Source organism: Excalfactoria chinensis, chromosome 1, assembly GCF_039878825.1.
Source record: "Excalfactoria chinensis isolate bCotChi1 chromosome 1, bCotChi1.hap2, whole genome shotgun sequence".
NCBI classification, from domain to species: Eukaryota; Metazoa; Chordata; class Aves; order Galliformes; family Phasianidae; genus Excalfactoria; species Excalfactoria chinensis.
In genome coordinates, this window is record NC_092825.1 from 9848737 (window position 1) to 10137094 (window position 288358).

The 288358-nt window shown below is 37.6% G+C and overlaps 3 protein-coding genes across 5 annotated transcripts; 2 read left to right on the plus strand and 1 right to left on the minus strand.

Annotated features, from left to right (window-relative positions):
* Window positions 1–12719: 12719 nt before the first annotated feature.
* On the plus strand, window positions 12720–130905 carry SEMA3C (semaphorin 3C). Its single transcript, XM_072351084.1, has 18 exons — window positions 12720–13117; window positions 16134–16274; window positions 81116–81276; window positions 82711–82773; window positions 87127–87246; window positions 90874–90964; window positions 95323–95442; window positions 96629–96771; window positions 98852–98966; window positions 100666–100735; window positions 103412–103556; window positions 107655–107877; window positions 117292–117380; window positions 119497–119538; window positions 120879–121036; window positions 123866–123933; window positions 126988–127118; window positions 128999–130905. The coding sequence occupies exons 2-18, from the start codon at window positions 16172–16174 to the stop codon at window positions 129410–129412; spliced, it is 2256 nt and encodes a 751-aa protein (XP_072207185.1). The 5' UTR covers window positions 12720–13117; window positions 16134–16171; the 3' UTR covers window positions 129413–130905.
* A 22382-nt stretch (window positions 130906–153287) lies between these two features.
* CD36 (CD36 molecule (CD36 blood group)) lies at window positions 153288–191763 on the minus strand. Of its 3 annotated transcripts, none has more exons than XM_072347958.1 (14): window positions 191679–191763; window positions 178133–178367; window positions 169379–169539; window positions 167086–167230; window positions 164476–164655; window positions 164261–164352; window positions 163829–163875; window positions 160781–160850; window positions 159010–159197; window positions 158064–158182; window positions 157012–157085; window positions 156222–156276; window positions 155232–155396; window positions 153288–154547 (listed from the first exon to the last, which is right to left on the minus strand). In XM_072347958.1, the coding sequence occupies exons 2-13, from the start codon at window positions 178250–178252 to the stop codon at window positions 155232–155234; spliced, it is 1416 nt and encodes a 471-aa protein (XP_072204059.1). In that variant the 5' UTR covers window positions 178253–178367; window positions 191679–191763; the 3' UTR covers window positions 153288–154547. The 3 variants fall into 3 exon arrangements, with proteins under 3 accessions (XP_072204059.1, XP_072204067.1, XP_072204053.1); XM_072347966.1 differs by lacking the exon at window positions 191679–191763 and adding an exon at window positions 190679–190809; XM_072347952.1 differs by lacking the exon at window positions 191679–191763 and adding an exon at window positions 181474–181607.
* Window positions 191764–240940: 49177 nt separating this feature from the next.
* GNAT3 (G protein subunit alpha transducin 3) lies at window positions 240941–263104 on the plus strand. The gene is made up of 8 exons (XM_072340157.1): window positions 240941–241058; window positions 246295–246337; window positions 250837–250978; window positions 255240–255397; window positions 257687–257815; window positions 261313–261442; window positions 261620–261773; window positions 262914–263104. The coding sequence occupies exons 1-8, from the start codon at window positions 240941–240943 to the stop codon at window positions 263102–263104; spliced, it is 1065 nt and encodes a 354-aa protein (XP_072196258.1).
* The last annotated feature ends 25254 nt before the right edge of the window (window positions 263105–288358 follow it).

The following is a 288358-nucleotide window of genomic DNA, read 5'->3' on the forward strand; positions in this document are numbered from 1 at the left end:
AACTAGATGGGAATTGTAGAGACAGGCAAATTCACCTTACAGGAGCACAGTATAAGTACAAGGTGAATCAAGGAAGGGACAGGCCAACACCAACATCAGGAAATTAACCTTAGATATGAGGACAAGCTCTGCTATGAGAGAGCCAAAATGCAGGAATGGGCTGCTTAGGGATGTCATTGCCATCCAGAGAGTTACAAAATTGTCAGGATATGGAAAAATGTCATCACACTCAGTGGCTGGATTTGACATCAGAGTTGGTCTTGCTTTGAGAGGGAGTCAAATGAGATGAAATCCCTGAAAATCTAAATCACGCTGTGATTCTGGAATTTAGTTCAATTCACTTATAGGGTGCCAAAAGTGTTGACAGTTCCAGTGACTGCAGATGAGTAACACTGCATTAACATGAATGTAGTTTACAACAGAACTGACTCACTCCTTTATGATGGGGATTACCTTATATGTTTTAGTACGATACGTGATGCTATGATAGATGGTATAATATATAGTATAATTTATTTCTCTGATACTCTCCCTTCCCCAACAGATGACATTCTAATTTATGTGATGCTCTGATAAAACTTATATCCTAGGCAGATATTAGGAATAAGAAAATACTTTGGGGTATTTTCTATGCAATACACACTTGCTGATCCAGTGTGCTAGTTATGATAGGTTGGAAGATTTTGTTTCATCCTCCGAGACAGATAACAAAGACCTGAAACACTCTTATAAGAATGGAGTATTTTTGTTTCTGTAAACATTAACTGCCAAAGGATTTGAATTGCTTTTGATGTTAAAAATTTAAAAACAAAACAAAACAAAACCAAAGGTGTTTTGGTTATTAATACATATTTTAAAATCCATAGATGCTAGCAAAGCATTCTTTGTTTCTAAAATCTATAGTGCATATAATGATAACTAGATGTTCGTATTTTTTAAACACATATTCAAGAAAGTGAAGTTTTTACTCAGAATTCATAAGCATAAGCAGTAAAAAGAAATCTTTTTTTTTTTTTTTTTTTTTGGTTCCCTCACGTTAGTACATCCTATATAAAAATTAACTCTATTTGGATGGTGTAAAGAGGGACATCTGCTTACTGTGTATAGCTGCTAATCTGGATACAAATCCCATGCTCTGTATAAATAAAATTAAAAAATAAATCATTCTCTTCTGAGTGCAATTTACATCACCTTGCACCTGTGCAAACCACCAAACAAGGTGTGAAGAAGTCAGCAGCTAGGACCTGAACACTTCTTCACTAACAAAGACACTTTAAAAAGATCACTGTCTAAAATTAGTTTCTACCACAGGAGAAGAAAATTAACATACTTAAATATTTACAAAGTGAATAAGAATCAACTAGGAAGTCAACATCCTCTCTAAGATGTAAATAGAGCCTGACAAACTATTCAGAATGGAAGATGTATTCAACAACTTGAACCCCATTTTCTTTTCATGCATCTTCCTGAATAGACTTGATTTTTGATAACATTCTCATTATTCAAAAATATTTTAACCAGTCATTACCCCAAGATGAAAATAAGCAGGAATGAGTCCTGAGGCTGTTTGAGGTGGCTCAGAAATATTCATTTGCACTTTAAAAGAATTTTCTGGCATATTAGAATTGTTCTTTGAATGCTCATAGAGTTTGAAATATGATGGAAAACACTTTTGGTAAATGTTCTTTCTTGACAGTAATCCCTAGGTTGCTAAATTCATGTCTTTCCTTGATTTGAAAGAATGTCTCATAGATACATGGCAAATATGTGACACTATTTCAGACAAGGTCAATTCATACAACTTCAGAACTCCAGGTTATGTTCTGATGCTACTGAACCTTGTTGAAAACTTCTTAAAGTTCCTCAGTGTTTGCTTTGAGCTACTTAGAATCATAATGGATTAGTTTTAAGGATTCACCTAAAGGCAATACAGGTTTAGGTCAAATACTGAGAAGCAGATCCTCTCTAAAAAGTTTCTTACTCCTATAGAAAAGTTAGAGAAAAAATGGGCTGAGGGAGTTTTCCTGTCTCCTTTTCTGTAGGAGGTAAAGGGACAGCACACAGGACTGGAGGTAAAACTGTGACGCAAGGGAATTAACGATCAATGACATAGGAAAAAAAAAAAAAAAATCTGAAGTATAACTTGAAAACTATAGCCAAAACCAACAACAACAACAACAACAAACAAAAACAAAAAAAAAAAAAAAAACTTTTCCTTTTAAAAGTCCTCATTTGTATAAAGCTATTGTCCTAAAACAGGCAGAAACAGGAGAATGAGACACCTGAGTACAAGTCTGAAGTTTGTAGAAGGCTGCAAATCTCCTTCCGAACAATGCCACAAAAGACAGTAAAGGGAAATGTATCCATTGGCTTATTGAAGCCAACGACTTCTGAAGTGATAACAGATAATGTCCTTCTAAGAGAGGAAAAGTAATGGCTCTTTCATACCTGACTACCGGCTTGTTTTCAAAGACAGTTGTAATGGACTGCCTAAGATAACATTTCATGAAGTAGTTCTGTGTTTAAAGTTACTGGCAAAGTGCTGAAAAACCTTGAAACCTGTACCTAATGTTGCCAAGATACATAATGTTTATGCTAAACAGAGAATGAAAACAACAGAAGGGAACACCGCCTTTTTACTATTATTAAGATATAGTGTAAGCCTGTTGCTAATATAAAGGAGAAAATAGCTTGTCAGAAGACTTTTTGCTCACAAGCAGGTACAGAATCCATTACAGATCCACACTCAACTTAATCTTAAAATGAGTTAGGTGCTCTGGATAGAAGTGCTTTCTTTTCAGGCCAACCATAAGACTTTACAGCACTTCAAAGACCTCACAATTCCAGTATGATTTCCTGTTAGTGGATAGTATTTACATGTATCTGAAAACTCCAGTTTGTCACCTATTACTTGAAATCTCCAATTAGGTAATTAATAATTATACTATCATAATAAAGGCAAATAAACATTATATGAGTTTATTCAGGCACATAACAATCCATTCAAGTGGGTGTACAAGTCATTCCATAGGTGGAGCAAATGCAGCATTCACAAAAGCAGTCATGGAGCTTTCTGACTGCTACCTATTCCCAATCAGTATGACAAACACTGCACTCATGCCTTGCTCGGATTGTATACTGGAATTTATCCCAGCTGTACCATTTCAAATTTTTCTTGATTAATTTAACAAAAATCTTGGCATTCTTCCTCAAGCAGAAAAAAAGGTGGAAAATGTGGGGCTGCAGATACAAAAATTAATTTATATGAATTCCATTATTTCAGTTTCTAATGGCAGATTTACAGAACAGATAGTGAGGCATCATTGTCTTGGGGAGCTTATATATAGTTCTTACAAATACATGCAGGCATTAGTGAAAATTGTTAGCTCATAACTCAGTGGACTTATTGGCTTCACCAGAACAACTTTTTTAGTGAAACTGCCATAATGGATTTTCAACTCCTATTTTAATAGTCCTGCAATGAAAAAGTGGGTTGAAAATTAAAGAATTTAAATATTTCACCTTGTTACTATGTAAATATTAATAATTATTCATTAAACTACACAGATGACAAAAGTACTTATGTTTAGCCACCACTTCTTTCAAATAACAGGCTCCTGCTGGAACTCTGTGCTATTCCATTAGATGTCAATAGGAGAAAAGATCTGACAAGCTGGAGAATATCCCAAACTTATCCAAACTTATCCAAAATCCATCTATATTCCACTTTCCAAGTTTTGGGTTTTTTTTGTTTGTTTGTTTGTTTTGTTTTGTTTTGCTTTGTTTTGTTCCTGCAGTTTTCAGTGATGATGATTTAGAGGCAGACATCATGAGATAAATTACATAATTCTCAGAAACAAGACAGCAAAATACATCCCTAGTATATGCTAGAGACTAAGAATTGAAAGAATGCATAAAAGAAGAGTAATACAACCAAATAATGTGTTTAGAGATGTTAGTAACACCTGACATAACAGGGTAAGGCATAGACAAAATGCATTCAAAATCCAAAATGTACGGCCATGAAATTGTCTGTTCATGAAATGCAGAACTGAAGCTAACATGGTAACAGCTTTTTAGGACTTTGAATGCCTTAGGTAGCACACAATTATTTACTCAGAAGTTTCATTGTTCCAGACTGAAGAGTTTATATGTTCCTGGAAGACAATGCAGCATTCACCAACAAGTCACAGCAAGAAGTCACAACAGCATGTTTTGGGATCTAAGTTCTACCCTAAAATTTCTGGTGCAAAGGGAAGAGATAACTTTTTTCCACCACAAAGATTCCTCATGTCTGCATTTTGATACAGTGCATCTCTGTATTCGTCCTGCATCTCTGTATTTTTCCTGTTCTCTCAGCCTATGTCATTCCTGAAAAAGTTTAAGAATTCATCTCCTCCGTCTCACACATGCTCTCCTTTACATTAGATCTTTTTTTTACTGTTTTGCTGTTTGTTTCAAGGGGAAAGTCTGAATGTATCTGTAACTTCCATTTGCAAGGAGTGCATAAACAAGTGCTTCACATCAGCTCTGCTGAGGCATACTTTCTCAATTGCATCCACAGGTCAAGCCACCAGTTTCTGGCTTTGCCTTTTTCTGTGGTAATTTCTAAACTGCAGAAGTAGTACTTTGCCTCTTATTTGGCCTTGCATTTTCAGGATATTGATAAAGAAAATACAAAGGGAACTAAACCAGTCTCAGTAACTCATTGAATTATTAGTAATGTATTACTAATTACAGAGGTATACATATTTATTACTTGTTTAGTACGTGAGTGTGAAAAATTGCCATTTCTTAGAATATGTATGTTTATTTTGAGTGCATACATATTGCCTTCTTATGGCAAAAATTAGAGATTTCTTCCAAGATCTAGGATCATTTGCATTATGAATTTATATTCAGAAAAAGAAATAGAAAGAAAAAGTAAAGAGAAAGCAAAAAATATGCTGTGCATTGTATTAGGTCAAAATCAGTCATGCTTTCTGTTTTCATTTGTACTTCTTTCACTTCTGTGTCATTTGAGTCACAGAAGCATTTTATGGATAATTAGGATAAAAAACTCATTTAGTATATTCTGATTAGTGATCTTTGCCAATTCCAAAGTTAAAATATATATAAATACTATGCATATATTATGCATATATACTAATTGATGTTGACAAAGTCTTCAATGATTTCTGGAAGTGCTTGTAATATAAGTAAACTCTAAGGAATAAACAGACAGCATTGTGGCAAAACATTACTGAAAATGTTTATCTTCAATTTCCCAAATCTTTGGAAGTACATTAAGATAAATTTCTATCAAGTGTTTTAAATGTTAACAACAGCAAATAGAAAAGCTCTTAAGAAATATTTTCTATCTATCCTATGCTTTTCTTTCTTTCTTTCTTTCTTTCTTTCTTTCTTTTTTTTCCCTTTTTTCTTCCTCCTAATTGAATCTAAATTATTGACAGTGATTAAACATATAAAGTTATAATTGTGAAGAAGGGACTGTGTTCTGGCTGCCATCCAAACTACAGATTTTTTTATTTTTTATTTTTATTTTTTTTGTCTTCTTGACTTAAAACAAGCTACTGCTAATAGATTCAAATAAAGATTCAATTAACAGATGTTCTGGAGGGAGGCAGACAAAAAAAAAAAAAGATAAATATTTAATGGAATATTTAATGGAATGTTTATATTCTGAGAGAAAAAAATTAAATGTAGACTCAATTTAAATTGTGATTCTTTCAATAAGAAGCCAAGAGCAAAATTAAAGTAATAGAAATGTCAGTATGCTAGAAAATTCTTAGACTTAATTCACAATGCTATATGATATATGATATGATGCTGTATTTCTTCTGCATTAGGAGTCCCATAAAGCCTATGCTAACTTTGAGTGGACAATTAATAAAATAGCCAGAAATCACATCTTAATCTGTTATGTCCAATAAGTTTGTGGATAATGTGCTATGACCTGTGATTTTTCTCAGCCCTTCTTTTTTAAATAATAAAATTTGATTTTAAGCTGATGACAATCTTGTTTTAAATTAGCCCATATCTTGATTGTCCTAGGGCTTAAAATGTACAGATAATCAGCACTCCTTCAGACTCCACTGAACATCCTCTGACATCATAGGCTTTCACTGTCCAAGCCAAGAGTTTTCTCGTGTGTTTTAGGCCACATATTCTAAAGAATATCATGAGGTAGATTTCGAGAAAGGATTTGGTGACTGAAATATGATAACTTACTTACCATACTAAAACAGCATTGTTGAAGAACATTTCAAAGCATCTACTGCACTGAAAATGGGGGGGGGGGGGGGGAAAGAAAAGGGAAAAAAAAAAAAAAAAAAAAAAAAAAAAAAAAAGGAAAGCAGAAGCTCCTGTGTCCCTGTGAATTACAAGCATCTGGAAGTATTATATGAATACCTGTCTGTGACAAAGGGAGGAAAGTGTTCACATGATCAAGTAAAGTATATAGCACAGAACATGAAAAAGACAAGAGCTTCCATTTTATCTTCTTCAGGACCTGAGAAGAACACAGAGGTATCTATATAATGAAGCAAAATAGTCAGTAGAGCTAAAACGTCAATACAACATCAACTGCATCGTGCTGATTCCAGGACAGACTTTGATTCACAGCTAACAATATGACATCCTTTTAAGAAACAGATAAGAACAGTTTGCAGGAAGCAGGAATGCTTCCAGCTGTGGTCAAGAATCAGAACTTGAACTCCATGATATCTTGATCTTTTCCACCTTTTCCCTTATGGAGAACTTTGGAATTGCATGAAAATTACCACTGCTTGCTTAAGAAAAAATAAGAATGGAGATCTACTTTAAGATCCTGACTGTAGTAACAGCTAGGGTGTTATGCAAAAGGAGCTTGATGAGTAAAGAAAGAAACATCTCTGGGGACTCTGTGTCCTCTGATCCGTACACACAGATCCTTGATATCTCCTGGGAAGAATGTGCATTATTCAGGTTGTTCCAGACTACAATCTGTTTAGTATGCACGGGTTAAGTTATGACCTTTTTCAGTAGCTGTGCTTTTCTTTCATCTCGAGATAAGTTCTGTAACTTCTCTTCTGCATGAAAAAAAACAAAAAAAAAAAAAACAAAAAAAAAACCAACCTTCTGAAGGAAAATAGCAGGGACAGTTTTCAAAAGGACACACTCAGAGGACAAGGCATTTCTGCCCTGCATGCTCCTAAAGTAACAGCTTCCAGTATCCAGACAACATGCAGTGAGCAATTAGCTAAGAAATATCATCAATACCTCTTAGTCTATACTTACCAAGAACTTAATAAATTGAAGACTGCAACACGTGGCATCATTACTTTTCATTTGACAGTGGGAAATAGGACTGGTTTGGTAAATTACCAAATAATAAGGCTTCTGGGACAGGTTTTATATAAACAGGATTTGTTTCAAACCCAAGACAAATGAAACCATAAGGTTTTTTTTTTTTTTTTTTTTTTTTTCTGTTTGCCAACCAGTGAATCACATAATACTCTATAAACAGTGAAAAAGCTGAATCATAGAAAAAAAAAGGTACCTTTCTGAAACCTCCTTCCAACAGTGAGAGGAAGTGATGTGAGCCCTTAAGCATGTAGCAACAAATCCAGCACCAGGCTGGGGAGTGGCAGCTCATACTGGAAGCTTCCAAAACATCCATGGTGCTGTCATTGGCCTCCTCTATTCAACATTAATCTCTTCTCCCTAATCCTCCTACCTCTATTTTCCTGTCTGGATAAAAAGCTTCTCCTTTGCAGATCCTGTTTTCTACCCCTGTGGCCTAGTTGATCTCCTCATACCACAGGACCTTCATTCCAAGTTCTTTCAACACACAGACAACAAGCACATTATTGCATCCTCTATGCACTTGTGTTTGTATTTATGGCTTACTTGGCCTGAAGCCATCCTTAGCGCATCAAGGACCACCCATTTTCATTCAAGCATTCTTAATGCATATTCTTATTAATTCACTTATTAAGCCCAAATAATGATGACTTGTTTTATTTGTTAAAAGCTAGAATCCAGCTTTGTCTAAGCAGAGTGGCTCCAGTTATATCACTGACCTCATTTAGTCATACTTGCTAAAAGGTGGAAAATCTGACCAAAAGGCTATGCCTTTCCTAGGAACAGCAATAATGTGGTTGCCTCACTGAAGAGGGAGGGCCGTGAAAGCCTGGTAACATACCAGAATCAGCTTACATCTTTTGTACAGACACAGAAGTACTTATTTGATGATGACCTTAAAGAAATCACAATAGGTCCCTTCCAACTCGAGATATTCTACGATTCTCTGACATGGCTCACTGTGAAGTGCTGGCACAATGACTTCCAGGGAAGCTATTCAGAGCTGTGTCAATCTGACCGGAGACAACTGGAGTTTTATCAAAATAAGAGCATGTTTGCCCCTTTCCCAGACACATAATAGTGCCTCATTAATATGGCTTCACTGATCCTGTTCGTAAGTACCATATTTTTCTTTAACTATGAAGAGACAAATTGTCTCCTGCAAATGAACTTTCATTCAGTATAAAGTAGTAAAAAGCAAACTGTTTGGTGAATTCAGTCTGACAATGTATTATTAGTTACATTCCAGAGGATTCATAATGCTTTGACCTTTTTGATGAAGCCTTGTTCTTCATGAGCAGTCCTTGTTTGACCCATGTGAATAAGCCCATTGATCAGTCAGGATGCATTATGCCCAAAGACCTCACCCCATCTCTGATCATTCAGAAATATCACCAACAACTTTATCTTTAATATTTCTGGCAATCTTTGAACAATTTGTTATGTATAAAAAATACAGAGCACAATTCATATTAGCAGACCTTCAAAACAAAAATCCAATAGCTTTCCTAAAATAAACTGCTGATACATTTCACAATTTCTCCAGCTCTTGTAACTGTGGAAGAAACAAAGATGAACTAATTGAATTACCTAACTACAGTGTATTTCTGTGTAAGGGGATTTGACACTCATACATGAAGACAGAAGAAAAAGAACTTAATACCATTTTCTCTGATCATTTAGAAAATGCACATCAGCTATGTATGCAATTCCTCTGATTTTTAAATAAGGACTGGATCACATTTGATGGTCACTTTAATGTCTTTACTATTTCTTTTTATTTATTTATTTATTTATTTATTTTGGTATAATAGCATCTGACCTTACTTGAATAATAAGTCTGTGCGTGTGTTCAAAGCAGAAACTGAGTACTGAACCCCCTGTTAATGAATAGTTATTGTAGATCAGAAAAATTACCTGATTCTTCTCTACCAGGCACTCTTTACCACTCAACTTGTGTCTTTGGAGATTTCTGTCTTCTTCCTCTACCATCTTCATTGCTCTCGTCTTTCAAAGCTGTGTTCCTTATGCTTCTACTGCCTCCAACAATTTTTCACTTTTTCAGGAGCGCAAAACCTAACTGGGGAAGAAAAATGCAAACAAAAACAAAACATAAAAGTCAAACCCCAACCAAAATCTTAAGTAAAAGCTTAGATCTGCCCTTGACTTTCTTCTTCCTGGCTTCAGTTAGTGTTTAGTTCTAAAGCTAGTCCTGGGTCTATTAGGATAATTTGTTTGGGTAAGAAGCAAATACCATGCACAAATACAACAAAATCAGCATCTGGTTGTTTTGGCCATGAGTGTCTGTTCAGATCACAATGTGGGGTCAGAGCTGTTCCAATTCCAAAGCTGAGAGCAAGGGACTGACTCTATCCTGTCACATGTGATGCCACCTGGAGTAACTGCATGTAGTTGTAAAACCCACATGCAATCCAAATCAGGATAAGAAGCAAAACCTACAGCATTCTGCCTGCTTTGTGAATATATCAATTATTAAAAATCAGCTGCAAAGCTGAGTTGAATTTAATTGTCCTCATCCCCACTTTAGCCAGAAAAATACACAGCCTGGAAAGCAAGTGTCTTGCATACTTTTCTTTTCACTCATAGGGCTTATTCGTGCCAGTAGATATTGAAACCCCACCTCATGGTTTGGAAAAGTAATTTCCATTCCATGAGTCTTGCTTGAAGCTAATGCATGCTATTAGAAAACATCTGAAGTAAAACTTTAACCATTTCACTCAGCCCAGCTGTGAAGTTCAAACTGCTTTTTAAAGTTAATTATCTTGCTCTGACCTGCACATATGCACGTTAAATACAAATAAATCAATATGGCAGGCTTATTCATGTCTCAATTTGCTTTTTGTTTTTTAAATTAGCATACTCTTGATTTGCCTAACAGATATACAAGTATGATGGTATCTCACAGATTAAAGTTTTGTGTTTGTCTCTTTGTAGTTCATTTACCGTTCTATAAAATCCAAAGTCCTTGAGGGAGTGTCGGAAATCCCCATAATTTTCTTCAGTGTTCTATTTTACTTTTTTATCTCTGATACAGCTAACACATATGTAAAAGAAGTGCAGATAGCCAGATGGCTCTCCGGTATTCATATATACCAAATTACAGACCAACACAAGTGACTTGAACTAATGCTGACATTGATTCATGCCTGAGTATTTTGTTGTCCTCTCCTAAGGATGCCTTATTAGGAACATGTGTCTGTGATCTTAACTACAAAATTTTTCTTCTGAACTTTGAGAAGAAAAAGTAGAAGTGTCAAAGGATGGTTACAGTCACCATAGTTTTCACTGTTGGTTATTCTGTAGTACCACTGTCCTTTGACTGGCATTGCCACCTACTACAATTCTTCTAAAAAATTCTACTAAAAGAGAGGTTATTTCATACATTTTGCTTTGTGGTTTTCTGTGCATTCTCCTCTGAATCAGCCTGCACAGACCACAGCAAGAGAGAATATAAAGTTAGCTGATTCACTTCTGCTGCTTGGTGTGGTGATCTCTAATTGCACTTAGTTGTGGGGATTTTCCAAAGCAGACAAGTGACTTCTCTTCTTGCCAGGTTGCTGCTGTCAGATTCTGAGGCATTTGGACATTACCACATCTCAAGAATGAGCAACATCATGTTCACAGCCATGCCGCCTGGCCATTGAGCAAACAAGCTCACTGGTGCTTTAGTTTAACAGCTCTCAATGGCAGCAAATGTCTATGCATTTTGTCATAGTTTCTTTGTGTTAAACAGAACTTGAACAAAAACAGCAGTGATCTGGAGTTTAGCTCACCTGGTAGAATCAACTACTCTATCCTCAAAATGTGATCTGAAGTGAGTAAAGCTTTTCAAAATTCTGAACTCCTTTCTTTTTGGGAATCAGCTGTAAACCTGACACTTCACTCCAGAGGAAGAAGCATCCCATACATTCAGGTTCTCAGAGATTATGGATGTCTCATAAGGCAGTAGATTCTTAATGAAGAAAACACTATGCTAGCCTGGCACCGAATCCCGGGGAAGAAACTTTCTGAACAGTGTGACCCCAACACATGTAGGCAAACTTTTACAAAGAGGCTTGCACTGGCCACAAAGACAGCCAAGTGCATGGACTAAACTTGCTCAGTAAGGGCAGTGCCCTGTGGCTACAATATGCACAAGTAGCATTAGCTGTTTTAGTATGGCTAGATTATAATAGCTGGAAACAAAGCTGTAACTTGAGTGTGGGCACTGATCCACTTTGAGTCCTTGTTTACGTACTTCTGCCTGTAGGACAAGGCTCCATAAATATTCAGAGATGTTCTCCTCTGAGGTAGTGCTGCAATAGCACTCAGCTGTGCAACCCTCATCTGGATTATTGAACACTTTCCCCTGCAAAAGTGGAAATCTTGATTCAGAAGAAGTGTTCATTCCAAAGGTCAGACCAAACCAGACTAAAAACAAAAAACACCCAATTAAGGAAGACCTTTCCACAGGCCTTGGCTACCAAATGGCCCAGAACCCAAATACCGCTCTTTGAAACATCCTAGTGGCTTTAATGGAGAGATGCTGCAATCCCCATTTTCAAAACATCTTGGTTACACGTTCAAAGCTGTCTGCTCCCTGACAGCACAAACCCCAAGGAAATAAAAAAGAACCAAACAACAAAACCAGAAAGTCTGCAAGAGGTAACATCCAGGACCTCAGGCAAAACTGAGCTGCTCCCAGTCTCCTGAACTGGGGAATGGATTCTGAAAGCCTGTGGAAAACTCCCGGTACAATCAGCAGGCTGAGATACGAATCCAGCTACTGCTCCAATGCTTCTTTCTCGTATATATGTATATTTTTATTTTTAAGCTTCAAATAGAAGAAACAATACAGAAAAAAGATAGAAAAAAGAGATATCCCCCTGTCCGGCGCTGGGTATGACCTGGGTTCCTCCTCCCCACAACCCTGCCTCGTTCCCTCTCTTCACAGTGACATCTACCGGCCTGCCCCGAAGGCTGCCCCGCACCGTCCAGCTCGCAGCCCGGGTTCGCTCTCCTCCGGCACGGAGCCAGCACGGAGCTCGCAGGGCAGCCGCAGCGCTGCCGTCGGGACACAGCGGCAGCCCCAGGGCGGCTCTTAGTACCGAGAGAAGGAAACTTTCCGGGCGTCTCCCACCCGCGAACTCCGCGGCCACGCGACATACGCGGGTACGAGCAAACAGAGGAACTGAAGAGCAACCTGCAGCCGCCTTTCTGTTGGGACAAGCCGGGTGCTGCTCCCTCAAAAGCCTTTTATTGCGCCGGGAACCCACCCCCCAAGCGATCAGGCTGCGCGCCCGCTCTGCGCTGCCGAACGGAGCCTGGGGCGGGCCGAGCCGGCGGCTCCACGTTCCGCGGGGTGTGGCCTCGGCATTATTTATGAGCTCCAGCCCCTACTTGCTCAGCTAATGATGCACTGCCGTGCTTCGCCTCTCAGAGCGGCGGTAAGGGCTGGGCAGTGCTGTAACTGGAAACCGGAGCTTTCACCGTCACCGCGCGGTCACTTTCCATTCACTTCTAGGTGCTTCATTGAGGGCTTGCGAGAAGCGCTCCTGGTGCCTTAGGATTATTTTTCAGAGAAGCTGGGAGTACCTTTGCAACCACGAAGAAGAGAGACTTTTCTTCATTAATATTATTATTATTTTTATTTTATTTTTTCTTCCCACCGTGAGTCAAGTTTGGAGTTAAAGCGTTCTGGTAACAGGAGTGGAGCCCATAAACTGATAGAAACCAGATAGAAGTCTGTACTGTTGGCTCCTCCAATAGCTGGGTAAGCATGATTGGAAGTTCTTTTTCTCTGCTGTAATAAATGTGAAATTTGTTTGATATTTGAATTTTTCTACTGTTCACAGATAGTCAAAGTATGTCTGGATTTGAGCTTTTCCTTTTTATTCCTTTCTTTCTTTTCTTCTGATGACTGGTTTTCCTTATGGGGTGTCAGAGTAAGAGTGAAGCTGCAGCAGATGACACCTGCGCAGCACTTAACAGCAAAGCTGCGTAATACTTTCCAAAGCAAAGCTGTGTGCTGAAAGCAGCCTCTATGACAGGAAAGCTTCACCACTTCAGTGTTGGTTTGCTGGTTTGTTTAGAACTGAGTAAGATCTAACAGCAGACATGGACAGAAATGGAGTTAGATATTGCTTTTTGTTTGTTCCAAAAGATTATTTAAGAAGACTTGAGAAGATTTGAGGTCTGTGTGTTGTCAGTGCAGATCATGTGCACGGGACATGCTGAATATAGTATCATGACTTAGTGAGATAAATTCAGAGTTGGGATATAAGCCCAAAGAGAGATTCAAACCTGCAGTGAGTTTGTGCTTGGTTACTAGATGTGTAAATCTCTGAAATGTAACTTACAGCTATTAAGTACTGATATGTCAGGCACCCTGAGATACCTCTGTGGCACTGTATGCATTTATTATTTATGTGTCTAACAGCTGGGTAGGAACCATGCTGCTTACAGCCTCGGTCTTACATTTGCCTGTCACTTCTGTATGAATGGTGAAGATGTGTGATTTGAGCAATGAAATGTAGTAATGTTTCACTCCTGTAGCTGATTGTGCTGGAGTTGGCAGGAGGCATGAGAGTGGGAGGGAAAGAGTGCTGAAAGGTTTATTTTTTGTTAGTATTATTTCTTACAGTATCATTTAAGGGAAGACAGAAAGCCACATGCTTGCTCCTCTGACTTTTCATCTCTATTGCAAAGAAAGCAAAGTGCTACTACTGTAAAATACTAATCCCATTGCATCTGTTAAATCACATGTTCAGTGTGATTGCCTATTTGTTTTGGCCTGAAAAAGCAATCTTATCAGGATTTAATGGCCTCTCTCTCTACTAAAAGAGGGCTAAGTTAAAGGATATCCCATGGGCTGGTTGCAGGGTTTTGAATTTAAAGCCCACAAAGCAGCATTAATGTTGGAGTTCATGCAGCTTGTTTAAGAATTATTTTTGGCAAAACTCTTCAGCTATCATTTTATTAGTTAACAGACCTTTAGAAATAATTTGGAAGAGGGCCATGATGAATATATTTCTTCTGTAGACCAATTCTGTATCTGGAAAATTTCTGACACCAGTGTTTGTGTCAATTAGTGGAGTGGTAGCATTACTTGGTCTGAATCCCCATCTTATTACTTCAGAGCTAACTGGACAGGGCAGGGTATAGTGTGGGCTACAGAGTTGTGTCCTCCTGCATGCTCTCTTCATCCTACACCAACTTCGCGTGAAAGTCTAATGCAGAGAGTAGCCTTTAAAAATGAATTACAGTGCGTGGATAGGGAATGACAGAGCTGGTAATGAGAGATGGAGCTTTTACCTCTTAGTGATGTGGATCCAGCCTGAACTGGTGCTGACCTAAAGTAATTCCTGCCTGACAGATGGTTCCTGCCATGATGGGGTGGTTGCAGCCAGTTCTTTTAGAAAAGGTTTGAATCTCAGAAGAGACTCGGTGAACAAAGATGTAGAAGTGTTGTCTTCCACTGGAGGGACTGCAGTGCTCGAGTTGAGGTGAAGAAGTGTGAAGTGGTTGCACAAACAACACTCTTCATTAGATAAATATATAGACTTTAAAGGTATCTTCTGGACTTTGGAGCTGTGCTCTTCAAGGTGCTGCCATTTGCTATAGAACTAAATATATCACCTGATCAAGTAATAGATGGTGTCCAGTAGAAAGGTAGTTAATGCCAAAAAGAAAACATATATATATATATATATATATACATATATGAAGAAGACTAGGCTGAGCTGAAGAAAATCACGGACACCATGATCAAAGTTCTCATAATTAAAATAGAATTTGAACTTCACAGTTTTTGGAGAGGTGCAGTTTATGAGCATCACAGATACACAGTGTTCAGTTACTAATATTTGGGTTTTATGGGTTTAGACCAAAGTTGACTAGAATTGGTAGGAAAGTGACACTGATTCCAAAGAGCTCAAGCCCATTGTGAGTCTTCCTGACCTATGAAATGGTGCAGATTTGTTCTGGAGTGTTTTCTGTTCTCTGAAAAGCTCAGTATTCTTAACCGCTTCCCCCTATAAAATGAATGTAGAGTAAGCAGATGTATAGTAGCCCAAGTATCAAGTGTTTACACACTGTACAACACAGGGCAGTTTTAGCGCTCTGTAAAAGTCTTGAGAGAGAAAGTAAGGGTTGCAAAAAGAAGCTAGTCCAAAAAGCAAATGTTGATTAATAGTTTCAAGCACGCTGAAATACTTTTGGTCTCAGTGCTTTTGAGATTAGTGACGTACACATTCAGGATTTGATCTTAAAAGAGGGTATAGAGGGCTATTAGAGCACTCAACCCAAATTCAAAGCTCATTTCCAAACACATTTGATTTCTATTTATTTATTTATTTATTTTTAAGATCAAATATGAAGTTAACGAAGTCAAGAGGTCTAAAAATATCAGTCAGCTTTTTATTCCTGAAACTTTATCTCCTGGCCTTGCTTTGCTCTGCCTTGACATTTAGTATAATTATTTTTCCAGCAGGTGGAATTGTCTTTATTTAAATAATCTGAATCTAACGCTGTAGTCTTCTGTAGCCAAAACTAAGGCTCTGCAGGCTCATTGTAACAGCAGAGAGCTCTTATTGTGCCAGCACAGAGCACAGCTGGAGAAGACCGTTTTCAGATCTATAAAGAAAAAACAAGAAGTGCTCTACCTCCTTCATATTATCATATATTATGGCATCAGATGGGAGAGCATTGTAGCACAGATTGTTCTGTAGCGCTGTTTGTGCTCTACAAAATCGTGTAACAGCATGTAATGCCAATTCTCTTTCTTTCAGGTTTCTTTTCTTGGATATTAAGTTGCAAATCTGAAGAAATGACACTTCTTGCACTGCACGCAGTGATTGGGATATTTATTTACTTCAGTGGCGTAAAAGGATCTTCCCAGCCTCAAGCAAGGGTGTTTTTAACATTCAATGGTAAGAAAGAAGATAAACATTCTTATGTTATGATTGAACATATTTCTCTCCACCTTCCATTCAATAACTGAGTAGAAACTATTTAGTCTGTGCCCACAATTAACTATTTTTGGTTTGTGTTGTTGAGGTGCCTATCAGTCTAAATTTGATTCTCTTCTGAAGTTTATCGCTACTATGCATGCATCCCTTTTCTTTATTTAAAAGTTATTATGATTATTATTAAGATTTTATTTCTTAGCTTTTTTTTTTTTTTGAAAGAAAATGTATGTAAGGTACATGGCGTGTAATAGAAATAGTTAATAAGTTTAGTTGCTTTCACTTGATGCCCAGCTGAGTTATTTTCACTATGAAAATGGAACTGCTTGAAGGCTGACCAAGATAGCAAGACAGAGTCCTTTGGCAACACAGATTTTTGCACACTTGATAAAATGTGTTGGATGTACTTACCATTTCAAACCGTGGATACCTGCCTTACACAAGTAATTAGAATAATTGTTTTCAAAAGAAATGCATGTTTACTTCTGAAGTGATGAGCAATATGTTATTAATCCAATTACTTCAGTATTACTTTAATAGCAAGGTAGCTTTTTCTTCTAGCATTAAGCCTTCTGTTAATTGCTGATTTTAGCCATCATGTGAGAATGTCTGGGTTCTTTGGGCTTCTGTTAAATCTGAACAGAACTTATCACTAAATACAAGGGCATTCATTTTCCTCAACCCTTTCTGTTTTCTGGGATTGTCTCTGAGGCTTGATGGCTCACTGCTACCTTCATTGACAGAGTCAACTATGATGAGCTGTATGGTTTGTGAGCATGAGGCTGTCCTGCAGATACCATTCCCTGCTTTGGGCATAGTCTGTGTGCTCTGATCAATCTCTGAAGTACTATTTTGACAATTGCTATTGTTAGGAAGTACTTCCAATTGCTACTCACAGCAACGGTTATAGCTGTGTACTCTTGGGTCAGGGAGGTATTGGAATGAAACCTGCCAAGTGCGAATGTGAAGTAGACTGAACAATGTAAGGTGTTCTATGTTGTAAGTGTAGGGCTCGAAGTGTTTGATTTCAGTAGGGGTTTCTTGGTGTGGCTTCAGTAAAGGCAGTGGTAAAACTGATATTTGAAGAGGGTGCTGCCAACTGAAGAAGCAGATGGGAATTTCCTTTCCTTGTGGAAGTAGTGGTGATTTAATTTAGATGGTACTGATTCTACAAAACTCAGTCTAGAAGCAAATTTGGACATGATTATGTGCTGCACTTGCAGGCCTGTCGCAGTTATATGAATTAGACTGCTTCAGGGTTGCACATTCTGTCCACAGTGGCCTGGGTTTCCCTTGATCTGTTATTGGAGTGTGAGGTAGGAAACACTCAAGTTTTCTCATTCAGGCTTGTGAAAGAATTGTAATAAGGAGCAAGTGGTTTTAGCTGGGGCTAGGGCGATCTGTGTTTCATTCTGAAATGCAGTTTCACCCATGGGGGTGTGTGGGGGGGACAAAATTGAGGAAAAAGTAATGACAAGGTAAATTGAAACCTTAGTTTGTCCTGGTTGAAAGGAGGCTGTCCCTCCTTCCTCTGAAAGGAGCTGTGAAAGCTCTGTGTCACCGAGAAGGTGCACTGATTACAGATTAATCCTACTGTATCTTTCACAGGAGTTGCACAGTTTGTTCCATGGCCTTGTTTTTTAAATCAATGCTTTGCATGAGTAGAGCTGAGAATCCTTTTCAGTGAAAGTAGAAAGTATTACCTAAACATAGTGATATTTCCTGATTATTTTAAAACAGACATTTAAACTTCCCTAATACTTATTTCAGCATTCAGACTTTTCCTAAAATGTGTGCATATATATATATTAAAATCTTTTTTTTTTTTTCTTTTTAAATGGGTCTGTCAAAAACAAAGAAGAAATTACACAAGCATTTTATAATACATCAAGTAATGTCTGAAATATGACTGATCTTTTCATACAAGATGAAAACAGTGTTTATTTTTAAGCCTGATTTCCAGATGGTAAAGAAGAATTTTCTTTATAGAAATGAGAGTTTGCAGGTTCTGCTGTACAAGATAATGGTCTAGCCACTGTTCTATAAATCTTTGTTTATTTACAGAGATAGTAAAATAAGAGGAAAAAGGTAAAACATTGTATTGTTTCACTAAATGTGGTAACATGATCTTTCTGTGTAAGCCGCTTCATAGCGTTTTGGGTTTTTATTTTAAATCACATAGAAATATCAAGCTATTGGCTGTCTCCATGTCCTGAGATGTTGTCAGGTTTTTATGGAGAATTGTCACTCTTTTAAAGTGCATCATTTGAAAATAGAACTATAATTAGAGCTCCTTATGTTTTAAATGACATTAGACAATAAAGACAAGTCATTCAAGCTTAAGATACTTACATGATATTTTTCAAGTTCTGAATTGGGTTTGGCTCAGTGTCAGTAATTACAGTGCTTATGTTTTGGGGATAGAATGTGTACAGGAGGAGAAAATTGGTGATGCTTTTCAAAGCTAACCTGCTCCTTCAGGATCAAGTCAATTGAGCTTATTCACATCATGGCATTTCTCATGGGAAAATCTACCAAGTATCTTGACCTATTCTGTTGTTCATCAAGAAAGATAAAAATGTGAACCGTTTGAATCATGGGCTGCTTTTCTGTTTGCCATCTACTTCATTAAGAATCAACTGTAATTAAAAAGTAAGCCTGGGTAATGCCTCAAGAGCCTGATAATAGGGATTTTGCAATTAACTTCAATGAGCGAAGGACTGCAACCCTAATTTCTATTTTTGAAATCAAAAGCTTGGCCTCTTGTCCAATTAAAATGTAGTTCATGACTCAGCTGAGACTGTTAAATGTGAGTCTGAAATGACTCTGGAACTTATTGCCTGCACCCTGAGTGTCTTGAAAATTCCTGTGTCATGCAGAGCTCCTAGGCCTGATTTTTGTTTTCACTGTGCATAGCCATTCACTCAGATAAAAAGAAAATGTCAGCCTGGAGCTGAGCTGTGTGTTTTGCACAGGTATATGCAGTTATATCCAGCACCAGACCTATAGAGAATCAGGTGACGGGGTTCTCATTTTGCTTCGAGTGATTTATTATAACTTAATTGTCCTGTTTAACAGTAATGGCTCAGGCTATCAATTTTGTGCTACATCTGAAGAGCTGCTTTAGCTGAAGATAGGTGACTCCAGCTTTTTCTAGTTCTTAAATTGCAAAGATGTGAAGCCTGTGGTGCAGCAGCTGCAATACTGTTGGAGTTGTTTGTCATGTTACCACTGAGCATGTGGGAGCTGCGGAAGCAGGGAGGGACACAACACATGTCCCTACACTATTCCTCCTCCTCTCATCTCTTCTAGCTTCTTGCCCCTTAATAGATCTTCCCAATCTAATTAAATCACCCATCATAATTTAAAGAACCACAGTTTTTCTCCTTATAGCAAATTACTTATCTGTTTATGAACTATCAAGCATCATTCCTCTATTTCTCCAATTACATACATTTCTCCTTGTTACTACATGTTTCTGAACAGATAACAGGGAGCTGCATCTCTCAGGCTCCTTAGTGGCAAGCCTTTCTCAAGGCTAGTGGGAGTATTATCATAACAACAGTAGAGTTATGAGATGCCAGGATAGTTTCAAACTTTTTGTTCCAGCTCCCATTTATGTTTTCAAACTTACTAAAAGCCCAGTGTGAGCCGGGCTGAGCTGCTTTAATATCAGACTCTGAATCTGTCAAAGCATTTCCACTACTTATTTTTTGAAAATGTATTCAGGCCCATATTTGAACTTTGAATTTATACAGAGGCAAAATCAAGTGATAATTTCACAGTTTACTGGGAACGTTTCATGCATTCCTACCTAAAATGTCTGGCCAAGAAGATATTTCCCATGCAGATTCTCCCATTGTCTACCGTGAAAATTCCATAAGAGAAGTGGATCAAGGCTAATTTGCAGACTGTTTTGTTTCTCTTTTTGTCTTAAAATTGCTAGAACACGTAAAGCGCTTTTAAGAGAGTATCAGTCAGCTTCATTAATGACAATTAAAAAGCATAAAATGTCACCAGAGCAACAGCAGCACACATTCAACTGTCAACATATTTAAAAAGATTTAATGCAACCCCTGTGGTTACCCTCAAGGAGAAATAAAGGAACTGAGAACCGTTTTCTTTGAGCTCTTGAGCAACAGCAGTACAACTTGTTTCTAAACAATCCCTCATTGTAATGTTAATGTTACCACAGTTAATAAAAAGTTCATTTATTATTTGGTGGACTTTGTGCTGATGACATTCTAGTAGGCAATGCTTTTTGCTTAAACAGTTGATTGAATATTTGGTGGTGTCTGTGGAATAAAAGTTACATGCAAAATGAAGTTGTTGGTTTTTCGTTTTTTAAATTGAGGGGGGGGAAAAGAAGTGATACATTGTTTTATTTCGTTTATTTATTTATTAAGAACTTACCTAGAAATCCCTTGAGTGTATTTTTAGTGGTATAATATTTAGCAAATCATGAATCATATTTTCTCAGAAGTGACTGAGTTGTGGCTTTCACAGCTTAATAGATCTCAAATGATGCTGATTTACAAAAAGCTGAGCACCAACCATATGAAAATTCAATTCTGTTTCACACTGGAGATCTAAAAATTTAACATTCTTGAATATTGTCAACTGAAAATCTTCTCTTTAGCAGTGAAGTTAGTATTGTTACACTTGATATAACTGGAAACTAAATCTTGGGTTATTATGAAAGGCCAGTAATTTACAAATTACAACTGGAGGTAGCTTTTAGATCTTTGTTTTCTCTGTATATGGAGTCTTTTACTGTTACAAATCAACAGATAGAGATATAATAAAATGAATCTTGTATATAAATTAAATTATTTGAGTAGGCTATGAGTTAAATGTAACATACAATATTTTCTAAGAGATATTAAAGGTAGTATGGGATAAAAGCCTGACTCATTAAACTCCTTCTAGAGTTTAATGGGTAGAGAATCCATTGCCAAATAAACATTAAACCTGATTGTTTTCACACTAACTCTCAGTCAGCAACAGTGCAACTAACTTGGCTTCTCTGTCATTGTTGAAAGAGTGAGGGAAGAAAATGTATTCTACTGATACTGTATCCAGAGTTAGATTGTATGTGTTTGACTTCAGCTGTGAAAACTCAAGTAATAAAGCTGAAATCATAGGCAATGTTTCCCTTGTTGATTATAGGTTCTCTGAAGTCTCTAAAAGTACCCTTATAGGACAACATAAATAAGAACATGGTCTACTAGGTAATTAATTATCAGGCCCCAAGTTTAAGGGAAAAGTAATCCTATGCTTGGATGAATTACTCATGTAAACTTTGCGAAGTCTGAGAAGACATGACTGTTTCTTGCATGCTAGAAAGTCTAAGAACTTATTTATTCCCTTTAATCTTATCTTTTTCCCAGGTCATTCAATTTCACCTGTATCTGAACCATCATTACTTGATTTTTATTTAATTTTTTTTTTTTTTTTTTTTTTTTAGTGTAGAAAAATCAAAACTTTTTTAGAGCATTTCTGCAGATTCAGTACATTATTAGCTGTCTCTGCTTTTCACGGAGCAAATAGCTATCTTGGGCAATTCTACTGTCCTCTTGTTGTATTTCTTCCTTGTATTTTGTGTCTCAAGCAAATGCTAAAGTCTCTACATAGACTTATTTCCATTATTATACAACGCATCTTTTATGTTTAAAAGAAATGCAATGAGAGGAAAAATGTCATAGACATTTCTAATACCCTATCTTTTTCAGAATTATTATCAGTAATAAGGGCTTCTCTGTGAGCTGTTTCCGTACTGGATGAGTTCACAGTGCTCTTTGATATGTGTTGTTGCACAAGCCTTTTTGTGTATAAGATGTAATTAGTGATGTGACTCACAACAATTACTCATTTTATTGAAGTGCATTGACTGAGATCCTAGCATGAATAAATACATAGACCAAGACCTTATCCTGCAACTTGAACTGGCTGTTCCCTCAACATGTGTATTTCATTCCTTTTGGTACTGTCTTATGAGTGTTCTCAATTACACTCCTCAAAAAAGACTAGGCACTCTTTCTTGGGGGAAGGGCCTTTGATAAGGACTATTTTCCATTCCAGTGTGCCATCTCATCTTACGTTCAGATTGTTATGGCTGCAACAAGCATCAGGTTAAAAGAAGTTTGTGTTTTCCCCTCTTCAACCAATTACAGAGTTGGGACCTCAGGGATGTGCCCGAGGTGCGAAAAATACTTCACCTGCATGAATCAGAAGTTCTGACACCTCTCTGTGTGCAAATAAAGATAAGTGTGTCTTTCTGGTAGTGAAATGGAAGATAGTGATTAATGAAGGGCTAACACTGTTAATTATTCCTCCTTTCCCTTTGTACATCCATCCTTGTTCTGTTCAGAATTGGTACAGTTAGAGTCTGTATGAGAAGATGCTTTGCATTTGCATCATGTGATTTCATCCATCACTGATATGAATTCTTTGGAAAGCAGGACTCATGCCTGCTGATACACTGGAGCAAAAACTCTGGTACCACAGCAGAATGGAGATGAGGAGTGATAGCTCTGCCTCTCACAAGAAACCACCCTTTTTCTGGTGGTAGGACCATCATGCCCTCCCAATAAATCTATTTGTCTCTTTATTATGGTAAATATAAGGATAACATTCTCTCCTTGATAAAAGAATCTCTTGCTCCTTTTGTGGGTACGGTTGGTGGAGGTCATGTTTCCTTGCCATTTGAGGAATAGCTAGTATATGGTATATTCCCAACTTCTCTTAAACATCAAATTATATGTGCAAAACTATAGTTTATGAATGTTCCTTCACAATTAAAAACCCAGATTACATCTAGATTATTTTCAGAAATGCAGTATAAATATTTTAAGACCTTAAAAAAAAACCTACGCGTTCCAAGACATCAATAAAAAACAAAGCTAACATTTTGAAAAGCTATCCAGTCACCGTCATTTATTTCATGTACAAGAAACTGCAATCCAGGGTATTACATTATTATCTGAAACAAATATTCTTCTAATCCCCACCCCTTCTCCATCCAGACAGCTTGATAGAAAAATCTCTGGAATAGCATTTCATCAGTACACAGCTCCTGTATACCACCAAATCACCATGAGATGAGAGGTAACTCTGTGAGAATCCTTCAGGGCTAAGGTCTTAATTCTCTCAAAAATAGAATTTGGCCACCATCTCAGGATGTAACACTTCCTTGCTCTTCTGAAGTATGATATGAGTGATGTAGCAGTCGAGAGCTTGTGGGTGAGAATCAAGGGCCAGGCTGGTAAGGGGGACACTGTAGTGGGTGTGTACTACAGGCCTCCTGATCAGGAAGAGGAGGTTGATGAGGCCTTCCGTAGCCAACTGGAAGTAGCATCACGCTCCCGGGCGTTGGTACTTTTGGGGGATTTCAATTATCCAGATATTTGCTGGACGACCAATATGGCCAAGCATGCGCGGTCCAGACAATTCTTGCAGTGTATTGAAGATAACTTTCTAATGCAGATGGTCGAGGTACCGACGCGGGGCGGGGTGCTGCTGGACCTTATTCTCACCAACAAGGAAGGACTCGTTAATAAAAGTAAAAGTTAAGGAAGTAAAAGTCGGGGGTAACTTGGGTTGTAGCGACCATGAGATGGTGGAGTTCGAGATCCTGAGCGGAGGAAGCAAAACAAAAAGTAGGATTGCTACCCTGGACTTCAGGAGAGCCAACTTTGATCTCCTCCGGGACTTACTTGGGGCCATCCCGTGGGCCAGGGTGCTAGAAGGCAAGGGGGCCTGTGAGAGCTGGCTAGCATTCAAACGGCTCCTCTTCCAGGTTCAGGATCGGTGTGTCCCTGTAACTAAGAAGTCAGGAAAAGGTGCCAGGAGACCTGCGTGGATGAGTAAGGAACTCATGTGCAAGCTCCGCAGAAAGAAGAAAGTACACGATATGTGGAAAAAGGGTCTGGCCACTTGGGAACAATATAAGAATGTAGTCAGGGACTGCCGAGATGCGACCAGGAAGGCTAAAGCCCACCTGGAGCTGAATCTAGCTAAGGAGATAAAGGATAATAAAAAAGGGTTTTTTAAGTACATTAACAGCAAAAGGAAGGCTAGGGAGAATGTGGGCCCCATACTAAGTGAGGGGGGTGTTCTGGTAACGGGGGATGCTGAGAAGGCGGAAATACTGAACGCCTTCTTTGCCTCTGTCTTTAGTGAAAGGGCTCTCCCCCAGGAATCCCAGTCCCCGGTGGTTGATGAGAGAATCTGGGGAATGGGAGATTTCCCTTTAGTCAGGGAAGAGGTGGTCCGTGAGTGCTTAGGAAACATTAATGTCCATAAATCCATGGGACCTGATGGGGTGCACCCGCGGGTGCTGAGAGAGCTGGCAGAGGTTATTGCTAAGCCGCTCTCTGTAATTTTTCAAAGGTCTTGGAGAACTGGGGAGGTGCCTGAAGACTGGAGGATGGCCAATGTCACCCCAGTCTTCAAAAAGGGCAAGAAGGATGACCCGGGTAATTATAGGCCAGTCAGCCTCACCTCTGTCCCAGGGAAGGTGATGGAACAGCTTGTGCTGGATGCCATCTCCAGACAACTGGGAGAAAAGGAGGTTATCAGGAGTACTCAGCATGGGTTCACCAAGGGGAGGTCGTGCTCGACCAACCTGGTGGCCTTTTATGAAGATGTCACTAGCTGGGTGGACGGGGGGAGAGCGGTAGATGTAGTCTACCTTGATTTCAGTAAGGCTTTTGATACGGTCCCCCATGACATCCTTATAACAAAGCTGAGGAAGTATGGGATAGATGAGTGGACGGTGAAGTGGATCGAGAATTGGCTGACTGGCAGAGTGCAGAGGGTTGTCGTTGGCGGTGCGGTGTCTGGCTGGAGGCCTGTGACTAGTGGTGTCCCCCAGGGGTCTGTGCTGGGTCCAGTCTTGTTCAACATCTTCATCAACGACCTTGATGAGGGGATAGTGGCCACCCTCAGCAAGTTTGCTGATGACACGAAGCTGGGAGGATTGGCTGACACGCCTGAAGGCTGTGCAGCCATTCAGAGAGACCTGGACAGACTGGAGAGCTGGGCAGTAAGAAACCGGATGAGGTTTAACATAAGCAAGTGTAGAGTCTTGCATCTCGGTAGAAATAATTGCATACACCAGTACAGGTTGGGGGAAGACCTGCTGGAGAGGAGCTCTGCTGAGAGGGACCTGGGCGTCCTGGTGGACGACAGGTTGGCCATGAGCCAGCAGTGTGCCCTTGTAGCCAAAAAGGCCAATGGCATTCTGGGGTGCATTAAAAAGAGCGTAGCCAGCAGGTCAAGGGAGGTGATCCTCCCCCTCTACTCTGCCCTGGTGAGGCCTCATCTGGAATACTGTGTCCAGTTCTGGGCTCCCCAGTACAAAAAAGACAGGGATCTCTTGGAAAGAGTCCAGCGGAGGGCCACAAAGATGGTGAAGGGCCTGGACCATCTCCCCTACGAGGAGAGACTTAGGGAACTGGGTCTGTTTAGCCTTGAGAAAAGAAGGCTGAGAGGGGACTTGATCCAGGTTTATAAATACCTGAGGTGTGGGAGCTATAGTGGCGAGGCTGGTCTCTTTTCAGTAGTGCGTGGGGACAGGACTAGGGGCAATGGGCTGAAACTCCAGCATAGGAAGTTCCGCACGAATGTGCGCAAGAACTTCTTTACAGTGAGGGTGACGGAGCACTGGAACAGGCTGCCCAGGGAGGTGGTGGAGTCTCCTTCTCTGGAGATATTCAAGACTCGCCTGGACGCCTACCTGTGCGACGTGGTGTAGGGAGCCTGCTTTGGCAGGGGGGTTGGACTCGATGATCTCTGGAGGTCCCTTCCAACCCCTATAATTCTGTGATTCTGTGATATAACATTTTTAATGAGCTCAGTTAGCTTCAGGAAGGAAGTAGGTTTTATTATTATTATCGTCATTTGGAGGCTGTAAGTAGATACTTCATATAAAAACATAACCTATTTTTATGAGAAGATTTTACTTTTAGTTCAAATCTCAATAGCAAATATGCTTTTTGGGAATGCAGCACGTAGAAACAGATTGAAGTGAATATCCACACTTTTGAACTGCCTGTTTAATCTTGATTACTGCTCTGGGATACATGATTGCTTCACCTACGTTATCTTTTACAGTATGTATGACGAGACATCACAGTCACCCTGGGTTGCCAAGTTGCTTAATGGAAAAACAAAATGTCTCTTGGCAAATACTTAAAGAAAAAAGAAAAAAATGTCAAAAGGAATCTGAAGCCAAATTCTTTAATTAAAGGCATCATATCAAGCTATTAAAAGGGTCAGATTGGCATAATGAGATGAAGAAAAAAGGAATTATCTTCAGTCACACAGTAAATGTATGACATTAAAACTTTAAGCTATCTTCCATATCATATGAAAAAAAATACTGATTATTTGTGGTTGTTTCTTGTTTTGTTTTTGTTTTTTTCTTTTGCTTTATAATATTATTTCCCCTTACCTTTCTTAATGAAAAATGTGTTTGCTTTTAAAAAACTTCAAGTAATGCAGAAGAAATCAATTTCTGTCAGCAGAGAATCAATTCAATTTTGCACATATTTTCCTCTTTTAACATCTGTGTAAATCAGGTTATACATCTCAGCCACCTAGCTTAAAGGAGCTGCAGTGTTAGATTTACAGAGACAAAGGAAACCTATGGGGCAAGTGTCTGACTGCAATTCAGTGAGTGGGTTCATTTTCTTTCCATCTCACATAACAGAGACCGAGAAAGCAAAGTTTTGAATGGCAGTAGAAGATAGATAGATTTCATGGCACATATGAACACAATTATTAATAGCACAAAAGAAAATAAATAGGGAAAAGCAGTAGGATAGATGTATTCATAATCCTGAAGTAGCTTGTCTTTAATTCAAAAAAGGTATGTGTATTCAAAGCACCATACATACACACCTCAGTACATATGATGTTTTCCTTTTTATCCCAGACATTTTTGTAAACCTAAAAATGACAAAGAAACTCCTTGAAAACAATTATTGATCTCAGAAGAGAACAAGACTGTAATTTCCTTGTCCTGTACTGAGCCCCAGCTATTCAGGAATGAAAAGTGTTTTCTTTGGAATCGCTGTTCACATTTTGACTTTTCTGGTGTGTTTTAGAGGCACAGGATAGTTCATAACACATTCAGTTTTCTACTGTTTAGAATTTCCACCTCTTTCCACCTCTTCTGAAATAACCAGCCTGCATACCTGCCATTGCAGTTCGGTGAGACAGTCTCCATGTTAAAATGTTAAGTGTTCTTATAAGCCACAAGATCAAACTAGTACACAAAAATGTAAACACTTACGTCTTCAGAATAGCACTTTCCTTTTTTTTTTTTTTTTTTTTTTTTTTTTTTTTTTTTTAATATCAACCAATTAAGATGTTATTTTCAAGGAGAGGCCTGGCAAAAAATCAAAAATTTTCTTTTTGCGGCCTGAAAAGGATTTATTTGGCATGGAGAACTGATCCTGGGCTTAAACTTTTTGATGGCTTCAGTGTGATCACAGCTGGAATTTTTTAAGCTGATTCTGTTAAAAACCCACTTCCTGCCACTGTTGAAAATAATGCACCATCTTTTTTTTTTTTTTTTCTTTTTTTTTTTCCTTCTTTCTTTCTTTAAGGCAGATAAACCTGTAGCAAAGACAGAAGAGCTTAAAGGCCTTTTGAGGTATTCTCTGGCATTTTCTGTTAAAGAAAGAAAGGTATGCATGCTTGACGATGAAGTATGAAAAGGAGCATGTTTGTAAAGTCATTACTTCAGATTTAATATCATTATAGTTTTAGTAAGTCCCTTTACAATGAGACGTTTGCCAGTCATTCAGTTCCTGTAGCAATCTTATTTTCCTTATGGATGCTTGTCTATGGCTGCTTCAAAAATAATTTTTAAAAGTACATTAGGAGAAGAATCAAATGTCAGTGATCTTTATTTCATTGGATGTTTTTCAAACTCCTTTTCTACCATTTCCAGAACTTTTAGGTCCCTAAATGTGTTCTTAAGATTGCGCAGGCAGCTGAAAGTCTATTCATGAAGTGGTAACACTACATGAAACTACAACAATCATTTGCAACTTTCAGATGTGGTCAAGTACGTCACTGTCTTCACTGACACTGTTTAGAAAATGAAAGAGAAAAGCTACAAATCTGGCCGCCATGGTTTGGCCCACCAGCCACAGCCAAGAAACAATGGACTTTTATCTGATCCAATCTTTTTCTCTGAAACACAGGAGCATCTTTGCTTGGCACTGTATTTTTCTTCAGCAGATGAAATCTTCCTTCTGATGCAACACACTCACAATGGGCAGTGACTTAATGAAGCACAAGTATGGTGCCAATGGGAAGGAAAGGACATAAGTCTGGCTGCACTTGTATGTATGTATGTATGTGTACCTTCAGCTAGACCAGTTAAAGCTGCTTCTATGTCGATTTGAGTAAAAGCAGGCTCTGAGGGAGAGGGGTAAGCACAGGAATTTGGCATCTCCAATAGCAGCTGGGGAGAGCAGACCACCCTGATGTTGGGACTCTGAAAAGAGTTTTATGGAGGAGGGTTATGCCAGCTGAATCAATACTGAAACAGGTTTCATAGTTCCAGTGGCAGTTTACTTAAGTGTGTTTGTGAGTCTTCTAATTAAATTAAACAATTAATTTTAAAAACAAAACAAAACAAAGCTTGAGCTGGTTTTATTTATAGGTAATCTGCTGTGAATGATGATTTAAATGCCTTTTACTTCTTTAAAAAATGCCAACAAAAAAGTACATTTCATTCTAGATCCTTAGGGTGTCATTGCCAAAGCACTCTCCCTTGTAAGAGCACTCCAGCAAAATTCAGCACTGCTAAATTCAGTGATGAGATTGCTCTCCATTATAATCTGTTACAGTCATGCTTCTATTGAGTGGTTTTTAATTGGTGTTGGTGTTGGAGCCAGACGCCGAATGCTGATTATGAGGGAGCCTGACCTTCTCACAGTGTCAATTTCTCCCAGGCCACCAAAGCTACACATAAGATGTTCACCTGATTTTTCTGAAGGGCTGACAGTTACAGGAAAGAAAATTTTGAACTCTGGCCTGTTTGATATGAGTTGCCAGCAAAATATTTTCTGTATTAACAGATGCACTTGTATACTTGGTTGCTTAATTGCCTTGTCCCTATATAGGTGAATTGATTGTACCTAGTCTTGTACAAAAGGCAAGAACTGTTTTCACTCAGACTCTGAATGATAAAACTTTGCTTTAAGGTTTGTATCTTCGTTCATGGCTTTCTTGTGGCTGCTGAAAGCTTCTCTAGGCAGTAAGAGAAAGCTCCCTTTCAAATAACCGGAGATATGAGTGAAAGCACCTAACATCTAAGATCAGCTAAACTTGAGATGGCATGTAACATCAACAAACTGCAGCACTCTGAATAAACAAGGTGGCCACACACTGTTTACTGTTCCCTTTGGTTATTTTTCCTGCCTTGGGCCTGTGATAGCCCCAACCTGTTTTCTGAGCAGATGAAATTGAGCTTTGTCCAAAGTGGGTCTGATTCTTGGCTGATATAGTTCCTATGTGGAAATGTGTGAGAGAGCAATTGCAGATGTGGGACACTTTTGCTTTCAAGGGTCCTGTTGAGAAAAACTATTTCTCTAGAGAATGAGAGCAGTCAACAAGAGGTTAGTGGCCTTAGGGAGAATACATACAGGCACAAGGAGCTGGGATGAACTTACACTGCTCAAGCTCTCATTGTACTAAACCATTCAGTCATAACAACTGCTGCAGAGGCAATCTGCAGCTCCTGTGAAGCTGACTTCAACTATCTAAAGATATTAGCTTTCTCATCTTCACTGATCTGTGGAGAAATCAGGGGCAGACAGTTGTTGTCTTTGCCAGCCCCACTCATAAGAGAGAGACATGAAAATGGAAAATACCCAATGAGATACCACAGATCTGTTATAAGGCTGGAACATGTGATGTGCAGAGGGAGGCTGAGGCAGCTTGGTGAAGAGAAAGTTGAGGGGCATTTTCACTGCTGCCTCCAGCTGACTAATGGGAGATTATGAAGAGGGCAAAGACAGGCACTTCTCAGAGATGCACAGTGACAAGACACAAATGTCAGAGGTTTTAGCAAACTATTTAGAAATAGTAACACTTTTCCTTTATTTTTTGTTACTATTGTAGGTTTTTGTTTTCACCCTTTAAAGAGGATATTCAGGCAAGTTACGAACTTTCCAGATATTCTGAATTTAGCGAGATGAGGTCCTGTGTAACCCCATCTCACCTCAGTAGTAAGGCCTGTTTTGAGAGGAGTTTGGGCAGCATAACCTTCAGACATACATTCCAACCTGCGGGCTTTGCACTTCTGGGAGTTTATCAGTATTCAGCAGGTGTGAGCATTAAGATGTTGGTATCAAGTTTGGCAGTGAGTCTAGGACACTTAACCAGCTAATCTGGCTGTTCAGAAGAAGAAATCTAACTTTCCTCAGGAAGGTCAGAAGTGTGACCCAAATGACCTGGCAGCCTGGGTGTCCACAGTGGAAGCTATAAACACTCTACATCAGGAATTCAGTTTTCTTCAGGAGGCCGACTGCAAATTACTGTGCCTGTTTGAAATCTTGTATGCTGTGTGATTTCATTTCTTACAGTTAAATGCATTACAGCTCCTTGGCCTAGAAGGGAAGAACACGTACCTATCTCTGGCTGAACAGCAGAATATACAAGTACCTCTTCTAATGAATGTTAATGAAGCCTTAGATATGCTGCATTACATGAAATAATACAAAAGCAATCTGTCAGACGATTCTGTCTGTATTTTCTGTATGTAGTCTCATTCTTGTCTTGTTTAAACAAACAAACAAACAAAAAGATTGCTTTGTTACTACTTGTAGCACGATGAATAAATTACTACATGTAATGACGGAGTACACCAAATGCAACTAAATGTGCAGATGCAGGATTTTGTTTTATATTTCAAAATTCTACCAAAATTCTTGTAAAAAATAAAATAAGTGACATTTCTGACTAAATCTGACAGTGTACCTTCGGTCTCAGAACAGATACTAGATCTTTTCTTTCTTTGACATCTGGTTCCTGTTTATTTTCAAAGTTTGTATCTGTACACATATATAATGTTACGTATAGCAGATAAATCAACTTTATATAGTACATACTGTGGTTGTGGGGGTATATGTGTCTACTTCTGGGAGAGTTCTGATGTATTACAGAGGTATGTAGGGAAAAAGTATGGAAAAATAATATTAAAACTGCATACAGAGAAACTACCTGGCCACATCATGTTTCATATGCATATCATCTTAAATTTTATCAAGTTGTGGTATTTTGTATTCAGTGACTGACCTTGTGAGATTAAGCTCTGTTCTTTAACAATGCAGACATGGAACACACATACAAAAGTCTGGTAATGTGATATGCGTTTATGAGGTTGATCTTTTCAATCATGTAACTGATACTGCATTATTTTGAATCTTTGAAAAAAGCATAAAAAGTATATTACTTGTTAGGCTGCCCAGCTTTTCTCAGAGGAACTTGCCTTAACTTATCAGATGAGCAGTAATGGTCTCTGACTAACAGTTCAGCTGGGGAAGAAAAAAGGACTCTTTTATTGTCCTAAGTGGGTTTGATTATACTACTGAGGTGGGTTTTTTGAGACTATGGATAAATATGGATGTTGTGCCCTCTGTTAGTTACTGAGTATTTCTTGAGGCTTGAGTGTCACAAGGAAAGAGCCTGCCAGCCACTTTCACAGAAGTTTCCTTAGAACTTCCTGAGCACACCTTTCAATCTCTCTACATAAATGAATTTGCACAAACAGTTAATATGAAAAGCCAGCTCCCTATTAATTTAAAATATCTAATTTATGTCATTTGAGGAACTCACAGCATTATGTCATGCTGACAATATCAAAATAGGACCAAAACAGATTTTATATGAATTATAAACTAGAAAACATGTTGGTTCATTGGTTTAAACTCCCCTCTGTGAAATAGATTTGTTCCCTGTGTGGTAAAGGACAGGTGGATTTTGTCTGAAAAGAAGTTTTCATTTTCATTTCATCTTCCTTAATCCTGAGGATAGCTGTTCAGATCCCAGAGCCATTTGAAAACATTAGCTTGATGCTTCCATGAGCCTTCAAAAGCTCTGTGATTGAAAGCTTTCAGCAGCTGTTATCTACTATAATAAATACCAATGATAAGAAAAACCAGAAGAAATAAAGATAAATTTTGAAGAACAAATAAAACAATTTTCTTTCAAATTTGTTAGAAGAAAAATAAATGCTTTGATATTTTCCTCAATGACAGAAAACACCAACAAGATTGTTCTGTGATAAAGCAATGGTTCTTTTCCCTTGATAATGCTTGGGATCTGGGGGGTCACAGTTCATAGCAAAATATGCTGCCTCTGTTTGCCCAGCTGCCACACCTTTTCTGCCTTGTCTCCAACAAAAGAGAAAGGAGACTGAAGCAAGGTAAAGGGAATAACAGATCTGGTGTTGGTCTGCTTGTAGACCATAATACATGTAAATGGTTTTATAGGATTAAGCCTTTTTTGCTTGAGTACATATCCCACCCAGACAGAAATTCTAGCCTACTGTTTATGGTACAGCAATACTCAGCGCAGGAAAGAGCATATTGTGCCTTGATGTGGTCCTAGACAGACAGTGACATGCACAGTGATCCAGAATGCTAAAGTCTTGCAAGATTATTATTATTATTATTATTATAACTGAAAACTGCTGCTCCAGTGTAACCTGAGCAGTCTAGATACAGTAAGAAACCAGAAAGAAGCAAGACAGAATGTCAAAACCTAAGGAAACACTTTAGAAGGAAAAAAAGCACAGAAAGTCCATTTCTTCTAGATTTCATTCTGAGTTTAATTTTATGGATACCGCACACACACTCAAAATGAAGATCGTCTTACAGAACTTTGTGGTATAAAACCTTGTGGTACAAAACTTAAAATAAATCAGTATTCATGTCTGATGCATTTTAATTTTAAAAAAGTCCACAGATGTTTGTCCATAGCATATATGGTGTGAACCACTGCAGTCTGTCTCCTATGCTTCTTTAGGATTTTGGCAAAACACAAGAAAAACTAAAGACAATTAATTTAGCAAAAGCAAACCTTCTGAAATCCAGTGATGTTAATGACCTTTGGATCATTATTGTGTTTTCCATTAGAATCAAAAAATCTACATTTTATCATTTCCTACTGTAACAGAAGGCATGCTGTGAACACAGTGTTACGCGACACTTCAGTGTTTTGGTCTTTTTTTTTTTCTCTGTGAGAGAGTATTCAATTTGCTAATGAAAGCTAGATTGAAATTAAATAATAAGGTAGAACGAAGGTGGGCAAGGGTCTGGATGGCAAGACAGAGGAGTAGTGGCTGAAGTCCCCAGGTTTGCACAGCCCAGAGCAGAGGAGCTGAGCAGAGACCTGATGGCGGCTGAAGCTCCTCACAGGGAGCGGAAGGGCAGCGCTGAGCTCTGCTCTGTGTGACAGCAACAGGACCTGAGGGAATGGCATGGAGCTATGCCAGGGGAGGGGAAGGTTGGATATCAGGAAAGGGTTCTTCACCAGAGGGTGGCTAGGCCCTGGAACAGTGTCCCCAGGGCAGTGATCATGGCATCAAGTTGCTAGAGTTCAAGAAACGTCTGGGTAAAGCTCTTAGATCTAGGTCTGATTTCTGGATCGTTCTCTGGGGAGCCATGAGTTGAATTTGATGATACTTGTCATTGAATCATAGAATCATAGAACAGCTTGGGTTGGAAGAGACCTCAAAGATCAACATGTCCCAACCCCCATGCCACAGGCAGGGCTGCCATTTGCTAGATCAGGTAGTAGATCAGATTGCCCAGTTCCCCACTCTTATGGGTCCCTTCCAGCTTGGGATATTCTATGATTCTATTATTTTTTCTTACATCCCTGCTTCAGCATGAAGAGTTCACCTCCTTCAGATGTTTCAGTCTGTGTAACTGGAGTTGGCACTTAGAGCCTTGAGGACAGCCCCGGCTGGTCCCTTGGGAATGATGGGAGTGTTACACATTTGCTGATGTCCTTTTTTCCTGCCTATGCCAGTAATTGCCACGTTGTATTATTTATATAGCAAAGTTGGTTTGCAGGTTTGTTGTCTCCTCTTTTCTCTTTAGCCACTACCCCACACAACTTTACACAAGACTTTTGTTGAGGTTTGTCTGGTGGAGTCAGAATTAAAGGTTTCTGTGCACTTTGTTATCTTATGACAACTGGCAGCAACTAAAATGAGGCATGTCAAGCAACTGCTACAAAAAGAAGTCCGTAATTTACAAGTTCATACAAAGGTTAAGGAAATAGCACTTCCCTGTAATTGTATTGCCTCATATTGTTAGTTAATATGTTCATGTTTGACAATATTTAATTTTCATAATTGAGAGAATGTTACACTGCAGTTGAGAAGGGGTGAAGTCAAAAGCAGAGTGCTATCTCTTTCTCAGCAGAGCTTTTCTGACTCTTGTTTTAGCTAGTGGGAATAATCTGGGGATGGATGGGCAGTGATAATTTATTTCTGTCTCTCCTGTACCCCATTAAATATGTTTCATATCTGTCTCATTAAAGCTGTCTTTTTTCCATTATGCTGAGAATAATGATTCTTCTGAGTTGGATTAAGAGTAAGAATATTTCTCCCTATATTTCAGGTCTTTAGTGGAAGAGAAAAAATAAAAGCCAAATACCAGCCTTGCTAATTTGACTTTAATTATGTGAAGTCAAAATGAAGAAAAGATTTTTCAAATTAAGAGATGTAGGAAAACTCAGCTCCAAAGCATCCTTAAAGAAAAGAAGCTTAATGTTTCAATATTTCAGAAGAAACATCAGATACCTATAAATGTTTATAAACTTTATAATACTGCTAGTACATATTTTGTGTTCATGCTACCTCTTTATTCACTGAGATGTTGATAAAATAAAATTTCATAGTAACTGAGACTTGCAAATACTCAAGAAATGTAAGCACTGGGGGAGCAACCTCTACAAATGTCATGTGGAATTTCTGTGGCTGCAAAGTTTTTCTTCCTGTTCTGATCTTGACTTCTGTTTGTAGCTAGACCCATTCAGTCTGAAACAGTGCAACACATTGAAGAAACATTCACACATTACAGAACTATGGATCGGAAAGCTGATTATCTGCTCTGTAGACACAAGTCTAACAGAAGAGCTTATGTGAAACCATACATTGTCTAACGTAGCGGAGTTCCTACTTTCTGCACCATTCCCAACCCCCATTTTGGCTGTCTTTCAAATAGTATAATTATAGAAGGATTTTATAGAGCTGATCTCTTTAATGTCCTTCCTTTTCTTTAAAATCCATTGTTATTTATTTCTAAGCTCCTTAAGAGACCGTGTGCTATTTTGCCAAGCTAAAATGTGCACAGCCTTGACAATTCTTCACACTTACTGTCTCTTCCAATTTGATTCATAGTCGCTGCCTTCTGTATCTAGTCTTCTGCCCAAGTAAAAAAGTAAAATAAAGTAGAAGAGATGTTTGGGCCTCCGAACACATTTCTGAAAGGTTCCTTTTTCTACACACAAGTGTTCAGGGCATTTCTCACAGAAGAATAGCATAAATTATGGAGATTGCATTCACAGAACAGTGAATGGTATTGTCAGTTTGCTTAGGAAAAACTAATGGGGTTGTAAAGAAATACTATCTACTTTATTAGAGTAAAAATTGACAGCTGGAAAAACAAGGGCAATAGGCTGGCTTCCATTTTCCACTGATTTTAGCCCCTACCTTTCAGAATACTTCCTTTTCTGCAAAATCACATTCATACTGCATACACATGAACACACAAAGCTCTTTTGCTCTAAGCCAGAGGCAGATTAAACTTCATTAGGAGAATAAAGCTTAAGGAAAGTTCAAACTGTAACAGATAGTAATTTGACAAATAAAGAATTAAGGTTTGTTTTACTAAAGCCAGAAATAAAGGCTGGAGCAAGGTTCCCATGGTTCTTTTGTGCCTTTAACCATTGAGTAGGAATACAGTCACTGTTCACTGTGTGGTTTACATACCTTGTAAGTCTTGTAGCCCTGTACCACAGCTTTTTTAATAGACTTTAGCACTCAGTGGAAGCTCCCATGTCACTCATTAAATAAACAAAAACGTGTCTATAAAGTATTTACCTTAGAGCAAGAAATAATAACTAGACCAAGAATGTGTACTCAGACTGCTCTGCGGTAAATTCACTAATAGCTCAGAAGAAAACAAAAGGAATTAATACTTTTGAGGTTTGGATAGTCTGAATTAGCTTTCTGTAGCAACATTACAATTCTCAATAAAGCATCCTCACAGCTGCTTACTTTCCCAAGCTCCTGGATAAAGGATGGATCATTGCAGTTGAGTGACAGATACCTGCAGTAACTGATGACCTATGAATTGAGAACTTGAGATACATTTTCACTCCACAAACATCCTGTATCATGGTTCAAATATAGTGCCACTACGAGGGTCTATAACATTAATACCTGAAAATTTTATATTCAGTTATAGGGAATGAACTTCAAAAGACAGTTTACCAGTGAATTATGCTGCTTGCTGTATGTTATATGCACAGCAGACATGAAAGTAAAACATAGTAGATAGTGACTGCAGGAAATCAGTATTATGAAGTGAGGGAATGCTGTGTCAAAGTGTCTTGCAACAATAGTTTTTGTATGTCTGGCTCCTGGAGTGGGATTCAAAACCAATGCTAAGTGCCTGTTGCTTGCACTTGAGCCTCTTGAGAGAGTTAGGAACCTCAAATTGGGAGCTAAAGCAGCCTTATGAATAAACAAATGCTGCCAAAAAACATCATGCTTCTTTAAACATTACCTGGAATAGCTAGTGGGGAATTGTTGAGGACAGAAATATGACAAAAGTCTTTGTGTTTAGTTCTCTCATTCAGGTCTGGAGGGAGGTACCTCCATCAGTCTGGAATCCAGATGAAGGGTTATAGCCTAAAGAAAAATGTTTGCATAGTTTACATTCAAAGAACTGAGCAGACAGTACTTTTTTTTCTCCATTGTATATAGTAAAAAAAAAAAAAAAAAAAAAAAAAAAAGAGAGAGAGAGAGAGAATGGTTTAATTTCCATCTTAATTTAGTAGCAAAGAGGCAGAAGTTCCAATTCCAGACCATGTTTCCTAAATAACTGTCATAAGTAGGCAATATGAGGTTATCAAATATGTGAACTTTTCACTCCTTTTTTTATGCTCTGCCCTTAGACAAATAAAATAGAATAAAATGAAGTACAGAATGAACTGAGTTATGTCAAGAATTAGAAAGAGCAGTAGATTAAATCTGAGTCCTAACTGTAGATTCTTGTTTTGCAACTTTTTAATATCCTAAGTAGCAGCTAAACTGTCTATGAGAATCACAGAATCATAGAATTGTAGGGGTTGGAAGAGACCTCTAGAGATCATCGAGTCCAACCCCCTGCTAATGCAGGCCCCCTACAGCAGGCTGCACAGGTAGATATCAAGAGAAGCAGTCGTTTGGATGGTGGAAGACCAGAGTTCCTTTCTGCGCATCTACCAGATGATTCCCATAGCCCACCAGAGAAAGGGGACATTGATTAGATGTCCCCAGAGTCGTCTCTGTCTCAGATTTGCTGAAGGATTGGATGGTTGGATGTGGAGAAGCATTTAGTTTGGGAAGGCTGCTAGACCTTTGGCCTCATCAGGCCTGCTAACTCATGGCCTAACTTAGTGAATTTTGTGGATATCACTAGGAGATTCTCCTGCACTTGGAAGTTTTACATTTTTGCAGTTATGAGTGAACAGATCTTATCATTTCTATATATTAGTAACCCCCAAATGCTTCATACAGACATACATATGATAAAATTACAGAATAATAGGATCACCAAGGTTGGAAAAGACCTCCAAGATCATCCAGTCCAACCATCCACCTACCACTAATATTTCCCCACTAAACCATGTCCCAGTATCTAAACATTTTTTGAACACAGTCATCCCTGTGTTCTGCAATGGGTGTTACCCCCCAGTGGATATCTCCTTTAGAACTCTGGTAATGTTAATTAAGTTGCTGTTAGGTGCTTTGTAAGAATAATTTACTTCATTACGTGGAAGAAACTGCTGTTCCCAAAATAACTATAAAATGCTGAAGACTGTATATTTTGTTGTTCTGTATATTATTTTTACAGAAATGAAAAAAGTGTGAAAGTAGTGCATTTCTTCAGTGTAAGGCATACTTTATAGTGATTATATATATCAGAACAATCTTAGATGCTCATTCTGAAATTGTGAAATGCAAGACTATATACATATATGTAAGCTATGAAAATTCTGAAATGAGTAATAAATAAAAATTGGCCTTTGTTGCAATTAGGATTTGTGCTGACAATGAAAAATACAATTTGAAACCACACATTTAGGTGCACTCCCACTTCTCTCTTCATCAATCAAGTAGCTTTCTTAGCTATGTATGTGGGGGCAGCTGCACTTCCCTCTAATGAAATTATGCCAGCAGAAAATTTGGCTCTCTTTCATTAACTTCTCTTGTTTCTTTGAGCTTTAATGTCTCATTCCCCCAGGCAACAGGATAAATATCTATTCAAGATACATCTGAATTCAGAACACTTCTATAATTTGTGCCCCAGGTAAAAATGATATCTAACTATCTCCTGACACTTCTCTGTCCCTTACTACGTGTGTACACATGTAAGCACATGCACAAAATATCATTGTGAGATCTTTGTCTTAAGAAGCAGACACGGACAGTGTGAGATGACATGCATTATAAGTGTAGGAAACCTCAAATCAGAAATATTAGAAATCTTGAATTCTTCTAATCCACCTCATTTCAGTGCAGAAGTGTTTGCTCCAGCACATTTTTGTAGTGCTTTCTTTTGTTCAGTAATGTGTGTCCTAAGCACAGAAACTTTTCTTCTGAGCTGTTATTTCAGGAAGAGGAATTATTTTATAACTGTGAGCCTTTGTTTTCTATTTTATAACTCTTTGTAACAGTGAATTATACTTTTGTACACCATCCTAATCCTCTCTCATCTGTACACAGGGCACTCATACACAGAACCGTTGTTATGTTGCTTTGCAATCATTTTTCAGCCTTGCTGACCGTGCTTTGGCTTGTTTGTTTGTTTGTTCATGTCTTCTTGATCTTCCTTCATCACTCAGTCTCTTGAATATTTTAGCATTCCCAACTTGTGCCAATTTTTCTTCACATTAGTAATACTGAAAAGCTCAGCAAGGAGTTCATTATTCCATGGATTATCTTGGAGCAGTACAGGGCTGTTCCATGATATACTTCCTCCGGATAGGGTTCAAAGTAATGCTAAATACAATTTAGTGCACCTTTAATTTATTTCTTGCAGGTGCATGTCCTTGTATTGTTCTAACAGTAATTTAATGTGTGCAAATCCAAACTAACTCCCTTGAAGTCAATGAATATGCACTACCCTCTTAATTGTATATATGGTATTAGATTTACAGTAGTAAAAGTATGATTGGACAAGTCCCCAGGCATCCTAACATATCATCAGCAACACAGTACAATCCAAGTACAAATCCAATCCATCTTCATACTTTACTCAAGCATATGAGTCTATCAGCTCTGCTGAGGGCTTCCTTTGAAAGCAGGTTTGACTGGGCGCTATAGGCTTGTGCTCTGCACAACCTCATACTTAACCAACCATATTTAGTTTTAAAGTTTTGTGTGAGCCTCAGGCTTAATGTAATATTGTTTACTCAATTGTCCCTGATGCCAACACTCTTCATTATACAGCTTAGCGATCTGCTGCTTCCTTGTCCCCACCAATGACATCAAGGCAAATTTTAGACAGAGGAGGCCAGAATACAGAATAACTAGTCAACATTTACTCCTCTTCAAATTCTCCTAAAGAATATCATGATGGAAAAGAGATGAAAACGCAGTTCCAAAGCGGAGTCTTTACTGTTCTGCAAACATGCATGTAAAATTATCTTCTTATGCCTGTTATTTAGTACGTAACAAAAATAAATAAATAAATAAATAAATTGTTGCACTGAAGAGGAATTTGCAGACTTGGAGGAAAAGGTTCAGCTGATCCATCAGTTCTTTGAGCTGAAGTTAAAAGGGGCAGAGAGAAGCAAGTGCTTGGTGGGAGTGAATAGACTTTTGTTAAAGAACAATAGGAAACAAGAAAGCCTCTCTCCATGATGCTGAAGAAAAACTTGTGTTTTCCCTAATGCTTCAGATGTATTTCTAGCAGGTATATCCTTGCAAACTGTGATCTAGGTAGTAGTGCAAAGTAACAGAATAAATCTTATATTTTTCATTTTAGATGCATAAAGTGCCTGAAGGCAGCTTGCAGACATTTCAAAGGATTGTAAAATCAATTATATAGTGTATGCAAAATAAGAAGAATTTCTGTTTTTTTTGTTTTTGTTTTTGTATTTGTTTTTGTGGTTTTTTTTTTGCTTTCTTTGTGGTTCAGTGTTTGTATGCAATGCAGCTGGCAATTTTAAAATGCAGTACTGTTTAGGTATGCAATACTGAATGGTGTTTAGTTAATGGTGTTTAATTAATGTGATGCCACTGTTATTTAAGTAGAGTTAATGAATATATGCTGTACCTTTTGAGCCCATTGTTTTTCTCACTTCCTTGAAGGTATGAAAAAATTGGAAGAAGCACAATAATATCCAAACTGCTTATGTTTTCATTTGCACGTTAGAATTTGTGCTTGGGTCTTAAAGCAGTTTTTCACTCCCTACTGTGAAGAATTTTTGCATAAAAGCCAAACAAAAAACAAAAAACAGATGAGTGCATTGTGCAATTAAACATATCAGGAAGCTGTACAGGAGAAAGCCTGGAGTCAGCTGCAGAAATGGCATTGGGAACTGTAGGACTTGCAGGAAAACAGGAGCAGAAATTTTTCCCTGCTATCATTGCAATGTGGATTAGACATCAGAACTGAAAATAAGACAAGAGAAATCAAGCCCTCTAATTTTCAGCTGTAAAGTATGCCCCTCCCCCACCCCCACCCCTTTTTTTTTTTTTTTCTCCTGTCTCTCTACATTATTGCTTTCTGAAAATAAATAAATTGTTTTGTGTATTAATAATACTACAGCCACTGTAACGATCCTTCTCCTCCAAGCTGTTTTGGTGCTGTGCTTCTTACACTTTACATACAACAATATCCTGAGTGGAGATATGATTTCAGGGAGGCAATGAATATGTGGATAAATCTGGCAGCCCTCTCTCACTCTGTGTGTCAGGCCAGGGCTCTTGGCATTGCTCCATGCTGTCACCACTGATGCTGGTGTCATTCTCATGACTTCTCACCCAGATGGTATTGTGGGTGCAGGGTTGTGGCCGTCCCCATGCCCACGGCATGTTGTGGGGCAGAGGTGCTGCTGCCAGCTGGCCCTACAACTCCCACTGTGTATTTTTAGAAGACTCTGAACTTCAGAGTTCAAGATGTGCCAGAAGAAGTTAGGAGAGGTTTAGACGGTACTGAGAATTTGAGGGCTTGACGTCTAACCCCCTGATTTAACGGTGTTAATAAAGCTAGCATGGCTGTCTTTAACTGAATTTAACTGCATCGAGCTTACAAGTGAACATCAGAAAACTAAAGCAAATTTCTCTTGTCTCTATCCAGGAATTGTTATTGCTCAGTGGAAACTTTCAGTATTTGTTTAAAGTGATTGAAATACATTTTTAACTTCCTCATGCATGAGAGCTTTTTAAGAACAATATAATTTTTCAGGGATTAGAGACCAGTAATATGTCTCAGAATAGACTGTGCTGGGTATTTTACAGCACTGATGAGCATGCTGCAGGCTTTGATGAGAGGATGAGAGGAAGGTGGGAGAGGAAGAATGGGGAATGACAGAAGGAGGAAGAAAGAAGTGGAATGTGTTTCACATGAGCAGATCATCCAGGAACATGTGAGACTGGATTAAATGGACACATAGCTGTTTGTTATAGGAATAAATAAGAACTTTAGTTTGTCTGACACAGAGTCTAATAATATAGCTAACTTCAGTGGACCACGTTAGATTCTGAGGACTGAAGAACCATATAAGCAGTTATTTTTCTAGAACAGACAAACAAAAGGATGTGGGAGAGTCTTTGGGAAACAATTCTGGAAGTATTAGAGGGATCTTGTTGGATTGCATGTGGTCCAAGCATATTCCTGAAGAAAGATGAACATGGAAGCAAAGTAGTAAAGTGTGAGAATCTTCTGTGCTGTAGATCTGAATGAAGGGATGGAAAAAGGGACCACTCCCTACAGTGCTCATTTGTAAATTGTTGTTTCTTTCATGGAACACTTTACCCATTTAGCTGTTGTGAATCATTACTGAAACAGAACTTCTTAGTGTGTTCTACAGGTTGTCTGATCACATGCTCTTCTGAGCTACAACTATGCGGCACTTCAGCCACAACACACTATAACCTCATCCATGGATATGTACCATGTAAGAACAGGTCCTTTACAATTTCTGCTTGAAAAAAAATATTTCTGCTTTCCCTTTGTATTGATTTTATAGTTGCCTAAACTTTTCTGAAAACTATTGTGTGCATGTGTGTTTCTGCTGTGAATAGGACACTGCTTACTATTCAGCGTAGAGAAAAGTTCATGAGTGTATTAAGAGAGGTAGCTGTGTCTCATCAATGTGTTAAAATGTTGGGAGGTGAAATCTCTTTGAAGTGTTTAAATTTTCCACTTAATATTATTTGTTATACCTATTTAACCAAAATAAGTTTCAACATTTGACTTGTTACACTGCTAAACAGAAATTTAGATACAAAAAATAATGATGTATAAATGTGTGGAAACTTTTTTATTGGAAAAATTGGAATCTCATTTGAAAGATGGCTTTCATTATATTTTTCCCTTACAGCTATTTTGGAAGTGGACACTATGTAGACCTCTGTATGATAAAACGCCTTTCTTTACATTCTAACATAAAGCCAATAAAACATTTCACAGAAGGGCTCCTACAGATTGCATTGGTGTCTGGCTGTCTGGCTAGGCTCTGTACAACAGGTGTTTAATTATGATCTCAGTCACATGTACCAAAAGTCCCTGGTGCTGCCTTTCTTTACTTTCTTGTAGCTCAAAATCTAATAGTTTTAATATGATCTCACTGCTGCTTTTAGCTTATGAATTACTTCTGAGTAATAAACCCAGTCTGAAGCACTTTAGGTCCAAAAGAACAGTTTCCAAGAGTGAATTATTGTTTTTCAAAACTGTAATAATAATAATAATAATAATAATAAATTAACAAAGATTCACACCTAACATCTTCCGTCTTTTCCGTTTTTAGCCATCAATGTGCTTTACCCAGCAGGTCCAACAAACAGCCGTATGCTCGCTAGTCTCAAGGGAAGTAGTTTCAACTTGAAAATCAGTATGTCACTACCAGGTTGTGGTAATGGATGCTTACAGCAGCAGGTTTATGTAAGCTAATGGGGCACTGTGCAACAATATCTCATTTAGATGAAAGGGTTGCCTAGTCTCATTCAAACGTTTGGGACAGTGAAAGATGAATGTAAAAACTAATCAAAATGGCAGTTTGTTCACTGATGAGTATGCTGGCTATAGCTGCTACACTGAAGACCCTTTCAAGGAATACTTTCAGTGTATGCAATCTTAGCTTCATTTTTCTGCAAGATATTTTCATATTTGTGGGGGAAAAAAAAAAAAAAAAAAAAAAAAAGGCACTACCCTATCAGTGTAAAACCATGTAACTAACTTAAAGTGGGGCTTTTACATGTGTGAGCATTGTCCCCTCTGCACTTGGATGAACTGGAAAAAAAGCTGCAGAAAACCCAAGCTTTAAGTATGCATGTCAAATTCAGATAGATTTTACAAACATATCTAGCCATCACCAAGACCTGGATTTATGCATTCTATGAAATAAGAAAGTCAAAGTGATGAATGTGAAGCAAACTAGATTTTTAAAAGAATCCTACTTTGATTTTTGTTGTGGTTTGTTTTAGAGACCAATGATGACATTCATGTAGAAACAATTTTTTATTCTGTGTGACACTGAAAATCCATTCTCACTGCTAATAACATCCTGTCCACTTCCAAAAAAGGGTTGTTTTAACCACAGCTATTAATACATCATAATCTAGTGTCTCTCAGGGGAGTCAAAAAACTCTGAAGTATAGTGTATCACTACCTCTTTCTGAGTAGTGGAAAGTGGTCTTCAAGTGCCAAATACAAAAGTTGTTGGCATTTACAGGATCTAAAGACACGTATATTTTTCCTTTCTTTTCATATGCTATATGGTAATGCTCAGAATCTCATTGTTTCTGTTGCTTGGGACAACCATAAAATATTTTTCATCTGAAGTATCTGTTCCAGTTAACAAGGTTGAGAATGGGCTTTTGGCTAGACAATAAATGTCAAGCAAGTTGAAAATTTCAGCTCACTTCAAACAAGCTTTCTGTCCTCTAGTCATGTGACTAACATGTGGTGACCAACAAGCTATCCATATTTCTCAGTTAAGCTGGCATCTGTTTCAGTTCTCACTTAACATGTAGCACACATTTAACAGAATCTACTTCTAATTTCCATAAATGCTATGCCAGTCTTGCTCTCTAGATTTGCTGCCAAATAGAACATATAATATGACAAGAGGTCCTGAGGCTTCTCGTTGTTTAGGATAAAATTACTTGAACATTTCAGATCCACACATTAAAGTTCATTCAGGTTCTACTCTAGAAAGGAGAGACATTTTTTTTGTAATTGTGTGTTTAATTCCAATGAGGATAGTTTGTGGGGATTTGTTTAAAAAGTACTGAAATGCATAGCCAGTATATATCTTAATCTCTTGTTCAGACATGGTGCTTGGTTTAAGTATCTAGTTACAAAGAGCTTTTTAACAACCCTTTGGAACATGTGAGAGCAAAAACTTGCCTAGTTGATCTTTTAAAGTTTAACTGATCCGTGTTTTGGTGATGTATGTCTAACCTTCTGTTTGTTTTCTTCAAACTTCTCCAAACTCATTCAGCAACTTGTTTTATATATATTTAAAACCAAACTTTCATCAAGAGGACCTGCGGCCTCTTGTTTGCAAATTTACATGGAGCATCAAAGGGTATTATAAATAAGCTGAAAATTTCCTCTAGCAAGACACAAAACCACCGTGTTATTTGTGCACTACTTACATTTATGATCTACTTCAAAGATCTCAGTTACCTTAGCTCTGAGCCTTAGAATCTCTCTTGTAATGTATGAACAGACCAAAACCTTCTGTATACAGACTCCAGCCTTGCAGACTAAGCCCAATATTGTCATGAGTAAACATTCATACTAGTGTATGTTGCAAGTTTTCTGAATAGCAATCTGAAGAATTCATAGGTCTGTGAAATCCAGAGAAGCCCTCACTTTTGGCATCTTTTTAAAGTCTGATCTGCTGGCTGTTGAAGTCACTGAAAAGATTCCCATGACCTAAATGTTGCTGCAGAAGCTCTCATCTCAGAGAGAGCCTGCTGGCGTTTTCTGATACAACTCCAGGTTCGATAAGAAGTGAAAAACTGACAAAGTATATTATTAAAGATCAGAAAGCATAAGACCTTGTGAAATGTGAAGACTTTTAGTGTATCGGGTCAGCTATTCACAGAGTTCCCCCTTTACATCAGCCTGGAAATAGAACTGATGAGTGAGCACAGTTGAGAATTACAGTCGTTACAAAACTCTTCCAAAACCCAGCCATGTGAAGAGAGAATTACTGAAGGATAAAGTCAGTCACTAAAAGGCAAGGAAATTGGCTAGATTTAGCTCTGTTTCTTTCATGATCATTGTGAAATTATCATGACATTTCTTTGCATGCTACCTCTATCTTTGGAATGAACCAGAAATTAAGATATGATTCTTGGCTGAGGGCTACTACTGTCTTTTATTTTTTTTATTATTTATTTATTTATTTTTAATAGAGCATGGAAAGTATAAGTGGAAGGCAGGAAAATTTCAGCTCAACACCGAACATTTTTGAGGGAAATAAGTCCTCTCCTTTTCTGTCCCTAGACAGTGCTAGACCCATCAATTAAGTAACATTTTCAGCTGGTGCTTCCAACAGAGGATGAGATGCCTCTGATTGCAGAATTGCAAAATATTTAAACTCAGGACTTGATAGTAAGTAACAAGAAACTGGCCATGCAAAGTACTATGCTGTGTTATTTTAAAAATATGTATTTTTGTTTCTTCAGTTGTATACTGTATTTTTAAAACTGAATTCTGTATCCAAAAATTAATACACATTATAATAGCCCCTTAGATAACATTTCTATAGGCATGCAAAACTATACCACATAGCACTCAGAGCAGTTTAAAATATGACCTTCAGAAGATGTTGAATAATTCCTATCCCTGAGGAAAGAAAATGAAAAAAATATTAAATTACTTAAAGGTTATTCAATATTCCATGCACTGGATGAGTCAATTAGAGTTCTATAGAAAATATGCTAATGTAATTAAGAAAAAATGTTATAATTCATAATATTATAATTCACAATAACATAGCGGTCAAATTCCATTTTATTCAGGCAGACTCCATCTTCTGAATGCTTGAATTTGCAGCGCTAGTTTTCTTCCCCAGTTGAATGAATGAATGCACAATTCCACAAAAGTGAAATGTTTTTAAGCACTTTTAAGCAAACTGAAATAGAAATATTTCAGAGTGTGTGTTTTTAATAATAAATCCAGAAAGTCTTCACTTTGTCCTAGAAACTCTTCTTGTTACTTGAATTCAGAGAAGAAGGAAAGAAGTATTCTGCAATAGGCTTGTACTGTAAGCCTGATCCTGCATCTACTGTAAAGACTTTTTTAAGTCTTCATGAATATAAAAATATTTTCTGCTTCAGACAGAGTGGCTGGCAAGCTTCATGGAGGAAAAGGATCTGGGGGTGTTAGTTGACAGCCAGCTGAACATGAACCAGCAGAGTGCCCAGGTGGCCAAGAACGTCAACAGCATCCTGGCTTGTATCAGAAATAGTATGGAAGGTGGGATCAGGAAGGTGATCATCCCCTATACTTGACACTAGTGGGGTAATACCTCAAGTAGTGTGTTCAGTTTGGGCCTTATCACTACAAAAGGAAATGGAGGCCCTGGAGCTTTTCCAAAGGAGGGCAACAAAGCTGTGAAGGGTCTGGAGCACATATCTTACAGGGAGTGGCTGAGGGAGCTGGAATTGTTCAGCCTAGAGAAGGGGAGGCTCAGTCTCCACAACTGCCTGAAAGGAGGCTGTGTTGAGGTGGGGCTTGTACTCAAGCTTGTACTTGTACTGAAGTAGCAGTGGTAGGATGAGAGGTGGCCTTAAGTTGCACCAGGGGGCTATCAGGTGAGATACCAGGAAAACATTTTTCTCCAGATATGAGGTGAGGCACAGGAACAGGCTTCAAAGGGAGGTGGTGGAGTCACCGACCCCAGAGGTGTTCAAGAAGAGGGTTGATGTGGCACTGAGGGACACAGTTTAGAGGGCATGCTTGGGGATGGGTAGATAGTTGGACTAGGTGATCTTAAAAGTCTTTTCCAGTCTTAATTATTCTATGGATAAGAGATGGGAAAGAAGAAAACAGATCTGCAGCCAACAAAAAAAGGCAGGAAATAAACATGTTTTGGTTACAGGTCTCATGGTTTATTTCAGTGGGGAGAAATGTTGTAACATGGTACAATAAATTTAAAAGCATATTCAGACAAATCAAATATTATAAAGTATGAAAGGCTGATTAACTTTGCACTAGACTACATAAAGGAAAGTTAAAACAATCCTTCAGTTCCACATCATTGTCAGAACTAATAAATACATTAATTTCAAGGAAATTCCATGGGTGCTGACTATGTGTAGAATGGCACACTCCAGGTTTCTAACAAATTAATCTTTTCCTCCAAAGCAGGGCTTTCAAATCTAAAATATTTGATGGAAATCCTTGGCAATTTCTCTACCCAAGGTCAAAATGTGGTTGGTGAAGTGCATCCTGCCACCAACCAAAATAATGTTGGGCTTCTGTTCTCACAGTTAAACACCAGACTTGTATTTTCATTTTTTAATAACATAATTGGTGACTGTTTTTCTTACTTCATAAGTGCAGTGTCAGTGAATCTTTTCAAGAGTCCTTGGAGGATGATGGTGTCTAAGTGAATAAGAGCACAGTGGATCAGTAAAGTTGGTGCTTATTTTTGTGAAAAGGTAAACAGGGGGCATAGAAACATACTGACCTGTCAATAATAAAGGAGCCAGAAAAGTCATTCATCTGGGGATAATGAGATGAACAGAATCAAATAAAGTAGTTTTATAAGAACTAAAGTAGATTTGAGTCTGATCAGATTCCGTCTTTGATAGACTATCTGTTTTTATGGATGTGAGGAAGTGTGTCTGTTACTGTACACTCCACTTTTTCAAATGTATTAAAGTTAAATATAGAACTGAAATTCTAGGTTAATTTAATACATGCTTGGTGGGTAGAAATCAGTTTAAGAATAGTAGTTGTTTTGCTGTCAAACTAGAAATATTTATCTAGTTATTTTAAGTTGTACGTCTGGAATCTCATTCATTAAATACCTTCAACATAAATTGGATGATGGAATAGAATTTCTACATTTGAACATGACACCAAGCTGTGAGGAGATACAGGATTTTTGGAGGATAACATCAGAGCTCACAATAATCTCACTGTATTGAAAAGTGATCTCAGATAAATTGAAATTCAATAAGGAGAACTGCAAAAACTATATGTGCAATTGGGTAGAAGAAATGAAATGTTCAGAAAAAAAAATGGAGAATAATTGGACAGCAACTTTGCAGAACTGGAGTTAAGCATAATGCTTTGAAAACTGAATCAGTAACAATATAAATGTATCATATAAATTCATGGAAATGCCCATTTCAGGGCAGGAGGCCATCATTCTGCCCCACACTGATGAGCTAAGCTTTGGTCACTACACTTACAAAAATGTAAGCAAAGAGTCTGAAGGACAGCAACGAGGGTGATAAGAAGTATGAAGATATGACCTGCAAGGAGAACTTGAAATAATAGGATTTGTTTAGTCTGGAAAGGAAAAGACCTCAGTGTGGGAGAAAAGTACTCGATAACGGTCTTCTAACTGTTACTGCCATAGTGTTTATCAGTTGCTCCCTACATCCACTAAGGACAAGGCCAGGAGTTATTGCTGTAATTTGCAGTACAGTTTCATAGGAGAAACTTTTACCAGACTTGCAGTTGATGACTCAAACAGGTAGTGCTAGAATAATTAAAACGATAGTCCCTAGAGAATTACACATTTATTAGAAAAACATTGTGAGAATAGCTACATATACTGATGATTCTTTAACTCTGCAGGATGGTATAATATAATATATAATGACACTCAAATTCTTCCTAATTCTTCTTCACTTTGATTTGGTGCATTACATCAGCTTCTGTGTGAATGGTATAGTAAATAAAACATACATGTTGTCTTTTTGACATGTATCTATAACATGCAACATTTTTTAAAATGAAAATTGTTCTTTCTCCACTCATTTTGTAGGAGGACAGAATGTTATTGTTTGAAGATAAAAAGCTATATATTTACATAGATAAGAAACAGAAATACAAGTATATTTCATACATTTTTGCATATTCTGTGTACTCCATATTTTTATATAATATATGTGTTACAAAAGATTTCCTGTTTTCACGGTCTCTCCATCACAGTCTGTCCTATGGAATGTTTAGGTATATTACTCCACAGTCTGACTAATAAAATATTTCCTATGGAAATGTATTTGCAGTTATATTTTTGGCTTCAGTGTGAATCCCTTTTCAAATTGAAAATGAGGAAATACTATAAAAACTACCATTTGAGATCCATAACATCAGAAAAAATAAGGCAGTATTCTGCTACGAACTTAAGTGGCAATACAGAGGAGATATTTAATGAGCAAAATGTGGCTCTGAAATTTCCTTTTTAGTGACTTGTGTAAAACTGCATATTTCCTGATACTGGTCTGGGATGCTGGCCATCTATGAGTGATGCCATCACTTGTGCATAGTATTACAAGCCTGGCATTTCCCCACCCTATTTTTCATTCAGTCTTCATGCTTTTTTTTTTTTTTTTTTTTTTTTCTTTTTTCTTTTTTTTTTCTCCATATTTCCTACTGTGCTGAGCTCAGTTTTCTGTTCTGAAGATGTCTACTAGTATTTCTGGAATCCCTCTGGGGATGTTCAATGTTCTTACTCTGACTTTAGCTAAGCCAGAATTTTAAACACAGCAGTATGGTATGTCCAAAGAAAATAGAACTTGAGCTATTGGAATGAGCCATATAAACTAGAAAGAAAAATGTAAATTGAAGTGCTACTTTCAATAAGTTTTGCGAGGATAATTTTATTGGTCTCATGGTTATTTAATTTGATGTTTTGCATTGAGCATTCTTTGTGGTCTCCTGTGTCTGTTCATCTTTAATCTCTACTTGCTGCAACTTGAGTGTTTGTGGTCATTAATATTAAACAAATGTGAATATTGAACTTCCGCACATGCATTTGTAAAAGTGTACCTGTTCATTTTTGCCATTGGAAAGGCAAAGGCTTTAAGTGCAGCTACAGCTAGCAGCAGCATCTCAAGGGAAATGGAAGAAGACAGAGGTTGGTGAGGGTGCTGCAGCAGGGCTTTGAGGACAAAGAAAGATGCAGTGACACAAGACAGGAGAGGGAAGCATATTTAAACACTAGCTTCTAAAAGGTTAAAAGCCAATGATGTGATAAAGAAAGAAATAGAAATTTTGCACCTTATCTTAAGATGAAGTTCATGAAATCCTTTGAATTCTACAATCCCTCCTAAAATAAGAAAAATTGAGTTTTTCAATCCCAATGATTTTATCCCAATGATATTTTCACTATTTAGTAAACAAGTAGACTACTTCACTTTGTAGTGAATAAGTTCTTTTTTACTGTGTACAATAAATTAAGAAAATCTGTGTCAAAATATGTCCCAGTTTGGCCAAGTTCTGTCACAGGAGATGATGGGACCCACAGACCCATGCCTTGGGAAGGGGGAAGAGGGGAAGGGAAAAGGTATAAAGATAGGCCTAGACAAGGAAAATAGCAACAGTGAGCTAAGGGAAAAACTTCATTCACTAAATATAATGTAAAATAATACAATATAATATGATTGGAATTGAAGCTAATACATCAAATAAGATGAGTGTCTGACATCCTTTCTATAATGCTGTAGACAAGATAGTCAGGGAGCACAGAGAGCAAAGAGACAGTCTTGTGACTCCCAGTCAGTTTTATCTTTCCCTCTTAACAGAAAATGTAAACAGAACAGTGAAGTCTTCTGGGAGCTGTAGTTCATTTTTCTCTTTTGAGACCAAGAGACTGGAACTGTCTACAATCCACAGAGCTACAGCATTAGCTCTTTAACTCCCAGAACATTACATGATGTTACGATGTGGAATTCCAATCAAAAGTCATAAAGCCATGACAATCTGTCATGTTTTCAGTATGAGAAATGCAAACAGAAATAACCTGGTTTTGTCTTGCTTATCCTTATCAACCCTAAATGTGGTTATGGAAAGTGATTTGGCTAGAGCTACATCAAAAAAACTCTTGTTCTGACAGGGTGGTCTTGTGTATATCAAAGAAAGGTTTTACCTCTTTCAAGCAAAAAAAGTCATGAACAACAAAATCCAATAAAATAATTATTTAGCATTATAAAATCTTTAGTGGTGTTTAAGTATAATCTCAAAGGCCTTCACTTGTACAAAAAGTCACTAACTGTAGGTAATGTTATTATGAAACAAGTTTCTGGAATAAGCTACACCTCTAGTATTTAATACTTGTGAAACTGGATTGCACATTTGTATGAAATATATGTCCATACAACAAAAATCAATCACTTGTTTCCATGAATTTGGCTTGAAAAGGCTCAAATTTATCAAAAGTTTGAATATGGCTTATTCACCTAGGGTGAGCCAGTGTGGATATGCCTTGTTTTACAGATATGCACTTTAAAGATAAAACAAAAAAAAATGTCACATTTAGCCAACTTAATTTTCATACATTTGTGTGGAAGGAAGTGTTACTGTAGCTGTAGATAACCTTTTGGGCCAGCATTTATCTGAGTAAGTGATATCACCACAGAGATGGAGAGGAGTGAGTCAACAACTGATGATGCTAAAGGATTTTGAAAGAACAAGGAAACATGAGCCACTGTCACCCACTGAACACTTTTTTTCAGGGAAGGACAGGATAGGTTTGAGAGCTTCTGGCTGAGGCCAGAAATTGCATTTTTGGCAGTTTGTAGATGAGTTTTACTTTTCATTTGAGATTCAACATTAAAGTTTTACTTGGCCTGACCCCTCCATGCTATCACACCCTTGGTAAGCATGGGAGAACAGGAAGCTGGATGCATGTGCCAGGCCAGACTGATGTGATATGTTATGCTGATAAGGAATAATGAAGAATAGAAAAAACTAATAATAATGAAGTGGGCTTGGCTAGTTGAAATGAAAGGTAAATGTTGATCCTGGTTAAAACATTAATAATGTAGACAGGCCGCAGGTTCTGTATCCCCAACGTAGACTGTAAATGCACCAGATTTTTTTCCATCAGTAACATTTTTTGAAGGTCAGCCTTTCCCTCACACATGCGCCAAATCCACTTGCCTGTTTTGTGTTTCTTATCAGTTACTCCCACAAGGAATGACGAGTACTTAATATGCTAAATGTACATAGTGTCTGCATTCTAGTGGGATTCCAGCTGTAAAATTACTTAATATTTCTATGATTAAAATATTAGAGACCTAGGGGAAACATATTTATTTGTCTGTCTGAAAATATCATAGCTATTTAACAGCCTTAGGTCAGATAATGTTGTGTCTTTTATATACATTCCAATTCTTTAGAAAAGGACAGGTCCTTGGAACCCAGAATTGAGTGCACCTCTAAAAGCATTAAAACGTAGGCAAATTCTAAACTAGGCATGAAATTCCAAATGTATTTTTTTTGATTTGAAGTTACCCATATGGAAGAAAAGGGAGAGACTGGAGCCTATGGCTACATTATGGAGAGTGTTCAGGTGCTTAATCAACATTGTTTTTAATTTCTCAATCTTTTCCTGTGCTCCTGGAAAGCACCAAGGCCTCCCTCCAATAAGTAATCACTTCTAAGTAATATCAAGAAGGGTGGTTGCGCCAAAACAGATACAGATCTTGTACTTGCATTTAAAAGAAGTATAATCATCAAAATGTTATGACATACTGCACACTACTCTGATAGGGATATAAGATCTCCTATCTTGTTGACTTTTAAGCGCAGAGATATGTAGAAAAGTCTATCTACATAGTATTTAGACTATCAACATAATCTTTTTGGAAGTGTAAACTACTCAGCAATAATGCAGAGTTTATAAGAAGATCGCAAACAGGTACCCAGTGTCACAGAGCTGATCTTCTGGTTGTGCAGGGATTTGAAGTTGGTGTAGTGGGTGGCAACAGTGATCTTAAGGATTCATAAATGCTTTAATTATTGTGAGTTCAAATCAAATATCATTACTTGCATGCCTAATTGTACTGTTCAAAACTATAGGAGGAAATTTTTATTAGATATATCTGTGACTGTGAAATGTGTTTCTGGTTTGTCTTATTGATCCCTCTGCTCTCTAAATATCTTGATACAGTTTTGTAACCATACAGAATGCTTTTCAGATGATTTAACAGAAAAAGTCACTTTAAAAATCGATGTGTCATGTTTGAATTGTAATTGAAAATGCTAGTATCTGTAAGGTACATAACCCCAACCTGCTGGGACAATAAAATCTTTGATGGCACAGTGTCTCTGCAGACTACTGGCAAGGGAGAAATGCTTGCTGCACTTGAGAGACTATGGTTTTCTTCACAGCCTGCTGGTTTGGATTAGAGTCAGATCTGACTTTCCAAGTCAGCATGTACAGCACCCTGCCAGAGAGTTGTTCTTGGAGCTGCTTCTTTATAAAATGCAGAGGGAAAAGAAAAAAGAAAAAGAAAAAGAAAAAGAAAAAAAAAAAAAAAAAAAAAAAAAAAAAGAATGGCTACTGGCAGCTTTTCACTTTTTAGGATGTTACAGAGACAACAACCAACACTGTCTGGACTCTGCAGCATTCTCTGGGTGGGCAGTGTGGTTTCTCACTCTCAGCAGATTTTGCTGTTAGTACAGCAGCACAGAAAATGAAAGGAGGACTTTCACTGAAAGGAACACTGACAACGTGCATGTGCATTTAATATTTGAATGAAACAGTACTTCCAGATTTTGTGAAAAGCATAGTGAAAAGTTTATTATTTGTTTTATTATTTCATAGTTGCCCTTAAAAGGAAAACAGTGTTTTGGAAAGCATAAAATGTTTTTTCCCCTAAGAATCTGAAATTTTTCCAGATTGAGCAAAGCGATTATATTTAATGGAATTTCTCCAGGCTACATTACTAAAGTATGTAAAGAATTTTGGTTATTTGAAAGATATTCAGACCTGTTCTGCTGACTTTTAGATGGTAGCAACAATAATATTTAACATTTTAATAATGTTTGTAGCACCAAAAGAATGACAAAGGACATTATAATCTAGGTAAACTATAGGACCGAGAAGTAACCCTAATTGTCTGAGTTCAGGAGACCCTACATTATTCCTTTGGACACACACATGAGCGTAATATGCTGCCTTCTCTGCTTCTCTCCATGCGTTGCATACTCTGATATAGGTTTTGATGACTAACAAAGTACAATTGTATTTCTTCCATTTCTGCCTAGGCAGAAGGCTTACCAAACGTTTATAGTGTCTCCTGCATTCACCTCCCTACTGCATAACAGTGTGCTGTGTTGCTTTGAGCAAGTACCTTAGTCATCTGCCTGTAATTTTCCATTGGGGAGCAGCACTGGTGCATCATCACAAATACATTATGAGAATAAAGACACAAATCTGCCAGGTATTAAGGTGACCGTAGATGTTAAAGACTGAACAATAATATCACTTCTTACTTTGTGTGCCTGGACTGAGTTTGAGTCACCTCAGCAGGGTAGGATTCGATGATTTTAAGTCTGGACCAGTGAAATACACAGGGAGTTCATAAACAGGACTTAACTTTCTGTTATTTAGTTTCATCTTAAGTTGTATCTTGTTATGCTTTGCATAGACGTCTAAAGGGAATTACAGCTCCTAAACCTTCAATTTGCTGATCACTAATCAGGCAAGACACCGGGAACTCATATACAACTTTAAAGCTATGCACAGTGTATTAGAGGAGAGAATTTGCCTTTTGCTTAATTAGTATTCCATATAGTTCTACCAAAAATAGCATGTAGAGAAAGTATTCTAAAAATGAAGTTGCAGAGCAATTCTTTTGATGTTTTCTTTGTATCCATTGTTATTTAAAAACTCTGCTTTAAAGAGAGAAAAAGGATAGAAAGGAGACATTACTCATCTGGCTTCTTTACTAGCTGCACTGTTCTTTATGAGTTCTGCATCCTCATTTTATAACCTTAAATGGAATTACTGCGTTTGCTAATTGTAAACTAACTACATGATTAAAACTAAGTTCCTTTTTAGCATTCAGCATTGCTTCCTATCAGTAGTTTTTTATTCTTCCTGTTTTGTTTTGTTGTTTTTTTTTCCCTTATGAACTTTGACAATGAAAGCAAAACATACATATTTGTGAAATACATTGTACAGTATTATGAAATGGCATCTCTTTTTTCTTAAATGTTAATAGAGGGTGGGGTTCTGAGACGCTCTTATGGCGACAGAACAAATCTTACCAAAAGTGAGTTGCACTGCTAAGCATCTTAAATAGAAAATTCCACTCATACTTTTCATGTTACGGCAATGAAATCTGTATAATTTATCCTAATCAACAAACATGCAATTTTAATCACAAAGAAAACAAGATCATAGCAATGTAAGGTCATAAACACATTTAAAGGGATACTTCACAATCTTTTTTTCTTGCAGTTAACATGTTTTTTTCTTCTTGCAATGGGCTTGTTAGCATCAGCTAACTCTTTGAAGTCTTTGGATGTCGTACCAATTCCCTTAATAGATAGTGATGAAAAAACTCAAATCTGGTTCAGTGATAAGAGGGAGAAAGCTGACGTTCCAGAAAACAAAAATCATTTTCTTGCTCACCTAAGTGATGATGCTCTGGGAGTATTCTCTCTTGCATTTTGTGGGCAATCTGTTCTTCAGTCTTAACTTTTCCCCATAGGCCAAAGGCAGAGGTGCCAGCCAAGGGCTGGCTGGTCTAGTTTTTCAGAGGTCTGGGATACACTCTGGCATAAAAGGGGCATGAGAGGAGGATAAAGCTTAAAGGCCAGACCTGATTTGTTTGTAAAAACACATTATCCTGGCAGAGAGTACTAGCAGCCACACAGCAAAGTCTGTTAGATTTTTTAGCGTTTTGTTAGCTTTCATCTTCTGTATGATGGATCTTTCAGCCTCCTGCTGTGTCATGAGGTATATACCATTTTCCTCAAGCCTCAGTGTTGTATCTGTAGAAATGATGTTGCTAATTGTAACACTGGATTTTTTTTAATTTTTATTTTAATTTTTTTTTTTTTTAATTTTTTACTTGGTTAACTAACCTGGTAATGAAGCTTTTTGTACCATCTGCATCATGTCAGCAAAGTAATCTTTGGATTAGACAGCAGCTGGGCATGGTTTTTCTGACAGATGGTATCCTGTCATCTCCTTAGCAGCTGTTTGGACATGGCTGCATGTCAACTCCACCATGATATAATCATTGTAGTTCTGTGAAGCAAGCCCAGTGTGACCCCTAAGGCACTTGGCATCATGCTGTCAGTGGCATATTTTGCAAGAATATTTTGAAGAAAGGGTACAGAAACAAGACATCTGAGCACATGTCACATATGTCCTTCCTCTGCACACTTTTAGGGGGAGTGACAAATGTGTTCAAGCATTTTAACAGTAAGTCTTTTGCTGGTTGCAAACCTACATTTTGAACTGAAGAAATTATATAGAGTTACTATGAAACTGTGCCAGTTTTTACAGTAAAATTACTTGGTCCTGGCCTTATGCCACTGATACTGATACACAGTCTTTTATATTTAGAATATAATTAAAGTTATAGGCCTTGTCAAACAGAAAAAAATATATAAAATCAGTATTAGAGAGAAAGAATATTAGTGGAAATGGTGGAAAACTGCTTTGAGGCTATATTTTTTTTTTTCTCTTGTTATCAAATGTGCAGTGTATGAACCAGAGTGGTGAAAATGGAGCTAAAAGAACTCTAACCTCTGAAGAATAATAACAGAATATCTTTCCATGTTGGAATTTCAGTGTTTAACCTGGCTGATACAATGAGATTCTTTACATTTTTAGACTCTTATATTGTGCTTTACAGGCCTTAGCTATGTGTTTCACATCCATGAGCTCAGTACTCTTCACCAGTTAATGTGCCTCAAAGATGAGAGTCCATTTCCTTTCTTTTCTACATATGCATCTTCCACTTAATCGTGTCTTTTGTTTTTTTCTCTGCCTATGGTTGAAGTACTAAGTGTAACATTAACAGATGTGACACAGATTATAATATGTCTTGTTGACCAGCCCTAAAAAAGCTTAGTTGGAAGTCTTTTTGAGTCGTGTGTGTGTGTTTTTATATACACATATATGTATTTGCTTCCAAGCCACTTTGGCCACTATCTGTGAGTTCAAAGAATCTGGAGTATGAGTGCTAATTTTGTCCAGATGTAAGTTGTTTTGGTCAAACTGAGTTGTACGTAGGACTTCACCACAGGAATCTCATTTCCGGTGTCTCCTTCCTTGACCTTTTCTGTATACCTAATTAGCAAGTATTGTGACTATCAGTGAGAATTGGCAGGTGATGATTAGATTCTGTCTTTCTGTGGGGAATATTATATTTGATTATACCACCAGGCAGCACAGCCTGGGTCAGTCACATGTGCATGACAGAGTAAACTCACAGGGCCATTAAATCAGTCAGTATTCCTCAGAGTTGGTTAAAATTTAAAGAAATTATAGATACAGGACATATTTTCAATGCAGTGAAGTGTACAATAATAGATTTCCTACCATCTTCTGTAAAGATCTAATTTTATTTGTTCGCTTTTTTTTCATTCCCCCATACATGGAAAAATAGAAAATGCACTTCCAAGGTCATTATGGATTCTCACTGCTTAGATGCTATGGACATTTGCTGTGCTATTTTTGGTCTAATTTTCATTTACAAAGGAGCAGTGAATAGCAACAAATACACTATGTCTGTGTGGCCACTGTTTCCATAAGAAGGTTAAAAAGGGTTTTCAAAGGCGTGACATTTTTCAAGAGTGATGAGCGGGCTTTGTTTTACTAAAATACAATATCAAAGTTCCAGAAAAACCTTTTCCAAATAGCTAGGGCTCTGACTTTCTGAGGACTCCCCATTTCTGTGGAGCCTGAGAAGCACAAGACTTTTTCAGTAGTTACAGATTATGACAGTAAAAAAGAATGCTGTGTTCAGATGCAGAGGTTACAGCATTTAAAACTCTCCTACCTACAGTTGTTCTTGTTGATTATGTTTGGTGATTATGTTTCACTGTCAGCATACAGATAAATACTTAAGCCTGACTGCTACATAGCCAGTGGACCTCTTACAAGGCCAGTCAAACAAGAGAAGAAAGAAGAAAATTTATAAGTATCCAAAGCACTAGCATACTAAATTTTATCACTGACATGGGAAGAATTTTCATTTTCATATGTTTTTTAGAAGCTCATTTTGCTTTTTTTGTAGCATACATGTCTTCTTGAGCATTTTACCAACTAATTAGTGTTTGTCATGAAGACCAACCTCTGTAATGCTTATTTTCAACCTTGTTATTATTTTCCAGCTTGTTATTCTTGGGTATCTTTACATACCTGAGTCTGAACAGGTAGAGGATAACCAGAGCTACAAACCAGTATTACTGACAAGTTTCCAAGTAGATATTCAAAAGTCATGTAAATCTGCCTTCATTGTCAAAACATAGCTTTGTTATATTTAAAACTGTGAATATTTCTCAGTATATTTTTCTACATGTAGCAAATTAATGTTCATTACAGACAGCTTGAGACACCACTCCACCTAGGCTTTGCAGCTGCTGTGGTTTGCACAAGGATCCTGCCAGCTCTCAGTGCTGCAGAGTTAATTGGAGCTGGATCTGCACCCAGGCACACCCAGCTGATGTTACAGTTTGTCTGGGGATTCAGGGAACAACCTCTCCACTGGCAGAACAGCCAGAATAGTGTTTGATTGTTTTATGTTGTTAGAGGTATTGTTTTTTAGGTGGAAAATCAAATAAGGGTCGGGTTAGTAGATTTTGAATATTCAGACATAACTTTTGAGCCCACATATAGGAGTGTCAAACCTAAACCTGTGACTTCAGTGCTTGATCCACCACTTGCATTTTTGTTTGGGTTCTGTGTTCACTTTTATTTTCAACCCTGACTCTGAATGTTGTTTGCTCTGTGGTGTGAAACAGCTATTACCTTTTAACCTGGAATTGCTTGAGTGATGTGCTGTCTGTGCTATGTTCATTCTTCTCCAGGCCATGTACTAAGTTGCAATTAAAGTTTTTTAAGGAGTCTGGGATCTTTGGTTGGTGTTACTGCTTCTTATAGTCTTGTTACCCACTGCATACATAACTGGTAGTTTCTATTTAAAAAACAATAACAACAACATCAAAATATTTTGTATACATGACCTACATTTTTTTAAATCTAATGCTCAAATTTATATGTAAGGTGGAGAGCACTAACATGTTTATTTGGAGACAATAGTCCAATTTTTCCCTTCCACCAACTTTCTTAACCTACTAAAAATAAATGAATACTATCCATATGAATAATGTACATTCTATACTCCTCCTAAGATGATATCCAAAAGAAAGATGCAAAGTTTCATGCCAAAGCATCTGATCTGGTGACAGAAATGGAGTTCAGTCTTGTTCCTTCCTACACAAGATGAAAACTTCGAAAAATAAAGTAAGTCACTTCCATTGATGGTTCACTGGACACTTGTAATGAACAGGATTAGAACTCTTCCTTGATGCCAGATGTGAGACTATGTGCTTTTCTGGAGGGTGAAAGAAATTTCAGGAGACAAAATGTTTATTTACCAAGTGTAAATATAAGTACAGTTTATAATTTTAATATAGTTTTCTATCACATTTTTGTGCTATGAACACTTGCTTTATTAGTTTTACCATATTTACTAATTACTACACCTTTACGCTATTTGAATGCTTGCATTGTCTCACAGCTAAATTTGCTGTTAGGCAATTATTGCTATTCAGTCAGCATGGATGAATAGAATTGTTGTACTTAGACAGCTGAAGACTTCATATGGCTTTAACACATTAATTAAACCTGTTATTACTTAGCCTGCAGGACTGACTCTATACAGCTTAATCCTAGCTGTAACAGAAACAAATACATTACGAGACCATAAAGACCTATATGTTTCCAACTAGTATTTATAAATTCCCTATGCAGTGTTAGGCAACAAATGAAGCTACTGTGAAACATTTGTGCTGGGAAACATTATCAAAAACCTCATTATTATGTAGCCCACTTTTACTGCTCAGTTGTTACAGGGATGGGGAGAGACTCAATATAAGTCAAGATTTGCTTAGCTACTGATAAACTCACAAAGATGAACTGCCAGCTTTCACATCGTGGCCAAACACAGCCAGAAGGATGAGGGAGGTGATCACACTCCTCTGCTCTGCACTAGTGAGACCTCACCTGTTGTACTATGTCCAGATGTGGGGTCTTTTGTACAGGAGAAATGTGGACCTGTGGAAGAGTATCCAGAGGAGGGCCACAAAAAGGGTGGAACACCTTCCCTACAAGAACAGACTGAAAGCTGGGGCTGTTCAGTCTGGAGAAGTCTCTGAGGAGTCCTGAGAGCAGCCTTTCTTCATTTGAATGAGGAAGGGGGTTTAGGGGGGAGTGGCTGTAAAAAAGAAGGAGACAACAGACTCTTTAGCTGGGTCTGCTGTGGCACATCAAGGGGAACTGGTTTCAAACTAAATAAGGGGAGATTTAAATTGGATATAAGGAGAGCATTTTTTTACAGTCAGAGTGGTGAGGTACGAGAATAGGTTGCTCAGAGATGTGGTGGGTTCTCTGTTCTTGGAGACATTCAATGTCAGGCTAGACAGGGCTCTGAGAACCTGATCTAGCTGTAGGTGTCCCTGTTCTCTGAAGGGAAACTGGACTGGATGACCTTTAAGGATCCCTTCCAACTAAAATGATTCTATGACTCTATGATTCTGTGATTTCATTTGCACTTGGTCCTTTCTCAGACTTATTCCTTTTACGTGGCTTTAGGGTCACTTTGTTTGAAGAAGTATGCATCAATACTTTCTCTTCCTGCCCTATTAAAAACAGTGTTTTCTATTGTAGTAAGTTACATACTCACTCCTTCAATAACCTTCACATCCAGCCCTTCAATGTCATGGCTCTGCTGCCTCTGGAGCAGTGCATACCAAACCCAGCTGACTGTCCTGCTGCACTGGGAACTGAGATTGCAGAGCAGGGACCAGGGACTTACACAGCATGAAGAGCTCGGGAGCACTTTCTGGAAGGCGTGCTCCCTTGCAGAAATCATTGGCTTCATATACTCACCATCACACCCCACACACTCTTTGAAAATGCCTTGGTGTCAGGATGTAACCATTCACATGACCTTGCATGGGGAGCCTGGTGCGTTAACAAAAACTTGGGAGGTCTAATGAGCTTGGACCAAGCCCTGTGGGAAAATTAGCATTGCTAATTTCCATTTCCTTTGAAATCATGTTTCAGTTTGTGTCAGAGGAAAAACTGAAAGTTACAGAACTTCAGGAAACATCCAACTACTGCTGTTCTGAAGAAACAGGAGCTACTGCCACAAGTCCCTTGATACTTCAGCCCTTCTTCCAGGGCTGAAATATCCAGCCATTCTTCCCGATGAACCATAAAAGAATAGTGGGAACCAATATCCATGCTAAGATTTCAAGGAATAAATGGCCAAATTTCTTTGATTCTCAGTAGACTGGCCTCATTTTGGAGGGATAGAAAAGGTTTTATTGTTTTATTTCACAGAGACTGAGTCATCTTCTATTCTTACTAGGAATCAGAGATATTTTCCAAGACTGCTTTATGATTTTTGCTGTACCAGAAATGTTGTTTTCTTAAGTCTTCAATTCCCAATCCTGTTTAGAAGCAACGCTTGAATTAGATTTAGTTATGATTCTGCTTATTCCTATTGGTGTAGACCAATGACTAGCATAAAATCTTTTATGTCTCTCTATTCAGATTTCTTTGAACCTTTCTCTTCTGCTATGTGTTTGTTTGTTAAGGAAAACAAAACAAAACAAACAAACAAACAAACAAAAACAGTAATAAAAAAAGCATTCTCTGAACTTTTGACTTGTGTAATACTCCTGAAGGCAGTGATATTTATAAAGGGTAATGAAACTTCTGTACCCTACTTTGATGTCTTGAAAGAGGATGGTAGGGTTAACTGGAGACCAATGTGTCCTGCTGTTTGCTCCTGAGCACACAGGGGCAAACATTCATTCTTCTTCATTTTCTGAATTTTCTTTGAAGCGCATCTCCTGCATTGAAAATGTCAATTATTCTACTTTTTGAGGCCAAAGCCCTCACTTTTTTGTTTTGTTTTGTTTTTTGTTGTTTTTTTGTTTTGTTTTGTTTTTTGTTTTGTTTTTTGTTTTGTTTTTTGTTTTGTTTGGGACATTTGACTAGCCAAGACATGGACAAAAATACTTTTTTTTAGGAACTTGATAACTTTTTCTCTCTGGATATGCATCTGAGTTTTCTTTTCCTTTTCTTCCTATTCTTCATGTTGTTTTTGTTTTCAGGGTGGTGATGAGTTTATTCATTGCAATAGCATTCTAATGCAATGACATAAATAACCCCACTAACAGGAAACAGATAATAAAGAGCTTTGTATACATACAGTGTGCAACATATTAAACATAGCATGAGTAAGAAATATCAGATAAGACAATTCAGAAAATCAAACAGTGCTCAGTGGCCTCGTACATGGCAGAAAGCAGGTATATATTTCAGCAACAAGGTGCTGAAGTAGCAAAACTTGGTCGTGTCACATTCTGTGCTTAGAGGCTGAAAATTGTGTTGCTAGATTGCATGCTTGGTTGATTCTAGAATGCCTGTGTTTGTGTTTTTTAAAGTTTATGCCAGAAAGATTCCTCTCCTCTCCTCTCCTCTCCTCTCCTTTCTCTCCTTCAGAGGCCATTTTGTCAGACTGCCCCTCTGCTGCCATCTGTCACAAAAAAATTGAATGGAATATTGGTGAGAAGGTTTGACCTCTACTGTTATCCCACAAGCATCTGTCTCTGATGCTGTGGGCCAACATAATGAAATAGGAAGCATTTCTTTTGAGGCAACCTTCATATAGCAAACCTATTCTTCCCAGACAGTAAAATTTAAAGTTCTTGGGACTATATTGCATTTCTCAGTCACTCAGTATCATAATTTTAACCATGAACAAAATATAAATTTTCATTGTGTTTCCAGAAATTTTTAGTTACGCCATAAACTATTCACGGATGTTTAAAGGTGGGATTTACACATTTTCCTCTTAGTTAGTTTGCAGCACATCCAAATAGGTATCCAGAGTGTTTTGTCCCTTCAAGAACTTTGGAGATTTTTACCAGGACTCTGAGAAGGGATTCTGGTTCTGCAACATGCAGCCTCCTTGGTGATGACTACTTCCCAAATGATTTATCTTCGCTAAGAGAAAGGTGCTCCCTTGATCTCCTGGGTCATCATAATAAGCTTGGCAGTTAGTACTACTTGGAGGTGATTTTCTCTCTTTAAGTTTCTGATTTCTTTTCTTTTAATTAAAAATGTGCTGCTATTTCTGATAGAGATTGCCTTATATTTCAATACAACTTGTACGGGGCTGTAGTTTTGCTTTGAACTTCACATAAATTATCACTGTCAGACAAAATAAAGTATTAGATAGATATATTAGCATTTGGAATGTTTGGAGAGTATCCTTCCATCATTCTTAAGTTTATCCTTAACCTATATGGAATCTTAAAAATGAATGTCCTTAAATGCCTATGGGCAAGATAACATAGAAACAGGAGGAAAACACGATGCAAACCAATTTTCATCTGCAATGACAATCTTATTTCAAAAGTGCTATTTTCCTCTCTTCTCTTTTTTTCTTCCATGGCCCTCCTAATTCTTGTTGATTGTTTCCTCTGCTGGAATAGTAACATAATTGTGACAGTCCAGCATATACGTACAATATCCAGCTAAACTTTATCTTCCTAACTTACAGTAAGACACTGATATGCATTTTAAACCACTGACCTCACTATTCCCATTTAGTAATAACTAACAGTGTTTTCATTTCCTTGGTTTTGGTTTTAGTTCTCTGTTTTGTTTGTTTTTGTTTTTGTTTTTTTTCCTTCTATGTGATTGTCTTTCTTCTCTTTCCTTTTATACCTGAAATTAATGGCTGGTCCAACAAAGAAGTTAAACATGCTTAACTTGCATTTTTGACAATGATTTTAATGCTTTAAGTTAAACTGTAAGTACTTAAATACCTTAGTGGAGACCATATTACAACTGTAGCTGATGAAAATCTGTCTCATATTCTTCTTGTATCCTATTTGAAATCTCGAAAGTTCCTATTTTCTTTTAACCTTTTAACCTTGTCCTGATGAAAATACAGCCACCGGTCTTGATGCACTTTTGTGAGTCTTACTGATTACAATAGAAGCAAGCACACTTGTAAATTTCTACACTGGACAATTAAGCTCTGAAAATATATAATGCAAGTTCATAAAATAAAGGTGTAAGATTATTAATTAAGGCTACACTTTGTTACTACCTTGTTACTAATGACTCCTACAAGTTTGTAACAGGTCCAGCTGTATGAATTCAAATGAATTGCAGCATTTTAACATGAAAGGAGAAAGAAAAAAGGAAGCAGTGACATATGGGAAGCAGTGTTTTAAAAATTGCCCATGACCTTTTATGCTTTCCACCAGCTTTGATATCTAAGGGGAAATTGACACTGTTATGCATGCCCTTATGCAGATTAAGTGAACTGAGAATTATTTGTAAATTTGAGTTAGATCCTCATCTCTTTAGACCCCTTTTCAACTCATTAATTCAAGGCAGGTTCTTCCAGAGCTCCCTTCTGAGAATCTAAGCTACCCCCTGCTCTGTTTAAGTCATTTTTCTTTCTTAGTGAGAGTATAAGGAGCTTTTAGTACTTACAAGGCAAATGCCTGCAATAGACTGCATGACTTCCTGAAGCCTACTTTATGTATTTATGGGAAAATTCACATCTTCTTGGGATAAGAATGTATTAGCCAAAAAACAAAAAGTAGTGCAAACCGTGTTCTTACCTTCAGATAACCTAGAAATCTTAAAATAGATTTGCTGACCCCTCTCTTAATTGCATAAGTATTGACCAAGTCAGAAAGGATGATGAAGCTATCAGGTTTGAAAGAACTCACTGTTTGCCAGCTTGCTTTAACCTAATGGCAATCCTGACTTTGGGTTAGTGGTTTGTGCTTCACACAAAAGATATTCGACCTTCTACTGACCTGCCTTGCTTAATATTCAAAGGCAGTCATTACATATCACTTTTCTGCATGTTCCTTGCCTGTTTATTTGCTCCAAAGGATGATGCTTAGATTGTTTGTAATCCTAATTGCCACAAAGGATTTGGCCTTGGCTTGAGTCATTAATGTGGCTGAGTGATTCAATGGCAACGTTAGTGTATTTATCTGGGATCCTAGCAGAGTGAAGCAGACTGAAGACAACCTGAAGGAATGTGTCCTAAATGAATATTGCTCTGAGACTGTTTGAAACATGTATTGGGAGCCTAAATTCTGTCAACTAAGCCACCATTTAAAACATAGTTTCAAAAGAGCATTTGTGCAAACTCCTTTAAGCCAAGTAAAACTTTTTTAAATTAATATTGCAGAAAACTGCAGTTACGTAATGTGCTGTCCCTGCCCTGTTCATGAGCTGTTTGTGCCCTGTCTTGGCACAGTTATGATACATTTATTTATGATCTAAATAAACATGAAAGACCAAAGGCAGAAGGAAAAATGGAGAACTAAAATGATGCATGCACCGTTAGGCAGCTGGTCAGCAGCCAAACTCACCTTAATCTAGAGGGTTCTTGCTGTCAGAAATGTGTATTTTTTTCACTATGAGAAACCTGGAAAGGACAGCTAGAAGGCAAGTATTTGAGAAACTGCTCACTATCACTTTAGGGGGAAGGCACAGGAAAAAATGTGACAGCTTAATGAATTCTCCAGCAGACAAAAGATGGAAGAATATTGTCTTCCATGGAATTACATGGAAACAGAAATATCCTGACCCTTATCACGGTGTTGTATTCTGACATACACACTCATTATAATTAAGTGCTTTTTAGCTTGACATATAATGAATAGATGAGATTCTGGGAATGTTTTAATACTTTGTCTATTCCAGAGTGGTAATGTATCTTTTTGTGTATGTTCTCATATCTTAACTGGCATCCGCAGTTATTTTATGCCTTTTCAACTTCTATTCTTTTTTGAGTACTCAGGCAAGCTTGTTGAAGTGCTTGCTTTTTCCTGATTGTAAGCTTTTTCCCAAGGCTATTGACATAGTTTTCTTTGTTCAATTAAATCTAGCCAAATACTGTCTCCTGAGTAACACTATCATTCCATCAGAAGATACAATTCCAACAAATTCCACTTTATATTCACTATAGACACATGTCAACAACTATTAATTAAAATAATTGATAGGCTTTATTTTAATTAGAATAATAAAGTAGCCATTAATAATCTTACTGGTTATTTAAAATATTGTATTTTGTGACTGAATAGATCAAGTCAGATACTTTAGGCAGGTTTTTTGGTAATACAAATAATTTGTGAACCAGTGCACAGGACAGAATGATCTTATAGCAACTCATTTTTGTAATTTTTCAGAAGAAATGCTACCCAAATTTTGGAAGCATAGTATTGTTCATGCTTGTACCTGAACTGTCTTTCACCTCAGTTGATGCCTGCAATTTCATACCAGCTAAAAGTACCACTGTGCTTTATTAGAGAGCTGGAGGAAAGAAAGCAGAAATAAGGACAGAAGCTGTATTGATTATATGATCTGTGCAGAGTTCTTTGTGAACAGCTTGTAAATAACAGTGACACAGCCTGACTGAACTTGCCTTTATTCATGATTATTTTTTGCTTCTATGAAAAGTCTCTTTCTGATTGCTTCTATAAATAGTTTCCAGGACCTTTGCTTTGCATTTCCCTAGTGTGTGATGGGCAGAGAGATGTTAAACAGAATTTAATGTTATCAAGAAATAAATGTAAATGTATTCAAATTGTAGATATTTTATTGTCTTCACTTCCTTCCTTTCCTCGAGTGTCACTTGCCTTCCAAGGTTATAAATCCAGCAAATTAAAGTGTCATGGCAATCACACTTCAGTCTGGGGGGTTGTTTTTCTTTTGTCTTGGTTGGAAGTTGTGATGCAATTTTATATTCAACATACAAGGAATTAAATCTTCTTCATTTCTCCACCATTGAAATGAAGAAACAAACAAAACCCCTAGTTAACAGTTTTCAGATTTTTATTGTTTGTTTGTTGTTTCGTTGTTGATTTTTTAACTGTCACTGTCACAGTTGGCCTTAGAGGAAAGAGGTAACAGTATTGTCTGTGTCTTTGAATTGGATTGTCTAACACAAAAGTGTTTCTCGGCCTAAATCCTTTCACAAGTCTGATATGCATGCACAGGCCCTACCAACATGAACCCAATGGTCTGTGATAGTCATAAGCATATGACAGAAAGGACTTTGATGCCTGTGATATTCCTCCAAGAAGCTGGAGACTTGTGCTCTCCTCAGTTCTGCTGCGGGGCTACACTACTGGAGTAAGAATCTGACACATATTGAAAAGCTAAGAATCACATAACTAAGAACTATTGTCTCCTCCCCAGTTTAGCTGCAATAGCAGGAGTAGAGACCAGTGGTCTGTACTTCTAGGTCATTTCTCACCATGTGCTAATATTTCAAACTTTTTTGGAATTTCATTTGCAACCAACTGGTAAATTTGGTAAATATGGATAATTTTTTTCTCATAGCTGGTTTTGCTTGGAGAGTTGAGAATTGATTTCTGATGCTTTAGCCGTATTTTATACCAGTAGATCTCTGATTTGAGTGGCATTGGGAATGGAAATTGGGAGCAAAGTATTGGAAAATGAGCTCAACGGACAGTAAAAAGTTGATCAGTGACAGTAAAACTCTGGATTGCATGAAGTGTCATAATTCTCAGTCCAATTATATTCCCAGAAGAGAGAATAGATTTGAAAATTTTTTGTAGCATAAATCAGAAAGACAGATTTCTCTACACTACACTGTTCTTAGTGGTTAATATTTAGTCTGTAGAGTACAGTACTGCCAAAAATATGTAAGAATTACATATAAAAATTTGAAAATATTTATTCTGCACTTCTGATGCAAGAAGTTCCACTTCTAAAGTGATTCAGTGCAACTAAGCCAAAAATTAATCCAGCACTGAACAGTAAATAGAGGCAATGGAGGGAAGCAGCTCTGAAGGACTAGTTTAATAAAAGTTATTAGATTTGCTTTTAGGTTTTAATAACTGATGAACAGTAGAAGTATATAGTGAAATGCAATGAAAGTGAAATTACTTAAAAGTAATTGTAAAAATAAGTAAAAATAGTGAAATTTCTAAATACTAGCTTAAAAGTTTTAACTTATTAAAAAATATTTTTAATTCAGGCTAAGAGTTCGGAAGGCCTTTTTTCATCATGGACAAGTCAAATTGAGTAAAAAAAAGTCCAGTAAACAAATTCAGACTGAAAGCTATTCACTACTATCTCTCTTTACTGTTTCATAATCACATGATTCTCTCTTGTGGAAATTTCCTTTCTGTTACAGTAGAATTTGTGACACTATTTAATGGCACTGAAATGAATTGTGTATTAAGCAGCATTACTTTATATGAGACAGAAACACTGAAGCATATGTACTTTTAAAATGGAGTGATTTAGATATATTATAGAATAAGCTTAAATCAATAGCAGAAACATCAATTAGAATAGCACCTTGAACATAAAAATGTTTTTCCTTTCCTTTCTTTTCCATTCCTTTTTTTTTTTTTTTTTTTTTTTTTTTAACATGCATTAACTGAACTTGATAGTAATTCTGAAAGGCAGGTAAGTGTGATTATAAACATATAGCAGATGGTTAGATGGGTATAAAGGGACAGAGAGAGATTTTTTCAAGGTCAGAGAGCAAGTGCTCAGGAGTTCTGACTTATAGTTCCCTTTTCTGACCATAAAACAATTCTCCTTTGTTCTTGGTGTTCTTATATTATGCTTTAAATGAATAGTCGTATTATGTTGCTTATGCACAAAGTTGCCTTTAAAGTTAGCAGAATTTTGTTTTGTTTCAGGATGAAGTACACAGAGTTATGTATTGAGGGCAGATGCATCATCCTCTAGTATAATTAATAGTTTACTACAAATCTAAGTTGTTGACCATGGTTGACTTCTATCCTGTACTATCCACCTATCCAGTGCCAATTCCAGTGTCGAAATACCCCTCTTTTTTGGAGAACTCTCAGTTCTTTATTCCTTTCTATGCTGAAACTGTAAGAGATCCATAAAGTACTTAAGCAGAGTATGTTACTCTTCTTGGATCTTTTTTTCTTTTATCTGAAACAACCATTTATCTTCATTTTTCTCGTTGTTGATGTTCAGCATATCTCACTCCTGTTAGAGCCTAAAAAATTATCTAGAAGTGGTGCGGTTCTGGTCATGAGATTTTTTGTAACTCAGAGTTGAATATAAACATGTAGCTTTTCTCTAAAACGTTTTGATATCTGTGGACAAGGAAAAGGGGAGATCCTTATACTTTTCCCTTCTTTAGGCCAAATAGTAGATGGCCTTCCTGCTGAATAAATATGGCAAGTCTAGTTTAAACATGGAGTGAGTGACTGCAGAAGATTTGTTTATTTAAGTGGATTCCCATTCAGATGAAATCTAAACAAAAAAGCATAAAAGTTATCTCTTAAATCCAAACCAGAGTTTTGGCTGAGTTTATTACGCCTGAAGAGTCTGGACTTAAAACATTAACAAATAAAAAAATCTCTATTTTTGCATGTGAAAAACACTTGAAATAATTTCCTCCAGCTATTTCATTTAATCTCAAGGTCTCTTTTACATTAGTAAATACTACGCAAAAACAATTCAGTCAAGTAAACAGTAAACTGTTAACTCCACTTTACATATGTAACTCATATGTTTATGTGACAAGTCTTAAGTCAAAAAGCAAAATACCATCAGGGTGGGATTTAGAGTTGAGTGGACTCTAATCCACCAGGCTGAGCACAGTAAACATGACTTTTATTGTGCACCCAAATACCAGCTGGTGATCACTTGAAGATTGATGGTAGCATGCAGCTCTGGAATGTGCTCCTAAATTCACTCTTTGTGTCAGTCTTCACGGTGTGAAAAAGAATGAAATATGGTTATGTTCAGTGTGTTTAAACAGCAAGCATGCTACCTACTGAACACATCTCCCCATGGAGTATGGGTGTAGCACTCTTTCACTCCAACTGAGCCAGCAATAGGAACAGCCGCATCTCGTAGAAAGCACCAAATATAGTGACATACCACCCTTCAGCTTCCAAATCCATAGGGAAATAAAGCATAAATAAAATGGTATTTCATGCTCACTTTTGGAAACATTTTGTTCCTGAAGTTGATATTAAGAAAAAAATACTAAGTCATAAACAATTTACCAGTGAAAATACTCATAACAATCAGAGTGTAGAGCAACACAGTCCACACTGATGATGAAATTAATAACTTCCAGTTGTGTCCAGCCTCTGAAATCCTCTGGGAAACATGACCAAACCCTGTGCTTAGTGAAGCCATTTGTGATATCAAGTTATTTGGAAAAAATATCAATATGCAATCTAGTGTAACTACATGGCTATTCTGATATGAGTGCTTAGGTATTAATATATGTACATACATACATACACATGTGTACCATTCATACATACATACATAAATAAGGGAAATATTTAAGGGTAGACTTTACCTAGACTGTCATGATACAGGTTAGTTTTACCCTACTGATGATGTGTTGTTGTGTTACACTCTTCTCACAACCCAAGAGTTCCTTGACTTCAGGAGAGCTCTCAAACACCCACATCCTGAACACAGCTTGCTCTCTATCAGCACAAAACGGTGGGTGGCCTCTCCTCTCGAATACAAAATCAAAGAGGCAAAATTAGATTACAAGGGATGATTTAACCATGATGATCAACATATAAATGTAGGAAATGGAATGAAGAATATTGTGGAGAAGTTTTCTACTATTCTCATATATTTCTGTTCTAGAGGTAAAAATATCAAGAGGAGGTTGGGGTGATTAGAACTATGAAAGAACTCTGAAACTGTGTGTGGCTTTCTGTCTTGATAAAGTTGGTTATCTCCAGTATAATTATCCATTTGGCATCATGTTAGAGTAGAGGTTTGTTGAAGGTTCACTGAAGGAGGGATACCATTTGTTAACCTCCAGCTGTTTTGTTTTCTCACATAGTGAAGAAAGGATATGTGCCTCTTTCATCTTTCTGAGATGTAAAGTGTAGCTTGGTAGCTTTCTAAGTTGGTAACAGTATATAGAGACAATTTTCAAATATATAGACAACAGATATATACACATTGTCTACTGACATATTGATACTTAAAGGAGACAAGAAAATAAGATAGGAAGCAGCAGTTGACCTAGTTGTGTCATACCACCATCTCTTGTATCTGTTTCTTTATTTTAATATATATGACTTCTCTTACCAACAGCCCTCCATATTCAATATTAACAAAGTCTAACGGTGTCACCCATTAATTTACCAGTCCACTGAAATGAATTTATTAGTGAAATTATTTTGAACGTGAAATATTGCCCTCCAAACCTTACTCAGCTCATGGCTGAGTAAATTTAACATTATTTTACTGAAGAATGAATGAAAGCTAAGCATTTAAGATTTAGCTTGATCTTTTTATGTCTGATGTTTGCCTGTTAGCTAATCCTAATTTGATTAAAATGATAATAGTAATAATGAAATTGTAACCAGGCCTGCATATACTAATCTTCCCTTTTTACTCAGAATAAGGGCAAGAAGTGACCTCAAGTAAATCCGTAGATAAGGTGGCATGGCTTAGAACACAGCTAAAGTTGGTTGGATCAATAAAAATAGGGATTACTGCATCATGGGCAGTAATGCCAAACCTAGATATAGAGAGATTGGCTGAATCTCTGAGGAGGTTGCTCTTTGAAGGAGAAAAAGAAATATAATGAAACGAGTTCTTCTATCTCACCACAGTGATTTCATATTTTATTACAGAACTCATCATATGACATTTCAGTGATTTAGCTATTTTTTTTTTCTCAATGAGCTTTTATTTTATCTGGCTGTAATTCTGCAGCATAGTGACAACATGCATGGAGAGAAAAGGAAAGACTCTTCATTTGACTTGAAGTGGGAAAGTTTTTCAGTCAGAAAATAATTTAAAAGACCAATATTATACTTTAATTATTTAAGGTTGTGGAGACTTTGCAATATTCAATAATTCTCTATTCCAGTTCTCCATGAATGTTCAATGAAATTCATTATCCCCTGAAAACTGCATTTTCTGGGAGTGTCTGCCTTTGTCAAGCTTTGTGAAGGACAAAACATCATATCTTCATTATATTCATGAGTAAAACTCCAAAGTACAATATTGTACTGAAACAGAAAGGTAAACTTGTAGAGACAGTTCTAGCTGTAAAATATTCTACCTTTCATTCAACCCTACTTACATTCTCCCTGCTCCTCTCCTTCCCTCCCTGACATGCAAAAATATCCCAGCTGCTCTAAGGTGTCTCCTGTTCATGGGGAACAAATAGGTACTCAAACCTAAACTTAAAAAGGTTTATTTTAATCATAAATAATTGCAGCTTGAATGAGATACAAAACTAAAACAAAGTCCACCCAGACCTCTCTCTCCTCCCAGAGATAAAAGGGATGATGATGAACAAATGGGGAGAACAGTTCTCATGAGTCTCACGTTTCTGCCAGTTTTTAGTAAGGAATAGCACTGTTTTAAGTTTTAAATCATTTTTTAGATAGACATTCCTAATAATTCCCTTTCTTCCATTTCTCTCATTTCTCTTATCTTTTTTTTAAACAGGGATCAAAGAGTTTTCATGTCTGCATGCATGCAGTAAAGGCTTTGGATGGCCAGTTAGTTTGATAGATACTTGGAACATTTCTGTATGTGAATGAGCATCATAAAAGGAATTACAGCCTTCATACTATCATAGTATCGTGCGAGTTGGAAGGGACCTTAGAGATCATCGAGTCCAACTCCTGGGTTTTGAGCCCTCTGTGTAGTGAAGAGGCACTTCTACCCCCTGTGCCACAGGGGGGATTCGAACCCGGGCCCTCTAGTACCGCAAGCAGTACTTTATACTGCTTGTATAATGTGCGCCACCGGGGGCACACATTGGAGCCTTCCCTCCAATGATGTAATTGCTGGTTCAGATGGGAAAAAAAAAAAAAAAAAAAAAAAAAAAAAAAAAAAAAAAAAGAAGATTCAGAGAGAGAGCAAGAAAACAGCACAGATTACAATGAAATGATTTACTTCTCCCAGCAGAATTTGTACAACTTCTCCATGATTGTGTTGATTTTTTAAACTAATTTCATGACAAAACTACTGCTGTATTTGGCAGACTAAATCTGGAAAATAAAATCATATCAGTGGTGTGAGTGGTTCTGCTTGTTGTGCTTATGCAAGGTGGCAAGGACCCTCATCTCCATTTCTTTCACAAAGAAGCAAAAGAGTCAAGTCTTCATTACTGTGAGCAGACTCTAAATTATACAACTTTTGGAGAGTGGTTAACTTTCTACACAAGGCACAGAGATGGCTGAACACAGACATGCACACACACACCCTTCTTCCACCCAAGTCATCCTAAGGAATAAAGTTGTTAACCAGTACAATTATAATTGCACTCTGCCTATTAAAAAATAAGAAGTCTACATTTCAGCTTTATTGTTTGTTTGTTGTTTTTGTAATACCTATAGAGATTTCAGAGGGGTTATTCCATGTTTACTGTGAGATAAGTGAAATAGTAATCTCAGCATTATGCCTTGAAGTGTCTATACCCAGATAATGTTGTGTGGCTGAAGGGTGTGGGTGGTCGTGCATAATTTTCAGTGAAGGAGTCTCAATATTGGAATATTTGGCAAGACTTGGAGTTGCTATGCAACTGCAGTTTGGAAAATGTTGATTTTTTTCCAGGTTCTGTTGTGGAATGTGGTATGATTTCATCATGACAGTATCTCTGTAAATTAAAAAGAAAGAAAGGAAAAAACAAAACAAACAAACAAACAAAAAAACAAGCCAGCAATTTAATAGTGTCTGTTCTTCATAATATAAATCTGCAATAAAAATGCACTTAACCTGACAGAGTATGGTACATTGATGAATGTGCCACAGAGCTATGCTGCTGCAGTTTGCTACATGGAAGCAAGTGACTTTCTCTCCTTGTGTGTTTGCCTTTGCTTAGAGAGCACATTCCTCCGATGCAAAACTGGCAGCTGCCCACACCTCAGAGGGTCTGCCTGTCCTTTTTTCACAAGTCAAAGAGGAAAGCATTCTGATAGTTGTGGATGCAGTATTAAGAAAAGCGTAATAAAGCAGCTCTGTCACAAGTGATCAGCCTTTCAGAATGAATTTTGAAAATCCCCAACAAAAGCTGGTTAATAATCCATGTTTCCAGGATTAGTTTTTTCCAGGATTCAGTGTGTTCTGTGAATTGTAAAAAGGGAATCGTGTATAGACATATGTGAATGCTCTGCTTAAAGTTAACTATTAACTGGTATGTGTTTTCCTATCAACACATGGTCCCCCTTCACAAAGAGCTATTGAGCGTTTTACTGCTCCTAATGTGTATGTTGAGCTGCCCAAGGTGACAGATTGTGCTTCAGACACGCTAGACCTCTGAGCCTCATTCTCCAAAGACTTCACCTTGGCACTATTATTTCTATTTATGAAAGACTTGACTATCATAGACCAGTAATATGTAAATTCCATTTTCAACTTATTTAGCAAATATACTGAGAAGTATTCAAGTTGTATAGTGGAATCTGATCACATTCACATACAGTTGACAGTTCCATTTTATTTATCCTCATTCCAAATGCAGCAGTTTAAGTTTCCTCCTAGCAAATTATGTTTTTGCTCTGGGCAAAGAGGGCTCTTGTTTCAACGTGTACTGCTAAGCTCCCTTCCTTCCTATCCTCCAAGTGATCTTGTTAATTAGTTAGCCTCTGATTTTATGAGCACTTGTAAATCTATTTTTTCCCCTTACACTCACTCTTTTTTCTTTTTCTTTCTTTTTCTTTTTCTTTTTTTTTACTGAGATAAAAACAAAAGTCGAAGCCTTTCAGACAGTCAGAAGCTTGCAAGTGTGCTCATGATTTCTAGTTCTAATAAGACTATTGCCTCTACATAGAAAAAAGCAAGTTTCATTCTAACAGGGCTTTAAAGTGACAAGACTTCTGATGCGTGAAGAAGAGATAAAGAAAGAAAGAAAGAAAAGGTCAAAGGTCCACCTGAGCTTTTTGGGCCCCAAGTGGTTAAGGCACACAAGGGACTGACAGGGAGCACATCTGGCTGCTGATGGCTCTTTGGCCAGGCAACTCTGGACCCATTTATAATCAGCTTCACTTGGGAGTTGGCTGGGGTTTGGTTTGTAGTTTGAACACTGCAAGAGCTACAACAGAATACTTTAAAGGTCTCTCACTCCCTTAAGTGAAAGGAATCAATACAGATTTTTTAAAGAATAGGTGTATTGATGGAGCAAAAGTAACAAGTTTTGAAGGTTTGGGAAGGAAATATGTGAACTGTGTTCTCTTTGCAAACATAAATAGTCACAGTGTATCATCCCATAGCTGGAAGGCAATGAAATAAACAGCGTACTTTTATGCAGTTGTGTTATGAACTGTAAAAATTTCTTCTCCTTCCTTTCATTATAGAAATATATCAAAAATAAGATCAAGAAAACAATAGTTAAAGTCATTAGGATCTTATGGAATTCAATATCTTTTAAATACTTCTTTTCCAGTCATTTATGCTAAAAGGGTAGAAAACAGTCAAGTAAGTCAATGCAAAATAGGATGGAAGATGTTAAAACTATAATTAAAAAGAGCCTTTCTTTTGGCTTTCCTCTGTTTAAAATATTTTTTAAACTTTACAAATATCTCTGATTCCACTCACACTTTTAAACATATAACCATTCCTTTCCATGCTAGCAATATTATCTACAGTCTCTTTAAATTTATATGCACAAATAATTTTTTCATTTATTCAGTCAAGGTCAAAGTGTAAAATGGTGCCATCTCCATTCGATACTATAAGCAAAAACATCATTCTACGTAAGTATTTGTTTCTTGAGAAAGAAAAAAAAAAAAAAAAAAAGAGAGAGAGAAGGAAAATTTGTTCTATTCCTGCTCATAGAAAGTGAGATTTTATATTGCAGCCTCATGTTTGGCACGGCCTGGCGCATTTGTTGGCACATACTAATGGTATAATGAGACTTAAGAGGCTCTTACAGTCTAACTAAGTCAGGGCTACTAATGCGTTCAAGCCTACTGCTGGATGCACACATGACCTGCTGCTGGCACCCACAGCTCATGAGGTAATAAAAGGAAACAGTATAGTTTTGCTCACTTTCAAATCACTGTGGCTATGTAAAATCTGTAACAATTTGAGCAGGAGAGCTTTCCTGTGGAGGACCTTTTTCCAGAAATCTAGATTCCTCCTCTTCAATGTATTCTGTGTGTAAATCCACTGCTCTGCTTTATTATACTTTATTCTTTTTTTTTTTTTTTAAACTTTTTTTTTTTTTTTCTTTCTTTCTTTAATGTCTAAATCTGTGCTTCTGCTCTGAAGCTTCCCCACAAAGAAACCTTCTGAGGATTAATTCCTGTGCCAACACGAAAGAGGAGGAAAACATATTATTTCTTGTACTTTACCACAGGGGATCCTAAATTAAAAGCTTGATAGATCATCCTAGATTGGCTGAAAGAAACCCTGCCAGCCTGGAAACCCACAGTTGAGCACTGAGAAATTGGCATGCACTGCCTGACTGCTTATCCAAATTTTACCCCTGGACAAACTCGGTGCCTTGGACATGGGTATGGTTGCATAGAAGGAACACTAAATACTGCATTAGTTTCAATAGTGTATATATCAAACATCCATATTAGTAAAGGATTTATAATGATACAGTCACATTAAGGTTTGTTTTATCTTACACATTGGGGATTATTATATTCCTTGCATTAGGAAGGTCAGGCTATGTTTTCAAATGCCAGTGAATGTGAAATAAGAAGTGGTAAAAGGGTCGTGTCAGGTAATGAAATATGACATTCAGAGAACTGCCTGATGACTGAATCGCATGTACGTGTGCAGTTTGGATGGTTCGGGTATGACAGAATGTGTTTGTCAGTGGAAGGAGATATTTCCACATTCCTGGATTTCCAGTTTCTGCAAGTTATTTTCTCCATAATATTTTATTAACTTTTATGTGGTAGATCAAGATAATTAAAAAGTGCTAATCTAATTTTCAGTAAGTCATATGCTGTGCACACAGAAAATTCCTGGTCAATGGGAGCTCCAGAATGTGCAGTTCAGTAATAGTAGTTGTGGGGAGAAAGATCATTGATGCTGTTGTTTTTCCTCAAAAGAGAAGAGACCTACTCAACCATATCATATTTCTAATAGTACAAATCAACTTGTTATTGGTGTTATCATCCTAGGAAAACCAAAACCAAGTTCACTGACCTATAAGGAAGGATGGAGGAAGGTTACACTTGCATTATAAGTGATGGTAGTTATTTGCATGTAGAATATATTACAATCTTCACTTTGATTGCCATAGAAAATTATTAATATTCACAAGGATCTGTCTATGACATTATTCTCCTTAGAGACTTCACAGCCTTGAATGTCTAGGAAAATTCACAAAGCAGGGAATAAAATATGTTTCAAAAAAACTTAAATATTGAACTTATTTTTTCCAAAATCTTATAAGAGAATGTGGAAGGCCCTGCAGCATTTATTTAGCCACCGTATTTTCTAATTAACAGTAACTAGTTAGTGAGTTTAAAAATCATCATCATCGTCATCTCTACATGATTGTATGGTAAATTTTATTAAGTGAAAAGAAAATAATTATAAATTATTCCCTCCCCACTTGACTGGGGCCTCTAGTAGGTTAATGAATTTCAGGTCTGAAATAAATAAAGGTAATAAATCATGAGAGTTTTGGTTTTAGAGCAGTACTCTGTTGATTTCAAGGGCTTCTGTCATAGACATAGCATTGAGTCTTCATAAGCCAGTGGCATGTCATAAGGTGTTCCCCTTGTTAGCAGCTTGATAGAAACAAAGTACCCTTCTGATGCCTTAGAAAGAAAATTGCCTTTACAAAGAGGCTAAAAACATCCAGGAAAGTAATGGATTTCTGTAAGTAACAGTTATGGAAAATAAATATATGTTGCTATTTGCATGTCAGTCATAGTTTACTTACTATTACGTTTATTCTAACTGAAGCCATAAGGGAGGACATTACGTAATGCAATCAATATGCTCACATTTACATGATGTTGTGCTGGAAACTGCTGCCTTTCCCAGTTTGTCTGTGCTTTTCTAGCATATCAAGTGTACAGTTATGAGATGGTTCAATTTCACTTTACAGCTGCCAGCCATTACAGTAAGGTTAATAACCTGCCCAGGAAAGAGGGTGAGCAGTAGCTTCTCAGGCATGCTATGAAAGGTCAGTTGGAGAATTTCAGAGAGAGTAAAGGGTTTGAATTTTAATAGTAGTATGAATGAGTCTCTCAGGTGCTTTTGAAAGTCCCAACTAAATGTTTACATAAAGACATTTTTAAATAGAGTAAAATAATTGATTTTTCAATGACTGAAGACAGATTTCTGAAAATTATATGGGCAATTGTCATATACATTTAATGACTACAGTTTCATTTTAAACTCTTAAGCACAGCCTGTAGGTCTTGACTGAATGTTCAACTTTTGCTGAGCTGAAATAGAAATATTAATGATCTTTTTAATATTACCGCAAATAAAGACATGCAGGAAGCCATTTGATCTTGAAAGCTATCATGTCTAAGTTAATCAAAACATCATAATATCTTTCAGTCATCAAAGGTATTTTTCAACTTTCTGTGAAGCTATGTAATAATCAATATAAAAAATAAGTAGGGTTATGTATCATATTTATCAATACAAATCATATTCTATTAGGAGTACTTTCAATCATTAGTTCTATAATAAAGAGATAGCTCAGTCCACTTATGGACTGCAGTTTGCCTCTGTGTTGTATCCAGATTGTCAAAAATTCCTCTCCAAGAAAAAACATATACTCATAGCTAAATATGTTTTACAGAAAGTACATATTTACTGACCTTTTTATTTTTAATATATAGTAAATACCCCGAAATATTTTTTGTCTTGAGAGTTTTGCTTTCCAGGATATTATTTGCCCACATTAATCTAGTCACCTGAAAATCTAATGTGACTAATTTTTGATAAATTATCTACTCTTATCTGTAGAATATGATAGAGTAAAACCCTTGATTTTGGGTTGAAAATAAAAGAAAACAAACAACAATGACAAAAAACACCTTACAGACTTTAGAAGCAGTGACAAGTCTTTTTCAGTTTACATACAGTTGTACAAGAGATGTGGGCTCAGCGCCTCATCTATGAATTTAAGAAGGTTTCATCTGTATTGTGTATTTGCCACTCTGTTAAAATCAGAGGAAACATATCTCTGATCACATTGTAATAATATGTCAAAAATTTGAATGTAGGGAAATTGATAAAAGTTTTGGTGTTTTTTGTTTGTTTGTTTGCTTTTTCTATTATCAATTCATGAGAATCTCTTCTGTTATTAGTAAGAAGAGAACAAATCTGAATGGAAGCCAAAATATATTGGCCAAGCAAATACAGGAAGGCTGATCTTTCTCAGGGGCAGCGAGTAATACTTACATTACAAATGTTTGTGCTATTCCTGAAACAGGCCTGATCCTGCAATGCTGAGATCAAAGGATGTTTTTCACTTCAATTATTTGAAGAAAGTTTAAGTGAAGGCAAAAAACAACAGCAACAGAAGAGATAGTTCTACATTTTGGATGGTTTGGTTCAAATCCTATAAACAACATAATAAATGAACATATCTAGGCTTGAGAAAATACATTTTTTACATTTATTTTTTTTTTTTTAGTAATAATAAAAATCTATTGTTGATGAATCCCAGTCAGGAATATCAAATAAACTATTCTTACCCAGTTTGTATTGACTTTTGGATTCTGTGCTGTCATGGATTTCAAAATGAATTGAACATATTGATTAATTTAATATACGATCTTCCTTAAACCCAAAGCTGTAAATAATTGTGCACATGACAATAAGGACTCATTACATTACTGAATAACAACAATGCTTGCTGGATTTTTATGAGCTATGTGCAGTTACTTATATATGAAAAATTTGCATTCAAACCAGGAATTGCATTCAAACCATTGTATTATTACTAAGTGTCTGATAAAGGTTTTTCTTTTCTTATTGGCCTTAGCTGAGTTCAAAGATTTCTTTATTTTAAATGATTTGCAGTTTTGAAGTGAAAATGGCAACTGAACATACTTGAAAACTTCCTGTCTTTACTATTTCAGAGCTGCAAGAGACTAAGACCTCCGAATATCACAGGATATCACACAGTCCTCTGGATTACAGGATATTATTAATGGATGAAGATCAGGATCGGATCTATGTGGGCAGCAAAGATCACATTCTGTCTTTGAATATCAATAATATAAGCCAAGACCCTCTTAGTGTAAGTATTTATTTTGAGAATCCAATATTTCTTTATTTCCAGAGGTAAATTAAATCCAGCTTTTCTGCTTTTGAAGTAAGCAGCCTGAAGAAATATTTGTGTGCCCATAAGTGGACTGTTGTGAAATTACCTCTCTACAGACTTTGCCTCACCTGTCTTTATGTGATTACACCTACAGCAGCACCTTAAAATGTTTCCTATATACCTTGTTATACCTAAATAATCTATGGGCTTTGTTACTGAGCTTCAGGACTGTTGAGGCAGAGTGTTCCAACTTGGGGTAGAGAAGTTCTATATTTAAAAGTCAAGGCTTTACTGTGTCAGTGAAGAGATAGGATGCCTCGCTGAAGCTTTAATTAGGCTTTGCTCTGAACCACCCCCTGTACACTCCTATCTACCCGAATTGACTGTGTGGGAAGTCTGATCTGACTGACTCTCTAACTTACACATTTAAATTAAATCCCATTTGTGTGTTAATGTGAGTATATTTATCTTCCTTCTGGTATGGAAATAAGCATCCGTAATGGTGATACCTACAGTGGTTGGAAGTGGCTGCTGTGGCCTTCTTGCTAATTTAGATCTCACAGAGATTCTGCCAACCTGGTCTGGGACTGGTCATATTATTCACTGCATACTCTTAACAGGTTGCTCTGACTTTGTTCAGAGCTTCGTAAGGTACAAAGGCTTTTATGGCATAAATTCTTCATTATAACACTATGAAATATTTCAACAGTCAATCTAGACATTGAAAGCCCAAACTAAAATTTCAGAAAAACAGAAAGAAGCAAAATACCCAATGTTTTCTGGCAGTGATTGTGATCACCCAATATTAGGCTGATAGTCTCTGCAGTTCCACCCATTCTTTCTCTAGTTTATTTATCTTTATAACAAATGCACGATATTAATTTTATGCCATTTTGAAACACTGTATACATACAAACCTGTAACTCTCTGCATAACGTATGTATATTAACATATATGTTTACATATAAAGAGAAATTTTACTGCTATTCTTTATGTTCTCTTGAGGCTAAATGTTATTAGATCATGTCACTTATTAAATTTACAGACCATTTTTCACCATTAGCAATTTATAGAAGTTCAGAAAAGTTAAAAAAATAATAATAAAAAGATGATGACGATGATGAGAAATTGTACTAGTTTGGAAGAAAAATAAATAAAATGATTAACTTATATGAATAACTTAGTTATTTAATATATAATTGTAACTTATATCAGATAAAGACCTGAGTCTTTATTTCATTTATTGCCTTCTAAGACAGAAATTATTCTTATTTATAGGTGAAAAAATGTAAAATGTATCAAAATATTAACTTATTAGAGTAAATTTTGCAACTCCATAGTTTTTTGTTTGTTATTTAAAAAATAAATTATGTAATAATTATGTAACTTTTTTTTTTTTTTTTTCCTCAGATTTTCTGGCCAGCATCAGCAAACAAGGTTGAAGAGTGCAAAATGGCTGGCAAAGATCCTACAGTAAGTTATACTCTACATGCATATCCATACACATACACGAGTTACATTCTTTGCAGTAAAGTCAGAGCAGCTCTACTTCAGACAAAAGAAGTGTTTATTTTGCATTTTAAATGCTCTGCAAGCCAAACTACAAAGTGGAATTATGAAATTCCAGGCTATATAAGCATGGTGAATGCACCTTCAGACTTTGACAAACTGGAAGAAAAAACAAAACAAAACAAAACAAGCAACAACAACAACAACAAACTAGTATGCTTTATTGTTACAGGTAAAGATCATCTCTGGAATCATTTGAAACACAGACTATGGATAAGTTATGTTGATTCACTTTGTGCTGCAGCTGATTATACTCCCATCTACATGCAGGCACTTTCAAAAGCAACTACACTGGATGATATTTTTCCATTGCTCTTTTTATAGAAAATTGGTAGCAAAGAACTATTTTGAAAGATACAGCAGTACAGTACAGCAGATCCTTTCATTGGAAGAATTCTATTTGAACACAGTTATCCTCCTGAAGAGATTTGATCTTACCATCTGTAAGACTAATAGGACAAGGGAGAATGGTTTTAACCTAAGAGGGGAGGTTTAGGTTAGATATTAGGAGGAAGCTTTTCACACAGAGGATAGCGACACACTGGAACAGGTTGCCCAAAGAGGTTATGGATGCCCTATCACTGCAGGCATTCAAAGCCAGGCTGGATGTGGCTCTGGGCAGCCTGGTCTGGTGGTTGGTGACACTGCATACAGCAGGGGTTTGAAACTAGATGGTCATTACGGTCCTTTTCAACCCAGGCCATTCTATGATTCTATGACTTAATAGACAGAGCTTTAGATTTTGTTGACAAAAGAAAGCTAGGTTGTAAAATAATACAGAAAGTCACATTCCTGTGTAATCTAACATCTTTATTTATTATAGTTACACCTTATTATTTTTAACTAAACCTACATGTGTGACTTGCAATGTTACAATAATTCAGATGAGTCTATTTTGTAAGAAAAATATGGTGGTGTTTTTTTATTTTATATTTAAATTTATTGCAACTGCTGGTGCAGGTGCAAGAAGGTTGGCCTGCTGGACTGTAGTTGTAATACAACTTTTTCAAAACTGTACTTTTAGTAATTCGTTATAATACTCTACAGCTAGAGAAGTTCCAAAAATAGAAGCTTACATAATTTTTTTAAATGTCCTCAGAATATCAGTACCATATATATGCATACGGTTCTGAAAAATAGTTCCCAAATCAGTGATGTACCTTACTGAAAGCTCACTGAAATAATGAGAAAAAGAGAATACAGATCTGAATGAGTGTTTGCAAGTTGAAATTTATAGTCTACTTTGAACAGAGTTCTTGTGTATTTCATTCCTGATAAGAGTTGGAGAAGCAGACAATGAATTCAGAAGTAGAAGCATAATAGCATTTGGCTTATCAGTGAATAGAAATTATCAAAAGACAAAAGAGAAACTGACAGTAAAAGACTTTAGTCAGCCAGCAAATTATTTTCAAAGGTGGTTGGGGGAGGGTCTGTTTGAACTACCATTGGACAAACATTGATGTATGCATTTTTTATAATTATTACTGAAAAGTTATTGTCACCACCAAATAGTAAGTTCACCAAGCTAAATTGAGTGCTTACTTTAGGCTGACATCTATTTCTCTCAATTTACTGTAATGAGATCATTGGATATAGATACTGACAGTAACACAATTCACCAGACTGCTATTGAGTGAGTGTTGGTATAAGCTCCAAGAGAAGAATGAGTGATATGTGAATATAGAGCTTAACTACCAGCTTTGACAAACAGCCATCCTAAGAACAACTATTTAATGTTATCTCAGACCTAGATGATTTAGAAGCAAGAAGTAACACTGTAACAAGGAAAAAAAAAAAAAAAAAAAGTTTTTGAAGGACAGTTCTGCACAATATTTTCTAAAATGATAATCTCTTAATGGATTCTGGAGCCACAGTGAAGTACAGTATTGAATCACACAGCAGAATGCAAGTGGACTTCAGTAGGTCAGCAATGGAGAAATGGGCAAAAGCTCACAGAAGGTCATAAAATAGATTTCCTGCCACTGAGTTCTAAAACATGATAACGTTAATGTTGAGCCAACTTCTGTTACTTCTCTGTAAATCACAGGAGAAGTGAAAATGTACTGTGTATCAGATGCAACTTCAGACAGCTGTCCTTAATGAAATCCTTCATTCATCTAACCACCCTCACATTTTTGACAGTTCTGAAAATGCACGGTGTGCTATTAGAGCAAAGTACCCCATCCCAGTACTGCTCATCTAGCCATTGGCTCCTTCCCCTGCTCCCTGAGGAGTTTTCTTCTGAGGTTTCTCAGAATGTACTGACTTTTCTCGGGCTCTTCTGGAAAAGCTTTTTGCAAACAGCATGGAAAGAAAGCATCGGTTTGCACTCTGGCATACATAAGCTAGTGCTATACCTTCACTTCTCCTTTTCCCTTTCCACAGCCATAATTTGGATTGGTAGTACTGCTGAGATAAACCTATTTTCAATAGCAAGACAGTGCTAAAGCCTCTTTTGAGCCAAACTAAGATATTAAGATATGGGAGAATGGAAACTTTTAGGAACAACCCCCAGTATAGAGAAATAATAAATTTTGACTGTGTTAAAGGATCTTTCTGATATAACTAGAGCTAGCACGTCACTGAGGGCATGCAGTGTTCCCTGTAAAGAAACTGTGAACACTGAGCTGCTTACAGTTATGTGCCAATTTTCAGAGGTTCTTGTAGAGTGCCAGCTTCTACTCAAACAGAAATAAGAATGGCTTTAAGTGTACATGAATTGTTTGAACAAGGATTAATTCTACAGATTTTCATGAAGATGACTGATGACAGTTTCTAATCCTATGCTCAAAAAACACGTGTGATTCTCACTGTCTTTGATGAAGGTTTGGATGATTGAATATGAAGGCAAGTCTGAGATCTCAGTAAGAAAGTATTCAAGAAAAAAAATCTATTTTTAGCTTAGGGTGCATTAACAGTGTAAAAGGGAAGAGCAAAAGAAGAAAAGGGTATGTTGGAAGAAGAAAACTGTAAAACTGATAGTGTGAAACTGTGTGGCACTTAACAGTCTGTTTCATTTTTCCTGCTTATTTGACGATGTTATTATTGATCCTCAAAATGAAGCAACAATTCACTGCAAACTCACTTATGCAATGTATTGTTCAGAATTCTGATCATTTGGAAAGAAACTGTTCACAATAATACTGAGATCTGGCTTTTCTACATTACTTATCATAGAATCGTATGATGTCTTAGGTTGGAAGAACCTTGAAAATTATCTAGTTCCAACTCCCCAGTAGATCCTCAGTTCTTACATTCTCTCTTTCCTAAAAATGAGACTAAAGTTTCCATTTTCTAATCACCAAAGGCTTCACCTGACAGCCACAACTTTTCAAATAGGATGGAATGCCACTTGTCAAATGCAGCCAGTTCTTCAGGACTCTTTGATGCATTGACTTGTACACATTCAGCCTCATTAGGCAGTCTCAGACTTGCTCTGCTCTTACAGTGGGAGGAATTTTATTCCCCTGGCCCTTGCCTAGAGGTTTCTGGACATGAGAGGTAATGGAAGCCTGACTACCAGTGAAGACTGAGGCAGAAAACTCATTGAGTACCACAGCCTTCTCTATGTCTGTTGTAGTCAATTCACCCTTCTCATTTATCAGACAAGAATTCATTCTACTAGATCATTCTCCTCCTCCTGCCTGGGTCCCAGTCTCCAACCAGGAGATCAAAAAGAACACTGTGCTCCTGATCTCTTCAACATCTTCCCAAGAGACAGAAAGTCTATTTTAATGTTTTGTAATTTCCTAGTTGCAGCCTCCTGCTGCAGAGAAATTATGATGCAGCTATGACAGGAAAAATAAACCAAAACAAACAAACAAACAAACAAACAAAACTCACTAACAATGAAAAACAACTGGGAAGTGGAGGGAAAGAGAAGATACTGTTATAGAATTTTCCTCAAGGAACTTCCTAAGATTACTTCTTGCTTTCCCATGGAGGCCCCTGCTTCTTCCCGTTAGACATACAGAGAAGTCTTTGGATGAAAATCAAATTACTTTGTGGAGATGGAGAAGTTGCAGATACTATTCTGATTGCTCCTCTATAGCACCCTATCAGTGTCTGATTTTGGGCTTTGAGAAAATGGCAAGAAAAGAAAGCAGATGTTTGTAGATGTTCAAAACAAGCGACTAGTAATATCGGTAGCTGTTCTCATGATGCAACTAAAAATATGAATTGCATCTATTCCCTAGGCTCCCCTGCACTCAATAACATTTGTCAATTTCATTTTTGTTTGTTCTGTAATCCCTGCAGCATGGCTGTGGAAATTTTGTGCGGGTGATACAGTCATACAATCGCACACACCTGTACGTCTGTGGCAGTGGAGCCTTCAGCCCAGTGTGTGTGTATGTCAACAGGGGACGCAGGTCTGAGGTAAGTCTCTGTTTCATCTTATTTTGTTCTGGATCTCACTATTGTTATGCAAACACAAAAATTTGAAAATACAAAAATTAACAAGGAGGTTCACTTACCTTCATAAAGCAGAAAAATAACAAAGATCCATGCTTTTCTGACAGCCCTGTTATGATCAAATAGCCAAACTGTAGTCAGAAACCATACTCAAATACAATGTTTGTCTATGTAGTTGGACTACATATGATGCTACTTTCTATTTGATATATTCTGGTGGATTAATTCCTGGTGTTTGTTGGAACTGTCAAGAAATATTTGAAATGTTTGGTTAGATAAAAAGCTTTTCATGGTTCCTGGGTGAAGCACTTATGGATACATGGATATAAGGGTAAGCTGGTCATCAGTTTAATATCCCTTAGATGCATTCCAAGTGTAGATAACTTTGATCTACAGCACAATTTTTATCCCAGGACATCCTGCCAGATGAAATCAGTGAGTTTTCTCCTTTACTGTGAAAACTTCCAGGGTGCAAGTCTAATTTTCACTCCACAGCTATTTTTTTTCTGTTTTCAATTTCATTGTGTGTTTTAAATATTCAAAGTTGCAGAAGTTTCGTAAATACTGTAAAATTGTTGGGTTTCATAATTTGCATGTAAAATGTAATAGGTAATAAAGCAACCAGAAAGAGGAAAAAAACAGCACTTAACCAAGACCCACCAGCGCAGTAGCTTTTGGGTCAGATTCATGTCTGCAGGCACAAGGATGTACAGTTTATTTTACTGTACTACATGGAAGCAGATGTGTTGGAAAGGAAGATCAGAGAGCGCTACCTGGAGTTTTGCCATGTGAGGGCAGCTTTGAAGCTGGGCTTACTGCTAGGGAAGACACTATGAAATTCATCACTGATTTCACTGGGAGTAGGATGAGGATTCTGGCCAAGACCCAGGACTACTACTACAGAGTTTGTTGGGGGGTGGATAAATCATTGTTTCTCAATGTAGGTTTACATGGAATTATCACAGTGACTTTTGGTAGATCACTACCTGGCTCCAGCTTCCTTGGCAGAGGATATAATCTAAATCACTGCACTTTCAGTGCTAGTGGATTATCTGAGAGCAGAGGCTTATAGATCTGGATTTAAAAGCCCAAGCTAGCAGAACTGGGTGAATAAATCCATTCTTCTAGATAAAGGTCTGCAATGGCTTCTTTTGCTCTGTTTTGGATCAGGTTTGCTTTTCTCAGCCCTACTATCCTAATCTATTTCTCAAAAATTTCATAAAACACTAAAAGTGATCTCTTATTAATTAATATAAAGTCCTCTTATCAGTTTAAATTATACTGCCACAGAGGGCTTTGAATCTCTTTGTACTAGGAATTTTGTAAATGAGAGTTCTGCCAGGTAAAAATGAGTTATTCATATATATGAGTTCTCCATGATGCAAGATGTTAAATTTCTTAAGTTAAAAATAAGGATGCATGTCTTGGAAGAGCGGAATTGGCTTCACTTAGACTGTCTGTATAGCTGCATGCCTACTATATATTGATTAAATAAACTGCTGTTTCAGATGTCTGGAGTCTGTCAGACACTTGACTGAAGGCATTGCATGCTCAAAGCCCTTACTGTATAGGCCAACAGTAGCATAACAGTCTAAAATCAAGCATTTCCTTTTGAACCAATTGCATGCATAAGCGCATGCATAGAGCAGAATGAAGAACTGTGCAGTGCTGATAGGGCGAGAGAGAACTAATTCTTTGCTTTTGTCAGTTCACCTTGAAATAAGTACAGTTTTTCATGCACAGAAGGCTGTTTTTGCAGATGCATAACTGCTATTTTAGAAAACACATCTGTTTTTCTATAGGTGTTACAAAACATGACACTAAGAGTCACAGACAACAATCAGAAGAGCTAGTCCTGTTTTCCTCTTTTCAGAACTCCAAATAATTCCTTGTAAAAAGCAAACTGATGAAACAGAATGTTGCTCTTTTCCTTGAAGCAGAGTTTGAAAAATAATTTATTATTATTATATATTTATATTTTTTTCAATCTGCTCTCTGCTTTGGTCTTTGATAATGACTCTTAGTCACCTGAAGATATTATAATGTCAAAGTAAATGCAAAGAGAAGCAAACATCATCATTATGTGAATTAATTATAGACTAAAAAGTAGTTTAATATATATGAAAATCAAGTACAAACCTGGAGCTAGCCTACTAGTGCAGTAATGAACATTTTGAATTGGTAAATAGTGGTATATAAATATAGATTGTCATCAAGCTGCTTATTCATTTAGAAGTTAAATAACAAGAGAAAAAAATATCCAAGATTATATTAGAAATTTTGGACTTACATTTTAACTTTTGTTTTAGGGAGCTTATTACAGAAGTAACAGATAAGATCTCAGTGATTAAATTTGGCAAAACACAAGAGGGGAAAGAGAGATAGGGGATTAAGGATATGAAAACTTCCTCCTGTAGCTGAGCATTTTGGGTTAGTAGTCTCCAATTTGCTGTTGGCAGATGGCTGCACAGTGATCTGTGTGGTATTCTCATTTCACTGAGATTTGCATTAAATATTAAACAGAATTTAAGGATTTTCAGTCCTCAGTCAAGTAACGAATACATTGGCCTCTACATCACAGAAACCTTTCTTTGCAGTTTTTAATCTAAATTTTTCTATTGAAGCAGATATATCTTTAGTTTCATAGTTTTTTGTTTTCTTTTTTGTTTCCTCCTAGCAGTTTTGTCTGCCAGAGTTTTATTAAAGATCTTACGATTGTTACAGAATGCTGTTTCTTGCAGCAGACAGTGGCTTGCAAGTAAATGTGCTACAGGTCTGTCTCTAACCTTATTGACAGTAGTTTTCAAGGAGTATCAGAACCAAGAGCATACTACGTATTTCAGTGTAGCTGGGACCTGTGAAAAGGAGGAAATAGGACCAGATGAGGTTTCAAGCTGGTTTGCATTTCAAGCTGTAGTCCTGATTGCTTTGACTTTGCCAAATGTATTTCCTATTTATGAATCACACAAAACGTGGACAAGGCTCCTCACAGAGGTTCCTAAACAGCAACAAATTCCTGATGCGGCAAAAGATATCAATAAATCACTTATTATAGAACAAGAACTGTGTGCATAATCCAAGAAACGACACTGAAGATAATATGTATAATTTAGGATATTTTTAGAGATATGATAGCTCAGTAGAGAACAAATGATTTATACTATCAACAAATGACAGTTGTCATAAGAGATTTTTATATGATTTGTATTATTTTTCTAGAACCTTTATTAAAATAGTGGCCTAGCATAATTAACATCAAATATTCAAAACATAGACAGAAAATAATTTCAGAAACACGAGTGTAGTCTCTACAGCTGTTATTGTAGACATGCATCAATCTCTACAATGCATAATTGAGCTAGAGTGGAAAATCCTGTGTTTCAATGTCTTATATTTGTAACAAATCTTGAAAATAACTGGGTGCCAAGGAAAAACATATTTATAATGATGATGCAATTCTGCCTAGGACATATAAATTGCTGATAGTGCAAAAAAAGCACACAGCAACACTGAGCATTATTAATGTCTGTAAAATGACTTTCCATCTGTAAGTTTCTAAAATGAGAATTGATATACAAATCTAAATTTCAGGAACAAATCTTCAAGATTGATTCGAAGTGTGAATCAGGAAAGGGACGCTGCTCCTTCAACCCAAATGTGAACACAGTGTCTGTTATGATCAGTAAGTAAAAGCATTCCAAGATGCTAAGGTTTAATTCTGTATGACTGTGGATGCTGAAGAATGGCATGGTGCCAGAGGTGAGCTGGTCACAGGATTCAGCCTTCAAAAGGGAGTCCTTTGTGTCTGTGCTGATAGACAGAAAATTTGTGCCCATCCTCATTTTGCATAAAGCTGAGGAGGGATGTACAAATGAAATGCAGACATAAGCTCTTAAGAGAAAGGGAAAGAGTTACAAAAAACAAGACTGTCCCTTTTCCAGCTTCTACATTTTTTTCCCAGGCTTAGTTTCAACTTTCTATTATCCTGTCTAGCATTTTCTGTTTGAATACTTTCTGACCCGGTTCATCACATACTGCACTTGTGTCTCATTTAATCATTTGTAAAAACTTGAGTAGTAAGGGAAGAAAAGGCCTGAAGACCACAATTACTTTGATTTTCATTTTTGTTGTCATCCCTGCTATTGCAAGGCTGTTCATTCTTCAGTTGGCTTTAAACCCAACCAGTGCTGCTATTTTTCTTCCACAGGAAAGATCAGAAAGTGATACAACTGTCATATCTCGTCTATTCTTGTGAATTGGTAGTGACCACACTCAGCAACTGTGAGATAACCCCATAAAAATAATACCTCATTGCCAACTGACCACCAAAGTGAAAACTCAAAGGGAATGTAGGTTTTGTACAGCTCAAATCAAGGCTCAGTGCAGACAGAAAGAAAATTGTGTGTAAAACAGTATAGCACAGCTTCCAGTTTCTACTGGATGTTTTGCACTATTCTGACAATGTGAAGCACACAAGGATCAGATCCTCTTCTCATTTTTGTCATACCTGATGCAGCACTACCTGATGGGTAATGCTGGTCCTACCACTGGTTCTCTCTACCTGTCATGCCACATTTGCATCACATTTGTAGACTTCTAACTCCAAAATCATATTTCTAATCCCACATTTTCAACATTTACCTGATCCTTGTTGTATGTTTAAGGATGTTTTTTAGCAAAGACAACTTTGCACACACAGATTTTGGATGGTTTAGGAAGGAGCAGTGTGGTATTTCTGCCATTTGGCTTTCACTTGAATGGCTGTTACATACTGATTTATGTAGATATTTCTTTGAAATTTTGAGGCTCATAAAGCTTAAGGAAAATATCATATAGTCTGTCTTACATAACGTGTTTGAAATATATGTTTTTTAATTCCTCATTACAAATATATTTAGTGAAGGGGACACAGATATGAACTGAAAACCTTTGAAAGACAGGAAAATTCTACCTCAATATCCTTTTGAACCTTGGCTGCACTTACATCTTTATCTTCTCACTGATCTTGCTGTGTAAAGAAAATGTTTGTTCAAAGCCAGTGATGGATTAAACCACAGCTACTTACTGCTGCTCTGGTAGAATTACATGAATCTTTAAATGTCATAAAAGAATAATTATAATATAACTTATAAATTCCTCCAGTATTTTATGAAAATCTACTAAGATACAATATTTCTGAACTACTGTATATACAGTAAGCTGATTTTTATTTTTTTTCCCCAATATATCAATGGTAGCTTTGTTCATTTTAGTAGATTTTTACATTATCTTTCTTGATCTCTAAGTTATGTGCCTGAAGAGACCTTCCCAGGCATTTGAAGTGTCTTTCATGACATAATTCATCTGCAAAGTTTAAATTATTCTGCAAAGGTCACATTCTTTTCCAAAACAGTCCCACAGACCGAGTTTTGTACTTTCTCTTGGAGGTACCTATTACTGCAAAGATCAATTACTTCTAAAAATTCAAGCTTGAATGATTTTTTTCTCAGTGTCCATACTGGAAAATGGAAGATTTTGAAAGTTGTGGAGAGTTAGAATACAGGACAAAGCCCATACATTGGACTCTGAGTGTTCTTCTGGAGGAGGAATTTCTTCCTCTCATTGAAGAACATAGAAAATACTGCCAGACTGGGTAACTCTTCCACAACAGAAGAACCATTTTTAAATATAGTTGCAAGTTCTTAACAATTTGAGGCATTGCCAGCCTCCTGACTTAGCATAAAGTCTAGATTAGGGCAGGAAACTGATTCACTCTTAAGAGGAAAGTGATATCATAACAACAAAATTTGAACTTGCTACACTTTGCCATTATACAAAGACACTACTAAGTCATAGCCACGAAAAATGTACTTTGAAGAAACTTGGCAAAACTAATATGCATGTCTCTGAGATATTTATAATAACAGACATACATCTCCAATTGAGTTATTCCCCCAGTAACAAAAAGAAGCAGTGTGAACAAGTTGTCTGATGCAGACTAAGTGTTGTGTGGAATTTAAGAGTTTAACCAAAAGGAAATGGAGCTGACAGACATCTGATATGCAATTAACAAGCAGACTTTAGGAATGCTTAAGACATAACTAATAGTTTTGATATATAATAAGATTAACGTTTCATAGTGTAGCACTGTTATTAATGTGGATATGAATGTGCATAGGACTGGACTTAATGATTCATGAATACAATAAGCTTAATCTTTTTTCAGCCAGTTTATTTCATAGTGAAAATAAAGCCCTGACGGCTTGAGGCCATGAGGTATCAAATACAAAATCAGCTATGAGCTAGTATATATCAACAGAATGATCTCTCAATCATTCTGTTGATATATGTACAGGAGATAAAGGCTTCACAAATATACACGGTTTAAATGTCCTATGCATAAATCTTGCCTTCACTGGGAAAGAGAACAGAAGAATGGGAGCAATATCTACTGGCTGCTCTACAGAGGTATAGTTTGGGTTCTGGACAGCAACTGAACAATGGAATTTCCAGAGTTTTTATTCTCTCATAAACCAATAGTCCTTCATATTGGTGCACACATGCACATACTTATACACATACACAAGCATAAAAATAGCCTCAAGTGCTTCTGAACCTGTGACTCTTGCCAGTTTGACCACACTTTCTGAGTTGTCCAAGAATTCAGACAAAAACATCAATCAAACGACCCAGCTGTACTGGAATGTGTTCAGCCACCACTCCCACTCTGAGACTTCGAGTTTATTTTAGCTACTGTTTTGTATTCTGGGGTTTCACTGCCATTAGTCAGTGGAAATTGTTTGGTTATTCACCTAGTGGAAAATGATAGTATATGTAATTATAATTACAATTTTACATAGAATCATAGAATGGATTGGGTTGGAAGGGATCTTTAAGATCATGCAGTTCTAACCCTCCTGCTATAGGCAGGGATACCTCCCACTAGATGAGGCTGCTTAGAGCCCCATGCAGCCTGGCCTTAAATGCTCCCAGGAAGAGGGCATCCACAATCTCTCTGGGCAACCTGTTCCAATGTCTCACCACCCTTAAAGAACTTCTGATATCTAGTCTGAATCTACCCTCTTCCAGTTTAAAAACATTTTCCCTCATCCTGTTGCTATATGCCCTTATAAAAAATCCTTCCCCAGCTTTCCTGTAAGCCCCCTTCAGGTACTGGAAGGGTGCTATAATGCCTCCTTGGAGCCTTCTCTTCTTCAGTTTGAAAAGCCCCAGCTCTTGCAACCTGTCCTCAAAGGGAAACTGCTCCAACACTCTGATCATCTTCGTGGCCACATATGTATATTCATGCACATACACAAAAACACATGTATACAGTCTGACTGATGGACAGTTTCCTGCCATTCTCAGAGAGTGAAAGTTCATATGTCTGTTAATGTAGGAATTTGCATGTTTAATTCTGTTCATGCATAATGACCATATACTCAGAACTGAGCACATCAAAGGAGACCATTGTTGCTCTATGTAGTAGTTCAGCATATAGTTCTATAATAAGATTGTCCAGTCTCTATAATACTGAAGACAGCTGAAAGCTGCCTGGGGCAACCTCAACAATACTGTTGGTGGATACTGGCACCAGTCCATCAACTGGAATAGCTGCTGTGCCAGTTCATTCCAGCAATATCTAGCCCAATAGCTTTGTCTACTTTCATAGCAGAAAAAACTTCTTTAAGTACTTAAAAAAATTGAATGTGACACTTTTTTGATAATACTAGCCTGATTTTCCAGTGATTCTTAGCTTTGAATGTTCCATGACTAAATTCATCTCAAAGAAGGGTTCTCCACATGCATAGTTCTGCTGTGGCATTTAATTATGCAGTTCCCCAAAGTCCTGGATCAGACTCTGATGATTGTGTCTTATTCTAGTTCATGTCATCGTAAACTGAGGGAAAACCTGTTCCCACTACACTGTATTTATCTGTACAGACTCCTGTGAAAATAAAGAGTTTACAGGTTTAAAAGTAAAGTAGATTAGTCAATACATATTTCCCAAAAGCCACAACAGTATATTCACTTCTACTCCTCCCTTTCAATTATTTGTAGATGAAGAGCTTTTTTCAGGAATGTATATTGATTTCATGGGGACGGATGCAGCCATTTTTCGAAGCCTGACCAAGAGGAATGCCGTGAGAACTGACCAGCACAACTCCAAGTGGCTGAGTGGTAAGAGGACTTTGTTTTACCAGTGCTTTACATGGGTTTCATCAAGATCCTTCTTTGTTCCATTTGAAATAAAAAGCTTGTCATTTAAAGAACTTGTCTGAATTTAGCGTATGGAGTGTAAGCATGAATAAATATGTGGAAATACATTCTATAGACAATACAGAGCTTTAAAGGACTCAGTGAGGGAGGCAGCCACCTGATTCCTTGTTTTGCTTCATGACTAAACCAAGCTGTTCAAGGGGAAATATATGAAAACCTTTCAAATAGCAAGTTGTCAGAAACCTGACTTCTAAGGAAATGCCTTCACTGCTAATGCATAAAATGTTACCGTAAATTAGAAATTCTCCTGAGGTCATCCCTCACTTTCCATTATGTTTTAGCACAGAAAATTGGCAGAAAATAAGTGTTCTGCAGGTATCAACACCAATAGAAGTGATTTCCTAATGAAGCATTGCAATAAACTAGTGCAGTCACTTGCATTTCACAATGTGCACATAGGGAGAATGTTGGTAATAGCACTAGTATGTTTTGTCTTTTAAGTGTAGACATGTATTTCAGACATCATATGCTCACTATTACAAAATTACATTATTTTTCTCTCTCAGTAGAGCCCCTTTGCAGTATTTTGCATGTACACTTGACTATGTTTATCGACCTTTGATACATACTCAAGTGCTATTCAAGCTTTTGCATATCCTGATCTCCTCTGTATTCATTATAAGTTCATTGTATGAGTTATGTTAATGTTATTTATGTATTTTTAAATCACCTTATACATTAATTTCTTAACAAGTTTTTTTCTTTTTAAATTTATTTTTACTTTTTACCTCAGTTAATCTTTCCTGAAGTGCCTGTGATAGTATACTGATTCTTCCCTCTTCATCCTCTAAGTCTTTGAATTGCTGTAGTAAACTAATACTCCTGCTTCTACATATTAATCACTTTTTTTAGAAATCTGCTGCGGGCTAAAATATGAGGCAGCAGAAATGTAATGCTGCCAGCTTTAAACTATGTGTCTACTGATACATGATATATACAGACAGGAGGCCAGAGTATATAGCTTAACCTACCACAGCAGTATCTCTATATATCGTGTTTCCTTGAAGCAGTCAGTAAATGTCAAATCATTAATTGCTTATACTAATGCAGCTTTTAGTTTCATCTCTTCGGTACTCTTTCATTTCAGAGCCTATTTTTGTGGATGCTCATGTTATACCAGATGGCACTGACCCCAATGATGCCAAAATCTACTTCTTCTTCAAAGAAAGACTGACAGACAACAGTGGCAGCACCAAGCAAATTCACTCAATGATTGCAAGAATATGCCCAGTAAGAACTATTTCATTTGCCAGGTTTTGGGGAAAGCTGCTCATAAGACATGATAAGCTACATTACTCTAGTTCATTAAAATGATTGAAAGCCCCCTGATTTATTTTCAAAACTAATTTCTGGTTTCTGCTTCCACATTCAAAAGAGATGTTATTGAGCACATCATTAGAGTCTGAAGTTGTTATGTATATCTGGCTATATGTATAATGACGTGGAAATTGAGACATTCAAGAATTTGTATATTTCTCTGACTGGCTCAGAATGGTTACCAGTGTTGAATTTTGAAACATTCTATACTTAGTGAAAGTCAGATGCATTCATTACTTAGAAAATCTAAATTATGAAACAGCAGTCTTTCATACACGTACACTCAAAATCTTTGAATTCTGTTGGAAATATCAGAATCAAGCTTATAAATATATTGATTTTACTTTCAAATGTTGTTTCCCCTTTTTCAATGCCTATCCTTTCCAAGTTCATGCATTGATATACAAGTGAGCCTAATATATAGGAAGTGAGCCTGTATATAGGAAAATAAAATTCAGGAATTACAGCCACTCCTGTGCAATAATTAATTTTCAATCACACTACTTTTCATTGTCTCTACTTCCTTTTTCATATCTGTAATCAACAGTGTATGAAAATGGATTGAAACAGCTGAGAGTATCTCTGGCGAACTGGATTTTCTTAAAGAGAACAAAATTACAAATGCACAATTACTGCTAGACTTTTCATTCCTTCCTTTGGAACAGTTTAGGAAGAAAATTGTGACTGTTTATTCCTCATCTTTCATCTGGATCTTCTTTAGAACTACTTTTTGATGTTGTGCAAGGGTGTGAGGTTGTTTGGACTCTGTTAATATGGCTTTGGCAGTTTGATGACCCACGTGATCTGTTTTATAATCTCCATTTTCTATATTTTTGTGAAGGAGTCCAAAGGCCTTTCTGGGTATTTTGCAAGATATTTCACACTATTGCAGCTGTATTTGTTATTGTTACTTTTATAATGAAGCCCAGATGATTTTTGAGAGGCTTCAACCTCTTGTACTGAAGTCAGTGGCAGAATCCCAGACAGTGAAAACAAGTCTGAGCCAGTTGTGCTTGCATATTTGTGTACTTGTATATAATTGTATTCATATATCAACACATTTGGGACAGGCCACATATGCTAGTAAAATGGTGCCAAAAGAAACTCAGTGAAAGACCTCTTATGGGTAGCCCCAAAAGTCTTATTACCATCTATACAAACACCAGTGGAACATGCACAGCATTTCAAAATCACATATGCCGAACTTCTCTATTATCTTTTTTTCATTCTCTTTGGTGTCATTGTTATATGCCATTTGGAAGACACTGCTGTTGCTCAGTGTGTTCACCAGCAGAATGAGGCTGCACAGTTTGTTTTAGAACTTCCCTGCTCCACTGTGTTTTGAAGAGAGATGGAGAGATATCTGAACAAGCTATGAACAGGCTAGCCCTGGGCCAAGCTATCAGGGCTCACAACAGTGCAATGCCAGCTTCATCCATAATAGCCATCATTTCTGAATTTAGTTCACAGCATTCACCTCATGGACCAGGATAGATTAATAGATTATATGGAGATATTCTATTGTCAGGATTAGAAGAAACATCTCTATATACTGTACTATTAATGACACCATCAATAATACTATGATCAAATATAATTCCAGAGCTATGACTGCAGTTTAGCATGTAGAATACTGTGAATATCCAGTGAATGGTCTACTGATAGCATAGACTTCTCCACTCTAAGTATCGGTGAGTGATACAGACAGTCAGAGTCCTCTCCAACTATAGATGCACACATCTTCAACACAACACCTACTGCCCAGCCTTCCCAAGCCTTCAGTCCAGGAAGCCTGCTCAGAAAATTAATGTCTTGTTTTTTTGAGTATTTAGATAAAGGAATTTGATTTAGTTCTAGCTATTTTTTATATTGGATGTAACTGTATAAATCTATATTATAGGATGAAATTAACCTGAGGAAAATGTGAGCAAACCCAGTAAAATGTTATCTGTATGTTGTGTTTTATTTTTCCTAAAACGTTATTCCTTCCCAGAATGATACAGGTGGTCAGCGTAGTCTTGTGAACAAGTGGACAACGTTCTTGAAAGCAAGACTGGTGTGCTCAGTAATGGATGAAGATGGAACAGAAACATACTTTGATGAATTAGGTATGACAAGAAGGTTTTGTCTAAATCCTGCACCCTACACATACACACTGCAGAAGCTTCTGCAGCTCCTTAGTTAATAGAAAGCTGCATTGTTCTGCCTATAGAAGAGGCTTGGGGAGGATCTCATTAATTTTTCCACAGGGGTGGCAAAGAGGATGAAGCCAGGCTCTTTCAGCAGTGCCAAGTGCCAGAACAAGAAGCAGTGGGCACAAACTGAAACACTTCCATTTGAATACTAGGAACATTTCTTCACTGTGCATGTGGCAGAGCACTGGCACAAGTTGTCCAAAGGTTGCAGAGCTTTCTCCACAAAGATCTTCAAAAGCTGCCTGGATGGGATTCTGGACACCATGCTCTGGGTGTCCCTGGTGGACCCCAGAGGACCCTGCCTATCTCAGCCATAGTAGGATTCTGTGAAAATGTTGACACTGAAATGTTGGCCTTGTAGAAATCCATGGCAAAAATACCCACACCTGGAAAGGAAAATTTTCCTTTTTGTCAGTCTCTCTGGGTAATTATCAGCTTTCAGAACTTCTCAGCACTTAGCATCTAGCTACTATTTTTTAAGAGCTGTGATTTGACGACCTATTCCTTTTCAACAAGGCAGCAGGAAAGCTACTTCTAGTTTTTTGCCTGACAAAATCCAGGAGCATACAGAGTATGAGACAATGTTCTCAGTATGAGGTCCCAGCACAATCCTGTGGCAGTGAGTAAGAATACAGCTGCAGCTGGAAACACAGGAAGATCTGAGGGAGATTTCATATACAAGAATGTAACACTGACAGTCCAGCATAGTGAAGACTTTTGCTTTTGGCCTATTCAAAAGAATGTTTAAAAATTTCTAATTTCTAATGAAGAGGCCACATAAAGTAGTGGAAAGCTGAAGAATGTATTCTCTTATTAACAGCTCAAGCAGTTCAGTTTCTTTTCAGGAAAATAAGCTTAAGAGCTGACTTGATTATAGTTTTTAACAACGTTTGTAAGGAGAAACTAAAGACTAACGTATTTTTAAAGACTAAAGTATTATTAAAGACTAAAGTATTTTTAACTTAAATGTAAAAAATATTATCAAAAAATCAGAGGTGAAAGTGAGCAAGTTCAGATCAGTGAGTAGACACAGTTTTGCTAATTAGAGTTGATAAATCCGTACACAACAGGCTGGCAGGTTTACACTTCTCAGTGTCTTTAATGCAGAACTATATGTTGTTATTCTTGCCATGTTGAAAATGAGTTAAAGGTAGGTCATCTAGGGTGTGTACAGGATGATAAAACACCTAATTATCCTGCTTTAGATTAAAGGATCTCTTTGTCTTTGACCTGCTGCCACTTAAATATTTGACTACTGCTAAACAACCTGCTGAAATGAGGTCCAGCTGAATGAAATGTGAGACATAGATGCTGTGCATATTTGAAAATCTTTGCCTTCTTTCTTCATAATGCTAGATGGTATGGAGTTAATTTCTAACTCTGCTTCTGCACAGTTTATGCATGTGGTCTGTTTATATGATAAATACACCTTTTTCCATTCAAATCCAAAGTCTTAATTTAAATTGAAAAATGATGGTTTTAGTAGTGTTCAAAAAAAAAAGGGGGGGGGGGGTTGTTTGTGTTTTTTGTTGTTTTTTTTGTTTGTTTGTTTGTTCATTTTTTTTCTTTTTTTTTTTTTTTTTTTTTTTTTTTTTTTTTTTTTCCTTTTCAGAGGATGTGTTTCTTTTGGAGACAGATAACCCCAGAACAACGCTTGTGTATGGAATTTTTACAACATCAAGGTAAGTAGTTCTGAACTGCCCAACTTTCTGCAGTATTATTACTGCAGTATATATCCTGTGCTACATGGCCCAAGCTGCTCCCTAACATAGTGACAGCTGGCACTGGGAAAGTATTTCTGTGCAGGGCCACTTGTTGCAGATCAGCAGCAGAAGGCTGAAGGACTTAAAAGCAGTGAACTTGTGTAGCATCTGAAAGTGCTTAACACCTCCTGAAGAACAGGCAGCACCCTGAAGGATCAAACCTGGAATTCTTACAGGAATTCATTCAAATCATTTCCAGTCTCTCAGCTGGCAGACAATTGTACAGATGGCAAATAATCTGTGTTGGCTTCAATGAGCTGTAAAAAGACAAACTTATATGGTGTTTGGTGACATCCTTGCTGCTTTAAGCTACCCATTATCAGTAGCATTCACTTATTTGTCAAGTTTAGAAAGCAATTGCTGAACTCCCAAGGGCAGTGGAAGTATTAGGCATGGCTCACTGTGCTGAAACCCTCCACAAAGACGGATCTAATAAATCTACCATCTCTACATTTATTTATTTATTTGTTTCTTTCTTTCTTTTCTCACCCTCAGCACCTATCAGTAGCATTTGGAGTAGAAATAGTTGTTTCTTTTTAATTTCTAATATGCTATCCTGTAATTTTTATCTGCTATCACTTACATTCAAAAGAGTAGAGGTGGGAGGGTGGCAAGAAGGAAAATTACCTTTTTGATTTAATTTCATTTATTTAATCAAATCAGCAGATTTTTTAACTTATTCCTAACAATTCCTTTTAAGTCAGTTTCCAGTTAAATAGCCCTTAGATGAGAAAAACATTTTATCTTGATAAACTTTTCTGCCTTTTTCATGTGAATCCAGAGATCTGCATTCTCAAATGTGTGAACCGGCCAGGAAAATTTGACTCTGTAATACTGAGTGGGGAATAAAAAAGAAAAAATCCATAACTTGTAAACATCTGGTGCTGTCTGTGTTTTATGATTCCTTCTACACGAAAAGAAAAAATGCTGAGGTTATGTTTAGCAGTAGAACCACACTTAAGATTAGGTTGTGGATGTAATGTCCCTGAATTGGAAACTCTTATACCTAACTCTCCCGGAATTTTTGCAGTGGAAGTGAGGTTTGGTGTTGCAGGACCATATAAGGTGACAACAAAGAAAACTTTACTTATCCGTGGCTCTCAAACTGCTTTTGCTTTTGGCTGAAGCTTTTACATTAACGTTCATTTCTGTAATCATGAACCATGTTGCTTACGGTTTCTTTCTTTTTGTTTAGCTGGAGATTGTATGTGTTACACAGTCAAATACAATATCCATAATGTCTTTTTTTTTTTCCTTTTTCTTCATCTCTGTAGACCTCTAACTCCTAACAGTAGCAACAGAGATATGTCCCACCAAATAATAATTCTTAGTACTTTTATCAAAACCATACTGAAGAATAAAAGTAATACAAATTGTCTTGGTGACATAATCTGTTGTAAATCTGATGTAAAACATCTGAAATGATTGAAAGCACTTTTAAAAAACCTACTAGTGCCTACAAAAATTTCCACAAATATTATAATTCATCTAGAAGTTTTTTCCTGCTAACACATATATAGCTGAGAGCAATGTGGTTTGCTGGGTAATCTGTAGCACTTGGTTTGTTTAGACACTACATAAATGCAGATTTGAAATTTTCATGTTTCCAGTTTTCTTCCAGAGTGTTTTTTTTTGTTTGTTGGTTGGTTGCTTTTTCACTGACTGAAAACAGAGAGTTACTTAGATTATCATAGAATCACAGAATCTTTGTCCTTCAGATGACGTCAGGCATATTTTAGACTGTCTACACTTTACCAGAATAAATATCCCAAGTCTTATATGCAATAAAAGTAAAAAAATAAAAATAAAATAGATAATTACTTCACAACAGTCAGTCTTAGCATTCCCCTAGGAGTTATTCCTCTGGTGCCTTGCATGGTCACTGTGTGATGGAGGCCATTCAGAGCTTGTACTGTTTGAGGAGATATCATACCATTTCTGGTAGCAATGGAAAAAAGGAATATTGTTTTCTTATAGGACCCCTCCTTTCTCTTCAGGAAACTTATATTTCAACTCCCTTTGAGGACTGCATAGGAGTATAATTCTCTTACAGCCATACCTCTCTCCATTTTGCTTAGAACAGCAGGCAACAGAATGTAGTGATTTAACAATTTTTAATTGTGCTGGATGTTTTGATTAACATTTTAGCCATGGATTGTAGGAGTCTTATGGTGGTCTTGTGGTTCACATATTGATAGGGAGCTCTGGGAATCTCTGCTGAGCTTAGCAGCACAAAGTTTATAAAACTCTTGTCTCACTTAAGTCAGCAATATTTTTGCTGCTGATTTAACTGGGGTCATATTATATTTCTTTTTTATTCAATCGTTTAAAAATTTCTTATTCCTACCACTAAGGTAGTTAAGTCCTTCCTTCTGTTTTTAGTTCATGGTTCAAAAAAGTTGCTCAGTTGTAAAGATTAATGGTGTATACTGGGAACCCAGATTGGTTAATTTGTAGTAAATCCATGCTGTGGAAGTATTAAATTGTATTATGTTATTTCAGAAGTATCTTTCAGCACTGGAACATATGAAATGATGGAAAATCTATAGAAATGTTGGTAGGTTAAAATGCTAACCTTTTCCTACTGTTTTCCAGCTCCATTTTTAAAGGCTCAGCTGTGTGTGTGTATCATTTATCTGACATCCAGACTGTGTTTAATGGGCCATTTGCACACAAGGAGGGCCCAAACCATCAGCTGATTCCATATCAGGGCAGAATTCCGTACCCACGACCTGGCACTGTAAGTACATAATATGTTTATAGAGGCTTGCCAATTACTTTTCTTTGTTTAATACATAAATAGATATCATTTATTCCAGGATAACGGTCTGTATGTGACTATGGCATTTAGTTACAGTTCAGAACAATTTTATTTGCTTCTCACCTTACCATTCAAATCATGCAGTATCTGGAAATCTTCCATAAAAATTAAAGTCATTGTCACGTAAGATATTAATCTCTCTTCTTTCTGCTCAAAGATGGTAAGAGTTATTTCACTTAATAACAGTCAGATCTTTTGCATGCACATATAATTTTTGTATGCAGGATTTAGCAAAACATAATTACATAAAAAAGCATACAAATCATGAATGTGTCCAAACATCTGTCTGTGGACACCATTCTTAGTATTTTAGTACAGTTCTTAGTGGTTGGAAGACTTAGAACTTTGTGTCCATAGATCTCTAAAATTAGTTACTCAGTACATGATATTCCACTATGTTCAAATGCTAGCATTGTTCCTTTTCTACCATTAATTCATACATCTCTAATCTGATGAGTTCACTGACGCTTTAAGTTTAAACTTGACATAAATAAAAAATAAATGGCCCATTTAAATAGGAAATGTCATGCTCTTGTGATTTCAAAATTTCTTACTGCTTCAGAATATTGTATTTGTATATATTTCCTAAACCACTGCCACGTTATTCTTTGTTTGCCAAGAAGGAGGTTCTTCTCATGGAGGCTTACGTGGTATTCCAGATGAGCCTGAAGAAATCATAGAATCACAAAATAACCAAGTTTGGAAAAGACCCACAGAATCATCCAGTCCAGCCATCCACCCATCACCAGTTCTCACTAGACCATGTCCCTCAGCACAGTGTCTAAATGTTCCTTGAACACCTCCAGGATTGGTGACTCAACCACCTCCCTGGGCAGCCCCCTCCAGTGCCTGACCACTCTTTCAGAGAAGTAGCATTTCCTAACATTCAGCCTGAACCTCCCCCAGTGCATCATGAAGCCATTCCCTCTAGTCTTATCACTAGTCCAGAAGCACAATGGAAAACTAAAAAGAAAATTCAGATTTAAATTTGACATAGTAACAAAAAAAAAAAAAAACCTACCCTTTTTCAGACATGCTGGTCGACTTTTCATTTGAAGATAAATTCTTAACTCACACCAAAAACTAAACTGAAACAGGGTCTTTTAAGATGATCATTAGTGATTTTCTGATCACTGATTTTTTTCTGCTTCCTCACAATTTGGCAATAGAACACTATCCCAGAGGTGTGTTTTCTACAGTGGTGCTTCTCTGCTTTTGTTTTCTACACTCTCAAAATATTCTACTTTTTTACATGCATACTGCAAACTCTGTTTTTCAGTTATGTCAAAATCTGTAAAAATCAGGTCATCAAGAGAGAAATTATATTCTTAGAGTTAGCTGTGAATTTCTGAGTGTACATACTAAGATACATTAATTTTTTCCTCTGGAACAAAGGTTATTGCTACTTCTAGGATGCTGAACTAGATTAGGATGATTTTTTTCATAACATGGAAAATCCTACTTTATAGTTGCCTAGAGAGATATTCATATGAAAACTTTGGACAGAATAGAACATTTATTATGTTTCAGTACATTGGATAAACAGTAAAAGGGGTTCAACATAGTTTCAGTAGAATTAAATAAAGCAATACATACATTTGGTCATAATCAATTCTGCAGAATTTGGCTGCTGTTCACTAAATACCAGTGGTTTCTTATTTCTCCATCAGCAAAACTTATGGAAAAAAGAAACTATATAATTGGCAGCTTCCTACTAAATTCAGTCATGTTTGAGGATAGTTTCCATTTTTCAGTTTATAGGAATAGTTTTTCTACCCACAGCACATTGAAGAATATATTGTAAATGAAATCTGCTTCTGTTTGTAATCTTACTACACAGTGATCAACTGTGAGCATAATTATTGTGTAATTGATCCTTTGAATGAGGTGTGGAGGATACAGATTCAATCCCTTCAGGAAGGGGAAAATTTATAGTGTTTCTCATTAGCATCTTTCACTTGGTATTGGTTTGTATGAGAAATAGAAAAAAAAAAAAAAAAAAAAAAAAAAAGACGTGAGTCTTTATGATCTCCAAGTCAAAAATGGAAGGAGGACAAACAGTATCAGAGAAAACCTTCTTTCAAATGAACTGCATGAGACAAGAAAGTTCAGTTTGAACTTCAGATGAAACAGTGTCCATCTAGAGAGGACACATTACCTGGAAGGTCACTACCAAGAATAACAATCTTGCTATTAACCCCAAGAAGACAGTTCTTTTATCATCACTTGTTACTAATCATAGCAGATACCTGCATACATCTCCTGCAAGACTGGATGAAAGTTCCATGGAAGGTAAAAGGGCAAACAAGGTAATACAAATTAGATTTTGTCAGCAGTCTTAGTAAGCCAGCATGTAATATCATCATCTGTGATGAGCACCTAACCAAAACTGTTAGGATAAATAATTAAGTTCAGAAGAACCAGTTGTCAAGCACTTCAGATGGGAAAAGAGACCCATATTTGAGCTGATATCCAGTTCTTTCTGCTGAAGGTATCTGATGGTGGAGCAGTTTCTTTTGAACTATTCCTACCAGAGCTAGAAGCTGATTTCAAAACCTGGCATTAGGCTACAGTCCACTTGTAATTGATTCCTGGCATTGCTTAATGAATAGTTAATAAGGTGAACGAAAACAGCTTTTAGTGGCAAGAATAGAACTGACACTCCTGCCTGGTGGTTAGAGGGATCCCTTGGGATGCCAAGACCCAGATTTTACTGTTTGCTTGCATCAGGTAGGCTGGACATATGAGTCATATGCCCATGGTGAGTTTCCTAGTCTCTCAAAATATGATTCATTTGACATAATCTTATCCATATAAAAGCAGGGTGTCTAGTATGAATTACTGACTGTAGAGGAAAGCTACATGGCTAAGAATAAATGTCTAACTTAGAGACAGCAAAAGTCAGGTGAAGTGATACTATCCCTAAGCTACTAGCTATTTTTGTGTCTGTGGTTCTGACTACAGATTCCATCCTAGTCCTAAGAATTGACCTCATCAAAAGGAACAAGTTTTCATGAAATGTTTTGTACTGAATAAATAAAAGTTTTCCAACTGGAAAATAATTTGTTGAAATGTTTCTGAATAGATCCAGGATTCCAAGGAGAGGTCCATACACCAACAATCTGACAGAGAGAAAATATCAGGAGCAGCAATGAAAACTGAGATAACAGTGGCTGAAGTAGTTGTGTAAATGAGCATGGGTACATCCAGCACATTGTACTAGACACTGACATAGCTCCTAAAGCCTTAGAATCATAGAATATTGTTTTAGGTTCACCCTCAGCAAGCACTTGTACTTTTCAAGACTGCTGTTACTTTCATCTTGAAGTCCAGAATGCCTTAGGGCTGATTATTTTGGTGGTTGTTCACTGCATTTAAAGAAGCATCTAGAAACTAATGAATTTCTATGTTTTCTTGTAAAAGATGGGATAGGTAAAATCCTGTGAATGATCAACTGTCTCAAGATATCAGATATCCTACTTCAAAAATATACTGCTGCTTTTTCAAATGAAGATAAATCACAGAAATTTTCACTGTCTTATAATCAAAATAATGACTGGAGAGATATTAAAGAAATTACATTTGGGTATCAGACTTTACCTTTTATCTTTGTACTAGTTCTGTAACTCAACAGCTGTCAATTACTTGGATTTGTTTTTGGTGGTTTTTTTTTGGTTTTTTTTTGGTTTTGTTTTGCTTTTTTTTTTTCCAAAGCATGTCTGGAAATATAATGAATGTGGAAATAGGTCCATAACTATGGAACTTAGCCATCAATGGATTTTAATATTGCAAAATTATGTTTCTGTTTGCTTTATCTGAATCAATGGGAGATAAAAGCATAACTATTCAAGTATTTCATGCCAGTTGCTAGAATACAATTACTTTCAATCAGTGTCTGAAGTGTTCTTTTGGGAACTCATTTTGTCAGCTCTCAGTCAATATCTGTAAATGAATTACAGAGGAAATCTCTGAATGATGGTAAGCATTGCTAAACATTACTGTGCATGTTTTGTGCAGTGTCCAGGAGGAGCCTTCACACCAAATATGCGGACAACCAAAGAGTTTCCAGATGATGTTGTGACCTTCATTAGAAATCATCCTTTGATGTATAATCCCATTTACCCAATACATAAGAGGCCATTAATCATCCGGATAGGAACGGACTACAAGTATACAAAGATTGCTGTGGACCGAGTGAATGCTGCTGATGGAAGATACCACGTCTTGTTTCTTGGAACAGGTAAGGCAAAATTAGCAGTAACTATTTTCATCCATTGCTTTGAAATTTGCTTTTATAATATAAGTTTACTTAAACATATTCAGTATTTACAGAAGTGTCTACAGAATTACATAAATTGTTTGTTTATTTGTTTCACTTTTTCTTTTTTTTTTTTTTTTTTAAATTTCCTTTGAATCTTAACTATGTGCAAGAGATATAATGTATCAACATAAATTTCACCAGAGACATAAATCAACACTAGGATACTTTATATTTGAGATAAATTATAATTCTTGTCTTGAATACGGTTTTTTGTCAGTGTGATTCCAAATTAAAATTTGACCCTCTGTAACACACAGAAATTCCAAAATCTGACTATGAATTGTTTTGTGTACTCCCATCACCCTTATTTAATATATAGAAAACTACATCTGAAGAAAAAGACAGTCTAATGTTAGAGGATATTAAATGCAGAAATCACATAAAAAAGTGAAAATTTGGAAATATTTAGCAGACAAAGATAAACAAATGGTTGGATTCTTTGTAGCCCTGGATACAGAGAACTTTATCCAAGTATTCTAAAATAATTTCTACTGCGACCTACATTTTGGGTTTAGCTACATAAAATTTGAATCTGAGGTTATGATTCTGAAGTCTGCTGGGAACACATGAATGATTCTCATACTGATCAAATTTGATTTTTCAAAAATACTCAGATATGAATCATGCTCTCCTGATTAAAGCCGACAAGCAGAGTGGAGCTCTGGCTAGACTATAGGATTCATTCGCATGTGAAACTCCCACTGGCTTAACAGGGCATTATGTGCTGATATACACAAAGGCTAATCCCTCTCCTCTCCTCTCCTCTCCCCTTTTTGTATTTTGTATTTGTATTGCTGATAAAAAGCAAAACAAACAAATGAAAAAAAAAAGCTTGCCAGCAAACTCACATAGGACTGGGAATAACTAGCCTGATATAATAGATTTAGGAAGCTGGTGGTAAAAGCACTTTCACGAATGCCAAGCTTCTATGCAGATGGAATTATAAGGAAATTTCTTCAGTCTTCTTAGAAAAACCTCCCTAGCTATCAAAGTTGGCAGGGTACCCTTGTGCAAAAGGGGCTAAATATGTACTGCACTGAGTTAGCAGAAGCAGATCCAGCCTATCAGGATACTCAAAGAGTATCATATCCAGTCGTGGGCTCTGCAGTACAGGGAAAACGTTGACACATAATGAATTGAGATCACTTGATAGACTGTAGCATGTGATGTGTGAGACAGGCTGACAGAACTGGGTTTATTTAGAGAAAGCAAAGTGGAGATCTCATAGATGTCTACATCTATTTTATTTATTTAATGGGATTCTACTCAAGATCTTCATTGTCAGGTTGGGAGGCAATGGACACGAGCTGGAATACAAGACATTGAAGTTAGATGGAAAGGAAAATTATTCACCACTAGAGGGGTCAGATATTGGGAAGGAGGTCCAAAGAGGTTCTTCATCTTCAGAGATTCACAGGATTCAAAGCCCAGCTGCACATGGCCAGGAATTCCTTTCTGTAACTAGATCTGCTTCAAGGAGGGTATTGCACTGGATAACTTCTAATGGTCACTTCCAGCCCACAGAGTTCTGTGGTTCAAGGACAGGAAATAGGAAAATAGAAATACTTGGCTGACCTTCTTGTATCACACCTCTACCAAGTTACCATTTTCTGTACTGTGAGGACTTAGTGTATTATAAGACATTGTAAAATCTCTAATTAATAAATTACAGTAAAAACTTAATACATTTTTAATCTGGGCATTCTACTTCTCTTGGTAGGCAGTTGCTAAATGATTTTTAAAGCATACTTTGATCCCACTTGCAAGGTCAACTTACACTAATTAGGTCAGGTCTTTCTTCTTGTTTTCTCTCTCTCTAACACATAGCCACATTTTTTTCAGCATCATTAATTAACACAATTGCAGTTCTCAACTTTCAGACACTTTAGAGTCATAATTCTTTACTTCATTGGTAAAGAAAAACAGTTTTCATACACTACTTTGGAAATTTCAGAAGCATTAATAGATATTATCCCAACAATTCTTACACAACTTCTCAAGAACTCTGTCATCTGTTAGCTTTATTCTTTGCCAAAGCAGAATGTTTTGCCACATAAATAGCTTGGCAGACTAGAACCAATCTTTCAAATGCATGTTTTAGGTTTGTTTTTTGTTGTTGTTGTTTTTTTTTTTTTTTAAATATATATAGTGGTATAATTGGTTTAAAATGTTCTGTAAACATCCAATGTCAATTGGGGAAAAGTCCTACTAAAGATAAGTAGAGAACATGAGACACAGACTTTTCCAACCAATGCAGGATTCTTCATGTTGCAGTGTTAGTTAATACTGAAAATACATAGAAAATAATGAATATGCATGAAAATACATAATCAAGACATGAAACATTGCAGTGATTCTACATGATATGACTGCAAGCCATTTCATTTTATACTTTAGTGAGCTACAAACCATTCTTAGTGGTGCCTGTGATTCATTTAAAGCGTTAACATACTTTAGCTGGTACTTAAGTATTGTTTGTTCTTTTCCAAGTACCAGCACAGGGCCTGCTTTGGACAAAATGCACACTGCAGCTCTCAGTACTTTACGTGCATTGTTTTTTATTTCTGCAGTACACCAGAGACAAAGATCACTATCTGCCTTCCAGTTAGTGGTGAGGGTGGGCATTATTATTTCTCAGTAGAGCACAGTGACTCCCTGAGACACTAACACTTTCCATCATCTTCCTCAGAAGAAACTGATGCAATGAAAGTTACTGCGCTTCTCAGTCCTTTTAACTAAAAGCGATCAAGTTTCAGCCTCTGAGAGGATAAACTTGTTTTCTTTATGCGCTGCTTTCTGTGGGACTCAAGAGAATACGATAGAGATATTAACTGTCAAAAGGAATGCAGAGGGGATTTTCTTTGGTGTCAGTTCATCCCAGCAAATGGAAAAACCACACCGTGTAGGAGAATTTCATGTGATAATTTCTTTGGGAGCCTGGTGCCCCACAGACAGAGTCAGTGGGACTTGGCACCTGGTGACAATTACACTCAGCTCAGATGATGAGTTACTGCTGCTGAACTGAGATGTTGCCAGCCATGTCTGTCACTGTCAGTGACCTGTCTCATGCCTGAAACTGGAGTGTTTTATGTCTTGCCAGATGCAGAGCACACAAAATGTTTAGCTTTTCCTCAATTCCTCCTCTATAGCCTCAGTAATAAATCAGTTCCTGGATGCAAGTGAGGAATAACAGAAATAGAAAGCTCAAAGAACCCCAGTGGTTTTCACGATGTAGCTGTGGTCTGGGAGGGTGTAGGCAGTTGTGTCACTTTTTCACATTAATGTGAACTAAATGTAGTGGGGTTTTTTTTGCACCCTCAGTCAAAAATGTTAAGTTTACAGGGGCTAGTCCATGCCAAGAGTCAGTATGTTGCTTTTCTCTCCCTTTCTGTCACTTACCTACCTAAGAAAATATATCCCATTGACAGTTATTACTCTTACAGCATTCCACCCTCTTTTCAGATGATAAGGATTGCCTGTTTTTGTGTACTATTAAACCTGAAGACTCTCGAACCACTTAATGAAACTTTCCAGTCTACCCAGAATGATCTCTTCATCCCCCTTTGAGACAACTTAGAGTAAGAAGAATCACGTCTTTAAGCCAAATAGCAGTGCTACAAGAGAAGAGTACTGTGTACCTTGCCTTCCCAGAAATGAGTGGGATAAATTTACTTTGAAATAATATAATCATTTATTTGCATATTTGACAAGAGCAGTGATGATAATGCTTTTTTTCTATGGGATGAATAGTAACATATTCAGTTATTCTGCTTCATGTATCCCATTTGTATGGTTGCCCACAGTTCAGTCTTTCAGTTTTTGATTCACACTAGAATTTCCCTTTAGCCAGTCCAAGTTTATGTAAAGACTTCAAGAGAACAGTGTTTCCCTAGTTTATCTCTTGGTAGATTGTTTTGCATTTGAGTTTTAAGAACAACGGTAAAACAGCATGAGAACATTTTCCTGAGATTAATATTTATTTTTTAAGCATGCCACCTACTGCTTGCAGTATGAAAGCCTTCAGTCAATGTCCATGCAGACTGCAAAACCAAGAGATTGTGCATGTGGCTTTTTTTATTGCTCATGGTGTTATAAAAGAATTTAAATGTCGGGGTGAAACATGGATATATTAAGCAGACATGGGCACCAATGGGATATTTTTTTTCAACTCCTTGCCATCAATATGGAATATGTTTTTGTGTGAAGAGGTCTATGTGATTGTCATGAAAAGGCACTTCAGGTTTCAGTGTGGCTTATTCAGATGATTAATGTGGGCCAAATGCATCTGATGTGGCATGATGTTGATCAGTGTTTTTAATAACTTTTCTGATGCAATACTTGTTTTCAGTCTGGAACAGTAAGTGCTTTCCAAGCATAAGGTTGTAATATAGTCTTAAAGATATGAATTAATTGTGAGAATGCTTGTTTCCAGGGTGTTGCATGTTGACCTTCTTTTAGGAAAACCTAAATTTGCTGACAATAGAAGCCTCCAGTAACACAATAGCCAAAATCATGTAATAAACTACAGATTCTAACAGAAAGAATTAATGTGGTCAGAAGAGCATGGGTACCTCCTGTAGCTGCAATGCTATAGTTTCCTGTCTGTGAGCCTGGGAAGGTGGTGTTGCTCAACAGTGACACAACCACTGCAGACAGGGCTTCTTTCTTCCATTTGCTTATGCAGGGGTGAGTCATTCAACAGCTCTTAGTGACCAACTCATCCAAAGCTTTTTCACAGGCTATTAAGAAGATACGTAAAGCAGATGTTCCTACACATTTGGTTTCCTCTTATTTTTTGTTCAGTCAAGATCATGGTATTTCCAGAAGTTGGACCAAGCTCAATCTATCTGAAAATTTTGCCCCCGAGTTTGGCTTGTACCTGACTTTTTGTTGTTTGATACAGCTTGAAATGTTTTCAACAAGTTTCACAGGAACAGTGTGAGATGGGGGGAAAAAAATGCACCCATTCAACAGATGGCAAAGCTATGTGGCTGTGGTTAGAGCCCTGATTTACAGTTGAGTGTGATGTCTCTCAGGCCTCACTGTTAACCTGCCACTATCTCAGGTGCTTTGCTGAGACTGAACACTGACTCAAGCAAAGAGATTTCAAACATTCTGTCAACAGTTTTCTTTCTTTTTTTTTCTTTTTTTTTTTTTTTTCCAATAATTTTATCTATATGCAGCTGGTTCAACTCAGTCTAGAGTCTAAAAGTAATGAATCTGCCAGTGGACTGACAAGTTCAACATAGAGAAAAGCTCACAAAGGGTTTGCTGCGATGTCTGATGTACCAGGGCTAACACAGGAGGCCTCTCTGTGAAGCTCTTGGCAGAACAGCAGTTGATGTCCATTGCAGTCATTATTTTATGATGTGTAAAAGTCAGGGTTTTGATTTGTTGTTGGTTTTGTGCATGCAGTATGGGTCAGAGGTGGCTGGGTCCTGCCTCTCTGATGCTCACCATACTGACAACTGCAGTGTTCACTTAGGAGTGGGGAAAGAAAAGCCTGGAGGAATTTAGAGAATGAGATTTAAACTCAGACCTATAGACTCGGCTTCTGGAATGCAGATTCCATCCAAATACCTGCATATTTTTCATCACTGATCACTGAGTTTTGTCTTTTCTATTGCCCATGTTCAGTCAGACCAGAAACTGGCGTTGTTATGAGTCACTAGTATTAATGAAGCTCAGTTGATTAATACAAGCCCCAGATTATGCTTTGCATTTCAAGGGAGTTTTTGTTCTTTTAACTTTACTATCATTCTCAATGTTATAATTATTTGTTTGTCTTTCCTTCTTCCTTCCTTGGGTTCTGTCTTCCTCCTCAATGTATTTCCCACTCTGCATACTCTCTACTCCATCTTTTAGCCTACGGGACATCAATGCTTTCCTCCCTTGCCATTCCCTGCTTATCAGTCCTCTCAGAACAGAATGTGTTCTCAGTGACATTGTCTTCCACATGGAGCTTGAAGACTGCAGTTGCTCAAGCAGGTTTGAGACAGAAAAAGCAGTCACTATGAGTCGTCCTGTCATCTTGCTGTCAGCTCAAAGGATGTTCCTCCAGATTGCCCCTGTCTGCCCTACACTCCTAGCCCAGGGATGAAGCAAGGTTACAAGCAGTTCCTAGTGAAAAGTCAGGGTAACAATGAGCGTAAATCTGTCACTTCACCTGGTACATTCTAGCAATGGGTTTACATTCTGGAGACACAGTAGCTTTTTTTTTTTTTTTTTACAACTATGTGAAATCATAACAATATAGAACTGCTTTCAAGGGGACTTCTGAAAGTAGCAAGTAAGCAGAGGAGGAAATAATCTTATTCACTTATATGATACTCACAGAATTAGCTTAAATTTCATGCTGTGACATGAAAAAATGGGACTAATTCAATGATCTTGTAGCTGGCTTACAACACAAAAGACTACCTGTTATGAACTACACTGCAAAATAGCTCAGATACTGCTATTTTGCATACATTTCCTGCAGTGCACAGTACTGTATCCTTTCCAACTTTCCTTCTGACCCAAGAATTCATTTTGCTGCCTTGCTGTTAAGGAAAATAACCAAAAGTGATTTTCAAAAAAGCTCAGATGTACCATAAGCGTTCTGACATGAACACACAGAAATGACTGATGGTGGCTACTGTGCTTACAATGGGGACTTCAGTACTACTGAGGAAGGAATAAGAAGTGTTTTCTAAGCACAAATATTTGCTTTTCATCTATTAAGGAACAGGCTAAGCAACAGTAGAAAGACTATTTTCAGAAGGAGTGGAGAGTTACAGCCCATAAGCATTATTGGAAGGATCTCTATTTATATATACAGGCTGCTGGAATTCCCTGCTCTAAGTGGTTTTATTTAATGAGTAGCTTTCTATTGCCTACTTTCCCTAATGGGAAAATTTATTCTAAATGTTACATCAACTTTACTAATTGCTTTAAAACAATGGAGCGTATCTTTCTGCAAGGATCTGTCCCTAATGGTATAGTAATGAGTCAAAGGGAAAGGTAAAATACTGAGTTAAAGGGAAAGACGTATAAGGTAAACAGTCCTTAACTCTGTGTATTTTGCTAAGTTGTGACAAAAAGGTAGATAGGAACCCAGTTTTTAAATAGGAAATGTTTTTAGGACACAAGGGCTTGGCGTCAGGCATTATCAGTATTTTCTCCAAATGCCCTGGATAAAATCTCCCCTCAGGTTCTGATTTCAGTTTTAAACAATGTTTGAGGACCAAAGACAATTTCGGAATTTTAAATGTGTGACATGCACTAATGGATCACTGAAACAAACCAGTTCTTCAGTTCTTTGGAAGCTCAGCTTCACATTCCTTTGCAGGTAGGATCACTGTCAACATGCTTCATATCCTGTAAGTCAGGGTCACAGGTAGCTGACACTTTGCAGGCAGCTGAAAAAAATCACAAAAGGCTGCAACTCCTTCCTGCACTTCTGATGCAATGTTCTAGATTGTATAGTTCAACATTTGACATTTACAAAGGGATGCAAAAAGACAGAGGTAGACTAGACTTAAGCTGTGTAAATTTGTGAGTGGATTATTCCTTTTAGCAGAAATATATGCATTCATGCACACACACACGTGCTTCTCCTTAGCTATAGTGAAGGATGCATCTGCAGCAGTTTAAAGCTTTGGTGTGTCTTGGCAGTTTGTAAATCTCTCCCAGGTTCCCATTGCTTTGCAAATACTGGCACCCAGTCTAGACCACAGATGTGCTATCAAGAGATTTAGTTTCAGTAATATTTCTTTGGAAGGAACTGGTTTATCGTGCCATTGCATAATGAGAATAAATGTTCTCCACAGAAGATTTTCATGAAAAATTCATGTATAATGTGCTCTGAGCATGCACAATTGATAGCTACAGATTTTTAAGTCTTGTCGGTTTTCAGTTTCTCTTTTCTTTTTCCTATTTTAGATGTCAACATATTGCAGTGTTCTACATGTGAGGTCAAGCCATTACATGCCACTACTCTGGCCATAAACCTTAATTTTTAAAATAAAATGCTTGGTTATTTGCTAGATTCCTTGAGGGGAAAAAAAAAAAAGATGTAAATTATTTATTGCAACCAACTTGCCCCACAGTCTGAGCTATGGAATTTAGTCACTGCCCTTAAAAGCAAAGGGAAAATTGCAGCTTTTCAGTTTACGTAGTCTACATCATGAATTGCCAAACAGGAAACCGAGATTTCCTTTTCTCAGTCACAAATTCATAAAAGTACACGTAAATACTTACCTATATTGTGGTGTACTCATGTTTTACTAACTGCAAAAGTCTATACTGCTCATAAAACTTTTGAAGGCCAAACAGAAACTTTATCATGTGTTCCCATTCCTCAGAATCAATACTGAACAAATAAATTTACTGAACTCAGACAAATTTCCAGGCCTTTCAAATGGGAGGTATTTTTTGCGTTCCCCTTCTCTCCAGTAAAAGTCCCTATACCCATCCTTCCGATTCTCCACAGTCTTTGTTTTCTGCCACATCTGAAATACTTCAGTGGGTGTCTCAGCCTTTATGAACCTCCATAGAATGACCCCTCCCATTTTGAGTGTTCTTTCCACTTAAGTACACTAAAACACTAATTTTCTTACTTATGGTATCTACCCACAAAAACTCCACCACTGGCAAATATTTTTTCCTTGTTACTTACTTCTTCAACCTGACAGGCTTGAAACTGTATTTTGACATAGAAGCTATAACTGAGTCATTACAGTGTCTTCTCCTTGCCTTTTTTTTTTTTTTTTTTTTTTTTTTAATTATTATTTATTTTTGCACATGGATCAAAGCAATAACTCCTACTAATACGTAAAGGGCTTAAGTATTGTTCAACTTTACTGGAAAAAAAAATATTTCAGCTCATTATTATTAGAAGTAGGTGAAGTTATTCTTTGTAATATATACCCTTCTTATCATCAGTTGTCATTTCATATTATTACTGAGTATGAATACACTTCAATTATACAGTAGCTCTCCTTCGCTTACTGCTCTGTTTTTACTGTAAGATCATCACTGATTTTGATTGATCTTTTCAGGTAGAATGATAACAGTGACTGTACTTACTCCAATCTTACCATGACTTCTTGAAGTTCATGTATAAGAATAATATTGTTTCTAGTCATGTAGAAGTTATCCATAGTTTGTTACTTGTGAGGGGGTTATCTCAGGGTGCTTTCTCACCCCAAATTAATATTTTTTCATACCTCTATCTGTGTCATAGTGCTGGCTTTGGTGGTTTATTTTCATAGTTGATAATTTTTCATCTTTTTTTTTTTTTTTTTTTTTTTTTCTCTGTCACATGGTGTGATTTTTTCACATCTTTTTCAGATCAAGGAACTGTACAGAAAGTTGTTGTCTTACCCACCAACTTCTCTGCAAGTGGAGAACTCATTTTAGAAGAGCTGGAGGTTTTTCAGGTTTGGCTTGCTCCTACATTTACTCTTCCAATGTGTATGTTCACACAAACACTTTGTTCTAAAAGACTTTGGCAAGGGAAACTGTGACTTGATAAAAGATCGAGTGAATGTGCCTACTGTCAACTTGATGCCCACCCAAAGAGCAAAATAAAATGTCTGAATGAGGAATGTAGGTAAACTTAAATCCCTTTTTAACCTGTTTATAAGTTCCTCATTTTTTATGTCGTCATACTATATAGGAGGATTTTGATAATGTTCTTAGGAGGTTATGTTATAGTGGCTTCTGGAATGCAACTTTTGTCATTGGCATGACGTATTGAAACTATCCCTATTTACAGATGAAATCTAAGATACTTCTTTAATTATCTGATATACTTCCTAATTCTGGGCAGCAAAACTGAAGCAAGCTAGTGTTTTTGCTCAACTGCAGATCTTCAAAGAGTCTGGAGTCAAAAACCTGACAAGATTAACACAACATGAACCAAAATGAAACACAAGTATATATGGGGAAAAATAAAGGAATAGCCTCTGTCAGTCACTCTGGCATGTAGTGTTTTGTAATATCCTAAAGAAAACATTTGTCCTCATGGTGAAGATTCCCCTTCAAATTTTTGAATGGGATGTTCTTTAAAATAAGTAGCCTCAGGGCAAATGGTGTTATTCATTTATATACTTAGCTAAGGGTTTTGTCATGGGTGTTTCTTCTATTTCACTGAGAGTATACAATAACAAAAATGTAAGCTTTTTATCTAGACATGCAATAATAGATCTTTCACTAAGAAAAGGAGTACTTTCTGTGTCAGCCTTCAAAAAAGCATAATTAGCTCCCCAGGCTTTTGTTGAAAACCTCCCTTTGAAAAAGATATATGTAAGTAACACTACTTAGAGTGCCATTTGCCCGGTTATTACTTACTCCATTTACAGAAAGTAGACAGGTGGGATGGGAGGAATCTTGATTCTAAGCCTCATTTCTGGGCATCTGTGCACAGACCTTTTTATCTTGAACCTTCAAAATCACAATACCATAACTACAGCAGTTGCAGTCTTTGTGGGCAGTGTGGCAGTGTTTTAATGAGTCTTTCCAAGTGAAGGGAATGAGGTCACTGGCTCTATGCTAGTAAATATGGAGAGTAAGCAAAGCAAAGATTCCAGAATGTAAGCAAGATGTGGCATCAGATCCTGTGTTGTATTGGAATTTGAATTTCCAGACAGTTCAGTCATAAAATACTGCAGAGCAGCTCTACCCTCCTTCATACATTTGCCAATTCTTATTATTTGCAGCCAAATTTTCTAGTTCTGGCCTTCCCACTTTGCCCGTAGTCCACTGCATAATCCTGACCCACCAGTGGGGCTTTCCTTTGTGACTGAGCAAGTGCTAAATCTTCAAAAAATGCTAAGCATTTTTATTACCATCATTCTGATCATTTGTTTGGATGAGAATAATGAACTGCTTCACTTGCTTAAGGCAATGAATGTGATAATTCCTTTTCCAGCTCTCTAAGATTTGGTTTGGACACAGATAATAACAGACTTCGGTGATGACACACAGTAGTATACTGTACTGTCTCTGGGAACAAAACATTCAGTAACACACATGCCATTTTTAATATCCTTATCATCTATAATCTGAAAGCATGTGTTGGATGTTAGCCAAACTGTATGCACTGTAGATAATGCGTAGGAGAAATACGACATATTCTTAGGAGAGTCATGTAGTAAATATGCATGAGCTATTGCATGATTTTTCCGTATCATCAGTTTTGAAGAACAGAAGTTTCTTATTGCAAAGTGAGAATACTGGCTCCAAAACACATTGCTGCTGTATTGCTGAACTAACACAAATGCAGATTAATTAGTACCATACAAAAATCAGTGCACGTAATGAATAATAATGCCGTTGAGCTCATCCAGTGCATTTACTGAGACATTCATTGTATACATAAAATTGGTTTAGTTGTGCAAATAGAAAGGGTAGTAGGGGATGATGCTTTTCCAAGATGTGGAAAGCTAAAAGTTCTGTTACATATGACTCAGGTTTTATTGAACATTAAATACTGATTTTATGAGTGGGTTAATGAGAGTCTTAGTAAAAGTGGTTTGAAATGTTGTCTTTCAGAGCAATTCTCCTATAACAACAATGAAGATTTCATCTAAAAAGGTAAGTAGAAGAGGAATGCTTGCTTAATATAAAAGTAACTTTTAACTTTAATAGAGAAACAAATCAACAAATCAACCTGAAATTTTAACAGATCAATTGTAATGCATCACAGTAAGTATAGACAAAACATTTTCTGTAATTAACATTGAAAAACATGACAGGATCTGACATGAGCTGTTCATCTGATAAAGAGCCAGTAGGATAAAATGATTTATATTAATTATTTATGATTTCTAAATCACATAAAGTATTTTTTTAAAAATAATTCAAAAATGACAAAAAAAAAAAAAGAAAGAAAGAAAGAAAGAAAGAAAGAAAGAAAGAAAGAAAGAAAGAAAGAAAGAAAGAAAGAAAGAAAGAAAGAAAGAAAGAAAGAAAGAAAGAAAGAGAAAAAGAAAAGAAGTTTTAAAAGATGAAATTTGTACTCCATATTTTAGTTGTCCTAAATAGAAATTTTCCTTCAGATGTATGATGTATTGAAAAAATATATAATGTTGGATCTGTGGAGAAATTGTACAGGTCTGTTCATTACTAGCAATGATGGAAATAGGAATGGTGAAAATAAATGTGAGGATATTGAATGAAATGTCAAACACCCAAACTGAAAATAGTAATCCCATGATTTTCAAAGCAATGTGTTGCTCAGTATTTCACAAAACAATGAAGAAGTAAATACTCCTCATTCTTCGCTGAATTAAATTCAGTGTAATTTATTAGATTTAAGACTAAAAGAACAGGGAAGTGTCTAGATTTTCTATTAAATAATATTTTATATTTAAGGAATAACTGATTAATAGTTTCTGTGTTAAAGTGATACTTTGGCCAAGATTCTAATGATTCACCTTTAACCTCCCTTGTAAAAGTTATCATTTATTATAAAAGTTCTACTGGCTTATTTTTCCAGGTATCAAAACCTGGCTCTAAGACCCAGCATAATCTCTAGGATTTATGTCTTGGAAATCTATGCACTGGAGAATCCAAGTAGGAACTCTGCATAATATTTATTGATGTGACTATATGCAGAGAAAATATGTAGTTCAAAGGCATGAGCCAACAGTCCTCTGTGAATAGGAACCAAGTTCTCGAATCTGAGCAATATTAAGTCATCCTGCCTGTCTCAACATGGAATAATAACACTCAATGTCAAAAAAAATTCACATTCTAACTAGTTCTGAGTGTTTTCTAGCAGGAAGGTGGAAACATTATAGTTCTGTTCACTTGAGAGATGTTTTTTTTTTTCTTGGTTTTATGTGTATTAGTGGCTCCTCTCTTGGTCTTGAGTTAAGTCTTGCTTGAAGCTTCTCCATATATAAAATATTTTTTTCCATTTCCTTCTACAGCAACAGCTGTATGTGAGCTCAGAGGAAGGGGTCACACAGGTCCCTCTCCACCGCTGCCATATCTATGGGACTGCCTGTGCTGACTGCTGCCTCGCTCGGGATCCATACTGTGCCTGGGATGGCAACTCCTGCTCCAGGTTCTATCCCACAGGGAAAAGGTGAGTGGCCTTATGAAGTCTGCCAGAAATGTAGGAATAATGCATTTACGCTGCTATGTAGCTAGGAGCCTTGTAATGTGGTATAGAAGTGGAATGTCATTCCTTTCAGGAGCACATACAAATAGGTACTCAGTATTGTTCATCACCTCGGACTGTATGCTAGAAGGCTTGCCTTTTCATATTTAAAGCAATGAATGATGGGAAACCAAAACCAAAACATAAAACCCCACCTTATTTAAAATCAGAAATATTAATCTGATGTCTCACACACACACACACACACAAATAAATAAAAATAATCAAATAAAAAATAAAAATTAAAAAAAAAAATCAGTGAAACATTTGTTCCCTTTGTTAAAATTCAGTTGCTTACTATAGATAAAATTAAGATAGCTCTAAATACAGTCAGATATCACTGAGGTTGTTTGATGAATAAAGTCTTTTTGTTGTTGTTGTTGTTGTTGTTGTTGTTCTTCATTTGCTCCTAAATGAGAAGAATTATATTTATGGAAATTTCAGGCAAATGTGACTTCCATGTAGTGCTTTCAGATTTGCAGTTTTTGACACAAGATTTATTAATGCAGTTAAGAAGAGCAATTTCTCTTTAATTTACAACAGAGCTAGTTGTCTATCTCATAATTCTTATGCAAAACAGAGCCTCTTTCCACCTCCCTAGGGAAATGTTTAATAGCATGGGGCTGTAGTAAGCTCTTGTATTGCTAAGATTCCACTTCATATACAAACAAAGCTGCAAAGTGAACAGTGAAATGTTACTGCAGACAAGACAAACCTTTCAGTTACGTGCCAGAGCTTTACCCTGTGGATGCCACTGTGCTCATTCCCTGAACCTGGCCTGCTCCAGTGACCAACTAGTTGATAACAGTGTTACTCCTAGGAACTAAAGATGACTTGAGTAAACATTCTTGAATTCATGTATTCTTGAAAAATTTCTAATTTCAGATAAAAAATAAAGCCCAACATGGCTATAGCTGTTAAAGATGCAGTACAATACCTGAGCCTTTTACTGCTTTCACTTATTATATTCAAACAGTCTGCAAATTGATTGTTTTCTTCCATGGAGCAAAGGTCAGTAGACAGAGGAGAGGAACGAAAAAGAAAATCCCCAAGTCTCAGGCCATCTAACTCCTACACTAACTGAAAGATAATGAGCAGTGAGGTATACAGTGCACAGTTTCCAGTGGATTCCTTTTCATCTCCATGTATACACCCAGGGTTATTTCCACTGGGGCTTTCTTTCTTGTTGACATTTTATGTGCAATTTGCTTTTTATATAAAGTGAAAATAAATACCTAGAATTGTAAGGAAGAAATAATCTGTTTTTCACATGTGAAGGAAGTGAGTGGTCCTGTTAAATAACAGGAGAGATTATAAAGAAAAAGACATTGGTAGTTAAAGCCAAACCCCATAGTTTAGGCAGTAATATCTTTCTGTTGGACACATTTGTTCATTTGAGTCTTTTGACACCCTGTCTGTGTTCCTCACCTAAACTGATTTACCTGGGAATATCTTCATTTTCTAAAACCACCTTCTCAGACTTCTTTTGATAAGTATCAGAGTTAAAGTTTAGATCCTCAGAAATGCTTAATGTAACAAGCATGCCATTGCTGATGGAGTGGAACAACTCATGGTAGCAACAGGCATCCTGAAATTCACTGAGAAATTCTTCACTGTCTCTTCTGACTTACACATACAGTTCACACAGGTTAAGATCCTAAGGCATAATCACATGTTTTTAATGTTTACCATCAAAAATATACTTGGAATGTCAGAAATTACTTCTTTGATAGTTCAACTTTCAAATGTTGCCTTTCAAAACTATCCAGTGAAGGATCTAGTACCTGGTATAGAATGACCAAAGAAGCATCACCATTCACTTAGCAATGCTGCAGCTCTGGGGACATTTGGGTTTCATATTCATAAGTCATTAGTGCATAGTTTAAAGTAATGTAGTTACATATCCCATTCCTTTGCAACAAGCGTCTATCAGCAATATATTTTTTTCACTGAACTTGATAAATACTGAACTAATGTATGGAACATTCAGCTTTAAAAAAGTAATATATACTAAGAATAAAAATTCAGGTTCCAGATCTTCATGCACTGAATTCTGTGAGCAGTGACCTCCTATCCACAGAGAGATAAAATGTCAGTAGTCCCAGTCCCAGTAAACTCCTAAACAACTTACAGAATCGTGGTTTTGAATCTGTCATCCAAATAGTATAATAAAGTCTCATTTTGAAGTATTTTAAGACATGGTGAGTTTGAGTATCTTCTGGAAGGAAAGGAATTTATATGTACTCAACTAAAGGCAGAACTGAATCTGAGCTGCTCGTAACCATTCTGAATCCTTCTACCTCTCTTCTATCACAGTGGCTACAGGCACTAAAAATCTGCTGCCTCCCAAAATCACACAGAGAACATGTTCTGCACCATGATTTTCTGTTGGTGCATTAGATATGAGCTCTGTGACTCTTCTAGACCACATTCTAAGATGCTTGCTGATTTGAAGACCATCCGAACCTATGTCTACTTTATGCATCACATCTAGCTCTTCCACCGCTATGACTTCATTGTAAAACTACTTTGCCTACCAAAGAACAATTGTCTTAAAAAACTCAGCAAGCTGATTCACTTAAACAGTATCTACTCTCTAACATCCCTGACAGCAGAAAAGTAACCTCAGAATAAGTCATGAACTATACCTGATAACTGATCAGGTTAAAAAAAAAAAAAAAAAAAAAAAAAAAAAAAAGTTTACTTGAAGTATAGTTGTTTTGGAATAACAATTTGTGTTTTAAAATATCTTAGGAGGAGTCGTAGGCAAGACGTGAGACATGGAAACCCTCTGACTCAGTGCCGAGGTTTCAACCTGAAAGGTACTGTAATTTAAAGATCCTTATGCTATATAAAGAATGCATGGCTTTCCTCATATGATTCATTGCAGCTCACATCTGTGTGGTTTACTGGTAAAGCATAATTATTTTCCAAGTCTGAGTCTTTCCTTGCAATTACGTGAATCCTGCATAAATGTCATAAAATGATAACTCATGAAATGTAGAGTTCAACATACATGAAATAAGAAGCTGATAGTATTGACAAGAAACAGGTATAGTGAATTTGAGAGCTCTTATAAGTCCTTTAAGTCTTTATTAATTTCTCTTTATGTGATTAAGGCTCAACCCTGAACATTTAGAGTAGCATAGAACTCGAGGTTATATTGTTTTTTGGAGCACATCTTTCAGCAGGTTCCTTTTCGTTGTCATTATTCCTTTCTCCTACCACAAAGAAAAATTAATTTATTCAAACCTATTTATAAATTCCCTTATTTCTAGTTGTGCAACTGTTTAGCCAGGCTGGCACAGTGCAGATAGACAGTGGAGAAAAGACTCTGCCTTCCCAGCTGCCCCTTTCTCCACATTGCTAGTCAACAGTCAGGTGTGGCCAAAGTCACAAAGTAGATATACGCATAAAGGCAGCTTAATCCTTTTTAAGCCCATGCATGCCTAAGTGAGGCTGTGGCAACATCAAAACACAGGCACACATTAGAGAATCACATTCCAGGTTTTCAGCCTGTGTCTTCTAAGTGTGCTCTCAACTGTGCTATCTGGAGATGAAATAATAAATCTCACTGTAAATTGCTGATTGAATTTTTGACTGAATGAGTGAAGAATGCTTGAAGAGTTATATGTCAAAGGTTCAGTCATATAAAATTTTTGTTTTTTTTTCTTTCTGTATCCCACAAGAGTCTCCTGCTCACTCTTGTGGTCTTTTTTCTTCCAGGAGTAAGTCAGGCATAGCATCCTCAGCCCAAATGTGGCTAATTGTTCTCTGGCTGGCAGGCTACAATGCCAATGTATTGTTTCCCATGACTCAGTGTTAGGTCACTTATATGAATCCAGATAGTTTGAACAAGTTAATCACAAACTTGTGATCAACTTCACCCCACTGTTACAGATTATGCACCTGAGCTCTGAGACATTCATATTAAAGTTCAGGCTCTGAACCATGAAGAAACTTGAGCTGTGTGTCCTACCTTGCAGTCATGTGCAGTGATCACCCACCCACTGTCTTTCCCAAGGACTGGTGTCTCCTCTTTCAATGTGGAAAATGTGAGACTCTCACCTGTCTGCTTTGTGGCTTGAGAAAAAACAAACATTTAAACTTTGACATTCTTGTGACACAGGAATCCTGTTTTCAAGACATTTTTCTGAGTTTTGAAATATTTATAGAATTGGATGTTTGAGTAATCTTAAAGGATGTTTTGGTGACAGCAGTGTAGGTAGATGACACTGTCTTTCCTGGGGAATAAAAAAGAAAAAGAAACAGCAACTTGACTCTTTCAAAATATAATTCAAGCTATTTGTCACAAAGCTCCTATGTTGGGAGGAAAACTGAAATCTGTTTAAAGGACAAAAGAGCAGAGTTGGATGACAACAAGAAATCTTCCAAGTTTATGAGAAGTGATAGTCTTGAAACTCAGATTTCAAACATGACAGGTTGCATGCCTTAGACCAAAACCAATATTTTTAGCATATTGCTATTTTTTTAATAGATTATTAAGAACTAAATGGTTTGTAATATTGCTTTTAAAATGTTCTGTTAAGTACTTCAATATTTTTTATCCTTGTGTTAGTGTTTATGGCCATTACAGAAATGCATTTTTATTTTGTCATTGTTCTTCTCAGAATTTGTAAGTGGTAGTAGGATGGACTAGTGGTGAAGTTAGATATTGCTACAGCTTTGATTCCTCCCAAATTTTACAGCCACAGATAGAACAGACAAGCTCAGTTAGTTTATGATCTTTGAATGAAAAATGTCTGCATTATTCTGGTAAAAAAAAAAAAAAATGCAGTTGATTTTGTCACAGCCTCACAAATGTGCTGAGAACTTTCAAGGAATAAAACCAGGGAAAGTCTCCTTCTTTTATTAGCATAGATCCCCATTTCATATGTGAAGAAACTGAGAAGAATTGGAGATAAAATGCGTTCATAGGAAGACCAGTTTTAGGACTGTGCAAAAATATAGTATGATTACTACTTGCTTGTGAAAATAAATACTTTTATTTTATATATTTAGTAAGCTTTTAAATTTGAAGTTTGATTTTTTTATTTATTTTTTTTTTTTCAGGACAAATATTTTAATTTGTGGCAAATAATGAGCATCTAAAAGTTCCTTTCAGTAAATGCCATCTAGCGAGAGTATAAAGGGCCACAGCAAGTCTAAATGATGACATACATTCAGCACATGCCCATGTGCTGCTGGAGTGCTTTGTATCTTTCCTGATCTCTGTTGATTGCCTAAGTATTCACTGAATTTCAGATTTAGAGCTAGACCCTTTTTCTTGCTTTTTGAGAGGAGAATGCTTGAGAGTCAAGTCTGCCCTCTCTTGCCTCCCTGTGATAATGCATGACCACTGAAATGGATAGAGTTGTCCTTATGTCATGATGCATTTTTGAATCATACCAACAATATTGCCCTAATTTCCAAACTGTGAAGTGTGAAGAAATATACCAAATACTTTGTTCTATGTTGGACAGTTCCAACAAGGTGGTTTTGTCATAGTAGAGAATGAGATCCTTTCAGGAAACAATATCCCCAGGCTGTTATTCCATCTGGAAGCAGCAATTTCCAGACAGAACTCCAGTCAGTAGAAATGTCTGGGCATGCATTTGCCTACCTGCCCACAGGTATCCCACTTTCTCAGAAGAGATCATATCTAAGTGATAACACCAGTATTTGGAACTGTCTTTTATTTGTTGCATTTTTATTTTCTTTCTTGGAAAATTCTTTACCATGATATCTATTATCTGCTAATATCAGGATTAGATATACTTCAATTGTCTGTATTGCAGGTGATGCTACACGGCTATTTATTTTCTATACAACAACAACATTTACAGTAACCTGATCTGTCTTCTTTTACTTTGTAGCATACAGAAATGCAGCAGAAACAGTCCAATATGGAGTAAAAAACAACACCACCTTTCTTGAATGTACACCCAAATCTCCTCAGGCTTCTATTAAATGGCTGCTACAGAAAGATAATGACAGGAGGAAAGAGGTGAGTAATGTCAACAACAGCTCTGGAAGGGACCCCAGTCAGCCCATCTCAGAACAAGGAAAGATGGCATTTGTGTTTTCATTAGACCGTGAAGCTGAAGAATTTGTGTGGGTGCAGGACATCAGACAGCCCTTTATTTGTATAAATTAAGGTAGTCTTCAGTGTAGCAGAAAGGCATTTCACTCCTCAGCTCCACCAGCTCTGAACAGAAGAAAACAGCTATTAAATAATAATAATAAAGTCAAGGAACTAGATAATTAATTTTTCTTTCTCACTTTACTAATTGTAGATGCAAGTTTGCAGCACTTGGGATTTATTATTGATCTGAGCAAAGAGGCTTAAAGGCAGTAAGCTGTGTAAAGTTCAGGAAGAAGTCTTCTTGCAGTGGCTTTTCTGTGCTTTTGAAAAGATAAAAGGCATAAGTGGGAGAAATGTGAAAGGTTTCTTTAGCAAGAACACATATTGACAAAAGCATTTCCCCACCATGCTGCAATCACATTTTCCATTAGTGCAGTCTCTAAGGCTCTCAAATTTCAGCACTATAATATACAGTAAGATTGTTTATGAGGAACACATCTTTTTTAACTAATATAAAAGGGGAAAAATCCATTTTAGGTCTGAGGCAGTTACTGTGTGAACAAGAAGGAATATCTTCTGTAAGGAAAAATTAAGTGTTATGGTATCTGTTGATAGTTTATAAATACTAGAAAGCACTACTCTCATAACAGGCCATTTTCCAAAATCAGATAGGACTTAGAAGCCTTTTGTGGAGTCTTTTCATCATATTCTCTCCTGTAGTCTTATGATAGATAAGTCATGTCCTGGTAATTTAGGTGAAATTCTTTAACCCATTGCTTCAGAATAGCATCTTCCTCTTTTTTTCTTGTTGTATTCTATATAAGTACTAGAATCAATGCAGTTTTAAATAGAAATGGTCAAACTAAAGTAATCAAATGGTTGATTAAATTTTAAACTGAACTTAATCTCTTAGTTTTTTTACAATTACAATAGCACAATAAATAAATGAGTTCCCAAAAGGTATGATGAGAAGTTCAGTGTCAAAACAGAAAAATATTTCATACAAATAGCAGCACTGTTATTCTTAGATAATGGGGAAATTAGCAATTTTTATTTCATAGCTAATATGCCAAGGGAATGCACAGTCGTTTTTAATCAGATGATGACAAAACAAGCTGTGGTAACTTGCTTTCTTCAGATGATGTGACCATCTCTTGGGACTGTCCAAAGTCTGAAGCCAGAAAGGATATGAGGGAGTAGAAAAATTGGCCTATGTTTCCAATGAGGTAACATAAGCTGATGCTATATGAAGAAAACTTCTGTACCAGGCTTTAGACTCCACAGCTCAGATAGAGTTCTTCAGAAGTTAGTTCCAGAAACTCACTAGCAGTCCTAGTTTTCACCAGAAGCCATATTCTATTCAGTGACAGATCAAGCCTTGTCTTAATCACGCACCTTTCTTCCATCTCAATAGCAACCTTTGATGATGGAAAAGGCATTCACAGACATGTAACCCTGGCAAATAAAAGTTTGTTTTTCCAACTTCTCATCTTGAACATTGCAGTGACTTTTCTTTTATAAAGATTTACATCTTTATCTCCATCCCAGTCAAATCCACTTTAATGTAATGAATAAAAATATTGAAATTATTTTTTCTAGAGACACTCATGTTAGGAGCTAGCCTCTTTTCTAACAATAGCAGGCATAGTGGCCCCTGTGATTCATGATGAAGCAAAACATAACACCTTTAAAATGTTCTTTAAAAAAAGATAGAGACATTTAAAGTAATATTTAAGGAGTTGCAATACCGCATTGTTTTGTAACATTCTTGAAAAAGTCCCTTCTGTCTTTCCTACCTTTAGGTTAAGCTGAATGAGAGGATCATAGCTACTGAGCAAGGACTTCTCATTCGCTCTGTCCAAGACAGTGATCGGGGGCTTTATCACTGCATCGCAACAGAGAACAATTTCAAGCAGACCTTAGCAAAGATCAATTTCAAAGTGCTGGATACAGAGATGGTGGCCTACATGACTGACAAGTGGTCCCCGTGGACCTGGGCCAGCTCGGTGCGAGCCCTGCAGTTCCACCCGAAGGACTTTGTGGGAACTTTCAGTCACTCCGAAATGCAGATGATCAACCAATACTGCAAAGACAGTAGACAGCAAGGCCAGAGGAGGGAAGAACCCCAGAAGATGAGAGGGGACTACAGCAAACTAAAGGCCCTTATCAATAGCAGAAAAAGTAGAAATAGAAGAAATCAGTTACCTGGTTCTTAATTTTGCAGCAGGAGATATCTTTGTCCTCAATGTAGAGGGCTTATATTTGTCTGTTGAGAACAAAGTTGTGCAAATACAATGAAAAATTAGATGAAATTGCAACAAGCCTCAGAAAAGATCCTCCTTCAAATAAAATGCAGTGTAACTCAACTAAAGAAAAGATGTGGAGCATTTTCAGTCCTAGATGCTTACTGGCACTAGGTTAGGCTATGTCATGGAAACAAAAATGAGTGTTCTTCTTAAACCAGATTCGTATTTAGTATCTCAGTATTTAATTACAGTTCAACAGAAATTGTTACAAACTCAGTGCAGTATCTTGCAACTCTGGAGCTGTACCAGACTGGTGGCGGAAGAATCTGGATTAAGATGCACGCCCCAAGAAGGATGGTACTAAAATTTCTTTGCACTGCATTTGTGAACACGAGTTTTTACTTGTTTACTAATTGATACTGGGTTTACAGCTTTCACTCATTGTTCAAATCATGTAAGTACGTGCAGATAAGGTGCACATAAAGTGTCGTAGAAATGTGTCATTCATTCAGAGGTCAAATGAAGGAATGAGTAGAAGAAAAAATTATGTTTTTATACTTTGTCAGAGGAAACACTGATTATTGTTCATAGTATGAGTTGTAATAAATTAATGAGTTCTGGAATGTAACTTAAAATATCTCTGCTCATATTGATTTTTATTAATATACGATGTTCTATAACACTACATAGCTTTATAAGTGGTACAGTGCTAACATGAGAATGTTCATTATATGTACAATTTTTAAAAGCACCTAAGTGACTTGGGTATTTAAGCTGTTTTCAAAGAATTACACTCCTCTGGTTTGTTTTTCAAAAGACAGAATGTGTAGGATGTTAATACAAAAAAATTATTTAATCGATTCCATAGTTAAATTGAGGTTGGCCTGCAATATAGAAGTTATGAACATCTTTGACAATTTTAAAACTTATGTTTTCAGCTTCTCAACACAGAAAATGTTATCTAGATTTTTTAAATTAAAGCATTTCCACTTCTCTTTTTAATGTTTTTACAGTTTCCTCCTCTATTCTGTTTTTCTGCTGTAAAGAATATTCAAAAAAAAGAAATGAATAATGTTAAGAAAGGGAGAAAAACGATATTTAAAAAACTGGTTAGGGTCAAAAAAAAAAAAAACCAAACAAAAAGTGTAACAACACTTTGAGAGATTTTAATAGAAATATTTTTGTTCAAGAAGTAGCTGTCAGGCCTAATGAAGTTCATAGTGTTGCTAATTGGTTGCATGTGCATCAAGCTATCCTGGTAAAAACAATCACCCTTTTTTTTTGAGCAACGCCTATACCAAAAAATAGGGACAGGTGTTCCTTAGTTTACTGTGTAAACTTCAGAATCCACTGAATCTCTTCAGAGGAAACAGACACCAGGGATTTAAAAAGTGGGAGTAACTTAGAAAAAAAATGTTTTATTTTATGATAGTGTCAGCTATTTAACTAAGTATGGTTAGCTCAACAAAAACATAAACAAAAATAATTTTAAAAAGGAGCTTTCTAAAAAGCCGTTGAATGAAAATAACTTCTGAGCCCAGCAAAGTTAAGAAAAAGTGGTTAGTTCCAGCCAGTAACATGGATATTGTACATTAAAGCATGATTTTAAAAAAATTAATGGTTGTTTGTTGAAACTCTTGCAGAACATAGGAGGACACCTCAAGTTTCATGCCAGTGTGAATGAAGATCTAGTGCAATGGATTTTACTCTATTACTGAGATGATACCATAGTTCTTTATGTCATATAATTGCCACCTGGCACAGGATAGCTGGGAAATGGGCCCTGATTTGTTAAGCCACTCAAACACTCTCCCTAAGACTCTCTGATGCTGATGGGAGCTCTTGGACTTTGGTTTATGTGCTTAATGCTTATTTCAAAGGGGATGGCAATGCCTGCCTGTTCGTCTACTACTGTGTAGCTGAGTGCTTTTCTTAATCAAGGCCTAAATGCACGTTTCTGTTGCATGCAGACACTGGTATCTGGGGTTCTTCTCATGGAAACCAGTGAGTATAATTTCTCTTCTGCAAGCTTGAATCTGGCCCCAAGAGCTAGCAGAATTAAAAGAAAAATAATAATAATAATAATAATAATAATAATGGGTTTTTTTGTTTGTTTGTTTGTTTGTTTTAAAAAGATGGGTAAGAGGTAAGAAGATTTTGTTTTCCCAGCTGACTTTCAGTGGAGCAAACTGGTTTTCATTTGTTTGTTGTTGTTGTTGTTGTTTTCCCTGAGGACAACTGACTTCTGGAGTGTATAACTTACAAACCAAAAACCGAGTGCCACAAAATGAAACTACCTCCTAGAATGACATTAGTGCATATGTTCTCTGTGCTGCCATGTTCTTCTTATCTCCTATTCACTGCAGAGTTAATGTGATCTTAGCATCTATTGTGAGGATCATAATTGCTTCCAGATGGAGTAAAGTGATTAATAAGTATTTAAGGCTACAATTTAGCCTTTAAGTGGTTAGGTACAGTGATGTTTTAACAGGCCTCCATTAGGCCTCAAAAATTATAGTTACACTGTTTTCTAATAGAATATTGGCAATAAGGGATTCCGTTAAAACAATCAGCATAGCTCACAGTTTTGTGTGATTATAAAATAATATTTTTAAAGCTGCTTCATATACCATTATTATGGTATGACTGTTTAAGGGATTATACTTAAACTAACATTTTTCCTGCTGCATGAAAACTTCAGCATATATATAATAACCTTCTGTCAGTGCGTAAGCAGTCCAAGCTTCCACGCTTTAGCAGCCTTCCCCTGTGTGTAGAGTAGTCAGGAGCCAGATGCGCAGCTGGTATAAACTGATGGAACTTCCTTGCTGTCCATTTAGCTACTGTGCATTCTGCCATCTGAGTGTTTGGCCCTAAATGTACAGAATACACGAACTGCAATTCTCCTTTGTTTCAAGTAGCCCCTCTACTGTAGGTGACACCAAAAGTTAGGACTGTAATATTGTTTGTGCTATTTAATACTTCCTATTTTGAGGATTACTAAATAATGTATATAATTTTATTTCTTAAAAAATACAAAAGCAAAAAGACTTCTAGGCATAACTTCACCAAATGTAAAGATATGTTCTCTGCTAAGAACTTCACCGTGTACTGATATTTTCAGGCTATTTTTATTTTGTCTAGTTTGTAAAGTTCGCTGAAATCTTGACCTAACGATGTGTTCTTCGCAACTGTTGTTACTGTAGATATGCGTGTTTTATTAAGAAAATCCTGTTTTTAAAAGTGTAGGTATGTGTATAAGTTTCTAGCACGATGAAACTGTCATTACAGTGAATATGCATTATATGGTGTGTAAGAAAGAACAAAATGTAGTTTAAAATAGTATTATTTAATTGAATATCTAAAATACTATTTGCCTGACAAAATAAAGTGTGTTGCAACAAGTTTGTTTGGTTTTTTGTTTTGTTTTGTTCTGTTTTGTTTTGTTTTGTTTTTTTAAATATACTTCTTAACAGTTGTTTGTTAAAAATAAGGAGTTTTATCTCTTTATCTGAAGAACAATCCCAAAGGGTTTCTTAGGCAAGTTCAAGGAAGCACTTGCACCATCAGGTATTGCAGCTGATCAGTTCTGAGCCCCTCTCCAGTATGAACACTCACCAAAAAGATTTCCAGGGATAGATGAGGACTCCAGGTTGAATTCTTACAGAAAAGATCTGTGCTGAATACCTTGCATGTAAACTGGACAACATTTTCTTGTTGCATATACATACATGAAATATGTATTTTTTCATATATATCTTTTTCATATTTGTATACAAAAAAATATATTTTCTAGTAGCAAAATGTACTGTTTCAGCAACATCTGACTCTAAATAAGAAGAGCAGAATATAAATGCTTTCTAATTTTATTTCACTTTGAAATGAAGGAAAACAAACACAACCACCCATTCTGTGAAATTCTGCAAAGGAAAATTTGTGCTGTTCAGCTTTTTCTTTTACACAAGACACTGGCCAAGCATCTCCCCAGGGCAAGGAGGCTGGTGGGTTTGCACTGTAATAAGGACCCACAGATAACTCCCATTTCCTGGCTTGTCCATGGAGCAAATAACCTGCCTGACACCTGCAGTACATTCCTTTTCCCTGCATCTATCATCCAAGCAGTTTTACAATTGCTCTTCTTATCTTCAAAAGGGTTTTATAAAGAAAGCATAGAGCATACCCCATTTAAAGGAATAATCATTCCTTAAAATACTGACCTTCATAACTAGGTTCTGGGTTAATAAATCTGGATTTTGAATTCCCAAGTAGACAGGTTCCTGCAAGGCATTATAAGAGGGACAAGATTACCCCATCCTAGGATTTCTGTACTGGCTGGCTCTGAGATGTGCTGACCCTGGAGAGATACCTGCACTCATGCCAGTTCAGGTCTGAAGCTGAGCTTTTGAACACTCCATCCTGCAGCAGGAAATGCTTGGACTGGGTTCCAAAAGGCAGGGATTTAAGAGGGAGGCATTTACAGACTATAATGCTCTGATATACTTTTCACAGACCTGATCCTCTGTCTATAAACCTCAATCATCCTTCTGCTGATCCTCTCTGCCTTTTTCCCACTATCTCTGGAGTTGCAGAAAGGTTCAACCACTTTTATCTCTTTGATTCCTTAGCTCCAGGCAGCAGTAAAACAAGACATTAATTTCTCAGGACATTGGCTGCAAGATTTTCAAAGACCTGAGCTTCCTTCTTTCGAATTTGTTGGAACTTTTTTTCACATGGAGCTACTTGCCTTTTCTAGTGACAAACCCTGTTGAGTGGAAGCAGGATGTGAGTTCATAGAATCTACTGTGAAGCATGTGCAGAATATCTAGAAGGGCAAAGCAGTACTTGGCACATCCTCCTCTATGAATCCACAAAACCCAGAGGGAACCAATGAAAAATGTTGCCTGCACAGGAGGCACTGCTAACAGCAGGGTGGCTCCTGATACTGCAGAGTGATTGTCGCCTATGGAATGCATTGTCATCTCTAGAATTAAGACAGCAGATGTAATTCTATGGGACAGGCCATAAAAGCAAGTTGAGACACTATGACTTTAGTCTAAAGCAATGGACTAGGTCTCAGGAGACCAATATCTCTTTATCCTTTGAGCTGCAGCCGGTTTGCTAAGCCCATTCTTCTGCAACCCAAGGTGGTCTGGGGAGAAATGATTTCATGTGATATGAACTCAAATAAAATTACACATGGGTATTTATCAGCTGGTCCCATTTACATACACTGACGCATATAATAAAGACAAATATAGAAGCTTTTCATAAATTATTTGCTTGTTCATTTAGCTTATTTTGATGCTACTGTACATCCTTTTTCTGTTTAAATTTGATCAGAATCAGACATCAGATTTTCAAGACATTATTAACCTATGAGTTGAACAGTTGGTGTAGAAACATAGAATCATAGAGTCATAGAATGACAAGGTTGGAAAGAACCTACAAGATCAGCTAGCCCAACTGTCCTCCCATTACCATAGCTACAGCAAACCACTAAACCATATCTTATAGCCCCTCATCCAGACACCTCTTGAACACAGCCGAGCATCGACCAACACCCCCAGGTCCCTTTCCTCGTCACAGTCATCCAGCCACTCAGCCCCAAGCTGCATGGGGTTATTGTAGCCAAACTGCAGGACCCAGCACTTGGCCTTGTTGAACCTCATCCCATTCACCTCAGCCCAGCGATCCAGCCTATCCAGATCCCTCTGAAGGGCCTCCCCACTCTCAGGCAGATCAACACCACCTCCCAACTTGGTGTCATCTGCAAACTTACTGAGAGTACACTCAATCCCATCATCTAGGTAATCAGTGAAGATATTAAACAAGATGGGCCCCAGTACCATCTAGATGGTTACCATCTAGACCAACTATTAACCACTACCCACTGGGCACAGCCCTCTAGCCAGTTCCTTACCCAAAGACGGGTACGGCTGTCAAGGCCACAGGCAGACAGTTTCCCCAGAATACTGTGAGAGACCATGTCAAAAGCTTTACTGAAGTCTAGGTAGACTACATCAACAGCCTTTCCCTCATCTACCAGTCTGGTCACCCAGTCATAGAAGGAAATGAGGTTGGTCAACCTGTGCTGGCTGGACCTGATCCCCTGGATGCCACGCATATGCTGTGTGATCTCACCCACGATGATTTATCCAAAACTTTCCCCAGTACCGAGGTCAGGCTGATAGGCCTGTAGTTCCTTGGATCCTCATTAAGGCCCTTCTTATAGATGGGACTCGCATCAGCAAGTCTCCAATCCTCTGGGACCTCTCCAGTTAACCAGGAGCACTGGTAGATGGTGGAGAGTGGCTCAGCAATCACTCCTGCCAGCTCCCTCAGCACCCAAGGGTGGGGCCCATCCAGTACCATGGACCTGTGGCAGTATCTCCAAGAACATTTTAAAAGACGATCAATTCATCCTCAAAAGCTCTTTCTTTCAATCACCCTTTTTCTACCCTCTTCTCTTTCTGAACATGAATTTCCTTTTTACATTAGGGAACTTTGGCATAGTCTAAGTTTTAAAGAAAAAAAGTGTTGGCATCTACCTAAACTAAAGGTTGAGATTTGTCAATGCCTTGGCATTCTGCATACTACAAGATGGAAATTTAATGCAGCTGGCTCAGCAGTCAACAAACAATTATTTCACAGTAATAGACTGTCCTGCAACCCAGGACTCATTACTGGAATTTATACAGAGCTTAACAGAGCAAAGAGCATTCACGTATTATTAGCACTGTATCAGCTTTGTTACTGACGATTTGAATGCCAAGCCTTACGAATGAACCCAGCTGTTTGCTGAGCTCCACAATCAAGACTGTTTAAGCCACAAGGTTTCAAAACATGCAGCACTTTAAAAAGCCCTGAAACTTTTTCAAAGAATTTTATTTAAAAAAATAAATAAATAAGAATAAAAATTGAAACTTGGTTAGTGTTGTTATTTGTGGGGAATGAGAGAGTCAGTAAGAAAGACTATTTTCTATCTGAGCATCTTCTACAGAAGAATTTCACACTGGGAAAGGGTAAGCAGAAATACATTTGCTTAACCTTCAATTCAAAACTTTTTTGGATAACTTTTGTTCCTTGGCACTTTACAGTAGTTCTGTTGCCAGTATCTGCTTTCTCTGTCTCCATTTCAGAGGTCCCAAAGACACGTGGGGCTTTTACTTTCTTTCAGGTTCATGTCTTGGGACATAGTTGTCCAGGATCATTTCTCTAATAAGACCTCGGTAAAAATAACATTATCTGTAGTGCTATCTCTTATTTCTGCCTAAACAGCTTCAGCTGTTAATATAGTGTTAAATAATAAATAGATAAAAATTGTACTTCAAAATTTTTGCAAAGAGTGAAAGACTGGAACCCCAAAAACAGAGCAATGAAACATGCCACAGGTCTTGTGTGAACATTGTGAATATGAATTGCTACTACATGTTGCTATATGATAGAAAAATATCATTCTTTCAACCTTGAAGAGACAAATATTCCAAGAATCAATGCTCATCAAAATTAATCTTCTTTCACTACTAATGAGGATTTGTTCTGTTCCTTTCCAGAGCTTTTATCTCACTCTCAGTTTTGTTTTGTCTTGTTTTTAATTCAATAATTTTCTCTTCCAAAAGTTCTTTCTGTAAGGTTCTTCACATCATTTTCTTTATGGCCTCTTCTTCATTCCCTTTCCTTTCAGTTAAACTCAATCTGAGAAGAGCTAGTTTAATTTCACTGTTTTAATTACAAACCCCGTTCATTCTAATACTCTGAAATATATTGCCTACTATAATCTTCAACAGATGCGACATAATGTTTGTCCCATCAAGCCAGTCTTCTTCACAGTGTCAGCTAAAAAATGAAATTTAAAAGAGTATTTCCAAGTTGTATGTCGTCTTTTGAGCTTAAGAAACACCAGAACCAGATTAAAAAATAGTAGAATGTATGTGTTCACATTCAAAAGACATTTAGACAATATTTGTTATGGTTTGTAGAGTGTGTTTTTTTCAGTACAGTATGAGAATACAAGCTCCAATCCAGGCTAAATGATTTTGTTTTGGCAAAACTGAGATACCAGAGAATGGAGAGACTTGAGAAGTAAAATGTCAATCAGCACAGAAACAAGTGCATCCTTTACATATTTGAGACTAAAGGAGTGCACAGCCCTTCTTCCCTTTGTCAGATTCCTGAGGATCATAATGATTTATGGAATTTACCTGAGTATAGATCTGTCCTATGTAGTGATCTCTTTTGTTCTATCTCTTCCATCTAGAAATGTATGGAGTGGACTGTTGGGAAATGGTTAACACAGAGAATAACATACCTGGTAGGGGCTCATGTTTGTGGCCACTGAGTGATTGCCTGCCCTCTGAAAGACCCGAGTCATCTGGCAGAGTGAGGCCTATTATGATATGGGACAAATTGGCCAAGGAGTCCTGAAAGGAGTTCAAGATGGTACATTTGCTAGTGTTGCTGGAGACCAGTTATAGATTAACAAAGAAAGAATTGTCTTGCCAGTTTATTCGTTCCTGTCATGAAGGCAAGCTGTTATTTTGAAGGGAACTAACGACACGATGGTGAAAACCATATAAGCTGAATAGAAACTTCCCCTGTATCCTCCAGCCAACTGTAAAGTCAGCCAGCAGAAATCTTGGAAATAGTACAAGTCTTCCTGCATTGAGAGCACTCAGGTTTGGATGCCAAGAATAAATCTCACTCTGAGGGAAACCTCTGAAGTAACTTCTGTTAACTGAACTGTTCTGGCTGGTGAAGGCAGAGCTGAGTGTGGCAGACAGTGTCACGCCATACCAGATGCTGTATCCCCTTAGCCCAGCTTACACCAGATTTTGCCTTACATTTCAGTATGGAAAGAGATGGAGATAAAGCAGTCTGATGCCTTTACCTTGAACTGGCAACTCTGGGCCTCTCCTTTGGTTCAGTCCAATTACTTTGTTCTGTCGCAGAAAGCTGAGACAGTCATAAACACCACTTAACTGGTTGATTAAGTGAGTATACAGCTGCTTTTCATCATTAGAATTGTGCAAAGCAACCACTGGTTCAAAGTCATTATTTCAAACCCTTTACCAGGACAAAGCACTGAGATGCACAGTTTTGAGACTTGTCAGCATCCTAAACAAAATCAGAGCATGGGGAAGGGTGGTGCAGTAACCTGGAGGCTTCTGATTTGCAAGTGATGCTTGGTAGTGACCTCTTTTTGCCTTAAGATGGGAGAAGAGTTTCTGTAATATTTTCTGCAGGCTGCACAACTGTAATTTCAAAAATAAGGAAGTCCTTTAAATATGCCATAACTTGGACTTGAAATTTAGCTACTGGAAAAGATCAGGATGTTTGTAATTCATGAAAGATCCAGAACTCAAGTCAAGATTGTACACTGTAAAATAACCCACGTCTCATGCAATGTCATCAGTTTCTTGACTAACACATGCATCATCTAGCAATTAATTTCCATCCCTACATCCCAGGAAAGATCCAGAAAGTATTTCCCTGAGGACAGATTAAACTGCAGTCCAGTCCAATGTACTCTTTTTCTAAGTTTCTTAAGCCAGGTCCCTTGTGAAAACTCTTAGTGATGTTATCTGGTTACCTTGGATGAGTGAGGTCTGAATAAGGCCTGAAGGATCTTGCTTTCCAGGAACTGCACTCAGCCTCCTTAGTCCTGTTTCTGAAGTCTTCTAAATTTTAAACCTTTCTCACCACCTGATTCTGGGCTCTCCGTATTCTCTTTGTAAGTTAATTCCAACTCACTGACAAGAACACTTATTTTATGTGTATTTATTTTAGGCTGCTGTGGCTATAACAGCCACATGCAAATAAGGATATTGCAAACATCAAATAATGTGACATTCTGAAAATCTATTTTTAAAAATCAAAGAAAAAACAACTTACTATTATGAAGAAGTTTTTAAAAGGATAATTAATTAATTTCCTTCCAAATTCTATCTTTGTGCACTAAAACATAAAATGAAATAGAACCCACTGTTGATTTTAGTTGTCAAATCTCAGTTATAACTGCGTAATTGCTCTCAGTCATCTCCATACACCAAAACACTCAGATTCCCAAATAACTGGATTATCTCCTTCACAATGAATAGCATAAGACATCTAAACATTGCCTCTAATCAAGGTTCTCTCTTATAACGAGAATGTCATTTTTTCAGGAACTGACATAGATCTGAACCAAACCGCAAGGTGTGCCTTCTGCAGTCCTGGTTGTCATGTAGCTTTGCTGTTTTATCCACTAGTTCTCTGGCTTGAAGTTGCCTTTGAAGTTAGCTAGGTGGTGCTAGAATACACTTCTGCATTGAGTTAGCAAGCATATGGCTCATGTTCTCCTCACTGTGGATCAGGCAGTACTTAAAGCCTGGTTTTATAGCGTCCCTCCACATTTAAACACTGTGCAATGAGTCAGTACTGCAGTCCAGCTCTGGACTAGAAACTATTCACAGTGCCTCATTAACTGAATACTGAGATGATTTTAAGGACAGAAATTAGAACAAATATACATTTTAAAAATCCCCTCCACTGCAGCTGCTTGGCAATATCCCATTGCTTTCTTTCACTGAAGGGTATTTTGTCTTCTTTAATGTAAGAATTTGTCAAGTAGTTTAATTTTCCTTGCTGCTACAAATCTTGACCCTTGGTCTCCCTAGCTCTCTTTGCACAACAGTCCTGTGTTTTTGTTTGCACCTTTGTTTGCAACACACTTGGATCCACTGACCTGAAGAAATATGTGATGAAATTAATACAGGAGAGCTGCAGAGACAGTTGAGCACAGCCTGAATTTATATTTTCATTTAGCTTGTCAGAAAACTGGTTGCAGCACAAAATGAATGTGTCATCCTAGATCTCACACTCTGTTCTGTGGGCAGCTACATGTGCACAGCAACAGCTGAAATGAAATTGCAGGTCTCAGAAGATATTTAACCTCCAATTATTTTCAACTTCTCTTATCACCATTGACTTCAAATTGCATATTGAACATTTCACAAAGACAAAATGAAAATTAGAGCTGCTGGAAAAAGAGTTACAGCAAATGAACACTGTGTGTACTGACACAACCCTCATAGTTTGTTTTCAGTGTGATTATATGTGCCAGCTGACCATAGGGAACTGTTCAGGAGAAGCATGTCTATCTATCTCTACACAGTGTCTTTCTGCGAAGTTGATCATGGCTTGGCCACTGCCATGAATGTCATTGTAGGGTTGCATATTAACAGGAAGATCTCTCTCCACTCAAATATGAAAATTAAATAAATAAAGATATGCTTCTTGACGTCCTTGGGCTGGAGAAAATGCAAAGAGGGGAGAAATGATACAGGGAAAACATTTCTCTGTTAAGGTATTGTCATTCAAGCCTGTGAGACTTTCTCTTCCCTTTCTTCTCTTTTCAGTGCAAAATCAGTCATCCTTAGAAAGAGTCTTAAATACCCTGTCCAAGATGTAGTGGGGTGAGGAGTCTTGAGATATTGATGGGGATGAGATCCTGAGCAACCTGATCTGGCGATCTTCAACCCTGCCCACAGCAGGGTCTTGGAATGGTCGAAACTAGGTGATCTTTGAGGTCCCTTCCAAACCAAGCCATTCTATGATTCTATGATTCTAAGTTTAAGAGAAGTGAATAAAAATATTCTCATGTTGGAGAGATATTGGCATTTGAGTAAGCCCTGTGACCTATGGCTTAAAAGGGAAAGCAGGAAGTTTCCTTCTCTGCATGTGCTTAGCTGGGTGTACAAACAATCTGAAAATAAATGCAGGCTCACACTTTGCCACTGGAATAATAACTGCTGTGGAAATCCTTAGAATGTCCAAGTGTTTAGATAACTGGCAAGCATGGATTGTGGGCAGATGAAGGACCTAAGGACATATAGTGCTAGATGAGATAAACTTCAGCATATCTGCCTCTGGAGCTAAATGTAAAGTCAGGGAAGAGGAGCAGGGGCGCAGACACTATAAATTAAATGAAAGACTTGAAGTGTGCCAGCTCGCACAAGGCCATTCACTGGGACATGTGCACAGTGAGTGCTCCAATTTCATTTCCCCTCCCCTAAGTTTTGAACGAAAGTCAGTGAACTCTGACTGAAGAGTCTGAACAACATCCATGCTTGCACCAAAACAACACTTACAGGTATCAGGCAAGAACAGCGGTCCTTTGCTCTCAGCACTGTTCATGTACATGTGACAGTTTACATATAGGTCAGAGAGGCAGATAAGAGGCAGAAGATGGAGCAACCAAGTCAGAATCAAGCTTTTTGACTCTGGAGGGTATACTGGAGTCCTTGACCTCTATACACTGCCAAAAAGCTGCTTCCTGGAACAGCGTCCTACACCCTTTCCAGCTGACAAACCTCTCTCCACAGACAGAAGAGATGTAAAATCCTCATGTCTTTTCCTATAGAGTAATTCAGATTGCACAGCCCCCCTCTGTGGCTGCATTGACCCACCTGATCAAACTTCATTTTGAATTATCTCATTTAATGGTAGGAAATGGCCTTTGGCCTTATGCCTCTGCTCTTAAAAGGATTGCTTCAGCTTTAGTCGTTACATTTACGCATGAACCACCCACTTCGATATGGAAATCTTTGCATCTCAAGGGGATTTCATTAATTAAGTAGAGAGGAGGGCACGTAATGTCATTCTCCGTAACTGGATCTACAATCAATGAGTGACCATATGTGCATGAGCCAGGAGCATTTCAATACCCTCAGCATGGCTATGGAGAAAAAAAAAAAAACAAAACACAAAACAAATGACAATGCAAGAGAGAGCTCCTTTATCTGTGACACAAGCTTGTGATCTCAGGCATAATTTTCATTGCTTAAAAGAATCACACAAGCCATGCTGTCACATCAAACCACACAGAGCAGGCAGATTTATTGTTTGCTTGGAAAAGCAAGGCAACCAAAGAGCTTTACAGTTCCAAGCTGAGGGCTTGACAAGCATTGTAAGAAGAAAACCTGTTTTATATCTGAGCTTTCATAATCAGGCTTTGTTTTGCATTTATAGCCCAAGTTTGTTGCTCTTAAAGATCACTTTTTTTCTGAATCTGAACGAAATTCATGGTATTAAGTTCTAATGCAGCTGTAAATACAGGTTTCTAGCTTTCTCTTTTTTTCCTCCTGCTCTACTGGCTAAAACCCTAGACAGCTGGTGTTTGCTAGATCACATTCTTAGGGTGAAGAGTTTGTTCTACACACACAGAATGTGTTCATTCCTCAGGAATCAAATGACCACAGCAGAGCTAAACAATATGCAAAGCATACAATTTATTTTGGACTATTATTTCTCCAGATGCTGAAAGCTGGTAGATTTATTAATCTTTGAGTACAAGCCACTGATTTTGAGTGGAAAAATGAATATTCGAAAGAACAAAAACCTTCATGCAGAGTTGTCATTTGGAGCTTCATTAAATGCCTACTGCCTTAAAACCTCCCATTCCCAACCTTCAGTCTGAAAATAGAAATTAGACAAAGCAAGCTATTCTTTAACTATGAGAAATCTTTCTTTAAGGAAAAAAATGTTTTGAACTAGCACTGACTGCCTTAATGGAAAGCTCTCCATTGAATTTGTAGTACCTGGAGTGAGAAACCTATTTGAAGGCAGAGCAGGTAATCATTTTTATTAACTCAGCCTCTATTCTGCCAAGAAATGTGTGACTTTTTCAAATCTTTTTCCTAATTCAGTGACACCTGAAAATTCTTACGTCCTTCACTGACAGAGTGCCATTGCATCCAAGCCACCAGACCTTGTGCACTTCAGCTCTCCCTCCAATATGTTATGATCATGCTGAGGGCCAACTGTTGGCAGACACTAAATAACGAATGGCCTGCATGGAAAAGCTTTGTGCATGTATTTTTTGTGCTGAATTGTGAAATTCTTCAAGCAAAGGGCATTCTGGTAAGTTAGAAACATTGACAGTCTTGTGTACAGGACTAAGTCACACAAGAGGTAAAGGTGTTGAGTGTCCAATGCATGTTTACAGGTCTTTTCCCCTTTTGCACTCACTTTCATTTTGTTGAGTTGCAGTGGAAACTTGATCAAGAGAGTAGGGCTGTGCTAAGTGCAGTGACACGGGATGTGTTGTTACTTCCTCCAGTGTATCTCCATTTTCATCACTACCAGTTATCCAACTTTACTGTCATGTGCAGAGATGGAAAAGAGGCATTACCAATGCAGTCAGTTATTATCAAGGCAAAAGAAATGGATGAGGAGAATGTAAGGCAGTATACAACAACATGAGTACATTTGTGGATGAAAAGCACCAGCCTTATCAAGTGGCGCAATTTTATGTTTTTATTCATATTTATGTGTGTATAAGGTAATCATGCCATGTGTACAGCAACAGTCTTCTTTACAATACGTTTTTTTACAGCTTTGTATCCTGAGTGTTTTGTTTGTGAGGTTTCATTGCCTGTCTGGAGGAACTGACAGCAGCCACTGCTGAGTGCTGGAGGAAGCAGAGCAATAAGGACAGAATAGCAAAATCTTATGTGTCAGCAGCTGTATGTGCTCCCTGGTGAGTCGGCATCTGGACATTAATTCATGTGATGGCAGCTGCCTATGAAGTCTACTTTGGCAAAGCCAGTAATGGAGGAAGTTTAATATAGGTTGCATATCTGTCATTCTAACACGCCTCCACCACCTCCTCAGACCTGCAAACACTCTCCCTGTCTTCAGGCACTCAGCGGGAGGGCTTGGTCTTCATCAGGAAAGCCAAACTACTTTGTGCCAAGCTTCCATCAGACAACAGTTGTTGCAAAGCTTATTTGCAGAGCCAATTTGAATAATGGATACAAGTTTCTAAATCAATATTTAAAACCAAACAACACAAAAGCCTTCATTACCTTACCATCTCCCTGCAGGATCTTCTCCGTGCCAAGTTTAGTTTGTGTGGGTAAAGCTTTTCAAAGCTCTGTTCTTCAGGAAGAGGCTGGTGTGCCAAAAATAATTTCAGCCAGTACAGAAAGGTAGAGGTTTCTTATTTAAAACATGTGAAAATACATATTTGATAATTATACATATGAAAAGGTCATAAGAATTGTTTAATACCAAAGAACTGTAACATTTAGGATGAAATCCTAACTCCTAAATTGTTACCAGAAACTTCCATAACATGATGGATTTGATCTGAGAATTAGATATGCACAGTCAATATCCTCCTCTTGACAACAGAAACTATATCTTCAGGAAATCCATACATGAAAGAAACAGAGAGGAAGACTCGAAGAAGACCTACGTTTGGCACCTTCTCTATTTTGAGACACAGATTAACTTCTGATGTAGCATCTAAGTCCTTAATTTCTCTTATATTTAGTCTTGCAGGTTGTGTTCAAATGTCCTCATGGGCACAGTGAGAAGACAGAATCAAAGAAGATGAGTTTTCTGGATGGAGAATAATAATATTAAAAATGTGAACTCTTGAAAAGTGGTGATCGCTTCTTGAATGGTAAGCTAATGATGAATGGGATTTCCTGAATATTCTGGTATTTTTCCAGAATCACTGATTTGCAGGGGTTCAAAGGGACCTCAAGAGATCATTAAATACAACCCCCTTCTGAAAAAGGTACCCTACAATAGGTCACACAGGTAGGTGTCCAGATGGGTCCTGATTGTCTCCATAGGAGACTCCACAACCTCTCTGGGCAGACTGTTCCATTGTTCTGCCACCCAGCCAGTGATGACAACATAGAAGGCTACTAGATTGGTGAAGCATGATCTCCCCTTAGTGAATCCATGTTGACTACTCCTGACAACCTTCTCTTCTAATTGCAAGGAGAAGGTATCCAGAACAAGCTGCTCCATCATCTTCCTAGGGACAGATGTGAGGCTGACTGGCCTGTAGTTTCCCAGATCCTCCTTCTCACCAGAGTGACACTGGTTATGCTCCTGTCTTCAGACACATCTCAGGGGCACCAAGACCTTTCAGAGATGATAGACTGCGGTTCAACAGTTACCTCTGCGAGTTCTCTCTGCACTCGTGGCTGCATCCCATTGGGGCCCATGGTTTTGTGCTCATTGATTTTTGCTAGATGATCTCTGACCATATCCTCCTTGACCAACAGGACATCTTCATTGACCCAGAGTCTTCTTTATATCTCCAGGGTTTTTATGCATTCTGTGTTGTGTTGTTCCTCAGAAGTGGCCATCATGGCTTCATGAGCAGGCATAGGGCTGTGTTCTGTTGGAAGCATTGGGCAAGCACTTCAGATGCAAGGGAAAGCATGTATGTATGTATATATATATATACATTACAAAAAGGAGTGATGAGGCACTGGAATAGGCTGTCTAGTGATGTGGTGAATGTCCCATACTGGACACTTAGTGTCAGGCTGGACAGGGCTCTGAGCAGCCTGATCTACCTTTATGTGTCCCTGCTCATTGTAGAGGAGTTGGACTAAATGACATTTCAAAGTCAGACAATTCAGTGATTCTATAAGTAATTGAACATCTTTTCCATTGTTTGTAGGGCTGGTAGCAAGTGATCCAAGTTCAGATATTACAGGATTTCTTCAGAAGCTGAAAAGCAACTTAGTAAAACAAACATTCTCTATAATATCCATCTCCCCTAGAAGCCATATGCAAACATGTATGAACGAATTAGGTAATTGTTGCAAAACTACCAAGCTATGTAAGGTGGTGATGCAATGCTTAATTTATGCTCCGGATTAGTACGAATAAAAGGGCCCCAGTTAAAGTTTCACTGCGGCAGCGCTCCCACCCTAACCTCTGCGCAGGGACACTCGCTTCGGGGAATATAGACCAGCCTAGATGTTGTACTGCCATCTAGCGGCCATCTTGCACACTGCATGTCAAGGCCTGGAAGTTGAGATGCACAAACGTGTATGAGAGTAAGGCAAGTATTCAGGAGCACTCATTTATAATGTTGCTTACGACATATTATGGCTGTAGACCCAGAGGTCTCTGTCACATTCAACTATTATGTGATTCTGTGATTTTGGCTTTTGGCTTCAAACTGCCAATAGCCAAACTACGTAAACTATGCATTTTTTAACTGAAACATTCAGTGTTTCAGACTGCAAGAGAATATTTCTTCTTAGATACATTCCAGATCATTCAAAAATTGGCTGTGAAAAAAATAAAAATAGAAAGCATTTAAGACACCAGGAGTTAAATCTGCTCCTGAGCTGTTTAGCTGTGCAGTCATTTCATTCAGATCTCTCTTCTGTGCACAGACGTCTATTGAAGGTTCCATACATGGGCTCAGGTGCTAAACAAAAACACCCAAGAATTAAGGTATGTACTATCATGCTTATGAATAAGGTAACTTGGCTGCTCAGACAGCAAGGGAGGATTGAGTATCTGAGACAGGTATACGCAAAGGCCAGATTTCACAGGAATTCTGTCAAAATGGCTTGATGAGTAGATTTAAAATCCAGCCCCCCAGTGGACTTTCATGCCCTCTGCCCTTATTGCCTCTTTTTCTGTCTTGTTCTCATTCCAAAACCCATTTTAAAGCTCCCAGTCCTGGAAAACACCGCTATGGATAGAGATTATAAAAAAAAAAAAAAAAAAAAAAAAAAAAAAAAAGATTTCTCACATGACATGCTCTAGGGTACCTGGAAGACCCACAAGAGACAAGCTGTATGATATGGACACCATGGGAAACCCAGACCTTACTAAACTAGCCACTAAATAAGAAATACTGGGTGCACTTAGAGATCTTTTTTTTCCTTTACAGTTAGGCAACTGAGACCATTCACAATATTCCTGTGTCCTTGCAGCACACACTCACATTTGCTAGGCTATCAGCAGTAAACAGAGGACTGAGAAGTTTTGCTGGGAAGTATTGAGCTGAGAAGTATTGGTGATGGTTGGACTGGATGATCTTTTCCAACCTTGATAATTCTGTGATTCTGTGATTCTGTGACTGGTGGAAAGCAAACTCAGCAGTGGGGTGATGTTCCTGGTGCCTGGCCTATGCAGTGCCTAGATCCTGTGAGGTAAAGCCTTGACTTGTGGAACATCCCACTTTCCCTTAATACAATCAATATGCTCACCCCTACTTGCAGCTGTGGTCTCTGGGAGACATTCTCTCCCTGCCCATTCCTTTCCCTCCTCCTCCCCTTCTCTTTTGCCCTTATTTTCCCAGTATATTTGTTTGGTTTTTTATTTGCCAAAATGGAAGAGCTTCTGGGACATGATGTGGTACAGCACACCTTAAGGACCTTACAAATGAATTCTTACATCTGTAAACCTGTTTCATCATCCTCCGTGCAACAGTAAGGAGTTCTGTTTTCTTTCAGATGCAACCAAATAGCTGAAATTAATGACTTGTCAAAGGATTAAACAATCATAAAAATATTTAACAGGTCTCAGCTTGGAGCTGATTGATCAGAGATAGTTGCTAAAACTGTCTCCTGTGTGAGCTGCATGACAGAGGTGGAAAAGCTAACTCAAATATGTGAGTTTCAGGTAGTACAGCCATGACTGATTTAAACTCATCTGTTGATTTTTTTTATTTTTTTTTCTGAATCCTAGTTGAAATTGAATATTTTAAGAAGATTTAGTCTTCTGCTTCTAGTGAATGAACAACAATCAGATATTACTAAATAGCTGCTATTACCTGGTATTTGGGAGGCTTCAACATGGTGTGACCTGCCCACCACCACAGCCAGAAGCACATTCACGAAACTGTGAAGCTCACAATGTAGGACTGGCACTCTTACCACGACTCCAAGCTAAAATAGCCCTGAAAGTTTTTCATGTGAGCATGAGGCATTGCCGTACTGCACCATTTGTGCTGACTTGCTTTTCTTTATCTTTGTGTGAAACTTCAGGGACCTTCAGCCTCCTCACTTAGGTATTACAGACAGAGCAGTTCCTGAAGGGGCCAAACCAGCATGAAACAGAAGTGCTTATGTGATCTAATTGTGCTGCAGTTCCCAAGAGGTTCTCAGTCCAAGGAAGGAATTCATACAAAGCACAGGGTAAAATGTGGCTCATTTGCTTTCCTAAAAGTACAGACAAGGCAATAAAAGATTTTAAGTCTAAAAAGCTCTGCATCTTTCTTAAAAAGAAAGTGAATTTAAGTTGTGTTAATATTGCTGAAGTTGGCTAGAAAGGTAGATCAGGGGATTCCCATCCTTGCATTGTTGTTTTGTTTTGTTTTGTTTTGTTTTACTATCATCTCTGTTTGTAATCCAGTAATCATTAAAAGTAGTCTTCTCTTTCTTAACCAGTGCCCAAAGTAGAGACAAGATCCCCTTAGTGTTTGTATTCTAGCAGGCATAGAATCATAGAATCAGTAAAGTTGGAAAAGACCACTCAAATCTTCATGTTCAGCCACTGGCCTATCCCCACCATGCCCTCTATTCCATGTCTCTTGGTGCCACATCTACATGTTTCTTGAATATCCCCAGGGTCAGTGATTCCATCACTTCACTGGGAATCTTCCTCCATGTATAACCTGTAAGAGAACACACTTTTTTAATGCAATGTTAATGTAATATAAATGAATTCACATAAGTACAGATTTTTTGTAACCCACTTCATGGCTGATATCTATACTCAGTTCACTTCTATGGCTAGAAACATCGGGTTCCTTCTTCAGGATCATGTATGAGTGACAAATTATCTTACCCAGAACACACATACCTATATCCTTTCAGTGATGCAGGTGATGCTCAGGGAAGATTCTGTCTGCTGCCTGGTGGAGCAGATAGAAGCTGGAATAGATTTCCTGAGTTAACTTCTTCATTTTTCATTTTGTCATTGAATTAAAGTATGTGCATTGCCAAAAGTTACCTTAGTGTTTTTGCTAATAGGAAAAAATAAATAAATAAATAGAAATAAATAGTTAGTGGCCCCTGGTTCCTCTACTGTGGTGGTTTTACACAGATGTGAGTCTGTGAATGTTACTGGTGTTCTTCAGTTTATCCTGATGACAATAAAAAGGCTGAGGCCATTAAGACAGCATAATAAAATGCAGCTGCTATGACATTACAGTCAGTGTATGTGGGGATCTGTCTGTGTACATGAACTGCTGTGATAACTTCTTATTTTACAAAGCAGGCCCAGTGTGCGACCAGTTCAAAGACAAAGAATTACATTTACAGAGTGAATATATAGAGAAGGATCTGCTTCCAGATTCGTAAGAGCACTCATTCCAATGCTGGTGAGGTACCAATCACAGAATCACACAGAATCACAGAATGGCCCAGGTTGGAAGGGACCTCAAGGACCATGAATCTCCAAAACCCCCACCACATGCAGGGCCACCAACCTCCACGTTCAGTAATAGACCAGGCTGCCCAGGGCCCCATCCAACCTGGCCTTGAACACCTCCAGGGACAGGGCATCCACAGCCTCTCTGGGCAGCCTGTTCCAGGACCTCACCATTCTCATAGTAAAGAACTTCCCCCTGACATCCAACCTAAATCTTCCCTCCCTCAACCTAAAACAATTTCCCCTTGTCCTGCTATTATCTACCCTTTCAAAGTGTTGACTTCCCTCCTGTTTATAGGCTCCCCTTAGGTACTGAAAAGCTGCAATTAGGCTGCAATTAAGCTTTAGCTTCTGTAGTGAAAGAAATTATTCCTCGAGAGATTTCCATTTTAGAAACATTCATGTATGTAGGCTATTTGGAAAAATTACTGACATAGAGAGGCAAAAATCCAAATTTCCTCTTCCTACATACAAATATTCTATTGCAAATGAATATGCAAATGTGTTTTAGGTGCATCTAAAACTTGAGTCATGTGTAAGAGCATACATGGGGCTGGATGTAACTCCTGATTTGTCCACTAATCCTTAGTGTTAAATGAGGGATTTTTGGTCAAGAAATGGAGTTCTGAAGGCTCAGATTACATCAGGTATTTATCCCATAAAACACCAGCTCATTACATTCAGGGGAAATCACAGCCTTAGAAATGTTCCAGAATATAAATAGACATCAAACGTTCTATTCTAGTACTGCCTCTATCTAGCAAAAACAAACAAACAAACAAAAACAAACAAAAAGTTAAAACATTACAAGTTTTATCCAGGAATATTTTTCATTGGCTACACTGAGAAGAACTTGTGAAATATATATATATTTATATATATATATATATATTTATATATACATATGTGCCCTTTGGGTGGCGCCTGCTGCAAAGCATTTGGTTTCTTTTCTTATACAGCTCTGAGCAGGAGCCAGCCTGACACTGACTCGGTGGACTCCAGGTCATCAGCTACTTTGGGTACAGCTCAGAGATGGTGTGACAACTGGAGAGTCAAAGGCATCTGGTATGCAAACAGGCCACAGAAATTAGAAAATACATGGCATCCATATATAGATGCAGTTCGCATTTGATAAAGGTGAGCAGTTTGCATCTTCATCTTCTTTTTAAGCTTTGTTGTTTTTACAGTTGCTAAATATATATATATATAAAATGTAAACATATTTCATTTGTTATTTAATATCAATACCATGTACAGCCATGAATAAAACAAGTCCTTGACTAGCTTCACAGTTAAAAGCACAGACAGTACAACACTTTTTTCTTTTTTTTTACAGTGTAGTGGCATATTAACATTACCTTAACAGACACTGGCAGGAAGAACTGGTATTTAGAAAAGCTTTTAAAGCATTATTGCAGTTAGAGATTAAGAGCTGGCACATCTGCTCTGGGGTGTAATTATATAGGATGACACATCTGGGACCAAATCTGATTTTCGTCAATGACTTTCACCTATAATGACCTGGAGTGGGTGGGTAATATGGGATGAGAGCATAACCAGTCTTCTCTTCCAGTCCAACCCGCTGGGCCAGTAGAGCCAGCAAAGGATGTTATGATGTACTGCCCAATGTGCCAACACCTCCATCTCTAGGGAGGTGAAAGCAGGTTTTTCTCCGACCTCGGTTCCCAGTGTAGCCTCAGAACTGCTTCAGTTTGGACATAAAATCAGAATCATTAAAGGCCTCAAAGACCATCAAGTCTAACTGTCAACCCATCACCATCAAGCCCACTAAAGTAAGTTCCTACACATCTACACACTTCTTGAACACCTCCAGGGATGATAACTTCAGCACTTCCCTTGTCCGCCTGTTCCAAAGTTTGGCCACTCTTTCAGAGAATGCATTTTCCTAATATCCAATATGAACTTCTGTTGGTGCAACTTGAAGCCATTATTTCTTGTCCTATTGCTAGTCACTTGGGAAAAGAGGCCAACCCCCACCTCACTCCAACCTCCTTTCAAGTAGTAGTAGTGAGCAGTAATGTCTCCCCTGAGCCAGACATCTTTTCTGCTCTTCTCCAGACTGAACAATCCCAGTTCTGTCAGCTTCTCTTCATAATACTTGTGCTCCAGACCCTTCTCTTCATTTCCCTTCTCCAGAGACTCTCCAGTGCCTCAATGACTTGTAGTGAGGTGCCCAAAACTGAACACAGTATTTGATATGCAACATGCTGGCACATTTGAGTATTTGAGATACTTCCCCTAAAGTCTCCTCTTTTTTGTAACCCAATGTAAAAATGCTGTATGTTATCACACTTCACAGGGCACAAGAAAGATGATACATGCATCCAAATAGCAGTGATGTGCCAAACTACAATGGCATAAATAATAAGGCTAGGCACAAAATTTTTCATTAGTCAGTTTATAAAATCACTATTCAGGAAAAGAAAACACACTCAAAACACCAAGGAAAAGAAATAAAATGAGTCCATTATCCAACACAGAATTTGTTTAGACATGAAGGTCTCAGAAAGAAAAGTCTGAGCTTTATTTAATTTGTATTGAGCTCATTGAAATCTCTAATAAATGTTTATCCCACATGAGTTTGAACAAATGCAAATGATTAACATTATCCTTAATTACATCAATTAAGAATAACTGGAACGAACACTCTGAACAAAATAACAATTAATTTTAATTCAAGCACAGTCTAGGAGCAGAACACAGTTTATAAGTCTGAACCTGCATTTAGATCAATGAGATTATACATATGAACAAACATATTTGTGTGTATGCAAAATGGGGCCCTGAGACATTCAAAATCATGGCACTTGACTTGCTGGATCACTGCTGCTGGAGCACGACATCATGTGAAGCCACACTAATAGAGTAAATGTTACATTCATAACAGTAGAATTAAACTAAAGAAAATTTAGCTTAAATGCCAATGTATCAAATTCAATAGGAGCACTGCTGTTGTTCCTTGGGTGAAAATATCTTACCATTTGGTTCCAGCACACAAAAAGTATATGTATATATATATATATATATATATATATATACACACACATAAATATGTGTACATAAAATATAGTGCTTTATATATATACATACATAAAATATGTAAAAACTTGGTGTCAGATCTTGAACCACAGCAAAGGAGGTGAGTCAATGGCGTTAACCTTTTTGACATGTCCATAGGACTCTAGGGATGTCTTCAGTTAAACCATTGCTTCCAAAGCACAATGAGGAAGCTAATACATTAGCTTTCTAAGTGAGAGCAAAACTTCTCTTTGACACTGCTTTTTTCGCATCTCCTTACTTTGCAGTTCCAGCTCATTGCTGGAAAAATAGACTCTTGTGATGTACTATGTAGACTTTGCCCTCATTATTAGTCCTTGGGGATTTTTATGATTCATCAGCTCTAATGCACAATGATATCTACACTACTTCGTTCGCAAGGAACATTAAACACGATGGATTAAAACAAGATAATTTTGTTGGTTTTTTTCCCTTTCTTCCCAAAGGGAGTATACCTATCAATAGGTGAATATGCCTATCAAAATATATTATCTTTTGCTATCAAGTTAAACTTTTCTGGATTAAAATCTATTATAGTACTATTTCCAAACACCAGATTATCAGAAATTGTGTTGTGTTTGATTTTTCTTTTTCTTTGCAGCCTTATGAGGACAAGTTAAAGAAATCTCAAAAAATGCAGAACTCAGGCTCTTGTTCTGAATTCATTGACTCCACAGGACACCTTATGATACTCAGCATCTGTCTCAATGATACTAATTTCAAAGATATGGCATTCAGATTAAATGAAAAAGTAATCCATTTGCACAGATGGCAATGTTTGCTACCTATCTACAGGATGACACACTTCATTAGCCAAATAATTGCACACATTTCCTTGTGGCAGATGGCCTATCAGAGGAAAACTAGGGCTACCTGTTCCCATTTATGCTCTATATCAAGAAAGTGGAACACTTTGATGGACCCTCTGGACCATTAAAATCATTATCTTTGTATTTCTTCCATCTCCAGTATTCTGAAAAATTTTCTCTCTACCTTAAAGGTGATGTATCAGAACACTCCCTAAGGGTTGCCTTCAGTTAAGTGGAGCTAAGGCAGCAAAGAGGCTGGTATGCAAGGAAGAGTCAGAAAGAGAAGCACACAGTATAGAATACAAAGAGTAATGGAGCCTAGGAGTCAGGGAGTAGCTCAGATTACTGAACATCTGTGGGGCCAAACATTGATGAGCACCATCAACAAATGAGTGATTGTGCTATGTGTACACACTATCTCTGCACAAAAATGTATAAACCAATTATTTTAGTAAATCTTTTATTAATTTCATGTTTTACAGTTAGTAGCTTTACATAATAAACTTCACATTCAACACAATTCACATCCCTGAATAGAGGATAGAGAGCAGTTCTGTTGCTTCAGTTTCCATTCTTTGAAGGAACAGAAACATTTAAATCAGAGTATCATGGCTTGTGCTCAAAGGTGTTGTCATTCCCTAGCCTGTGCTCAGATCTAGAACACTGGCAAGGGTCTTTCCTTTGTCTTGTAGTTCCTGGTAGAAGTAAAAGTAAAAGTAGCAAGTTGCATAAATGGCAGAGGGTGGACTAAATTTCAACTGCATTTCAACTTCAGTCCGCTTGAATGTCATTTCAAACTTGTAACAAGGTTCATATAATCAGTTATTTGAAAGTACAATTTCCACAGTGGCCTCTAATGTCAGAAGTGAAGGCCTTTGGAAGTATCAGCTTATTTGAGTTATTCGGTTGGTCTTCTAAAATGGAAAAGCACATTGAATTCCATTTCATGTGGAATCATACCTTTTGTCACTGAATTTTAATATGCTTGACTGAAACTTCATCCTTCACCTACATCTGAAGACTTTTGTTACCTGTAGTGAAATAAAATCAGAATTCAGAATGTGATGAGGTACATCTTAAAAATGGTTCCTTACTGCAGCATAATCTTCTCACTGTAACATTCACATTTGTGCTTGTTTCTACCACTTGGTTATCCTATCCAGGACAGACCTATATTTCATCTCAGTGGGCTAGCTATGTTCTGGAGGTGTTTAGGCTCTCAGTAAGACCAAGAGAAAAAGTGAGAAAACCTATCCAACGCTCTTGATAAGAAATGTAATTTAAAATGAATTCCCTGAACCCCAAACAGGAATATGTCCTGGAAGAGTGCAGGAATCTACAGCTGAATGGCCTTTGTCCCAAGGAAGTACTAGATGGAGCTTCTGAAGTGTTCAACAGCCTTAGATGAAAAGTCTGTTTTCAGGAAGTCACGATAATCATGCTGTCTTTTGGGAAAAGGTAGTGTTGGTTTTCCAGATTTAGTTCCCAGTATCCTCTCCTGGGTATGCTGAGAGCATCCTAAAAGATTTAGGCTTGGAAGAGAATTTGAAAACATTATCTAAATTTATCTAAGATTTTCAACAGAACTGAAATAATAACTGATGAACTGCACTAGCACTTGAAAAATAATAATGGGTAAATATGTAATGATTCTGAACATCTTAAACCCTGAGAAGTAGTTGCTGCTGAGAACTGAGGCATTAGTGCTTACTTACTTATTTCAATTTCTTCGATCTGCATATGAAATAGGAACCCATGAATGCAAGGAACAGCACAGAACCTGAGATGATTAATGCCATCTGAACCACACCCAGTAACTGGACCCGTCCGGTGACTTTATTTCTGAACATTTCTGCTTTTTCATCTCCAATAACAGCAGACTGAAATAGTGCAATAAAAATGTCAGTGAAAGGTAAGTATGCAAAGACCTCACTTGCTGAATACATTCTTGGCATGTGCACATAGTATCACAGAATCATAGAATGGCTTGGGTGCGAAGGAGCCTCAAAGATTCTCTAATTGCAACACCCTTGCCACAGCAAAAGTTGCCAAGCACTAGATCAGGCACTAGATCAGGTTACCAAGGCCCTTGTATACCTCCAGGAATGGAGCATCCACAGCCTCTATAGGCACTCTGTTCCAGCACCTCATCACCATCTTAATGAAAAGCTACCCCTAATCTAAATCTCCCTTCCCCAAATCTCTTCAGTTTAGAACCCTTTCCCCATGTTCTGTAACTACCTATCTGTGTAAAAAAGTTGGTTTCCCCCTTGTTTATAATCTTTCAGAAATTGGAAGGCTGCAATGAAGTCTCCCCAGAACTTTCTCATCTCCAGGCTGAACATGTCCAGCTCCCTCAGCCTGTCTTTGTAGGAGAGGTTTTCCAGCCCTCTGATCATCTTTGTGTCCCTCCTATGGACCCTCTCCAACAGCTCTTCATCTTTTCTGAGCTGGAGGCCCCAGACCTGGATACAGTACTCTAAATGGGATGTCATGAGGGCAGTGCAAACAGGGACAATCCCTTCCCTCACCCTACTGGCCACCCCTCCTGTGATGCAGCTTGGGGTATATTTGGGCTTTCTGCCTGCAAGCACACACATCATAGCATATATTTAATTGATCAATTTCAGGGCATCAAGATAGAAAACATCTTCTTGTTTGTTTGTGCTTTTTTAACAGTGAATGTATGCAGAAGATATACTAACCTCATTTAACCAAAGGATAGGGAAAACATAAGGTTTCTGAACTTTTGATAAAGCCCTGGAATGAGAAAATAGAAGGTACAGAATGTTACTGTTAGCTTGTTGCATTTACCCAGTCTCTACTTAACCATTTCTTCACCTCCACTAACAGTTCTATCTCCCAGACATACTTCTATAGCACAGATTTGGATTGAAAAAATAAGCCTAGAATTAGTAATAATCATTTCACATATCAGGAAATTATCTCCTTCTGTCTAGTCTTCCATATGCAAGCAGTCAGAAGAAAGAAATGCTGGACACATGGACACATCAATGTGTTGGAATAAGGGTCTGAAAATCTGAGGTATTCACCAAAGAGATGTCCAGAAGCTGTACATATGTACATTTGGGCCAATGAAAGAAGAGAAAAAGAAAGAGGACCCTTTACCCTTCTGACAGAATCCAACCAGTGACAAAGAACACATAAATTATTTCTCTCGTTGAATTTATTACAGAAAAATATATTTTCCCTTCTATTTCATTCTTTACTTGAGTTTTGTAAGGATGTTATTTTTAAGAACAAGCTGCACTGTAAGCTTCTATGGGGAAATCAGATATGTGTCAATATACTTAGGCAGTGCCTTGCATAAGAAGGCTGCTCTTTCACTGAAATTTATATTCTCTGGGAAGTTGTGAAGTTTTTGCAAGACACAGGAAGAACTTTGGTGAAGTTTTCTCATTCCTTCTTTTCCCATTTCTACCATTGTACTTTAACATCAAATGAATAAAAACAAAATAATGAAAAAATACTTACTCAATTTTTGTTGAAGGCGTCACAAGAAGGTTTACTTGCAGTCTTTTGGCAAACTGCAGTGTAAAACCAGTGGTCTAAAAAATGGAAAAAAAAGAGTCCACAATTTATTTATTTTTTAAAAATTGGTTGCACAAATACATAAATTGAATGCAGAAATTGGTGTAAATTTAATTGGCATAGGGCAGAAAACACTTGCATCAGAACAAACATATCTTAACAAAGGTCAGATCTTTTTTTCATCTCCTTTTCAACTCTGTTCTCCAAAAGCCTCTTATCAGATTTAGAAAACTTGAGTTGATATCTTTATTTCACATGAAGGGAACAAATCTTGACTGTAGAGTTCATCAAAGTTTACTAGCTTAATGCAAAATTACATGACTATAAGCTACTTTAGGAAAAAGTCCTGAATTTTTACATTTTCATTCAAATTCAGAGCAAAATAAAATTTTGAAATATTAGAATTCATCACACTATTCATACAGCATTAACTCCTGTAAGAATATCAATCACTGGAACAGAAGTAGAGGTAAAACTGGAGGCAAAGAAAATCAGAAGTGCCAGTCTCATTAGTTTAGAAGCTCTGTTGTGTAACCAGAGTCACAGTGATGATACAAGTTCTGTTCTAGTATCAGGCAAATCGTTGCACTTCAGACTTTAGCAGATTTCTTGGAAATAATCTGATCTTCATCCATTTATTATGGATAAGTTGAAATAGTTATTATACAAAAATTGTTAACTATTGAAACAGTAGTATAAAAGGAACAGAAAAAGAATTTTTATGAAGCAGTTGAAAGTTGTAGATAATAAACATGCTTCAAAACTTTGTGGAATTTATTTAATCCCATGTTCCCAATGCAAAAGAATCAAAGCTTATTTTTCTGACTTTGAATGTCAAAATAAGACCAAGTTTGGTCTAATTTTCCCCTGCTAAAAGCTTAACACCTTTCTGAGCAGAAAAAAAAGGAAAAAAAAAAAGATCACAAAAATACAGTATTCTCTGCTTGTCCCTTGGGTAAAAGACTGAGTTAGAAATATGAAATATTTGTACTTACAGGCTCTACATCTAGAAATGTCTCATGCTCCTCCTCATTTGGGCTCAGTCCTTCGACATCATGCAATATAGAATCACTTGCATGAAGAAAATGTGGAAGAGAGATATACACTGGTCTTCCTATTTGAAAATAAATAAATGAAAAAATCAGTTGAATCATTAAGCCCTGTTTCAGTGCTCATATTCTGAAGCTATTTTCTATGCATACATGATTTGTTATGCAGACAGAAACAATCCTGAAAAACATCATTAATATCTCCTCTGCCTCCACCAGAATAAATTGAGATTTTTTGTGATTCTACTCTCATGATGAGAGTTTGCATGGTGTAATAAGTTGTGTTTACAAATCCTGCTTCCTTGTGTCTATGTTGTGGAGCCTGGAGTGCTCCTAGCTCCACACTGAGGTTAGGACCTGTCTCTGTGGCACCCTATGTTCATGATCTTGTTTCAGTATAAAGCAAGCCTGAATGCAACTCACGCTGCCCATACTTCACCAAAAGCAGGTTGTGTATATTTTATTTGTACCAATGCAGAATTAAGCCAGTGGTGTCTCTCACTTTATTCATGTGCATATGATTGTGTACACACCCACACAAGTGTGTGTGAATTATCATAAATAAAAGGACTGTGACTTTCTATAGCTTCTATATAGTTCCTATATATAGTTCTATTCCTTTCCTTTCTATGTGTATTCCTGAGAAGTTCAGTAGGCAATCTGCAGTATCATGGTTTTTTCTTCATAGTGCCATTCAAAATAGAGAAATATTATAGCCATGAGGCTATAATAAGGGAAATGAGGCTACAGAAATGGAAAGCTTTCATCTGTAGCCTGTGGAAAATTGTGCAGATAAACACAAACGTCCTGGACACTAGGGCAACATTTCAGCTACAGGACACATTCTTTCTGCCCAGATAGCATGTTTGGCAGTACCATGTCCCTGCCGTACCTGCTTTGCAGGAGCTAATATCTAGGACTCCAGCCAGTGTGCAGTTCTGTGATATAACCTGATCTGTACAGAAGCAATAGTTATCTCCAACTTCAGTTGGTGATGCAAATGCTTCGCGAGGAACTGTGAAACGATACAGTGGAATTCCCTTCACGGTCTTAGTGGTCTGGTAAACTCCATAGATTGATCTGAATATAAAAGAGGAGAAACATCACTTGGTTTGAAAATCCAAATTTTGCCTCTTAAAAGAAAGAAGTACTTCACAGAACCCACGTTCAGCAGTTTGAAAGGGCGTTCCTCAGTAATGAAGATTATTCAGATCTGCTTTCACAAGGGGGTGTTCTCACCCACAGATAAACACAGTAAGACACAAGAAGGCAGATTAAGATACCAATAAAGAATATATACAAATGAATAAACTAACATCTCCTTTTTAGCATGCTTTTCTACAGTTGCTATTACAATGAAATGTCTGATTTTTATTTGGACTACGTTAGAGATAGTTACCAATATATATGCTCTTGATTACGGTATTTTCCTGATCTGATGATAAAGATCTAAGGTTTATGGTGCTGGCAGCATATTGGATATAACCTTACTCCATTGTGTATGAGCCAAAATACCACTTCAAACTGTTTTGCCGCTACATTACGAAATAGTAAAGAGATATAGTTGGTATGCAGTAATCTAACCAAGGCAGCAACACTTTGTATTGCAGCCAAAGGAAAGAAGGATTCAGGCTCTTGCAGCATGGTCAGAAACCTTTTCCATGGCCTTGTTTCATCCCAGACCTCTGGGAGGTTGTTATTGCCCTTCTTTGTTCATTAATTGTGAGAACTACTTGGCCAGAGGTATCTCTCAGACTATGCCCAATTAATATAAAGGATTTTACAATTTCTGCATTACAAGTTTTCTTTCCCATAGCCTGAGAAATATTGTCCAGTTTTAAGATACAACTACGTCACAAAAAAAAAAAAAAAAAAAAAAAGTGCATGTAAAAACACTGATCTTTAAAAGCAAACAATTCACAAAGCATATGATCTACTTTATCCCTTCTTAATAGGAAGCAGATGTTTCCAGGCAGCAAAATAAATACTGCGATCGAACCTCCCAAAACAAATACACTCTGATGCCCTTAATATCTCTTTATATTGATTTAAGATATCCCACTGGAGAACTCAGGGACACCAGATAACCATAACAGAAGAAGCATGCTGAAAAGCCATCAGCATGGAATGAATTAAGCAGGTTAGTTTGTTTGTAAATACATAAAATATGTAAAAAATAGACTGTGGGAAAACAATTTTAGTTATCTAGTGGCTGACAGCAGCTTCTCCTCTGCACAGATGGTGTTCAGCAAAAATTGTCAAAATGGGTCCAGCCAGTCCCTGCAGAGGGGCAAACTGCCAGATCAGACCACATAGGCAGGTGAGGGGCTATCCTGATACTAAAAGATCAAGTCTTTGAACCACGTGGGTTTCAATGTCTGTAACAACTCATAGCAGTATCTTCCTCCTGTAATAAGCAAAGGCATTCCTGAATTACACACCTGTAACTCTCTGAAATGAAACACACCATAAATAGCTTACTACTTGACACAAGTGAAAGTGGTACAGTTAAGCTCATGAGCACAGCTCACACATTAAGTCATGTTTAAATGAAACAGTTATGCGAAACTTCCTCAGCAATCTAAATTCCAGCAGAGATCCCTCTGAAATAAAAGCGCACTGGGTGGCACACAACCATGCACAGCTGAAAGGGGCCAGCGTACCTGCAAATGTCAGAGGAGAAGAAGCGCAGTACCTGGTTCTTCTTAACAAATGGAGGAAATGATGCCCCATCTGTGAAAAAAATAAACAACATGTTCATTAATTTCTAGCTCAATGCTCAGATGTTACCTTCCCACAAAACAAACAAATAAATAAATAAATAAAAATGTAGGGAAAATATTTATGTAAGTTATTGTACAATGGCAAGTACTCCACAAAACTGTTTTTGAGAGTGAGCCAAATAATGGCAGCTATTTATTTATTTTTTTTCCAAATTTGATATTCTATTTATTCTCAGAAAGAGCAGGGATGCACTGGCACAGGATACCCAGGAAGGCTGTGGGGGTCACTGTCCCTGGAGGTGTTCAAGATATGGCACTGAGGGATACAGTCTGTGGGCATGGTGGCATGGCTCGGGGTTGGACTGGATAATTCTAGAGGTCTTTTCCAACCTTAACAATTCTGTGATTCTATATCATTTGTCTGTTGTGGTAAGACAACAGAAATGGTTTCAAAGTAACAAAAGGGGTTTAGATTGGATATAAGGAAGGATTTTTTTACACTAAGGGTGGTGAGGCATTAGAACAGGTTGTCCAGAGAGGCAGTGAGTACTCCATTGCCTCATCTTTGGCAACATTCAAGGTCAGGGTGGACCAGGCTCTGAGCAACCTCATTTAGTGGTAGGTGTCTCTGTTCATTGCAGAGAGTTTGGATTAGATGACCTTCAAATTTCCCTTCCAACTCAAGCTATTCCAGCACCAGGAAGGTACTCTCCCCCTGTACTCAGCCCTTCTGAGGCTACATCTTAAATACTGTGTTCACTTTTGGGCCCTTCACTACAAGAAAGACATTGAGGCCCTGGAGCATATCTATAGAAGGGCAACAAAGCTGTGAATTTTCTGGAGCACAAGTCTTATATGCACCAGATGAGGGAACAGGGAATGTTTAATCTAGAGAACAGAAGGCTCAGGGAGACCTTATTGCCCACTACAATTGACTGAAAGGAGGTTGTGGTGTGGAGGGAGGTCAACCTCTTCTCCCAGGTAATGGTGATAGGAAAATAGGAAATGACCTCAAGTTAGATGTTGGGAAAAAATTCTTCTCCAGAAGAGTGGTTAGGCAGTGGAATAGGCTGCCCATGGAGGTGGTGAAGTCACTGTCCTGGAAGTGTTCAAGAAAAATTCTGATGTGGTACTAAGGGACATGTTTCAGTGGGCAACAATGGTGGCAGGTGAGCAGTTGGACTAGATGATCCTGATACTCTTTACCAACATCCATGATTCTATGATTCAGTGATTCTGTGATCATCAAATCCATAAAAAACAGAGGATAAAAATTCCATTTCTACTTAATACAAATCCCAATACATGCTGCCATTGCTTCAGAGTATGTGTAGTCTAAAGCTTTCTAGAGATGCTTGGGTTCGCTTGCTGGCACCTAGTGCCAGCTGGCACCTAGTGCTTATAAGAAATGCAGCTTTAGTCTTCAGAAGTGCCTATTTAATAAAAAGTTCTGAACATTTTCCACTCAAAACTGCTCAGTTGGAGCTCATGGGAGACAAGCACAAGACAGCCAGAGGAAGAGCTTTTTCCTGATTTCTTTCTCCCATCTGACATGAAAAGAGCAGGTTCCTCTTTAGAACATACTTATGCATTGCATGCAACTAGTGTTGAGTAAGAGAAGTCTCAGCCATTTTCAAGCAAGGTGTTGTAATGATCTTTTAACCAGTACATTTGTAACTTCTTGCCACAACTCAGTTTCTTAGTCAGCAATTCTAACCAAGAAATGGAAAACATCTGTGATAAATTTGAATCTAGTTGGCAAGAGCCAGAATGCCAAGTTACACACTGCTGCTTGCCCACTGCTGACAGAAGCACTTTTCCTTAAAGACAATCCAAGATTGTCCTGGAGACACACTCTATTGTAAAATCTTGGCAGTGTTGGAATGTTTGAAAATAGAGGCTCATTTCAAACCATGTAAGTATGCTTATTTAGTCTTTTTTCTCATTGTTTACTTTTACTCGGAAAACATGCTGTGCTCTGGTGTGAAGACTTACAAGATGCAAAAGAATTGTCACATGACATTTTAAACCTGCTGATTCTCTAAACACGTTCTCTCCTTAGCAGACACACTGAGTGCTCATATAAACTGTGCAATGACCTTTGCCAACAACGAAACTCTCCTCACTTTCAAAGGACAGAAGCACTCAGTCCTGCTACCTGAGTATGTTTATTCCATCAAGTGTGGAGAAAGATAAAGAAAAAGCTGACAGTGGGAAAACAAATGGATTTCATGTTTCATAATAAGAAAGGTAAATTCCAGAACCTAAGAAAACATTGCTTCTAATAAAATTGCTCCACAAAAGAAGAAATTGCTCTCAGTTCACAGCCTTTTTGTAACTCAGATTCTTGGGAAGTATTGAAATAATTCAAAATGAACTGCCAGTTTCACTCATTTATACATTAAACCATACTGTGTGTGTATGTGGAGGGAGAGGGGGGGATGGATCATGGTTACAGTTAGGATTACCTTTCTTCTTTATCCATTTTCTCTTGCTACTACTGTTGTCACATTAATTTTGTTTCCTATCTCAGGAAAAACTTTTCTGTCCATTCTGGTACATCTAATCTTATTATTCAACAATGCAAAAGAATATACATTACTAAAAGGAAAATATGCTGTTTTTCAAATGCTATACCAAAGAAAAAAGAATCTTGCTTATATTGTAACAGGGAGATAGTGGAAATAGTTAGCTAGATCTTTCCTTGTTCTTCTTCCTCATCTACTTTAGCTGAAGTGACTTTAAGTATATATAAAATAGTGTATAAAATAGTGTATGATGATGTATAATATATAATAGAGACACATATATGCATACATAGTAGCAGCAGTATGTATACATTTGTATTTATATACAGACATTTAATGGGCAGAATACAGGACTCAAAACTCAGGGGACTCAACTTAATACCTCAAATATCGCAATATTAGCTGTGTCTTGCAATATTAAGAAATTACTTGAAGTTTCAAAAAGCTTTAATAGACTCACCAGTGCCGTTAACCAAATCACAGTAACCTTCCCAGTAAGAAAGATTCCTTTAACATAAAAAGAAAGTCATGCTTCATGAATTATACCATGTAAATCATATCAATAATACAAAGCTTCACTGTTCTGTTATAAGCCTGATTCCTTCGCAATGGCACAGGACAGAAATAAATTCTATTCAGACAAACTATATGATACAGTAGAACAGGATAAATGGGATATATCTATTTAATTACACAAGGCAGAAGCAACTACTTGTAACAAAGAATAACTGTCTTAAATCCAAGCTCAGAATAACAAATAGCCTGGAGATCAGTCAAGCTTTCCTTGAATTATTTATGATTTTCTATTTAACTATAGCTCTTAGTGAGGCATGTTTTAAAAACCACACCTTGAAATTATGTGCATTTTTTCTTATATACAACATCACGATACCTTTTGTTTTTATAACTTTCAATTATTGCCGTTTTGCTTATGTCTTCTTTCCCAGTATACACTCTGTAAAGTCCATCAGATGTCCCATTATACTGTAACAGACACAAGAAGGAATAACAAAAGCAATGTCAGGTTTTTCATCCTCACAGCAGCAGCCTTATCTTTTATTCACAGAATTGTAACTGTGTAATTATCTCTTCTATGCTTTCACTTACCGGGTAGAAGACTCCTAGAACTGGGTTCAAGGGGAAGGGAACCTTGCTTAGGAAGGGATCCTTGTATCCCCAGAGTATTTCTTTCACTGTTCTGTTCTGCAGCATGTTTGATTTAGAAGATTTAATCCAGGTATTTAAAAGTAGTTGGATGAAATTATTTGTATACAGGGCAGGTGCAGCCTACAACAGCAATAAAATTGATGTTTGGGTGAAAAATAGAGATCGACTTCAAGAAATCTCTGGCAAAGTTGGTAGGTAATTACAACTCATTGTAAGTTAAATTTTTACTTACAACACTCATTAACAATACAGTTGCTGGATATAACTTAACATAAAACCAGACAATTTGTCTTCACTGTTCGCACGAGTTTTACGAGATTATCCTTAAACTCTTTGAACTTCAAGTCCCAGTGCATATTACATGTACTGTACCACTTCTGGTTTTGTTACCCATTGTGTCTACATGTCACGTACACCAGCTTTGTGCTGGCTGTGGTTTAAACTTAAAATGGTGATAAAATTATGCTATCAACAATATGACTGTAACCTGCATAAAAACAATCAACTGCTTAAGTACCATTATTTTTTACTCAGAAAGTATACATTTCTGCCCTGAAAGAATACATTTCTGAAAGTAACACATCCTTTCTGGAAAGTTTTAATCCTACATAACAGATGAACTTTTCTATTCCAATGAAGAATGATGTGGTATTTTACCAGCAGTAATTGCAACAAAATTTTCCAGAAGCATAAACACATTCCTACGTCCATCAGAAAGCTTGTGGAAAACAAGTAGAAACAATCTAGGTTGGTTCATGTGGTGAATCAGGAAATGATGACAATTTTGACAAGTAAATCATAGAATCATAGATAGAATGGTTTGGGTTGGAAGGGACCTTTAAGACCACGCAGTTCCAACCCCCTGCTATAGGCAGGGACACCTCCCTCTAGACCAGGTTGCTCACAGCCCCATCCATCCTGACCTTGAACACCTCCAGGGTGGGGGCATCCACAGCCTCACCGGGCAACCAGTTCCAGTGTCTCAACACCCTCACAATAAAGAATTTCTTCCTAATATCAAGTCTAAATCTATCCTCTTCCAGTTTAAAACCATTTCTGCTTGTCCTGTCACTACACATTCTTATGAAAAGTTCCTCCCCAGCTTTCCTGTAGGCCCCCTTCCGGCAATGGAAGGCCACTATAAGGTCCTGAAGTTTTCTCTTCCCCAGGATGAATCTGTGTAAAAAAATTATCTCTCTTTGAGCAAGCTCAGCCTAGGCTCTACAGGATCTTTCTGTATTCAGTGCTACACAGAAGGCAATGGAAGAGTCACAGCCTGTCAGAAAGTTGAACTGCTCTCTATTTTGTTTTCATTTTTTAAAATCTCCCTTAACCCACAAATCTTTCACTGTCTAAATTCAAACTCAGAGCAAGTGGCAAGAATGGATATGGAAAGATTATGAGATAGAGATGTGGATTCAGTTCCTCTCACAGTTAAGCAGGAAAAATGTCTCCCTTGATTTCTTAATCAGTATTTTCACCACAAGGTTATGAAACAGAAGGTGGTCTTTACTAATCTGTCAACGGAGCTAGGCAGGGCCTCTGTGGAAATTTAGACTTATCTCAGTTTTGTTCTGAACACAAAAATGGAGCTTGAGTAATCTGCCCTGACATGGCTACTTCCAGGCAGGAGCCTATGTTTAGATTCATAGAACTACATGGTTCAAAATGTGGGAAATGAGCAGTGTTTGTGAATGCCTGGAGAAGAGGAGGCTCAGGGGAGACCTTATAGCTCTCTATAACTTCCTGAAGGGAGGTTGTGGTGAGCTGGGGGTTGGCCTTTTCTCTCGTGTAGACAGTGATAGAACTAGAGGGAATGGTTTCAAGCCGCGACGGGGAGGTTCAAGCTGGACATTAGGAAGTATTTCTTCTCGGAAAGGGTAGTCAGGCATTGGAATGCACTGCCCAGGGAAGTGGTAGAGTCACCGACCATGGGAGTGTTCAAGAAACATTTGGATGTTGCGTTGAGGAATATGGTTTAGCTGGGAAGTATTGGTAATGGTTGGACTAGATGATCTTCTAGGTCTTTTCCAACCTGAAAAATTCTGTGATTCTGTGATTCTGTGATTCTGTGCCATGGCACGAAGGACTTTGATTCACCAGAACAAAAACAGCTCTCTGAAAGGAAGATGCTAGTTCAGATTAGAACATAGACAATTGGCCATTATTTCTTGTTGATACCAATCACCTCTTTATTCTAACACTAGCACCCACTCTCACAGTTGTCCTGAAAACTCACATGCAGGTACCACAGTGTCGTAAGGAGACAATCCAGCAACACAGTCAGGGCTGATAATAACTCTTTACCACACAAAACTTGCATAGAAGGATGTTTTTTGTTGTATTCTCTCCAAGCTGGTGACTTTCCTTTCATTGGCAAGAACAAGTTAGTATTCTTTTATAGATGAAATTACCCTGGGCATATAAAGAAATCTTAATGCAAAGGCAACTTGTCTTTGGAATGTGCATTATTAATGCTAAATTCTCCTCTTTTTCCTCCAGTACCTCTACATTTAAATGTGGATATTATGGATTCATTTCTTGACTTACAACAACAGCGAGGTTGAGGCACGTGATGGTGTCATTTTCTGTCCCAACAGACATATCAGGTTCAAAACGAGCAGCGTTAGGCAACATATAAGATATAGTGCCATTAGAGTCTTCTGTGATATTTTCTTTGGGTAAATATCGCACCCTTGAAATACAAAATAAAAACAGAATATTTTAAAACCTGATTTTTGCATCAACATATAATCAGACCTGACTGAAAAAGTTTTCTTTGAAAACTTTTGAAAATGAATGTTCACCATTTTATAACCACTAAAAAGATTCTAAACTTTCATTTGAATATTTGTAAACATGTATTATGTATTTCTCTTGTAAACATTTCCTTAATGCCTAATGCATTTTTGTTTCACACTAAAATCTGAACAATTCTTAAATTTTTGTATCAATAATCAACTCTGTATCTTTCTGTATTCTGTTCTGAGTTAGTTAAGTTTCAACACATTTTTTCTAAGATTTTTAATTGTTGCATGCTATTAGAAGGGAATAATAAACACTCTTGATATTTGATGTGGTAGGCTTGTGTTCCAAAGAAAGAGAGGTTAAATCTATAATGGAAATTACTTCATTAAGATTTCATAACCCCATGGAGATCTACAAGCAGACTTTCAACACCACTAAGAAACATAAAAGCCCTTCTCCTGAGTGTCTTTAAGTGCCTATATTTCTATTAATCAACCACTGAGGCACAGATTTCCAAGATGTTGCACTCCTAGCTCTGTCTCAGCTCTTTATGGGTCCATCTTCTTGTTGACCCTTCTGTGGGGGTGGCACCCAGCAAGAGTTGTATGGGTTAGGGACCCATACTGTGGGACCATGAAGTTCATACTGGCTCCATTCTGGGATGGATTCATGATCCATCAGATCTTACAGCCTGGATGTGGAGGGAACAGAAATTTCAGAGCACACTTATCTACTGTACAGTTGTAACCAGTGCAGGTGGACTACAACCCTCAGGCAGCTGGATTGCTTCTCAGAAATGGTTTGAGTGCATGCCACTTTAATTAAATGCCTCCTGTGTAAAGTAGCTATCTAGAAGTTAAGAGGTTTGTTTCTATTGTCACATGTAACTGGAAACAAAAGACTTAAAGTTTTCCACTTCCAAAGATAATCCTGGGTATAACTACCGTATCAAGATCAGTCATTCTACTTTGCAATTAGTAATTAACAATTCAAAGGGAGATTGGGAAAGAGACACAGTGTTCCAGACATTCAAGTAGACTGATTTCTCTGATACTGGAGTGTATCTTTCACTTCATAGGTGAGCATGAGTGCAGCAGTGAGAAGAGTAATGAACATCATTTCTTAAATAGCTTTATCTACACATTAGGTAAAGACCTACTCCTGAGAGGATACGAACTCCCACATTGTAGTCTGTTTAGTGAGAATTCTTCAGCAGCAGTATTTTTTAACTGTTTAGTTCCTAACCCCTGTGTGATCATTTCCTGTGTTACGTGTATGAACCAGGTAATGTATTCCCAAGCAATGTATGCACCAAGATATTCCAATGAGAAATTAATCTATTAGGCACTTAAGCACCTCGCCTTTAGATGCTGCAATCCAAAACCATCTTTGCAAATATTTTATACACCCCCAAAGAATATTACAGCAAGAGTGCTAGTAACAGGTGGGCACTAACTGAGCTTAATGATTTCGGAAGCATCATCTGGTCCTATGTAAACTTCAGACTTAAAATCAAGCAAAAGTTTAATTAAAAGCTTTCTTGAAAGAGGGTGGACTGTTGCATTCTGCCCGTAGATAGTGTGTTAAATAAATAAATAAATAAATAAAGTTATTCAGAGAGAAATTTGGGAATGAAAAATCTATACACTAAAAATAAATCATAAAAGTTCAATAAAACAAGACACTTTATTAAAAAAAAAGTATGTTTGATAACATACTTATTGCTGATAAGACAGTCTCTCATTTTCAAGGCACCTGGTGTACTTCTCTAAGAGGTGGGCAAACACTGAAAAGCTACAAATGCATCACGCCTATGTGTTTTTATGGTAAACACCTCCCCACTTGGCAGTCATTTTTCACAAGCACAAATAGCTTCATACCTGGATACCTACTTTATATTCTTTTTCCAAATGTGAAACACGGTACAGAGAGTGCTTGTGATTACTTTGCAATGCTGCAAATGTTTAGGCATTTTTTACAATTCTGACTAAAATAGGATTCTGGGCTTTCCATAACCATTTTTAACTCAGCAGAATTTTCTCTAACAGAACTTCTGATATGACATACATATCATTGATCTGGGGACTCTGCTTACCTGTATGTGTAAGGTCCTCTTTGTTCAAGTTTTGGACGTGCTCCCAAATTCAAAACCTCTGATGGATTTTCCACATTAAAGATCCAAAACTGCCTGTAAACAGAGCTTCCTGGCACAAGCCAATTATCATATGCTATGGTACCATTTGAAATGACTGCTTCCTAAAGGGGAAAAAAACATTTAAGATTAGCAACAAAAACAAACCAACCAAACGAACAAAAGACTGACAAGCAGTGTTTACTTTCCAAATAACTATAGAAGGTTCCCAAGAAAACAGAAAAAAAGCTGCTTTATCATCAAGAAAAGGCATAGAGCACACACACATTTGGGTAGCATGTGAAGGCAGACTGACAAAACTAAGTCCCTCTAAAACCAATGAGCACAAAGCTGATATAATTACTACTGTAGCCTGTAGAAAGCTTTCCTACTGCTGTGGATGTGCATCACCTTAGTTTCCACTCTCCAAGTCCACTGATAACTTGTAAGAAGAAAGTCTTTTATTATCTGAATCTTATCCAACTGTTTTCAAAGTCCATAAACTACTTTTTATATATTTGCCAGTATCCCATGGGAGATGATAAGCATTCTCTGATCACAGCACCGACATATGCACTAAGTCATTTCACAGCCAGGGAAAGTGAATAATGCTCATGTAGGGCTATCTTATTTATTTATTTATTTATTTATTTATTTTGTCAGTGAATTCTTGTGACTGAGACTGACACATTCTGAAATCTCTGTTTCATTAGGGAGGTTTCCCAGGTTCGGAAGATGAGAACAGAATAGAAATATAAGTAACAGGCAGGACATTGGGAATAGTTATGGAGAGACCATCAGCTTTATGTGCGTAGCACTCAGCCTTACTATGAAAAATGCATATTGAGTACTGAAAAGTGAAAATAAGTGAATATAAGAGTTTGAAGGTATATTTCCCATATTGACAGAGGTATATCAGCACTATCTGGTCTACATTAGACTTCTTTCTATGTAATTTTCAAAAATACTCAGAATAATGGATTTTTCTAAATCCATTGGAGGTAAAAATTTAGAAAAGGTTTTGCAATAGGCAGTAAACTCTAATCAGCCTATCTCCAACCTACAGCGTGCTTTCTAGCTGAGTTGTGCAATATTGTTAAGTTTTAGAGTTCACAAAGATACAGAAAAGAAAAAAAAAAAAGAAAAAAAAAAGACATTTTAAATTACAATTTAAATTTCCTAGATTTTCTTTATATCTTCATTTTCTGATTCTAGAGTTTGTTTAGTGAATACCATAAAAAAAGGAAGAGTACTAATTAAGAACTGCTGTTTCAGAAATCAATGTGACATCTTGGAGAACTCCTGACACAGACCATGTTTTGCCTGAGGAAAGGCTGTTTCTATGGTGGAGCTGCAAATGCCTTGCTGGTAGCATAAAGCATTGAGCTTGTCCAAATTTCTTGTATAATTCATGTACATTTCTGTGCTAGGGGAAGGAAAAATTTCCACAGCAAATGTGCTATCAGCCTGAGGGCTTGCGCTCAGACTTGACAGCTACAATTCCCTTCAACCTTGTTTTGCAAACCCCAGGAAGCTAAGGATTGTTCCAGCTGTGATCCTGAGAGGGGAAGGCCATTCCCTTGGTGAAGAGAGATTTTGCATGATTTGGAAATTAGCTTTTCAAGTTTTGTGGATAATTATTCCAAGGATCTGGGAGAAACAAGTCAATATAAAGACTGAAGGCTGGAGGCTGTCAAATATGATATCCATCTAAAAGAAGGGCAGGAAGAAGGATTTGGGGAATTACAGGCCTGTCAGCCTGACCTTGCTGCCAGGGAAGGTCATGGTGAGGATCATCTTGTGTGCTACCACACAGTACATACACAACACTAGAGTGAACACACCCAGTCAGCATGGGTTTATGAAAGGCAGATCTTGCTTGACTAACCTGATCTCCTTCCGTGATAAGCTGTCCCATTTAGTGGATGAAGGAAAGGCTGTGAATGTTGTTTACTTGGAGTTTAGCAAGACATTTTATACAGTTTTCCACAGCCTTCTGGAGAAACTGGCTACTCATGGCTTGGATGGATGTACTGCTCTCTAGGCAAAGAATTACCTGGATAGCCTGGCCCAAAGGTTCATTGTGAATGGAGTTAAATCTCACCAGTAGCTGCTCACAAGTGCTGTTCTCCATGGCTCAGCACTGGGGTCAGTCCTGTTTAATACTTTTATCAGTGACCTTAATGAGAGGATTGAGTACACCATCAGTAAGTTTGCAGATGATACCATTTTGGGTGGGATTGTTGATCTGCCCAGGGGCAGGAAGTCTCTGCAAGAGGGATCTGGGTAGGCTGGATTGATGGACTGCATTTAATTGTATGGCATTCAACAAGGGTAAGTTGTGGGTGGAATACTTGGCTCATTACAATCCCACGCAGTGATACAGGCCTAGGGAAGAGTGGCTGGAAAACTGCCCAGCAGAAAAGGACATGGGAGCCCTGGTCCATAGCCAGCTGAACGTGAACCAGCAGTGTGCCCAGGTGGCCAAGAAAGCCAATGACGTCCTGGCTTGCATTAGAAGTAGTGTGTCCATCAGAACTGGGGAAAGGACTGAGAACTATCAGGCTGAGTTTAGGGCTCCTCACCTGAAGAAAGATATTGAGTTGTTTGAATATGTGCAGAGAAGAGAAATGAAGCTGTTGATAAGACTAGAAAACCAAGACATATGAGGAGCAGCTGAGGGAACTGAGACTGCTTAGTTTAGAAAAAGGGAGGCTGAGAAGACCTCATTGCTCTCTACATCTCCTTGACAGGAGGTTGCACTGAGCAGTGTGTTAATTCTCCCTTCTCAGGTGGCAAATGATAGAACCAAGGAAATGGCCTTAAGTCACCATAGAGGAGGTTTAAATTGGATATCAGAAATAATTTATTAACAGGAAGAGTGTCAGGCATTAGAACAGACTCCAGAGGAAGACTGTGGAGTCACCATCCCCTAAGACATTTTAAAAGTGTGTGGACATGGTTTTGCAGTGAGCTTGTAGTGCCAGGTAGATGATTGGACTTGATAATCTTTAAGATCTTATCCAAACTTAATCATTCTACTTTAGTGTAGTCTAGTCTATTCATGTGCAGCTCAGCCTGCTCAGGGTCTGCTTGTGTATTGTACTCAGCAAGGTATTTGGATGGGAGTACAGGCAAGAATTTCACCTCCTGCTTCTTTGCAACTGGGACAGGGAAATGCTTAATCATAGAATCAAATTAAGAATCTCTGGCAGCTAAGAGAAGACATGTTATAGCATGTAACAGGCACAAAATGAATAGAGGAATTGCAACCTTGGGATAAGATTTGAAAGCAATGTTACTGGCTTCTTAAAACCTTTAAGGTTTCCCTCCACTCACCCCTCCTATGTCTTACAACCCATTGCTAGGTGTTATAGCTGCACAGAAGGACACACTGACTTCCCCATCACTGCAGGTATTGCTCAGAGACGTTGGACCTCTTCTTCCGTCCTTGAAAGGCACGGAAGTAGCATCCTATCTTACCCCAGCTTTAGACATTTGGAGCACTTTGAAATACTTTTATTCTGCAGTGATCATATCTCACAATTTTTCACTGAATTCAGAGAATTTAAAGAACATGTCACCTTACATCAGTCGAGATGTAAGGCTACATCTCAACTGTAAGGCTACAGGCTACATGACAATCATTTTAATGGCCTGAACTGTATTGTACTATGCACTTTCCTGCCAATCAAAAACTAATTTGCTGTCCACCTAAAGGTGAAGTGACTCTCCCTTACTTTTCATGCAGGAATAACTGTGTCTATATAATATGCTTGGAAAATAATAATGGGGGAAAAATGACCTTGAATATTGTATAAAGAGGTCCCAGGGAGTGAAGTAGCTGGGGAGCCAGGATGAAGTGTGCTCCCTTATGGATTTGCAGCCCATCCACAAAATGGCACTACTGCCACCATGGGGGCAGCTTTAAGAGGACAGTCAACCCTATCTGACATCTTTGCAGTTAAAGGAAAAAGCCAGCTACCACCAACTCCTGTACCTGACCCATCCACCCTCCCCTTCTTTTGGGCCAGTTCTCATTCATAGAATCATAGAATCATAGAATCATAGAATCATAGAATCATAGAATCATAGAATCATAGAACCATAGAATCATAGAATCATAGAATCATAGAATCATAGAATCATAGGTTGGAAAGGACCTACATGAGCATCTAGTCCAACCATCCTCCCATTACTGTAGCTACAGCAAGTCACTAAACCGTATCTCACAGCTCATCATCCAGACACCTCTTGAACACTGCCAGGGACGGCAGCTCCACCACCTCCCTGGGCAGCCATTCCAGTGCCTGACCACTCTCTGAGAGAAAAAGTTCCTTCTTATGCCTAGTCTAAATCTCTTCTGGTACAGCTCGGGTCTTGTTTGTTGCCTGGGAGAAGAGGCCAAACCCCTCCTCATCACAACCTCCCTTCAGGAAGTTGTAAAGCACAATGAGATTTCCCCTGAGCCTCCTCTTCTCCAGGATAAACAACCCCTGCTCCCTGAGCTGTGCCTCATAAGACTTGTGCTCCAGACCCCTCACCAGTTTCGTTGCCCTTCTCTGGACATGTTCCAGGGCCTCCATGTCTTTCTTGTAGTGAGGAGCCCAAAACTGAACACAGTACTTGAGATGTGGCCTCACCAGGGCTGAGTACAGAGGGATGATTACCCCTCTGCTCCTGCTGGCCACACTATTTCTTACACGGTTCAGGATGCTATTGGTCTTCCTGACCACCTGGGCACACTATCGGCTCATGTTCAGACAAGTATCAACCAGCACCCCCAGTTCCCTTTCCTCTTCACAGTCATTCCTCCAGGAACTATATCTACTTTCTGGACTGGAGGAAGACTATTTCCTTTCTTTATTTTTTTTTTTGTTACTTTTCTGCCAGTGAGCTGCTTGGCTCAGCTGTGTGGGAAGGGGTGAGGATCAAATGTGAACCAGGATTTAAACATGGGAAGCACAAGGACAAAAGAGGGAGGAGGAAGGGAGTAGGACTATTCTTTTTATTGGCATTTGGCCATTATTGTAATACTTTTTCGAAAAAGGTGTGTATGTTTTGCTGCTACATATTTTAGGAGTGAAAATCATGGATTAAAGTGGAAAAAAATCCATAAGTCTGTCCTTATTCAAGTTCTCATTTAATAGCACTAATGTCCCCACACCAGCAAGTGTTTGGGCTTTGGCTGTCTGATTACTTGAAAGGACACCTGTAAATACTGCCCTTCTCTGTAGCTGATCTCATATATTCACCTAATAATTTTACATTGCTTTTTGTCCACTGTGATTTTATGAAAGGTAGGGAAACAAACAATTCACAACTGTTAATATGAAACCCTAATCATAATCTAAGAACGGTTTGGGTTGGAAGGGACCCTTAAAGATCATTGAGTTCCACCCTGCCTGCCGTGGGCAGAGATAAATGCGTCAGCTCCTAGTATCTATCTTATGCAATATTTAACTATCATTTGCAAAAGTAGCTATACAGTATGCAATTGCTATACAGATAAGTTCAGCTTGTGATCTAAATGCGCAAGACTGAGTGAAATCAGAAGGATCTTTAAAAGAATCATAGAATCATAGAATTACTCAGGTTGGAAAAGACCTTGAAGATCATCAAGTCCAACCGCAGCCTAACCAGTAGCCTATCTCTTAAAAAAAACAACCACAAAACAGTACCACAACAACAAACCTCTGCTAAATCATATCCCTGAGTACCACATCCAAACGGCTCTTAAACACATCCAGGGATGGCGATTCAACCACCTCCTTGGGGAGCCCATTCCAGTACCTAACCACCCTTTCTGTAAAGAAGTTCTTCCTAATATCCAACCTAAACTTGCCCTGGCGCAGCTTGAGGCCATTTCCCCTCGTCCTGTCACAAGTCAGTAGTGAGAAGAGACCTGCCCCACTCTCACTGTAAGAACCTAAATCCATTAGGGATTATTGAATTGACTACTCTTTTTTTTTTTTTTTTTTTAATATATATATATATATATATATATATTAGATGATAAAGGTGATTTCAGTGAGAGCAGGGCTGGTCCCTTCTCACTGGTGACAGGTGACAGGACAAGGGGAAATGGCCCCAAGTTGTACTAGGGGAGGTCTAGTTTGAATATCAGGAAAAACTTATTTGCAGAAACGGTTGTTAAGCACTGGGATAAGCTCCCCAGTGATCATCATCCCTGAATGTGTTTAAAATCCATTTGGATGTGGTACTCAGGGACATGATTTAGCAGAGGGTTGTTAGAGTTAGGGTAGTATCGATAGGTTGTGGTTGGACATGATGATCTTGAAGGTCTTTTCCAACTTGAGCAATTCTACTGTTTTATGATTCCATTATACAACAGTGAGCAACAGAAATGTAAAATGTCATGTAAAAATATATATTTTGATAGCCTCAAACAAAATACTTTTTGTAAAGAGCTCTGAAAAGTTCAAAAGTTCATGCTTCACTTCTTACTGTGACAAGAGCAGTTTTCTAAACCTCTAGGGTCTCCATGGAATGGTAACTTTGTCCTCTGGACAGATGGAGCTTGGGAAAATAATTTTTGTCCTTGGTTCTGAAATCACTGTATAGTATGGAAGTTGAAGTAGTTTAACCTTGACCTTGTTTGGTTAACCTCTCCATGATGCTTCTGGTGGTGGTGTCAACCTCATACCTCACATCAGATGAAATGGAAATACATATACTAACAGATTGTATCTCAAAAAAAAATCTCACTTTTTTTTTTGTTTCTTCTTTGTTTTTTTGTACATTCGTTTCTACTCTACAGTCTCTCTTGACAGATTCCAATGAAACTGCCAGTGAAATCAGACTGTTTCTATTAAATTTTCTTTAAAAAGCAAAAAGGTTTAGAAAAAACATTTTTTAGTATATTTTAATACTTATTGTGTTATAGCAGTGGATAAAAAGTATTTCTTATTATTGTTAGCGATTTCATTTACACAATTAAATCAGAACTAGGAACCATTCTATGATAAACATGACAAACAAAGAAATAATCCAGTTTGACATGTGGTTAGAAAAACAGATCATACCCTGTTACTTAAATAAACAAAGTCTCTACAAATTCACTCTTGTATTATTCAGATGAATAGTGGCACTCATTTTCATTTTTATATACTTCTAATAAGTTGCCTTGAAATAGATAGAAACATCTGAAACATGATCACAATGCAGAAAATTATAAAGAGGGAGAAGAAAAATTACTCTGTCTAAAACTTACTACTAAGAATTTGTACATGTATAATTTAATATGTAGATATTTGCAGAGTATGCTGTATGACTGGTTCATTATTACAAATAAACAGATGAACACATAACATTTGCAGTGTGTGTAATTTGCTTTGAAAAGGCTGAATGGCACAAGAAAACATTCTGGATTAACTGAAAGTAAACATTTGGTGTAAGGAGATAAACATTTAAAAATAGCATGTTTACAAGAAAATTTTCAAATTCCTTAATATTTCAATCAACTGAACTTATTTGCAACTATAGACAATATATAGTCTATATTTTTTTGTGAAATACTAGAAGGTGGGTGAGACTGTATGTAGAGACGCTTCTCATTTTATATATATATATATATATATATATATTATTCTATGAATCTGAAAAGATCATGATACATACAGAATACAATGGATCCTAAGAATTGAATTGAGTACAGAATACTTTTTTTGCAAAATGATGGTAATAGGCAATGAAACATTTCCTGACTGTTCATGTATCCACTTCTCTGTTTGACTTATATTGCTAATGAATAGATTATGTACAGTCTACCTGCAGGGTTTTTAAATAGCTTTCTCCAAAGTTTCCAGCTTCACAGCAGATGATTAGGAAAACTAACCATTAGTGAAAGCCTGATTTCTAACTGTTGGATGGTCTTACTGACCAATTCCACAGTTTCCATGGCTTCCATTGTCATTTCTTTTCAGCATGGTTTGGACCCACAGTTATGTACTCATTTTCACAGAAGATTTAACAAATTCTCATTTTTAAATAAAGTCAAAACTAGATTATAAAGAAAATCAGATGAAAAGAGATTGAGAGGGAGTGAGAGAGGGGAAAGTTTCTGCATGAGATCTACAACACTCTACTTCAGTTATTCTTCACACACCTTGAATCAAGGAAAGGTATGTGATGAGATTTTGTAGTCTCGTGGAGCAAAGCATGTTTCAATTATACAGTCACAGAATATGATCTGAATGAACTTGGGAGTAAGACTAGATTCTGCATTAGAAATTTGCATAGGTAAAGCACAGTAAGGAGTGCATAGTCGCATGAAGTGCACACATAAACACATGGAGTGAGCGTCAGTTATGAAAAAAATGCAGAAAAACAGTTGGATGATTGTAGAGGTAAAAGAAGAAACCAGTTACAATTGTAATTGTAGTAAAATAAAATTGACTTCAAAATTACATTAATTAAAATTTATCCCCCAAAAATATTTTAACTTCTCAAATAAATCATGATAGAGCAAGCAAACATGGTAATACAATTAAAATATTAAAGGAAGTGCTGCAGCAATTATTCCCTAGAAAGTTTGGATTGCGTACATTACATAAGGTTTTAAAAAAAGTTAAAAGAAAATGAAAAAATAAAAAAAAAAATTAAAAAATGCAGAAACAAAATACAAAATTCAGAAACAATGACTATTCAGGAATCAGCAAACAACAGGACTGAAGAAAAAAAAAAAATATTTTGTACCTTTTTTATCGCTCTGCTTATGAGGTTATCTCCAACTGGTATCAGAACTCCTCCAAAGATGGCCAGCACTGCACCAATGACAGCCCCAGTGAGGAGCCCACAGCTTCTGTTACAAGTCATTCCTCTCCTTTGACAGGGTGCAGACAGGAAATGTAAAAATATCCTTGCTGCAGTCCTCCAAGCTTTTTGTCACACTTCTTGGTCCCAACAGACTTGCTGATCTTCGTGAGAGAAGCTGATAATATACAGAGACAGTGAACAAAAATTACATTCCAAAGGTCGAAAATACAAAGTACGTGAGTTGAAGCGGGCAGGGAGATAACATGTCAAAAACAGTCAGATAGTGGATAACAGTACAAAAAAAAAAAAAAAAAAAAAAAAAAAAATTATACACATTTTGTGTGCTAGTCACTGGACACATACAACAATCTGTTTTTTCCTCATTTTCTTAAAGGCCATTACGTTGTTTCGCTTGCTTTTTTTTCTCTCTCTCTCTTTCTTGTTTTATGGTTCTGCACTATTAGGGAAAACTCTCATAACAGTACTCAGCTGACATTCTTCCTTAGGAAAACTCTTTCTCAGAAATCTCCCTGTGCCAAGGCAGGAGGTTATAGCCTTCAGTCTTGATCACAGCTTGCGATACCCATGGCTATCACTTCAGGCAAAATCACTTACACCACTTGTGTAAGCTACCCAGGGTGGGCCTGCAACATGTCTTAGTGGCAATGGCAATCTCTAATGAGAGGCATCCACAAAAAGTTTGTCTTCTTGTACCTCTGTCAGTCCAGTCTACTACTGAAGGGCTAAAATTTTATTTCATAGAATCATAGAATGGCTTGGACTGGAAGGAACCTAAAGATCCAGTTCCAATGCCCAGTGTGGGCAGGGTTGCCAACAGCTAGATCAATCACATGATTAGGCTGCCCAGGTACCCATCAAACCCACCCTTGAGCACCTCCAGGGATGGTGCATCCATAACCTCTGCACATCCTGTTACAGCAGCTCACCACTCTCTTTGTGAAAAACTCCCAAAGTCTCAGCTACTTCAAGGCCAAAGCATGACTGTAGAAGTTGAATTCTTACTTTCAGCCACCAACCCCATGAGATGATTTCACCATCTCACTTGCTTTACAGAACGGCTGACTTCTTAACAAATGCTTAGGTTTCAGTCTTTTGAATGTATAACATCACCATATATTTCGATGATCTCTAAGGTCCCTTCCAACTCGCACGATACTATGATACTATGATGATACTATGATATTTAATTCAGTCTCAGAAAAAAAAAAAAAAAAAAAAAAAAAAAAAAAAAAAAAAGATTGCTTTCAATTATTTATTGGAAAACAGCCTTTGCTGACAGTACAAGTTCAACTATCTTGAAATCTGGCCCCTATCTGAAGATGTCAGAAATAAAATCACAATGCTACCAATGCTGAGAAGTGGTAACACATAAGCTCCTAGTGTTTGTCACACTTATTAATACTTATGATAACAGCTGCCTAATTCATGCTTTCTCAGGAATTAATCACACCCATAGAATTTAAGTTTCTAATTTGCCTTTGACCTCCAAATAACAGTAAATCAGCTCTTTTCTATTTTATATGTTATTGTCAGAGTCCTTCTTATTTTTACCTGCATTTGTTTGTCAGTTTGTTGGGATCATCTCTACATCACTTTTAAAGCAAGTATCAGCTGCAAAGTTAATTACACACTCATGGCCAAGCGGAGCAAAGTAAAACAGAAGGATGTAATGAAAGAACAACTCAACCTGAATTCCCAATTTACTCACAATTAAAGGGTTAAAAATTTCATGAATTTCTAAATCGTAGAGTAGGTGTAGGATGAGCCATGTTTTATTTTTGTAAATCCCATACACGGTTATGATGCCCTTTTTAATGGGGGAAAGACAAAGGACACACATATCATGTACTGACACCATGTACATGGTCAGCAGGCTAATGCTGTGTCCTCTTGTGTCCTACATGTTGTCACAACAATAACATCATGTCTGTCTACACCTAAGCCCAGACTACTCCCAGAGTACTCCTTTCATCTGTTTTTTTTAATATACCCTGGCTGTTTTTTTCTTGTTGTTGTTGTTGTTTGTTTGCTTTGTTGTGTTGTTGTGTTGTTGTTTTCCAATGAGAAAGTTTGTAAATATATATTTTAAAATTAAAAAATGAAAATCATTTTTTCCATTAGTGTTTTAAAAGGGCTTTTGGATACTGTCTGAATTTATTTATTTATTTATTTATCTTACATAATGAGGCTTTTCAGATTCAACAGAAATACATATTCCACTGAAATATATTACCATCTATCCTTTTACCAGCTGTTCCAGTGGATTTTTTACATTTGGTAGAATAGATATCCCTCAACATCACCATTAGTAAATAGAAGCAACTGACTGCTTATAACTTCTGCCTCTTCCAAATTTATTCACCCTTCTCCCATTAAACACAGTGTAACAATAGTCTAGACATAGCTCAATTTATGCAATTCCAATTACCCATTACACAACTGCAGTGAAGAGCACTCACAACTTATTTGCACAGAAGTAAATAACATATTTCTATCATAACTGAACATAAACATAAAATGTAAAGATTAAATTAGCAATATCCAACAAGAATGTTTCTTGCCAACTTCACTTTTGTTTGCACATATCAATCCAAAGTAAGCCCTTAAAAAAACTGAGGAATATTTTCTGCAGTTTCTTAATAATTTCTCCAGATCCAATAGTCATTTTAAAACATTTTTTGTGTGCATGGACTTCTTTAATTCTGCTATTGAATTTGATTTGTTGCCCATAAATGTTATTTTAAAACATAATTATTTCCAATTATTCTGTTTGAGGTTAGAAGGTGATATTAAAAATCCTGAAATATTTAAGAGACACATTTTCTGGGAAGAAATTATTTCTGCTTTTCATTTTTCTTTAAAGTCTGATGCAATTTTGAATTATAGTTTTGAATTTTTTATTGTAAATAGTAATAATTATTTACAATATTGCAATAGCATATGTTACAAATACCTCTTTTAAAACGTGCATTTTGTAAATATCCACCTAATTTCAGGAGCTGTAATTATAAATATATATATATATATCAAATGACAGAATGGAATTGGGAAAGCTAGGAATACTAAACATACAATTTCACTGTTAACATTATAAAGAGATTCACTAATACATGTACACTTCTATTTCTCCTTGCAGTGTTGCATAATCTTATCCTTTTATTTTACATTACAAATAAAAACTTTCAAGATTTTTCCACCAAGTGAATTTAAAAGTATTTCTGAGGAAAACTCTCTGATTTTAAATGTATCATATGACTCACCTTGAATAAGGGCAACTGACTTTTCAGCTGAATGTACGGGCACTTAACACACGACTAGCATCAAGTTACAAGAGGACAAGCAGCTGAGCTCCCCACCAAGCACAAACCCTCAGAGCTTCGAGGGGGCGCTTATATATTCCAAGAGATGTCAGTTCCCTGTTTATCTTTCTGCCAGAAGAAAAAATTAAACTGTATTGGTGCTTGGGGAGGGGACTGTCTATTTTTGCAGTCTGACTAAATGCCACTACCTACATCCCATGGTAATATACTTAGCAGCTGCACTCTTTGCCAGATTTTGATCCAAGTGAGTCAAAGGTCAAGGAGACAAAAGGGTAATTTACTTATTTGGTTCCTGGTCACTTCTCCCCTAATATCCATTTGCTTTGAAAGTGCTCATATTAGCAAGTTATGACTAACTTGCTTAGCAGCTTCTTAAAGATGCTGAATATTTACAAATACCCTTTGCTATATAGCATGCCTTGCTGTATTTAATAATAGCTTTACTATTGAAGTTATTATGTGAAAATACGATATGAAACCCTCTGCAGTTTAATCATCACGACTGTATATTTTCAAGTTAAACAAAAGTCAGGCAGATTTTGTAAACTTGTTTTTTTCATAAGTTGGATTACAACATTTCCTCGTGAAGTGCTAATGCTCTTCCTCTTGAACTGCAAGTTTAAAAAGCTTATTATCAGAAGCTCCTTTCTATTAATGTATCTGCAATTCGGTTAGATTTACATTGCTATCTTCATCACCCAAAGTGTTATCCCAGAAGAGTATACTAAAAATTATCAGTTGGGCAGACTTTCACAGAAATATGTTTTTTATATACCTCTTCACCCCCTGTGAATTAAATAAATGGATTGTCTTAAAAAAGGTTCTGGCAGCATCAAGAGGAAGTGACTTATAAGTGGTTTTCTTGATTGCAAGAGAGAAAATACTACTAAAAATAGCTTTTTAGGTCCAGATTTTCAGGATATAGCCCTGCACAGTTTGTGATACACATATTCAGTACTTTTTACATGTTTTTACTTCCTGTTTATTGTTTCATTTCTGTTATTGTCCTATTTGAATGTTGAACTGGTATAGATGAAGCTCCCTTCCTTTAATCCACTTCTGCTATATCAGTCCAAGATGGATTAACAAACGCAATTTTTTTCTTCCTGGTGGAAAAATCAATAGTGACAGTGACCCTAGTTCTTGGAAAGTAACATGAAGGTCAGTCTTTTTGTAGTAGACTCACTGACAGGAAGTGTTGGTGACCTTGACTAACTCCAGTTTCACATCCTTGAAAAGTGCAGTAGAACTATTGTTCACTTTTTCTAATTCTTTCCCCCTTTTTCTTTCCAAGCTGTGCTGCCTTATTCTCTACTTATTCATCTTTTCTCAAAGGAAGCAATTCCTATTACTCATATCTGCCTGTGGATATTTTCTCTACCATGCCCATTGTCTTCCTTTGCAATACATGGGGACCAGTATGTATCATTCATAGGAGAGGAGAATGTCTGCTGCTTTTTTCTGTGGTATTAAGTTTGTTTCTTTTTATTTTGTTTTGGTTTGTTCCTGGAGTCTTCTCCAGACTGAACAAGCCCAACTCCCTCAACCTTTCTTAACAGGAGAAGTGTTCCAGCCCTCTTACGCCCTCCATAGCCTCCTCTGGACCTACTCCAAAAGATATGCATCTTTCTTGGGCTGGGCACCCAAAGCCTGTATGCAATACACCAGATGGGGACTCACAAGGGCAGAGCAGATGTAAACAATCACCTCCCTCTTCCTGCTGGCCACTGTCCTGCAGCCCAGGATAGAACTGGACTTATGGTCTGCAAGTGCACAATATCAGCTCATGTCCAGGTTTTCATCCAACAGGACCCTCAGGTCCCTTTTTGCAGGGCCACTCAAGGAATTCTTATCGAAGTCTGTACACATACCTGGGATTGCCCCAACCTAAGTGCAATGTCTTGCACTTGGCCTTGTTTAACCTCACTTCGTTCTCGCAGGCCTGCTTTTAGAGCCTATCCTGATTCTTTTGGATGGCATTCCTTCCTTTTGTTGTATCAACTGCACTACTCATCTTGGTGTTTTCAGCAAACTTGCTGAGAGGGAACTCAATCCCATCATGTATGCCACCGATAAGGATGTTAAAGAGTACCGGCCCCAAGACAGCCTCCTGGAGACACCACTTTTGACTGTGCTCCATCTGGGCAAAAAGCCATTCAAGGAAAATCTCTGTTGGTAAGCTGTGCTTGGTGGTGAAACCAGGTTTGTCAGATTCAGCAACAGAAACCAGCTGAAGGGATTTGAAACAAAGAGAGTTGTTCACTTTCAAATGTCTGTCATTTTTCTGTTTCATAGAAGAATTTCTAAAAAAAGAAAAATCAGAAGTACTTAATGGTATTCTTGTTTCTGGCTTCAGATCAGAGTTCAGAGATTATAGAGAAGAATGCTAGAGACAAAACAACAACTGCAATGACAGAGAAAGCAAAAAAATCACACGCTTTGTCAGAATTTACAGTGTGCTTCCACAAAGAGACTGTAAAGAAATCACATTCATATGCTTGATGAAGACATAGAAAACCACAGGAAGCACCCTATATGAACTCTACCCTCATTTCTTGATGTAAATATACCACTGATAAGAAAACTCTAATGAGATTAGCTAATTCCTTGGGTTTTTTTTTAGGCAATTCATAATAGGGACTTCTGGAGAGCACTTTCTTTGGCATGCTTTCCAAACATAGAAGGAGCAAATGAGGAGAGATACAGTTTTTCTGTATGTTGTGAGATAAATAAATACTCAACAACTTATTCTGTTTGGGTTTTGTTGTTGTTGTTGTTGTTTTTGGGTGGGCAGGAGTGGGGAGTGCTCTGTTTGTTTTTAAGTTAAGATCCTATCTACCAGAGAGGATGGCATACTGTTATGATTCACAAAATTTGAATTCTGAGGTATGTCCACATAAATGTTCCCAAGTTCCCGTGGAAATTCTCTGAGACGTGACTTTGTATGGCATGCTTCCGCACTCAAAGAAAAACCACTCGCTGGGTTTTCTTCATCTGTCTGATCATAACATTCAAAACATTAGAAAACTCCAAGAAACACTTATCATTAATTTTGTACTCTCTGAACAAAAACAAGAAAAAAAAGAGGAAAAGAAGAAGAAAGGAAGAAAGGAAGAAAGGAAGAAAGGAAGAAAGGAAGAAAGGAAGAAAGGAAGAAAGGAAGAAAAAGAAAGAAAGAAAGAAAGAAAGAAAGAAAGAAAGAAAGAAAGAAAGAAAGAAAGAAAGAAAGAAAGAAAGAAAGAAAGAAAGAAAGAAAGAAAGAAAGAAAGAAAGAAAGAAAGAAAGAAAGGTCCGTCATTTTTTAAACAATGTGCCAATCCCTAGGGCAGAAGATGAAGTTAATATTGTCAGCATTTAAAGCCCATCTTTCAAAAATATTTTAGATACACATTCTATTTTGAAGTAAAGGTGTGAGAAATAATGCTTACCCCCTCTCTATGTGGCAAGAAAAAACAGCAGTTTGTTTCGGGGAGTTCAAAATCTTGCTGTCACCACCCAGTGGTCCTCTAGGTCTTACCCAAAGTCCCACAAGAAGGGATGTAACATACTTAGTCATGACAAATTCAGAGCATTCCACAGACCAAAAATAGTAACAAGTGTCTTCTATTCTCAAATAACCTCTTTCTGATTCAGCACACTCATCTTCTGTTACGTGAACTGTGTTTTACTAAGGAGGACAATGAGGAAAGTGAATCATCTGCAGATGAAAATGTGCAACATGCCACCAGCTAGATAAGAATTTTGCCCTTCTGCATACATGGGAGATACTAGGAGATGTGTTCTTTTTATATATGGAGTAAAGTTTTTGTATTCATGAAAGATAATGTGATTTCCTCTGGCAATAAAAACCTGCTGTGTATCACCTAATCATATAATAAAAAAGTAGTGCTCGAGCTTTCCACTTGGACCAGTTTCAACAGTTTGCTTGGCTCCTACTGTTTACAAGGATCCCCTAGAGTGAACCTCACCTATATGAAGATACTAGCCTGAAAATAAATTGAATACCAATACATTAAAACAAACAAACAAACAAAACCCCTAAAAAAACCCAGAATTTTCTTTTCCTAAATTATATATTCACTGTCTTTGTCTCAGCTACTCTCACTGTGACTGGTATTTTGTACTACCTTATTTTCCAGAAATCATGGGGATGATGAGGGTTACATGGCATAGTAACTTCATTTTAAAAGAGAGAAATAATGAGATACTTAAGCTGTCTCAGTTCTGTTTCTAGGTAGAAATAATTGTACACCAGTACAGGTTGGGGGAAGACCTGCTGGAGAGGAGCTCTGCTGAGAGGGACCTGGGTGTCCTGGTGGACGACAGGTTGGCCATGAGCCAGCAGTGTGCCCTTGTAGCCAAAAAGGCCAATGGCATTCTGGGGTGCATTAAAAAGAGCGTAGCCAGCAGGTCAAGGGAGGTGATCCTCCCCCTCTACTCTGCCCTGGTGAGGCCTCATCTGGAATACTGTGTCCAGTTCTGGGCCCCCCAGTACAAAAAAGACAGGGATCTCTTGGAGAGAGTCCAGCGGAGGGCCACAAAGATGGTGAAGGGCCTGGACCATCTCCCCTATGAGGAGAGACTTAGGGAACTGGGCCTGTTTAGCCTTGAGAAAAGAAGGCTGAGAGGGGACTTGATCCAGGTTTATAAATACCTGAAGTGTGGGAGCCATAGTGGTGAGGCTGGTCTCTTTTCAGTAGTGCGTGGGGACAGGACTAGGGGCAATGGGCTGAAACTTCAGCATAGGAAGTTCCGCACGAATGTGCGCAGGAACTTCTTTACAGTGAGGGTGACGGAGCACTGGAACAGGCTGCCCAGGGAGGTGGTGGAGTCTCCTTCTCTGGAGATATTCAAGACCCACCTGGACGCCTACCTGTGCAATGTGGTGTAGGGAGCCTGCTTTGGCAGGGGGGTTGGACTCGATGATCTCTAGAGGTCCCTTCCAACCCCTATAATTCTGTGATTCTGTGATTCTGTGATTCTGTGCTTTTAACATCTCCTCTCTAAGGACCTAAATTTTCATAGCAATTCTTCTCTTACATAACGTTATCTAAAAATATTGCTGCAAATAACAATAACCATGTGAAAATTAGCTTTATGAACAAAGGAAGAGGCATTCATTTCCTGTTCTCTCCTAAATGACTTGCACCAAAATGACTAAATTTTAGATAGTTAATATTAGAGCAACTCTACTCAGGCTCCCCAGTGAGATTTTCAGCTCCTCCTTTTATAAGTGTATTATATCAATAGTACCATGACAGTTATAAGAAGTTCTGGTGAGTGCAAACAAGTTGCAAAGCAAAGCAAAAATTTAATGGAAAATGTTCTAAATATTTGCCACCTTACATCAAAGAAAAGTTTGGCCAAAGATTGCAGAAGTGTTGTAGCATTTTTGCCCACCTTGCGTTATAGACTTTTACTGCACATGTGTTGGCCTTTAGGGCTTTCCATTGCATCCCATAAGGCATACTACAGCCACTCCCATCAAGCAGTCTTCAGCCTGCTTCAACCTGGAAAAAGATCCACCCATGCACACCATATCTGATCCCACCACAAGAGCCCAGAAGACTCATTTCAAACTGCTGTGCTGCTTTTTCATTACCCATTAGTGACTCTCAAAAGCAGTTTTCTCAGCTCTAAGAAGTTTTATGACCTAAGGTGCTGTCCCTTGTGATTCTCAGTGAGTTCTGATGATATGGAAAGCATCTTAAGATGCTACTGACTCAAGCCAACTTGGCAGCAATACAGTGGAAAGAGTGTGATACATTTGGTTCCTGCCAATGATGTGTTTCTCTATTAAACTGTGACTAGGTTATTTAAGGGCAAAATGGGCAATAGAAGTCCCATCAGCTGTTTCAGTTCTTTTCTACACAGACGTACTGATTCTGTATTCCTCTTTACTCGCTATAGCATGCATGAACTACTGCCTTTCTCAGTTCTCAAAATTACATTTATAAACTGTTTTCAATTCATTTTAGCAGGTATGAAAGCATAACAGAGGTAGGGGTACAGCAAGCTTTGACTTTTCCTCTGCCACATGTCTGTGCAAGTTATTCAGAATGCAGAAATGAACACAAAACAGAATACGCAATATAATAACTCAAGTTTCAGTGTGAGTCTGAAGGAGCACAGGCCCATAAAAAGTCTGTTAGCTAAAGGTCTGGGTTAAGGAAGGCACAGAGAAGAGGCTTTTATGGTAAGGGAGAAAAATTTTGAAACAGATATCTTTTGAAAGTCAAGGAAATTTAACAAATCTTGTCCTCACTTGGATATATTCCACCACTTGCAAAACTCTGCTCCTTGGCTTAAAAGTCATGGAATAATAGAGTAATTTTAAACGCCTTCACTGGTGCAATACCTGGTTGAGAAACAGTCATCATAATGAGTCATCCCAACAAGACAGTGGAAGTGGCTCTGATGAATGACTAGGTGGTTGTTATATTAGCTTTTGCCTACCAACTATACCAGAATTTTGTTTGTGTAATACATACAAGTGAGTTTTCCAATACATTAAGAACCAATTTTAAGGTTAACATTTTGGTGACTTCCCTCGTGATTGAGTCCTGGTAAATAATTGAAACCATAATCTTTTAGGTGATATGTTCCAGGCCTGCAGAGACATCCTTGGTCTGAGCAATATGCAGATCTTCCCCAAGACTTCAGTTCCACCATAAACGTGAAGCATTAATGCCAAACAATAAACTAACTTCCAGATAAAAAAAAGATAAAAAGGAGAAAAAGAAAAAACAAACAAACAACAACAACGAAAAACTGTTCTATCCTTCTAACCCTTTAATCCTTTAAAGGGTCAGTCATAGAATCATAGAATGGCTTGGGTTGGAAGGGACCCCAAGGATCATCAAGTTCCAATTTCCCCTGCCACAGGCAGGACAACCAACCTCCAAATGTGGTACCAGACCAGCTTGCCCCAGGGCCACATTGGAGCATACACAACCTCTGTAGGCAGCCTGTTCTAACACCTCACCACTCTTAACGAAAAATTTCCCCCAGATGTCTAATCTAAAACTCCCTTCCTTCATTCTAGAATTCTTTCCCCCTTGTTCTGTCACTACCTATCTGTGTAAAAAGTTGTTTTCCTTCTTGTTTATAATCTTCGAATACTGGAAAGCTGCTATGAAGTTTCCCTGGAGCCTTCTTATCTCCAGGCTGAACATACCCAGCTCCGTCAGCCTGTCTTAGTAGCAGAGGTTCTCCAACCCTCTGATCACATTTGCGGGCTCACTTGGACCCTCTCTAAAAGCTCCTCATCTTTTCTGACCTGGGGGTCCCAGACCTGGACACAGTACCCCAGATGGGGCTTCACAAGGGAAGAGCAAAGGGGGACAATCACTTTCCTGTCCCTGTTGGCCATCCCTCTTCTGGTGGAGCCCAGAATACCATTGGTCTTCCAAGCTGCAAGAACATGTTGCTGGCTCATGTTCAGTTTTTCGTCCACCAGGACCTTCAGCTCCACAGGGCTACTCTCAAGGAATTCTTTTCCCAGCCTGTATAAGTATCTGGGATTATTCTAACCCAAGTGCAAAGGAGTCAGAGGGATCTTTATTTAAATAGTCCTATGCCCTGAGACAATTTACTACCTTTTCCTTGTGAATCAGAATCAATTGTTGGGATAGTATCTGGAGACCCAGACCTCTGCCAGGAGACAGAAGTTTTCCTACTAGAAGAAAGGAAAACAGAAAACATTATCTACATAATTAATATAGGCCAAAGTCCTTCCTGATACAGCTTTGTCCCTCAAGGGGATATCTCAGAGAATACAGATATCACAGCACAGAGCTAATGGAAACACTGTTGAGAAAACCATATCTTCCCCTCCAGCTGACAGCAGCAGTACAGACTGTATGGGTCTTGCCTAACAGTTTGCATGAGAGACCAGTACTCAGACTGTTTCAAGAAAGTGTGCTACAATTTCTATAACCTATCCCTATGGATCTGGTGAGCTAGGCCACAAAAAGATACCTTGGCAACAGCTGAAGGTCTAGAGAGATTAGGAAAAAATATGAAGAGCTGCTGCACATGAGGAAAGACTTAACAACTATGAGAACAGACCAGTAGAAAAAGTACTAGTGGTGAAATCTGTGCTCTGGTAGGGAAAGAAAGGAGCAGCAAATAGATACCTTTAACTTCTCAGATTATACACTATTCTGATGCTAAGATATGACACTATACTTTCAGATGAAAACATGTTACAGAAATATTCATGTAACTATCAGTTACATACAAAGTAGATCCAAAACATAATAATTTAACTGGTTTTAAAATATAAATAAATAAATGAAAAAAAAAAATGCATTTTCACTATTTTCCTGCCTGTCATCATTATGGGTCAATGAAGAATAACTTGAGGATGTGGAAAAAAAAAAAATAAATAAATAAAAATAAAAATAAAAAATCTGATACTGGATAACTACAGACCACAATTTTTATACAAATAGGGTATTTTTATCAACTTAAAAAAAAATCACTGAGTTTCTATCATATTGAGTACATCAGCTTGAAAGAGAATCAGATCACTAAAGTACAAGTTCTAAGTGTATGCATGGTTACAATACATTTTCTGAGTTATCTCAGAATTTCCATGACAAGATGAAATTAATAAATGTTACATCACCATCTTTATTGGGCATGAATTATAATTTTAAATCTACTCAGATGCACACATTTTTCTGTACCTAATTATTATGTCAGGATTTTCATGTTCATTTATAACACATATATTTTATAAGCAGCCATACCACGTGACAATTCTTTCTTTTCACATTTGTAATAAACATATAGAGTCATTTGTAACACAGACACATGTAAAAGATAATGGCTTACAGAAAAATGATTATATATACTTATTATAGACAGTTTAAACTTTGAATATCTTCGTTTTAATTGTATTTACATTTAACAGTACATTTATATGCAATTAAATCATTTATTCTTTATAAATTCTAGTAAACGGGCTCTTAAAATTAAAAACAGACAAGAAATAGAAGCTGAATGATCCCTTTGATTTCAGTAATTCAGACATAGTAGTATTTTCTTAGCTAATATGTATGCTAATACAGTGTACAATATTACAGTGTGCAGCTGTGTGCTGAGAAACTGCATTTAGTTCAGAAGCAGGATTACATACCTGTGTGGAGTGTGTCTCCTAATTTAGCTCCTTTTCACAGAAAAACTGAGTTTCTGCAGCAATTATACAACAATTCTGCAGCTGCCCAGTGTCCAATGAGTGCAAAGACCACAAAGGGAAACAGAAAGTTGCAGTAGATAAACTGTCTCAAGTGATGCCAAAGTTAATACTCTTTCACCCTTCTGCTTTGCAAGAAAGACCAGCTATAAGAAATACTATCAGTGCTAACCTCTGCCTCAGCGCTCCTTACCCTCTGCAATAACCCAGTACTTGGAGACAACGTGTCAGTTCCTTGTTGCCAATCCAGAGCAAGCTTAATTGCCTCTGGTCTTTGCAATAACTCTTTGCAAACACAGTCTAAATCCTACTTAATCCCTGCAAGACCCTGCAAGGCAGGTGAGATGTTTCATGCTGGAAATAACTCTTTAGATTCAGGTTTATATTCTTACATAAAGCACAGACATATCAGAATCACAGAATCACAGCTACGGGTACAACTATTCCAGTTCATTGTCATTTCTAAATAACTTCATAGGCTCTTGTTCTGTGTTTTGTTGTCAAATAGAACATATACGTCAAATGACAGTTACTGATTCTTCCTGTTGCCTTTTTGATCCATGCAAGATCCCCTTCTCACAGCAGTGATAAACTGCTCAGGGTTTAATTTACTTGTGGATTTGAACAGCAGATTGAAGAACTTCCTTACAGACAGTTGCAGCAAACAAAGAGCAACAGTGGCAGCCTGGCTGGCATGGCCTTTCATAGAGGGTTAACAGGACCCTGAAATGAGACAAAGTGACAAGAGCTAGAAATCTTGTTGTTGCATGCGGTAACACAGGAAACTGCCAGTGTCATAAAGCTCTTTGCCTTACTTTCTGTGAAGCTCCATCTTTAAAGCCAGTCAGAATATGAAGAAGCAAGGAAAAGGGAAAATAGTCCAGAAACTTTTATTTATGAATATTTTCTGACCTATTAATTTATATAAATGCTGTTTTTCTACCTTTGGTCTTCTTGGAGACCCGTCGCTTGCTTCCTGTATGGCTTTCACAGCTGCAGCCTCCAGTTTGTTGCCAGACTTCCCTTCTGCCTCCCTTTCTACATGTGATACCTTTGACTCCTATTTCCTTCCATTAGAATCTCCTCCCTCCTCCAGCTCCCTGTCTCTCTCTCTCACCTTCCAACCTATCATCTCAGAGGTCACTCCTCCACTAAGTATCTCCTCTCATCTGTCTCCTCCTTCATCAAATTATCCCCTAGGTGTTGTTTTTTTTGTTTGTTGTTTGTGTTGTTTTTTTCTCCCTAACTACCAGAATTTGCAGCTTTCCATCAATTCTGTGCTTGTCCTATGCCATGAGCATTAATGTCTCTTCAAATCTCTCATGTTACCTCTTTCTCTCTTCTACTTATTTTTCCCCTTTCTGAGGTCCTGATATATAACTTCTTATAGTATCAATCAAAAACTGTCTGCAACTGGGAAACTGAAAGACATTTTTATCAGTGCTCTTATGTACATATATGATTTTTATATGAAAAGATTCATTATAAATAATTGCTGTAACACGTTCTTGTTAGTATATCTTCCAGTAGCCTCAAAAGAGCAAAGCTCATGATGTTCCTGCCAACTACTTTTTCCCCATCCAGCTGTCATTCAGCATGCTTTTTGAACTGATCCTACTCCCAAGAAAATTAATCTTCAGCAGCTTCACCAATACACAAAGCAGGTTTGCTAAGTAAAGAAAGGCAATCCTCATCCTCCACTTACCTGTTCCAGAACTGAGAGGGGATCTGAGAAGAAGCTGGGAGCAGCACGGACTTCTCTGTATGCAGTCAGACTTAGTGCAAGAGTAGAAATGCTGAACTGCCAAGAACAGTGCAGTGCCCTTCCACCCTACAATAGCTAGAAAGGTAATAGGCTGTATCCTTCACCACTGCCTTTTGCTTTGAGAAGACAGGGCACAGCATGAAGCGCCCCAGGCACCGTGGTGGAGTGCACGCCCTCCATCTAATTATACCCAGGCTTCTATGTTTTGGGGAAAAAGTAACAACCACCACTTATCAGATTCCCTAAATGGTACTGGAGAGGATTCAGCAGGGCACTCCCAAGCCTATCCGGGTAATCTCAGCCACAGGATTACAGACATGTAAATACTCTTTTCCTCCAGCTTCTGGTAGCTATTTCTTCCACTGTGCACTCTTCTTGGTTAGTGGCTTTCTGGTTAGGTTTTTGACAGTCTTTCCTTCCAAATTCCTTTACTCGGATGCCAGATTCTATTTAATGCAGACTTCATCTTCCATACTTAAACTTTGCTGTTAGGCTGCTGCCCACCACCTCTTTAGGGATAAATCTTCACCATATTACTAACACTACCTGTAAAAGTCTCAAGTGAGCAGAATGCAATTCCCATCACAACACTGCAACTTACTGCAATGAGAAATTCCATCCCACTGTAATTCCTGGCGTGTGAGAACAGTTTTTACAACTTTTATCCAACCTAGGTATTACCAAACATTTTCTTTTCCAAAGTCCATGTACACATGGGAGCATGCCAGAATCTTAATCAAACACTACAGACAGCACCCAGCACCCAGTTGATATCTGTCAGTTTATCTACTGTGTGTCTTCCAGACGTTTTAATATCTACAACTGTAATCAGTCCATACCTAAATAGTATATAAACACTCAGTGATCTGTACAGATCTCCTTATAACAGATCAAAACATAGATTAATTTATGGCCTTCCACGCAGAATCCTGGCAGAATCCTCTGATAGATCAAACCTGTACAAATCCTAGTAAAAGAGAGTCATTTGGACACAGCAGATATTTTGATTCTTCATCTGTATGTAATGAAAAAAATCTTAATCTTGACATGCTAGGCATATGCTTGGTGAGAGAGTCTTTTATGGATGCTAAACATGAGGACATATTTTCCTGTCTTCCCTAGTGGCAGCAATATTTCACTTTTGACCCAACAAATATTTATGCATTGTGCGTTATTGTGCAATTACACATGAATGCACATATAGGTGCATTGTTTCAAATTCAAAACATGTCTCCAGAGCCTTGGTGTGTAACAGAGTTCTCTTACCTCTTGCAATTTTACCTGCATGTGCCTCACACTGAAACACGTGTGACTAGATGGATTTGTGCTTACACAGACCTTTCAAACTGTGTTATGTGTCCCCACACAGTTTGCCAAGCTATACTTTTCATACCATTAAGGCTCCTCACCTGAAGAATAGGGAAGTAATACAGGCCTATTACTTTGGCATGTTGCCACACGTACTGTATTATTGCTTCAGTCAACCTTGAGGTACTACAGCCTCCATTAATGTGGCTACTGCACTTCTCTGTACCCTTCCTTTTCTTCAGAATAAATTTGCTCATAACAGAGCACTTTTTAAAGTTCCACTTTTAAAACTACGCCTCATCTAAGCACTGTTTTAATACTTCATGTATAATTCACATTATGAACTGGATGTTGTGGACTGAATGTGTGACAAAATTGTGCAGATGTGACAAGGATCAACTTCCAGGGTAGAGATCCAATGCAAATGGATCTCTATGCCTCTAACACACCACTTAATTTCTGATTTCATCACATGTTTTTGGATCACCTAAAATATGTCTTAGTTGGATCTTACAATTCTAAGGATCAAAATCCAGTGTAAGCCTGTTTATAAGTATACATGAAATGAATACCACCTTACTGCAGAAAATCTTCCCACTGTTGTTACCAGTCGTGAAGGTAATGTAAAGTTTTCATGTACTCTAGCAGAACTGAATTTCTTGTTTGTGAACTTCTGTCAAATTTTCCAGGACTAAAAGCTAACCAATCTCAGTTAAAATCAAACAAATAAAAATATGTAACAGACTACAACTTTTTTTAAAAAAGAAAAACTTTTAGTCCATTATGAATTAACATTAATTCTGTAAAATGAAAGAAATGAACTGAGAGATTATGATTCTCCTTTCCAATTTTATTTGTCTACATTGTAGATATCTGAATGTCTATCTGAAATCTCTTCACTGTCTGCAGAGAACAGACTTTTCTAGAAGCTGAGTCCTCTCATTCTGACTTGATGACAAAGTAAAAATTGTTTCTAAGGGCTACCTGCCTCAAGTATCTATTTCTCTGGAAAAATTTACTCAGAATATTTCCCAGTGTGAGATGCTGTATCTCCTTTTTTTTTACTAAACAAGTAAAATGGAATATTATTCTACATAATACCATCAACAAATGTTGTACGTAAGCACTCCAAAGATTTTGAAGGATTTCCAGGATTTCTGAAATAAGTTTGAGTTCAATTTGGAATCATTTGAATTCAAAGGAAGCAAAAACTAATAAAATAATAGTAATACAAGATTTATCTAGCCTGATCTTATCTTCATTTTGTAACTGGGATCTATTTTGTTTTGGGTTTTATGAGCTATGGGAAGAGTTTCATCTTGAAAAAGTACTGCAGTTAGCAAAATGTAATACAGTGATGTGCCTTGAATATAAACGGCCTACAGCCATTGTTTCTGTTTTTCTAGGGATGAATTTCATCTCAGTTGAAAGAGTTTCTAACACGTTATTAAATCATTGCAACATGATATTGTCCTATTCTATCTGATTCAGTTAGATTTTTATTACATTTTCTTATTATTACATCATATTTTAATTAATAAACAATTATTTTAATATATAATTAATTAACAATTAAAAATTGCTAAACACTCTTGCTTGCAGTGTTCTGCCTAAGATTAATAGAGTGTGCTGATGCAATCCCAATGAGAGGTTTTCTTCTAGCCAGAATGCAAATTAATTATGGCATTTAATTAATACAATATTCATATATTATTAAGTTCAATATTAGGGTTTACCAAGTATGTTGTAAATCTAGAAACATACAGTGCTGAGTAATATTCTTGAAGAAATACTACATTTACAAGTATTTGGTATCTATATTACACATTTTGGTATCTCTAATAAGCAGAAGATAATACAGAAGTGCATTTATGTTCAGAAGCTATTCACAAGAGGAGTCTTTGTTGTTTTTTGCATAAATAATTGACACCAGTTAAAACCAGGTTATCAGGATCAATTTTTACTCACAAAAAAACAGGAGTAAATTACCTCCTGGAGGGTCAGCGGCCTCATCCTTAACACGATAAATGTACTCTCTTAGAGTTTGCAAAGTTTTGGAGCCTTTGAAATAAATGTTTTACTTACTTGTTGTTGTTGAGGCTCATACAGCCTCAAAACAACAAATAAAATTGAAACCAGAACGTTAAATACTTTTATTATTTTATTTGCCTGTTCAAGAGTTACTTTCTGATTTGCATTTAGAAATTGCTAAGTAGTGTAATTCCTTGTTCAACAAAAACCCATCCCTGAAAGATTTGCCCAGCTGACAGTATTCACAGCAAATCCCCGCAGAGCCCACAGCGGAGTTGGGAAAACTGTTGAGGGACCACCAAAACAATAGATTGGAAACTCCCAAAACTTGAAATAATCTATGTATCTATCTATCTATCTATCTATCTATCTATCTATCTATCTATCTATCTATCTATAAGGAGTTTTCTCAGCATGACACTCATAGTGCCCAACTTCACTCCTACTGGAAAGATTCTTAAAATTTGTTTTTCATCTCAGCAGTCTTTAACTATAGTTCACTTTTTTGAGCTGAGCTGTATTTTCCAAATGAAAGTGGTATCTGTCATACTTTTTCTGAAAATGTGAAGTTGAGCATGCCTTATGTCTCTCAAACCAGTATTGATTTCAAATATACATGCACATACAAAACAAGGAGGTACTCTGGGATGGCCAGCACAGCTTAAAAAAGGGCAAATAGTGTCTGACCAGTCCTGTGCCCTTCTTCGTGGTATATCAGAAACAAAGAAAGAGTGACTAATGTAATCTACCCAGACTTCTGCAAGGCTTTTTATATAGTCCCACATCACATTCTTATCTCTAAGTTGAAAAGATACAGACTTGAAAGCTGGACTATTTGGTGGATAGATAATAGGTTTGGTCAGGAAATATACAAGTGGCAGTAATATTCTTCTTTCTTTGAAGCAGGCCTTCCCCGTGAATCCATTAGCAATAAAAATTTAAACCTATTTAAATCTTGTATAAGTTTACAAGCCTAAACAGCCCAGTGAACCTTAACTTAGTGGAGTATGCAGATTTTCTAATCAATGAAAAGTCCAAATTACAACTTTTGTTTAAAATCCTCTATCATTTGTATTATTATAATTGTCAGAATGCAGATGTGAAGAGTGGAAATGTGTGTATCTTGTGCTCAAAGACTGTCTCACCTACTGGACAGTAATAATGTGCACTGATGCTTGATAAATGGGGAAGTTACTGAAGAAAATGTCACAAAAATGCTTTTTGCACTTTGTGAGGACTTGGAACTACGCAGGCACTTTGAATCTCTAATGGCCCTGGCAGAAATTGTGGGAAGAACAGCAGCCGATGTGAAACTGGAAGGTCAAGAGCAAGAAACATTGGGATCATAACAGATCTTGACATTGCACAAGTCACACTTAAATAAGTGCCAAAAATTACTGTTCAGAGGCAAGTAACCCAAAGATACTTGGCTTCTCTTTTCATTTTTAATCATTTTGTTCCATGTAAAACAATACCTAATTGTAGGAAAGATGGGAGGCAAATTTCAGCTCCAAAGAGTATGTAAAAGGGTAAAGGAAACTGTTGTTAATAAAAGAGAACAGGGCTTAAGTGGTGAGTCAACAGCCTCAAGGGACAAGACAGTAAATAGACCAGCAGTTCTCAAGCATGACTGAAATATGGAAGGCAACTGGCAGAAAAGTAAAGATTCTAAAGAGATACTAACAATTACAGAGAAAATAAGAAATTAAGCAAAAAGAGGAAGACAGACATTACTGTGGAAATATGAAACAGAAAACCACAGGAAATATTTCAGTTAACTGATTTCAATTAAATCAGTGTTACCCAGCGATTTCATTATTTTACTTTGAATCGTATAATGTTTGACATTGCTAAACTCCTATTTAAAGTTAATAGAGAGAGATAATAAGTGCTAATATAGGTATCTCAGCTTTCTTTTCCAAAAAATAAATTAAGTTTCTAGCAATTATAGCTATAGGGAAAAAAAATAGAGAGAAAATTATATTTTTATTACAGTAATCAGTCTCTTAACTCTAAGAGCCTGATTTGTTATTCTTGATGGCTGGGAGTAATTTGTGTTCAAAATTCTAAGGTTTTGCAAAATGTTTTCAGCAGTTGGAGTAACTCTAAAACTACATTTTAAATATTGGATTCTATTATTTTTACTTAATTCTTGGGAGAAAATAATCATTTTAAGCCAGAGTACCTCTTATTTATAACTTTAACAGAGTGAAAATAACTTGAAAACTATATGCAGAAGGGAAATAAACTTTACAGTTTATTACATAAAATCATAAAATAGTTTGGGTTAGAAGAGACCCTAAGGTCATCAAGTTTCCACTTCTCTGCCATGAACAGATACTCTTCCTACTAGATCAGTTTGTACAAAACTGTCCTGGAAAGTCTTGCAGAGGGACACAAAGATGATAAAGGGCCTGAAGCATCTCTCCTGTGAGGAAAGGCTGAGTGAACTGAGTCTGTTAAGCCTTGAAAAAAGAAGACTCAGAGGGGATCTGATCAGCGCCTATAAATATTTAAGGTGTGAGAGGCAAAGTGACGAGGCTAGACTCTTTTCAGTGATATGTGATGATAGGACAAGGGGAAATGGCCACAAACTGAAGCATAGAGAGTTCTGCACAAGTGTGTGTAAGAACCTCTTTATAGTAAGGGTGACAAAGCACTAGATCAGGCTGCCCAAAGAGGCTGTGGAGTCTCCTTCCCCAGAGATGTTCAAGACCCACCTGGATGCCTACCTGTGCAACATAGTCTAGGGAGCCTGCTTTGGCAGGGGGATTGTACTCAATGATCTCTTGGGGTCCCTCCCAGCCCCTACAATTCTGTGATTCTGTGACAAACCTCATCCAACCCAGCCTTGAACACCTCCAGTAAATTTACATGTACAGTTTTTCTGGGCAGTTTTTCTGCCTCACTGGGGGCAGTTTCTTTTAGTATCAAATAAAATCCTATCCTCTTTTAGCCTAAGGACACTACCCCTTGTTCAATCACTATGTTCTCTGATAAAGGGACCCTTACCATCTTCTCTGAAGGCTTCCATTAAGTACTGGAAGGCTGCTATAAGGCCTTCCTAGTGACTTCTTCAGGTTAAACAAGCCCAGCTCTCTCAGCATGTCTTCATAGAAGAGGTGCTCCAGCCTTCCTGTCCTGAACCAGCTCCAGTAGCTACCTGTCCTTGTGCTAGAGGCCCGAAGCTGAGAGCAGTGCTGCAGGTGGGACCTTGTTAGAATAGAACAGAAGGGGACAACCATATCCTTCACCCTGAAGAATGAAGAAGTGACATGAATCAGTGTTTTCTTAGCAGTTCTTAAATAAGTTATGGATGTTTACTTAAGTTATGTTTTTACTTCCAAGTGTCTGTGTACAAATTTCCTTCTGTGATTTCACTGGAGACCAGTACATTTCCATGGAAGATTATGTGTCTCAACACTTTTTTTTCTTACTCAGAAGGTTTTTGGACGCCACATCTGAATGTCCTTGTAAAAGATTTCCTTCTTCCTACAGTTTTCAAATCATACAAATGCAGGAAGCTATTAGGATAAATCTTCTCTAGGCAGCTTTGTTTTGATTCATTGATGCTTCTAATTCTTCTAATCCCAGTTTTCTGGTGATAATCTGGCTGAAAATGTAAGAAAATACTCTGGAGTTTTGGGTCTTTCAATAGCACCTAAGGAACCAGCTATTTTTTGGAAATGGCCTGGAACACGGCAGGTGAAATAAATCCAACGTTAAAAACATTGCATAAAAGAAAAACATTCTGCTGTGACATTCAGTGTCACAGTTTCTCTGCAGTGAGAAGTCAGTAAGTGAACAAAACAAGGAAGATAGCCCTTAATCACAAGGCAGACAGCACTGACCTTGCCTCAGTCATTAAGTGTGAGGGAGAATTTCTTAATTGTTTGGGTTTTTTTAATGCATCATTTATTTCTAAAATCTTGTCATCCATCTAACAATTAGAAATCTGTCACATGCAATTGCTGCCTAAATTAGCAATTACTTCAAGCTGTGTAAGTGATTTAAAATAATTCTATTTAAAATGCGCAATTACAGAGCTGCTGAGGGCTAGATGCCAAAAGAAACTTATAGACAAAATAGCTGAAATCAAACATATTTACTGTGAGCTATGCTTGAGTGTGGAAAAAAATCTAATAGTAACAGAGCTGCTTTCAAGAAGTACTTAATTAAACAATTGTAATCATAGATGTATTGCCACAAGTCTGTTCATATTAATTTTGATGATCCTAAAAAACATCTACAACAGCCTTAAAAAGACTAGCTTACATCCACGTCTGATAAATAGATACATGTATATTTATATTTTGCAAATCCTGGTGTTTTGATTTTTTCATGAAGAGCAGCAGGCACTTCTGTCTCAGTCACTGCTTTTTTTCAAACTCTCCTATTGTGTTTATTTAAGGCAAGGCTTATCTGAACTGTTCAACAGCATTAAATGTTATTACACTCCAATATTCCATATTGTGTAAACCACTTCTCTTAATTTCCCACTTTAAACCTCTAACAATATATGAGTTGGACTGAAATTACTGTTATGAATGTTGACTGCAAATCCTACCTTTCTTTCCCTCCCACCTCAACACTTCCGTGTCTCCCACTTTAAATGATGATTTTCCTGATGTCTGTAATGAATAAACCACTGAAGTGAGGCCAAGCAGATACACAGGAACAAAAACTGACTTAATTATTTTTCTTTCACTGTCAATGTGAAGTCTTAATGCTAAATAGACAGGCAGCTCCAACACAGTTTGGGTTTTGATTATCTGTAGGTGGGGCCCTCTCTGAACACATATGAGTTAAGGATATTGCAGGTGGAGATGAAAACTGCTATTCTCCATACTTTTTTGAAAAATAAAGAGCTCAATTACAAAATCTATAACAGAAGAGCTTATTCTATATTACTGTGGTTGGTAAAGACAAACCAGTCCTTACTTCTGTGAGAGCTGTGAGCAGTTACTGAAATTTAATTGATTTGGATGTCTAGATTGTGACTTCTATGCCAAATTATAGAAAACAAAATCTAAGTAAACCTGCTTTAGTATAGACCAAAAGCCAGAGCAATAAATCCAGTTTCCTTTTGTCAAATATTCTTGTATGCACTTGGGACATCGAAGCACAGGAAAATATCTTAATTTTTATCAAGCTTTTAACCCGTGTCAGTATGTGTAACATCTACTGCAGTATCTGGTAGGGATTTCTCCAGTTCAGTTAGAATGTTGGTATATTTAGATAAATCCTCATTTAATTACATAAAAGATTAATAGTAAGGTAAAGGTCTGAAATCTTTTCTGTCAATAGGAGTATATCAGAGAAAGAATAAAATGAAAAAGTGTTCAAAGTATTTCAGAATTGAGTCTGGATCTGGAAAAACATGATCACAAATGATTAGTTAAAATATTATCCTTCTGAGGAAAAATATGTAAATGCTACTGTTCAGTTTTCTATGTCATTACAAAGTATTTTTTAGCTTGTTTTTCTCTGTAGGGGGTAGAAAGTGTTAAAATCAATGCAGAAAAGCTGTGAAGTATTTATCTTTTAAGCTCAGCTCTTAGAGATAAATAAAAATAGCAGAGCATTAATCTACTGTATTAATCCATTAATCTATTTTATCTAATCAATAGACAAAGTTATATAGGCATTGGCTTAAGATAATGTCCTGTTTTAAATAAGAGACATTTGATGAATATAATAATTCTACTAGAAACTGAAAGCATACAGAAGGAACAAATTATAAATTCAGAGCTGACAGTAGAATCCTGCAGGCTCACATCTGCAAAAGTTTTCCTGGTGGAGATGGGTATTCTGGGAACTGTACCAGTACCATTGACAATACTGGGTTTGTTTCTAGTGACTGGTTCTGCTGGGCAGCATTCCACAAAGGCAAATAGAAGGGAAGAAAGAAAGGAAATACAATCCAGAGGAGAGACCCATCTACAGGATAGTGTGTAACAAATTCAGTTGGAAATTTCTGCACATTACTGCACTGAAATAACACAGACACATAGGGATACTCATAAAAATTTCATCAAAAGTACAAGGATGTGTAAACTGTTTAAGCAGATACAGTAGTTTTTTAGCCAAAGAAAACAGCTGACATCTGAAAGGGAAGGGCACAAATAAAAGAAAAGGAAAAAGGTATGCATGAAAAGGGAACATACAGTAAGGTGAAACTAGAAGTGTTTTGATAGGGTGGCAAAAATTGGTAGTCATCTCCTGTTAGTAATCATGTTTTCTGACAAGTTGATTTAACAGCTATTCTAAAATCCCAGCTTATTTTCTTAAGAACATTTTGACTTCACCTGTATAAAGGTTAATATTCATCTTCTTACCTCTTGTTCTACAGTAATGAGTGAAAGGTGGCATGCTGAGAAAGAATATGCAGTTTGATATTCTTCTGTTCAAAAGAAAAGTACCTTTGTCAAAGGCACAAGAGCAACTTAGCACCTATGATTAGTTTCATCACATTCATTTAGATCTCTATGCCAGCATGAGGAATCTTAGTCCTACAGCCAGAAGAAATCAACATATTACTTGTAATCCCATTTTATTTCAGAATACGAAGAATTTCCTTTGAGACTACTTGTGGTTTTTCTCTGCTTCTGACCTAACATTTAAATAGCTTGAGAGGAACTTTTTTTCCCAGTTGTGAAGTGGTCTCATTTTTTTTAGGAAACTGATTCTGTTTTTGAATGTCCAGTCTTCTAGATAAATATACAAGTATGGACCAAATAGTCTGATATCAGTATTTCATAGAATATTTCCCTGCAAATTTGAAAGTGGAAGATGATGTGAACTTTATTCTAGCGTAACTCAAGGGAATGAGTAAGTACCAGGGAATAGTTAATAAAATTATCTGCTTTGTCAAGGGAATTCATGCCTCAGAGTTTTCTTTTAAAAAGTGAGCAAAAAATGGACACAGGAAATCCTGTGTATGAAGCCACTTCACTTTGAAAAAATCGTTCAACAAAATCATCCATCAAATACTCCACAAGGACGTAAGGTGACAAATTGTTAGTAGCAAAAACCTGTGTAAATGAAGAACTGCATAAAAGATAGACAGTAGATGTCAAGACCTAATACAGGGTTTTTTTGTTTTGTTTTGTTTTATTTTTTAATAATTTTGGGGCTCATGGAGATCAGCGTAGATGTAAAAATTAGACAAATATGAGAAGCAGTAAACTGATAAATTTAGTGATAATAAAAACTTATTCAGGTAGTAATGGTGAAAACTGTACTTGGAGAATCCTGGGAAAGTTAAATGATGCTAAATGACTATGCAATAAATTTCCAAGAATAATGCAAGTGATGTACACAGAAGAAAACAGAGCTAAAATTGCTTGAACATTCACTGTTATCAGTCAGAAATTGGAATGATGAGAGATTTTAGATAGAATAGGCAGTTCCATGAAAATGTTCTCTGAATAACACAGAATGTTGAGAAGTGTGCTGAGCTCTTTATACCCCAAAAGGGACTGCTGAGGTATGGCAGTTCTGTAAATGGCCAGCAAAAAGTGAAAGACTCCTTTCCATACAGGAATGAAACTTATAAACCCTCAAAGGGGAATAAATGAAACAAAAGCATAGGAAAAAATGGATGTAAAACAAAGCACATGTGCCTTTATACTGTTAAACTATAAAATTACTTGTTGCCATTAATTTGCTTGGATTTCAGACAGCAAGGGGAAAATAAAAAATAAATAAATTTAAAAAAAATTAAATCTTGAAAAGAATCTATTCAGTTCTGTTTAGTCCAAAAGTTCTTGGTCAGTAAGCAACAGAATGCTAGAGGCTTGAGGAGTACTCAGGGAAACCTGCTGTCTTCTTTGATTATTCTATAGGTATTTCCTATTTGTTAAGTGTTTGGGATACAAGGGTAGGTGGCCTTTCAGTTTGATCTCATACTCTTGTTTTTATATCCTTGTGAAAATTAGGTATTTCCTGTAGTACCAAGGAGCATGGACACTGAATTTAAACCGAATATACACTTTCTGTTTCTGAATTACGATCTTCTCCCTGTTATGAAGAGTAAAATGTCAGCTTTAAACAGAAGAGTATCTCTGAGAGAAAGCTGATAATGGGATTATCTTTATTAAATATTTAACAGGAATTTGCACACTGTTCCCTGTAGTGACTTTGTGTTGTCTGCAGATAACCCTCTGTCATTTCAAGTCATTTCACTGCAGAGTACTCTGAGGAGGAATTGAGTAAAGAAAATTATGAGATACAAATATTTGGCAGGTAGGTTTTGTGGCAGATACTATGATTGCTGGTGACAGTTTGGCACTCCAAAATTGATGTGATGTGTAGGTCTGCCTTTTTTCATTATGTGGTGGATTAGAAATCTCTTCCTCTAGAGACTGTGGCAAGTATATTCAAACTAGAGAAAAAATAAAAGTACTGACAAAAGTTTCTTCATTAACATGGTTGAAAGGTGAGCATGTTACTTATCTAAATTTTCACCTAAATCTCATTTGATTCTAGAATCACAAAACATAGACACACTGGGATGCTTGATAGTCAAGTGAGGCCTTCAACTGTTACAGTTCTTTCAAAGGGACATACACAAAAAATTAAGAGTCTCATGGCCCTAAGGGGGTAGATTTTGTGATGAATTTTAAACTTGAATAGAATCAAAGAATTACCAAGGTTGGAAAAGACCTCCAAAATCATCTAGTCCAAACATCCACCTACCACCAATATTTCCCCACTAACTCATGTCCCTTAGTTCAACATTTAAATGTTTATTGAACACCTCAAGGGACAGCACCTCCAGCACCTCCTGGCAGACCATTCCAGCACCTGACCAATGTTTTGGAAAATATTTTTTTCCTAAAGTCCAGCAGTCTAATTCCTGTAATAAGGAATAAATAGTTATTATGATTATTCATTAAGAAAATTACCAGAAACGTTCCTAGTGAAAACATTGCATAAAATATGACTTAATTAATGCAATGCCTCCTAATGCAAAATTGCAGGGTGTGGACTAATTTTCCACACTGCATATGCTGTACACTCTGGAACTTCACAATGTTCAAAGCATTATCTTTGCCAATTACATAAGCTCTGTTATCCTGACTCAACACTTTCTATGGACAGCAGTAAATACACCCTGCTTCATTGACTGATTCAGTGTGTTTATTTTTATTGTTTCTTTATTTCTTTATATTTTATTTTGGTGCTTCTTGGTTTTTGTTTGTTGTTTTTGTTTGTTTTTTTGTTTTTTCACATTTCCATAGCTGTAGAAATACCCTTAGCTAAAAGTAAGAATGGCAGCCTTCAACCTGGGATCTTCTACTGTAGTGCTTAATGTTGATAGTGTTGGAAGTACACAGTAATTACCTGTGCTACTTTTTTTTCCAAAGAGATAGTACTCCTAAGCCCTCTTGTATACAGTGAGTATTTCATAGTTTCAAACACTAAAGTTATACAAGAAAGACTCCTACCGAATCAAGAGGTTCAGAGTGGACCCCATTTTCCTAAATTCTTTCTCAGAGGAGTCTAGGTGCAGCTTGACCCACATTTAGCCTGAGTCAGTAGTTTATTTCTAAAGGTTGAGGAAAAGCTTCTGCTGAGTCACAAGGTTCAGAATGGATCCACTTACTTTCTAAACTCCTTGAAATAAAGAGGTTAGAAACCCAGGTGAGGCTGAATCCACTCCTAGTCCCAGACTTGGTAAACAGCTTATGTCTACAAGATTTGTATGTGTGCAGTTAATAAAAAATATAATCTTAGCAACACTTACAAAGATTAGAAGACTATTAGTCAGTTACCAAGAATCTGTATCAGCAGCGTGTCTCTTGACATTGAGGTAGAAAGCATCTCTACAGTAGGAGTAACCTAAGACATGTCCCTACTTGGGGAGATTCTGTCACACAGACACTTGCTGGGCAGCAGAACTCACAGGACTCTTAGACTCTTGACTATATATGGCTAAAGATGAAGGAGACATAGTCCTATTCTCTAGTGTATGCTCAACTGGTCCTCAGCTGTTGAACGAGACACCTGTCCATTAGTTCCTCTAGAACTCAGTTTGAGACAGTACTCCAGCTGCTATCTGCCCCAGCAAGATCTTAGAATTATAGAATGGATCTGAGAAAGTAAAGAAATTGGGTGTTACTTGCACCATAATCACTACCTACCTGAACAAAGCCTTGGGGAGCATCCAGGAGCATCTCCCTTGTGTTCAAATGGACAGGAGAAAGGATATAGGACTGAAATATCCTCTAGATACATCACAAACCCAACAAGCATGAGGTGTTAAAAAAAATAAAAAATAAAAAAATAAAGGTCCAAAGACCTTAAACTCAAACTCCAAAAAAATCCTCAGCCTACCTTCCTCCTCTACTGCTTCAATCACCATCTACTGTATAGAATGATGTTATAACACACCAAGAGTTTTAAAGGGTCACTCCTGATGTTTTCTAAAATTAGTTTCCTAATGGAGGGGGCACATAAGCATTATCTTTCACAGCATTACTTCCATATACTGAATGGGATAATTGTCATTCTGCCACAGCTTATTCAAAAAACATAAAAAATGCAGTAAGCTCCTTCACCAAGGATGGACACCTTCTATCTCTGGCAGCAGAGTTTCTATTATGTTTTGACTTAAACAGAAAATGTATTTGTGCATGAAATCATATTAATTCAAAAAGAAAAAGAAAACCTCCTTATTTTGAAGAATTTTGACAGGCATGACATAGCCTGTAGAAATGTAGAAATATTTTTTGTTTGCTAATTATCTTTTATTGCTCATTTACATTGGCTACTACATTTGTGATCTCCAGACTACTTAAAATTACAACCAGTATAGTATCTTTTCTCCTCAGTTTGAAAAATACCTGTGTTCTTCAGATCTGAGGTTAAGTTTTAGAAGCTAAGAGATCCTAAAAGGTCCTGGGTTTCTGTGAACATTTACAGAATACCCAGAACAAACTCAACACTAAGCCATCATAAACTATTTTCCTCACAAGCATGTCCAGAGGTATCTGTAAAAGTGATGTGAGTACCCACTGAGGATATCATAATTGTAGATTTAATTATCTCTGAAAGAAGATTTTAAATTTCCATCACCAAGAAAATCTGAAGACAAAGTCACAGTCATAATCATTCTTAACCCACTAATCTCACACAGAGAGGTCCCAATGCAGTTATAGTGCTTTTATTGTGATTCTTATCTCTCTTCCTTTATGTGGCTTTTATTATGCCTTTAAGACTGTCATTTTGATAATTGATAGTTTTTATACTGTATACTACCATAAGGCTCAATCCAGAAATTTTCTGAGTTAGTGTTGAACTGCAAGTCTTCTATACACACACAAACTATCTCAAAGTCTGTCATAAATCAGATATCAAAATTGCTTTGCCTATCATGTTAAAGCTCCTGAAGCAATAAAAAGGAATAAGACTGTGTCCTTGCCTGAGTAAGCAGTATGATGTTTTTACAAGTTGTTATGCTAATACCTTTTTAACTTTTTGTTCTCAGACAGTATGCTCCTTTTCAAGGGAGGCAAATTGTACTGCCAGTCTGAGCACTTGCTCAGACACTTCTAAAAGTGCTTTACTGTTATACCCTTCATATTCCTGATTGAACAAAGTTCATTCAGTCTTTGTATAGTGATCATGCATTCTTTTATAAGTCTTAGTCTCTCTCCTCTGGATTTTCTCCAGGTTGTCTTGGTAGTTCTTACCCTACTTACAGTCTTACAAGTTTCTCAGACATCACGTTAAAATGATAGTCTTTTCTTCATAATAAAATCCTTTTTTTAAAGTGTCCTGCAATAATTTTTAACATCCTCAGATTTTTATAGAAGTCTCAGATGATCAAGTCATACTGACACATTTCACCTTCATAAATATTACACTATACTGACTTTTTAAAATTACAGATAATTATCACTAGAATTTTTCACCCTGATCCTGTCAACTGCAGTATTTATAATCCTCCCAAAGGCAAAGAGCAGTTATTTTGCTTATTTTATTACCTTCAGATAAAATTATGCTAGTTGTTTACTGTGGCTTAAAGTTCACAACACTGTATCTTCCTAGTGAACTGACCAGATAACCTCTACTACTACTTTCTCCTTTCCTGCTCCTTCCCTGCCCTCAAACAAACATCTCTGTCAATAAAGTTGAACTTTGGGCCATACAGTTGGATAGATTAAATAGGTGTAAAGAAGAGGGCTACAAGCTGGGAAGGACAAAAACTGTTTTTCTTTTTTGTCTCAAAGCTCAAAGGCCTTTCTGGTGATAAGACTCTGACTGGCAACTAACTATCTAGGAGGGTGAATGGTGGGTGTCACCGTGCCACAGTACCTCTGCTTATGATTGCAAAGATAAGCAGAAGCAGGACAAGCAGTCTTTTTCAGGGGTGTGGCTTGAAGGAGCTGACCACTGCGAAAGGTGATAATGCTTGTGCATGGCAACAGGGCACCACTCCCTGGCTTATCAGTTAGGCCAGGTATGTCACACTAAACTGAGAGAAAAGAAGGAAAAAAAACCACACACACAAATGGGGAGTAAAAGGCCCTCGCTAAACTAGGGACTTTGGAGACAAACTCCCAAAGACACCTTTGGTGGAGAATTCCCTGCGGGGAAAACCTCTTCGGAAGAACCCCTGAGGCTGGCCTGCTGTGGAGCTTCTTGGCTTTCTCCCATCCCCCGTGGTGATCAGACGAGTTCCTGAGATCAACGGACCTACTGTGTACCCCGCTGGACCCACGGTGGTGACTATCTCTTTTGCTCTCTACAGAGACTCCTTGATTATATTTCCTACCTTTCCTACTGCCTACCTTCCCTTCCCCATCTCCCTAAACAGCTAGGATTTTAATAAACTGGTTGGACCAACATTTGAACCGCTGTTTCTTAATCTCACACAGGGTATACATATATCAAAGAACCTTGCCCCCCTCCTAAAAATTTGCGGGAGACATAAGTCTCATTCACCTTACCTCAATCTCTCTTCTTTTTCACAGTTGTTCAGTCATGTCTGGAAGTCAATAGAAGGAGCAAGTTTCATCTGGCTTCCAGTAGCTGACTGGAAGGTTTCAGTTCTGAGCAAGGACAGAGGAGGTGTAGAGTAGTTTTCAGCTCAAGATGACTGCTCTAACCAAACATAGCTAGTTTTATTTATACTAGAGTAAAAGAAACACAGCTTCCCAAATGACATATATAGTGGCTACTAAGCGCATTCCGTGGCTATATTAGTCATGTCATGGACTCCAAAACAAAGCCCAATATAATTTTTTTTTTTTTTTTTTTTTTTTTTTTTAGGAGACCATGCACCCTGCTTAGTAATCTTGTTTAACCAGTCTTCTCTCTTTAGGAGAATTATAAGTATTTGCAGGTACAGAAAGCTTGTCCTACAGTACATTCCTGACAACATGCAAAGAGGTCAAGCCTATCTAAATCCCTTCACTCACATTTGCAGATCACTTTACAAGCAATGACTTTTTATGAGGAACACACTCCCAGTATACTGTTACATGCTCTCAGAAAACTCTTCCAAATTCAGGACTTGATGCAATATGTAACCCAAGGATTATCTTTGATTTCTTTGCACAGTCCTACAGATTTGTGCATTCCATAACTCTGCACTTTTCTGTATTCACATTAGTATTCACATGACTATTGCTGTCAGAGAAAGATTTAAACACATCTCTGAAAGTATTTATGTAGGGATCCAGCTTTCTAAGAAACAACAGTCAGATCATGAAGACAAAAAAAATAAAATAAATAAAAATAAATAAATAAATTCACTGCTTCCACTGGAACTCCAAATAAGGACTCAGTCAGAAGTGATTTCTTGATCTTGGAAAAGGTATTTATTTTACATGTTAAATATTTTTAATTAGGAAAAAAAAATGTATATAACAATAATAACAAATAACAATCACAATGATGTACAAAGAACTAATTTGTTAAAGGAGTTTATAAACTTCTATGAGATCATTAGAAAGAGCCTGCTTAATTACTTACTAGCATTATCTAGTCATCTAAAGACTCGGAGAAATTGTGAGTGCTTTTAATAACAACTATTTTCTTTAAAGGGAATATATTGAATTCTAAATGCAAAGTCTAAGGGGTGATATACATAAGTAGGCCACAGAATGAAAGATCTGTTCAAGAAGCAAATGGTAATACATGTTGCAGCTGTGTGCCACAAGCATGTAGATGATGATGGCCACACATCTGTTAATTACAGGGAAGACAGGTTACGTCAGATGGTCAGCTTCAACACCATTCCTGTGTGATGAGAATATCCCTTCAGCAGGTGTTCAGCATGCTGACTGTTACAATCTAGAACTGAAAAGATGAGCTTCACTTGAGCAGCAAAGGATTTCTTCACAGGGATACCAAAGCACCTCTTTTGTAACAAAAGATGTCCTAGAAATCTAGTCCAGTGCATACATACAGAAAAAAAAGACTCGATTATTCATTTCTTCCCTGTTTGTGTTATTTTAAGGTTTCCTTACCTGTCACCACATAGCTGGTCTCAGCACTCACCCGTACCTTCTGTGGTGGCATTGCAACCAAAATCTTTTCTCCTGGTTTAGTTTCCAGCTGGATGTATTCCCTAATACTGTGAGTCATGAAGTAGAACAAATGAATAAGGGAGAGAACACAGGATGATAAGAGTATAGTACCTACTTAATGACTGCAAAATTGTATCTAAGATTTATAACAAACACAGCCTCAGGCAGCTGGATGCTGGATTTGATCTCATCCTCACAGTCTGGTTTGCAAGACAGCAGACAACTTTAGGGCTTCATCAATCAGAGGAAGCAGAATCAATGTGAAGTTTTTAGAGTTCTACCAGAAGGTTACCCATATTCTAATAATTCATTTTAAACATGATTTCATCATTCATTATTGATTAAATTGCAGTTTTATAATAGTTCTCATAAAGGATAGAGTCTTGTTGCTGAGCTAATAATCAGATCTGAGAAGATTCAACGTATCACAGTATTCAACCCAGAGAACAGCAAAAATAAATAAATAAATAAATAATAATAAAGTATGCAAAGGAATGAAAGACCATTTTCACATGCCCAGACCCTCATGCTTATATTTTCAACACTTCAAGATCTCAGCTTAACTATGCTGAAATACAGGAATGCACTGACTGAGTCAGCAATAATTTCTGTCATGTGAAATACAGTTGCACAAGCCGGAGTCAAAGCTTGATATGGTAAAAATAAGAGCCCAAGAGAATGTGTTATCTGCACAGCATGAAGTACTATAGTAAAAATTAAAATGAAATAAAGTAATATTGTAAGTTAGACAATTTAAAAGGGAGATCAAATGCAAAGACTGCAATAGTCTTGCATTGGTTTGCTAATGATATATACTGTGGTCTCATTTAAATTTAATTATTATTGGTAATACCCCCACCTCCTTAACTACAGCGGCATGATTCTAGGTGAGAAATACTTTTCATTCATAGTTTTGAAAGAACGTTCTTGTTTACAAGCACACAGAAGAAATTTAGGCAACAGGTACTGAGCAATCATGCTTAACTATGTTGCTTGATCACAGCTCAGTATTTGTTTGCTGGCAACAAGCAGGTGAACCATAATCATATCATACTATCTAGTGCATCTTAGTGTTTAGTTTTTTATCACAAGCATCAGGCATGTAGAGATGTCATAGGTCAGGAGGAGGTTCCCTCTGCTGTTTTCTGATTAACTTAAAATACGTAGGTTGCTCTGAAAGTAATGCCTCTTATTATCTCCATGGAAATTACAACAGGTACAAAGAGCAAAATAACAGTATTTGATAGAACAAATTATTAGCTACAGAAAGCTATTTTTCAACTCAGTCATTAACTATAAATTTTCACCAACAATTGACAACAGCCTGCACGCTACACTCACTAAAATCTGCACCAGTGGAGGTGATCCAAGTTACTCTGCCAAGCAATCACAAGGAATTCTCTGTCTTGCAACATGCCAGTAATCAGCTATTTGGGTAAACACAGCTCAAGCTTGCCAGGGTACCATGTCTTCAACTAGGGTGAACCAAAGCCCAAACAGCTGGTACTAGAATCAGTGACAAGTATCCAAACTCTCCGCCTAGCTGTGAAACCAGCCACCCTCCATCCCACCCGACAATAGAGATGACATGAGAAGTGACTATTAAAAAAAGAAAAAAGGAAACTTGAAATCATAGCTCATTTTTATTTTTGGAATATTGTTAGAGGAATTAAAAAGAAGCATTTTAAAATTCTGTTGTGGCACAGAATATACTAGCCGTTAACGGGTTTTACCTCTGTCAGAAAATTATAGCTCGATAAGGAGAATTCCAAATAAACAGTTTTTAATATTTAACTAAGCTTATCATAAACAGTGAATTGAGAAGGAATAAGGTACACTTGGAATATTGCTTGTCATTTTTATGTAACATTTATTGCTTAATCACATAATGACATGTCAGTATTGATCAAGAAAAGATAAGTGAGACCATTTATGAGGAAATAAGTTATTTACATTCTATTATTGAATATTTTATGACACTCATACAGTGCGTATCTGCTCAATAATGTCTATGAAATACATTTTATATTAATCAAGAACAAAAAATAAAGATAACCGGTATGTTATTTTTTGTCAACAACCACATCCACGATAAGGAATTTTATGATTCCTTTGACAGCACTGTGAATATATATATATATGTATATATATATATGATATTATGGAATATTCCAAAATATCAGATTAGAGATATGCATTTCTAATACATTTTTCATTGTTAAAGTTAATGATAACATATTCATATGTAAAATTCATATGTATGTATGATACATTTCTGGAAAAAAAAAAAAAAAAAAAAAAAAAGAGAGAGAGATAAATGGACAGGAATCACTGCAAACAAAAGCTGGTCTAAGGGTGAGGCAATCAGCAAGCTGAGATGCCTGAGCACTTTCTGCCAGGAAGCACAGTCACCCACCTACTTGTTAGCTACCTAGAGAGCATTTCATTTTACAGCATCAGCATTTTTCTTGTCCTTTGTTACAGTGGAAATTTATCAACTGTTAAGAACACAGAACTTCTCTAGGTTAGTAATCTAGAACATGCTACAAAGTGGCATGTGTAGTCAAGAGTATTCAAAGGTTTGTCTTCAGAAGTTCTGTTGTCAGTAACAGGACGTGGTCAGAAAGGACTCCATATTAAAGGTCAGAGTTGATTTTGCACTGCTGTGTGTACCAAACTATCTTACACTGAAGGTTCTTGAGTGAGTTATTTAATCAACAAATATTTTAACCTTTCAACAAAGATTCAAAATTTCAGTGCTTCTGTCCTTCAAAATTAATAATCTTCTTCTGTGACATTCCTTCATAATTATCAATAAGATGAGAGGAAATATCCTAAAGTTGTTCCAGGGGAGTTTTAGGTTGGATATTAGGAAAAACTTCTCCAGAAGAGTTGTCAGCCATTGGCACAGACTGCCCAGGGTGTGGTGGAGTCACTGACCCTGGAGGTGTTCAAGAAATGAGAAGAAGTAATGCTTAGAAACGTGGTTTATTGGGCAGTTTTGGTGGTAAGTGGATGGTTGGATTGTTTGATCTTAAAAGTTTCTTCCATCCTTAACATGCTTATGATTCTCTGATTCCATTAGGAAAACCTGTCCACTGACTTTGAGATTTGCCCATGAATTTTCTGCTGGCTGCAGAGGTTGTAGCTAGCTGATAACAAGAAACTATGGAGAAAGTAACATGGATTTACTGCAGAGTCAGAGGTTCAGAAATGTGTTACAAACAATTGCTAGAGTAAACTTTAAAGTACAAACTAATTTAAAGGAACTCTAGACTGAAATTCTTCTCACAAAATGGTACTGCCATTAAAGAAAGCAGAAGTGTCTGTTGTAACCATCAAAGCAGCTTTCTTCCTCTGCAGCACTTCATAGAATTATATTTTCTTTAAGACGTCTCCATCTGTGTCTCTTTGAGCAGTCCAGAACTGCCAGCCAACCAGCTGTATCTTGCTTAGTGCTGCTGGGAACAACATGCTAGTATTTGTACAGTTTGTTCTCTTTATTTCACCGGGAAAAAAATCACGCAGTTTCCAGCTGCCTCTAAATTTGAGCCTTCCTGAATCTTGAAGGACAATCACATTTTCAAGATAAGTAAGCAGGAAGTGGAAGCTAATGGGTGAGCAATCAGGGGACGGACCTGTGCTCTAGTAACTTGCCTGAGTTTTGCTGAGCCATAGCTGCGGGAAGTGCAGGGATACCAAAATAACCGCTCCTTCCAAACATGGTTTGTGAGATCATGTGATAGCAAGAGTTTGCTACAAAGAAGGATCTGCTTAACAGCAAAGAAATTAACTTCAGAACTGACACTCCTTTATTCATTCACTTATAGGATAATACAGTTCTCAAGTGAATTCTTTCACTTACAGAGCACTAGGGAAAAAATAGACACAACTGAGCACTCAGTGTTTATTACAAATGCGTATGCACGTCAGGGATAATTAAATACTCTGCTGCTCTTGTAGCTTTAGCATTGCAGGTGCCTGGCAGCCCCACCGGTGTTCTTGTTCCTTAAGCTAAGTACACAAAAGGATATTCTACCCTGATTCAGAGCAGATTTAGAATAAATTCCCTAATGCAAGTAGAATAATGCCATTATAGCATTGTTTCAAAAATCAGCACCAGGCTTCCATTTTTCAACTTTGGCAAACAACTGACAGTACTTCCTTCTGTGTCCGTTCACATAAACAGAGTTCATAGGAATACATGCTTGCAAAGTAAAAGATTCATGTCAATTGCTGTTTGGAATATTTCAGATTTTAAATGTCCTTCTTTGTATGTGAGACTACTGTCAAATAATGTGATGAGTTTCCAAAGCTTAGAAATCATCTCAGATGTACCCAGCTCAGCTACTGGCTCAGCTTTCAGAAAGATACTTAAAAACAATAATAATTCATAATTCTTTCCCCTGACTTTCTGTTCTCCTGGAAAATTTCAAGCTTTTCTTGAAATAATATAGCCCACTTCTAAAAAGAACAGTTTTTGCAAGGTTTGTCTGATCCATTTGTGATGGGTCTTATTAATGTTTATAAATACCTAATGGGAGGTAAGAAGCAAGTGGATGAGGTCAGGTTATTAGTGGTATGTAGTGATAGGACAAGAAGCCTAAAACTTGAACAGAGGAATTTCCATAAACACATGCAGAAGAACTTCTTTATGGTAAAAGTGACAGAGCACTGGAAAAAGTTGCTTAGAGAGGTTGTAGAGTCTTCTTCTATGCAGATATTTAAGACACATCTGGACACCTATCTGTGTGACCTATTGTAGGGCACCTACTTTAGCTGGGGGGGAGGGGGGGGAGAAGGGGGATGATCTCTCGATGTCCCTTCCAACTCCGTGCTGTGATTCTGTGGTTCTGAATTTTGAAGGAAATTTTGTGCAACAGCAAAAAAATCAGTGGGAACTGAAAAGCTTCTGGTTGTGCAGGACAAATGGTCACTTTACTGAGCAGCAAAATTCTGAGTGACTATGAGTCAGAGGGCTTCTGAAGAATGTTGGGAGGCATTACCACATGAATACTGAGACACTTACAAAGAGTAGTGTTATTTTAACAGTTCAGGCAAGCACCATTCAGCATACTGAAAGATCCACACCTCGCAGCAGTAACAGCAAGTATATATACATACATATATATATATATATATATATATATATACATATATATATTTCCTTCTATGACTGGGTGACCAGACTGGTAGATGAGAGAAAAGCTATTGATGTAGTCTACCTAGACTTCAGCAAAAACCTTTGACATGGTCTCTCACAGTATTCTCCTGGGGAAACTGGCTGCCCATGGCCTGGACAGGTATACTCTCCTTTGGGTAAGGAACTGGCTAGAGGGCTGTGCCCAGTGCGTAGTGGTTAATGGAGTTAAGTCCAGCTGGTGACTTGTTATAAGCAGTGTCCCCCAGGGGTCAGTACTGGAGCACATCCTGTTTAATATCTTCAATGATGACCTAGATGAGGGGATTGAGTGTACCCTCAGTAGGTTTGCAGATGACACCAAGTTGAGAGGTGGTGTCGATCTGCTTGAGGGTAGGGAGGCCCTTCAGAGGCATCTGGATAGGCTGGATCGCTGGGCTGAGGTGAATGGGATGAGGTTCAACAAGGCCAAGTGCCGGGTCCTGCATTTTGGCCACAATAACCCCAGGCAGCACTATAGGCTTGGGGCTGAGTGGCTGGATGACTGTGAAGAGGAAAGGGAACTGGGGGTGTTGGTTGACGTTTGGCTGAACAGAAGCCGACAGTGTGTCCAGGTGGCCAAGAAGGACTGTATAAGAAGTAGTGTGGCTAGCAAGAGCAGAGAGGTAATCATCCCCTCGTACTCAGCCCTGGTGAGACCACATCTCGAGTATTGTGTTCAGTTTTGAGCTCCTCACTACAAGAAAGACATGGAGGCCCTGGAACATGTCCAGAGAAGGGCAACGAAACTGGTGAGGGGTCTGGAGCACAATTCTTATGATGAGCAACTGAGGGAGCTGGGATTGTTTATCCTGGAGAAGAGGAAGCTCAGGGGAGACCTCATTGCTGTCTACAACTTCCTGAAGGGAGGTTGTGATGAGGAGGAGCTTTGCCTCTTCTCCCAGGCAAACAAACAGGACCCAAGGAAATGGCCACAAGTTATACCAGAAGAGGTTTAGATTAGACATAAGAAGAACTTTTTCTTTCTCAGAGAGTGGAAGGGCACTGGAATGGCCTGCTCAGAGAAGTGGTGGAGTCATCATTCCTGGCAGTGTTCAAGAGGTGTCTGGATGAGGAGCTATTAGATATGGTTCAGCGGTTTGCTGTAGCTATGGTAAAGGGAGGATGGTTGGACTAGATGCTCATGTAGGTCCTTTCCAACCTGTGATTCTATAATCTGGGTAAGTATAACTAGTGAGCCTCCCCTAATAACTGAAAATAAAAGTTTGCTTCATTTTACCAGCTCACAGAAGTAACAGTGGGGGTATAATGTGACTGAAGAAAAATTTACAATTGCAGTAATGAAAATTCTTTCAATTAAACATGGCAACTTAATGGAAAAAAATATCTTCAGAAGAAATTATGATATCAAAGTTTAAAATTGATTTTGAGGACAACCCCAAAACTATATCCCTCATTCAAGAGAGCTTCCAAAAGCATATCCTTATGAAATAAAATTCTAATAGTCACTTTCACAGTAAGTGGAAGTGGAAGCAATCACTTCCACTTACTCTGTAAGTGCCTAAGTTCTTCAGAAATTTAAAATATCTTCTATGGTTTTCATGAAGGAAAACAATACAAATAAATAATAGGCAAGTCAACACTAAATATTAGCCTATTCTGCTTTCTAGCCAATTTCCATACAGCTAGAATATTAATGCTTACTGAAAATTATACACTAGCACCATTTCAAAAAAGTTTCTGAATATTTTTGTCATTATTACTCATGTTTTTATGTCTTTACTCAAAGTAAAAGCACCTTAGTGTGTTTTTCAAAGGGAAAAAATATTAAGACATTTAGCTTCTTTCAAAAATATTTCAAGATCTCAGCATGAAATAACACTTCTAATACAAGATATAGCTCGAGTGAAACAGTACAATCAAGTATTCAGACAAAGAGTATCTGAAATCCTAAAGCTTATTAGGAAAAACATAAAATTATTCGCTATGCCAGCTTGAAAACCCTAATGAGAAGGAACAGCCAGAGGAGCTGCCTAGTCCTGTCAAGGAAACTTCCCAAACATGATCCTCCTTAGAAAGCTATCTCCAGTAGTTATTTAAAACATTCAATTAATAAATAGATAAATTAATAAATTAGAAATTGTAATCATTATTTGAGAGAACCACAATCAAGGAAATAGAAAATTTTCTATGAGAACTGGAAGTCCTTGACTTCATTTGCAACTTCCAAGAAGCAAGATACAGTACAATAGGGATATTCAAGTTATTGAGGAAATTTATAATTAAAAATAAAAAAGCGTTCCTGAAAAAAAATTGAAGTCATCTATGTATGTCAATGGTTGCCAGCCATGGCCATGACTGCAGCCAATATAGACAGGACTACGTTGCTCAGTCTTACTAAAATCAAGTTAAGTTTTCAGACAATGGGGGAAAGGAGCATTCTGATTTTGAGAAGTGTGCAGTGGTATCAAAGGTGCAGTGGTATCAGTAACAACAAAGAGACAGCAAAGCAGGACAAGTTAAGGGAAAGAAACCCACTTACAAGAATTATTGCAGTCCTCAAAAAACTTTAAGGAAAACCAAGTACAATAGGGAGGAGGACTGTACTGAAATATAGAATATGAATCTTCTGGCAATTTCATAGAATCATAGAATCACCAAGGTTGGAAATGACCTAAAAAATCATCCAGTCCAACTGTTCACCTATTACCAATTGCTCCTACTAAATCATGTCCCTCAACACAACATCCAGTCTTTCCTTGAACACCCCCAGGGTCGGTGACTCCACCGCCTCCCTGGGCAGTCCATTCCAATGCCTGACCACACTTTCTGAGAAGTTATACCTCCTAATGTCCAGCCTGAATCTCCCCTACCGTAGCTTGAAACCATTCCCTCTGTTCCTATCACTAAGGGCACGAGAGAAGAGGCCAACCCCCAGCTCACTACAGCCTCCCTTCAGGAAGTTATAAAGAGCAATGAGGTCTCCCCTGAGCCTCCTCTTCTCCAGGCTGAACATTCCCAGCTCCTTCAGCCTCTCTTCATACGGACCTGTGCTCCAGACCCCTCACCAGCTTTGTTGCCCTCCTCTGAACACGTTCCAGGGCCTCGATGTTCTTCTTGCAGCGAGGGGCCCAAAACTGGACACAGTACTCGAGGTGCGGCTTCACCAGTGCTGAGTACAGGGGAACAATCACCTCTCTACTCCTTCTGGAAACACTTTTTCTGATGCAAGCCAGGATGCCAGTGGCCTTCTTGGGCGCCTGGGCACACTGTCGCTCATTTTCAGCCAAGCATCAATCAATACCCCCAGGTCCATTTCCTCTACACAGTCTTCCAGCCACTCCACCCCAAGCCTGTAGCATCGATTGGGGTTGTTGTAGCTGAAGTGAAGGACCCGACATTTGGTCTTGTTGAACCTAATTCCATTGGCTTCAGCCCAGCTCTCCATCCATCAAACCCTGACACATTGTAGACAAGGCATGATGCATATCAATAACGCTTTCCCAGCTGCTTACAATACAGAAGTAGAATGCAGGCATGTGCACATCAGTCTGAACCCTTCTTTGTTTTTGTCTCAAAGCTTGCTCTCCGAGACATTTCATGATGTAAGAGCCTGACTTATCTAGGAGATGAGAGGTGGCTGTTGCCATGTAGCAGTCGGCATCACAGTGTTACATTTGAAAGCATTTCTTTGGAGCTGTTTGTCTTCGGAAGAAAATGCTCAGGACTGTTTACTGGCAGAAGATCTGGCCTGTGCCCAAAGATCTCCAGCTTGTTATGGGAGACTGGGGGATGATACCACTGTATTCCGTGAGGGCAAGATACAAGATGATGCCTCCGTGGGAGAAGGCAAGGCCCAGAAGATGAGAAGAAAAGGGGTTCCTGCTGAGATCCAAAAACCAGAAGGTGTCACTCCAAAAGGAGCTGACTCGACCACTTTGGTCTTATCAATTTATAAGTTCGTACTGCCATTGGAAAGAGTCATGGCCGTCATGGTCATCAACCGAACAACAATCTCTGATAACCCATAACAAATGAAGATCAGTGTCTGAACCACAGACAACACTGGATGCATGGTGGTGACTACCTCTCTCTTGCTTCCCACAAAGGCTTCTTGCTTTTATTTCCTATCTTTTCTAACACCTGTCTTCCTTTCCCCATTCATACGGGCCAGTGCTCCAGACCCCTTACCAGCTTTGTTGCCCTCCTCTGAACATGTTCCAGGGCCTCGATGTCTTTCTTGCAATGAGAGGCCCAAAACTGGACGCAATACTTGATGTGCGGCCTCACCAGTGCTGAGTACAAGCACTTTTTTCTCTTTCTGCGTACCAACTATTCTAGTCAGTATTACGCTCCTGTTTTTTGGCATTCGCTGATCAGAACAGGAACATTTTATCTCTATGAACCCTTATACTTCTTTCTCATAACATTCATTAATCTTAAACTTAGAGTTTGAACCTGAAGGCCAGAAGTTGCAAAACATTTCCACAGACAGGAAAGATGTCTACAGTCTTAGAGATAATCACTGAAAAAAGATGTAGCAGAAACAGGTTCTAGACATGGACTCTATAGTCCTAAATGTACCAAATAAAGCACAGTGTTTTGCAGTTTTTGTACAAACACTTTTTCAGTTTCCTGACAGAAAACTCACATCAGATTGGACTAATACCAATAAATATATAATCAATTTCAAGCTTGGTAATTTAGCTCACACAGCACTTTGCTGTGCCAGAAATAGATTGAAATAAACAAAAGATAGCTTGAGGACTTGCACACAGTCACTTCTGTCAGTACTGTTCTGAGAAACTAGATTATCTTTTTCTTTCCTCTAACTGAGAGACCTAGCAATTGCAGATAAGGTATACAGTAGTGTCAACTTGGTGCTAGGGATGATTGATTTAGCCACAACAATATAGGCAGTTACTTTGGAGAGCACAAATAGTCCTGTTCCCCATCTCTTTCTTGTCATACGGGAGCCTTGCAAAGATGATTTATCTTTTTGTGGTGATTGGGCTGGCTTGAAGTGCTGTGGGGAGTAGTTCCTCCCATCTGGGCACTATCCATATTTCTGTATCTTCAAGCAGCAGCAGAAACAGCCAGACCAGACTGATATATTTTCACACCATCTTCATCTTCCTTCCTTGTAGAGAATTTTGCTCAGCTTCGGTTAACTTTCCCCATGCTTCCTAGATCTATTTCTTGGAGTAGTAAAATTTGCTGTTTCTTCCAAGGCTTAATCTGTCTATGTTGCATATACTCAGAGTGGAGAATTGATGTATGGGGTAAGTCTAGGTTCTGGGAAATAACTGTGAGATAACCCTAAGGAAAATATTTGTGTCCCCAGAACAGACAAAGATGAACATACTTCTTATGAAACTTAGAAAGTGTGGGATAGATGAGTGGATGATGAAGTGGATTGAGAGCTGTCTGACTGGTGGAGCTCAGAGGGTTGCCATCAGCAGTGCAGAGTCTGGTTGGAGGCCTGTAACTAACGGTGTTCCCAGGGTTCAGAGCTGGGTCTGGTCTTGTTCAGTGACCTGGATGAGGAAGAGAGAATCCACTCTCATCAAGTTTGCTGATGATACAAATCTGGGAGGAGTGACTGGCACACTGGAAGGCTGGGCTACCATTCAGTAAGACATGGACAGATGGAAGAGTTGGACAGGGAGGAATCTAATGAGGTTTAACAACAACAAGTATAGTCTTACATCTGAGGAGGAATAGTCATATGCATCATTACACCTGGATAGCAGATGACCTGCTGGACAGGAGATCTGTGCAAAAGGACCTGGTTGTTCTGGTGGACAAGATGCTGGACATGTTCCTGCATTGTGGCCAAGAAAGCCAATGGTATCTTGGAGAGCATTAAGAATAGTATGTCCAGAAGTTGGAGGGAGGTGATCCTTCCCCTCTGCTCTGCCTTAGTGAGGCCACACCTGGAACACTCTGTCCAATTCTGGGTCCCCGGTCCAAAAAAGAGCAATCTCCAAGATGGAATTCAGTAGAAGACCACAAAGATTAAGGGCCTAGAGCATCTTCCATACAAGGAAAGTCTGAGTTATGTTCAGCCTAGGTAAAAGAAAACTGAGAGGGGATCTGATTAATGTTTAGAAATATCTAAATGGAGGTAGAAGGCAGATGGATGAGGCCAGGTTCTTCTCATTGGTGTGTAGTGATAGGACAAGGAACAGTGGCCTGAAATTCAAACACAGAAAGTTCCATACAAGCATACAGAAGAACACCCTTACCTTATCGTTATGGTGACAGAACACTAGAACATGTTGCCCAGAGAGATTGTGGAGACCCCTATGGAGATATTCAAGACCCTTCTGGTTGACTAGCTGAGAGACCTATTGTAGGGCACTTGCTTTAGTGGGGTGTTGGACTCAATGGTCTCTTGAGTTCTCTTCCAATCCCTGCGGTTCTTTGATTTTGTGAATCTTGTGTTTCAAAGTTTAAAATTAGTGTTCATGCTATTATACCTAGCATTATGGAAAGGATTGTTAAGCATTGGAATACGGTCCCCAGGGAGGTGGTTGAGCCATCCCTGAATGTGTTTAAAAACCATTTGGATGTGGTGCTCAGGGACAAGATTTAGTGGAGGGTTGTTATGGTTAAGTTGTGGCTGGACTCTGTGACCTTGAAGGTCTTTTCCAACCTGAGTAATTCTATGATTCTATGATTCTATGCAAAAGGGACGATGCAGCAGGTTCACGTGGGAGACTGTATAATATACCCTTCTCTAAAATCCAAGCTTACATTGTCCCTACCTGCCTAAAATTATGTTCAAACTTTTCATTTAGTTTCACATTTCCACTAGAAGACATAGCATCCTTTCAATACTGCTTCTAAAACTCACTCTAATAATCAACTTTATTTGTAAGTGTATTTAATACAGATGTTCTTGTGAGTCTGTTTTCAGTACTTTCAGAACTGTCTTCTCAGATTAAATACTGAGATCGTTCACCCATCCTATTATTGCTTTGTGTATTTTTAGCTTAATGGTAGTTTGATTTTGTAGCAATGATGATTTTACTTCTTCCTTTAAACAGTTAGTTAGCTTTGGTCTACTCTGTTTTAAAGTCTGGCAGAAAATTCTGATTCCAGCTGTCAACAAAATATATTATTTATTTATTTATTTATTTTTCTTTTTTTACACCACTCACCCTTGGTTTTAACCTTCACTGCACTGAAGAGACAGAGATCCATCAATTTAAAAATGGCCAAAAATTATAAACACTGGATTCCTGAGCAAAATCTCAGAGGCAGACTGGGGGAAGAGAGACAGAGATTTTATCAGTTTGGGGTTGGGGGAAGGGTGGTGACTGTGGCTTGAAGTATAGACATAGTTATACATACTATTCATACCATTAGACTGTAAACTGTGTAATACCTCAGAAGGACCTACACAACGCATCCTCCCAATAATTTAGTGGTAAATAAACTTTGTCTTCATCATTGTCCCTGACAGGGAGAGGCTTGATGCTGAGTTCATCCAAACAAGACACCAAGGAGGATGTGGGGAGTCCAAAACCAAGATGACTGTAGTATCTTAAATGCTTCTACTACATTGGAGCTCTCTAGTGGAATACATGCTGCAAAGCAGCTCTCTTACTTCTCTCAGTTTCCAGAACACAATTACATTCTGGCATTCTCAAGCCATGAAGCTGTAAATAACCACCAAGACCAAGACTATAATTTTACTTTGTGCTCCTTCAGGTATAGAAGTTGAGGAAAACAGACAATATACAGAGGGGAGGGGGGGAAATTAAAAAAAAAAAAAAAAAAAAAAAAAAAGGAAATCATATTTCTACTGCATCTATTCACTTAAGAAGAAACAAGATAACAAATGTTTCCTGCTTATCCAGTCCTTTCTGTGGGCAAAAATCCTGTCAATCAATGACATATAATTCTAAATACCATATAATATTTTGTCTAACAACACACACCAAAATATTGAGCTTGTTTTTCATTCTGAGAAGTGATGTACAGAAAAGTTGGTATGTCTCACAGCATTGTCTCTTACAAAGTTTACTATGCTTTTGACTTAACTCCAGTGAAGCCCTTAACATCATAAGGCAGCAGAGAAATAAGGTGCAAAGGCAGACAGGCTGGGATAGAAAGACAGCTGGGATAGTAGATAGGCGTTCTAGATGGACAACATATAATTTAATTTTACTTAGCATAGAATCATAGGAGACTTGGGTTAGAAGGGACCTCAAGTATCATCAAGTTCCAACCCCCCTGCCACAGGCAGTGATGCCAGCCCATAGATAAGTACTAGATCAGATTGCCCAGGGCCCCATCCAATGTGGCCTTAAATGCCTCCAGGGATGGAGCATCCACAACCTGCTCCAGCACATCACTGCTCTTTCAGTAAAAAACTTATCACTGACATTTAATCTAAATCTCCTTTCCTTTAGTTTAAAACCATCCCCCTCTTGTCCTATCACTTTCTACCTGTATAAAAAGTTGATCTCCCTCATGTTTATGAGCTCCCTTTAAATAGTGGGAGGCTGCAATTAGGTGTCCCTGTAGCCTTCTCTTTTCCAGGCTAAACAAGCCTCGTTCCTTCAGCCTGTCTTCATAGATGACATGCTCCAGCCCTTGGATCATCCTTGTGACACTCCTCTGGACTCTCTCCAAAAGCTCCACATCTGTGTTGGGTGCCCCAGACTTGGACACAGTGCTCCATCTGGGGCTTCATGAGGGCAGAACAGAAGGGGACAGTCACCTCTCTCATCCTGCTGGACACATTCAGTGTCATCTGGATGCCTAGAAGAATCATGTCCCTTATTTTAGGTCTAGCATCACTATAGAGCACTTATTTTAGGTCTAGCATCACTGTAGAGCCCTAGGAAACCCTCTGTCCAGTTCTGGTTTAGCCCTGAATCACTTTACTTTCTGGATGCCATGTCTGAAATTAAGGGGCAGAAGATATAAGAAAGGATACAATACATAAAATAACAAGGTGTTATGTGTGATTATTCTTCCTCCATATTCTTGTGAAGAAACAAGACAGCAAATGTTCTTATAAATGAGACAAGCATGTGAAGTTGGGTAGAAGATACATATAACCACATGCTTTAGAAGTTGTGTCAACAGAATTTCTGGTTGCTTTTTGAATGAAAAACATGTAATTATGCATATAAGTAGCTTGCTAATCAATTGGATGTCGTCAATGTAAGGAGCCAGCTTCTGTTTTCTGTGATCCATTAGGGGCCCAATTATTCATCAATAATGATTATGTGCCTGGTGCTACCATTGAACTTAAAGGCACTAAGTGGATATTTGGACTTTTCTTGTTTAAAGCTGAGCAGAAATATCATATGAAACACTACATAAGTGACAAATCCAATGCTGCATTGTGGTTCACTTTGCTTACTCTCTTATAACATAAGACATGGAATTTCCCTGAATTCTTGTTTGAACAGTTTCATTCTCACATTAGTCACTCTCCAGGTCTGTGTAAATTGTCATCAATTAATTAAATCATTGGAGAATGGAGGGAGAGAAGACAGGGAATTTCAACATGAGTAAATTTTCATACAACAGAAGGAGGTTCAGCCCACTACCTGTGTTTCATATCACCACCTGCACAATGTTCTAGTTTTTATTAAAATCTCAACAAAAGAAGGAAAACAGACAGAAAATAGGCATCCAATTTCCTTACCTTAATAACTGGTTTGAAGTCTCAGAGACATCCTTAAAAAGTGAAACAATGCAGGAATGTCTGAAGCAAAGTTCCATTCACAGATAATAAGGCTCACCCAAATTCATTTGTTCCTATGGTGAAAAACACAGAATAATATTAAGATCACCTAGTTTGGTGCTACTGATAAATTTCAAGAGCAATTAATATGGTTGAACTGATTAAAGAGAATCATAATATTTGCTTTTTGGCATGATGTTACCCTGAACACAGAAACATTCAGATAAAATTTATATTTTGTATCATAAAGTCCTTCAAATTATCAGAGCAACCACTAAAGTTATCTTCCAGCTCTCATTACAATCCTAACTTAAAAAGGTAATCTAAAAAAGATGGGGCTTCTGCTGTTTTCACCATCGCTTGCTAGATAAAAAAGAAAAATATTCATCTTGAGTGTCTATGTACTACCAATTACAATACTGGCTTGCAGAGACATCTCACTTTTTTATCATCTTCCTGTTCTGTAGTCCTGGTGGAGGAGTTTCAGCAAAATTTCATGCTCATTCCTCTATTTTTTTGGAGGACTCAGCATCTGTATGGGAGGTCACAATCCTGTGCATTAGCAGGAATCTCAGAGCCTAAATTCAGATCTCTGTTCTACTTTACAGGCCAGGCAAGACCATTTGTGCACTAGGGTGGCTAATTCAGGTGGTCAGAGTCTACATTTTGAATCTGGTTTAGACCAACATATACATACCGAGGTAACAAGGCACTTCTCTATTATTCTCAATGAATTACATACATAATTTTATGCTTCTTTCATACTTAATTTGTTCACACTGAACTCCCCTTTGAGCGCTGTTAAAAGCAATTAATGATTACATAATTTGAGGCTGTAGGGAGAATCTTAAGCCTAAAAAATGTTTTTTGAAATCTTTCTTATTTCCTTTGAAGTAGACACCCTTTGATCTGACACACATCATTACGGCATGAAGTACAATATTTCAGGAAAGGAAGGGAAAGTAAGGAGTTTTACTAGTAGCCAAAAAGACCATCTGAGGAACAAGAGGTAACTGAGCAAGCTAAATATGCATAATGGCACAGTGGGATCTACATGAATGAGGAGATAAAGTTATTCACTCAGAAGATCTTCAGATTTGCTTCTAGTTACCTTATTCTATACGCATATAATGGAAATGAAGCAATACACAGGATACCTCTATCTCATAGTGCATGTTTGGTATTTGTTTTGCACTCTCACACTTCATTTTCATTATTCTTGATTTTCTGAACTAGGAAATAAATCTATTTGGGGTTTTTCTTTGTTTGTTTTTGTAACTGTGACCATTATTTCCGTAAGTTCATTTTTTCCTAATGCTAAATATAACTCTTCCTTTATAATTAAACACTGTTACCCCTCTGTATCACAGAATGCTGCATCTAATCTCTGAAAACAATTACAAGTAACAATTTTCACAGTCATACTTCAGATTGTACATATTACCTTCTACAAGACCATTAGAATAATTTCAAAATACCAGATAAATAGGATAAATGTGTTTGATGTAAAAACTGATATCTGGTGCATTTCTATATCACAGAATCACAGAATTATCAAGGTTGGAAAAGACCTAGAAGATCATCTAGTCCAACCATTACCAATTCTTCCCAGCTAAATCATATTCCTCAACGCAACATCCAAATGTTTCTTGAACACTCCCATGGTCGGTGACTCTACCACTTCCCTGGGCAGTGCATTCCAATGCCTGACTACCCTTTCCGAGAAGTAATACTTCCTAATGTCCAGCATGAACCTCCCCTGTCTCAGCTTGAAACCATTCCCTCTAGTTCTATCACTAATTACATGAGAGAAGAGGCCTACCCCCAGCTCACCACAACCTCCCATCAGGAAGTTATAGAGAGCTATAAGGTCTCCCCTAAGCCTCCTCTTCTCCAGACGGAACAATCCCAGCTCCCTCAGCCGCTCCTCATAAGGCCTGTGCTCCAGACCCCTCACCAGCTTCGTAGCCCTCCTCTGAACACGTTCCAGGGCCTTGATGTCTTTCTTGCAGTGAGGGGCCCAAAACTAAACACAGTACTCGAGGTGCGGCCGCACAAATGCTGAGTACAGGGGGACAATTACCTCACTGTTCCTGCTATGTACTTGTTATATAGTGTTTACTTACGAAGCAGTAAGATGAACATATGCAATTTTTTTTTTTTTTTTTGCTAGAATGTCCCTCACATTTTCATTCAGAAAATGTGTAACAAAGAGAAAGGCTATTTCTCCACTTTTGCATCCAGTAGGAACTTCTGTACCTGGCTCTAACCAGCTTCTCTAAGGAGACCGTGGAACCAAGCACTGTCTCATATAAATGCTCCCTTTGTATTTCAGCAGTGTAATGCCATCTCCATGAAGAACTCTCCTGGACTGTGTTGACCGTTCCTTTCAGGTATGTCAGTTATGAAAAGTCTTCAGTCTAAGACAGGCATAATATTTAGAAGACATCTGTGTGTCAACTCTTCGTACATATGGAGAACTGAATATATATGGAGAATTTTTCCTACCCCCAGTGTTTGGCCTGTTTTTTTCCAATGTACTTTTCATACATGCCCATAATGATTCCTAACTTAGCCTGCAGTAAAACAAATGTTTCTCTGTAGTACACTGTCTATGCAGTCAGACACACAATAGCTAATTTTGTTTGCCTATGAAGTTTATATATAGTTCTTTAGCTGCTAGAGAAAACAGTCCAGCTTTGTTTTTGTTATTTTTGTTGTTATTTTTTGTGAGGTTGAAATTGGTTTATTTATTGTATTTTATTTTGAAAACTATAACTTCTGAACTAATTTTTTAATCCTCAGCCAACTGGCCAGTGAAACAGGTAGGATTAATTCAGAGACAGATTTCATTCATAGCTGTTAATTAGATAAAACCTCTGACATAAAAATATCCTTTCAAAAGTGAGACCTGGATGGATGGTTGAACTATCCAATTAATCTTCTAAAGTGAAATGAACGAGCTATCTTATCTATTCTATCTTATCTATTCTAGACTAGAAAGAGACACACAAAAGACCACTTGTCAGAACAAAGATGCATTTAGTTACTGCCACAGGGGCTGTCCCTGTCTTCCATTGTTCTTGTTCATTATTTCCTCATATTATGATCATAGATTAAAACCTGATTTTTTTAAATGAAATATGTTTTTTTATTATTATTATTTTCCATCTTATCACTCCCATTCTGATATACTGAGAATTATTACTAGTCTGGGACATTTTCCAAAATTTTGTCAGTTTTGGTAACTTTACTGGACTTTCCATGAGATCAGCGTGTACTTTTTGACCAAGTAGACCTCAAAGCTTATCAGGATCTCTCTGATTGTTACTGATGTCTCTGACAGCCTGAGTGATTGCTACTTATCACTGTAACGAACCACTAGTAATGAGTCAGAACTACTCACACATCGGAGTCTGAAAAACCTCCTAACATCATATTTTTTATACAGTGTTTTCTTAAAATAAGAAAATGATCTTTGGAGCACTTGGAGTCTCTCTGGACATTGATGACATTGTTATTTGTTTAATTACTCTAAGAAAATAAGTTCATCCTTAGCTTATGTGGTAAAGGAATCTTTAACTTGCATGAGAGGACACCATCAAAAATCTCCCTGGAGAAAGGCTGAATTTAGAGCAGTGAAAAAACAAACAAACAAACCACTGGAAGTTCTGATGCAAAATATGCACTTCTGATGAGACCCATGTTCAGAATAACCTTTGTGAGAATGGTGGTCAGAGCACTGAAGGTGGAGATAAAGAAGATTTTGCCATTCCTGACTGTAGCTTTCAGCAGTAAAAGATAAGGCTTCTATATCGCTACATATATGAGCAGAAACTGAAATCTGAAAGTGCCTATTATTTTTCATTCCATGTGAAAAAAATAGAAGAAGATTTATTTAGATGTAGACTGATACCAGGTAGACATTTGAAACTTCTGAAAGGGGGAGAAGCATGCAATGGAAATAACAACCTTCCCTTTCCTAAGAAGGAGACATAATTTTTAGCCAACATGAATGTAGAACTCTTTGATCAAGCACTGTTTATACTAAAGTGTGAAGTATATTTAATATTTAATCAAAAGAGCATCATAGTCATTCTTGGACATTAACACTACATATAGTGTAATAATATAGTGTTAATCAGGGACAATTGTTCTCCTTGGAATGGATAGAAGGACATTGACAAGAGGAGAACTGTCCACCTTTGGTGATATGTGACCCTCTATGGATAAGAGGAGTAAGGGGAGCACTCTCCAGGTGACAACCAAGAGTCAAGAAAGACCCTATACAACTCCACACAAGCGCAGACAGATAGGGAAAGTAACCAAAGGGGGATAGAGGATTCTTTTTGAATATGTATGTGGTAGATGATTCTTCTGTATTAGATAGGCAGAATACATGTGAATTTAATGTATAAATACAGTGAAGAAACTTGTACAACTGTGTTTGATTGGTGGAAACTTTCAGTAGCACACAGGACTAAATAAAAAGCGCTATCTGTACTGATAATGTGGGAACTGGCTCACTGCCCAACAGGTAATGAAATCATTTACAGACATCAAAAAAATATGTTAGACTATTTCAACAGCAGTAGTATCAAGTAGTTTTATTTGGCACTCATTATTCCAATGAAGTGTCAGTAAGAAATACAAAACAATAAAGTAAAATAAATTCTTATTGAATACCTCTACACAAATGTGCATTTTTAAAACATCAGAAAATAATCTACAAACATTTTGTTTTCACAGACTCAAAATTGTGCACATGGGACGTTCAGAATAACATCTTGGATGATCAAATAGTGATAAAGCGAGAGGATCATCCAGTCCTTTCTTGTGCAGTGTCACATAAATAGAAATGCCCCTGGAGAATGTGATGACTATTCCCAAAGCTCACGTCAGAGAAATATCTTCTTCTGTATTTGGGTATGTCTCTTGAGAATCTTTTAAAAGTTGCATCTCTTCCTCCTGCTTTTACCGTTCTCACACAATTAATTACATTTTTAACTTTGGCCACTGTGACTTCTCTAAAATACCAAAAGGAAAAAAAAAAAAAAAAAAGAAGAGGAAAAGGATAGTCTACACTTTAGGTCTCTGTTCACAGTGATGCAGAATCTGATTGTTATTTTGTGCTCCCTGAAAACTCTCTTCAGCCTAAGCTTTTGGAAGTGAGAAGAGATTTTCACCATTTTTTCTTACAACACAGGTTCTAGGAAGATGCTAAGTAAGAAGTTCATCAGCAACTTGAGCAAAAGAAATGCTGAGTGTACATACAGATACAATCAGCATCCTGAGATAAAGGAGAAAATGATTCAGTAGTATCATGTTAGTATCACATAACATGTATTGGAATGTACTCATACTGATCCAAAATTTGGGTCAATCTCCAGTGTAAGTGGTTCTTCCCATTGGAAACAAAATTTCGATCTAGTGTTTGAGTTCTGTGCATGCTGTGGGCAAAGAATCCATCTCAGCTTCACTCTATACTTAGGAACACAGGAACTTTAATTCACACTCTGCCTTAGGACACACAGGGAGGTGTAATGTAGCATAAGCTACAGGCCCATAGCTACAGGCCCATCAATCTCATCTCAGTGCCTGGGAAGGTTATGGAAAGGATAATCTCAGGTATGATCATGGATCAACTAAAGGTCAGCCAAGGGATCAGGCCTAGCCAGCATGGGTTTATGAACAGTAGATCCTGCCTGACTAACCTGATTTCATTCTATGACAAGGTGACCCGCTTGGTAGATGAAGGTAAGGCTGTCGATGTGGTCTACCTGGACTTCAGTAAGGCCTTTGACACTGTCCCCCATAACATTCTGGTGGAGAAGTTGGCTGCCCAGTCATGAGCGGCGTCCCGCAGGGCTCGGTTCTTGGGCTGCTTCTGTTTAACATCTTCATTGATGATCTGGATGAGGGGATTGAGTGCACCCTCAGTAAGTTCGCAGACAACACTAAGTTGGGAGGGAGTGTTGATCTGCCTGAGGGGAGAAGGGCACTACAGAGGGACCTGAATAGACTTGATCAATGGGCCAAGGTTAACAGCATGTGTTTCAATAGGGCCAAGTGTTGGGTTCTGCATTTTGGTCACAACAACCCCAGGCAACCCTACAGGCTTGGGGAGGTGTGGCCGGAAAGGGACCTTGGTGTGCTGATGGACAGTCGGCTGAATATGAGCCAGCAGTGTGCCCAGGTGGCCAAGAGGGCCAATGGCATCCTGGCTTGTATCAAGAATGGTGTGGTGAGCAGGACTAGGGAAGTCATCCTGCCCCTGTACTCGGCATTGGTGAGACCTCACCTCAAGTACTGTGTCCAGTTTTGGACACCTCAGCACAGGAAAGAGATGGAGGTACTGGAGCAGGTCCAGAGAAGGGCGATGACGCTTGTTAAGGGCTTGGAGGATCAGCCCTATGAAGAGAGGCTAAGGAAGCTGGGCCTGTTTAGTCTGGGGAAAAGGAGGCTGAGGGGAGACCTTATCGCCGTCTTCCAGTACCTGAAAAGTTCTTACAGTGAGAGTGGGGCAGGTCTCTTCTCACTAGTGACAAGTGACAGGACGAGGGGAAATGGTCTCAAGTTGCACCAGGGCAAGTTTAGGTTGGATATTAGAAAGAACTTCTTTACAGAAAGGGTAGTTAAGTACTGGAATAGGCTCCCCAGGGAGGTGGTTGAATCACCATCACTGGATGTGTTTAAGAGCTATTTGGATGTGGTGCTCAGGGATATGATTTAGCAGGTTTTTAGAGTTAGGGTACTGGTTAGGCTGTGGTTGGACTTGATGATCTTCAAGGTCTTTTCCAACCTGGGTAATTCTATGATTCTAAGATTCTATAAGGCTTTAAGAACTAAGATCTGGAAAGGCTAACTACGAGCTAGCTTGCAAACCTCTTTTCCAACTTAAGAACACATCCCTTACACTGTCAGTAACTGAAAATGATTTGTATGAATAATATGTTTATGCTTTCAAGCCAAACTGGCTTCTTGGCCCGGTTTTCATTGCCAAGTTAAATCTACAAATTTTTCAAGGAAAGTCATGAACATACCAAATTCTTCACTAGAACACTTCTAATGGTCCCATTCCAATATAATTGCCAGGCATTCTTGAATATACAAATACAGCTGCTGTGTATAAATTCAACAAATAACTGAGTGTAGGGTGCAAACACTGGTCAAGAAGGCATTTCTTTCTGTCACATACTAGAAGATGATCCAACAGAGCTGGTCAACTGAAAAGGCAAATGGTATTGCTAAACCACTTGTAGGGAGTGGTTTAACTGCAAACTGAAACTCTGAACAGTATATAGGGCTGAATATGTATGAGGAAACAGATTCCAATTGCTGGAATCCAGCCCTGTGGTGTCTGTAAGTCAGAGGGACTTAAAAACTGAGCAGGCGCAAATGAAATCTAAGACCCAAGCAAAGGACTACACTGAAGCATGAAGCATAACTGCTCATCTATCAGAACTGTGACAGCTATGTGACCCTCCTCTTCCTTAGAAATGGAATCACAGAAGGCAGCACAGGGCATTCATCCAACCCAGAGATGACTTTCCATCAAGGTGACTCTGGATCAGCAGAGAACATGCAGATAAGTAAATAGCCTGATAAATTTGTATTAAGCATTAGTAACAAAGCTTACAAGCTTCACAACACTAACTTTAAAATAAGGAATGGGTGCTACAAAGACGTCTGGAAGGAATTTTACTAGAGGCTACACCCTGTTCAGAATCTGTGACAAGAAAAATGTGCAAACAGGAAAACACAGACACTGTCAAAAGGACCTGCAGATTTTCTCCCGCAGTTCAGTACAGATAGTTTTAGATAAAGTCAACTTTGAGACACAATAAATGCTGAGAAGACAAGAAATTAGGGAGATATTCGCACTAATTGTCTGTAGATTCCAAGAGAACAAGTCCTCAGGAAACTAGGGAATGATTTTACTTATAGTCATAACTCTCAGAATAAAACTGGATAATATTCAAGTTTGGAAGAGAAACTGTGGTTTTGAGAAACAAAATTTCACTCTTAAAGGCATAAAATCATGTGCTTCCTAATGGAGGCATTCCCCATCTGAATATGCTATTCTCTAATTAAAAGTGAGACTTGCACTTCCTTTTACTTATTTGATGTTGGATGCCATTGAGGATGGAGATCCACTCCCAAATGTGTTCTGTTATGGAATAACCCTATTAGACACTATTGGCATTCAGAGAATGTCTGGCTAGTCTTGCAGGCTCTTCCATTTCCTTTGCACCTAAGCCCTGACCTCATTTCTTATGACACCTGAGGGATTTTTTTCCCATTGACTTATTGCATGTAGGTGGAGTTTTCAACATATGTGCTTAGGATCTCCTTTCTCAAATATCAAGGGAGGGGCTGAGCTGTACTCATTACATTCAGGAGAGTAGTAAAAACATTTTGTTTTTGTTTTTGTTTTTCCTCCCTAAGAACAGAACATTTCTGGGGTGGAGGCCCAGCTCAGGAAGAAATGCAGTTCTTTAGTAATTTTTTAAGGGGAGTGGGAGCTGAGAAGAATGAGATAATTTCCATTTTCCCTTTAATTCTTCCCAGGACAATACGCATTTTTCTAGGGGAAGTGTCATCTCAAGTTGCATTAATTAGAACACTGCTTTATAAGCAGCATAAAAGAATACAGAAATCAATTTTTATAGTCCCCAAAAGAGAGAAAAAATCCAGTACTTCCTCTATGCACTGCATGTGTCAGGATGAGGCACATCATGCTACTATTAAACCCTAGGTCAGGATATCATTCCAACTTTGGGCATCCTGATTGAAGACATTTGAAAATTAAGCTGATCTGATCACAGAAGAAGATGAGAATGTGTAGGGCTGAATTAAAGGCTAAAATAGTTGCAACCTACAAAGATAACGAGAGACAGCTTATGTCGACTGGAGAGGTAACATTTCTTACAGAAGTTATACTGAGCAGGAGACAGCAAGACTGGGTAACTTCAGTACCAGAGGCTGATTTTCCTGGGAAATCTCCCTCTCTAGTCTTACCATGTTTTGCTGCCATGCTCCATTCTTTAAATTCATCAGGTCTAACACAGGGTTACAGTAGAATGTGTCTATAAAAAAATATTCCTCTGTGTCAGCCAAGATCCCCAAATCTCTTTCAGTAGGGCTGCTCTCCAGCATCTCATTGCCCAGTTTGTAAGGTTGCCCCTTCCCAGGTCCAAAATCTGACACTTTTTCTTGTAAGGCAGAATACTAGGAAGCAGGAAAAAAAAAAAAAAAAAAGCATTTTTGCCTTTTTCATATTTTTTCTCTTTATGCTAGTTTGACAAGAAAAAGAAAGGCTTAAATGTTTCTTATTAAAGGAGTTCTACATTTCAAATTAGAATTATGTCTGTTCTTACTCTTGCTTCATTTCCAGGGCAGTGTGGGACTTGGCAGATCATAATATATGGCTCTGCTGGGAATTGAAAATGTTCAGAGTGGGATGTTGACAAAATATCTCTCCATTGTTTTAAGATTTTTTTAATGTTCTGTGTTGACTGTTCACCCTGTACTAGAAGCTAAATCACAGACATGGTGTGGTCTGGAGTTAGGGCACTGACTTCACAGAAACTGAGTACATTGGGCTTCTTTCACTGGTGAGCCACACCTATACAATAAGTTTTTGGAATGACTGGTTCTTTACTTGAACACAGTATTTTAGCCACATGTCTGCTGTCACAAATTTGGCGCAGATTCACTAAGTACAGAGCACACATCCAGCTAAAGTATTTGTAAACACATGAGAATTTTATGAGTCTTATCTGGACTGATACTTAGCTGGCTGGCCCCCACTCAGAACACACAATGTCACAGATTCCATTGCATCAGTATGTGTGTCAAATATAGAACTGAGGATAATGAGTGTACTGAAGCCAGCACAGTTCATGTATCTCACAGTGAGTCTGAGATTTTCACATGAAGGTAAACAAATTATTGGGTAGGTCAACACTTTGGGAAAAAAATCTGTCAGGATTAAAAACTGAACAGCTCATTATTTATTAATATGTTTTTATTAACATGCTTAATTATATTTCTTTCCTTCTTCTATTTCCTTTATTTTGTTTGTTTGTTTTGCCTCTGTAATCAATAAATATGATTAACTGTATCACTATTTTTTCCTACTACTTTACAGGTAGTCTGAATTAGTTTGTCCTGCTATTTGGCATGATTTCCTAGAAAGCAGATGACAAATTAGGAAAAAGAAATTGTTAGCTTTCATTTACTTAATTATACCAAGCAACAAGGAAGGAGAAAAATGAACTTAAAAAAAAAAAAAAAAAAAAAAAAAAATCCAAATTTTCAATTATGTTATATCTTAAGGGAAAAAGGCAAAATTTCCAGTTGGAATTTAGCTACTGATATATTCATTGCATTTCAGCAGTTTACACAGAAAAAATATTTTCTTCTCTATGAGAAACTTATAAGTATTTGGTTTTTGTTTTTGCTTTGCTTGTTTGTCTGTTTGATTTAGGGTTGTTTTTTGTTTGTTTGTTTTCCAGTTGTAAGTGCCCAGGATCCTGCAGTTTAAGAATAATATTGTTTATAGAGTGAGTTTATAGAGTGAGTGAGTAACCTGTCAATCATTTCCCCACGTGTCTACATGAATATAAATATTAAATCCACAAACTCGTTTTGAGTTCTAAATGGTTTCTAAGGGGTTCTTGTATAAAACCAAACAAGCAAAAAGAAATTTTGAGAATTAGGTATGTAAGGGTATCCAGTGAGAGTAAGCATATCCACATTTTCTTACCAATTACATGAATATTAGCTAACCATACTTTATTGAAGTTGTTTCCCATAGTATGGAAAATACAGAGAATAGTTTATCATGCAAATACCCAGGAGAATATCTAGACTACATTTAGTTATGTCCATAGTGTTTCACATGAAACAGTACTCAAACAGCTATGTTAGAGTCATTCTAATTTATGAAAAAATGTGAGAAAACTAATGTATCTGTTCTTTATTTTTATTTTTTTCTTCTTGTGTTTGTGTGTGTGCGTGAATGTGCTCTTTCCTTTCCTTTCCTTTCTTTTCCTTTCTTTTCCTTTCCTTTCCTTTCCTTTCCTTTCCTTTCCTTTCCTTTCCTTTCCTTTCCTTTCCTTTCCTTTCCTTTCCTTTCCTTTCCTTTCCTTTCCTTTCCTTTCCTTTCCTTTCCTTTCCTTTCCTTTCCTCATCAGTGTCTTTCTTGTTGTGAGAGAACCAAAACTGAATACGAGACTTGAGATGCAGCCTCACCAGCACTGAGAAAGATGATCACTTTCCTGCCCCTGCTGGCAGCAATATTTCTCATACAAGCCAGGATGTCATTGGTCTTCTTGGCCACCTTAACACACTGCTGGCTCTACTTTATCTGCAGTCATGAATTTCACAGTATTCTGCTATTGCAAGAAAGACCAGGCAAGATTTTCTGATGAACTTGCCTTATTTCACAGAGATAAGATATACGCAAAGTCTAGCAGCATGGCAAATAGTTAAATATTCATCTTTCCATTAGATTTTATGTCCCCGTTTTTAAAAGTTGTGTGCCCAAAGGAGTGTTTATAGATTCCCAATAGAAAATTGAGGAAGTCTAATCTCTGAATACCCTTGAGTCAACTCAACTGAATACACCACATATTTGCATGGATAGAATTGAAGGCAGCAGTACTATAGGAAAAAACAGAGAACCTGCTGCCAGAGACTCTGAAAGGTTGGATTCCATCATGGAGACTGAATGGTAAATAACACAAGTAATTCTGTCTGCTAATGCCATTTCTATAAGTATTTACAGGAATGCAAAACCATCAGTTAGATGATACACTTTCTTGTTTTATGTCAAACATTTGAATGCCATGATTAGTTTTGAGATTGATATATTTCCCCCTTGTCTTGAAGACGATTTCTAGGAGGACCTATGTCGTTGCTCAGTCGAGTTAGAGAGCTCTCTTAGTTTCTTGTAGCATCAGAATAGTGTGTATTTATTGAGTTCAGCATGCATCTTATATACCATTCACTTACAAACAAGACATTCCTGTTCCTCTAACAGTTTCTCTAATCAGTTAATTGGTCCCAGCTTCTCCCAAACAACAGTGATAAAGGATGAAAGGTTTCTTAAGAATAACAGGATTAACAATGTATATCAATGGAACCTCCTGTCCACCCTTAGAAGCAAACAGACACTGCTTGCTCTTGTCTCACACACTGGTCTCCCAGGGTTTCACAGTGATAAGGTCTACCAAAGAGTCTGATAGGCTCTTTGTGACTTGCTCACAGTTACATCTACCCCCACAGACCTAGGTATCTACTTGCACAGCTTTTTGTGGTCTTCATATCACACTCAAGCTTTAGTTCAGTCAGAAAAGTCCAGATGGATTTGCCAACATTCTGGGTGTAAAGGAATTTTTTTCTCCTTAACAAGGACAACATGTAACAAAGTAATCAAACAGCTGAAACAGATGAAGAGCTTCCTTTGATTGTAAAAGGTATTGTACTGAAGATTTTTCAGACTTCCTTTATTTAGGTGTATAATGAAGGAAATGTACTGAAAGTTTCTATATTTAGAGAACCCTATTCTTACTAAAACTTCCTCTTTTTTTGCCATTCTTTCAAATGTTATCAGGGAAAAGGGAAAACATTAATTATAGCAAAATGTGGAAAAGACGAACAGATGTCAGTTCGTGAATGCAAAGAAATAAAGGAAAAAGAAATAAACAACCAAAAAACCCTTGGGGTGTGCTATAAGCTATTGCTATTTCTTTTACCTAGAAGATTACAAAAGGCTTTTGTGTGTTTTTGTTTGTGCTGTTTTTTTTTCTAGTTTTTTTTTTTTTTCCTGAAGAATCTGAAATTTTTAACAAAAAAAAACAAATATGAGCTAATTTAAAGAGTTTACAATGAGTACAACCCACACTTACAAAACAAATATCCCAAATGAACACACCTTCAGTTTAAGTTCCAAAATCAAAACTTGAAAATGCTATCTAGAATTCCAAATCCATAACTTTGAAACTGATCATCTGAAAGAGACTTTCAGAAGGTCTCATAATTTCTCACAGTAGCTGCAAAATGCCTGTCATGTGCATGCTATATATCAGCACCATCTAGAGTGCATCACTAGAAACAGCTCCAGTAATATAAAGTTAATAGTGTATTCAAAGTATGAGTGTATTTCAGAGGAAGTTTTTCCAGTTGTACTCTTTTTCAATTAGTTCAATTTCAACCATGCTTGATTTATAAAACAGAAGAGAGAATCGAAAATGATATCTTTATTATTGCAACTAGAAGTGATGGAAAAAAGTTATTGTGGTACATTTTAGATTCATCTGAATCCTATAAACCAATGCCTATTGTTTCTAGCTTGATCATTAGCAGAAAATTCATCAATTAGAATATAGGGAGTGATAATAATGATAATGACGATGATGTCCAAAGGAGATCAGAATCCTCTTTATTCTCCTAAATCTGCTTTAATTCTCTGGATAAACGGAAACAGATTGTTGTAGTTCTCAGTAAACTACTTAGGTAAGAGTTAGAAGGTAGAAGCAAGCAAATCAGATGGGTAAAACGTTAAAGGCATCACATGTTTCTGGAGTAGTGGTTTTTATCTTTATTTCTATTTATGTTCTGTTTGCAGCCTGCTTCTATCAAATACATAATTATATAAAATCAATCCTATATTCCAACATTACAGCAACAGAAAATGGCAGGAAATGTATGCTATGGAAATCAGACCTAGTTTTCCATTGCTTCCTACCTAAGCAAAATGATATAGAGCTTTCTTTGTTATTTATTTACCTTCATTTCCTTCCTCTGTAACTGGATAGGTTCTAGTTTACTATTGCACAATTTCAGTTAGATACTGTAAAAATTTAATGCAAAATTAACAGTTATACCAGTATATGCCTAATATACTGGTTTATGAGATAACTGAACAAGTCTACAAAGAGTCTATGTAATTAACCAAATAAAAATCCCGAACAGTACATATTTAGTAGAAGCACCAAAATGAAAGAGAAATGACTGAGAAATGCTTGATCAGTTACTTTTCTAAACACTGAAGTCCATGAGAGCACAGTACTTGCCCATGGTTCCGGTAAACAGACACCTGGTACAGATATAATAGCTTGGGGGCTGCTTATTTTCATTTTTTAAACAAACAAGTTGTTAGTACAGCTGCATAAAGGTCTTATTTTGGTCTGCCTGAAAGAATAAACAAACTAGGGACACAAGCTTAACAAAACAAAGTGATCTTATCCTTTATAGATATACATGCAAAAATGCAAGTACTGGTAATTCCTTTATGGTAAAGCAGTGAAAGGTACTGAAAACAGACTTCCTGCTCCACTGAGAAGCTTACACTGAACAATCACAACTTCAGATCTTTACTGCATTATGTGGTCTTTTTTAAGTAGGAGATGACACTCACTAGTAAATGGGACCAGAATAGCAGAGGACCCGTTTTATCTCAGAAGGCAGCACTCCCATGGCTCATCTTCATTCCTCCAAGGAACATTGCTCATCTTCATTCCTCCCCTTCCCATCTTCACGGCCCAGTGCTGGTTGCCTTCCTGGTACATCTGGGCTGCTGCTAGGAGAAAGTTACATTTCCACTGAATAGGATGAGTGAAATACTTTCCTTCTGGTCCTCTTCCTCATTTTTCTTCTGGTCTGAAAATTTATCTAGCTGCATGCTTATACTTCCCTTAAACATTATTTCCAGGCTAAATCTTGTGAAATCAGAGCAATACCGACTATTACTAGTCAATAACTGTAAAACTGCCATAAATTTTTATACAAATATGTGTATTTAATATAACTGAAATACTGTATATAAAGTGAATAAAATTTTCTCCATGTACTGCTGACAGCACAGGCACCCACCATATTGCATAAAAATACTTCTATATTGCAATTGCACTGAGTAAAAAAAGCTAGACAAAATCATTACATCAATAAGGAGAATCTGACCTCTTTCCTGTCCTACCTACTCATAAAAAGGTGTGGTACTCTCAGCTGAAAATGATAACTGATAACATAATCACAGGGCAATGGAAAAGCACTATGACATTCATTAAGGAAACAATAAGAAAGGGTGTTACAAACCACAGTGAGGAACTTAGTATCATTACAAGTAAATAAATACACTTGCCATAACATGAAAATGCATCGAACATACTGTATGCTGATTAATAATGTGTTTAAATAATAAAGATATTTAGTTATAATAACTTAGAATGATTAAAAATAAATTATACAACTGCTTCAAAGACATATAAATCTTTTTTTCCTTTTTCTCCAGAACACAAACACTGATTCATATGCTGAAAATTTTTCCCTTGATCTACTCCCAACTTTTTCTCATTTGAAGATATTCTGCATATTTCTTTAAAATATCTGAGGCTGTACCCTGTCCAAACAAGGACAGGGAACCATCCAGACCTTGTTTTTATTTTTGAATAGATCATTTTGGACCTATGAGATCACAACAGTACATTTTATGTCTCTATGTAAATCCTTGACTGTAGTGTCTTCAGATCATATGACACGTGAAAAGGGTCAACTTGATTTGAAAGCTGAGCACTGGGGTTGAAAGGGATCTTTAGATTTTCTCGAAGAACAGGCTATTACTCCTCAGTAATAAAAGCAACTAATCTGTTTAGAAGTAAATCAGTTGGGAAAAAGAAAGGACTGTGAACACCTCAAGATGGGTGGTGGAGCCAGTTCTGAGAGCAAGGAGTCAGCCAGGAGATCCAGAGAACTGGAAAAGAAACTCCAGGAAGATGCAGAGAGGGAAGCGAGGACAGTCAAACTACTGCTGTTGGGTAAATACAATAAAAATTGTTAATAATATTCTTCCTTTGATGTCTTATTTTGCTTTAAAATTTTAGAACAGTGAATTTCTCTGAATTTACTAATTTACTGGAAGAAAACTGTCCTGTAACAGAAGTACAGCATACTTTTTGGTTGTAGATATGTATGAAGCCAGTGACTAAGACACAAGAAATGGGCTGAAAATGATCATGTAATTACAGGACGAGAGATGAACATATATTTTAAAGGTCTCTTCCAACTCAAGCCATTCTGTAATTCTAGGTACGTAATCTAAAACTGTACAAATATTTAAGACTGTAAAGATATGAGAAATTAGAGGTTGCTTTTAAAATACATGTTCTGATGCTTAATTATGCAGAATGGAATACAGAATTTTTGTATGATGCAATATGCATTCATTTATAGCAGGATTAAATGATACAAATGGTTAAATAGAAAATCCCCAGGTTGAGTCACCACTTGTTGGAATTGATTGTTTTCCAAATTGTTCCACTGCATTTTTTACAGAAGCCCTTAGGAGGGCTTTTATTTATTTATTTATTTATTTTAGTGTATAGAGATGCAAAGAGCAGAACAGAAGGTAGTAAAATGAACTAATGTTATTAAAAATAATATGAAAAATATTGGTCCTGCTGAGTCAAACTCAAGTCAGACAAAACAAGAATCATATTTATTTAAACTTTCATAAAGTTTCAAGAATTTTGTTATATTACTAAGAAAACTCATTAGAAGTCCATTTATTCCAGCATCCTGCCTCTGACCAACACTGATCCACAAAGGAAATACTTCCTTCAAGTATTTATATAATACTTTTTTATTATATAAATTATTATAAAAATTATTATAAAATAATAATTTTATAATAATTATAAAAAGTTTATAATATAAAAATAATAATAATTATAAAAATACTTCCTTCCTTCCTAAAATCCTTCAAAGGAATTTAGAGAATAAAGAGAAATTTCTAAAATAGGCAGCTTGATGATACATTTTGATCTTCAAACCTTGGCACTCATACTGTAGACTGTCTTACGCTGGACACAAAATTCTAGAAAATATGTTTAATATTAAGATCTCTAACACAGAAAGTCTTTTTTTTTTTTTTTTTTTTTTTTTTTACATTATTAATATTTCAGAATTGTAATTCTTTTAGTAAAATGCTTTGAGATCAGTTGCAAGCTACATGAAAAAGACTTCAATTTAATTCAAGTTTGACATTTTTCATTCTCAACTATTCATATCCTATTCATGAAACATGACAACCATCTGAACTTGATACATTTTTATCAAATTTCTCTCTATATTATGTATTTCTATGTTATCTACTTCTATTCATAATACACAGAATAAAAATTCAAATTTGTGTATGGGTGCTGTTTTGGAAAGCTTTTCTCCTGGGGAGCTGTTAGGATCTAGATCACAAGATACCAGACACTTGATGAATAACTAGACAGACAGTTAACAACCTGCATTTACTTGTTCTTTAATAAATAAATAAATAAATAATGAAGTGAATAAAACTTAGCCCTGTTCTCAATCTAGTACAAAGTTAAAGTTTCTGTTGAATATCTGCTGAAGCAGTATGTAGAAGGGGCACCACATCAACTTTTCTATAGCCAACTATTGGAACGGGCAGCCAGCTATCTGGTCTTATCACTGGAACTTTAAGCTAGATTTGCTAGATTTGATGGGGGAAGGGGATGTAGTGCTGAGTGACAGTGAAGAACCAGGGAACACTGTCACTTCAGGAAGAATGGGAGAACTCCCACTTTGTCCTGGAGTAATTTGGGTGATTCCCTCAAGAAGCTGAAGTACCTCTACACCGATGCATACAACATGGGTAATAAGCATGGGGAAATGGAAACTGTGTTGCAATTAGAAAACTATGACCTAATTGCAGTCATGGAAACTTGGTGGGACAAATGACATAACTGGAATACTGACTGATGTCTACAAGTTTTTAGAAGGGATAGGCAGGGTATAAGGGGTGGGGCAGTTGCTCTCTGTGTTAAGATGTGGATAGATTGCAAAAAGGTGTCTGAGAAACAGCCATGAACAGGTTGAGAACTTGTTGTGTCCTCTGGCACATCATTCTAAACAAATTGAATGACATACAGAAACTAAGGACAACACAGCTGTTTATACCTCATTCTGTGATCTCAGCAAACACATTCTGTACACAGAGTTGATAATTTTCTGTTTATAAAACACACACAGGGAGAGGAAGCAATAAAAAAATGATGTCCCGTTATCATGTTCTTGAGAAGCTGTCTGGGTTAAGCCCTCTGTGCTAAATGCTGCTGTGCTATCAACGCCATCCTTGCCAGAAATTTACACTCTGCATATTTATACTTATAATATCACACCAGAACTATTCTTTTCAGAACTATTTCTTTTGCCTCAAGAAATAGATATGGTCAAGCCTTGTACCACACTGCATGAAGTTTATGTACTTTGTTGGCCAGCCTGTAATTTGTGTGTAAATTGAAAGCACGCCACAAAAGCTGGTAATCACTCTATCAGATATCAACAGCGACGCTTCACAGAAAGAACTCATTTGTAGATTAGTCAACTATTATAACTTTGAAGTTGATTACAACTTTGATGTTTATTAGTCCATGAGAGTTTCCAGTCATGAGTACTGGTTACTCCCACCTCACTTGGAAGTACTTATTTTTAGAGTAGTTAATCTACCTCAGGGTGAAAAAAAAAAAAAAAAAAAAAAAAAAAAAAAAAAAAAGTAGAAAATTTGGGATAGATTACAATTTCCCTCTCCACTGCCTGCTAAAGGGCAGCTGCCACAGTTCCCCCTGCCGTCTTGCAAGGGCTACCCAATGCTTTTGCTGCTGTTTGCATGAGCAGAAGATCCTGCAGTGAGTTGAAATGCAGCCCTGGCCCTGCTCTCTCATCCTGAGGAGCAGGCTGTACAGGAAGGGGAAGGAAGAGAGGAAGCAGGTGCAAAGTAAATTGTTTCTGACCCATCTCCTGGGGTACAAATGCTGCTATGACTAAAGAATACTCCAGAGCAAAGCCAATATCTGAGAATCAATTGTTATTTAAAAGAGCTAGAGCACCTCCCTCATGAGGGGCTCTTTTGGCCTGGGGATCCGAGGAGAATTTATAGCTGCTTTCCAGTACCTGAAGGGGGCATACAGGAAAACTGTGGAGGGACTTTTAATAAGGGTAGGTAGCAACAGGACAAGGTTAAACAGTTTTAAACTGGAAAAGGGTAGATTTAGACTTGATATTAGAAAGAAATTATTTAATGTGAGGGTGTTGAGACACCAGAACAGGTTGTCCACTGAAGTTGTGGATGCCCCCTCCATAGGAACATTTAAGGTCAGACTGGGTAGGGCTGTGAGCAACCTTGTCTACAGGGAGGTGTCCCTGCCTACAGCAGGGAAGTTGGAAATACTCGATCTTCAAGGTTCCTTCAAATCCCCATCATACTATGATTCTATGAAATCAGAGATGAACAGAGGTAAAGAAATGCTTCAATAAGATATAAATTATGTTGCCTATTCTATTTTAACCTTGTCTTCCAGATCTGGAAGAGAGCTTCATTTCTATGTTATGCTTCCTGACATGAGTATGCAAAGGAACTTTTTCACACTGAGGGTGACAGAGCACTGGAATAGGCTGCCCTGGGAGGCTGTGGATTCTCCTTCTCTGGAGATATTCAAGACTCACTTAGATTCCTTCATATTGAAGCCTACTGTAGTGGGCTTACTTTTCAGGAAGGTTGAACTCGGTGATACCTAGACGTCCTTCCAGGACCTACAATTCTGTGATTCTGTGATCTTTCCACTGATATGAATGTTGCAATTCCTAGAACTGCTTGCTTGTTTCCCTACAGAAAGTGCAGCCAATGCTGTTTCACTGATAGGGAATATCTGTAGGGATAGATTACCAAGTTCTTCAGAAAGGAAGAGATAAAAATGATCTATAATAAATCTGCATTTTTTTCAAACTGTGGCAGATGGCAGCATCAGATCATTTTGCATAGTCTTGATGTTTTTCTCTCACACTTTCTGTTGTTCCCATTGTGAGCATTAGAAAATGTTTTGCATATGGTTTGCTGTCTTAAGTAAATTAATTGAGTAAATTAATCTCTGTTATTTAAATGTTATTAGATTTACAAAATCTGTTTGGGAAATTAATTTGTTTGTTCCATTCACTGAGGAGCCCCTAATTACAGTCACCATGCCTCAGGTTTCCTCTTTTGTCAAAAGTATTCAATACTGTCAAATGAGGTAAACGATAACCTGCAGAAAGGAGAGCAAGGATGAATCTTGTCCCAGAGATTCATATGCAAAATTAAAACCACCTTTCATGTGCTTTTAAAATCTAGCCCTTGTTTGTCAGGTGTGGCCAAGTCCTGCTCCCCACCAGTCTCACTGACAGAAATTAAAATCAGTTAATTTCCTATGTAAAGGTTTCGACTGTGATTACTAACTTTTCATGAGATGAGAAGGCAAAATTAATCAGAGTAATCTAATCAAAAGTTATCCCCACTTCTGAAAAATGTCTGTTGCAACCAATTGCCTGCATCTCCCTGACAGTAGTGGAGTTTTATTGCAGAATCATTCCCAATATGTATCTTCTACATGGTGCTGTTGGTTTCCCTCTTGCAGCAGTAGAACATGGGACAGAGTCAACATAGCACTATCAAGACACTTGCTAATGTGCTTCCTCTGCACCATGAGATATACCACATATAAGCCACTTTTCCAGTTGTTTAAACACATGTTAAAAAACTCATGAAACACTCTAGATGAGAAGCTACAAATCATGTAATGAACACACTACAGGAGCCAGAGCTCTTTCCATGTCTTTTTTGCACATATAACCAGCTGATAGGGACTCAATCACAATATGATCCTTATCTTATTTCTTTAACAATTGAAGAGACTATGCTTTTGCCTTAACTGACTGCCTGTTGTTTTTTTATTTTTTTGTGTTTTTTTTTGTTTTGTTTTGTTTTGTTTTTCTTTTAATATCTCTTTCCTTTTTTAGAATATAATATATAATATATATAATATATTTTTCCTTTTTTAGAATTAAAACTTTCTCCAAAATTTCATCCTTTTTAATTACTGGAGAGGGTTATTGTTGGTGAAATGGGGATCTGGGACATCTCTATTGCACTTCACAGATACAGATGGTGTTTTTAATACTTGCTACTTATTCAGGTATCAGTCACATTTTAATATTCCCCTTCTGCAGGTGCTGGAGAGTCAGGAAAGAGCACTATTGTAAAGCAAATGAAGTAAGTACACGAATATTCATATCAGTTGTTGAGATTTGTATTTGTAACATAAGTTGTCTAGCTAATGTCTTAATACAATATTTATGCTTATTTGAATAATATGCAAAGAAACATCATTAAAATCATGTTTCCATTCAACCATATAAAGACTAAGTGACTAAGGCACACAGCTGGACTGGTAATCAAGTCTACTCAAATCACATACATCTTCTTGCTGAAGAGAAGGGAAGCTTCAAAACTGTCTTTGTTAGGAGTTACAGCACTGTGGTGATATCATAGAGATATAAGAAAACAGGACCATAACAGATCCACCTAACCCAGTATCCTGTCTCCTCCAGTATCTACTGGAAGATATTTCCAGAAGATTATCAGACCAAACGTGGAAGAACACTGTAATACTTTCACTGAATATCCTGCTGGTATCTGGTGATCTGTGAGTTAGGCAGCACCCTGAAGCAGAGGACTGGAGGTGGTATCACAGAGTTTAAAAGCCCACAGTTACTTTATGTCTGGTTTATCCTGAATCTCTCTGAACCAATGTAAACATTTGCATTATTCAATGGCAAGTAGTTCCACAGTTTAATTTCACGTGATATCAATCATCTTCCTTTGCTCAATTTTAATTTAGTCCTTATTAATTTCATTTGGTTTCACTGTACTTCAAATGAAAATATTGAAGTATTCACATTATATAAAAATAGTGACCAGTCATTGTTTTTCCAAACTGAATTCTATAGAACAGTGTTGGTTTCCATGTTTTTATTCTAGATCCTGCCAGCAGCCAGAATGATTGTTCTCAGGTCTTTCACAGTTCAGATGAGAAAATATTTAGTTGTCAACCCATACAGCAAGCTGCTATCCACTGTATAGCATGAATAAGAACAAAAAAGAGCACTGCTTTTAGCAATGAGAGGGTAATCATACAATAACCAGAAGGGAGAAAAATAGCCTGTACAAGCACAAATACAGAAATCCCTGTGCAAATTTGGATTAACTGGTATAGAAGAATTGTGACTATGCAGAATTCTATCACAAGAATATTTGTGGTAGATACTTGTTCAATATGTACATAGATGCCACACAGATTGATGTCAATAGTGTTATTTCTCCATAAATGTGTGGCAAGTATTGTTGAATGTCAATGAGTGCTATTCTTTCCACGTGGAGGAATTCAGTTCCACACCTTTGCTTCATACTCACTTCCATGTCAGATGCCATCTTGTCAGACTGCACCTCTGCTGTCATCTGTCACACAGCAAAAACCTGCAAGAGAATACTGGTAGAAAGATTCAGCCTCTGTTGCCATACTATCAACATCCAACTCAGCCAATATCATAAAACAGGAGGCATTACTTTCAGTGCAGCCCTTGTACAGAAAAAAATTACACAGGCGTTAGAACTATTAAGTCATGACCCCACTCTCTTCCTGTCTTAGGAAAAAAAAAAAAAAAAAAAAAAAAAAAAAATTACTAAATCATAAATATTATTTCTACTTTAAGTTTTCCTAAATACTTTGTTCAATATCTTCACCAACATATTTTCAACAGCAAAGTAAAAACTGTTATAACATAAAATCAATTTGCAACTACTTAAGCACCTCATTTTCTAATTGGACTGATTTAAGACCATGCATTCAATAGTTACCTAATTATTTCTTGTTCCAGTTCAGTGGTGGATGACTTCATTTTTCTTTAGAGTTGCAGTTAGGAAACACTCACTATGCAATAAACCATCAAAACATATTGGGCTGAAAACTTCACAAAGTAGGAGAGGATTGAAGACGTTCCTCTGAATTGAACACTTTAATAAGACAGATCACAGAATCACAGAATCACAGAATTGTAGGGGTTGGAAGGGACCTCTAGAGATCATCGAGTCCAACCCCCCTGCCAAGGCAGGCTCCCTACACCACCTCACGAGTTGTCACTTGATAACCCTAAACAACTTCAAACAGAGGGCAGAAAATGACAAAGCAAAGTTATCACAGTATCACAGTATCGTGCAAGTTGGAAGGGACCTTAGAGATCATCGAGTTCAACTCCCAGGATTCGAGCCTTTCTGTGTAGCAGAGCAGCACTTCTACCACTTGTGCCACATGGGGATTCGAACCCTGGGCCTCCGGTGTTGCAAGCAGCACTTTATAACACTGCGCCACCGGGGGCACACTTTATCTTAAAGATTTGCACATATATGAGCTATCAACGTGAGCACAAATCTGAACTATTTTCCAATAAAAATGTTGATAAAAATTAACACTTTTCACACAGAATGTCAACTATCTGTCATAATATAATTTTTTCTCCTAAAAAGGGAAAAGTTAAAGTTTCAAAAAAGTTGTTTTTTGGGGGAAGTATAACATTTTATAGATAAGACTGATAAGTGCTTACAAAGGGAGTCATTTTGCTGAAAACACAAATTCACTTTAAAAACAGATTTATTTTACCACTATTAGTATAATTTTCCAATTACAAAACCTCATTCTTTCCAGAGTGAAGATTTCAATCAATCATTCCACTTAGCTTTTCACAATATCTTCTGATGCTCTAAATATAAATATGTTGCAGGGCCCTCAGAAAGCTGGGATGGTTATGGAGCAAAACCAAAAAGAGAAAGAAAAATGTTTTTCTGGAGCTCCTCATTTTGGATTTTCACATTTCCAATGTGTGAGACAACTTGTTAAAAAATAAACTGAGTATTTCTGTGCTTTGCCTTGAATTTTCAGTGCAAATCTACTTTGTAAAACTCAGAACTATAACAATCCAGTAAACAAAAAGCAGGAAACAAAATATCTGGTAACTCACCAATGCCATCTATCTGGTAAGAAACCCAACTTATGTGAAAATAATAATAATAATAATAATAACAAATAAAAAGTGGAGATTGAAATCTTTCCTCTCATAGGAACATCATCAGATATTATGACTAGCAAAACACTTCACAGATTCAGCATCCTGCATGCATTTTTATAGGTTGTTTATTTTATTCAAGGAAGATTTTTTGTCTGATAGAAAGCTCCTTCAGGCTATACAAGATGTCACTTTGTTTCAAAATCCTTTCTTAAGAGTGATGGATGTTTAATAAAAGTAGCAAAATTCACTACTGATTTAACAGGCTGGCTAACATATCTTCTGCCAGAGGATATAAATATATATACGTTGAAAAAAAAAAAAAAAAAAATAGCACATAACAAGCCTTGAGCGAAAACAAGGTTTTGTTCTGTAATTACATACTCTTGTTTTATTTCAGGATCTTAAATGTTCTTCCTCTCTTTGTTCTTCAAAGGAAAGCATGAAAACAACATATAAAATAGTCATTTGGGGACTGCATTAAGGTCTTGCCTTCACTCTTATCCTGGATTTTTGCAGCCACAGGCAAAACACTCATCTTCCCCACACATCCTGTTCTGGGCACTACTGTGAGAGGCTCAAAGCAGCCAAACCAAGCTCATGTGCTTCATAAGGTTTAGGCTTTTTTGTATTTTGCTATAGAAAAAACACCTGCTTTCACAGGTAGCAAGTGAAAAGGTGGAGAAAATAAGCTTAAATACAATGTTCCATATTTTGTGATGAGAGTTCAAAGAATTTTGACTGTAAGGTGATCAGATCCATTAAAGGAAGCAGTGGGGAGCTCTGGGATATATGGTGTCTTGTACACAGGCCACAACTTAAGCCATCCCCAACCCACTGCACTGACAATGAGCTGTATCAGACTCTTCCAAGTGAACTAATCTTCTCCCCCAACGAAACTTCCTATGTCCTTCAAATTACCAAGTTGACACAGGGATCTATATGGTCACCTCATATGCTGGCAAAATAATCTTGTAGATGTGTGTGAATTCATGGTGAGAATGCCATTCAAAGTAAAAAGGCTTCAAAATAGTGTATATAGATTTTCTTGTTCAAAAAGTGCCTGTGGAAACTGTTGGAGAACCAGTGTCTCCTACAGCGGGTGATACAATTGCAAATATGGAACTTTTGAATTTCATGATACATTAAGATTCCTGAACATTCAGTTGTGATATGGGATGTGTATAGGCAAGTGAACTACTTTCTGACAGAGCTAACCTCTCAAATAAGATTCAAGTTAAAAACACTAGTGACTAAACAAGCAGTGTGGGAGCCCAAGTCATTATTATTACCGTGGGTTCTAATAGTAAGTTATCTGATATCTAAGTCCAGCCATGCATTTTGCTTTGAATCCACAGGAGTGGGCTGGGGATCTGTACTGGAAACAGAGAGCATTACTTTATGTTGAGTCATAGGTTACCTATTCACTGAAATTGGGAAGTCAGAACCTAGCTTTGTGTCATTACAGAGACCACTGTTAACCCACTCCACCAGAATAGGCAAATTAACCATTGATAAATGCTTCTCCATGAGCCAGATGGATTCAGTTCTTTTCCATACAAAACAAACAAACAAAAATCTGATCCAACTTTTCTGTTTTTTTCTTTTTAATGCAACCTCTACAACTTCTTTGTTTGTTTGTTTTTACTCCAGGATCATCCATAAAGATGGTTTCACATACCAAGAACGCATGGAGTTCCGACCTATCGTTTACAGTAACACAGTGCAGTCTATCCTCTCTATCGTGAAAGCAATGACTAAGTTAGGGATCAGTTATGAAAACCCAGCTAGAATTGTGAGTATAACGTTCTTTGTTGTCTTCAAGTAGGCATTAAAACACATTCTTTTGAAAGTAACAAGAGATTCTAGTAAAATAAAGAGAATTCGTTATTCATTTTATTGTAATATGAGAGTAAGGCAAGAGAGTTTAGTATCTGCTTTACAATAATGAAAACTAAGTACTGTTTGTGTTACGGATTCAACAGGATGTCCTTATGTTAAAATACATAAGACAGAAAACCACCACCACCAACAACAAAACTTTTCTTGTCTACTTAGGCACTTATTTGTTGATATTAGAAAATGTGACAATGTCATGTAGATCTGTTGGGAATACTTCAGTTTTGTCTTGCTCCTGGGGCAGAGACTTCCACAGTCTCTACACACTGACACTGCAGAGAAGTGGAGTTTGACCTTCCCAATGTGGTTTGCAGTCCTATACACAAGAACACTGAAGAAAAACAACACATTCCAGATTGTCCAACCTCTTTAAATGAGCTTGTAACACTGACTTCAGTGTCTTGTGGACTTCACCAAGAGACTTTAAATAGGATTCATGAAGTCATCAGGAAGTAGTTTTGATCAGAAATTTGATTAGAGAGACAAACAAATACAGAAACTCAATTCCCACTTTTGTGCCCTAGAGCAAAGGCTAGTAATAACATACTTCTGTTCAGTATGTTGGTTTCAAATCAGAAACCTTTGGGCTTCTTTGGGCAAGTAAACTGACAATACCTGCTTATTTACAGTAAGAAGAGCCGCAGTCTTCTGTTAATCTTGCAGAATACCTTTCTTCTTGGTGCAGTGATTAGTATGATGTTTATAATTCAGATCTGGCTGAGAATTTCCCAAAGGTCTGTCAGAATATCAATTGGTTCCAATTTCAGAACATCCTGTGCATTCCCTGAAGATTCATCTTAGAGGGAATTACATCTGCTTATCTGAAAGGAGCTCTCCTTGTTCCAGAAGCCCGTATCTCATTACAATATAAGGTAGTTTAACCTAAAAACTGATAAACAAACAATTCAGAGGTTACTAAAGAACATACAATTAAATGGAAAAAAAAAAAAAAAAAAAAAGAAAAGAAAAAAAAAAAAGCTTTTTTCTTTTATTCTTTAAAGAGTTCATGTCCACAAACCATGCAAACTAATGTAAATAGGCACACTTTATTTCTTAGCATTGTACAAACAAAATGCCAAAGATGCAAATGTTGTGAGTTTATCACTTACATCACAGTAAGTCCACCCTTATTTTCACTGTCATTGGCAGAGCAGACCTCTAGTCAACTACACCTGTGTAAAGCATTTGCAGTGCCTTGTTTCTATTCCCCATAATCACAGAAGAGTAATCTGGCTCTAAGTTTTAAAGATTCTGTAAATTTCACTCACATTTACTAAACATTACCCCTTTTTCCAAATGCAAAACTAGCTTGCTTTTTCTGTAAATTCGTTACACACACATAAGTTTAATCTATTTAGATATAAAGCTTGATTTCAGTTGGACTTTGTTCTTGATGAGTTCTGGTCCAGAATTACCTGACTAAAGTCAGTAAGACACTGACTGATCTTATCTTGAGTGCTGAAAGCAGTGGGTTTACCATGTTCCTGGACTGCCTGTAAAAACCACTCTGTGATACTGAAAGTGCCTAAACAAGCAGTTTTGAACAGCACCCGATCTAAGGAGAGAAGCTTGGGGTTATTTTTTTGCTTCTTATTTTGTTTGTTTTCTTGGTATTTTATATATATATTTTTTGTTTGTTTGTTTGTTTGCTTCATGTCTTCATTTCCTATCCTTGTTGTGTTGTTTTTTTTTCCCCCTGCAATCACTTTTTAACATTTAAATTGTATTGTTTAAGTAGCAGAGACAAACAAAACATTATATAAACCAGGGCTATGACAGACTCTGCTGCTATCTTCCTTTTTGACGTAAGAAACAAAATCCACCGTTGCCACCCGTTGCATAATAACCAGTGAGTTCAAGGCTTCTTATTATACACTACTCAACCAACAGTTTCAGATATGTGATATCATTCAGGTAAGAACTTGCCAATTCTTATCTTGAAGCTGAATGTGTGTGCACTCCTGACAGCAGCCCTGAAGGCAAATGAAGCTGCATATGCAAGAAATGATGAGTCAGGTCTTCTGACCGCAGCACTGACCTGTAGAATGGGGCTGTAGAATGGAGCTGTTTATTTTTGAGATTTTTGAAAGTACAAGGTACTTGTACAAGTACTTTTCTCTTTTTTTCTTTTAAACAAAACTAAGTTTCTATTTTTCCACCTTATATCATAGAAACATAGAATCACAGAATGGACTGAGTTGAAACGGAACACAGTAATCATCTGGTTTCAACCCCCCTGCTATGTGCAGGGTCGTCAACCACCAGACCAGGCTGCCCAGAGCCACATTCATCCTGGTATTGAATGTCCCAGGGGTTGGGGCATGTTCTATTGTATCTGCAAGTTAACTTAATTTCACCACTATTTTAGAAAACATTCTGTTTTTCTTTTGATCAGTCTCTGATTTTCACAACATTTCTACAGACTGCAACTTCTAGTGAAATGTAAAAAATATATCACATCACTAAAATCACAGAATCATAGAATCATAGAATCACCAAGGTTGGAAATGACCTAAAAGATCATCCAGTCCAACTGTTCACCTATTACCAATTGCTCCCACTAAATCGTGTCCCTCAGCATAACATACAGTCTTTCCTTGAACACCCCAAGGGTCGGTGACTCCACCACCTCCCTGGAAAGTCCATTCCAGTGCCTGACCACCCCTTCTGAGAAGTAACACTTCCTAATGCTTGAATCTCCCCTGCTGTAGCTTGAAACCATTCCCTCTGGTCCTATCACTGATGACATGAGAGAAGAGGCCAACCCCCAGCTCACCACAACCTCCCTTCAGGAAGTTATAGAGAGCAATGAGGTCTCCCCTGAGCCTCCTCCAGGCTGAACATTCCCAGCTCCTTCAGCCTCTCCTCATATGGCCTGTGCTCCAGACCCCTCACCAGCTTCGTAGTCCTCCTCTGAACACGTTCCAGGGCCTCAATGTCTTTCTTGCAGTGAAGGGCCCAAAACTGGACACAATACTCGAGGTGCAGCTTCGCCAGTGCTGAGTACAGGGGAACAATCACCTCTCTACTCCTTCTGGAAACACTTTTTCTGATGCAAGCCAGGATGCCATTGGCCTTCTTGGCCACCTGGGCACACTGTCGGCTCATGTTCAGCGTGCATCAATCAATACCCCCAGTTCAATTTCCTCTACACAGTCTTCCAGCCATTCCGCCCTAAGCCTGTAGCATCACCCAGGGTTGTTGTAGCCAAAGTGCAGGACGCGGCATTTGGTCTTGCTGAACCTCATCCCACTGGTTTCAGCCCAGCTCTCTAGTCTGTCCAGAAATAATTTGCTATAAATTATTGTGAAGATTCACCTTTGAATAAAACACACTCCCTGGCAAGATAGGGTCTGTCAGAATTCATTTTTACTTTTGCAGTTGTTGACTGCAAGTTGCTTCAGTTGTCTACATTATAGCTGGGAAGAAATTATATTGCCCACTGCTTGACTCTATTTTAATCATATATTTTATTTATAGTGCATTAATTTCTGAAAAAGAAATATTTTCAATGTAACAGATTGCATGAAAACTTTTTGGAATGACTGCAAAAGGAAGAATTTAGAGAATACATGCAAAATATTTGGAATTTTTCCAGTTTATTCTTCTCCTAGGTAGAAAAAGACAAGAAAATCAAAGATACAAACAAACACACAAACAAATAAAAAATAGGAAATGCATTTGCTAGTTCTACTTCCCTTGCTTCCTTTCTCATCATGTTGTAGAACTAGAAAATTTTTCTCCCAAATGTATTCGTAATTATATTAACTATATATTTCTGCCCTAATATAGTCACATAATATGCTTACCCTTTTACATTTACTTTTAGCTGATTTGCTATTCTGTCTTAAAATAAAAGCTTTCCTTCAAAAAAACTGGACCTTCTGTGAACACCTACAGAGAGATGAAACTGAGCCCTTGTATGAATAGAAGAAAACAGTAAAAAGCAAAAAAAAAACCGTATCACAATTTGAGTCTAACTTTTGCACTAACTAATGGAAACTGAATTTGTAAAAGGATGCATAAGTGAGTACAGTTACATGGAAAAAACTATGAAAATGAGAAATTTCCCTGACACGGCAATTCCTTGTAAACCAAGCACACCCAGAAAGAGGGTACAGTGTGCCTGCAGAATATTTACTGAAATTTCTTCTTAGGAAGATGAAAGGAAGCTCTGTGACATGGAAACAAATCTGGATGATGACAACATGTCTTCTGAGCTGGTTGAACTCATCAAACAACTATGGAAAGACGGTGGGGTCCAGGCATGTTTTGCAAGGGCATCAGAGTATGAGCTCAATGATTCGGCAGCCTAGTAAGTGACACAGCTTGTGGGTGTTGGGCACCAGGCTATGACTGCAACAGCATGGGATCCTTGCAATTAGAACCTTTCCATAAATGTAATCTACGAAAATTACTGCTCATTAACCTAAGCAAGAATGAGGCTTTTGCTGATTTGTTAATAATGTATCTGAGACATTCAACCAAGGAAAGCAAGCAGAACTAAATAACTCAATTCTGTGAGTCTTAACTTTTTGTTTTTAAAAATGTCTGTTGCCTCTAGGTAACTCTAGGACTGACAAAATGGAGGAAAAAGTGAACTGAATCAGCCTAGGCTTTACCTAAAGTTGTACTTTAATCCATTCAAGATTTCGAGCAGCTAAACATAAGTCCAGCAAAAACCATAAGTTTCCTTTAAAGGAATCTGTCTGCATGCCCTGGGCTGCTAGCTTCTCAGCATCCACCTCAGTCCATGATGTCTGATGGCTCCAGTTCACTTTCTGAGACCTGGGAAGTGGTAGACACATAAACAGAGACTAGTGCTGCTCAGCTCCAACTTGAGGGTCAGGATCCAGCTGAGGATCAATAATCCTCTATGGACTTAGACCACTACATAAATGACTGCACAGATGATGGCTCGATGATTGTCAGAAGATTGTCCTGGAGTGCAGAAATCTGACCCTGGACCTGGAAAAGAGTGCTGTTCCAGCTCATGTCCATTCCAAGAGCTGCAACTTGAGCTTTTGCTGCTCCTGCAGCTCCTCCTGCTGGATGAGTGCACCTACACAGGGAAACTGCCTAGAGGTGTGAAGTGCTATTTCCACCTGGCAGAAAAAGCTATGGTTCAGAGTCTGCCTGATACTGGTTAGTAATAGCTCACCAGTTTTAGATAATAGAAGAGATATACTCAGAAGACACTGTGCTAACGTGAGCCTGATTTGGCATTTAGACTAATCTACTGGCCAGCTCTCCATTCTGCCATTGGAGAGTTGGCCTGAAGTGTCCTCCTGGGGCTATTTACAGTGGTGGCATGTCCCTTGCTCTATTAGATAATTAACTTGCAATTGCACTTGGATCAGCTGAATTTTAGGGTCTTTATGACACCACCATATCTTTATAATAAATACACATACAGAAGTGGTTTTGTTTTTGTTTTTACTTAAACGTGTATTAAATATTGCAGACAAGAACGACAAGCTATGAGGTTTGTTTTAGTAGTTTTCTGGTAAAGATGAACAGCAAAACTTCACACTGGGCAGACTGTACCGTAGAAGAAAAAAAAACAAACAACTTATGAACACTAACAAATGTTAGCCAGAGACAAAACACACCGCGGAAAGAAAGGTGATGAACGAGACACTGAAAGAGCTTTAAAGTGTTTCAGCTGTTTTTATGTAGTTTTTTGCATTTATCTTACTTCATTATTTGAGTGCCAGTATCTAGGAAAGTTAGCAGTCAAGAAACTACTCACATTTCACCTCTTTTCCTTTTGTCGAATAAAAACCAACTTGCGTTGCTTCCTAGATCAGTCAGTAAAATTTGTAGACTCTGTTCAGCCATTTGTAGAAACTTTCTTCTCCCTGGAAGAGAAAGGAGAAAGGCTGGGGGAAAGCCAAGAACTGGCTTCAAAGATCTGGTTCAGATTCTCATTTCATGCTGATTTTATCTCTGTATGCTAGACACAAAACCAGATAATCCACTCTTTTCCAGGGAGTTGTAAGACTGTTAACCTCATGGGTTCTCAGCTTGGTTGAAACATCTGTTTTATATTAGAAAATATTTATTTTTAAATGTCATGAGCCCTCCTCTTGTAAACTTGTCAAACAAACCCCTAACTAGGGGGAAACTAGCCCCCAAGTGTGAATTACTCCAAACTCTTCTGCCTCCTCTTTTACTTGGGAAGGAGGATATTGTTACAAGAGAATGATTTGATATGCTAAAATATTTCTAGTCAGTCTGTTATGTAGATGCAGTGTATCCTCTCCTGTGGTGCTAATTTGCATTAACTGAAGTCAAATGGACAAAATCTCTTTCCTGACAAGGTGTTTTTTAGCATCCTAGAGAAAAACATGTATTTTCTTGGCATTCAGTTCTCAGAGAGATGTTTATTATATACAACTAAGTTGATGACATTTAATCTATGTAATATTTTTTAAATCTAGATTGTGGATAAAGATTGTATAAAAAACAATATAATTTTATTTAAGTGTATAAATTACAGAAAATATTTAGAAGGAGCTCAGTATGAATGGACTAGTGAATATGTCATGCTTGGTTCACCCTTTGAATTCACCACTTGCCATTTCTTTTTTTCTCCCCTTAGTTACCTCAATGATTTGGATAGGCTAGCAATGCCTGACTACGTGCCTAGTGAACAAGATGTTTTGCACTCCCGAGTGAAAACAACTGGGATTATTGAGACTCAGTTTTCCTTCAAGGACTTGAACTTCAGGTACAAAAGATGCATATGTCAGGCTTGTGTGATTTTACCTTTTTGTGGTATTTTTTATTCAAAGACATTGACTATATTATTACTAATCCAACTGTGATATTCTTGAATCTTTTTATTTTTTGAAAGTTCCAAAGAAGATATTTTAGTATCAGCACTCCAACTTAAGTATATAATGGACTGTAATTAGGAGATCTCAGAATATCAGGTTCTAAAAGGACGTTTTACATATGTAAGTGTTTACAAAGCGTTATTTGTATTCTGCCATTTGAATAATTGCTTGTGACATTTATGAAATTTGCCTAACTAAAAGTCCTTAGCAGCATGCAAAACATTTGATGACTGCTAATTTGCATGCATTCTCAACCTTTCACTCTCCTCATTTAGGAACAGAAATAACTGCTCTTAACAATGGAATACATTACTGTTGGGAAAAAATATATACTGTAATGTCATAAACATACTGTTCTTTTTTTTTTTTTTTCTCTGATTAATATATTTCAGACTGCTTTATACAGTGAAAATCTGAGCATCTACAAAGCTACAACCATAGTTTATGCAAAATAAAAAAAACCCAAAACCTAAATCAGGATGGACAAAAACATTATCAGTCTGCAAACTGCCCATGAGATGAATGCTACCAGTCAGAACGCAATATCAGAATTGTGTCTAGGTCCAGATGAAATGCAGCACAGCTGAAAAAAGGATTCCTATCTGGTTGCCTGTAAACAAGGAAGAGGTTCCTAATGACACTGAAAACATTAAAATAAATAAATCTTTATTTAGTGTCTTTTTTGCATCACAGTAGTATTATGTGACTAAATTAATCAATGGTTTTATTACCTTAAGTAATATGAAGTCACTACAAAACAATCTTGAGAGTTTTGTTCATCTATAGGGATGCAGAGCAGCAGTAAATCCATCTTAACCATCCAGTTACAGCTAGTTTCCAGTGCCAGAGCAATGCAAAACAGCTGGGAGATCCTGCTGACTCTGCACTTATTTTGATAAGTACCATAGAAACATCTATAAAGGGAGGGACACTTCAGTGTTCAGAATGAGTTTTAGTTGATGTACTTCAGAGAGGCCTGGGGTCACAAACCAAACGTGGATTAAAAAAAAATCATGAACAGATGCCTTATTCACTGAAGCTTTTACCCTCTTCTGAACTGAATGAGGCAGAAAATACTTTCTTCTGTAAAAGTCTGAATATCACAGTACTGCAGTTTCACAGGAAACACGACTTTTTGTTTGCTATCTTCTTAGTTATTATGTTGTTGTTGTTTTAACATAATTTATCTTTCCTGTTGTCTTTAATTTCTTTCCTTAACTGACTTTAATTTCCAGAAGTGAGAACACGCTGAAATATTTTTAAAAGGAGATCAATCTCCAAAGGTCCTCTCCTACTGTAGTATCCACTGAAGAGCTAGGAATAGTCTCACTGAAATCAGGCAAGCTTTATTTTAGTCTCCAGGTCCCACTGTACATACTGCTGGCAAAAATGAATATACAACTAGTCTCATACCTGGAATGGCTCAATTTTCCATGAGTAGTGTTAGGAAAGTGCAGAGCTTTCAAGACTATCTTAGCCTATGTTGATAAAAGAATAAGTTAACATCAGAACTGTACCACTCGTGGCATGACTTCAGCTTTACATGTTAAGTTCTGGACTGACGAGAGAAGAACTAAGCAAGCTAAGCTTAGTACAATAAAAACTGTCCATAAGTATTGCCTCTGGCCTTGATCTTTCACTATTTTAACTTGACTTCTCATGAATATTCACAGGGCCACATGCTAAAAGCTCGCAGGAAGGGAGCACAGTTTTGTATGATAACATATGCATGTAAAATGCACCAATTAAATTTTGTAGTTTCATTTTTTCCCGTGTCCCTGATTTCAGAGTTACACACCACAAACCAAGGAAGACACAGAGTGACAGTTGACTTTTGGGCACCAATCAAAACCAAAAGTCAGGATGGTTTACTTATGTTGTTCTCACTCAGTTTAGCCTACTGAACTCAGGGAAGATGTCATTGGAAGAATGCCATTGCTGTTAACAGAATCTTGTTCCAAAACAGCTTCCTGATTTCCTAATAATTCACATTTGTAGACACGCAAAGATCAAGGAGATGCAATGTACTAAAAACATTGTTTTCTCTAATTGCTTCTCAGCTAACCAAGTCATTCATCAGCAGAATTAGGAAGGATTTCATCTCTTCTAAGAAGGATGAAAAAATGATAATAAACTTTGTTTCAATCAGATGTATTGCTGATGGTGAAGAAAAGAGGATTGATGTATTGCAAAAAAAGAAAATGTGTTTCAAGTAATAAATTTCTCTTTCTCTGATTACTACTGACTTGATTTTTTAATACTGAATCAATTTTCATTACTAGAAAAAATGAATTCTGTTTAATTTTAGATACTGCGGGAGGTACATTCAAAGTGTAAGACCCAATACAGTTTCCTAAATGAATGGATAATGCAAGAGGGGATTAGTTTTAACAGGGAAATATTGTCATGCACATAAGGAATCAGACTTCCAGCATATCATTTCTCCTTGCCAATGCACTTGAAAAATGCTCACTTTGTACAGAGAAAGATAGTGAAGAGAAAGACCAATTCCTTATCATTGTAAAACTGCAAATATAAGTAGTAATTTTAAAATCTAATGCTAAGAAAAACAGTACTAATTTTGACAGAAGGTCCGTCTATATTAGGCACTAAACTGCATTGTATTGACACTTAAAACTAGGTATGCTGTTAGTTTTGGAAGACATACAAAAAGTTCATAAAAGGTTTATATGATTCTACCCAAAGGCAGTAATTTCTGGCAAAAGCTGGAGTAAAATAATGCGGGGAAGGACAAGTCTGCATTTTGCTCTCTACGAATGAATGAATTTATGTTCCCCATGAATTACTACTTAAACAGTAACTAAATGAGATGGGTAAAGCCTCTACACACAAACACAGACTGCTAGTTATACAGCACTTAAATGATCACACAAGGGCACTGAATTGATGACTAAATATAAAATTACACTAGCCAATGAAGCATAACTGGTGGATCAAATAGTGGCTGGCTTCCAGTCATATGCCTTATTGATGAGCGTGTCAGTTCATCACAAGCAATTCTATAAACACATGATCGTTGTTCTAAGAGTCTTTTGTGAATGTTTTATGTACAAATTCTGTTCTGGAAAATCCTTGCCTGCAGAGCTAAGTCCTGCCCTCAGCTCTTGTGAAGAGTCCCACTTCCTCAACAGACAAGAATATCTGTTTGCTTTGTGCAGATATTTAAGCCTTTACATATAAAGCCATAAATAATATGTATACAATAATAAATCTCGTTGATATGGAAACAGACCAACAAATACCTACTTTGTCAAAATGGCTGTCTGAATGTCATCCCTCTCTAGTTGCACTCTGCACATTAGCAGTGTGACGACACGCTTATAAGATAGTGATTCACATTATACATATTTGGTTTTTTTCTGCACAGGATGTTTGATGTGGGTGGACAGCGATCAGAGAGAAAAAAGTGGATTCATTGCTTCGAGGGAGTAACCTGCATCATATTCTGTGCTGCACTCAGTGCCTATGACATGGTTCTGGTGGAAGATAAAGAAGTGGTGAGTCAGAAGAAACAACTCTTTTTGCTGCTTAATTTAAATGCTTATCAGAATTTTCCTTTTCCCTCACAACAATTTTAAGGCTATTATGCTGTATGGGTTCTTGTCAGTGAAGAGTATTACAGTAAAAATTGCATATGGGTTAAGATTTGATCTTCACCTTTTGCATCACAACAGAACAGAATGCATGAAAGCCTTCAACTCTTCAACAGCATCTGCAACCACAGGTGCTTTGCAACCACTTCTATCGTGCTGTTTCTGAACAAGAAAGACCTCTTTCAAGAGAAAATAGCAAAAGTTCATCTGAACATCTGCTTTCCTGAATACAATGGTAAGTTTGGGGTTTTAAGAAGGAAATACATTCAAATGCCTGAGATTTTGATTCAGATCACCTATAGATAGCAATTTAAAGACTTAGCATCTTACCTGAACATCTAGCCTTTCTCTAGAAGATATAATCACATCCGTATCAGACAGGAAAGGGAAAGATATTGGAATTCATCTCACCTACTCAGGGTACTTAGGTTGGGGTGAGCTGTCTCTGGAGATGCTTATTTCTCTCTACTGCAAGTAGAGAAATATGAAACAACTAATAGTTTCAAGAGGCTGAAGTCTTGTATAATGAAAATAGTTCACATTACAGTAGAAGCCAATGGTTTATAACTCACATATTTCAACCAGGTCTTTTGTCTTCACTTGGAAAACCATTTCTTTAAAGAAATTCTGTCTCTTTTTGTATGTCACACTGGTATCTATGTGAAAAAAGAAAATGACAGCTGTTCCAAACTAATGCAAGAGAATACATGAAGCTATGCCAGAAAGAGCCAGTATAAAAACAAATGCTACCAGCATTTTAGTACTAACCTCCTGTATTTCAGATAGTGAGTGCCTAAAATAAACCATACTTCAATAACTTTTATTAGTGGGAGATGGATTGTGTGGACTTCCTGACAAAAAGCTTCCTCACTTCTTTTTTTGAGAATCTATCAATATAGTGACCTAAAATTGCCCACTGCTTCACTGGGAGAATCAAACACTGTGCTGGAGTCCATGGGGCAATGTCACTTTACCTTCATAGTCAAATGGCAGCCAGCAGGGCCCCTATACTATAGCTTTCTTCTAGGCGTCTCATCCTTCTCTGGGCCAACACTGAGTCCTGATGCCAGTGTTTAAACCCGTAGTTGCTTTAAGGAAGAACTGTCAAACAGCAGCAAACTATGTATCTAATTCTTCCAGAATTGATGGTCCCTCCTTTCTTCTCCTGTCTCACTTTCTGCTTTCTTTCTGAAGTCCTTAGCGGTGTCTTACTCACAAGTGAGCATTTCTTGAAAGAAATGAGGGTTTTGAGTTAGGAATTGTAGTTTAAATTTGGATGGGCAGTATAGACACAGACTTCTCATACCTAAAGCCTGATTCCCACATCACAAAAACAAACAAAAAAGTTGTTATGTGTCTTCTATGTCTCCACTAGGACTAAATACATTTGAAGATGCTGGTAATTATATCAAGAAACAATTCCTAGACTTGAACATAAGGAAAGAAGACAAAGAGATATATTGTCACCTGACCTGTGCCACAGACACCCAGAATGTCAAGTTTGTTTTTGATGCAGTCACAGATATAATAATCAAAGAAAATCTGAAGGACTGTGGGCTGTTCTAGCCATTCTTTCCCTGACTTGTAGCACAGTTCCATGCCTGTACACTTTCTTCTCTTCACCCTCCTTGCTGACTGAAATAAAACTCAGTAGGAATGAAACAATATCAACTAGGCTTTTGTTAGCTGTGAATTGAAGCTCTGGGTACAGCCTGAGCATTGCAAAGTTACACTGACTTTCTGTGCATCATAAGAAGATTGAAAAACGTCCTCCTGCTCCACAGAGATGCCATCCATGAATCAAAGGGACATTCCTATCTCAATCAATATGTTTTGTAGATAGTCAGTAGCTCTCAGGAAATTCATACTTCATTGTCCTGTGTTTTCCATTGAGAGGGCTTAAAAGGATAATACCAAACAGCTACTAGGTAACTGACATGTTTAAAGCTTTAAAAAAGAATATAATAACACTGAAATACTATCAGCAGGTAATTTCCATCCACTACTCATGTTTTCATGTTACATTAACAACAAAAAAATGACATAAATGACATTCCGTTAACTTAACAGAACCAAACTCCCATACTTCAGTGGCATACAACAAAGAGCAGTGCAAATCTGGATGTTTAGTAACAGCGTTTTGATTGAATTGCTGAGGGACACACACCTAAAAACTGCGCATATGTGAAATCCGGAAGCGCTGCTATCCAGTTGTTGGGGGGACAGGAAAGTAAGATGGAGGCAGATAGCAGGTAAGTTTCTGCATATGCCATAAAGGCAAGCTGGAGCGTTTTTTAACAATTAAATACTTGACTTAAAAAAACAAAACAGTTATTATGAGTTCTTCAGCTGAGCACCTTTCCAGGGACATCTGCAGTCATTCCCACCAGAGCAGAGATAAAGGACAGTCTTTCCATGCCTGACTTTGAAAATCATGAGCACGAAGCCTTATCCAGAGTTGTGCAGAGAGCTGTCCTAAACCAGCACATGAGATACAATTTGCACTGCCTGGATTTCTATTACTGCCTGATCTGTAATGCTTCACTTGATTAATTCCTTGTTTGTCCTGAAAATAATGGATTTCCAGTGGTAAGGTTTCTGCTTTCATTTCCAGCAATAAATCTCATTTTAAATGAACAATTTGAACTGTGGTGGCATCAGCATTAATTTCTGGAGGTCCTAGTGGAATAATAAAGGTCAGGATCTTTAAGAAACAAACCCATGAGCAAACACATCTTTCAAACACTTTCTTCAAGCAAACACCTTAGAATCAGATGGACTTCACACTGTAGGCTGAGAGCTGATACATATAAAACTGTATTGAGTATCTTTTGTTGCACATTAAGGAGGTAGGCTGACCACTAGTAGAAACAAAATACTTGACACGTGGTGATTGGTGTGACCTGTTCATTTTTTCAATCCCTAACCAGAGTTTCTGGCAAAATGCTTTGTGCTCCTCCAAGAGAAATGACTGTGGATGCAAACTCACTGATGTGTTCCTCTTTACCCCTGGAAGAGGTTTATTTTGAGCCCAGCCATCCCCGGACCCAAAGATCTCCCAGTGAAGCCAGCAATCCCAGACACTGCACAGCTGGGGAGCGCTGCTGTCTGGGACTGCACATCCTTACTCCATACATTGGTGCCAGATCAATTAGAACAGGTGGCTAAACCCCAAATAATCGCTTCATTCTCACTTTTAAGGGTGTTATTTACGCTGTCGACAACTGCTGCGGCACACTGATTCGCACTTTGCCAAAGGAGGCGCCGACAACTGACAACTCACACTGGGGGAATGCGGTCAGGGATTCCTGCATCTGCTCCAAAGGGCGATTTAGAAAATCAAATTAACGAAAATCAGATCAGAGTTAAAAGTATGTGTTAGAAATCCTAGTGGAGCCCAACCAGCGGAGCCCAATAGTGGAACCAGCGGAGCCCAAAGTGCTCGAGTTTTGAGCCGATCAGCTCGAGTTCCGTGCGGGTCACATCCGTGCTTAAAAGCTGAGCAGGGTCGGCCTCAATGCAACTTCACGCCGCTGGTGCTGCGCCGCCGGCTGGAGCTGCCGTCATGGCGACCCGCTCGGCTTCCTCTCACCCCGCCCGTAGACGTGAGCAGCGCCAGGCGCTGCCGCCAGGAGGCGCCATAACACCGCTGCGGCACCGCGGGGGACCACTGAGGCCCAGGCCGAGCAGAGAGAAGGGGCTCAGTGCACTGCTGGCAGTTTTTGTCTTTATTTTCAGTTTTATGGAGAGACCTGTGAACGAAACCACTCAATAAATGGACAACGGCTTGTCTGCATATGACATCTCGTTCAGTGTGGGTGCAGCCCGGTGCACTTGTAGTTGTGCATCCCGGCAGAGACCTGGGTTGCTCGCAGGCTGGCTCATGCACTAAGTGCCCGAGCCCACTAAGTATCACCAGCTTCACTTCAGAGTCTCCGAGCACCTGAATTCAGGCACTGACACATGGTTAGCAATGCCAGATCTGACAGGCACACTTAGTGCTGAAGCCTATCCTGGCTGCCAGCACACAGTGACCCAAACTCTGAATTCCCAGGCAAGAGATAGGAGATAGGATGAGATAGGAGGATGACTGCAATCAACAAGCTGTATTTTGGAGGGAGGAGGAAGAGGGAAACATTTCATTTTCCATGTGCTTTTTGTGTTTTTGCCATAGGTAGAACCTGGGTTTGTGATCCTGTGTTTTCCTAAGCCCTGATTGTAACTCTGGTCTCTGTCCTACCCCATACCAAAATGTAAAGGTGGACATGAGACAGGAACCAACAAAGAGTTAAGAAAACAGTTTTGATGAAGATAACACCGATCCCTTTCCCTACTCCAAATGACCTACAAGATACATCAGGAAACTGGGCTTCTCAGGCTATTGTTCCCCAGGTTCTAACCCCATTCCTAGCTTAAACATATTCTAGGTAGAAATCAGGTCCGGTCCTTGAGATGTGAATGACAGAACATGAAGTAGCATTCTAATCTGTTTGTCCTTTCCATTTTTCTCAGTTATTCACTGAGAATTTCGATTTCTCAAAACTCTTCATGTCCGAACTCTAAACTTATCTTCAGCTCTCACCCTAAATTTAGTCTAAATGCTGTGTATTTTAAAGATGCAAAACTGATCATTAAATGGTTAAAAAAAATAAATAATAACAATAATAATAATAATAATTTAAAAAAAAAAAAAAAAAAAAGACTGGATCCCTTGTAATTTCTAGCCCACCTTAGAGTGTCCTGGATAGCCCCAGGTAAATACAGTATCACTGTTGCTGATAACAAGCCACAGGCTTTGTTTTGAGTTAACACAGTCCCGAGTGCTTGTCAGATTTTATGTAGACTGGTCTTAGCCAGTTTGTAGCTTTGTTTCAGCTCGTTTACCTCTAACAGCTATTGTCTAATGGCCAGGTGTCTATTCCTGTATTTGTTTTCATTTTTCTTATCTTCATATAATTGATGTAATGCCTGTAGCTAAAAGTTCTTGTATAAATAGGAATAGCAATTAATTATGCTGTGTAGAATGACCCCTGAGCCTCTAAATTAATGACTGAGCATTTTGAAGGTATAGTGTGATAGAGGCCCCAGGGCTCTCAATTAGTCATGAGAAAAGATACTGCAAACCTAGGAGCTGGGCAACAGCAGTTTTAGGGATAACAAAAAGGTCAAGTGTCTCATGTATAAATCCTACCACATAATGTAAAGTCAGATGTAATATAAGAGCTGAAAACTACAGAAACAGAATCAGGGTGGATTACACATTAACATATAAAAATGGACTCAAGTGGTTCCTAGAGTGAGGAGGAAATGCTTAGCATCAATATTGAGTTTTTCCTAGCAGAGAGGAAAAATCTCCTACATGAAAATTCCCAGCAAGTATCTCAGGATGGCAGCTTTCTGTCACACTTCTTACCCCAGAAAAAAAACATGTCAGCATTAGTAGATAGAGAGGTAAACGTAGCAAGTAGAGCAGTGGAGTGGTAAGTGCAGCACCAAAGAAAAACCATTAGATCTAGGAGAGGGATGTTGTTACAGCCTTTATACGTAGCATTGCTCATTAGATATAATTTTAAAAGAAAATTTTAAACTTTATTTAGGCTAATATAATTAACTAATTTCTGTATCTTGGTTACATAGGCAAGCCTTTAAATGAGATTAACAATAAAACCTTGGCTTCAGGTGTAAGATGTAGTCCTCTCTTTGCCAATGACATGACTTCAAGCACAGTGTATATGGCATGTACTGATACTCTAGGGTAGTAGTTATATCAGAAAAGTTATATGACCCCTGCCCTGTTTTTTAGATGATCTCTAGGAATGCCTATGCCTTCCTATGGGATCAAATGAGAAGAGGTTCACTGTGTTGGACATCACCTCTTTGTAACTGTCTTTGAACTTCTTGTTTCAGGAGCTATATTTCTGATTTTGTTTAATTCTCATTCCTAATTTTCTTTAGCATCCATTTTGTGTATAGAGTCTTCCAGGTGATAAAAAAGGCAAGATTTCTTGAATATTTACAATTTTTTGCTTGCTTTTCAGACTCTCCTATGGACAACATTAACTTTATTAACATTCAAATAAATAAATAAATAAAAATAAACATTAGCTGAAGGAGCACTCAGAAAATCATAGACTTTACTGCATTGCCTTTAAATTGTTTTTACTTGGTGCCATTTTTGCAGTACTTTACCTGTGGCTTTGATAGTCCATGAATACTTGAATGATTCACATTAATTTGAAACTGGCATCCAAAACTTAACAATCTTTTGTATCAAGAAAGCAGCTTTGTTTTCTTTAGAACTATAAATCTAACTGAATGAGATGTATGGAATCATTTTGTTCATGCACTGAATTGACATTCAGTCTGTCTGTTTTATAAATGGCATGAAGCACTGGCATCAGCCTTAAATATTGCTAATAGGGCTTCTATATTGGCGAGGTCGCAAGGTCACTTTTTTTTATGTCTGATTGATTACTAATTATTATCCCAACCATTTCAATGAATAGATTAGACCTTGACTACCTGTAACTCTTCTGAAATTCAGAAGTTACAAGTGTGATGTCCATGAGGACAGCTTCATGATCATTGAACTGTGATGTGGACCACTTCAGTGACAAGATACATGTACATGAATTGATTTCCCTTGCCTATGTTTCTATCAGCTTTCTTCATCTCTTCTCAAACTACACACTCTGTTTTCCCCCTCTAATCCTAGGAAGCATCTAGAATGATAGAGAGATCCAAGTGTGGCCCCTTTAAACATAACAGAGAAAAAAGAAGTCTCCTCTCTTCCTCTGAGAACTGTCAATAGGAACCATCTAGAGAAGGAAACAAATCACCCTGTGATGTACTTGTTTTTGCACTGAGTTACCTGTGAAGATGAAACGCTTACGAAGGCCCTGACTCAGCAAAATTAATCAGTCACTAAGAGCGTGAAAAGAAACATTTAAGCAAAAGAAACTGCAGTTTTGTTGAGCTGTTCTTCTGGGGGCCAAAATGGCCAGAGAGGCCACTCAATAAACACTGAAAAAAATATTATTCTCCCTGGGGATCACAAGGAGTTTTTCCATATTGGCCCTAGAAGCAAACAGCTCGTGTCAAAAGGTCATGCTTCTTTTCAACTCTGAGTCAGCCACTCTTTCTAATAAATTGAATTAAGGACTCTGAAGTCCATTCTTTTGTCCACTGGGACATGTAAATCTTGTTAGTGTCAATGAAGGTTGTGAGCCTCTCAGAGAAGATAATATATTCTACTTATAATGTATAATCTATAAGATGTGTGACATGTCCTGAACCCACTTCTAAAACGTTGTAGAAAACCTGCCATAAATACAGCCTTTTTCTAGAGCATTTTAAAAGCGTAGGAGTGGCATATATATCACAGTGAGACTCTGCTTATGAACATCGTGAAAGCTTCTTAGCCTTGCTCCAGTCCATTAAAAACAAACCATGAATTCTGAATACACACACAGGACGATCATCTGAAACCCGAGACCCAAGAATGCATACGTGCTGAACATGCAACGAGCAAAACCACTAACTCTGTGCACCCAGGGGTGCAAACTCTGTCCACACAGGAGCAGAAAGCTGTCAGATTAAATTGTACAGCCAGGAGAGATGTTCTTAGGGAATTTTTCTCAAAAGGTACAAAACTGATTCATTGCCTAGCAGTGCTTTTCAGTGGCTGTTTTTGTGATAGCGGGACAAATAGAAAGGAATGATAAGGCTTCATATCCTGCTTGGTTTACAAAAGGAAATAATGTCTTAGTGCTGAGAATATTTTTACAGTTTTTGTGTGTTTATTGTAGTTGTCGTACAGAGATGCAGCTTAAGAGGAAATCACGTTTGTTCCAATTATAAAGATGCATTTGCAAAGGGGTGCCCCTTAATGTTGGAGCTCACTGTGAGTTAGAAGTTGCTTAACATCAGTAATATGATGTACTAAAAGTGATTTTTTTTTTTTTTTATTTTATGCTTAGTTGGATCTGATAACTTTTTTTTTTACCTTATTATGCTATTATGGAAAAGCCAACACGAGTCTTGTTTAGCAGTTCTGTTTAAAAAAGATATTCACAACATCTTGTGTTAGTAATAGAACAGTGTTTAAAGTTAGTATCCATGCAGAATTTCCATTGATTTTTTAATGTATATGTGTATCACAATGTCTAAGTTTATCTTCCTCTCTCTTTCCTTGTTTTTATTTTACACGGAATCAATATATGACTCTCTTAAATAATGCACTCAGTTGATTAGTCTAATGTGCTTCAATTCTGTTTAGAATAGAGAACATTTATCCCATTGTAAGAAAAAAAAGCCATTAATTAAATAGAATCTGTAAGTAGTAGCTGTGTGAAAGTAAAATGAAAGCTAGGTCTTAATAAAATACTTTACGCCTTTTCTTTGGAATAAGCAGACTATCATTTACTTTGAAGTTCATATATAGCCAGTGTTTTTCATACTATAAGTAATCTGAACTTCTAAATAAATCTTTTGAAAAGACACAGGAGGCAGAAGAAATGAGTATAATGTTTGGGGGGCTTCAGAGAACATCTTTTTTTACCATTTCAAAACTATTTTTTGATTGTAATTTCGCATATCATGACTTTAAAAACTTCAAAGCTCTGATGAAACGTTTTGGTTGGTTGAATTAAAATATTTTGATAAATCCTATCCATTTCCCATTTCACGTGCAAGACCTTCTGGCACTTATTTAAAAAGGAAAAAAAAAAAAAAAAAAAAAAAAGAAAACAGAAACAAAGTGAAATGTTGAAAGTCTCAACATGTTCCCTGATGAGGAATGTCCATCCTCTTACCCACAGCGTTCACTTTCTCAGAGATACTTTGCATCAGCAGGGCACATTCAGAAATGTTTTACTAACAGTGCCTTTGCACCAGCAGAGAGCAGTAGTACCCCCACCAGCAAGGGCTAGGCCTGGCAGGATCACTGTTTTTGTTCAGTGTTGGTACACGGTGGGGCCTGCAGGCACTGACTCACATCCAGAAAGCTCCTCAATACCAGGTCTGTGTGCTTTATCCCACTACTCCCATCTCAGGATCTGCACAAGCAATAGTACCCGATATTTTGCTGTCCTCAGTTATGTTTTTCTTTAGGCTGCCAGGAACAGAGGAATTTTGGACACAATATTTGCTTAGAGTTATCATTCCTGAGTTCACAAGTAGAAGGGAGCTGCTCCTTCCCCCTTTCAGCATTTAACATGGAGTTGCTTTTAACTGTTGTTTACTGAATTTATTCCATTTTCTTCAATAAAACAATGTTTACATACATACACCTGATGTTTGTATTATAACAAGGTTTTCACCCTTTGAAAAGGCTGCTCATGCAAACAGAAACCCCCTGGTTCCACCAGGCCCCAGCAAACGCCTGTTTACATTATCTCAGTGATCTGTAACAGCAGAGCACCCAACTGAGCCTCCACAGATTTACAAGTGCAATGAATCCTTGAGGTTAAGATATCAAAGATCCACTTGCTATTTGTGACATTAATCTCACACTGTCTGCTGCTGAGATGTTAATGCTGTACTGGAGCCACATTGCCATTTAAAGTCATTTCATCCTGTAGTGAAAGTCATGTAGTCCTGGCTGCTGGTACAGATCCAGAAAATGGATTGGGAAGGAGGAGGAGGCAGCAAGAAAAATGCAAATGGACTCACTCTTTTTAAAGTGTAGTGCATTCAATTTTGGATTTTCTCTCCTCTGATTTTGGATTTCTCAGTTCTTAAGCACCCATAATAAGGTGGTGGATTTCATTGCAGTGACACGTAGCTCAGACTGACACCCAGGCCTGGGTGCTGAGAAATGCCTCTGTGCCATAGGGCAAAGGGAGTTAGGTGCAAACAAGCAGCTCTTGGGGCAAAATTCACTTCCTGAGTAGAGCAGTGAAGTTCCCCGCAAAAAGAGGGGGAAGTTCAGCAAGTCAGTGTGAGGTTACAATAGGCAGCATGTGGTAAAGTTGTTCAGTGCAGTCAATAGAAAAAGCTGTAGGAAAGGTTTGGATATGGGGACATTGTCTTTTCTAGACATAAGGGAAAACCCTGACACTTCTCTGTAAGAAAATCTAGCAGCCAAAAGCCAGATCTTGCTACCTGCTTTCAATTGTGAAGACGAACTTAAGCACTGTGCTAGAAGTACTAAGCACCTGACCACCTGATGGAATTGGATCCTCAAAGTGTAAAGGATTTGTGCAAATCAGAAAAAGAGCCAAAAATCTGAGTGTGTCTCAGTGTTTCTACTTTCTTGGAGCAAATGGAAAGCCAAAATCAAATAATAACTAATGACAAAGAGCATAAATGTATCATGGATTTTACGTGCACAATCAAAATCAGTCAAAAATGTGCACACTGAGTAATTACAAAGAGAATATTGAGAGAAAGAATTGCAGAGAATGCATTTCTGAGGTGATGGAACATGTGGTAACTTTGGAAATTATTGCAAGAAGATTTCTATAGCCAAAAAAAAAAAAAAAGTTTACATATGCTTTTTACTAAAAGATTGTATATCAAATTCTGACAGACATGAGGCTAAGACAGAGAAGTCAGAAGAGCTGTGGCCCGTTCCAGGGAAGCAGATGCTTTCAACTGGAATTGACTGAGAGCTGTCATGATGGAAAAAATGCTAGCCAAAAAAAAGCTTGCACTTAGCATCTTGTAAAAAGTTCTGCCTGTTCTGCCTCTTTCTGTAGTTTGTGAGGAAGTAGATTTTTCCTGCTCAAGCTGCAGCAACCACAGGTCAGTTACTTTTTTAGCTTGAGCAGTAATAGATTAATCTTCTTAACCACAACATTTAGCTTTTGTCTCCTCGAGGTTTCCAGTAATTGAAGGGAGCTTACAAGCAGGAGGAGGATCAACATTTTTCACAGACTGATGGTGATAGGACAAGGGGGAATGGCTTCAAATTAGAAGAGGGGAAATCTAGGTTAGATGTTAGGAAGAAGAGGGTAGTGAGGCATTGCAACTGGCTGGCTGGAGAGTTATTGAATGACCCATCCCTGGAGGGATTCAAGGCCATGCTGGATGGAATTCTGGGCAGCCTGGTCTAGTGGTTGGCAACCCTGCCCTTGTCAGGGGGCTTGGAACTAGATGGCCTTTGGGGTCCTCTCCCACCTAAGCCATTCTGTGTGTGTGATTCCATGACGTTTCAGTGCTATATAGTGTTGTGCAATGCAGAAGAATAATCTTAAAGTAATCAGTGCTTTGAAGTGACATTAATAATGACTGTTCAGTCGAGCAGACTGAAGCAGTGTTCCTCATGAATAGGAAAGGTGTGGCATTGCTAATACTGAATTTTCCTTTTCCAGGTTCATTAGCTTCACTTTCTTCCTCTAAAGAAAATGATTTGCAGTGATGATCTTTGAAAGTTTTGTTTCATGAGGGAAAAAAACATAGTATAACCAGAGAAGGTCTTGCCTTCTCCTAGGCAGGTTTGATTCAATCTCCATTTCCCATTTCATGTTTTCAAAGCACTGGACAAGCATTTGCCATGGAACACTTTGCATACCTGAGGAGAGGTCTAGGTGATCAACACTAGCTGCCCACCAATAGAAAGAAGCTCAAGCAGAATCTTAGGCTCTGGGGCCAAGCAACTCAAATGCTTTTGAACCTTTGGGAAAGGGCTGTTATTTCTTCTGCCATCTTCCAAATTCCCTTAGGGGCGAGATGACCTGGATAATCTTGCTGAAGGCAAATAAAGCTTGGCACTGACTGCACAGAGTGTTTCTGGAAACCACCCTGCAAAGTTTGACCTCTCAGCGGAGTATCTGTATAGAAAAGAGGTGAAGGTATTGAGCCAGCTCTGTTGGGAAGAAAAATGGCTAAAACAAACTTGGCCCACAGGATGAAGCATGGCCACCTGATATAGGTCAGAACAAAGTGCTGCGCCAAAATGTGCATGTGTGCATACATGCAGGCATTGTTATATGAAAAATTTATGGGTTGCTTTTGATATTTTCCATTTCGTAGGGCCCTCCTGAGAGTAAAAAGGCTCAACCCCTACATCTGGATGTAATAGATATTTTCTACCAAACAGTTATTTACTGCAACGTACCATTTTCTGCAGCTACAGAAATCAGAGCACAGTCAGGAAGCTAGCCCAGCAAAATGAACAACTTCAAGCTTTAAACTCGTAATGATTTGAAGGTTTTTCTTAACTGTAGCTAAGTGTTTCTTGTGCTTCTAGTAAGCTATAATAGAGTCAAACTGTATGTCTCCAAACTGTGGGCACTGTTGAAGAAACAAAGATGTGTTTTGCTTCAGAACTTTCTACTTAAGGGTATGGTCTTCAGCTTCTGAGAAGAACAACACAGATTCATGTTTATCCACTTGCTCCCTGAAGACTTGGATCTCATATGAACCTGTCCTATTATGAGATGTTTGTGAATTTGTCTAGCTGCCATTACAAACATGGATTTGTGTGCTACAGATAATTGTATAGAGTGCTAAAAATGTGAGGTTGTCCTTCACACAGGACTACTGCCCAGCAGACTGTGGGAGATGAGATCTGACTGCTGGAGGGTGTGGAAGTGGTAAGGGCTATCTTTAGCACCAGAAACCAATAGCCTTTTGAGACATCAAGATGATACAGTTCTCCCTCCTTCTTGCCTTTCAGTTCCCTGTTATTATCTGTTTGACATTGGCTGTCCACAGAATCATTCATCATGACAGAGACTTGGTGGCTGAACAGACATCCTCTGGTAAATTCATTTTCCCTTCAACCACAAAGAAGCAGCATGGGGACAACTGTATATGTGCTGACTGAAGAAAGAGCTCTGATGGCCGTGTGAGGAGGAACTCATCCTGGAGAGGCTGTGTTACAGAGTAATCTGTCAGCTACCCTGTGCAAACTGCCACAGAAGACTTCCTCGTTACCCACTGGGCCCTGAATTGCTCCCTCATCTGCCCTCTGCTTGCTGGCTTTAAATAGCTGCTTCTGTTAAGTTTACACTGATCAGGGTTAGATAAAATGACAGTAGCAGCCAAATTTCTTGCCCATGGATCCCATCAGTTCTAGCTGGGGGATAATCTGAGTCATGCTGGAAAATACTTAGAGAAATGCTCTTGATGTAGAGTAACCTGCAGATAAAAGAAAGGCAAGCAGTTTCCGCCGCTTGCTCTCTCTCCATTCCAGGGAAATACAGTACTTTTACCATTAAAAGGATGAGAATCTGTCTAGAAGTTCCCTGTCTTTCTTTTAATGGTTCCTTTTTAGCCCACAGTGCTGAAGTCAGTGCCTCCCACTGATACAGGATTTTAGTTTAGTCTTCAGGAGCTAAATGAGAGGGATTTCTTGGGTAACCGCACAGCCTCTGAGCAGCCAGCTGGGATGATCCCACGTCACAGAGCACTGCTCTGTGCCTGTGCTTATACTGCAGTGCTCACAACTGCTGAATCCAAGCTTTTAAATACAAACAGAAATGTGAGTGGCTTCATTGGAAATGTCACCTTTCATCTTCCCTGTTAATCGCCTCCAGAAATATTTGGTGTTATATGTATGAGTATGGATGAGCAGGGATTACAGCAGTATATCAATAGCATCACTCTGTAGCTTCATGGAACTGAGCAATATATCTTTGCAGCAAAAGATTGCTGTATCATTTGTCCAAAGGCAAAATGAAGGCATATCGTGCTTTCACTGAAGTCTCAGTTGTTTAGGAAAAGATTTTAAAAGTTCATCCCTATCTTCCATGCCAGCTGAAGGATGGTGACTGATATCTCCTCCTGAAAGTTGTTTTCTCTGAACGTACAAAGATTACCAACGGCCTCAGATATGAGGAAGCAATAAAAGCCCGGGTCAGTACACGCTGCAGTACACCAGAAACCCTGGTACACCTCCAGCAGTTCTGGAGGTACCACAAATACCAGTAGGAGTATGAGAGCTGGCTGTAAATGATAGACAGGCAGTGTGAGCTGGAAGTGCTTTTGACTGACACCAATAATCAGTACTATTCCTGTCGCTGATTATACCCAGTACTGCCATTACCAAAGGCAGAGTCTGTCAAAACTGTTTTCAAATTCCTGATTTAGACTATTGCAGCTGGAGACATTTTAAGCAACCAATGCATTTCTTTCTACAGATGAGAGGAGAGAATGGAAGTTACATTTAGAAAGAATGTCAGGATTTCAATGGTTGACTTGTTTCTGATAAGAATCAGAGTTCCAGACTTTTCCTTGAAGATAAATCTCAAAAGTGGGCAAACAACATACATGCAGACATTCTTGATGTTTACTTATAGCAAAATTGAAATATTTTCACATTGACTTTTTAAATTATGTTGTGAACAACAACAACAGCAAAAAAAGCCTTAGGAACTAAACAGAAATCAAAATGTCTTCCTCTGAAACTGTCCAAATAAAATGTCTGAACACAACTGGAATTTTTTCTTCAGAAAACTCTAGAGAGGTCAATCTGATTTTAAAATGTGTTTTAGATCCAGTTGGAAGCATATTCAAATGCAAAATCAGTCCATCAAAATTGCTCTCAGCAGTTCTACTTGGGATACAAAAGTTCATCTAATTGGCATCCACCAGGATGCTTATTTGCTCATTCAAGATGAGAGACCAATTTACAAAGCAAAATTACATCCTCTGAGTAGAACAGGAACCCTGACATGACGCTCAGCTTTTCAATAAGCATTTTCAGTGCAAATAAGGTTTCAAAGGACTCTTCTGAAAATTTAAAAAAAGAGAGAGAGAGAGAGAGAAAGAAGTGAACAGTATTCTTCCTGTCTCATTCTTGAAGTATACTGTACAACAGTTTGAATTACTAATATGAAGAATGAAGATAAAATAAATATTCTTAAAATTCTAAAGACATTACCTCCCTGCCTCTCTCTCTATCGTTACCTCCCTGCCTCTCTATTCAGTGAAAATGCAAACGAAGCATTGTCAGAAGGTTCATTCATTTTGAAACATGAATGGAGCTGAGAGGACTCAAGTCTACTTCCATGGTCAATAGCTGAACAGGAGCTGAATGATTTGAAACTTTAATTAAAGTCCTGTCAAGACAGCACAACTTACAATTTGAGCATCTTTTCATGAGATTTAAATCATACAAAGCATGACTAATTCATCTATCACACAGTGACTTGTGATTATTTTCTGATTTAGAGTAGGTCTGTCTTTCCATAGGGACTGCATGACAAAACCTTATGGAAGACAGACACGGTAATGCAAGCAGTATCTTACATTTGCAATATAAATAAAGCAAACAATGGTTGATCTTCTGGGAGGAGTTACCCAGTTTATCATAAGCACTTCTTAAGTTGCTATTGCATACTTAAACTTGTCACTATAGTTAAAGAACTGTTCATTATAGAAACATCCTATTAATACCACAGTCATCAACTTGCTCTCGTCACAGAAAGACCCAATGCAGTACACAAACAGAACAGAAAAAAAGACTGGAGAATGAGGTGCTCTATCTATGATAAATTGCCATTCTCTCCTTCTTGGCATGCTGACAGTTTCAGGAGACCCCATTCTAGCTCAGATAATGTTCATATTTTGCTGATGGTGGAAAAAGGATGTAGTATTTCCTCTTGCTTGGAGGGCATTCAGATGCTATGGTGACAGGCATAATGGAAATGCCGACATGGATTAGAACAAGAGAAAGAGAGAAAGACTGCAGAGCCAGAGCTCTGCAGATAATCGTAGCATAATAGGAATATTAGATCAGTGCAATTTTTTCTTTCTGTTACTATGGTTGATCTGCCAGACTCTTTCTCAGAGCAGAAGTTTTTCAGATGTGATGCATTATTTTTCCTCAGTCACAAGAACTGAACCTTATGGTCTGAATCACTGAGAATGTGCCCCGGGAAGGTGGGCAGACAACCACCCCTCACACCTCTAGGCATGGTGACAAATGCACAGCTATAAAGCTGTGAGCTGACTGCTGATGTCATTTTACAGCCAAACTGTAGAAAGTACAATGTGAAGATAACATTGCATCCAAATATTTCAAGTCTATTCATAGTTTTATTTTCATGCAAGTTATTAGGGGATTTTTCTGTTGCTATACTTTCCTTAAGCAAGACAAGTAGTGCAGAGATCTGCTTCCTTCTCTCATCCTGATTCTGCTATGGGCATGGAGCAAACCCTTCTGGCTCCTCTCCTTTTTCTGTGTTCCTTGCAACACAGTATGTGGGCTGCTTCTGCCCAGGCATCAATGAAGCGCCATTCCCTGTACACCGTGTTTTAAGAGATTCCACTGGAATTAGGAGATTTATTTTGTATTGGCACTGAATTTGCTGGTAGAAGGATGTCCTCCTTGGCCACTAACATAAAAATAGCAGTAAATAGGTAGATTTATGAAGAAAATTCAAGCAGGTTGCACTGATTTTCATGAGATGACCCACATGCGAAAGGATCAAACAGTTGGCATTTTCAGGAATAATCTCTGATATGTTTGTAACGTAGTACCACAGAGGTTAAACTGCATAACTTTGCATTTGCATGATAGGAAGTAGCTGATGCTACATGTGTTATCATTTCAAAGCAATAAAAAATCATTTCAAAGCAATAAAAGCCACTATGCAAATTAAGAAAATATTGTAGATGAAGTTCTTTTAAATCCTTGAAACATGTTTTATGAACCACATTTAGGAAATATACTGCTTCCTAGCAACCAAATTCCTTCCAAGCTTCTACAGATCTCAAGGTCTGACCTCTGTCTTTCCATTTCAGTTACCAGAATTTCAGTCTTCTGAAGTCCCAAAGGCCTCTATGTTTACGTAGGCACCAAAGGCTCTTTGTAAATTATTCTCTGCTTTTCTTAAGAGATTTGAAAGCTTTTCTGAGCAAAGGAATTTTTAGTCTGTTTGTCTGGTTTGTTTAAATCTTTTTTGAAACTTCAGGAAATAACAATGGAAACAAAAAGAGTGGCCTATCCTTACTTTAGTTCAATGCATTTCAAAAGATAAATCCTCTGTTAGGTGATTACTTTTATCCTTTATACATAAAAGTGTTGTAATCCTGTGTCAGATTTCTGGGAAAGGTTGTTTTTTGTTTTTTTTTTTCCAGAATGACTGCTGTATAAATAATGGTTTCTTGGATGCTGAAAGAGCATAATGAATAAGAGAAAGTATATCACAATGGAATTTGTTTTTTCCATGAACTGCAAACTATACAAACAAACACAAGTACCCAGAAAAGTATGTTACAGATGACGAAGAACTTCTGTCTTATCTGATGTATGAGAAGAAGGGAAAAACAGCCTATCCTCAGGAACACCCTCAAAACTAGCAAGGGATTAACTGAAAACAAAAGTGAGATGTTCAAATGATGAAAAAGATGTAGAGATCAAAAGTCACATAGCAGACAGAATCAGAGAGTCATGAAATCATCTGAATTGGAAGTGACCTTTAAAGGCCATCTAGTCCAAACCCTGCAACAAACAGGGACACCTACAGCTAGATCAGGTGCTCAGAGCCCCGTCCAGCCTGACCTTGAATGTCTGCAGGAATTGGGCATCCACCACCACTCTGGGCAACCTGTTCTTAGACAGATTGTTTTGGATTATTGTCATTTTTTAATTATTTTTTTTTAATCATATGTAAGGATGTAACACCATTGCATGATTTATTAGGTGATACTCATTAGCAAATGAACACAGCTTTTGGAGCTCAGATTTGCTTTTTCTTTAGTGTTCAGAATATGGAGGGGCACATGGTCAGCTGCAATTGCATGTAAAAATGCATCTCACAAAATTTAAAATATTTAGGACTTTTTGAGAAAAATAATATATCCTTACATATGATTTGAAATAATAATAATAATAACAACCCAAAGCAATCTGTCTAAGAGATTATTTGATCCATTTGTTGATTTTTTCAATAGGAGAGCACTTCAGCTCCAGATATGCAAGTTTGGATGAAAGTGTGTTGTGGGCTATGTTAATACTGTTATTGTCCTCTGTCACTGTTGTTTTTGTTGTATGTTTGCTTGCTTGTCTTTTTAGCTTATCTCAGTATTAAATTCTCAGTATCGGAGCAAGGATTCTAGTTTAGATCAGGCCTGATCTGACTCAGAATAGCCATTCTACTTCCCAGCCCAAAGCCTGGCAGAGGCAATGGTATGAGTCCTGTTAAATTCAACATTTTGTAGACCAGGTTTTCCACAGGAATCAGTGGATCCACTTTCCTTTCTACAAGCTTCAAATCAGCAAATTAGGCTTTGGTTATTAATTTCAGGTTCTCCAATATTCCATGCCTCAGGCTCTTGTACTGGTTAATGTCCATGCTGCTCCAGTCATGCTATTCCCCTTCCTGCTGATCTGAGACACAATATTTATGTCCGTGGTGTTGATCTCATGGTGAGTCAAAACACAGCAGGATCAAAACCTAACGCCACATGGTACCAGTGGTGTTTGTCCAGATGGTTATGACTGTCATACTATTCACAGTCTTTTACATATGTACATACACGTCCATTTTTTCCTATGCATTAAATACTAAGTGAATATAAAAAATGTATTTTCATACACGGGCTTTTGCTTGCTAGGAAGCTTTATAAAGTAAAAAACAGTCTTCTAGAAAGCTTGTTATCCTTTGTAGTACCTTTCCCAGAATCCACTGCACTCATCTCTTTTTTGACTCAACTGTAGAGTTCGTCATCGTGAATATTTTTCATACTCATTTTTTCCATGACCTCCAAGCTACTATAGTAAAAACATAAAACAGGCTAGAGTGAACGTACAGCTGAGTTTCAAGCTGGTTTCTGCTGGCAATTACCTTTAATATACACCACCGTAAAAACGCTGTCTTTTACTACCTGTTTCATTTGGAAAGCCTTGTTTTAACTCTTTGCAGTGGGATTAGTTGATGATGATTAAAAACAATACTATTGAATATTAGAATGATAATACAGGACTTCAATTTAAATTTGAACTTGATTTCCAAAGGTGAATTCACTTTACTGTCTGATATATCTAGATCACAAAGTACAAGGGCCTGCATGCTTTAGTTCTCATTGACAGAACTACGCTTTTTAGTTAATGCTTTTTTTTTTTTGTCTTTGTAGATGAAAAGAAAGGAAAAAATGAAGCACACACTTCACTCAGATGTTAACAATGACATGAATAGTGCCTCAGGGGACAGAGACCATAGTTCTAGTGACATTCACTTATGCTCCACATCTATATTATGTTCTTTGACTGAAAAGACTTTCAACAGTCTGACTTAGTGATATCTTCCTTCCAAATGTATTTTAATCCAAAGTACTTAACATTTTCTCTTAATTCTTGAAAAGTCACTTCTATTTAATTGTTACTGGCTTATTATTTTTGCTCTTTGACATATCAATATCAGAACCTATCTGAGAATTTTTATCAGAGGCTTGTGAATGCATAGTTTTCAGACTCTTCTGGAATTTCAAGCTGCTGTATATGAGCTATTAGGAACAAAGTATAGCAAAACAGTATGTTAAAGACCATCTGAAGAGTTTAAATTCCTCTTTCGGGGCAGGAGTACATCTGCTTTATCATCCTTTATCTATTTCACACAGAGGATAAGAGACAAGCAAACTAAACTGTTCTCAGTTTTCATGTGATCAGCTACTATTATTGTAAGGAAAGGGTACTTAGCTCTCATCTGACAGCTTTCTAGCAGCAACTCACTAACTAGTTTCCAGCTTAATAAAATCCTATGAAAGTAGTCATTTGCACACTCCTGCACCCAGACTACAGTTCTGGAGAGAAAGGGACTTACATCCTAACTGTGTCTCTGGTGTGGTCTAATTCTATCAGACAGCCACCACATTCTGACTACATCTTCATTGGCCAAGTATTGTGGAAATGCCTTGTCCTGAAGGTACCCTTGTCCACACAATCAGAAGGCAGTGAGAACTAAGTAAGAGATATAGAAATTATCAGTTTTTGGGCTTTTTGCATATTTTGCTGAACTTTCAAATGCTTTCTGTGTCTCTCTGCTTCTGTTATACTTTACTAGGTGTCATTCAAAAGTAAGTCAAATTCCTGGTGAACCTAATAGTGGAGGACATTGCTATGATTGTACTGTTTTGCCATAAATCTATAGCTCCTCCTGTCCATCACCACATCCATCTGGTCCATCAAATGCACTGCGGCAATTAAAGATATCAAGGTTCCTAATTGTGGTGAGATATCTACTTGTTCTGAGGCTTACCTCCAGAGTTAAAGTCTTCTCCCAAACACCTTCCATGTAATCATCACCCAGCTCTGATGGCTATTGGAAGATAACTCCAGAAGGAGTACATTGCTGAACTAGGCAGGGAAATATTACTCATTCTGTGGTTTCCATAGGAGTACAGTGTACAAAAGGCAGTATTATGATCGGATTTTATTAAGATAAATGTATCTGATAAATTTGATATGCTTCGTACTGATTTTTGCAACACAGATGTTAAGCACTTCTCACTGATATGAGCAATGATTTTAGCTGCTTTTAATTTACTCAAAAGAAGTAAGCACATCAATGTCTGGGAACAAATGCGAGCAAATCAGTCATCTTGTGACTTTTCTTCCAACCAAATCAGGAGAGCAATGTTGTAGGATTCCTTTGAAGACTTCAGAAATCTGAGGTGGTGCTATCAAACTTTAATAGAAATCTTCAGTTAACTAATGAAGGCTTCTGAAGAAATATTGTCCACCTACATGCCCTTCTATCTTTTCCTTTAGGATAGGGAAGGATTGGGTTATAGCATATAAATTATTCAAGTAGGCATTCAAGTTTTGCCTGGAAGAGAAGCAACTGTTCTTCTGAAGTTCGGTGTTACTAATATCACAATATTTGTCTTCTCTTCCTCCTTTTTGTTTAGAGTTGCTGAGGAATCAGCCTTGTTTCTGACTACAGGAAAGACAATGGGGCCCTGGAGCATGTCCAGAGAAGGGCAAAGAAGCTCTGAAGGCTCTGGAGCACAAATTGTATGGGGAGTGGCTGAGGGCACTGGGATGATTCAGTCTGGAGAAGATAAAGCTCAAGGTAAAACCTTATCACTCTCAACAATTCCCTGAAGGGCGGTTGAGATGAGGTTGGACTTGGCCTCTTCTGCCAAGTAACACTGATAGAATGAGAAGTGACAGTCTTGAGTTGCACAAGGGAAGGTTCAGGATGGATATTAGAAAAAATTCTTTATATAGGAGGTTGATGAGTTATTGGAAAAGGCTGCTTAGGGAGGTGTTGGAGTCAGTGTCCCTAGAGGTGTCCAAGAAAAGGGTAGATGTATCACTGAGGTACATGAGTTAGCAGACATTTTGGGAATTAGTTGATGATTGGACTGATGATCTTAGTGGTCTTTTCCAACCTTAATAATTCTATGATTCTGTGGTTCTGTTCTAAGTGACTATGGGAAAACAAAGAAGCTGAGCATTATGAGGTGAATTACTGCATGCAGAGAAACTGAACACATAATCAGTAGTTCTTCCCTTGGAGTAGTTGATTGAAGTAAAAATTGTGTTGCTTTTGTTACCTACATTATCAAAACAATTTGTCCTGAAAGCTTTGCAGAAAGAGATGAAACACTAATTTTAGACGTTTTAAAATTCCCTTTGATTTCATTCCATTCCTTTTATTTCTACATGAGAACTTAATGGTGGCAGAATAGCAAAACAGAACTTTAAAGGAACCTTTGCTTATAAGCCTGCTAATAAGCATGACTCATGCACAAATTCATCCCTCTGGCTAATCTTATTCCTTGATGGCTAACATGTTTACATTTCAAGGTAGCATGCCATTTTAATGGAAAGGAGTATTTTGCTTCATTGCATTTCCTGACATTAGTAATAATAACCATTTCTCCTCTGTCTCCTGTAGGATTGCCCTTAATTCCTGAGGGGCTTTCACACTGCATTTAAGAGAATGTTCATATCTACAGGTCAACGAAGACTTGTAGATTTTGAATTAATCAAGGACAGATATTTCAATTCACAACTTTCTCATAGGCATCCATCTCTTCCATTTATCCCGTAAGAAACACACAATTTTTTCTGTGTAATGCTGTATGAAATTACATATCATCAAGCAGATCTATCACAAAACATTGTTTGTTTGTTTGTTTATGTATTGGTATTTCACAAAACTGTACAGGAGGAATATATTTTCAATCACTAGCTTAAATATAACTTAAATCTCTTCTAGGAACATTTAGAGTTTGGGAAAAAATTCAGATTCGATCTTACTGAGCACAATGTATCCAATTAATTCAGGTTTCTGTCAAGCGGTATCATCCTCCAAATGAAGCTCTTTCTCATTTCACCTCCTTTTCTTCAGTATCTAGTATTGATAATGTTTTTAGAAAGGAAAAATCAACAAGGCATGAAAGAAACTCTATATAAACAGGCTGATTTATAGTATGCTGTTGATAAAAACACAGAATTTAATATGGTCTTGAGTAGAGTGGATGCTTACAACAGCCTCTTAGACTTAAAAGGCTCAGATCTAAAAACTCTGAATTGATAAAAAGTATAAAATTAAGTGTCAGTGCTAACCTTCACTCAGGTACACCTCAGGTTTCCAAAACCGAAGTGATAAACCTGAATGCTCTAGTTCACTGGTGGCTGATATTGAACGCTATGGTTAGTATCTATTTTGCAAGAAAGAGGAAGGCACATAAAGCTTTATTTTCTTCTTATCCTGAGAATCAGACTCATTACATTATTCGATTGTTGTATCTGAATCAGTAAGACTGTAAAAGAAGATCAAGAATCTTGATATATCCATATAAAATTTGATCTAATTTTTACCATTCCCTCCTGTCTCATCTAATGGAAGGGTCATTTTAAGGTACGAGGAGAGGCAGAGAGGAAATGTGGTTATGTACACTTAGCTAACTCACAGCACTAAATTTTCCACTAGGGACTCTAACCAGTAGATGCACTTAAGATCACTGTCTAGGGCACAGTAACTAGGTCACAAGCCAGTGTTGGACAAAGAACCAGGAAGCCACAACTTACTGCTTACTGTCCTTGCTGATGAAGTAAAAATTTGATCCATTATATTAGATAATTAACTGTGTATATTTTTTTGTATTGATACTGATTGGAAAATTTACCAATGAAGCATGATTAATTCAATTACACAAGTCCTGAATAGCACCCTCTAGCTCATTTCTCTGTGCTGTAAACACGTGGTTTTTTTTTTTTTGGTACAACATATTTTATTGGTTGAATAATTTTTCCTGAATTAATTCCAGTAACATGCTTATGTACTTATTCAAGGTACGTGACCTTTCCACAATCCAGACAGAAAGAAAATGTGATAAGGTTGATTATAGGTTTTACAGTCTATCATAATGCTTATACACCCAAATTAGGGGCTATAGTGAGTTGACTATCCACACTCTTCATGCCTTACCACATACATAAAAATGACAACAAATGGTAGTCAAGTAAAATCTCCTTTCTTCATTTTGCCCTCCCAGGCTGGAGCATTCAGCCGGGGTATGAGAGCATTCAGGGTTCCCTTTTCACTTTCCACAGACAAAATGTTCCATGACCTGGTCCTTAAATTAGAGACAGTTGTCAGTTAGCAGCAATAATGTAGATAGCTTATTTTCAAAAAATGGTGTTCTAAATATGCCTCTCAAGGTCTTGGACTGTGCAGCATAATTCTATTAACATGTAGAATACATCTTCATACTGTTTTGAAAGCTTTTTCATTGTGACAGTGGCATCTCTCGAGGCTATTTTGGGCTTACCAGAGATGATAATAGTAGTGTTTGCTTTAGATCTCTGGCTTTCTTCCAATTAATTATTGCATTTTATGAATCATTTTGTTTGGATATCTTCAATAAAGATTATATGAATATGACAGAAGGTCTTCAAACAGAACATAGCAATTACGGATGTCCAAATCCTATTATAATGAGTTATCTGTATCCTTGCTACAAACAGATGTGCTTTTTTGCACTTCAGCAAAGAGTAAGTCTTGTAGTAGTCCACATAAAGTGATCTTAGAGTTAGTGAGCAAGAGAGTTTTAGGATTCAAAATTAGTGCAATACAGAATGCTGTAATTCTTACAGCATGGTTCATGCATCACTGAATAGATTGTTTAGGACAGATATTTTCTGTGTGTAAACTGTAGTTTCCATAGGAACTGTTAATTTGGATTTCAGTACTGTATTGTAGTTTAAAATATTTTAAAGTCTATAGGTATTTGGGGAGTCAGTTCAACTGTCCTGGGACACACATTCCATTTTGATGATATCTGTACAGATATAGGGATTACCTGATCACAACTGGAAAGTTACTGCTAGGAAAAAGCATAGAAGACAGTAATAGGTCTTTCATATCAGAAGTGTGGCATTCATGAATGTTGAATAGTATGGTATGTGATATATCTCAACTGCAGGTTTCATGATGAGTTTCTTTTCTCACGTCAATTCATATAGGCCAGCAACGTCTATCTTCCTATCCATTTTGAAATCCAGGGTCCAAAAATACCCAAATCTCAAAAAAGAAGTGTCATTACCATCACCAAATTTGACTTCCTTTACTGGGAAAAAATACATTACAATAAAGTTTATAAGAAAGTTTAGAAAAGTCTTGTTCGATATGTTACAAAATGAATATAGGAAGGAAGAGTGCTGAAACAACCATAAGTGTCTCTGCTTATTCTAAATTCCATTACAGTTGATGAGTTTAGGAGTATATCTATTACCTACAGAAACTTGTGATCCTAAGTTGTGTACATTAAACTTGGATGTAAGGTAACTTCCTGAACTCTACATACATTTCCCTTCAACTGAGTTATTATCTTTTTAACCACTGTTAGCTTTTTGTGATAGATAGGTTCTGCTTGTGGAGATTTTGCATATCAGCCTCTTTGTTAGGGCAGTGCACTCAAATGGAGCAACTGTAGGTCCAAGCTTCCTTAAATAGCTGTTTCTCTGATGCAGCTACACAGATGACAGAAGAATATAATTTATTAGACGTAAATTCTCCTCACCAAACATTTGTTCTCAGAATTATGCTGTCTAGATATCACACCTACCATTTCATGTTGCTTCAGTGCAGCAACAGTGAAATGCGTGCACAAATGAAGTGAACCTGATCTCCTCTCTGGGCATCTGCAGAGAAACCAAACTTCTTCCAGCAAGTGTACATGGAAATTAAATGCTTATATCAGGACTGAACTCACTTTTGGCCCTCCTCTGCTGCTACCATGTCTGTGAGAAGACATTTTAATATGCTTAGTACTTAAATATGGTGCCTGTTTAAGTTTCACTGTGTCCTTTCCCATCCCTCAACTTCCCAGCTTTCCAAGCTGCCAGCTCTACACACTCAGAAGAAAAGATTGCATGCTCTGAAGAGACACTGAAAAAATAAATCTGTAGCCAGCGGTGCTCACTTCTGGCAGTGAGCCCCAAGGGACTGCTAGAGGAGGGTGAAGATGCCAATTTGTTTGAGATCTCTACTGATAAATCTTTCCAGCTCTCTTCTCCTCCACAGGTTATATTGAGACTGAAGGAAAATAAACTAGGGATTTACCTGAAGATACAACATCATTTTTAAGCTATCAAAATAATTTCTATAGAGCTTTTAATCCAATATTTTAAGTCCCTAATTAGTCACTTGAATCCCCTGAACGAAGCACTAGGATTATAATTCATTTGCCCTAAAGACACAACAAAACTAGCAACTGTTTTCTGCTAAAAGGCTAATTCAAATACCACTGGAGTGAATCAAAACATTGCCATTACATACAGAGGCTGTATTTTCAGCCACCAATAACCTTTCAAGCTCCACATCATTGCACTTTGCTCTTCTGATTTAGGTAAGCTCATCTTTCCTGTTACTTAAGGATGGCACAAGATCAGCTCAGCTGGGTGAGGTTTTATTCTCCTCTAGCGAATCAGGGAAGTTGAATGACCAGAGCCAAATAACTTCTCTAAATGAGGGACTGCCTCTCAAGTTCAGAGATCACAGCTATTTTATAGTGGCTGATTAGCTATGGTTGATCTAAAAAATGGTTGGAAATAACTACCTTGCTTCACTTCATGTTTTCCTACAATCAGGAAAAGCAGATTCAGTTCCAGTTAGACTTAATGGTTTGGCTCATCTACTTCTCTCCAGCAAGAATCACATCTTGGTTTGGATAGTTTGAACAACCTTATATCTTCTGCAGTAAAGCTCTTCTTTCTCCCTGTTATCAGTCCTATCTCTGATACAAGGCATGGCTGGAGGGTGTTCTTGTTCTGCTTTTACATGCTGAGAAAGTCAGGAATGACAAAATACAACCACCTCCTTTTGCAGTGGCTTCTCCCTGAATACTATTCTTCCTTTGTTAGCAGGCCAAGAATTCCTACATGTGAAACAGGACAATAATCCCACTGTCACAACTCTTACTTAAGTAAGCTGTGTTCTTCCAGTCTTTACATGTGGGTGTTCAATGTATAGACTGTTTTCCATGCAGTCTGCCCCCTTTAAACACTTTTCTCTGGATAAAATAGATGCACTTCACCAGCATTCAGACAGCATCCAGTTTTCTCTCTGTAGGCAATTATAGCAAGTGCAAGGCAGAGGACAAATTTGAGCTACATCATGTTAAATGCTATTTAACATTTGAAGATTCATCCACCCAATTTATCTCCTGGGAACATTCACGGTGTTTAAGGATTCCCTAAAGAATCTCTCTGATAGAATTAACTTAGGAAAAAGCTATCTTCAGTCTAACAGTCAGTCAAACAGTCGTGGATTTCTCAGTGACGTTAGGATTTGATTGTAATTCTCAGGACACTAAATGGAAAGGTCATTGCAAAACATCATCTTTTTCAAGCTGTTATTTCACCTTAGATTTGAAGTCCTCATTTGAAACCCAGGAGGCATGAAAAATATG

What these genes read in the sequence shown, in the direction of transcription:
- SEMA3C (XM_072351084.1), top strand. Translation starts at nt 16,172, where the DNA reads ATGACACTTCTTGCACTGCACGCAGTGATTGGGATATTTATTTACTTC. An exon ending in CACAGTGTCTGTTATGATCA is followed by an intron (nt 90,965 to 95,322) that starts GTAAGTAAAAGC and finishes AATTATTTGTAG; the next exon opens with ATGAAGAGCTTTTTTCAGGA. An exon ending in AACATACTTTGATGAATTAG is followed by an intron (nt 98,967 to 100,665) that starts GTATGACAAGAA and finishes TTTCCTTTTCAG; the next exon opens with AGGATGTGTTTCTTTTGGAG.
- GNAT3 (XM_072340157.1), top strand. Translation starts at nt 240,941, where the DNA reads ATGGGTGGTGGAGCCAGTTCTGAGAGCAAGGAGTCAGCCAGGAGATCC. An exon ending in ATGAAAACCCAGCTAGAATT is followed by an intron (nt 250,979 to 255,239) that starts GTGAGTATAACG and finishes ATTTCTTCTTAG; the next exon opens with GAAGATGAAAGGAAGCTCTG. An exon ending in TTCAAGGACTTGAACTTCAG is followed by an intron (nt 257,816 to 261,312) that starts GTACAAAAGATG and finishes TTTTCTGCACAG; the next exon opens with GATGTTTGATGTGGGTGGAC.
- CD36 (XM_072347958.1), bottom strand. Translation starts at nt 178,252, where the DNA reads ATGACTTGTAACAGAAGCTGTGGGCTCCTCACTGGGGCTGTCATTGGT. An exon ending in GAAAGTTATAAAAACAAAAG is followed by an intron (nt 163,876 to 164,260) that starts GTATCGTGATGT and finishes TTTATGTTAAAG; the next exon opens with GAATCTTTCTTACTGGGAAG. An exon ending in TGATTTGGTTAACGGCACTG is followed by an intron (nt 160,851 to 163,828) that starts GTGAGTCTATTA and finishes TTTTTTTCACAG; the next exon opens with ATGGGGCATCATTTCCTCCA.